The sequence below is a fragment of the Pseudophryne corroboree genome, chromosome 3 (genome assembly GCF_028390025.1).
Source record: "Pseudophryne corroboree isolate aPseCor3 chromosome 3, aPseCor3.hap2, whole genome shotgun sequence".
NCBI classification, from domain to species: Eukaryota; Metazoa; Chordata; class Amphibia; order Anura; family Myobatrachidae; genus Pseudophryne; species Pseudophryne corroboree.
In genome coordinates, this window is record NC_086446.1 from 314452078 (window position 1) to 314740435 (window position 288358).

Consider the following 288358-nt stretch of genomic DNA (forward strand, 5'->3'; position numbering starts at 1 on the left):
GGCTCCGCAGGGCACAAAAGTAAAGCTTTTACAGGTCAGGTGGTGTGTACTGGCTCCTCCCCCTATGACCCTTCTCCAGACTCCAGTTAGATTTTTGTGCCCGGCCGAGAAGGGTGCAATTCTAGGTGGCTCTCATAAAGAGCTGCTTAGAGAGTTTAGCTTAGGTTTTTTATTTTACAGTGATTCCTGCTGGCAACAGGATCACTGCAACGAGGGACAGAGGGGAGAAGAAGTGAACTCACCTGCGTGCAGGATGGATTGGCTTCTTGGCTACTGGACATGAAGCTCCAGAGGGACGATCACAGGTACAGCCTGGATGGTCACCGGAGCCACGCCGCCGGCCCCCTCACAGATGCTGAAGCAAGAAGAGGTCCAGAATCGGCGGCTGAAGACTCCTGCAGTCTTCTTAAGGTAGCGCACAGCACTGCAGCTGTGCGCCATTTTCCTCTCAGCACACTTCACACGGCAGTCACTGAGGGTGCAGGGCGCTGGGGGGGGGGCGCCCTGGGAGGCAAATGAATACCTATAAAGGCTAAAAATACCTCACATATAGCCCCAGAGGCTATATGGAGATATTTACCCCTGCCTAAATGTACTAAATAGCGGGAGACGAGCCCGCCGAAAAAGGGGCGGGGCCTATCTCCTCAGCACACGGCGCCATTTTCTGTCACAGCTCCGCTGGTCAGGAAGGCTCCCAGGTCTCTCCCCTGCACTGCACTACAGAAACAGGGTATAACAGAGAGGGGGGGCAAAATAAATGGCAATATATTAATATAAAAGCAGCTATAAGGGAGCACTTAATCATAAGGCTATCCCTGTCATATATAGCGTTTTTTGGTGTGTGCTGGCAGACTCTCCCTCTGTCTCCCCAAAGGGCTAGTGGGTCCTGTCTTCGTATAGAGCATTCCCTGTGTGTCTGCTGTGTGTCGGTACGTGTGTGTCGACATGTATGAGGACGTTATTGGTGTGGAGGCGGAGCAATTGCCAAATATGAGGATGTCACCTCCTAGGGGGTCGACACCAGAATGGATGCCTTTATTTGTGGAATTACGGGATAGCGTCAACTCGCTTAAGCAGTCGTTTGCCGACATGAGGCGGCCGGACACTCAATTAGTGCCTGTCCAGGCGCCTCAAACACCGTCAGGGGCTGTAAAACGCCCCTTGCCTCAGTCGGTCGACACAGACCCAGACACAGGCACTGATTCCGGTGGTGAAGGTGACGAATCAACCGTATTTTCCAGTAGGGCCACACGTTATATGATTTTGGCAATAAAGGAGATGTTACATTTAGCTGATACTACAGGTACCACTAAACAGGGTATTATGTGGGGTGTGAAAAAACTACCAGTAGTTTTTACCAAATCAGAAGAATTAAATGACGTGTGTGATGAAGCGTGGGGTGCCCCGATAAAAAACTGCTAATTTCAAAGAAGTTATTGGCTTTATACCCTTTCCCGCCAGAGGTTAGGGAGCGCTGGGAAACACCTCCTAGGGTGGACAAAGCGCTAACACGCTTATCAAAACAAGTGGCGTTACCCTCTCCTGAGACGGCCGCACTTAAAGATCCATCAGATAGGAGGATGGAAAATATCCAAAAAGGTATATACACACATGCAGGTGTTATACTACGACCAGCTATTGCGACTGCCTGGATGTGCAGTGCTGGGGTAGTTTGGTCAGAGTCCCTGATCGAAAATATTGATACCCTGGACAGGGACAATATTTTACTGTCGTTAGAACAAATAAAGGATGCATTTCTTTATATGCGTGATGCACAGAGAGATATCTGCACACTGGCATCACGGGTAAGTGCTATGTCCATTTCGGCCAGAAAAGCTTTATGGACACGACAGTGGACAGGCGATGCGTAGAGGAGTTATTTGGGGTCGGTCTATCGGATTTGGTGGCCACGGCTACGGCCGGGAAATCCACCTTTCTACCTCAAGTCACTCCCCAACAGAAAAAGGCACCGACCTTTCAACCGCAGCCCTTTCGTTCCTTTAAAAATAAGAGAGCAAAGGGCTATTCATATCTGCCACGAGGCAGAGGACGAGGGAAGAGACAGCAACAGGCAGCTCCTTCCCAGGAACAGAAGCCCTCCCCGGCTTCTACAAAAGCCTCAGCATGACGCTGGGGCTTCGCAAGCGGACTCGGGGGCGGTAGGCGGTCGTCTCAAGAATTACAGCGCGCAGTGAGCTCACTCGCAGGTAAATCCCTGGATCCTGCAGATAATATCTCAGGGGTACAGGTTGAAATTAGAGACAGAGCCACCTCGCCGTTTCCTGAAGTCTGCTTTACCAACGTCCCCCTCAGAAAGGGAGACGGTTTTGGAAGCCATTCACAAGCTGTATTCTCAGCAGGTGATAGTTAAGGTACCTCTTCTACAACAAGGGAAGGGGTATTATTCCACTCTTTTTGTGGTACCGAAGCCGGATGGCTCGGTAAGGCCTATTCTAAATCTGAAGTCCTTGAACCTGTACATAAAGAAGTTCAAGTTCAAGATGGAGTCACTCAGAGCAGTGATAGCGAACCTGGAAGAAGGGGACTTTATGGTATCCTTGGACATCAAGGATGCGTATCTCCACGTTCCAATTACCCCTCACACCAGGGGTACCTCAGGTTCGTTGTACAAAACTGTCACTATCAGTTTCAGACGCTGCCGTTTGGTTTGTCCACGGCACCTCGGGTCTTTACAAAGGTAATGGCCGAGATAATATTTCTTCTTCGAAGAAAAGGCGTATTAATTATCCCATACTTGGACGATCTCCTAATAAGGGCAAGGTCCAGAGAACAGCTAGAGATGGGTTTAGCACTATCTCAAGAGGTGCTAAAGCAGCACGGATGGATTCTGAATATTCCAAAATCCCAATTAATGCCGACAACTCGTCTGCTGTTCCTGGGGATGATTCTGGACACAGTTCAGAAAAAGGTTTTTCTTCCCGAAGAAAAAGCCAAGGAGTTATCTGACCTGGTCAGGAACCTCCTAAAACCAGGAAAGGTGTCTGTACATCAATGCACAAGAGTCCTGGGAAAAAATGGTAGCTTCTTATGAAGCAATCCCTTTCGGCAGATTCCATGCAAAGGGATCTGTTGGAAAAATGGTCAGGGTCGCATCTTCAGATGCACCTGCGGATAACCCTGTCGCCGAGGACAAGGGTATCCCTTCTGTGGTGGTTGCAGGAGGCTCATCTATTGGAGGGCCGCAGATTCGGCATGCAGGATTGGATCCTGGTGACCACGGATGCCAGCCTGAGAGGCTGGGGAGCAGTCACACAGGGAAGAAATTTCCAGGGAGTGTGGTCGAGCCTGAAAAAGTCTCTTCACATAAGCATTCTGGAACTAAGAGCAATCTACAATGCTCTAAGCCAGGCGGAACCTCTGCTTCAAGGAAGACCGGTGTTGATCCAGTCGGACAACATCACGGCAGTCGCCCATGTAAACAGACAGGGCGGCACAAGAAGCAGGAGGGCAATGGCAGAAGCTGCCAGGATCCTTCGCTGGGCGGAGAATCACGTGATAGCACTGTCAGCAGTATTCATCCCGGGCGTGGACAACTGGGAAGCAGACTTCCTCAGCAGACACGACCTTCACCCGGGAGAGTGGAGACTTCATCCAGAAGTTTTCCACATGCTATTAAACCGTTGGGTAAAACCAATGGTGGACATGATGGCGTCTCGCCTCAACAAAACACTGGACAGGTATTGCGCCAGGTCAAGAGATCCGCAGGCAATAGCTGTGGACGCGCTGGTAACACCTTGGGTGTACCAGTCGGTATATGTGTTTCCTCCTCTGCCTCTCATACCAAAGGTATTGAGGAGTATACGGCAAAGAGGAGTAAGACTAGTGGCTCCGGATTGGCCAAGAAGGACTTGGTACCCGGAACTTCAAGAGATGGTCACGGACGATCCGTGGCCTCTACTTCTGAGAAGGGACCTGCTTCAGCAGGGTCCTTGTCTTTTTCAAGACTTACCGCGGCTGCGTTTTGACGGCATGGCGTTTGAAGGCCAGATCCTAAAAGGAAAAGGCATTCCAGAAGAAGTCATTCCTACCTTGATAAAGGCAAGGAAGGAAGTCACCGCGAAGCATTATCGCCGTATTTGGCGAAAATATGTTGCGTGGTGCGAGCAGCGGAGTGCTCCGATGGAGGAATTTCAACTGGGTCGTTTTCCTACATTTCCTGCAATCAGGATTGTCTATGGGTCTCAAATTGGGATCTATTAAGGTTCAAATTTCGGCCCTATCAATATTCTTCCAAAAAGAATTGGCCTCAGTCCCTGAGGTCCAGATTTTTATCAAAGGAGTACTGCATATACAGCCTCCTGTGGTGCCTAAGGTGGCACCGTGGGATCTAAATGTAGTTTTAGATTTCCTCAAATCCAATTGGTTTGAACCACTAAAGAATGTGGATTTGAAATATCTCACATGGAAAGTGACTATGTTACTGGCCCTGGCTTCGGCCGGGAGAGTATCTGAACTGGCGGCTTTGTTTTATAAAAGCCCTTATTTAATTTTCCATTCGACATAGGGCAGAGCTGCGGACGCGTCCGCATTTTCTCCCTAAGGTGGTATCAGCGTTTCACCTGAACCAGCCTATTGTAGTGCCTGCGGCTACAGACGACTTGAAGGACTCCAAGTTGTTGGACGTTGTCAGAGCCTTAAAAATATACATTTAAAGGACGGCTGGAGTCAGAAAATCTGACTCGCTGTTTATACTGTATGCACCCAACAAGTTGGGTGCACCTGCTTCTAAGCAGTCGATTGCTCGTTGGATTTGTAACAAAATTCAACTTGTACATTCTGTGGCAGGCCTGCCACAGCCTAAATCTGTTAAGGCCCATTCCGCAAGGAAGGTGGGCTCATCTTGGGCGGCTGCCCGAGGGGTCTCGGCATTACAACTCTGCCGAGCAGCTACGTGGTCAGGGGAGAACACGTTTGTAAATTTTTACAAATTTGATACCCTGGCAAAGGAGGACCTGGAGTTCTCTCATTCGGTGCTGCAGAGTCATCCGCACTCTCCCGCCCGTTTGGGAGCTTTGGTATAATCCCCATGGTCCTTTCAGGAACCCCAGCATCCACTTAGGACGATAGAGAAAATAAGAATTTACTTACCGATAATTCTATTTCTCGGAGTCCGTAGTGGATGCTGGGCGCCCATCACAAGTGCGGATTATCTGCAATACTTGTACATAGTTATTGTTAACTAATTCGGGTTATTGTTTAGGAAGCCATCTTTCAGAGGCTCCTCTGTTATCATACTGTTAACTGGGTTTAGATCACAAGTTGTACGGTGTGATTGGTGTGGCTGGTATGAGTCTTACCCGGGATTCAAAATCCTCCCTTATTGTGTACGCTCGTCCGGGCACAGTACCTAACTGGAGTCTGGAGAAGGGTCATAGGGGGAGGAGCCAGTACACACCACCTGACCTGTAAAAGCTTTACTTTTGTGCCCTGTCTCTTGCGGAGCCGCTATTCCCCATGGTCCTTTCAGGAACCCCAGCATCCACTACGGACTCCGAGAAATAGAATTATCGGTAAGTAAATTCTTATTTTTGAGGGCAGAATGTTCCATTAAGGGCCTAAGACAATTATAATAAGAGGAAATAGCCCCTTTAGATAGGGGCGATTTTAGCAACATGTTATTCAGAGGGTTGCCCCAGTCACCCGCCGGGATTAGTTTAGCGATCTGACTAGCATAGTGTTGAGCTTGGAGAAATATAAGGTTGTGAGGACCAAGAAATGTGAATTTAGTCACAGCATCTGAGTATGAGAGCGGTTTGTGAGAATCGGAATTGATCAATTGGCCTACTCTATAAAGTCCTTCTGACTTCCACTGAGAAAATGGGTGAGCGGCATTACCGTTTTGGAAATTTGGATTCTGTAAAAAGGGTAGATGTATGGAGAAATTTTGGTGGATTTTGGATTTATGTCGTAATAGCAACTACACTTTTCTAGTGGTAAGAAGAAGAGGGTTGTTGGTCAGATCTAAAGGTAATTCTGCATCCGTAATGTGTAAAAAAGCTGCTAATGATAGTGCAGGAATAAAGTGTTGTTCCAAGGAAGTATTAAATTAATAAAGTGATGGCCAAATTCCCTAGTTGAGGGTATTTTAAATAAAAAGGGCCAAGACACCGTATCGAATGCCTTTTGAGCATCAAGGCTCAGAAGCATATTAGGAATAGTAGGATTGTTATTAGCTGCTACTATTGAGGCTATGGCCGTACGAATACCTTTAACAGAATGTCTGCCACGAATGAAACACAGTTGATGTGATGTGAAGAGGGTAGATGAGAATGATTGTAATCTAGTTGAAAATATTTTAGAAAAGTTTAAAATCCACTTTTCTCTAACGTCCTAGTGGATGCTGGGACTCCGTCAGGACCATGGGGGATAGCGGGCTCCGCAGGAGACAGGGCACATCTAAAAAAGCTTTTAGGTCACATGGTGCGTACTGGCTCCTCCCCCTATGACCCTCCTCCAAGCCTCAGTTAGGTTTTTGTGCCCGTCCGAGAGGGTGCAATCTAGGTGGCTCTCCTAAAGAGCTGTTTAGAAAAGTTTTTTTTTAGGTTTCAATCTCAGTGATTCCTGCTGGCAACAGGATCACTGCATCGAGGGACTTAGGGGAGAGATTTCCAACTCACCTGCGTGCAGGATGGATTGGAGTCTTAGGCTACTGGACACTTAGCTCCAGAGGGAGTCGGAACACAGGTCAGCCTGGGGTTCGTCCCGGAGCCGCGCCGCCGATCCCCCTTACAGACGCTGAAGAGACGGCAGAACGGAGGTCCGGAAAGCAGGCGGCAGAAGACTCCTCAGTCTTCTTGAAGGTAGCGCACAGCACGGCAGCTGTGCGCCATTGTTGTCACACGGCTCACTGACTCAGTCACGGAGGGTGCAGGGCGCTGCTGGGGGCGCCCTGGGCAGCAATATAATTACCTTTAGTGGCAAAATAAATACATCACATATAGCCATTAAGGCTATATGTATGTATTTTAACCCAGGCCAGTTTCTTAAAAACCGGGGAAAAGCCCGCCGAAAAAGGGGCGGAGCTTATTCTCCTCAGCACTCAGCGCCATTTTCCTGCTCCGCTCCGCTGGTGAGGAAGGCTCCCAGGTCTCTCCCCTGCACTGCACTACAGAAACAGGGTAACAAAGAGAAGGGGGGCATAAATTGGCGATATTTATATATTAAGAGCGCATATATAGTAAACAACACCTTCTAGGGTTGTTTATATACATTTATAGCGCTTTTGGTGTGTGCTGGCAAACTCTCCCTCTGTCTCCCCAAAGGGCTAGGGGGTCCTGTCTTCGATTAGAGAATTCCCTGTGTGGCTGCTGTGTGTCGGTACGTGTGTGTCGACATGTATGAGGACGATGTTGGTGTGGAGGCAGAGCAATTGCCGATGATGGTAATGTCACCCCCTAGGGAGTCGACACCGGAATGGATGGCTTTAGTTATGGAATTACGTGATAATGTCAGCACATTACAAAAGTCAGTTGACGAAATAAGACGCCCGGCAAACCAGTTAGTACCGGTTCAGGCGTCTCAGACACCGTCAGGGGCTGTAAAACGTCCTTTACCTCAGTCAGTCGACACGGGTACCGACACAGATGAATCTAGTGTCGACGGTGAAGAAACAAACGTATTTTCCAATAGGGCCACACGTTATATGATCACGGCAATGAAGGAGGCTTTGCAGATCTCTGATACTGCTGGTACCTCAAAAAGGGGTATTATGTGGGGGGTGAAAAAACTACCTGTATTTTTTCCAGAATCAGAGGAATTGAATGACGTGTGTGATGAAGCGTGGGTTAACCCCGATAGAAAACTGCTAATTTCCAAGAAGTTATTGGCATTATACCCTTTCCCACCAGAGGTTAGGGCGCGCTGGGAAACACCCCCTAGGGTGGATAAGGCGCTCACACGTTTATCAAAGCAAGTGGCGTTGCCGTCTCCTGATACGGCCGCCCTCAAGGATCCAGCAGATAGGAGGCTGGAAACTACACTGAAGAGTATATACACACATACTGGTGTTATACTGCGACCGGCAATAGCCTCAGCCTGGATGTGCAGTGCTGGGGTAGTGTGGTTGGATTCTCTGACTGAAAATATTGATACCCTGGATAGGGACAGTATTTTATTGACTCTAGAGCAATTAAAGGATGCTTTCCTTTATATGCGAGATGCTCAGAGGGATGTTTGTACTCTAGCATCAAGAGTAAGCGCGATGTCCATATCTGCCAGAAGAAGTTTATGGACGCGACAGTGGTCAGGTGATGCGGATTCCAAGAGGCATATGGAAGTATTACCATATAAAGGAGAGGAATTGTTTGGGGTCGGTCTTTCGGACCTGGTGGCCACGGCAACTGCCGGCAAATCCACTTTTTTACCTCAGACCCCCTCCCAACAGAAAAAGACACCGTCTTTTCAGCCGCAGTCCTTTCGCTCCTATAAAAAGCGACCAAAAGGACAGTCTTATCTGCCGCGAGGCAGAGGAAAGGGTAAGAAAGGGCAGCAAGCAGCCCCTGCCCAGGAACAGAAGCCCGCCCCGGCTTCTACAAAGCCATCAGCATGACGCTGGGGCTTTACAAGCGGACTCAGGAACGGTGGGGGGTCGACTCAAGATTTTCAGCAATCAATGGGTTCACTCACAAGTGGACCCGTGGGTCCTGCAGATAGTATCTCAGGGTTACATGCTGGAGTTCGAAAGGTCTCCCCCTCGCCGGTTCCTAAAGTCTGCTTTACCAACGTCTCCCTCAGAAAGGACGTCGGTTTTGGAAGCCATTCACAAGCTGTATTCTCAGCAGGTGATAGTCAAGGTACCCCTCCTACAACAGGGAAAGGGGTATTATTCCACACTATTTGTGGTACCGAAACCGAACGGTTCGGTAAGGCCTATTCTAAATCTGAAATCCTTGAACCTGTACATAAAGAAATTCAAGTTCAAGATGGAGTCACTCAGAGCAGTGATAGCGAATCTGGAAGAAGGAGACTTCATGGTGTCCTTGGACATAAAAGATGCTTATCTACATGTCCCGATTTACCCCTCACACCAAGGGTATCTCAGGTTCGTGATACAAGACTGTCATTATCAGTTTCAAACGCTGCCGTTTGGGTTGTCCACGGCCCCTCGGGTCTTTACCAAGGTAATGACCGAAATGATGGTTCTTCTACGAAGAAAAGGCGTATTAATTATCCCTTACTTGGACGATCTCCTGATAAGGGCAAAGTCCAGAGAACAGCTGGAAGTCGGTGTAGCGCTAACACAAGTAGTGCTTCAGCAACACGGGTGGATTCTAAATCTTCCAAAATCTCAATTGACCCCGACAACACATCTGCTGTTCCTGGGCATGATTCTGGACACGGTTCAGAAAAAGGTATTTCTCCCAGAAGAGAAAGCAAGGGAGTTATCCGAACTTGTCAAGAACCTCCTAAAACCAGGAACTGTGTCAGTACATCAATGCACAAGAGTCCTGGGAAAGATGGTGGCTTCGTACGAAGCGATTCCATTCGGCAGATTCCATGCACGAACATTTCAGTGGGATCTGCTGGACAAATGGTCCGGATCGCATCTGCACATGCATCAGCGGATAACACTGTCACCGAGAACAAGGTTGTCTCTCCTGTGGTGGTTGCAGACTGCCCATCTGTTAGTGGGCCGCAGATTCGGCATACAGGACTGGGTCCTGGTGACTACGGATGCCAGCCTACGAGGTTGGGGAGCAGTCACAAAGGGAAGAAACTTCCAGGGCGTGTGGTCAAACCTGGAGACGTCTCTTCACATAAATATACTGGAGCTAAGAGCGATCTACAATGCTCTAAGCCTGGCAAAATCGCTGCTTCAGGGTCAGCCGGTGTTGATCCAGTCCGACAACATCACGGCAGTCGCCCACGTAAACCGACAAGGCGGCACGAGAAGCAGGAGTGCAATGGCAGAAGCTGCAAGGATTCTGCGCTGGGCGGAGAATCATGTCGTAGCACTGTCAGCAGTGTTCATCCCGGGAGTGGACAACTGGGAAGCAGATTTCCTCAGCAGACACGACCTTCACCCGGGAGAGTGGGGACTTCATCCAGAAGTTTTCCACATGATTGTGAACCGTTGGGAAAAACCAAAGGTGGACATGATGGCGTCTCGCCTCAACAAAAAATTGGACAGGTATTGCGCCAGGTCAAGAGACCCTCAGGCAATAGCTGTGGACGCTCTGGTAACACCGTGGGTGTACCAGTCAGTGTATGTGTTCCCTCCTCTGCCTCTCATACCAAAGGTACTGAGAATTATACGGAAAAGAGGAGTAAGAACAATACTGGTAGCTCCGGACTGGCCAAGAAGAACTTGGTATCCGGAACTTCAAGAGATGCTCACGGAGGATCCGTGACCTCTACCTCTAAGAAGGGATCTGCTTCAGCAGGGACCTTGTATGTTCCAAGACTTACCGCGGCTGCGTTTGACGGCATGGCGGTTGAACGCCGGATTCTAAAAGAGAAGGGCATTCCTGAGGAAGTTATTCCTACTTTAATTAAAGCCAGGAAAGAAGTCACCGCATTTGGAGAAAATATGTTGCGTGGTGTGAGGCCAAGAAGGCTCCAACGGAAGAATTTCAATTGGGTCGATTCTTACATTTCCTGCAAGCAGGATTGTCTATGGGCCTCAAATTGGGGTCCATTAAAGTTCAAATTTCGGCCTTATCAATTTTCTTCCAGAAGGAATTGGCGTCAGTGCCTGAAGTACAAACTTTTGTCAAAGGTGTACTACATATACAACCCCCAATAGTGCCTCCAGTGGCACCGTGGGATTTGAACGTGGTTCTAAATTTTCTCAAATCTCATTGGTTTGAGCCTTTAAAATCGGTAGATTTAAAATACCTTACATGGAAGGTAACCATGCTGTTGGCCCTGGCTTCAGCCAGGAGAGTTTCGGAGTTGGCAGCTTTGTCATACAAAAGCCCATATCTGATATTCCATTCGGACAGGGCAGAATTGAGGACACGTCCTCAATTTCTCCCTAAGGTGGTTTCGGCATTTCACTTGAACCAGCCTATTGTGGTGCCTGCGGCTACTAGCGACTTGGAGGACTCCAAGTTACTGGACGTTGTCAGAGCATTAAAAATATATATTTCAAGGACAGCTGGAGTCAGAAAATCTGACTCGTTGTTTACATTGTATGCACCCAACAAGTTGGGTGCTCCTGCGTCTAAACAGACGATTGCACGTTGGATATGTAGTACAATCCAACTTGCACATTCTGTGGCAGGCCTGCCACAGCCTAAATCTGTAAAGGCCCATTCCACAAGGAAAGTGGGCTCATCCTGGGCGGCTGCCCGAGGAGTCTCGGCATTACAACTTTGCCGAGCAGCTACGTGGTCAGGGGAGAACACGTTTGTAAAATTTTACAAATTTGATACTCTGGCTAAAGAGGACCTGGAGTTCTCTCATTCGGTGCTGCAGAGTCATCCGCACTCTCCCGCCCGTTTGGGAGCTTTGGTATAATCCCCATGGTCCTGACGGAGTCCCAGCATCCACTAGGACGTTAGAGAAAATAAGAATTTACTTACCGATAATTCTATTTCTCATAGTCCGTAGTGGATGCTGGGCGCCCATCCCAAGTGCGGATTGTCTGCAATGCTTGTACATAGTTATTGTTACAAAAATCGGGTTATTACTGTTGTTGTGAGCCATCTGTTCAGAGGCTACTTCGTTTGTGTTATCATACTGTTAACTGGGTTCAGATCACAAGTTGCACGGTGTGATTGGTGTGGCTGGTATGAGTCTTACCCGGGATTCAAGATCCTTCCTTATTGTGTACGCTCGTCCGGGCACAGTACCTAACTGAGGCTTGGAGGAGGGTCATAGGGGGAGGAGCCAGTACGCACCATGTGACCTAAAAGCTTTTTTAGATTTGCCCTGTCTCCTGCGGAGCCCGCTATCCCCCATGGTCCTGACGGAGTCCCAGCATCCACTACGGACTATGAGAAATAGAATTATCGGTAAGTAAATTCTTATTTTAACAGAGTGATGGAGCGGTAAGATCCAAGCAATGTTGGATCCCTATCTGGTTTCGGAATTAAAGTGGTGAATGCATTATTAAAAGAAGGGTAGACTGGACAAGATTTGTGTATATTACGATAAAGTTCTAGTAGAGTAGGAGTAATGTCCAATTTCAAACGTTTAAAATATTCACCAGAAAAACCATCTGGGCCAGGTGTTTTGCAAGTGTGTAGAGAGGATATTGCCAAACTAATTTCCTCTTCAGTTATGTCAGAATCCAAAAATTCCCTTTGGTCATTAGTCAAATTAGGTAATTTAGCTTCTCGAATAATATCTTCTAAGGAGTCTGATACCAAAGGGTCCGCCGAATACAGCTTACTATAATATTCGTGAAAAGCCCTCGAGATATCAGAGGTCCGTATCAAAGGGGAGGTGGTATCTTTATTTATGGAAACTATATGATTTTTTCGTTTATATGTTTTGGTCAAAGAGGCCAGTAAGCGTCCCGGTTGCGTTCCCCATCGATAATATCTATTTTTTGTAAAATCAATGCGTAAATGTGTTTGGGCCAGTAAGAAATTATCTAGTAGAGATTTAGTTTGTGTATATGCAGTAAACTTTTCTTCCGAAGGATCATCAACATACAAGGAAAAAGCTTGTTGTAAAGTCGTATATAGGGTGTCATATTGTTTTTTTCTGTAATTTATTACGTTGGGACACATATGAGATAATATGACCTCTCATCACTGATTTAGATACTTCCCAAAATAAAATAGGGTCATCCCAATGCGCAATGTTATTATCCACATAATCTAGCCAGTGACTTTTTAAGTAATCACGGAATTGTTCAGAGTGAAAAGATATGTTGGGAATTTCCATGAACGATGTGAGGGGCCCATAACTGGTATTTTAAGTGAGAACTCAATAGGGGCATGATCGGAAATTACTATCTCAGCTATGTTGGCAGCAGATACCTCCGTTATCAAATTATTAGCGACCAGAAAATAATCTATTCGAGAGACCGAATGATGAACACCAGAATGAAAATTGAAAGTCTTAACCGAATGGTGGAATAGTCTCCAGATATCAGTCAATTGTAATCTCAACATGAATGTGCTAAGGGCTGTCCAAGAAGGGGAGTGCAAAGAAGAAGGTATTGGAGACTTATCTAACACTGGGTCTTTAACCGTGTTAAAGTCTCCTCCAATAATGAGGGAGAAAGTTTCACGTTGCTGCAATAAGAGAACAAGTTGATTTAAGAAATCTGATACCCGGGTATTTGGGGCATATATATTCAAAATCGTGTATGGGGTATCACCAATCTTAACATCAATCAGAATATATCTTCCATTAGGATCTAATGCCGTATCTAAAATTGTGTACGAAAGGGGACGTCCAAATAGAACAGCAACACCCCTAGTTTTATTGGTATAGGAGGCCTAAAAGCAGTCACTAATCCAATTAGCCCTGAGGGATGAGCCATCTCCAATCCTCCAGTGTGTCTCCTGCAAAAGAATAATATCCGGATCAAGTCGGTGTAAGTGTGTAGTTACTTTTTTGCGCTTGATAGGAGAATTAAGTCCTCCAGTATTCCATGAGACGCAGCTAAGCGAAGCACAGGGAGATGAGTTAGGGTAAAGATTGTGTGCTATGGGACATTATCCAATCCCAATTTTGTTCCAAAGGTTAATTATAGTTTCCAAATGACAATAAGAGGACCCCCCCATACCAGCAAGTGGAGGGCAACCCTCTGGATTTCGCCATGGCTCTCCGACCCCAAACCACGCACATGGTAACATAAAAGTAAAGGATTAATTTGTGTACAATTATCTCTCTGAATGCATAATATAAAATAACATTAACAAAGGAGTGCTTCAATATCATTTTCAAATTTTTTCCAAACCATATACAAACTTGGTGGACCTCGGTGGGATCATCAATGTCAACCTGAAATATCTTTGTAATATATAGAATGAACAGAAAAAGTAAACATATTTGTGGAGACATGAACTGTATTACAACAGAGAAACAGAAGAATCACTTTAGGAGGAAACATACTACTAATTAAGGTGTAGTATTGGTACATCACGGAAAAATTGCCAAAGGATCAACATTAGAAGATCATTGAATATATATAAAAAAATTTCCAAAAATTCCCAAATTAAGAATTAACCAGACAGGTTCCAGTGAGATCGCTGGAGCCAACCCAACATACCCTCTCAAACCCAGAAATGAACATATGCAAAAAGAATAGTCATATACCATTGGGGATGTAAATAAACAATAGGTCCTAATATCTAGGTGTTAGAGGAAATTACACTAAGATTATGTAATGGGATTGTATTGATTCATCTCATCGATTGGGTGATTTTGTAGAAGAGGGTGCTGGTGAGCTCAATGAAGCAGGAGAAGATAGGAAGTGTTTGCGAGCATCATCAGGGTCATCAAATGTTATGGTGCGTCCGTTATCTGTAACTCTTAATTTGGCAGGGTAGAGGAGCGCAAATCTTTTTTGTGATTCCACTAAAACCTTACAAACTGATGAAAAAGCTTTGCGCTTCTCAGTTACGACCAGTGAAAAATCTTGGAATATTAAAATACGGTGCTCATCAATGACCAATTGGCCCTGTTTTTTTATATGTTTTCAAGGTCAGTTCTTTGGTTCTATAATCGAAATAGCGAGCTACCACCGGTCTTGGGCGGGTGTTGGCGTCTTCCCTCTCTATCCCTATTCTATGTGCCCGCTCAACCTGAGGGAACTCTATTGTATCAGAGATGCGTAAGGCTCGTGTCAGTTTAGATGACAAAAAGTCCCCCAAGGCTGATGGTTTAACTTGTTCGGGAATGCCAATAAATTGCAAGTTATTTCTGCGATTTCTATTTTCAAGATCATCTAATTTCTCTTGGAGTTTCCTGATCATAGTAATGGAAGAATCAGCCGAGGATTGTAAGGTCAAGGCTGAATCCTTGACGTCACTCACCCTTTGCTCCAATTCTGAGATTCTTGAGGTATTAGAAGCTATTTCCCGTAACGTAGATTGAAACAAATCTTTAAATTCGTCCATTTTTAATCAATGTGTGGCATAAGCACAGATAGAATTTCCCGGGCAGTTTGGGAAATGGGAGCTGAGGGATCCAATTGCGAGATTGGGTCAGAGTCCTCCGCAATTGGGTCTGTGTGGTGCGAATCTTGGGAGGACGATCCGCCCTGTTTGTGAGATTTTGTCTTACCCATAGTATTTGGAGTGTTTCTGAGCGTAAATCTAGTTTGAGAATGAGAGATCAAGAATTTCTCCATTAATTAGTTGAATCAGACAGGTAAGTCTGAGAGATGCGAATGGAGCTCACCAGCAAAATATAATTAGGAGACCATATACATTTTCAAAAATAAGGTACAATCCGCCCAAAGGATATATTGAAAAAAAAAAAGAAGAAAAAAAAAAGGTCACATTATAATTGTTAAGTAAAGAAATCCGGAATGAAGCTTATCAAAGATAATATATCCAAAGACAGCTAGTGGAGGATACAAATACCCAAGTGAGTAATACAGATACAAATCCCTAAAAGGTATGTGTTTGTAATATAACAGCAAGAATAAGTGGTCTGCCAATTTCAGTGATACCAATAAAAATGGGAAGGGGAAAAAAGAAAGAGAACATTTTTTAAGTAGGACAATAAAGGTCAAGTGAGCTCAATGAATGAGTAGATGGAATACAAATTTACGGTAATTTGAGTAAAAATTTCAAACCAAGTGAGAAATCAAGTTACCGAAAATTAATAGCAGAAATGTGAGGTTATCTGTTGAAACTCAGGCCATTCAGCAAAGTGACCACAAGATGGCAGCAATAACTAATACATGCAAGTATAGTACAGGTATAAGCATAATATAGTCATACAGTAAAATGGTCATTAGGTGGCCCTGGGTGCTGACACATTATTAAATAGTGTTGAAATACTTAAAATAAGAAAAGAAAAAAAAGGGGGAAAGAGAGGAAAGAAGAAGAAGAAAGAGTGAGGCAAAGAGGAGTCGGTAGCTCAAGAGTAGGGGGTGGAATGGGGGTGACGAGTGGGACAATGAGAACACATATAAAGGGAAGGATACAAGTAAGGGATAACAGAAAGAGTAGTGAAGATATTAGTGTAGTGCTGAAGAGGGGAAATAAACAATATTAGTACCCAGTAGACTTTTGCTGGAGAATTATAAGGCATCATGCAGCTCCGTTCCGTTGCAGCAAGGCCACGGGCACTCTCTCAGTGGGGGAAGAGGGTAACAGTCAGTTTTGTATCAACGCAGGGCAGCAAGAGCACAGCAATATTTCCCAGTGTGTTTGGGCAAGCAGCTCCAGGAATGTACCTCTGTATGGGCAGGGGCATAGAGAGGAGACAGAGCTGATGGGTCCCTGCAGGAGGTGTACAGTCAAGAAGCAGTAAGCTGTCTCCCCTGGGAATCAGCAGCTAGATGATTAGGAGCCGATTTACAGAAGGCACATGTCAAGGGTTGATAGATGATCTCACAGGGGGGTCTGCGTTGGGGTCGATCAGGAGCTCCTGCCTTATGTGCACATCGGGAGTATAGGGGTTCAGGGTTCCACACCTCCGCAGTGATCCCGCAAACCAGGGCCCCCACAAAGAGCGCACAATCACAGTGGGTGTATGGGCTATGCAGTTAACTTGTCACGCCGCCGAGTGTCCAGCTCACAGCACAAGTCGACCTCTGCAACGGCACAGCAAGCAGGCGAGTACGTAGAGCCAGTAAAGTGAAGTGAGACGGGAGAAGCAGCACTGCAGTCCCCAAAGACGCCAGGCAGCCTCCTCTCACTGCGCTCGATGGTCCGGGTACAGCCGCGGCGGGCGCGCAGGCCACACATCCACTCCGCCACCGAGTGGCCAGCACACCTCGTCGGCAACTCCTGCAACAGCACAGCAGTCAGGCGGGCTCATAGAGGCTCGATGCCGAAGGGGTGCAGAAGGGGCAGCGCCGCCGTCCCAGCGAAAATGTCCTTATGGGGTAGCGTCAGGAGGGAATCCGGCCAGGCAGCGACGTGACGACCGGAGCAGAACAGGACAGCTTCGACTCCTGCCACAGCGGACGAGCAGTCACAGCCAGCTAGATTGAGGGAGATACAGCTGCACGGCCCCTGGTGAGGTAGTATCAGGAGTAGATCCAGCCAAGCAGAAGTACAGGGTACCGTCGCTCACCATGCGGCGGCCCGATCACGGGCCAGACTCCGGGGAATAGGGCTCCAGGCCATGCCACCCATCCAATAAAAATATCGCCGGGTTCCAGTAGTGGTCAGGGAGCAAGTCCCATGCAGATTACTAAGTCAGGCAGTTCAGATTCGGGTGGATGGTCATAGACAGAACTTGTATGAGCGGAGCTCTTCTAAAATGTGGCCATCTTGGATGCGCCACCCACCGGAAGTCATCAAAAATAGATTTTTTTATTAAATTAAAACATAAAATTTATTTGTAATTTTTAACAATGTTGAATATTAAAATGTAGTAGAGAATCTGTCTAAAGGTATGAACATTTATAGAGAGCAGCTATATAAAACTGCGGTGATTACTGATGCAGGGCTAAATGTACATCTGTCTGTGGAGGGTATCTTGCCTGTTTACACACTATGCATGGTCCCAGCTCAGAGCATGGTGCATCTGGGAGCGTTGTTGGACACTCACAACCAGCGGTTGTTCTTGTCTCAGGAGAAAGTCCTGAAGCTTCAGGACACGATTCAATGCTTCCTATCTCATCCGCAAGTGTCGATACATTCGGCAATGCAAGTGCTAGGTCTCATGGTGTCGGCTTCCAACATGGTGGAGTACGCTCAATTCCATTCCCGCCTCTCCAGAGGCTGATTCTTGCCAAGTGGGATGGCCTGCCTCACCGGATCAGGTCTCAAAATGATCTAATTGTCTCCGGAGGTCTGTCTGTCACTGAGCTGGTGGCTTCAGGACCAACGATTGATCCCTTCTGGATCTCCAACTGGGCCCTTCTGACGACGGATGCCATTCTGAGGGGTTGGGGCGCGGTGTTGGAGCAACACTCCCTTCATGGTCGGTGGACCAAGGAGGAGTCTCTCCTCCCGATAAACGTTCTGGAATTGCGGGCGGTGTTCAACTCATTGAAGTTGGCCCAGTGGTTGATACAGAACAGACCTGTTCAAGTACAGTCATCAAGGCGGCACTCGAAGCCGCATGGCAATAGGGGAAGTATCACGGATTCTTCAGTGGGCAGAACGCTATCTGCCAGCCACATTGGCAGTGTTCATTCCGGGGGTCCTCAACTGGGAAGCGGATTTTCTCAGTCGTCAGGATGTACACGCCGGAGAGTGGAGCCTCCATCCAGAAGTGTTTCAACTCCTCGCGGACAAGTGGGGCCTTCCAGATGTGGACCTGATGGCGTCTCGACACAATCATAAGGTTCCGTTCTTCGCTGCAAGGACAAGGGATCCTCAAGCAGTGTTCGTGGATGCACTGGCAATTCCATGGAACTTTCAGCTGCCATATGTGTTCCCTCCGGTGTCACTTCTGTGTAATAAGGTAGTTCAAGCAAGAAGGAGGAATCCTACTTCTGATCACTCCTGCGTGGCCCAGATGGCACTGGTTCTCAGACCTTCTGGGTCTCTCGATAGAGCACCCCCTTCTACTTCCGTAGCGCCCAGATCTCCTTGTTCAGGGCCCCTGTGTATATCAGGATTTAGCCCGGTTGGCTTTGACGGCGTGGCTCTTGAAGCTTCCATCTTGAGGAGGATTTTCTGAGGCGGTCATTCAAACCATGTTGAAGGCCCGGAAACCGGCTTCTGCTCGGATTTACCATAGGGTCTAGAATTCTTACTTTGCTTGGTGCGCATCTAACAATCATGACGCTTACAAGTTTAGTACGGCCAAACTTTTTGCCTTTCTACAACAAGGCCTGGACTTGGGCCTTCGTCTGGCCTCCATCAAGGTTCATATTTCTGCCTTGTCGGTTTGGTTTCAGAGAAAAAATAGGATTTTAGTACCTACCGGTAAATCCTTTTCTCCTAGTCCGTAGAGGATGCTGGGGACTCCAAAAGGACCATGGGGTATAGACGGATCCGCAGCAGCTCAGGCACACAAGACTTAAACTGGGTGTGAACTGGCTCCTCCCTCTATGCCCCTCCTCCAGACCTCAGTTAAAAAACTGTACCCAGGAGAGATGGACATTTCAAGGAAAGAATTTATAATTTAAACACAGTGAGTGTTATACCAGCTCACACCACGAACATACCGCAAGACATGGCCTTCAACAGAATACCAGCCCACGGTATGAAAACCATACAGCCATATGCTGAGAGAATATGTAACACAACCTGTGTGTCAGCCTACCAACAATAAAAAACCACATGCCATGGCATGAACAACATCAGCGATAGCCTGACAGAGAAGAAACGCCACAAAGTGCAACCAAAATCAATAACTGCATACACAGTACGCACTGGGACGGGCGCCCAGCATCCTCTACGGACTAGGAGAAAAGGATTTACCGGTAGGTACTAAAATCCTATTTTCTCTTACGTCCTAGAGGATGCTGGGGACTCCAAAAGGACCATGGGGTCTATACCAAAGCTCCAGAACGGGCGGGAGAGTGCGGACGACTCTGCAGCACCGATTGAGCAAACATGAGGTCCCCATCATCCAGGGTATCAAACTTGTAGAGCTTAGCAAAGGTGTTTGAAACCCGACCAAGTAACCGCTCAGCAAAGTTAATCCACCGAGTCAACTTGGGCATCTGCCCAACAATAATCCATCTTCCTAGTAGAATGGGTCTCCCCCAATTTCGGTAACGGCAATCCAGCCGTAGAACTAGCACACGGAATCGTATCACAGATCCAGCGTGTAACAGACCGCAGAGACACAGGTGCCCAAGCACGCTAGGAGCATACCGGACAAACAGAGACTCTGTTTCCCCAAACTGAGCCCAAATTGGCGACATAAACTGCACAGCCCTGACTACATCTAGAGAGATTAAATCAGCCAATGCTGAAGCTACCACAGGCATCGAAAAAGGCAGGTCTGTGATAACCCCCGAAAACCCTTTTCGGCAGAACTACTATCCGAGTTCTCAATTCTATCCACTTGGAAAATTAAACAGGGGCTCTTGTGAGACAAAGACGCTACTTCCGACAACCGCCTTGCGGACGCCTAAAAAGCAAAAACATGATCACTCTCCAAGAGAGAAAGTTTAACACAACCTTTAATAAAGGTTCCAATCATGGAGACACAAGAACGCAACACCACGTCAAGAGCCCACTGTGCCAATGGGGCACAAATGGAGGTTGGATGCGCAGTATTCCTTTCACGAAAGTCTGAACTTCCGGAAAAGGTGGGCAATTCTTTTTTTTTTGCAGAAAATTTACAAGGCCAAAACTGCCCTGAAACGGAGCCTAAGTGTAGGCCTGCATCCACACCTGCTTGCAAATAACGGAGAAGAACGACTCAGCTGAAAATCAGCCGAAGGAAGCTTCTTAGAATTATCCCAAGACACATATTCACGCCAAAAACGGTGTTAAGGCTTTGCCATAACTTCTTTTTTATCCTGAAGAAGTGTGGAAATGACCCCACTGGGAATACTCGATCGGACTAGGATATGGCGTTCAACCGCTACGCCGTCAAATGCAGCCGCGATAAGTCCTGATACACGCTCGGATCTTGCTGTAACAGTTCCTCCCGTAGCGGAAGAGTCCAGGGGTCTTCTATGAATAAATCTTGAAGAACTGGATACCAAGTCCTCCTTGGCTAGACCGGAACAATGAGTATCGCCGGAACCTCTGTTCCTCTACTTTTATCACCTTCAGCAGAGTGAAAGCGTAGGGAACACATAGACCGACTGAAAACCCCTAAGGTGTCACGAGGGCGTACACTGCTATAGCTTGAGTGTCCCTTGACCTGGAACCATATTCCTGAAGTCTCTCATCGAGGCGAGACGCCCACATGCCCAATTGAGGCACTCCTCAAAGACTAGTCACTTCTGCAAACTGTCTCTATGATGACAGTATTTCTCCCGGATGGAGAGCGCGTCTGCAGAGGAAATCTATTTCTCCGTCGTTTACGTCCGGAACCAAGACCACTAATATAACGGTTACCAGTCTTATCCCCCAGCGGAAAACTATTTCAGCTTCTCCCATTGCTGCTTTGCTCCTTGTTCCGCCCTAGCGGCTTACTTACGCCACTGCTGCCAAGCCGTCCGACAGAAATAACACGGGCAGATCACGAAGAATATGTTCGTTGAAAATAGCTCTTACTTCAAGAAAGCTTATTGTAGACAAGCTTTGCATGTTCACCTTTTCCTCTGGAAATACTTTCCATGCAAGGACCGCTCCCCAGTCTCGTAGATCTGCACCCATGTACACCAGGATCTAATCGTGAATCCCGAACCTTTATCCCTCTAGGAGGGGGAGAACTGAGCAGACAGCACAGAATCGAAATCCCGGCCATTAGAACTATATTCCGGTGCATGTGCCGGCGAGACCCGGACCACATTCCCAACAGGTCCCGTGAAAACCACTCTGGCATTTGACCTGCTCACCGAAAAGGCCTCTCAGGCCGCACCCAACTTCTTCATCAATGGAACAGACAGATGGATTGTCACTGCAAATCTGATCCGAGTCAGGATCCTCAGAGCTCTTTCCACAGGAAAGCACAGAACCTCAACCGTTCAGTATCTACTCTGATACCACCTCCGATATCTGTGTCGTTGGGAACAACAGCCCTTCCCTGTGTTGAAGAACAGTCAGAGAGAAACAACAATTTGCGCCACTTGTTACTAGACCTCGCCTCAACCAGGCGAGCATCTCATTACAGAATAACAATGGATCTTACTATTTAAAGAAAACCATCATACTACCATCACACCAGTGAAATGGCAAAGACCATCCTGGCTATCTCTCAAGGTAATCTGAATGCGTAAAATAACGCACGTAAACTTTTTTTTTTAACCGGGACAGGAGGACAAGGCCCTGAATGTGACGCACCTCTGATATGGCGTTGCAAATTACCTCCCCTTCCAGAGGGGAAACGGTAAGATCTATTAGAAAACAGTGAGGGGAAACATCTGTAACTCCAGATATTCCCCCTCTGGATTCTACAATGAAATCACGGGACCTGGTCTATTCCCGGACCAACTGAAAGGTAGTAGACAAGTCCCCACCAGAGTGGGGTCCAGGCAGGTAGACTCAGCACCATGTGGTGGATGTGTGAGAAACAGAAAACGACCTCCGCTTCTGCGAACCTAACAAGGCTGCAGAACACTTACCCTTTCACACTCCATCTGCACAGAAAGGAAAAAAGAACTGCATCGAACTAGTTAAATCGACTGCATCCCACAAAAGAATGCGTCACCAACCGTTGTGAGGGAATCTAACTCACCAAGTTAAATTTATCAGCAGCATTCGCTGAGATTGACTGAACTAAGGCATCCCCAAACAGCGGTACACCGACCCAGGGAAAAAGCTCCAGTATCTCTCGGAGTCAGCCACAGTATTTCCACGGCCACCTCCTGTATACGCACTGCAGCCTGCCGCGATATATAGAGAAAACCCAACATAAGGAAAATCCCCTATCTCTGCAGGATAATTTCATCGGATGTCCTTCCGAATATAAACACTCCTTTACTTTAGCATTCATTATAATCATAAGATGAATATACATATCGTAATACACATAAACACACATATCCTACCTATATATACATATAATATACATATAAGCGGATTGCCCGGAACCTTCGGGACCCAAGTGACATTAATGTGTTCTGAATGTGTATGACTATGTACTGAATCCGCAGTTGTGGCTCTACCAGGAAACATTATAGTCGACAGAAAACCTAGTAATCGTCGACAGCAGGGAGTAGTAACCAGGCAAAATAACATACTTGCGACCCCGAGGGGTCTGAGGGAATCATACATAAATAATTTTAATAACATTCCCCCACAAATATAATCATGTCTGTGCTCGAGGCCCAGACTCCCTGAACCGAACCATATAAATACATATAAATATATATACAGGTATAAGTTAGTTACAGCATGTCCATTTACACCCGGTAATAACAGTTGGTGCCTACAGAGTCACCCACTTACTACTGTGTCTCCCATACCATGTTTACTATGAACAAGAATAATACAACCGATCTGTTGACTCTGTATCAAGTACCAAACAGGCGTCGGCGATGCCGACAATGAACCCCAGAGGTGTTAGTGACAGAACATTCACACATGCCGACACAAGTGTATATCTGACAGGGAGGACACAGAGTATACATAACCATGAGTACATGCCCATTTTCAATTAAATACATTCCTACATAACACTAACAAAATGTGCCCCCCCTTGTTTGTGCTATACACATGTTTTGGCGGGGACATTGAATAAAAATGGCGCTGTCTCCAGCTGTGAGGGCTAAGCCCCGCCCCTTATCGGCGAGCTGTAGCCCACTATATTAAAAATGTTTTATGCAGGCAGGGAACCATATACAGTGGCTACCCACTGTATATGTTCACTGGGAGTGTAAAAACAAAGTAAAATATTCTGCCCAGGGCGCCCCCAGCCCCCCCCCCCCCCGCGCCCTGCACCCGATACCAGCCGTTGGTGTGTGGGAGCATCGGCGCGCAGCGGGACCATTACGACAAGCTGGCAGGGGTAGAGGACACGGTGCCCGGGCACCGAATACCAAGTCAAGCCAACCTATTTTGTTGAAAACTGCCTCAGTAACATTGCTGCCCAGGGCGCGCCCCCCAGCGCCCTGCACCCTGTGAGTGCGTTGGTGTGTGGGAGCATGGAGCGCAGTCCATGCCGTCACTGAAGTCTTCTGTTCTTCTCGTACTCACCCGGCTTCTGTGTTCTGTGAGGGGGGTGACGGCGCGGCTCCGGGAACAAGCAGCTAGGCGCACCAAGTGATCGAACCCTCTGGAGCTAATGGTGTCCAGTAGCCTGAGAAGCAGGGCCCTTAAACTAAGAAGAAGTAGGTCCTGCTTCTCTCCCCTCAGTCCCACGATGCAGGGAGCCTGTAGCCAGCAGGTCTCCCTGAAAATAAAAGACCTAACATAAAGTCTTTTAGAGAAACTCAGTAGAGCTCCCCTAGTGTGTGTCCCTTCACTCCTGGGCACAAAGTCTAACTGAGGTCTGGAGGAGGGGCATAGAGGGAGGAGCCAGTTCACACCCAGTTTAAGTCTTTATAGTGTGCCTGAGCTCCTGCGGATCCGTCTATACCCCTTGGTCCTTTTGGAGTCCCCAGCATCCTCTCGGACGTCAGAGATATTGCGACCTTACCTGATGTGCATACATTCACTCAGGGTGTGTTGCGGATTCAACCTCCTTATGTCCCGCCGGTGGCTTCTTGGGACTTGGTGGTTTTGGAGGCATTGCAAGGGTCTCCGTTTGAGCCTCTTGAATCTGCAGACCTTAAGTGGCTTTCACTTAAGGTATTGTTTCTGCTGACTATTGCCTCTGCTAGACGAGTGTCTGATTTGGGTGCCCTGTCTTGTAGGTCACCATATCTGATTTTTCACCGTGATCGGGCGGTTCTTAGAACACGTCCCGGGTATTTACCTAAGGTGGTGTCTTCTTTCCACCTTAATCAGGAGATTGTGGTTCCGGCCTTTGCCTCTCCTGATTTGTCTTACCAAGAACGGTCTTTGGTTGTGGTACAGGCTCTCTGTATCTTCGTGAAGAGAACTGCCTCCATCAGGAAGTCGGACTCTCTCTTTGTACTGTTTGGTTTTCACAAACGTGGCTGGCCTGCTCACAAGCAGACCTTGGCCAGATGGATTAGAATGGTGATTGCACATGCTTATGTACAGGCTGGTCGTCCAACTCCTGCTACTATTAAGGCCCATTCTACTTGGTCTGTTGGACCTTCTTGGGCGGACCACCGTAGTGCGACCCTTGAACAATTGTGCAAAGCGGCTGCGTGGTCCACAGTGAACACGTTCATAAGGTTCTATACCTTCAATACTTCCGCCTCCCAGGATGCTTCCTTTGCACGTCGGGTTCTTGTGCCCACTACAGTGCGTCCCCTCCCATAAGGAACTGCTGTAGGACATCCCCGATGTTAATCCTTGTGGAGCCCAGTGTACCCCGCAGCAGAAAACGAGATTTATGGTAAGTACTTACCGTTGTTAAATCTCTTTCTGCGAGGTACACTGGGCTCCACAAGGCGCCCATCCTGACGCACTTGGCATCTTTAGGTTGGTATGACATTAGCCGCTGACACCCTCTCCTGTGGTGAGTGTGTGGTGTATGTGGCTACTAACGATTGTCGTCTCTTTTACCTGCTACTGTATTGGGCTGGTTAACAAAACTGAGCTCCTGTGCACGGAGGCGGGGTGATATAGGATGCGGCGCTATGCATCTTGGGAAAAAGGTCAAAGCTTTAAGCCTGTTGGTGCCTCAGATCAAGATCCTACTCCACGCCCAGTGTACCTCACAGAAAGAGATTTAACAACGGTAAGTTCTTACCATAAATCTCGTTTTTATTGTAAATCTATACACCCATACACTAGACAGTAAAGGGCCCTACACACTATGTGATCCGCTGCTGAGCTGCCCGACGGCGGATATGAGCGACCCGGCGGCGAGGGGGCAGTGACGGGGGGAGTGAAGTTTCTTCACTCCCCCCGTCATCTGGCTCCATAGCAGTGCAGGCAAATATGGTCGAGATTGTCCATATTGGCCTGCATGCACAAGCGACGGGGCACCAGCGATGAACGAGCGCGGGGCCGCGCATCATTCATCGCTGGTGCCTCCACACTGAAAGATATGAACGGTATCTCATCCATTACTGAACGAGATAGTTTGTCTTTCAGTAATATTCCCCAGTGTGTAGGGCCTATAACACTGCTAACCTGGTTATATGGGTTAGGATTAATATGCCGGCAGTCAGAATACCGACCGCTGCATCCCGATGGTTAGAATCTCAACAGGGGCAAGGTTAAGTATATTTACCTTAGTCCAATGCCCCCCAACCCTCCCTACCCACAACCTAACCCTAACACTCCCTGGTTGTGCCTAAACCTAATATTCCCACCCCCACAGCTTAACCCTCCCGGGGGTGCCTAAACCTAACCCTCCCCCTGCAGTCTTAACCCCCCTCCCATGGCTTACCTGTCCGACAGGCAGCAAATGCTCATTCGGGATCCTCGTCGGGATGCTGGTGCTGGCATTTAAACTGCCGGGATTCCGACCGCCGGGATCCGGACGGAACCAGGTTATATAGTAGCTCACTATGTAGGTAAAGTTACTGTTATTTGTAGTTCAATAGAATAACCCTAATATTGCTTACATTTTTTTCATAACCAATAATAAAAGGGATTCTTTAGTTAGTTTTATTCTATACTAGTGTTTGCCCACAGCTTCGCTTGCGTGGACTTCTTCTGATTTTTTTTTTCATCTCCATAGTTCATAAACAGTCTCTAGAAGTATTTTTCTCCCCCCAAAAAATATATTTATATACATATAGTCATTTTTGACTTGAGGAGTCTGCACACTGCATGCACCGAGTGTGAAGCATCTGGTTTTTCCTTTATTGCTCCTTTCTCTGATGTCACTTTGAGATAATACATACCTAATTTTCTTTCTAGGTCACTAAGCTATCCAATAGTGAAAACGCCATCCAAATTTATCCAGTAGCTTTTGCGTGATGCTGGAACGAACAGACAAACAAAAATTACAACTTTATTATGTACTAGCGTTTGCCTGTGGCTTCACTCGTGTGGATGTCTGTTATTGCTCAGCGAAACAAATTTTACAAAGACAGTAGTGGCATCTAATATTGTGATGCATATTTTATATTGTATACATTGATCACAAAAATAGGATTTTAGGGGGTCATTCCGAGTTGATCGCTAGCTGCTTTCGTTCGCTGTGCAGCGATAATGCAAAAAAAGGCACTTCTGCGCATGCGTATGCAGTGCAATGCACACGCGCATCGTACTATTGCAACGAACGATGTAGTTTCACACAAGGTCTAGCGAAACTTTTCAGTCGCACTGCTGGCCGCAGAGTGATTGACAGGAAGAGGGCGTTTCTGGGTGTCAACTGACCGTTTTCAGGGATTGTTCGGAAAAACGCAGGCGTGTCAGGAAAAATGCAGGCGTGGCTGGGCGAACGCAGGGCGTGTTCGTGACGTCAAAACAGGAACTGAATGGTCTGAAGTGATCGCAAGCGCTAAGTAGGCCTGAAGCTACTCTGAAACTGCACAAAATTATTTTGTAGCCGCTCTGCGATCCTTTCGTTCGCACTTCTGCTAAGCTAAAATACACTCCCAGTGGGAGGCGCCATAGCGTTTGCACGGCTGCTAAAAACTGCTAGCAAGCGAACAACTCGAAATGACCACCTTAATTACCTACCGGTAAATCCTTTTCTCGTAGTCCGTAGAGGATGCTGGGTTCCACGTTAGTAACATGGGGTATAGACAGGTCCACTAGCAGCCACTGGCCCATTAAGAGTTTGAGAATGTGGGCTGGCTCCTCCCTCTATGCCCCTCCTACCAGACTCAGTCTAGAAACTGTGCCCGAGGAGACGGACATCTTCGAGAGGATTATACACAGATAGTGGCGAGATTCACACCAGCTCACACACAAGGCAACCCAAGCTAGCTAGCTTGAAACATCAGCAATGGCTGAACAGGATTACTTACCAAGTAACAAGACAGTACTTACCCAGAACTAAGCAGTACTGAACTAAATAACAACTGCAGGATAATGAAGCGCTGGGCGGGCGCCCAGCATCCTCTACGGACTACGAGAAAAGGATTTACCGGTAGGTAATTAAAATCCTATTTTCTCTTACGTCCTAGAGGATGCTGGGGTTCACATTAGTACCATGGGGATGTACCAAAGCTCCCAGAATGGGAGGGAGAGCGCGGAGGCTCCTGCAGAACCAATTGACCAAACTTAAGGTCTTCAGAGGCCAAAGTATCGAACTCGTAGAACTTTGCGAACGTGTTCGACCCTGACCAAATAGCTGCTCAGCAGAGTTGTAATGCCGAGACACCCCGGGAAGCCGCCCAGGAAGAAACCACACTACAAGTAGAGTGGGCCTTAACAGACGTAGGACACCAAGCCTGCCATAGAATACGCATGCTGGATAGTGAACCTGATCCAGCGAGAGATCGTCTGCTTAGGAGCAGGACATACAATTTTCTTGGGATCATACAGGACAAACAGAGAGTCCAATTTTCTGTGACGAGGAGTTCTCCCCATATAGATTTTGTGAGCCCTAACAACATCTAAGGACTTTAATGAAATTGAGGAGTCAGTCGCAACTGGCACCACAATAGGTTGGATGATATGAAATGCCGACCCAACCTTTGGAAGAAACTGCTGACGTGTCCGAAGCTCAGCTGTATCTTCATTGAATATCAAGTATGGGCTTATACATGACAAAGCCCCCAACTCCGACACACGTCTAGCAGAAGCTAAGGCCAACAAAGTGACAGCCTTCCATGTGAGAAACTTGACCTCAACCTCCTGTAGAGGTTCAAACCAATCCGACTGGAAAAACTGCAACACCACGTTAAGATCCCAGGGCGCCGTAGGTGGTACAAAGGGAGGCTGGATGTGTAGAACTCCTTTTAAAAAAGTCTGAACCTCAGGGAGGGCAGCCAACTGTTTCGGGAAGAAAATGGATAGGGCCGAAATCTGGACCTTTATGGATCCCAACCTCAGGCCCATATCCACACCTGCTTGCAGGAAGAGGAGAAACCATCCCAGTTGAAACTCCACCGCAGGAAATTTCTTGGACTCACACCAAGACACATATTTTCCAAATACGATGGTAATGTTTAGACGTAACTCCTTTCCTAGCCTGTATCAGGGCCCTTCCGAACTAGTATCTGGCGTTCAACCTCCATGCCATCAAACGTAGCCGTGGTAAGTCTTGATAGACGAACAGCCCCTGCTGCAGCAGGTCCTCCCAAAAAGGAAGAGGCCTCTGCTCTTCTAGCAGTAGATCCAGAAGATCCGCGTACCAAGCCCATCTTGGCCAGGCCAGAGCAATAAGGATTGCCTGAACTCCTGTTCTCCTTATGAGTTTGATTGAGAACTCTTGGAATGAGTGTAAGTGGAGGAAACATGTACACTGACTGGAATACCCACGGAGTCACTAGGGCGTCCACCGCTACTGCTTGTGGGTCCCTCGACCTGCAACAATACCGCTGAAGCTTCTTGTTGAGACGAGAGGCCATCATATTGATTTGGGGTATGCCCCAAGGATCTGTCACCTTGAACACCTCCGGATGGAGGCCCCACTCTCCTGGATGGAGATTGCGTCTGCTGAGGAAGTCTGCCTCCCAGTTGACTACTCCTGGAATGAAGATTGCTGACAGCGCCAATGCGTGTTTTCTGCCCAGAAGATGATTCTTGTTACCTCTGATATTGCAGCCCTATCGGTTTATGTAAGCCACTGTCGTTACATTGTCCGACTGCACTTGAATGGCTCGATCTCGAAGAAGATGAGCCGCTTGGAGAAGACCGTTGTAGATGGCTCTTAGTTCCAAAATGTTTATTGGTAGGCCGGCTTCTAGACTTGACCACCTTCCTTGGAAGGTTTCCCCTTGAGTGACTGCGCCCCAGCCCCGGAGACTTGCATCCGTGATTAGAAGGATCCAGTCCTGAATCCCGAACCTGCAGCCCTTAAGAGGAGAGGTAATTGCAGCCTCCAGAGGAGTGAAATCCTGGCCTTTGGCGACAGACGTATTCTCTGCTGTATGTGTAGATGGGATCCCGACCACTTATTCAGAAGATCCAGTTGGAAGGACCGAGCGTGAAACCTCCCATACTGCAGAGCCTCATAAGAGGCCACCATCTTCCCCAGAAGGAGAATGTACTGATAACCGACACCCAGGCTGGCTTCAGGACATCCCGGACCATTGTTTGCATCACCAACGATTTTTCCTCTGGAAGAAACACCCTCTGCACCTCTGTGTCGAGGATCATTCCCAGAAAGGACAACCTCCTGGTTGGTTCCCAATGAGATTTTGGGATATTCAGGATCCAACCCTGTTCCTTGAGAAGCAGGGTCGTGAGAGCTATTAACTGAAAAAGCTTCTCCTTGGACGATGCCTTTATCAGCAGATCATCCAGATACGGAATTATGTTCACCCCCTGCCTGTGGAGGAGAACCATCATTTCTGCCATCACCTTGGTAAAAACCCTTGGTGCTTTGGAGAGTCCGAATGGTAGGGCCTGGAACTGAAATTGACAGTCCAACAGAGTGAATCGGAGATAAGCCTGATGCGGAAGCCAAATCGGAATGTGGAAGTACGCATCCTTGATATCCAGGGATACCAGGAATTCCCCCTCTTCCAGACCTGATATCGCTGCCCTTAGAGACTCCATTTTGAACTTGAACTCCCGCAGAAAGGGGTTTAGTGATTTTTAGTTCAGAATGGGCCTGACCGAACCATCCGGTTTCGGTACCACGAAAAGGTTCGAATAGTAACCTGTGCTCTGCCTTTGAGGAGGGACTGGTACAATGACCTGTGCCTCCACCAACTTCTGGATGGCTCCCTGCAGGGTAGCCCTGTCTTCCGGCAAAGCTGGCAAGCCCGATGAGAAGAAACGATGAGGAGGGAGATCTTGAAATTCCAGCCGGTACCCCTGGGACACAATATCTAGTACCCAGGGGTCCAGTCCGGACGACACCCAGACGTGACTGAAATGTCTGAGTCTCGACCCCACCGGCCCTACTTCCACGCTGCGCTGTCCTCCATCATGTGGAGGGCTTAGGTGCACCTGAAGCAGGCTTCTGTTCTTGGGAACCTGCCACAACAGGTTTCTTGGATTTTGGTCGGCCCCCTCTAAAGAAGATGTTGGCCGGTTTGGCCTTTCTTGGTTTAGAAACCCTAAAGGACTGAGATGCTGGTGAAGAAAAAGGTTTCTTCGTAGCAGGAGCTGCTGAGGGAAGAAAAGGGGACTTACCCGCTGTAGCCGTGGCGATCCACGTATCCAATGCTTCCCCAAAGAGAGCCTGACCTGTGTAAGGTAGGGTCTCCACACTTCTCCTGGATTCCGTGTCGGCAGACCACTGGCGCAGCCACAGTCCTCGACGAGCTTAGATGGACATGGAAGAAATTCCTGCAGCCGTCGAACCCAGGTCTTTCATGGATTCCACCGCAAATCTCGCAGAATCCTGTATGTTATGTAAGAACAATTCAACGTCCCTTTCATCCATTGTAATCAATTTTTCAAGTAACGTATCATCTTTACTATAGCTTTAGAGACCCATACACGGGCAATGGTAGGTCGTAGTATCGCCCCCGAAACCGTGTATATGTATTTGAGCATAGCGTCAATCCCGCGATCAGCCAGTTCTTTTAACGCGGCAGAGCCCGGGACTGGTAAAACCACTATCCTTATCAGTCTGGACATAGATGTCCCAATTAATTCTATCCTCCTCTCAGGATATTACAAACAGCGTTTAATACATTAGATACAGGGAAGGTTAGCGAGGCTTTCTTATTGTCAGTGAAGTAAGCCCCCCTCAGCAATATTTAACATATATAGCTAATGGCCTCCCACATGAGCTGCACCCCCTGCAATGGGTGGCATCCCCCCCTCAACACGTCCCCATCACCGTTCACAGTCTGTGCAATGTGGAGCTGCAGACGGAAAATGGAGCTGAACTCTGCTGGGTTCGCACTGAGAAGAAGCTCCGCCCACCGAAGATGGCGCGTCTTCCCGCGCAACTTCTATATACTGGCCTGCGGATTCCGTCGCTAGCCGGGGTATTCAGTACCTGGCCAGCGTCTGTGTACTGAGAATTCCGTTGCTAGCCTGGGGATTCAGTTGTGGCTAGCCCCCGTGAGGATTCAGTCGCTAGTCTGGGGATTCAGTCTCCAGCTAGCGACTGTGACCAGTTCAGGGTATTTAGACGCTGGTTCAGCAACGTGATTACAATCCTGTGTACATGAAATGGATTCCTCCTGAGAGGAAACCACTTCAGCAGCATATGACACCGAGTCCCTAGACATGGCTATGAAAGGCATTGCACACCCACATACACACACACAGGGAATTGTCAGTCACAGTCCCCCCCCCCCCCCCCCCCCTCCCAGTATGGCAGAGAGAGACACAGATTGGAGCCAACCCACACACAGCGCTCTCTGAGGTAGAACAAATAAAACTACCAGCGCTATCTGTGTACCTTAATAGATTACACCGATTTTACACAGCCACCCACCCCCCCCCCCCCCCCCCTTCCTACAACCCCTTGGTACCGCTCAGGATAGCTGGATTTGATTGGAGGGACAGCTCCCTTGTACAGGAACTGCAGACAGGAAAATGGTGCTGGACGCTGCAGGGTCCGCTCTGTGAAGCTCTGCCTCCTGATGATGGCGTGTCTTCCCGCACAATTCTTTATACTGGCCTGAGGATTCCGTCACTAACCGGGGTCGGTTAGCGTCTGTGTACTGCGGATTCTGACGCTAGCCTGGGGATTCAGTCTCCGAGTAGCGTCTGTGACCAGTGTAGGGTATTAAGTCGCTGGCTCAGGACGCCCCTCATAGCGCCAACACTGTGTGCCGCTGAGCCTTCCTGGAGCACAGACGCTCAGCGATGCACTCCTACCATTGTGCCGCCATATCTCGCCATCTTCTTGCTCTGTAAGGGGATGGCGGCATGCTGCCGGGGTGAGCGATCCCCTGTGGCAGGGAACGTTCGATCCCCTCAGGAGCTCAGTGTCCTTTCAGCGGAGATAGTGGCTCAGACCCCGCAAGGCAGACACTACTCCCCCCCTTAGTCCCTCGAAGCAGGGAAGCTGTTGCCAGCAGCCCCCCTGTAAAATAATACATTCTAAAAAAAACTTTACTAGAGAAACTATGGAGAGCACCCCTAGCTGTGACCAGTTCCTCTGGCAGGAGGGAGGAGCCAGCCCACACTCTCAAACTCTTAAAGTGCCAGTGGCTCCTAGTGGACCCGTCTATACCCCTTGGTACTACTAATGACCCCAGCATCCTCTAGGACGTAAGAGAAATGTATTTGTAAACAATATTTGCATTTTTTTCTTCAGGGATTAACACAAAAAGTTGCTTGGGGCTACTAACTTGTGAGCAAGCCATGTAAAGCTGCCCATGGGAGGAGCAGCTGGTTCTGAGATTTACACCTGCAGCCCTGAGCAAACAAATACAGGTGAAACTCAGAAAATTAGAATATCGTGCAAAACCCCAAACTCCCCATCACTGCGCTCCAGTGCCTTCTCCACGGTAACCGCTCTCCTCCCACTAGCCGGTGCTGCCCTTAGCTCCCTGTAGTTCTCCCCCACCACAGTTGTTCCGCCTGCTCCCCACTACTGCCACTGCCTTGTCTCAGCCGCGCTCCCCACTTCCTATTCTCCTGCGCATGCGCATATGACACAGCCTCCCGTCATGACTGTGGGACGCCGGAACTCTCTCCTCCGCGGCTGGAGAGATTAGTACATCCCGCCCATAGTCATTTTTGGCTTGAGGAGCCTGCACACTTCATGCGCCAAGTGTGAAACATTGTTTTTTCCTTTATTGCTTCTCTCCCTGATGTCACATTGACATAATACATACCTAAGGATGACTAAGCTATACAATAGTGAAAATGCAATCCAAGTTCCCATAGGTTTTGCATTATGCCAGAACAGACAAACTAAAATTCCAAAAAAAAATTGTCTCCAAAAGGAGTACATTTCTCCCCAAAAAAGACTATGGCCCTCATTCCGAGTTGATCGGTCGCAAGGCGATTTTAGCAGAGTTACACGCGCTAAGCCGCCGCCTACTGGGAGTGAATCTTAGCTTCTTAAAATTGCGAACGATGTATTCGCAATATTGCGATAACAAACTTCTTAGCAGTTTCAGAGTAGCTTCAGACTTACTCGGCATCTGCGATCAGTTCAGTGCTTGTCGTTCCTGGTTTGACGTCACAAACACACCCAGCGTTCGCCCAGACACTCCCCCGTTTCTCCGGCCACTCCTGCGTTTTTTCCGGAAACGGTAGCGTTTTCATCCACACGCCCCTAAAACGCCGTGTTTCCGCCCAGTAACACCCATTTCCTGTCAATCACACTACGATCGCCGGAGCGATGAAAAAGCCGTGAGTAAAAATACTATCTTCATTGTAAAATTACTTGGCGCAGTCGCAGTGCGAATATTGCGCATGCGTACTAAGCGAATTTTCACTGCGATGCGATGAAAAATACCGAGCGAACGACTCGGAATGAGGGCCTATGTACAAACCCAATCATTTCAACTTTATTTTAAGTATAGATATACATCTTCCCCTATATCAGAGGTTCTCAAATGCGGTCCTCAAGACATCCCAGCGGTCCAGGTTTTAAGTTTATCCATGCTTGGTCACAGGTGACTTAATTAGAAACTTACAACTTGATTTAACCATCTGTGCTGAGTCAAGAATATACTTAAAACTGCGCCTTATAAATAAATAATAATAATAATATATATAGATTATAAGCAGCCTTATATCAGTATGGTTGCTGCATGCTACAGAGGAGTCGAGTACCCACCCCCGCATAGCTCTTAGCGGTTGCTAGATTGACATGTTTAGTGGCTCCGCCCCATCTCTAATTGCCCCCAGCCAGTGAATCTCAACCGTGAGAGCTAAGTGGAGGCACACACGAACCTCTTTGTGGCTCCCAGTGTAGGTCCCAATAGCCAGAATGCCTCCTCTTACCTGTGGACCTGCCATGGCTTTCTTCTGGCATGTCTAATGTTGGCAGGAACAACAGACATGCACATGGTGTTCAGGTTTGCTTTGCTTGTATGTTTGATTATATCATATCCTCAATATAGTGATTAATCTAACATTATAGCACATGACTGCTAAAGACTCACACAACGGGTAAATTTACTATGTCGTGATTACCTCTTTTTCATTCAAACATGCGTTTGTATATGTGTAACGTGTTTGTAGTATGCAATCAGTGTTTCTGTGCATTTATTATATTTTCAATCAAGCACTTGAGTTGCACTGAATTGCTTGCTGACACTTTGAAGAAAAATCAAATGCTTCAGGCCAAACATATACTGTACTAATGATTGATCTGCATTTAAAAGACCATTCCTTACAGCAAAGCATAGATAAATATGCATTAAACCCCAGTGCATCATACAGTACGGGTGTGGATCATCAAAGCGACAGTGTCTTGGTCGACAATGTTTAGGTCGACAGGGTTTGAAGGTCAACAGGGTTTCTAGGTCGACATGTGCTAGGTCGACAGGTCAAAAGGTCGGCATGATTTTTTTTGGGGGGTTTGGGTGTAGTTTTCTGCGTACAGTGACCGGGAATTTGAATTAGTGCACCGTGTCCCCTCGCATGGGTAAGGTGCCTTGCCCTGCTTCGCTCGGCACAGATTACCGTTCCAATCGTAGTCCACGTGGATCGTTAAGTATGAAAAAGTTCCAAAAAACAAAAATATGAAAAACTCATGTCGACCTTTTGACCTGTCGACCTAGAAACCCTGTCGACCTTCAAACCCTGTCGACCTAGTGACTGTCGACCTATAGTGGTCGACCTAGACAGTGTCGATCTTCAGACCGGATCCCGTACAGTACATGCTAGTCCAAAACAGTGCAAAGCAATGCAATACGTTTACTTGTTTAAAAAAAAAAAGAAGTCAGTATACTACCAAATACAGTACTTTCATATGTACTTTCAAGATATATGCGATTACATGCATTTCAAATGTATAAGCAACGACTGACAAATGACAAAATGAACACCATGTTTACAGTTTCTGAACGCTTGTCACAATCACAGGAAAAATGTCATTGTACGCAAGTAAAAAGACCAGTTTGTATTAAAGGAAAATCTTATATAGTCATGTATACAAGCTGGTACAGCCGTTAAGTAATTTAAAACACACACAATGATGCATCGAGATTTTGATCCACCCATAATGATAGAAATACACTAAAACACTGGCACAAACTTGGACTGACACACACATCGCCCACACACAAGTTATTTACAGAGTTGAGCGTTTCCATGGAGCCCGGGGTTCTCTGCAGTAATAGATTTATTTTAAATCTCCTGAAGACTTGCGGTACAAGTGGGGGTGGATATTGGCAGCTAGCCCCTCAGGGTCAACAAATATAACACAGAATGATTTCTACACTTGTATGTACAAATGTGATTTACAGCTTACTTTTAGAAGCCTATTGTAGCACACAAGACTGTCCTGTAGTGGAATGCAGAAGTAACCAACCTCAGAAGAGATGTTTGGTATTGTATGTTTCTGATAAATCAAGATGTCATTCCCATTGTGTTAGTGTATGTCAAGAAGATGACAAATGTGACCTTTGTATTTGTTACATTACCATACTATGAAAAAGCTTCTTACAGATAGCAGATGGATTGACATGTTCCCATAAAATGGACTTTTCTTGAAAAGTCTTTAATAAAGAAAGAACTTTTACTTTTAAAAAGGCACTTTTCAAAAATAAATGAGAGAACAGTGTTTCCCAATTAGCCATCTGAACCCTAAAGCTATGTACAAACTATACAATTATCTGGCAGATAATCTGTGGTTGGAATTAAAATCTGGTAATGGATGAGAGCAACTGACAATCGACCATTTTCTCCAAAACACTGGAAAACGAACAAAACCTGTCGTTCATACGTATTAGTTAAACACAAATTTAACCAACTTGGATGACCGACCGTTTTTGTCCATTTTCCAGTGTTTGGGATCAAATGGTCGATTGTCATTTGCTCTCATCCATTACCAGATTTTCATTCCAACCAGCAAGATGTGGCAGATTATCTGACAGATAATTATATAGTGTGTATCTATTTTAACATGTATGAATTAGGCTGACTGCTTGTGTTTTGAATGTCTGTAGTTGTTACTTTCCAGTATACAGTAGTCATGTCAAGTAATAGCATTAGGATCATGTGTTTTTCATGGGCATCCAGTTGCTAATGACTGATCTTCGAACCAAGATCCAACTTTCACAACTAAAGGTTTTGGACTGTTTATGCTTAAAAAACGTTCACAGTAAATTTGGGGGCCAGTCAAATTATATACTAGCCTGAAATATTGTGTTTAGCATGGAAATTTGTGTTTTTGAAAAAAAAAATATTTTCACTCTTAAGAGTAGATAAAGGGCCTCATTCAGAGGTGTATGCAAAACATATGTATACATACTGAGCATGTACGAAATACCTTGGGAACCCCTATGGCGCATGCGTTACCCTAAGGTTGGGTACACACTAGAACAATGTGCACCCAGCTTATCCGACAGCCGCCGGGCCCCTGTATCGTGCATACACACTTACACGTTGCAGGGGATGTGATGTAGGATGCCATGCTGCTTTTGGCAGCAAAGAATTGTACACAATATCTTCAGGTTGGCTGTGCAGCATGGCCGACTAAAATATATCACATGCAACAGCGAGAGCGTACAAATCCAGCATGCACACTTAACTCTAGGCCCGATTTGTCGTTCCAATTTGCCCGGAAACGACAAATGATTTGCATATTATTGCTCCCGCAGGTCCAGCATTGGGCGCTAGAGTGGACGCAGAGTGTCCATCTCTGAATCTGAATACAAATGTGGGAATACAGGCCTAAACTATACGCCTTAATCTTTTAATACAAACAACATTCTTCATAGGCCAAATAGGTACACTTTTTTTTATTTAAACACAGTATAAACCAGTGACATAATCAACGGGGAAAACAAAATAAAAACTGCAGTTTTACTAAATGTCCACTGAGAGGCAGCATAATCAAAGACAGGACAAATACATCGGCAAGAGCTCCCACAGTTCACAGATTTCTTACATCTACAAAAACAGTGTACAGTGCAACTTATGTTATTATTATCATGTAAATAAGTAAACATTCTCAGTAAAGAACAGTGCTTTGATATGTATGAAATATCAGCATAACACACTCATCCTGAGCTATTTATGCTTTCACAAATCCCAGTTTGTAATGTATATTTAAGATCATTCTTTCACATTAAAATATGTGGGTATTTTTTCAAATGTAAAGGTGCATACACATGGTGAGATTTCTCCTTTCAATTTTGACTATATAGTCAAAATCGCAAGGAAAGTTAGTGCAAATCGCAAGGTGCTAGCCACCTTGCGATCCCGATTTGATCCCGATGCGCACTCCCACGGGGTCGGTATCACAAGGCTAAATAGACTGTGCAGGCAAGTCAATCTTACAGTCAATATCGAAAGTACAGATAGTGGAAATCTGTGCTATCTGGGCACTGGGGGAGTTCAAGGGAAATTGTATAGTTAAAATTGGACATAGCAAGGATCTCACCGTGTGTATGCACCTTAAGGACTGCCTGCAGTTAAGTGGCAGTACACAAGTATGAAAAGATGCTAACACTTCATGTAAGAGACATCTATCTATTGAAGACTTCTGTCCGCTTTTAAAACTCATTATTTCCAAAAAGGCTCTGCATGGCTGGTTTGTGACAAAAGCCACCCATTTTACAGAGAAGCACTCATGCTGGGGAAATGACAGGGCTCCTCACAGTGCTGCAGTGTTCTAGAAGTAGAACATGTGTCAAGTAGGCGTCGATGGCCCATGCAAGCAGTCAAATAGACCATTTCCCGTCAAAACTTCAGGTGAGCGCAGGCACTTTACTGATCCTAGTCGGTGACGTGATGCGATCTGTTGCAGTAATCAAGTATTAACAAGGTGTTATTAGGATGTAAATCTGCAAGTTCTGTCTTGTTGCAGGGGTCTGCTGAGTGTTGCAGGGGAGGACAGTGGCATTCCTGAGATGCTTGCTAGGTTTTCTGTGAAAAAGTAATTATTTTCTTCTTATAATTTTGCAGCATTTGTTTTTGTTTGTTTTTTACTGCAAAAGTCTCAGTGTTGAGCAGCCATTTTGTGTCTTCATGTCAGAGCCTTTCACCATTTTGTTCGGGGAATAATGGGGACAAAACAAGTCTAACTAAGCCCTTGTAGGGGGACAAAATGTATTTATAAGACTGTTCACTCTGCTGATCACATGGAATGTAATTGTTTCACTTCTTCCACAGAGCATTGTGTTAATAAGACCATGAGGTGTAAAAGCAGTAGAAGCGTGTATGAGGCATCATGAATGTTGACTCTCACCCAGTGTGAGACGGACCATGTGAATTTCACCAGTTTCTGCATTCACTCTACCTCCCCACGGTATGTTATGTTGGTGAAGGTTGATGTAGCTCCTTTGTACAGCGGGTTGTGTGCCTAAAAGAACAATAGTGTTAGTGGAAGCTAGCAGTAAACCATAGGGTATATTTACTAAGCTTTGGAGAGTGAAAAAAGTGAAGAGAGAAAAGTAATATAGTGGAGAGAGAGTGTTTGAAAAATGACAGGACCTGACTGGCTGGTACTTTATCTCTCGCCAAGGCATAGTAAACTGACCCCCATGTATGCACTATTTATCACATCCCATCATGCACCTCCTCAGAGATCCAATAACCCCACTATGCCATCGTCCATAAGCCTACAGGACAATACAGGTGAATCTGTACCTTTTAAGGGGGCATTATTTTTTTCTCTATATATTTTCAATGGGTTTTCCAATTAAAGGCAATCTTAACTTGACAACCCCACTAAAATGTATATTTTAACACAACTTCCTCCACTGTACTAACATGTGAAATCTAAACCTTTGGTGGAGATTAAATAGACAGGTGTCAAACAACTTCTTTTGGTTGGTGAGGAAATGCCGTTTTCTTAGGAACACATGTATATATATACAAATGACATTAACACAATATAGGCCCAGATTTATCAAGCCTTGGAGAGTGATAAATAGCACAGTGATAAAGTACCAGCCAATCAGCTCCTAACTTCCATGTCACATGCTGTGTTTGAAAAATGACAGTTAGGAGATGGTTAGTTGGTACTTTATCACCGTGCTATTTATCACTCTCCAAGGCTTGATAAATTTGGGCAATAGTATTTAAGTAATAGTGTAACACCAAGGTGAAAAACTATATGAAAAACCGGTATTAATAGTGGACAGGTTAAATGGAATCATATATTCATTAGGCACATCAGCATTGCATCCCCAAGGAAACTGGGTCTTGCATGGACGCTTGCAAAAATCCCCTCTGACAATGGTAACCGCAGGAAGTCAGCTAATGCCAGGTTCCTTGGGTATGCATTGATTATGTGCTTATGATTCTGTTTAAGCTGTGGAATTTATAGAGATGAACCCTTATCAAAGACACGTGATGAACCAATACTATTTTCTACACTAGTAAGAGTGATCATGTATATCTGGAGGTGTGATGTTTAAAGATTTTCCTTTGTTGGGCCTGTCCACTATTCACGTGTAAAAGTATACATACTGGACATTAACATATTGGAAACATCTCTTTGGGACTAGAATACAGCTTTTTATATTCTTTTTCATCTTGGTGTTACACGTTTACTTAACCAGTATGTTAGTATCTTGTGTTTATATTTATGCCTATGAAAATGTTTAATCACAAATCAAAATAAGAAGAAATCACAAGGACTCAGCTAGGGAGGCCAATCCCTAGGATCGTCAGGATCCCAGTAATCTGGATAAAAAATGCCGGGATTTGAATCCTAGGATTGGAGCCTCCAATCCCGGGATTAGGTTGCGCATGCGCAGTTTTGCCGGGCAGCGCTGAGCACTAATGCACAACGCTACCCGGCACATCTTAATCGGGCAGCCATGAACATACAGTGACCACGTCTGTGGCATTTCAAATGTAGCCAAGTGGAGCTGGCGGACCGGCAGCCAATCAGGGAAGCGGCAGTAGCAGTGGCTCCTGATTGGCTGACGGACTGCCAGTTCTGACTGGCTGGCTGCCAGCGCTACATTTGAAATGCCGCCGGCGCGGTAACTGTGTGTCCATGGCTACTGTCCGCCTAATAGTAAGCAATACTTAAGTATCGCTACCTACACCCACCCTCCCTCACTGCTCCCGACAACCTCCCTCCCGCTCTGCTCCTGACATCCTCCCTGCTCGCTACACCCACCCTCCCTTCCTGCTCCTTATATCCATTCTTCTGTGCTGCTCCCTACATCCTCCCTGCTCCCTACTTCCACCCTCCCGCTGCTCCCTACACCCACCCTCCCTTCCTGCTCCTTACATCCATTCTTCTGTGCTGCTCTCTACAACCTCCCTGCTCCCTACACCCACCCTCCCGCTGCACCCTACAAGTTCCCTACACCCACCCTCCCTTCCTGCTCCTTATATCCATTCTTCTGTGCTGCTCCCTACATCCTCCCTGCTCCCTACACCAACCCTCCCGCTGCTCCCTACACCCACCACCCTCCCTTGCTGCCCTCCACATCTAGTCTCCCTGCTCCCTACACTGATCCTTACTGCAATCCCGGGATTGAGCGTTTTTCAATACCAAATCCTGGGATTGAAAAAACGGCCCAGGATTGGCCTCCCTAGACTAAGCGCTTGAATTAATATAATTCTGTTTATTATTTGCTAATTTGGGAGTAAAAAGACACTTATTATTTTCAGCAGGAGTCAGAAGCGCCATTTTTGACTATACATTATTCTGGGTTATTTTAAGGGCCCTACACACATACCGATCCGCCGCCGAGCTGCCTGACGGCGGATACGGGCGACACGGCGGTGGGGAGGGGGGGCAGTGACGGGGGGAATGAAGTTTCTTCACTCCCCCCGTCACCCAGCTCCATAGAAGTGCAGATCATCCATATTGGCCTGCATGCACAGGCGACGGGGCACCAGCGATGAACGAGCGGGAGGCCGCACATCATTCATCTCTGGTGCCTCCACACTGCACAATATGAACGGTATCTCGTTCATATCTTTCACTAAAATCGCGCAGTGTGTAGGGCCCATAAGTCACAAAGGTAGTTAAACTACAGCTGCATTAATGAGGAAAAGGTGACAATTATTTTTTCTCTTGTGACATCAGAGTTTTTGGCCAGCTTTTGAGCAAGAGCTATTTTTTGCACAGTACTAGGGGTGAATTGCAGTAGAACACAGCAATGTGGTCACAATAATGCACTTGTTTGCCCAGCAGAGGGTAAATTAAAAGCTTTATTTAATGTTGCAAAATACAAAAAACAGCTAAAGACATAACACACTAAAAAGTGTTCCTGACATAGGGCCTAATTCAGATCTGATGGCAGCAGCAAATTTGTTAGCTAATGGGCAAAACCATGGGGGTCATTCCGAGTTGTTCGCTCGTTGCCGATTTTCGCTATACTGCGATTAGTCGCTTACTGCGCATGCGCAAGGTACACAGAGCGCATGCGCTTAGTTTTTTTACTAAAAACTTAGCTGTTTTGCTGTGGCTTCTGCGGCGCTTTTCAGTCGCACTGGTGTTCGGTAAATGATTGACAGGAAAGGGGCGTTTCTGGGTGGTAACTCAGCGTTTTCACGGCGTTGGCTAAAAAACGCAGGCGTGCCAGGATAAAACGCGGGAGTGTCTGGAGAAACGGGGGAGTGGCTGGACGAACGCAGGGCGTGTTTGTGACGTCAGACCAGGAAGGAAACGGCCTGAGCTGATCGCAGTGTAGGAGTAAGTCTCGAGCTACTCAGAAACTGCTAAGAATTTTCTATTCGCAATTCTGCTAATCTTTCATTCGCTATTCTGCTATGCTAAGATACACTCCCAGAGGGCGGCGGCCTAGCGTGTGCAATGCTGCTAAAATCTGCTAGCGAGCGAACAACTCGGAATGACCCCCCATGTGCACTGCAGGGGGGGGGGGGGGGGAACAGATATAACATGTGCAGAGAGATTTGGGTGGGGTGTGTTCAAACTGAAATCTAAATTGCAGTGTAAAAATAAAGCAGCCAGTATTTACCCTGCACAGAAACAAAATGACCCACACAAGTCTGATGGTGTGTACTATATAGTCAAAATCGTAAGAAAAGTTAGTGCAGATCGCAAGGTGCGATCCCGATTCGATGCCGATGCGCGGTCCCGTGTAGTCGGCATCGCAAGCCTAGATAGACTGTGCAGGCAAGTCAATTTTGACTATCTGTATAGAAGAGATAGTCAAAATTGACACTTAGCCACATCGCACATAGTCAGTATCGCAAGCACAGTCATTATGTGCTTGCGATACTGACTATGTGCCGACCTAGTCCCTGTCTGTCGCATAGTGGGAATCGGACATAGCCCGAATCTCACCATGTGTACGGGCCTTGACTCTCTCTGCACATGTTATATCTGTCCCCCTGCAGAGCACATGGGCCCTCATTCTGAGTTGTTCGCTCGCTAGCTGCTTTTAGCAGCATTGCACACGCTAGGCCGCCGCCCTCTGGGAGTGTATCTTAGCATAGTAGAATAGCGAACGAAAAATTAGCAAAACTGCTAAATAATTCTTAGCAGTTTCTGAGTAGCTCCGGACCTACTCACAGATTGCGATCAGCTCAGCTCGTTTAGTTCCTGGTTTGACTTCACAAACGCCCTGCGTTCGGCAAGCCACTCCCCCGTTTCTCCAGACACTCCTGCGTTTTTCCCTGACACGCCTGCGTTTTTTAGCAAACGCCGGGAAAACGCTGAGTTGCCGCCCAGAAACGCCCCTTTCCTGTCAATCATTTATTGAACACCAGTGCGACTGAAAAGCGCCGCAGAAGCCACAGCAAAACAGCTAAGTTTTGTGTTAAATAACTAAGCGCATGCGCCCTGCGTGCCTTGCGCATGCGCAATTTGCAACAAATCACAGCATAGCGAAAATCGGCAACTTGGAATGACCCCCATGGTTTTGTCCATTAGCTAACAAATTTGCTGCTGCAATCAGATCTGAATTAGGCCCATAGTGAGGACCCACACTCCTTCACTGTTAAAGTCCTGGAGCTTAATTTATGAAGCAGTGGCTTTTGTAAACTGCAATATCCCGGCAGGCTGGTGGTGAAAATTTAAACCGGCACTCACAATTAGTGTAAAGCAAGCTGGCCTTTACACTGTGGGTGCCGTTTAAAATTTCCACCTCCAACCCTGCCCGGAAGAGTCACTGCTTCTTAAATAAAACCCTTGAACTTTACCACTCCTTCAGACTTGGCACCGATTATAATCTTTCACTAGGGGCAGCATTGACAATGTAGGTGCAGAAAATGTACACATTCAAAAAACAATGTATGTGAAATCTGTTAATTCGTAAGTATAAAACCTGAAACAAACGTAGCACAGATTGGCCCCAATATTTCTGTGATATATGATCATTAAATGAGAGTCAAATAACACTGCCATGGAAGAATAAAGGAAACGTTCATGTGATGAAAGGCTGCGCTTTGACTTTCTTCACTTAAGCTAATCATGAGAGTTTAGCCCTCAGCAAAAACTGCATTAATCATGCAAAGTGAATTTGCAGAGGGGACATTAGATTGTACTTTGGGGAGTGAACTTACTTCCACACAACACATAGAAGTAAGCACAATGATGCTAAAAAATGCCACACTGTGCTATTTTGTGTCTCGTAAATGACTAGTAGTGTTTACCATACAGACACAGAGATGCATGCTTTAAGACATGATGTCAGTTATGTCCAGTATAAGCCTTTCTAGGATAGATTGACTATGACATTTGTTACTAACAGCCAAACAGAACTGTACAATGTTTCCACTTAATAACTGCCAGATGATAGTTGCTGAACATGAGGGCTGACCATCTACCTAAATGACTACTGGCAAATGAGAATGATAGAACTATATATGCTGGTTACCCTTGATCTCAAGGAAAGTATATGCCTGGCAAAAGTCTAGAATTTTATTAAGCAGTTCCTATTTTAGGGCAAAAGACCTGTATGAACAAAGTGGGTGTGGCTTGTGTTGTAGGTATTGTGGTGCAGATGTATTAACCCAAAGAAGTGATAAAGCAGTGAAACGTGCAAGGTGATAAACGCAGCAGCCAATCCAGTGGCGTAACTACTGCCCCCGCAGTCCTCGCGGTGGCTTGGGGGCGAGGGGCTGCGGGGGCGCCACTGCCTTAGAACAGATTGACATGCGGACGAGCGTCCGCATGTCAATCTGCGGTCTCCTCTCCCTCCCTGCTGTGTTGGAGGGACACGGAACGCACATCGCGCGTCTCTCCTGTGTCCCTCCCTGGCTCTCCCCCGGCCGGTCTAAGGAAGTGCCGTTCGTGAGCTCTGATTGGCTCACGAACCGGCACTTCCTTTATTAGACCAGCGGGGGAGAGCCAGGTGAGACGCGCAATGCGCTCCGTGTCCCTCCAACACATGGGGGGGGGGGAGGCCGGGGGAGCAGGCACTTGGGGCATATACCTGGCACTGTGGGGGGCAGATCTGGCACTGGGGGCACATACCTGGCACTGTGGGGGGCAGATCTGGCACTGGGGGCATATACCTGGCACTGTGGGGGCAGATCTGGCACTGGGGGCATATACCTGGCACTGTGGGGGCAGATCTGGCACTGGGGGCATATACCTGGCACTGTGGGGGCAGATCTGGCACTGGGGGCATATACCTGGCACTGTGGGGGGGGGGGGGGGGAGATCTGGCACTGGGGGCATATACCTGGCACTGTGGGGGCAGATCTGGCACTGGGGGCATATACCTGGCACTGTGGGGGGAAGATCTGGCACTGGGGGCATATACCTGGCACTGTGGGGGCAGATCTGGCACTGGGGGCATATACCTGGCACTGTGGGGGCAGATCTGGCACTGGGGGCATATACCTGGCACTGTGGGGGGAAGATCTGGCACTGGGGGCATATACCTGGCACTGTGGGGGGGGGGGGGGGGGGGAGATCTGGCACTGGGGGCATATACCTGGCACTGTGGGGGCAGATCTGGCACTGGGGGCATATACCTGGCACTGTGGGGGGAAGATCTGGCACTGGGGGCATATACCTGGCACTGTGGGGGCAGATCTGGCACTGGGGGCATATACCTGGCACTGTGGGGGCAGATCTGGCACTGGGGGCATATACCTGGCACTGTGGGGGGGGAAAGATCTGGCACTGGGGGCATATACCTGGCACTGTGGGGGCAGATATGGCACTGAGGGCATATACCTGGCACTGTGGGGGGAAGATCTGGCACTGGGGGCATATACCTGGCACTGTGGGGGGGGGGGGGGGGGGAGATCTGGCACTGGGGGGCATATACCTGGCACTGTGGGGGCAGATCTGGCACTGGGGGCATATACCTGGCACTGTGGGGGGAAGATCTGGCACTGGGGGCATATACCTGGCACTGTGGGGGGGGGGGGGAAAGATCTGGCACTGGGGGCATATACCTGGCACTGTGGGGGCAGATCTGGCACTGGGGGCATATACCTGGCACTGTGGGGGGAAGATCTGGCACTGGGGGCATATACCTGGCACTGTGGGGGCAGATCTGGCACTGGGGGCATATACCTGGCACTGTGGGGGCAGATCTGGCACTGGGGGCATATACCTGGCACTGTGGGGGGAAGATCTGGCACTGGAGGCATATACCTGGCACTGTGGGGGAATATCTGGCACTGGGGGCATATACCTGGCACTGTGGGGGAATATTTGGCACTGGGGGGAGCAGGCACTGAGGGGGCATATGTGGCACTGGGGGGGGGGTATATGTGGCACTGGGGGCATGTACCTGGCACTGTGGGGGAATATCTGGCACTAGGGGCATATACCTGGCACTGTGGGGGAATATCTGGCACTGGGGGCATATGTGGCACTGGGAGCATGGCCCTAGCAACAAGCACTACCCCCTAGCAACGAGCATGACACCCAGTGCATGAAACCCCTGGCAACGAGCATGACACCCTGAGCATGAAAACCCCTGGCACCGTGCATGGAACCAAGAGCATGAAACCCCTGGCAACGAGCAGGTAATTTAAAAGTAATTAGAAGCCTTACTGTAGAACTTAATGTGTAATGGGCATTATGGTGTGTGGCATAATGTATCACGGACATTGCGGTGTGTGTCATAATGTATCAGGCATTACGGTGTGTTGTATACTATATCACGGGCATTGTGGTATGTGGTATAATGTCTCAGGATCATTGTGGTGTGTGTCATACTGTGTCACAGACATTGTATGTGCTATAATGTATCAGGGGCATTGCAGTGTGTAGCATAATGTATAACGGGCATTGCGATTCCTGTCATAATGTGTCACAGGCATTACGGTGTGTGGCATAATGTGTCTCGGGCATTACAGTGTGTGCATATTGTGTCATGTGCATTATTGTATGTGGAATAATGTCTAAGGGCCATTGCAGTATGTGGAATAATGTATACTGGGCATTACTATAAGGAGGAAAAATGACAAATAATGTAAGGGGCATGAATCAGGATTTTTTTTCTTTCCTGTGGTGGCCAACGTCTGGGCGTGCAGGTTGCAAAACTGGGGTATAAGGTAGTCTTTTCCTGCAATGCCACGCCCTCCACGCAAAGCCACGCCCATTTCGACAAAGCCACACCCCCTTTTTGCCGGCGCGCGCATTTTTCTACCTTTGCTAGTGCCAATTATGGGGGGGGGGGGGCCAGAGGATTTTTTTGGCTTGGGGGAGAAAAATTTCTAGTTACGCCACTGAGCCAATCAGCTCCTAACTATCATTTTTCAGGTCTGTAATGATTGGCTGGTGCGTTATCAGCTTGCGCTTATCACTGCTTTATCAATTCTTTATCCCTTCTCCAGGTTAATACATCTGCCCCAGTATGTCATGATGTTCCCTCAGGTATGGTAGCAGTTATAAAAGTATAAATTTAGCATGGCTGGTAGACAGTGAGGGCTAGTACCAAATGTGGTGTTGTTAATATTGCAATGTGACAGACAATTTGCCAAATGTGTATAATCAGAGGGAAGTCTCTGTACACTACTATAACAATAGTAGTTTATATATCTGTTCCTCCAACCTAGTCATGTTTTATTTGTTATCTACCACAACATATCTTACCGTGTCCCACTTAGCCTTTGCTCTCTCCTCTTCAAATTTGGCAAATTCACGACGGTCATGGATAGTAATGAGCAGTTTCCAAATAAGTAGAGCCACCAGGCCTATGAGCAGAATGGCTCCCATGACGGACATTAAGACCACAAGGATGTCAGGTCCCTGAGGGCATTCTGTGTAGAATAAACAATATGTTATTTGAAGTAGATACAGAGGAGGCTCTAACAGTAACTGACACTAAAGTTATTGAGTCCGTAAAACCAGTGTGCTCAGATTCAGGCTATGTACTTATGGTCATTTGTACACCTAGCTGTGTTACACTGCAATGCGTTTATCACTCTTGTAGACTCTTCAGGAGCCACACTATGCATGTGCTGATCTGGACCTGCGTTGTTGCTCGCAGTGCCCCAAAAGCCACATGCTACTGACATTTGGGGTTGGGGAGTGTTCCAGAAATGGCGTGTCGGCACCAGTGGCTGCATCCTTGGATGTATTTTCACTAGCCCCGGCAACGTGATTTTGCAGAACATCATAAGTAACCTGGAAATTGAATGTAAAGAGGACTTGATGGCAGAACACAGTGCATCTCTGGAGACTGAAATCTTCAGTATCCTTTATAGCTGTGTTCCATACTTAGACATACTGGGGGGTAATTCCAAGTTGATCGCAGCAGGAATTTTGTTAGCAGTTGGCCAAAACCATGTGCACTGCAGGGGAGGCAGATTTAACATGTGCAGAGAGAGTGAGATTTGGGTGTGGTGTGTTCAATCTGTAATCTAAATTGCAGTGTAAAAATAAAGCAGCCAGTATTTACCCTGCAGAGAAACAATCTAACCCACCCAAATCTAACTCTTTCTGCACATGTTATATCTGCCTCCCCTGCAGTGCACATGGTTTTGCCCAACTGCTAACAAAATTCCTGCGGCGATCAACTTGGAATTACCCCCACTGTCATATACAGATATTTCCTCATACATCTTTGCTGCAGTCATGCCAAACAAACACTTTGGCACACCATGTTGCATGAGAATCTTCTAGCATCAGGCATCTTTTTGCTTCTTTTTTACTAAAAATGCATCTTAGTTGCATCGCAATGTGACTAGGATGCATCAGGAGACTGTGCTGACTAATTTCTTATATGACACTTGTATATCGTGTATGCAACTGATGCCGGGTACACACTGGAATGATGTGTACTCTGTAGACATCACGGGCAATGGGACAATGCATCGGCAAGTGTACAGTATACACACTTGATGATGCAGGGGGTCAGTGGAGTGGTAGGGGATGCTATGCTGCATTTGGCAGCATGGCCGACCAGAAGACATCATTAAGGACGGCGGAGGCACGCGGATTGTGCATACACACTAGACTATGGCCCTCATTCCGAGTCGTTCGCTCGGTAATTTTCTTCGCATCGCAGTGAAATTCCGCTTAGTACGCATGCGCAATATTCGCACTGCGACTGCGCCAAGTAATTTTACAATGAAGATAGTATTTTTACTCACGGCTTTTTCTTCGCTCTGGCGAACGTAGTGTGATTGACAGGAAATGGGTGTTACTGGGCGGAAACACGGCGTTTTCGGGGCGTGTGGATAAAAACGCTACCGTTTCCGGAAAAAACGCAGGAGTGGCCGGAGAAACGGGGGAGTGTCTGGGCGAACGCTGGGTGTGTTTATGACGTCAAACCAGGAACGACAAGCACTGAACTGAACGCAGATGCCGAGTAAGTCTGAAGCTACTCTGAAACTGCTAAGTAGTTTGTAATCGCAATATTGCGAATACATCGGTCGCAATTTTAAGAAGCTAAGATACACTCCCAGTAGGCGTAGGCTTAGCGTGAGCAACTCTGCTAAATTCGCCTTGCGAGCGATCAACTCGGAATGAGGGCCTATATTGCCGATATATCATTCCGATCCATGTCGTAGTGTGTACCCGCCTTGAGTCGCTGAATCTAAGTGCTACATTGTAACAGCTGCAGCTTTTTTCAATATAAGTATACGGACTCAGTCACACACAATATACAAGTGTCATATATCAAATTACTCAGCACAGTCTCCCGTGTGTCCTAGTCGCATTGTGTTGCGATTGAGACACGTTGTCAGCAAAAAAAAGACACCAGACATTAGCAGAGTTGCCCAGGACCTGGCGGCTCACTCATGCCAGGCATCTCGCACTGCATGTCGTATTAAGGTTAGATGTATGAGGACATATTGGTAAGTAGCCCACAGATCCAAGGTATGATTTGCTGTTGGTATCTGCAGACACATTATCCACAGTGTGATCAAAGTGCTTTGTCCTACAACATTATGCCATGACCAGCCTGTCTCTATCGCACTGTAGGAGTAGGTCCTGGGCTACGCACAGACTGCACAGACAGGAAAAATCATGCAGTGGTGAGTGAGTTGCGAACGGATTTGCAGCTTGACCAGCGTACGCAGAGATTTTCGCAAGGCATACGCACACTTGCACGGGGCAGGTATTCACTCTGTCTGGGCGGTCACTATCTGATCGCAAACCTCTGCAAATTCGCAGAGGAGCGATCAGGTCTGAATTAGGCCCATAGAACTTATATTATTTCTAAAATCAAGACCTTAGTGCCTTAAAAGATGCAATGATTTCCATTATAGTTAACCACAAAAAGTATCAAGCAAAATCAATTTTGTTATTTTAGTATATACAGATGTGTCCTTATTTACCCATCTTTTTTGCACCAAATGGCACAAGACCCATGCCGGGACTTAGACACTGCGCACGGGTAGCAACTTTCTGACTTTTGCAATTTCCCCTAAATCTTGCACAGCATAGCAACTTTTTGTACACTACAGTTGCAGGGCCTAATTCAGATCTGATCGCAGCAGCAAATTTGTTAGCTAATGCGCAAAACCATGGGGGTCATTCAGACCTGATCGCTGCTGTGCACAGCAGCCGATCAGGTGTGAACTGCGCATGCGCCAGCACCGCAGTGTGCCGGCGCATGCCAGACAGCCGACGGCCATCTCAGCCCTGCGGTCGCCTCTGCCTGATTGACAGGCAGAGGCGGTCGCTGGGCGGGCCAGCGGCGTTTGGCTGCCGTTTTAGGGGCTTGGTCTGGGCAACGCAGGAGTGCCCGGACCAATGCGGGGGGTGGGCTGCGGCGGCTGCGTGACGTCAGACGCAGCCGATGCGACCCGGACAGCGACGAGTAGCTCCCTGCCAGCGCGCAGGAGCTGCGCTGGTAGGGAGCTACTCGTCAAGTGCTTTTGTACTTGTGCGGCGGGGCAGAGCCAGACATGCGGGGCAGACCAGCCCTGTCCTGGGTGTCCCCCCGCATGTCTGAGTAACTGATCGTAGCGGCTACGATCAACTCTGAATTAGGCCCCATGTGCACTGCAGGGGGAGCAGATATAACATTTGCAGAGAGATTTAGGTGGGTTATTTTGTTTCTGTGCAGGGTAAATACTGGCTGCTTTATTTTTACACTGCAATTTAGATTTCAGTTTGAACACACCACACCCAAATCTAACTCTCTCTGCACGTTATATCTGCCCCCCCTGCAGTGCACATGGTTTTGCCCATTAGCTAACACATTTGCTGCTGCGATCAGATCTGAATTAGGCTCGCAGTGTACTGGGTGCATCGGATTTGTACTTTTGTCACAATCGTGGCAGTGTAATATTGTACATTGAACATTGCGTTACAGATCGCTGTGTCATGCAAAGACCTTTGTGCTTTAGTCACATTTGCAGTTCAAAACAGACGTAAATTCAGTAAAATACTGAGCAATGAGATACGGTGGTGTATCTTAGTCACATTTTTCATGGCCTCATGTTGTGTGATTTAAAATAAGATTTTACTCAATGGTAAATCTATTTCTCGTAGTCCGTAGTGGATGCTGGGAACTCCGAAAGGACCATGGGGAATAGCGGCTCCGCAGGAGTCTGGGCACAACTAAAAGAAAGCTTTTAGACTACCTGGTGTGCACTGGCTCCTCCCACTATGACCCTCCTCCAAGCCTCAGTTAGGATACTGTGCCCGGAAGAGCTGACACAATAAGGAAGGATTTTGAATCCCGGGTAAGACTCATACCAGCCACACCAATCACACCGTATAACTCGTGATACCATATCCAGTTAACAGTATGAAACATAACTGAGCCTCTCAACAGATGGCTCATAACAATAACCCTTTAGTGAACAATAACTATGTACAAGTATTGCAGACAATCCGCACTTGGGATGGGCGCCCAGCATCCACTACGGACTACGAGAAATAGATTTACCGGTGAGTAAAATATTATTTTCTCTAACGTCCTAGTGGATGCTGGGAACTCCGAAAGGACCATGGGGATTATACCAAAGCTCCCAAACGGGCGGGAGAGTGCGGATGACTCTGCAGCACCGAATGAGAGAACTCAAGGTCCTCCTCAGCCAGGGTATCAAATTTGTAGAATTTTGCAAACGTGTTTGCCCCTGACCAAGTAGCAGCTCGGCAAAGTTGTAAAGCCGAGACCCCTCAGGCAGCCGCCCAAGATGAGCCCACCTTCCTTGTAGAATGGGCTTTAACTGATTTAGGATGCGGCAGTCCCGCCGCAGAATGCGCCAGCTGAATTGTGCTACAAATCCAGCGAGCAATAGTCTGCTTAGAAGCAGGAGCACCCAGTTTGTTGGGTGCATACAGTATAAATAGCGAGTCAGTTTTCCTGACTCCAGCCGTCCTGGAAACATAAATTTTCAAGGCCCTGACTACGTCCAGTAACTTGGAATCCTCCAAGTCGCTAGTAGCCGCAGGCACTACAATAGGTTGGTTCAAGTGAAAAGCAGATACCACCTTAGGGAGAAACTGGGGACGAGTCCTCAATTCTGCCCTATCCATATGGAAAATCAGATAAGGGCTTTTAAATGACAAAGCCGCCAATTCTGATACACGCCTGGCCGAAGCCAAGGCCAATAACATGACCACTTTCCACGTGAGATATTTTAGATCCACGGTCTTTAGTGGCTCAAACCAATGTGATTTTAGGAAACTCAACACCACGTTGAGATCCCAGGGTGCCACTGGAGGCACAAAAGGGGGCTGAATATGCAGCACTCCTTTTACAAATGTCTGAACTTCAGGTAGTGAAGCTAGTTCTTTTTTGCCTGTAGGAAGTGCAGAAATCGACCCAGGTGAAATTCCTCTGTTGGGGCCTTACTGGCCTCACACCAAGCAACATATTTTCGCCATATGCGGTGATAATGTTTTACAGTTACATCTTTCCTGGCTTTAATCAGCGTAGGAATGACATCCTCCGGAATGCCCTTTTCCTTTAGGATCCGGCGTTCAACCGCCATGCCGTCAAACGCAGCCACGGTAAGTCTTGGAACAGACAGGGCCCCTGCTGCAGCAGGTCCTGTCTGAGCGGCAGAGGCCATGGGTCCTCTGAGATCATCTCTTGAAGTTCCGGGTACCACGCTCTTCTTGGCCAATCCGGAACCACGAGTATTGTCCTTACTCCTCGTTTTCTTATTATTCTCAGTACCTTTGGTATGAGAGGCAGAGGAGGGAACACATAAACTGACTGGTACACCCACGGTGTCACTAGAGCGTCCACCGCTATCGCCTGAGGGTCCCTTGACCTGGCGCAATATCTCTCTAGTTTTTTGTTTAGGCGGGACGCCATCATGTCCACCTGTGGCCGTTCCAAACGATTTACAATCAGTGTGAAGACTTCTGGATGAAGTCCCCACTCTCCCGGGTGGAGGTCGTGCCTGCTGAGGAAGTCTGCTTCCCAGTTGTCCACTCCCGGAATGAACACTGCTGACAGTGCTAGTACGTGATTTTCCGCCCATCGGAGAATCCTTGTGGCTTCTGCCATTGCCGTCCTGCTTCTTGTGCCGCCCTGTCGGTTTACATGGGCGACCGCCGTGATGTTGTCTGACTGGATCAGTACCGGCTGGTGTAGAAGCAGGGGTTTTGCCTGACTTAGGGCATTGTAAATGGCCCTTAGTTCTAGAATATTTATGTGTAGGGAAGTCTCCTGACTCGACCATAGTCCTTGGAAGTTTCTTCCCTGTGTGACTGCCCCCCAGCCTCGAAGGCTGGCATCCGTGGTCACCAGGACCCAGTCCTGTATGCCGAATCTGCGGCCCTCTAGAAGATGAGCACTCTGCAGCCACCACAGCAGAGACACCCTGGTTCTTGGAGACAGGGTTATTAGCCGATGCATCTGAAGATGCGATCCGGACCATTGGTCCAACAGGTCCCACTGAAAGATTCTGGCATGGAACCTGCCGAAAGGAATTCCTTCGTAAGAAGTCACCATCTTTCCCAGGACTCGCGTGCAGTGATGCACCGACACCTGTTTTGGTTTCAGGAGGTCTCTGACTAGAGATGACAGCTCCTTGGCTTTCTCCTCCGGGAGAAACACTTTTTTCTGGACTGTGTCCAGAATCATTCCCAGGAACAGTAGACGTGTCGTCGGAACCAGCTGTGACTTTGGAATATTCAGAATCCAACCGTGCTGGTGTAGCACCTCCTGAGATAGTGCTACTCCTACCAACAACTGCTCCCTGGATCTCGCCTTTATTAGGAGATCGTCCAAGTACGGGATAATTAAAACTCCCTTTTTTCGAAGGAGTATCATCATTTCCGCCATTACCTTGGTAAACACCCTCGGTGCCGTGGACAGTCCAAACGGCAGCATCTGGAATTGGTAATGGCAATTCTGTACCGCAAATCTGAGGTACTCCTGGTGAGGATGATAAATGGGGACATGCAGGTAAGCATCCTTGATGTCCAGGGATACCATGTAATCCCCCTCGTCCAGGCTTGCAATAACCGCCCTGAGCGATTCCATCTTGAACTTGAATTTTTTTATGTATGTGTTCAAGGATTTCAAATTTAAAATGGGTCTCACCGAACCGTCCGGTTTCGGTACCACAAACAGTGTGGAATAGTAACCCCGTCCTTGTTGAAGTAGGGGCACCTTGACTATCACCTGCTGGGAATACAGCTTGTGAATTGCCTCTAGCACTGCCTCCCTGCCTGAGGGAGTTGTTGGCAAGGCAGATTTGAGGAAACGGCGGGGGGGAGACGCCTCGAATTCCAGCTTGTACCCCTGAGATACTACTTGAAAGATCCAGGGATCCACCTGTGAGCGAGCCCACTGATCGCTGAAATTTTTGAGGCGGCCCCCCACCGTACCTGGCTCCGCCTGTGGAGCCCCACCGTCATGCGGCGGACTTGGAAGAAGCGGGGGAGGACTTTTGCTCCTGGGAACCTGCTGTTTGTAGCAGCCTTTTTCCCCTACCTCTGCCTCTGGACAGAAAAGACCCGCCTTTTCCTCGCCTGCTTTTCTGGGTCCGAAAGGACTGTACCTTATAAAACGGCGCTTTCTTAGGCTGTGAGGGAACATGGGGTAAAAATGCTGACTTCCCAGCTGTTGCTGTGGAAACTAGGTCCGAGAGACCATCCCCGAATAACTCCTCACCCTTATAAGGCAAAACTTTCATGTGCCTTTTGGAATCTGCATCCCCTGTCCACTGCCGGGTCCATAAGCCTCTCCTAGCAGAAATGGACAATGCACTTATTTTAGATGCCAGCCGGCAGATCTCCCTCTGTGCATCTCTCATGTATAAGACTGAGTCTTTAATATGCTCTATGGTTAGCAGAATAGTGTCCCTGTCTAGGGTGTCAATATTTTCTGACAGGGAATCTGACCATGCAGCGGCAGCACTGCACATCCATGCTGACGCAATAGCTGGTCTAAGTATAATGCCTGAGTGTGTATATACAGACTTCAGGATTGCCTCCTGCTTTCTATCCGCAGGCTCCTTCAGGGCGGCCGTATCCGGAGACGGAAGTGTCACCTTTTTAGACAAACGTGTGAGCGCTTTATCCACCCTAGGAAGTGTTTCCCAACGTGCCCTATCCTCTGGCGGGAAAGGGAACGCCATTAGTAATTTTTTAGAGATTACCAATCTTTTATCGGGGAAACCCCACGCTTCTTCACACACTTCATTTAATTCTTCAGATGGGGGAAAAACTACGGGTAGTTTTTTCTCCCCAAACATAATACCCTTTTTAGTGGTACCTGGGTTTATATCCGAAATGTGTAACACCTCTTTCATTGCCTCAATCATGCAACGAATGGCCCTAGTGGACATTAGATTAGACTCATCGTCGTCGACGTATCCGTGTCGACATCTGCGTCTGCCATCTGAGGTAGCGGGCGTTTTAGAGCCCCTGATGGCCTTTGAGACACCTGGGCAGGCACGAGCTGAGAAGCCGGCTGTCCCGCATTTGGCATGTCGTCAAATTTTTTGTGTAAGGAGTCGACACTTGCACGTAATTCCTTCCATAAAACCATCCACTCAGGTGTCTGCCCCGCAGGGGGTGACATCACTTCTATAGGCATCTGCTCCGCCTCCACATAATTTTCCTCATCAAACATGTCGACACAGCCGTACCGACACACCGCACACACACCGGGAATGCTCTAACAGAGGACAGGACCCCACAGAAGCCCTTTGGGGAGACAGAGAGAGAGTATGCCAGCACACACCAGAGCGCTATATAATACAGGGACTAACTGAATTATGTCCCCTATAGCTGCTATAATATTTACTGCGCCTTAATTTAGTGCCCCCCCTCTCTTTTTTACCCTTTCTGTAGTGTAGACTGCAGGGGAGAGCCAGGGAGCTTCCTTCCAGCGGAGCTGTGAGGGAGAAATGGCGCCAGTGTGCTGAGGGAGATAGCTCCGCCCCTTTTTCGCATACTTTTCTCCCGCTTTTTTAAGGATTCTGGCAGGGGTATTTATCACATATATAGCCTCTGGGGCTATATATTGTGATTATTTTGCCAGCCAAGGTGTTTTTATTGCTGCTCAGGACGCCCCCCCCCAGCGCCCTGCACCCTCAGTGACCGGAGTGTGAAGTGTGTATGAGGAGCAATGGCGCACAGCTGCCAGGCCAGTTCCATGCGGTCAATCCCTCTGGAGCTAATGGTGTCCAGTAGCCTAAGAAGCCCAAGCTAGCTGCAAGCAGGTAGGTTCGCTTCTTCTCCCCTTAGTCCCTCGTTGCAGTGAGCCTGTTGCCAGCAGGTCTCACTGTAAAATAAAAAACCTAAAATATACTTTCTTTCTAGGAGCTCAGGAGAGCCCCTAGTGTGCATCCAGCTCGGCCGGGCACAAAAATCTAACTGAGGCTTGGAGGAGGGTCATAGTGGGAGGAGCCAGTGCACACCAGGTAGTCTAAAAGCTTTCTTTTAGTTGTGCCCAGACTCCTGCGGAGCCGCTATTCCCCATGGTCCTTTCGGAGTTCCCAGCATCCACTAGGACGTTAGAGAAAGATAGATAAGTGAGGACGCATCTGTAAATGTATTACATTCTCTCATCTATTTAACGTCTAACATGATTCTACCCACTATCTGAATTCCAGGAAGTGAAATCATGCCAGAAATGTTTTTTTTCTGTCCCAATGCAGTACTAATGGAACCACTGTTTATACATAAATACAAACTTTGGATTCTGCACAAATCTCACTTTAAACTAAAGACTAATAATGCCAGTTACCAGAGAGTTAATATCTGTGAGTCTGGGTTATTACTGAGGAAATATGTGATACATATAACAGCTTGTTAGAAAGGGTTATAAGAATTCCTGTAAAGTTTGTTTTCCTCCTGCACATACCAGTTTCAAGGACATGTTACTGAAAGTTTACGTGGGCGTTGTATGTTATTAATGACATATTTATTTCAGGGCAGAACACTGCCAGGGAAAAGCTACTTGCTACACTTTTAGACAGTTACTGCTAATCAGTATACTTTGGCTGTGGTAAGAATGACTGACTGTCTGAAAATGGAATATAAATTTAGCACTTTTCTAAAGGGAAATGCCACCTTTTATGAAAACATAGTATATTATAGTTCCATCAAAGCAGAGACTACTCCCATAATAGCACAGTGGTCACACGCACACTGTGGCTAGACACATTTTGTTGTGCTAATGCATTCAATTCACTAGGAACCAGAGGCAGAATGTTACCTGTTCGCAATGAATGAATATGTAGCACTCTCTGTGATGTCACTAGTTCCACAGAATAAGTGGGCTGTACTGTATTTTCAGAAACATTTAAATCAGACCACATTATGGGCGGGATGTAGTAACCTATGGCGGTACATTTCGCCACACTTTGCATTAATACTAATCGCATATTATGTACTAACATATGTGATTAGTATCACAGAGGACAGCTCTTCCGATAAGAGCTGTCCTTTGTGATGCCGGCACTTCCAGGTTTCAGCACCCCGTATCTGAATGGATCCCTCTCAGAGCACAATGTGGAAAGAAGCCCCTTGAGGCTGTAACACACGCGCCGGATTCTCCCTGATGGCAAAAAGCCGGACAAACTTTGTCCGGCTTTTTGCCATCCGGGAGAAACCGGCAGAGTCTCTCACACAGGACGGCTTTGAGCCTCTTAGACAGGACGGCTGTGTGATGCTGTGCGCATGCGCAGCATTAGACACGGCTTGGGAAAAAAACGTTGTGTGTGAAAGCTCCCCTTCACACACACGGATTACTGGCTGCAAAGACGGCCCGGCAGCCGGACCTTCCAGTGGATATTTCCAGCTGCAACCCGGCAGCCGGGCCGGGACCGTGCCGTGTGTATGGACACATTGCGCTCAATGTGTCTTTGCATCATGGCAGCGGTTAAAAGCCGGCCGGGTTTTTGCCGGGCGGCGCCAGCCGGGTAGTGTGTTTTAGCCCCTAGACTTCTATGGGGTAATACCACCCAAAGATGACATTACCCACCATACCGAAGCCCAGCATTACTGGGCTTAGTACATATGGGAAATGCTGTCAATGTCCAAAAAAGGGCTCTTGGCTGCATTTTCCCTTTAGTACATTCTGCCCTATGGCTACCTAAACTTTATGTAGGTGACTGGTTCTGTATAATATGAGATGCAAATGAAATAAATATATACATTTTTGCACAGCAGTACTAATTGCATAACTGCCAACCTCAGCATTTTGTTTCTCTAACAAATCTTTGCTTTTCTCAAATATTTTCCAGTTACATTAATCTGGGTTAAATTAAATGTTGGTAAATATGTTTCTCACAGGTTATAATAATTAGCAATAGGCAGAGAATGAACTGTGCAATTGCTGGGTTGGCAGCTATGTTGTTACCTCTTGCTGGTCAGTGACAGCAATATCACAGACAGACACAATAATACCCAGACATTATTGTGCTTCCACATAATCCCATCACCAGAACATGTAGTTACAGGCTTTCCTGCCCCAACCCCCCCCCCATGTGTAAAGAAAACGTCAAAGTTACAGCCATTAGTGAGCCCATGCTATTAAAATATATAAATAGCTAATTAATACACACACACAAAAAAAACAGACGTAGACCTGACTTCGGCGTATTCTCAATGCAGCATTACCTAGCAACTAAAGTATTATTTATTGTTAATTAAAAAAATACTTCAGCATAGAAGTGATTCCACTCCTAAGAACATCTATTTATATGTTTGCACCAATCAGTTTCAGGTTTCTGCAGTTGACAATGCTAAATGATCAAATATGGTAGTGTTTTATTGGTACCATAAGTTGTGTGACCACTGTCCGAATCTTACCTGCTTCATGAATGACATATAACACAGACTTCCCACTGGCGTCCTCATGGTACTGAAACCTGACCACACAGTCATTCTCGTCCTTATATGTGCAATTCACAGCATCCTTCCCATTATCACCTGAGGATGATATTGACAAATAAGCAAACACAAATTAAATTTTTAGCCCAACAACACTACCCACACCTCACGTCATCCCTGCCTCACTACCCACACCTCACTTCATCCCTGCGTCACTACCCACACCTCACTTCATCCCTGCGTCACTACCCACACCTCACTTCATCCCTGCGTCACTACCCACACCCCACTTCATCCCTGCGTCACTACCCACACCTCACTTCATCCCTGCGTCACTACCCACACCTCACTTCATCCCAGCGTCACTAGCCACATCCCACTTCATCCCAGCGTCACTACCCACACCTCACTTCATCCCTGCGTCACTACCCACACCTCACTTCATCCCTGCGTCACTACCCACACCTCACTTCATCCCTGCGTCACTACCCACACCTCACTTCATCCCTGCGTCACTACCCACACCTCACTTCATCCCTGCGTCACTACCCACACCTCACTTCATCCCTGCGTCACTACCCACACCTCACTTCATCCCTGCGTCACTAGCCACACCTCACTTCATCCCTGCGTCACTACCCACACCTCACTTCATCCCTGCGTCACTACCCACACCTCACTTCATCCCTGCGTCACTACCCACACCTCACTTCAACCCTGCGTCACTACCCACACCTCACTTCATCCCAGCATCACTAGCCACACCTCACTTCATCCCTGCGTCACTACCCACACCTCACTTCATCCCTGCGTCACTACCCACACCTCACTTCATCCCTGCGTCACTACCCACACCTCACTTCATCCCAGCGTCACTAGCCACACCTCACTTCATCCCTGCGTCACTACCCACACCTCACTTCATCCCTGCGTCACTACCCACACCTCACTTCATCCCTGCGTCACTACCCACACCTCACTTCATCCCTGCGTCATTAGCCACACCTCACTTCATCCCTGCGTCACTACCCACACCTCACTTCATCCCTGCGTCACTACCCACACCTCACTTCATCCCAGCGTCACTAGCCACACCTCACTTCATCCCTGCGTCACTACCCACACCTCACTTCATCCCTGCGTCACTACCCACACCTCACTTCATCCCAGCGTCACTAGCCACACCTCACTTCATCCCTGCGTCACTACCCACACCTCACTTCATCCCTGCGTCACTACCCACACCTCACTTCATCCCTGCGTCACTACCCACACCTCACTTCATCCCAGCGTCACTAGCCACACCTCACTTCATCCCTGCGTCACTACCCACACCTCACTTCATCCCTGCGTCACTACCCACACCTCACTTCATCCCTGCGTCACTACCCACACCTCACTTCATCCCTGCGTCACTAGCCACACCTCACTTCATCCCTGCGTCACTAGCCACACCTCACTTCATCCCTGCGTCACTACCCACACCTCACTTCATCCCTGCGTCACTACCCACACCTCACTTCAACCCTGCGTCACTACCCACACCTCACTTCATCCCAGCATCACTAGCCACACCTCACTTCATCCCTGCGTCACTACCCACACCTCACTTCAGCCCCATACCTAACCTCAGTCCAGCATCGTAACCCAAAACCTCACTCCAGCTTTGTCGCAACTCATACCTCACTTAAACCCAGTGTCACAAACCACACCTCACTTCAGACTAACCTCATAACCCATGACTCTTCAGCCAAGCATCACAACCAATATCATACTTGCCCATTCCTCTGTTTGACAGAACATTGATAATTTGTAGGGTTACTTCAAACAAGTGTGGCAAATAAAATGAGGTTCTGACGGAGTAGGAAATGGAATATCTTGGGTGGGTCTTGTTCATAATGTTTTGTTTTTTATTGAAAGATATGCTATACTCACCTAGCTCTTTCACAGACTCAATCTCATCACGACAAATTCTCTTGCACAAGGATTGCTCAATCCACGGGCCCCGCTCAAACTTCTTGCACTCCACACAGCTCCTATGTTACAGTGAGAGATAGAGGGTTATATGAAACAAAAATACAAAAGGAGAGTTGAGTTTTACAGATTGTAAAGGATTATAGGGAGCAATTTAGTACACTTCAGGGAGGTGATAGAGTTTAACACTGTAACTCACTTCTTAAAGGTGCAAGCATCTGGACAAGTTGGACACTTCTCACAAGTGTCTCCATATGAACCGGGCTGGGTGCAGTCACACTTCCCACAGATACACTGTCCCCTTCCACTGCACAAGAGCCCACTGCTGGACATACAGGTGTCTGTGCGTGTGGTGCAGTTGCAGTAACTTCCCGTCCAGTCAGATTCACAAATACAATCCCCACAGTTACACTGTCCATGTCCTGGTGGGGAAATAAAAACAATTTATAGAAAAGTGATGTTATGTATATTTATCATTCTAACAGATAAGGCTCTTTATTATGATTCTATATGTAAAGCAGCATATATGATCGAGAGTACTATCCTGATGTGCAGCCGGCTAATAATTATTTGTGTACTGACGATATACAAGTATACTTAATTAAATTACAAAATAAATTTGTGTGTGAGTTTGAGACTGTGCATTTACATGTAAGAACGTATGCAACAATGCCGTAAATGTCTTCTTAAAGAAACGGGTTTTATTTACAAAACGGCTTCCAGGCAGGTTGGAGGTGAAAATTTAGGGGCAGATATAACAGCAAGTGATATTCTTGCTGTTATATCACTTGCTGTTACATCTGCCCCTAAATTGACAGAAGCCCCATAAATGGGGCTTCTGTCAATCAGCTCCCAACTGTCATGTTTTTTAAAAATGACAGGAGCTCATTGTTAAATCTGCTCCTTAAAACGGGCCTGGCAGTAAAGCCCAGCATGCTGTACACTGACTGAGTGCCGTTATAGCCTGTATTTTTCACCTTGCCAATAATGCTTCCTGTTCTTTTTATATAACAAGGGGCATTTGGCTCATTGTAGCCCATTTCTCATTAATGTTACTGGCCATGTTTTGATTATATCTTCTCTTGTGAGACATAGTGAATTAATCATTGTCAGAAAGACTCATCACCTGCACATGACTAACAGTATCTACAAACCAGCTTATTGTGAATCACTTGTGACTGTTTTTAGTGCTAAAATTTTTTTAATGAGCAATTGCTTGCTTGCTGACACATAGGTACTGCGGCATTATCTCTCCAGGTAAAGGTGGTGAATCTAGCACACCCATAACCACAGACCAGCTAATTCTAAATATTTTGAAGCTTATGTTGTAACCAGTGTTTCACTTCTAAATACCAAGGAACAATTTATAAAAAAAACATTTTTTTTTCTACTATTTTGATATAGTGTATAATTTTGCACATATATGGTATACATATAATTTATGTCACAATCTGGGGTTTCTAAACTAATTTTGCACATATATGTTACTAGCTGTTCTACCCGTTCTTTGCACGGGAGTTTCTGATGTTCCCGGTTGTACATATAAATGAGTGTTAAAAATGTGGTAAATACATAGGGGTATATGCAATTGCGGTCGAATTTCCGAAAATGTCGAAAAAACTGGACATTTTCGCCCCCCAAAAAAAATCGACAATGCAATTCAGTACTTTTCGTCAAAAAAACGGACTTTCCAAATTCGACTTTTTGAAATTCGACATTTGACAAATTTGACATTTCTGCAATGGTACAAATGCGGCATTTCGACAAAAGTATATTCAATTGAAGATTGTAATGTAAATTCGACAACAGTGCTTTTAGACAGTAAATTCGTCATTTTCAATCCTCCTCACATTGCTGGCGGAATCTAATAAAAAAAATTGTTTTTTTGTGTTTTTTTTTATTGGTAATAGCATATCTATTTATATTAGAAGGGATTAGGTACTTGGTTTGTCTATTTAGGAGGCACAAGTATTTTTTAAAATATATATATTTTTTTTATGGAATGGGTTAAAAATCAGAAAAAAAAAATGCGTGGGGTCCCCCCTCCTAAGCATAACCAGCCTCGGGCTCTTTGAGCCGGTCCTGGTTGTAAAAATACGGGGGGAAAATGACAGGGGATCCCCCGTATTTTTAGAACCAGCACCGGGCTCTGCGTCCGGTCCTGGTGCCAAAAATACGGGGGACAAAAAGCGTAGGGGTCCCCCATATTTTTGGAACCAGCATCGGGCTCCACTAGCTGGGGAGATAATGCCACAGCCGGGGGACACTTTGATATCGGTCCCTGCGGCCGTGCCATTAAAACCCCAACTAGTCACCCCTGGCCGGGGTACCCTGGAGGAGTGGGGACCCCTTCAATCAAGGGGTCCCCCCCTCCAGCCACCCAAGGGCCAGGGGTGAAGCCCGAGGCTGCCCTCCCCCATCCATGGGCTGCGGATGGGAGGCTGATAGCCTTTTGTGAAATGAAAGAATATTGTTTTTTGCAGCAGAACTACAAGTCCCAGCAAGCCTCCCCCGCAAGCTGGTACTTGGAGAACCACAAGTACCAGCATGCGGGGGGGAAATGGGCCCGCTGGTACCTGTAGTTCTACTGCAAAAAAAATACCCAAATAAAAACAGGACACGCACACCTTGAAAGTACAACTTTATTACATACATGTCGACACACACACATACTTACCTATGTTGACACGACGTTCGGTCCACTTGTCCAAGTAGAATCCACGGGGTGTACCTGAAAATAAAATTATACTCCCCTAAATCCAGTGTCCAGTGATATTTGTAATCCACGTACTTGGCAAAATAAAAAAACGCATTTACCCGATCCACACGGGGTGGAAGGGGTCCCATGTTTACACATGGGACCCCTTTCCCCGAATGCTGAGACCCCCTGTGACTCCTGTCACAGAAGGTCCCTTCAGGCAATCAGGTAGCGCCACGTCCTGGCACTCTCCTGATTCCCTATGCGCGTCTGAGCTGGCAGACAGCGCATCGCACAGCACCTCCATTAGTTTCAATGGTGGGAACTTCGCGGTCAGCGGTGGGGTTACCCGCGGTCAGCCGCTGACCGCGGGTGACCTCACCACTGACCGCAAAGTTCCCACCATTGAAGATAATGGAGGGGGCTGTGCGATGCGCGTCTAACAGATCCGACACGCATACAGCCAATCAGGAGAGTGCCACGACGTGGCGCTCCCTGATTGGCTGAAGGGACCTTCTGTGACAGCAGTTACGGGGGGTCTCTGCATTCGGGGAAAGGGGTCCCATGTGTAAACATGGGACCCCTTTCAGTCCGTGTGGATCGGGTAAATGCGTTTTTTTTTTTTGCCAAGTACGTGGATTACAAATATCACAGGACACTGGATTTAGGTGAGTATTAAGTTTATTTTCAGGTACCCCTGATTCGTCGACATTGGAGACGTGGCAGTCGGCGTGTTAACATAGGTAAGTATGTATGTGTCGGCATGTGTGAAATAAAGTTGTATTTTCACGGTGTGCGTGTACTGTTTTTATTTGGGTATTTTTTTTGCAGAAGAACTACAGGTACCAGCGGGCTCGTTTTCCCCCTGCATGCTGGTACTTGTGGTTCTCCAAGTACCAGCTTGCTGGGACTTGTAGTTCTTCTGCAAAAAAACAATATTCTTTCATTTTTACACATGGCTATCAGCCCCCTATCCGCAGCCCTTGGATGGGGGGGATAGCCTTGGGCTTCACCCCTGGCCCTTGGGTGGCTGGGGGGGGACCCCTTGATTAAAGGGGTCCCCACTTCTCCAGGGTACCCCGGCCAGGGGTGACTAGTTGGGTATTTAATGCCACGGACGCAGGGAGCGGTATAAAAGTGTCTCCCGGCTGTGGCATTATCTGTCCAGCTAGTGGAGCCAGGTGCTGGTACAAAAAATACGGGGAAACCCTACTCTTTTTGTCCCCCGTATATTTTGCACCAGGACCAGGCGCAGAGCCCGGTGCTGGTTGTTAAAATACGGGGGATCCCGTCATTTCCCCCCCCGTATTTTGGCAACCAGGACCGGCTCAAAGAGCCCGAGGCTGGTTATGCTTAGGAGGGGGGACCCCACGCAATTTTTTTTCTGTTTTTTTACTGTTTTTTTTACATTTTTAAAAATCGAATCAAAATCCGTCAATTGGCCCGTTTTTCGACAGCGGGACTGTCGAATCCGTTTTTTATTGAATATGTCGAATTCCGGCACCCGCCGGCCGGAATTCGACGGTCGAATTGTGTCGAATTAAAAAACAGGCGAAAAATTGCCGCAATTCGCCCGGAATTGCATATACCCCATAGAGATGTAAATTTGTAAGTAAATATTAATCCATGGTTCTTGGCGTTACCCGAGGAGCACCCGTAGCAGATACGGTAAAAAGTGACAGGACCGTTTTTGTAGTTTATTAAATTCTACACACTGGAGATGCAATCCAAATTTTGATCCGATTGTCTGTTTCGGCGTTATGGTTCACGCAACGCAAGCCACACATCGGTAATGACATCATTATGTCAACCCCCTTTTCATCCCCTTAGGGGAGATTTATTAAAATTCTGATAAAATAGTTTTCCTATCTCCCACCTGAAGAATACCTATGTTACATTTCAGCTTCCTAACATATCAGGAAGTAAGAGATTTAGTGATAAGTCAGTGAGTGAGTGAGTGCTTTCGCATTTATATATAGATAACATCAGATCTGTCACGGTGTTGTCCGAGACAGGACACTTAGGCTGGACTGACTAGGTTAAGTGAAACCTGAGGGTTTTGATATGACATATGACTTCTGTGCAAAGACCAGGGAGGACCAATATGTGGGGACGACTCTGGACCAGGGACGTGCAGTGAGTTAAATGGTAATGATTCCAATGTATACTTGCTGAGAGATAAGGAAGAAGCTGAGTACTGGTTGTGCAGATGGTAAGGCAACTTGTGGGAACCTGCAATGAACTGCTGAGATGCCAAAACTGGAGGTGCTATGAAACAAGCTAGAGTTGGTGGTTGAGAACACTGGCTGATGACAGAGATACTGGAGTCTGACCAATGAGAGGAGCACTGGCACAGGCTGATTACAAAAGCCCTGAGTGCTGGAAATATAATTAAACTTACCATACTATCCCTTTAAACCAGGGCACTCATGAATTACACAGGTTTTGTTACTGGCTGACGTCAAACCTGCATTACACCTGGTTTTAACCAACCACAGGACCTGTGTAGTCCATGAGCATTCCAGTTTAAAGGGATAGTATGGTAAGCCTACCGGACTTGGATCAACATGGCTGCGCCTACGCAGCTGTGCGTGTAGCAATGATCAGGAATGCTGTATCAGGCAAGGGACAGCGCAGCCTACCTGAATATGGCAGAGTCTCGCCGGAAAATATGAATAAGACTCCAGTTTGTGACAAGATTACTTTTATTTATCCTTGTAAAATGTGTATAAATTTAAACTTACCATACTATCCCTTTAAACTGGGGCGCTAATCAATTACACAGGTTCTGTGGCTGGCTGACTTCTATCTGCAATTCACCTGGTTTTTAGCAGCTAGAGAACCTGTTTAAAGCCTATATATGGTAAGCCTATATAAACTAAACAGGAGTAGAAAAATCAATGTTTTTGGTAGTGTAATAAATAATATGAACACTGTCACAAGCCAGGATTAACCTGAGTACAGACATACAAAATTACAATATACAAACAAAGATAATGGTTCAGCAAACTTATCCCATACAGGGGGAAATGTATCAAACCTTCTAAAGAGTGTACAAGTGGAGATGTTGCCTATAGCAACCAATCAGGTTCTAGCTACAAGTACATTCTATAAAATGACAGGTAAAAATGGATTTGTTACTATGAACAACTTCTCTACTTGTCCACTCTTTAGAAGGTTTGATACATTATCACGACAGTGTGAAAAACACACAATGATCCTTTATACTGAATTCTCTTCTGCTTGATAAGACCCTCCCACACACGGTTGCCAGCAGGTGTAAAGCATGGTGAGTATGAGGATTACATACGTAATCCAGCCAGGCGGGATGTAGACTGTCAATATACCGACAGCGGCATCCCAGCCGGCAGAGGGACAAGTGGTGCAAGTCCCCTTGCGGGCTTGCTGTGGGTGGAAATAGCCCCTGTGGAAATAGAAACAAAAAGGGGAACCAGCGCTGGCTGTAAAGTGTATAAACAAACTGGACAGTTTGTTGTAAAATAAATATTAGACAATTTATGTATCAATACACATTCAAAAAAAGTATATATAAAAAGGTGTACATTCGCATAAAAGCATTAAAAATAGGCGATGCCATCAGATTAATAAGGTTGGTATTGCCGTCAACTTGAAATTATTAAATTCTCAGCCGATCCACTATATTGGCTCCTATAGTTAAATCCTCATTAGGCTAGGACCTCCTCCAAAAGATCACAGTCAGCATATAAGAAATGGATATTACCAGAAAGAATTATGGTTGTTCCTGGGTATGCTGTCAGCCTTAGGAAAAGTCTATTTATGGCCGAAAGGGAATCCAAAAAGTGCTTGGCTGCTATTCCAGATGGTGGAGTATATTGTCCAATAAATGCCAAAGATGGATAACGAGTCCAGGATAGCTTGATGTGGTGTCGGCTCACAGGTACAGGCTCTACGCGTTTTGCTGGCTACAAGACATCCAGCTTCACCATGCTCCTGATGAACATGTGTTCAACCCGGCAAACTGTGCAGTGTAAACGGTAGCTGGGTCGATGCGACTCGGCTTCCCGTTTACAATCTATGTGCGGGCGGCGCTTGGAGATCATGTGATCTCCAAGCACCGCCCCCGTTAAGTCACCAACCCGGCAATATGCCGGGTTGGTGACTCCGGTCTAAATGGGGGCTGACGCGGGTCGCAGCCGGGTAGCTCCTGTGTCGGGGCTCCCGGCTGTGACCCGTTATACTTGGTCTAAAAGCGGTATAAGTGATATTAATGAAGGATGGAAAGATCATGTTCTGCCGTTCATTAGCATACTACAGGATGCTAGCAATATCGTCAGGCCTAACTGCTCATACACAGGCTAGGGCAAATTGGTCTGGACAGATTAAGGCTAATGAATAAAAAGTAACAAAAGTCTCATTCTACAATCAATTAAAGAAAAATCACATGTGCTGTTTTAAATGCAGCAAAGTGCAAGGCGAAAGGTCACTTTAAAAGGTCAAAGTAAAAAGTCTCAAATAATATGTGTCTGTAGGTGTGCAGGTCAGCACAAGCTCTAGATTCCTGACATACTGTAACCAAGGAGATCTGTGTGATGGGCTTGCTGCAGACACACCTTGCTCAATTGATTCCCTGATAAAGGGAAAAAATACTATTCTGCAATAGTAGATTATTCATTGATGTACTTCATTTTTTAATGTAACTTTAATGCAGACTGTTGTTACTAAAAACATTTAAATCACAAAAATAAAAAAATTTGGACAGCCTGAACAGAAAAAAAGTTAGACTTTAGGAAAGACAGAGAAAGTCTGAAATAAAAGAGAGAGATTAAAGCATGCATCTTCTCTATGAAGGTGAAATGTATCAAGCCTTGGAAAGAGATAAAGTGAAATAGTTGCTCAAAGTGTCCAACCAGCCTCTGTCATTTTAAAGACTGTACCTGATAAATGACAGAAGCTGATCCATTACTTTTGCCAACTTCTCCATAAGAAGATGGAGAGAGACTAACTATTGCTTTGCAAACCAGCATGCCTGCAATCTGCAAATGGTGGTCCAAATGGGACCCGACGACGTGATTCCTGCTGTATTGCGTCATCAAAGTCCCCCCCCCCCCCGCGCTGTACGGTGCCTGTAATATCGGCACTGTATGGTGGGGGCATGGCCACGGTGGTTTGACTGCAAATGCCACGCCCGTGTGCTGCTTCAAACACATAGCCGCGCCCCCATCACGTCCCCTATGTCACTTTACGCCTGCTCTCCCCACATCCTGCTGCACCAAGCTGGCTGCCCTCTACCCGGAAGGGGCAGCCAGACGGTTGGCAACCCTGAATCTTAATCCTTCTGGTTCTCTCTGCAGAATTAGATACCGTGGCCTGTAGCATTCCAATTGAGCGCCTAAAAAAACGAGATTTATGGTAAGAACTTACCTTTGTTAAATCTCTTTCTGCGAGGTACACTGGGCTCCACAAGGATAGACATTGGGGTGTAGAGTAGGATCTTGATCCGAGGCACCAACAGGCTCAAAGCTTTGACTGTTCCCAGAATGTACAGCGCCGCCTCCCTGCACAGGAGCTCAGTTTTTAGTTAACCAGCCCAATGCAGTATCAGAAAAAGAGACGACAACGGTTAGTAGCCTCATACACCACACTCTTACGACAAGAGAAGTGTCAGCGGCTAATGCCATACCAACCCAAAGAAGCTAAGTGTGTCAGGGTGGGTGCTTTGTGGAGCCCAGTGTACCTCGCAGAAAGAGATTTAACAAAGGCAAGTTCTTACCATAAATCTCGTTTTCTGCTGCGGGGTACACTGGGCTTCACAAGGATAGACATTGGGGATGTCCTAAAGCAGTTCCTTACGGTAGGGGATGCACTGTAGCGGGCACAAGAACCTGGCGTCCAAAGGAGGCATCCAGGGAAGCGGCAGTATCGAAGGCATAGAACCTTATGAACGTGTTCACTGAGCTCCACGTAGCCGCCCTGCTCAATTGTTCAAGAGTCGCACCACGGCGGGCCGCCCAAGAAGGTCCAACAGACCGAGTAGAATGGGCCGTAATGTGAGCAGGAGCTGACAGACCAGCCTTCACATAAGCATGTGCAATCACCATTCTAATCCATCTGGCCAAAGTCTGCTTGTGAGCAGGCCAGCCCAGTTTGTGAAATCCAAACAGCACAAAGAGAGAATCAGATTTCCTAATAGAAGCAGTTCTCTTCACATAGATACGGAGAGCCCGTACCACATCCAAAGACTGCTCTTTGGGCGACAGATCAGGAGAAACAAGTGCCGGAACCACAATCTCCTGGTTAAGGTGGAACGAAGAAACCACCTTAGGTAAATATCCGGGACGAGCCCTAAGAACCGCCCGGTCACAGTGAAATATCAGATATGGGGAACTACAGGACAAGGCACCCAAATCCGACACTCTTCTAGCTGTAGCAATAGCCAGCAGAAACACCACCTTAAGGGAAAGCCACTTAAGATCAGCTGAACCAAGAGGTTCAAATGGAGACTCTTGTAGCGCCTCCAAAACCACCGACAAGTCCCAAGGAGCCACAGGCGGGACATAGGGAGGTTGGATACGCAACACACCCTGAGTAAAGGTATGCACATCAGGTAAGGTCGCAATTTTTCTCTGAAACCACACCGACAAGGCAGATATTTGAACCTTGAGGGAGGCCAGACGCAGGCCTAAGTCCAGGCCCTGCTGAAGAAAAGCCAACAACTTGGCTATACTAAACTTGGAAGCGTCATAATCGTTAGATGCGCACCAAACAAAGTAAGAATGCCAGACCCTATAGTAAATCCGAGCCGAAGCCGGTTTCCGGGCCCGCAACATAATTTGAATGACCGCCTCAGAAAACCCTTTAGCCCTTAAGACGGAAGCTTCAAGAGCCACGCCGTCAAAGACAGCCGGGCTAGGTCCTGGTAGACACAGGGGCCCTGAACGAGGAGGTCTGGGCGTTGTGGAAGTAGAATTGGACGCTCTGACAATAGGCCTTGCAGGTCTGAGACCCAGTGCCGTCTGGGCCACGCTGGAGCTATGAGAAGCAGATTTCCTTTTTCTTGCTTGAACTTCCGAATTACCCTGGGCAGGAGTGACCCCGGAGGGAACACGTACGGCAGCCGAAACCTCCACGGCACAGCCAGCGCATCCACGAATGCTGCTTGAGGATCCTCTGTCCTTGCTCCGAAGACCGGAACCTTGTGATTATGTCGAGATGCCATCAGATCTACATCTGGAAGGCCCCACTTTTCCACTAGGAGTTGAAACACTTCTGGGTGGAGGCCCTACTCGCCGGCATGTACGTTCTGACGACTGAGAAAGTCCGCTTCCCAATTTAGGACTCCCGGAATGAGTATTGCCGATATGGCCGGTAGATGGCGTTCCGCCCATTGAAGAATCCGTGAGACTTCCTTCATTGCCAAGCGGCTTCGAGTACAGCCTTGATGATTTATGTAAGCCACTGTGGTGGCGTTGTCCGACTGCACTTGAACAGGACGGTTCTGAATTAAATGCTGGGCTAGGTTCAATGCATTGAAGACCGCCCACAATTCCAGAATGTTGATTGAGAGGAGGGACTCCTCCTTGGTCCACCAACCCTGAAGGGAGTGTTGCTCCAGCACCGCACCCCAACCTCTTAGACTGGCATCTGTCGTCAACAGGACCCAGTTGGATATCCAGAAGGGACGGCCCCTGCACAATTGTTGGTCCTGGAGCCACCAGAGCAGCGACAGACGGACCTCTGGAGTCAATTAGATAATTTGAGACCTGATCCGGTGAGGCAGGCCGTCCCACTTGGCTAGAATCAGCCTCTAGAGGGGACGAGAATGTAATTGAGCATACTCCACCATGTCGAATGCTGACACCATGAGGCCCAGCACCTGCATCGCCGAATGTATCGACACTTGCGGACAAGAAAGGAAGCAACGAATCCTATCCTGAAGCTACAGGACTTTCTCCTGACACAAGAACAACCTCTTGGCTGCTATTCCAGATGGTGAAGTATATTGTCCAATAAATGCCAAAGATGGATAACGAGTCCAGGATAGCTTGATGTGGTGTCGGCTCACAGGTACAGGCTCTACGCGTTTTGCTGGCTACAAGACATCCAGCTTCACCATGCTCCTGATGAACATGTGTTCAACCCGGCAAACTGCAGTGTAAACGGTAGCTGGGTCGATGCGACTCGGCTTCCCGTTTACAATCTATGTGCGGGCGGCGCTTGGAGATCATGTGATCTCCAAGCACCGCCCCCGTTAAGTCACCAACCCGGCAATATGCCGGGTTGGTGACTCCGGTCTAAATGGGGGCTGACGCGGGTCGCAGCCGGGTAGCTCCTGTGTCGAAGCTCCCGGTTGTGACCCGTTATACTTGGTCTAAAAGCGGTATAAGTGATATTAATGAAGGATGGAGAGATCATGTTCTGCCATTCATTAGCATACTACAGGATGCTAGCAATATCGTCAGGCCTAACTGCTCATACACAGGCTAGGGCAAATTGGTCTGGACAGCTTAAGGCTAATGAATAAAAAGTAACAAAAGTCTCATTCTACAATCAATTAAAGAAAAATCACATGTGCTGTTTTAAATGCAGCAAAGTGCAAGGCGAAAGGTCACTTTAAAAGGTCAAAGTAAAAAGTCTCAAATAATATGTGTCTGTAGGTGTGCAGGTCAGCACAAGCTCTAGATTCCTGACATACTGTAACCAAGGAGATCTGTGTGATGGGCTTGCTGCAGACACACCTTGCTCAATTGATTCCCTGATAAAGGGAAAAAATACTATTCTGCAATAGTAGATTATTCATTGATGTACTTATTTTTTTAATGTAAATTTAATGCAGACTGTTGTTACTAAAAGCATTTAAATCACAAAAATAAAAAAATTTGGACAGCCTGAACAGAAAAAAAGTTAGACTTTAGGAAAGACAGAGAAAGTCTGAAATAAAAGAGAGAGATTAAAGCATGCATCTTCTCTATGAAGGTGAAATGTATCAAGCCTTGGAAAGAGATAAAGTGAAATAGTTGCTCAAAGTGTCCAACCAGCTTCTGTCATTTTAAAGACTGTACCTGATAAATGACAGAAGCTGATCCATTACTTTTGCCAACTTCTCCATAAGAAGATGGAGAGAGACTAACTATTGCTTTGCAAACCAGCATGCCTGCAATCTGCAAATGGTGGTCCAAATGGGACCCGACGACGTGATTCCTGCTGAATTGCGTCATCAAAGTCGTCCCCCCCGCGCTGTACGGTGCCTGTAATATCGGCACTGTATGGTGGGGGCGTGGCCACGGTGGTTTGACTGCAAATGCCACGCCCGTGTGCTGCTTCAAACACATAGCCGCGCCCCTATCACGTCCCCTATGTCACTTTACGCCTGCTCTCCCCACATCCTGCTGCACCAAGCTGGCTGCCCTCTCCCGGAAGGGGCAGCCAGACGGTTGGCAACCCTGAATCTTAATCCTTCTGGTTCTCTCTGCAGAATTAGATACCGTGGCCTGTAGCATTCCAATTGAGCGCCTAAAAAAACGAGATTTATGGTAAGAACTTACCTTTGTTAAATCTCTTTCTGCGAGGTACACTGGGCTCCACAAGGATAGACATTGGGGTGTAGAGTAGGATCTTGATCCGAGGCACCAACAGGCTCAAAGCTTTGACTGTTCCCAGAATGCACAGCGCCACCTCCTCTATAACCCCGCCTCCCTGCACAGGAGCTCAGTTTTTAGTTAACCAGCCCAATGCAGTATCAGAAAAAGAGACGACAACGGTTAGTAGCCACATACACCACACTCTTACGACAAGAGAAGTGTCAGCGGCTAATGCCATACCAACCCAAAGAAGCTAAGTGCGTCAGGGTGGGTGCCTTGTGGAGCCCAGTGTACCTCGCAGAAAGAGATTTAACAAAGGCAAGTTCTTACCATAAATCTCGTTTTCTGCTGCGGGGTACACTGGGCTTCACAAGGATAGACATTGGGGATGTCCTAAAGCAGTTCCTTATGGGAGGGGATGCACTGTAGCGGGCACAAGAACCTGGCGTCCAAAGGAGGCATCCAGGGAAGCGGCAGTATCGAAGGCATAGAACCTTATGAACCTGTTCACTGAGCTCCACGTAGCCGCCTTGCTCAATTGTTCAAGGGTCACACCACGGCGGGCCGCCCAAGAAGGTCCAACAGACCGAGTAGAATGGGCCGTAATGTGAGCAGGAGCTGACAGACCAGCCTTCACATAAGCATGTGCAATCACCATTCTAATCCATCTGGCCAAAGTCTGCTTGTGAGCAGGCCAGCCCAGTTTGTGAAATCCAAACAGCACAAAGAGAGAATCAGATTTCCTAATAGAAGCAGTTCTCTTCACATAGATACGGAGAGCCCGTGCCACATCCAAAGACCGCTCTTTGGGAGACAGATCAGGAGAAACAAGTGCCGGAACCACAATCTCCTGGTCAAGGTGGAACGAAGAAACCACCTTAGGTAAATATCCGGGACGAGTCCTAAGAACCGCCCGGTCACAGTGAAATATCAGATATGGGGAACTACAGGACAAGGCACCCAAATCCAACACTCTTCTAGCTGAAGCAATAGCCAGCAGAAACACCACCTTAAGGGAAAGCCACTTAAGATCAGCTGAACCAAGAGGTTCAAATGGAGACTCTTGTAGCGCCTCCAAAACCACCGACAAGTCCCAAGGAGCCACAGGCGGGACATAGGGAGGTTGGATACGCAACACACCCTGAGTAAAGGTATGCACATCAGGTAAGGTCGCAATTTTTCTCTGAAACCACACCGACAAGGCAGATATTTGAACCTTGAGGGAGGCCAGACGCAGGCCTAAGTCCAGGCCCTGCTGAAGAAAAGCCAACAACTTGGCTATACTAAACTTGGAAGCGTCATAATCGTTAGATGCGCACCATACAAAGTAAGAATGCCAGACCCTATAGTAAATCCGAGCCGAAGCCGGTTTCCGGGCCCGCAACATAGTTTGATTGACCGCCTCAGAAAACCCTTTAGCCCTTAAGACGGAAGCTTCAAGAGCCACGCCGTCAAAGACAGCCGGGCTAGGTCCTGGTAGACACAGGGGCCCTGAACGAGGAGGTCTGGGCGTTGTGGAAGTAGAATTGGACGCTCTGACAATAGGCCTTGCAGGTCTGAGACCCAGTGCCGTCTGGGCCACGCTGGAGCTATGAGAAGCAGATTTCCTTTTTCTTGCTTGAACTTCCGAATTACCCTGGGCAGGAGTGACCCTGGAGGGAACACGTACGGCAGCCGAAACCTCCACGGCACCGCCAGCGCATCCACGAATGCTGCTTGAGGATCCTCTGTCCTTGCTCCGAAGACCGGAACCTTGTGATTGTGTCGAGATGCCATCAGATCTACATCTGGAAGGCCCCACTTTTCCACTAGGAGTTGAAACACTTCTGGATGGAGGCCCCACTCGCCGGCATGTACGTTCTGACGACTGAGAAAGTCCGCTTCCCAATTTAGGACTCCCGGAATGAATATTGCCGATATGGCCGGTAGATGGCGTTCCGCCCATTGAAGAATCCGTGAGACTTCCTTCATTGCCAAGCGGCTTCGAGTACAGCCTTGATGATTTATGTAAGCCACTGTGGTGGCGTTGTCCGACTGCACTTGAACAGGACGGTTCTGAATTAAATGCTGGGCTAGGTTCAATGCATTGAAGACCGCCCACAATTCCAGAATGTTGATTGAGAGGAGGGACTCCTCCTTGGTCCACCAACCCTGAAGGGAGTGTTGCTCCAGCACCGCACCCCAACCTCTTAGACTGGCATCTGTCGTCAACAGGACCCAGTTGGATATCCAGAAGGGACGGCCCCTGCACAATTGTTGGTCCTGGAGCCACCAGAGCAGCGACAGACGGACCTCTGGAGTCAATTAGATAATTTGAGACCTGATCCGGTGAGGCAGGCCGTCCCACTTGGCTAGAATCAGCCTCTAGAGGGGACGAGAATGTAATTGAGCATACTCCACCATGTCGAATGCTGACACCATGAGGCCCAGCACCTGCATCGCCGAATGTATCGACACTTGCGGACAAGAAAGGAAGCAACGAATCCTGTCCTGAAGCTACAGGACTTTCTCCTGTCACAAGAACAACCTCTGGTTGTGAGTGTCCAATAGCGCTCCCAGATGCACCATGCTCTGAGCAGGGACTAGGGAGGATTTCTTCCAGTTGATGAGCCACCCGTGGGCTTGTAGAAACCGGACCGTCATATCTAGATGACGTAGGAAAAGTTCTGGGGAATTTGCCAGGATTAACAAGTCGTCCAGATACGGCAGTATCCTGACCCCTTGACGGCGGAGTACTACCGTCATCACCGCAATGACCTTGGTGAAGACTCGCGGAGCCGTTGTTAAACCAAAAGGTAACGCCCAAAACTGGTAATGGAGGTTGCCAATAGCAAACCTCAGGTATTGCTGATGTGACGCTGCTATAGGAATATGCAGGTAAGCATCCTGTATATCCAGGGATACCATGTAGTCCCCAGGTTCCAAAGCCAGAACTATAGAGCGAAGGGTTTCCATATGGAACTTGGAAACCTTCACAAACCTGTTCAATGCCTTGAGGTTGAGAATGGGCCGGAAGGACGCATTCGGTTTCGGGCACTCTGCGCAAGAGGCACCTGTACTATGACTCCTGTATCCAGGAGGGTCTGTACCACCAAAAGTAGAGTGTTTGCCTTTGTCTGGTCCAACGGGACGTCTGTCCGGCAAAATCGATGTGGGGGTCGGTTTTTGAAGGCTATGGCGTAACTTGGAGTGACGACTTCCCGTACCCAGGCATCTGAAGTGGTCTTCAACCATTACTGGGTATACCCTAGAAGCCGGCCCCCCACCCTGGGATCCCCCAGGGGGAGGCCCGCCCCGTCATGCGGTAGGCTTATCGGCCTTGGACGCTGGCTGACGGGCCGCCCAAGCTCTTTTGGGCTTTGGCTTATCAGGTTTGGTAGTACAGGCCTACTTGTTGTACGCCTGACCTTTTGCTTTACCTGAAGGACAAAAGGGGCGAAAGGAAGTACCTTTAGCCTTCGACACAGAAGGAGCGGTACTTGGCAGACAGGCAGTTTTGGCAGTAGCCAAGTCAGCCACTATCTTATTTAAATCCTCCCCAAACAGAATATCTCCCTTGAAAGGGAATACCTCCAGGGTTTTTCTAGAGTCCAGATCCACAGACCAGGATCTCAGCCACAATATCCGGCGAGCCAGGACTGATGTAGTAGAGGCCTTGGTTGCTAGGATAGCAGCATCAAAAGCCGCCTCTTTAATATAGCGAGAAGCTGTGACAATATATGACAAGCATTGTCTAGCATGGTCAGAAGAGATTTCAGCTTCTAACTCCAAGGCCCATGCTTCAATAGCCTCTGCAGCCCATGTTGCTGCAATAGTGGCCTGTTGTGCAGCACCCGTGAGGGTGTAAATCGCTTTCAGACAACCCTCCACACGTTTAGTCGCAGGCTCTTTTAGAGACGTGACGGTAGTGACAGGTAGAGCTGAGGAAACTACCATCCTAGCCACATGTGAGTCTACTGAGGGGATAGCGAGCCAGCATCTTCTTTTGAGGCACAAACTTCGTACCCGGGTTTTCCCAGGGTTCCTGACTTATATCCACTAGGTGGTCAGAGTGAGGTAAAACTTGTTTAACCACCTTCTGATGCTTGAACCTATCAGGTTTCTTAGGAGGGACGGATGGCTCGGGATGATCCGTAATCTGCAGAATCAACTTAATAGCCTCCAAAAGATCAGGAACATCCACATATGAACTACCCTACCCATCAGCCGTATCTGAGTCAGAACCTGTGGGGTCAGTGTAAGTGCCGTCTTCATCAGACAAGGTGTCAGTGACAGCAGTGGATTGTGAGGAGACAAGAGCTCGCTTAGAGGACCCCTTGAGCTTAGGCGAGCGATGGTCAGACTTTTTAGTAGTCAGGGAATGGTTCAACTTCCTCAATTGAGCAGATTAATTGTCCGCCCATGGCGGGTTAGCTGCAGGTACCACATACGGCTATACCGGCATAGGGGGTCCCATAGGGAGTGTTAGTTTATTAACTAGTGAATGTAGAAGCGTGGAAAAAGCGGCCCACGGTGGGTCATTATGTACCCCCATTGCCACAGTCCCACTGGGGGGCAAGGAGCCCCCAGAACCAGAGCCCCCAGCTGCTATATTTTCCTCATAGGGGTCTGTGGCTTCAGCAACACCTGTAGTGTGTTCAGCCCCAGAACCGTTACCCTCAGAAGCAGACATGATATAACTTGCAGTATCAGGTAACACAGTACAATTATCAGCAGCACAATACCTCTTACCCAAACCCCTGCGCAGTGTAGTCAGCACTAGCAGAGATAAAGGAGAGATATAGTGACTAAATCACAGAGAAAAATACGTATTAAAGTATATCTTTGTGAAAATCCTATATCAATAGAAAACCTGACGCACCAAGCCCCCTCAGGTTATAGAATATAGGGATAGCAAGTTGAGTGAAAGACACAAAATGGACACCACTCAGCTAGCTAATGCACACACAGATAGTCACAGTTTGTACAGTGTAGAGGTTATTACTAACAATAATACTGCACTGGACTAGCTTATATATATAGCTATGTAGTCAATAGATATAACACTGCACAGTAAGAACTGGATGTATATCACAGGATAATTGTACTAGAAAACCCTGACTAAATGCACTCTCTTAACTAGCACTGTCTAAAAAGGCAGGTAGAATACTTAAGTGTCATGTAAAGTCACAGCACTGACAACCAGGCGGCTTTACACAGGAGGATTTGCCCAGGAAGTCCCAGGAACAGTGAAGCTGAGAGATAATGGCGCCCATACACTGACAGGGAGTGAGGGAGAGACAGATATGCAGCTCTAGGGCGGGAAATGGCGCCCTGGGGCTGGGGGAGGGGCTTCAGGTCTAAGCCTTATCCCCCTGCTGGCAAAACCACCGGGTACTGTGGGCTACTGAAAATGGTTTAGAGAGAAAACCTGACCTGCACCCATGCCCTGGTGATCTAGTGGGATCGCCTGTACTGCCACAGTGTCCACCGCCAGCGTGCGCGGCCCACCTCCCACTGACCGTGCCGGATCGCGATAAAGACCGGGTCTCGCAAGCGGGACCCACTTACCACCTCCCGAAGCGCGGCCACGCGATCCCGGCGAGCCCCCATCGTGTGTGCCTGACTGTGAAGAAAACCGGAGCCTCCTGCTGTAGTTACCCGGCAACCAGGGCTCGGGAGTGTACAGCGCCACTGGGGAGAGCTGGAGCTGCAGCAGTGAATGTCTTCTGACATTTACCACCGCTGCTGCCCTTGTAGTCTTCACTTTTTTCTTCAAAAAAAAGCTCTTCTTAGGGCTGCCTAGAGCAGCCCCTCTGTTACGTGCCTGCTTACTGCAGCACCAACTACAAAACTGAGCTCCTGTGCAGGGAGGCGGGGTTATAAAGGAGGCGGCGCTGTACATTCTGGGAACAGTCAAAGCTTTGAGCCTGTTGGTGACTCGGATCAAGATCCTACTCTAAACCCCAATGTCTATCCTTGTGGAGCCCAGTGTACCCCACAGCAGAAATTTCTGTGGACTTAATGACACAGTGCTTAGCTGGTGTAAATCATTTCTCACCGGCAGGTCACAAAGAGTTTTTTCTGAAGTATACTCATCATCACCATTGCCACTACCATGTGGTGTTCCATATGGTTATATTCTATCCCCCATGCTTTTTCCAGTATACATGCTACCACTGGGAGAAATAATCAGATGCTACGGCCTGGTCTACCACTGCTATACAGATGATAGACAATCGTCAATATTCATTCCGGGAGTCCTAAATTGGGAAGCGGACTTTCTCAGTCGTCAGGACGTACATGCCGGCGAGTGGGGCCTCCATCCAGAAGTATTTCAACTCCTAGTGGAAAAGTGGGGCCTTCCAGATGTAGATCTGATGGCGTCTCGACACAATCACAAGGTTCCGGTCTTCGGAGCAAGGACAGAGGATCCTCAAGCAGCATTCGTGGATGCGCTGGCGGTGCCGTGGAGGTTTTGGCTGCCGTACGTGTTCCCTCCGGGGTCACTCCTGCCCAGGGTAATTCGGAAGTTCAAGCAAGAAAAAGGAAATCTGCTTCTCATAGCTCCAGCGTGGCCCAGACGGCACTGGGTCTCAGACCTGCAAGGCCTATTGTCAGAGCGTCCAATTGTACTTCCACAACGCCCAGACCTCCTCGTTCCTGGCCCCTGTGTCTACCAGGACCTAGCCCGGCTGTCTTTGACGGCGTGGCTCTTGAAGCTTCCGTCTTAAGGGCTAAAGGGTTTTCTGAGGCAGTCATTCAAACTATGTTGCGGGCCCGGAAACCGGCTTCGGCTCGGATTTACTATAGGGTCTGGCATTCTTACTTTGTTTGGTGCGCATCTAACGATTATGACGCTTCCAAGTTTAGTATAGCCAAGTTGTTGGCTTTTCTTCAGCAGGGCCTGGACTTAGGCCTGCGTCTGGCCTCCCTCAAGGTTCAAATATCTGCCTTGTCGGTGTGGTTTCAGAGAAAAATTGCAACCTTACCTGATGTGCATACCTTTACTCAGGGTGTGTTGCGTATCCAACCTCCCTATGTCCCGCCTGTGGCTCCTTGGGACTTGTCGGTGATTTTGGAGGCGCTACAAGAGTCTCCGTTTGAACCTCTTGGTTCAGCTGATCTTAAGTGGCTTTCCCTTAAGGTGGTGTTTCTGCTGGCTATTGCTTCAGCTAGAAGAGTGTCGGATTTGGGTGCCTTGTCCTGTAGTTCCCCATATCTGATATTTCACTGTGACCGGGCGGTTCTTAGGACTCGTCCCGGATATTTACCTAAGGTGGTTTCTTCGTTCCACCTTAACCAGGAGATTGTGGTACCGGCACTTGTTTCTCCTGATCTGTCTCCCAAAGAGCGGTCTTTGGATGTGGTACGGGCTCTCCGTATCTATGTGAAGAGAACTGCTTCTATTAGGAAATCTGATTCTCTCTTTGTGCTGTTTGGAACAGGGCTGGCCTGCTCACAAGCAGACTTTGGCCAGATGGATTAGAATGGTGATTGCACATGCTTATGTGAAGGCTGGTCTGTCAGCTCCTGCTCACATTACGGCCCATTCTACTCGGTCTGTTGGACCTTCTTGGGCGGCCCGCCGTGGTGCGACCCTTGCACAATTGTGCAAGGCGGCTACGTGGTCCTCAGTGAACACGTTCATAAGGTTCTATGCCTTCGATACTGCCGCTTCCCAGGATGCTTCCTTTGGACGCCGGGTTCTTGTGCCCGCTACAGTGCATCCCCTCCCATAAGGAACTACTTTAGGACATCCCCAATGTCTATCATTGTGGAGCCCAGTGTACCCCTCAGCAGAAAACGAGATTTATGGTAAGAACTTACCTTTGTTAAATCTCTTTCTGCGAGGTACACTGGGCTCCACAAGGCGCCCACCCTGATGCACTCAGCTTCTTTGGGTTGGTATGGCATTAGCCGCTGACACTTCTCTTGTCGTGAGAGTGTGGTGTATGTGGCTACTAACCGTTGTCGTCTCTTTTCCTGCTACTGCATTGGGCTGGTTAACTAAAAACTGAGCTCCTGTGCAGGGAGGCGGGGTTATAGAGGAGGCGGCGCTGTGCATTCTGGGAACAGTCAAAGCTTTGAGCCTGTTGGTGCCTCGGATCAAGAACCTACTCTACACCCCAATGTCTATCCTTGTGGAGCCCAGTGTACCCCGCAGCAGAAATTTCTGTGGACTTTATGACACAGTGCTTAGCTGGTGTAAATCATTTCTCACCGGCAGGTCACAAAGAGTTTTTTCTGAAGTATACTCATCATCACCATTGCCACTACCATGTGGTGTTCCATATGGTTATATTCTATCCCCCATGCTTTTTGCAGTATACATGCTACCACTGGGAGAAATAATCAGATGCTATGGCCTGGTCTACCACTGCTATACAGATGATAGACAATTGTACCTACCCTTTGTTTAGAGTACCCAATACCAACCCTAAATGCTGTTTAGCTTAGCTCCAGGAATGGGTAAGTGCTAACTAGCTTGGACGGTGTAATGTTTAACACAGCACTATGGTCATGGGTTAAAGTTCCACCATGCGTTCTGGAACGTTTTTATGCTATTTCATTTACTCATTGTCTATACTTGCCAACCATTTGAGATGTACCCCTGATGAAGTCTTGGAACAAGACGAAACGCATTGGGTAATCTAAGACTGTAAAGATAAATCTACATTTCCTCTGTGCAACTGTTTTGTGTCCATTGTTGGAGAAGGATACTTTGTTATCCCCGTATAATCACGGACAGTGAATTTGTTTTTGTGTTTTTATAATACATTTTAATGTGGAACATGTTATTATGATTTTTATGTTCTAAGATATTGATCAGTCATATCTGAAAAATCCTATAAGGGTTTGATTGAATATTGGGTGTTAATATGACCCCAGGGCGCCAATTCATCTATTGATATATATATATATATATATATATATATATAGGAAATCACGACAGCACTCAAAGCCTATGGGGTATATGCAATTGCGGTCGAATTGCCGCAAAAGTCGAAAAACGGGGCATTTTCGGCAAAAAAAAAACATGTCGAACTGGATTCGACAATGCAATACAGTACTTTTCGACAAAAAAACGGACGTTTCAGATTTGACTTTTTGCAATTCGACATTTTTAAAATTCGACATGTCTGCAGTGGTAAAAATGCGGCTTTTCGACAAAAGTATATTCAATTGAAGAATGTCGATTCGACAACAGTGCTTTTCTACAGTAATTTTGTCAATTTCATTCCGCCTCACTTTGCTGGCAGAATCTATTAAAAAAAAATTGTGTGTTTTTTTTATTGCTAATAGCATATCTATTTATATTAGTAGGGGTTATGTACTTGGTTTGTCTATTAGGAGACACAAGTATTATTTATATATTTTTTTAAAGAATATTTTTTTTTTAACTGACTAAAATAGAGAGAGCATGGTTTTCAGTGGGAAGGGGTGGGAATGGGTTAAAATCAAGAAAATAAAATGCGTGGGGTCCTCCCTCCTAAGCATAACCAGCCTCGGGCTCTTTGAGCCGGTCCTGGTTGTAAAAATACGGGGGGGAAATTGACAGGGGATCCCCCGTATTTTTAGAACCAGCACCGGGCTCTGCGTCCGGTCCTGGTGCAAAAAATACGGGGGACAAAAGACGTAGGGGTCCCCCATATTTTTAACACCAGCACCGGGCTCCACTAGCTGGAGAGATAATGCCGCAGCCGGGGGACACTTTTATATTGGTCCCTGCAGCCGTGGCATTAAATCCCCAACTAGTCACCCCTGGCCATGGTACCCTGGAGGAGTGGGGACCCCTTAAATAAAGGGGTCCCCCCCTCCAGCCACCGAAGGGCCAGGGGTGAAGCCCGAGGCTGTCCCCCCCATCCATGGGCTGCGGATGGGGGGCTGATAGCCTTGTGTCAAAGAAAAGAATATTGTTTTTTTTGCAGCAGAACTACAAGTCCCAGCAAGCCTCCCCCGCAAGCTGGTACTTGGAGAACCACAAGTACTAGCATGCGGGGGGGAAACGGGCCCGCTGGTACCTGTAGTTCTACTGCAAAAAAAATACCCAAATAAAAACAGTACACGCACACCGTGAAAGTAAAACTTTATTACATACATGCCAACACATACATACTTACCTATGTTGACACGAGGTTCGGTCCACTTCTCCAAGTAGAATCCACCGTGTACCTGAAAATAAAATTATACTCACCAAAATCCAGTGTAGATCTGTCCACAAACACAGCTTAAGGAATAAATCCTGCTTTTCTTTCATCTACACGTGAGTGCTGGCTTGTCTACTTTTCTGCATCGCTGGAGAAGTGTGTTTTATATATATATATATATATATATATATATATATATATACAGTTCGCAGTGGCGGCACATTTAGCTACGACTTCTCCAAGGAGTTAAATCACCATGACTCTCGATTATTTTATTGAAATATATATATATATAATCTCCAGCCTAATGTGCGTGTGATGTCATGTGCATAACCGACGTCATGATGTCACACGCACAATGTGCCATCTGCAGCCCGGAAGCGCCGGGAGCCTCTAATGCTACTGGCACTCGAAAGCAGGTCAGTAGTTGTCAGGGGGAGCCAGGAGCCATTGGAAGCCAGCGAGGGAATCAGCGGGGCCGGAAACATTGTCAGTGCTGCACCACAACTGGCCTCATAAGTTCCCCCTACAGCCCAACACCCGGGTCACGTGACCCCCTAGCCCCCCTCTTAGCTGTGGCCGTGTTTGCGTAGGTAGGGAATATAGATTGTAAACTTCTCTTTGGCAGGGACTTATGTGAATGGGCAAATATTCTCTGAAAAGTGGAATATGTGTGCACTACATAAATAACTGGTAATAATAAGAATTTACTCACCGGTAATTCTATTTCTCGTAGTCCGTAGTGGATGCTGGGAACTCCGTAAGGACCATGGGGAATAGACGGGCTCCGCAGGAGACTGGGCACTCTAAGAAAGAATTAGGACTACTGGTGTGCACTGGCTCCTCCCTCTATGCCCCTCCTCCAGACCTCAGTTAGGGAAACTGTGCCCGGAAGAGCTGACACAACAAGGAAAGGATTTGGAATCCCGGGTAAGACTCATACCAGCCAACCAATCACACCGTACAACTCGTGATAACTATACCCAGTTAACAGTATGAATAACAACTGAGCCTCACTAAACAGATGACTCAGAACAATAACCCTTTAGTTAGGCAATATCTATATACAAGTATTGCAGACAATCCGCACTTGGGATGGGCGCCCAGCATCCACTATGGACTACGAGAAATAGAATTACCGGTGAGTAAATTCTTATTTTCTCTGACGTCCTAGTGGATGCTGGGAACTCCGTAAGGACCATGGGGATTATACCAAAGCTCACAAACGGGCGGGAGAGTGCGGATGACTCTGCAGCACCGAATGAGCAAACTCAAGGTCCTCCCCAGCCAGGGTATCAAATTTGTAGAATTTTGCAAACGTGTTTGATCCCGACCAGGTAGCAGCTCGGCAAAGTTGTAAAGCCGAGAGCCCTCGGGCAGCCGCCCAAGAAGAGCCCACCTTCCTCGTGGAATGGGCCTTTACTGATTTAGGATGCGGCAGTCCAGCCGCAGAATGTGCAAGTTGAATCGTGGAGCAGATCCAGCGAGCAATAGTCTGCTTAGAAGCAGGAGCACCCGCTTGTTGGGTGCATGCAGGATAAACAGCGAGTCAGTCTTTCTGACTCTAGCCGTCCTGGAAACATAGATTTTCAGGGCCCGGACTACGTCCAGTAACTTGGAGGCCTCCAAGTCCAGAGTAGCCGCAGGCACCACAATAGGTTGGTTCAAATGCAACGCTGATACCACCTTAGGGAGGAATTGGGGACGCGTCCTCAATTCTGCTCTGTCCATATGGAAGATCAGATAGGGGCTTTTACAGGACAAAGCCGCCAATTCTGACACCCGCCTAGCCGAAGCCAAGGCCAAAAGCATGACCACTTTCCACGTGAGATATTTTAATTCCACAGTCTGAAGTGGCTCAAACCAATGTGATTTTAGGAAATCCAACACAACGTTGAGTTCCCAAGGTGCCACCGGGGGCACAAAAGGGGGCTGAATGTGCAGCACTCCCTTAACAAACGTCTGAACTTCAGGCAGTGAAGCCAGTTCTTTTTGAAAGAAAATAGACAGGGCCGAAATCTGGACTTTAATGGAACCCAATTTTAGGCCCATAGTCACTCCTGACTGTAGGAAGTGCAGAAAACGACCCAGCTGAAATTCTTCTGTGGGGGCCTTCATAGCCTCACACCAAGCAACATATTTTCGCCATATGCGGTGATAATGCTTTGCTGTCACATCTTTCCTAGCTTTTATCAGCGTAGGAATGACTTCAACCGGAAGGCCCTTTTCCATCAGGATCCGGCGTTCAACCGCCATGCCGTCAAACGCAGCCGCGGTAAGTCTTGGAACAGACAGGGCCCCTGCTGTAGCAGGTCCTGTCTGAGAGGCAGAGGCCAAGGGTCCTCTGAGATCATTTCTTGCAGTTCCGGGTACCAAGTCCTTCGTGGCCAATCCGGAACGATGAGTATAGTTCTTACTCCTCTCTTTCTTATTATCCTCAGCACCTTTGGTATGAGAGGAAGAGGAGGGAACACATAAACCGACTGGTACACCCACGGTGTCACTAGAGCGTCCACAGCTATTGCCTGAGGGTCCCTTGACCTGGCGCAATATCTTTTTAGCTTTTTGTTTAGGCGGGACGCCATCATGTCCACCTGTGGCCTTTCCCAACGGTTTACAATCAGTTGGTAGACTTCTGGATGAAGTCCCCACTCTCCCGGGTGGAGGTCGTGCCTGCTGAGGAAGTCTGCTTCCCAGTTGTCCACTCCCGGAATGAACACTGCTGACAGTGCTATCACGTGATTTTCCGCCCATCGGAGAATCCTTGTGGCTTCTGCCATCGCCATCCTGCTTCTTGTGCTGCCCTGTCGGTTTACATGGGCGACCGCCGTGATGTTGTCTGACTGAATCAGCACCGGCTGGTTTTGAAGCAGGGGTCTTGCCTGACTTAGGGCATTGTAAATGGCCCTTAGTTCCAGAATATTTATGTGTAGGGAAGCCTCCTGACTCGACCATTGTCCTTGGAAGTTTCTTCCCTGAGTGACTGCCCCCCAACCTCGGAGGCTTGCATCCGTGGTCACCAGAACCCAGTCCTGTATGCCGAATCTGCGGCCCTCTAGAAGATGAGCACTCTGCAGCCACCACAGCAGAGACACCCTGGCCCTCGGGGACAGGGTGATCAGCCGATGCATCTGAAGATGCGATCCGGACCACTTGTCTAACAGATCCCACTGATAGATCCTTGCATGGAACCTGCCGAATGGAATTGCCTCGTAAGAAGCTACCATCTTTCCCAGGACTCGCGTGCAGTGATGCACCGACACCTGTTTTGGTTTCAGGAGGTCTCTGACCAGAGATGACAACTCCTTGGCCTTCTCCTCCGGGAGAAACACCTTCTTCTGTTCTGTGTCCAGAATCAGACCCAGGAACAGCAGACGCGTCGTAGGAACCAGCTGCGACTTTGGAATATTCAGAATCCAGCCGTGCTGTTGTAGCACTTCCTGAGAGAGTTCTACTCCGACCAACAACTGCTCCCTGGACCTCGCCTTTATAAGGAGATCGTCCAAGTATGGGATAATTATAACTCTCTTCTTTCGAAGGAGTATCATCATTTCGGCCATTACTTTGGTAAATACCCTCGGTGCCGTGGACAGACCAAACGGCAACGTCTGGAATTGGTAATGGCAGTCTTGTACCACAAAACGGAGGTACACCTGGTGAGGTGGGTAAATGGGGACATGCAGGTAAGCATCCTTGTGTTACGCACACCAGTGCTAACAGGAGTATACCGGTGTATGAACAGAGAGGGAAGCGAAGCAAACGAACTCACAGACAGTATAACATAACATACACAGGAGGTGATGGAATAACTAATAAACACAAAGTAAATGGAGAAGCCCAAAGGCTCAGGAATTGGGTGTCTCCCTAGTGTCAGGAATGCTCAGATGGAACAGAGCGGACAATGAAGCGATGTGTAGTGATTTAACATGTGGAGCACCTGAAATGATGTTGCTAAGAGCAACAGAAAAAACCCCAAAGGGTTACCAACGGGTGTGGGAATAAACTCCTTGGTCAGAGATAGAAATATAGACACAAGGAGAGTATCCACAATCCTAACCCCCACTTGCAGGGCACAGGTTCAGCTTACTGCCACTAAACTGACACCTGGACGCCCTGCACAGTGAGGGAGGATTAAGCAAGCAGGTCTGAGAGTATAGCCGCAAACCTGCTGGGTTCACAGAATAGCAAAAGAACCCCAGCAGGTCAAACAACTGACTCCAGTCTTACTGCTAGGTCCGGATTGGCAGAATGAAGTACCGAATCCCAAGGCCTATTCGCAGTAAGCAACAAGTAAATACAAAGTCACACAGTACTAGCTAACTCTCTGGAACTGACTAACAAACAAAGATTCAGCAGCATTTGCCTAGCCTGAGAGGATGGTTTATATAGCAGGTGCTGTCCACGCCCCACTCAGACCTCACAGAATGTGAGCACAAAACCAGCGCCGGATTCCCTGCCGTGCACAGATCCTGTACCCACTACACAGTAAAAACCCGGACCGGAGTATCAGCTGCGCTCAGGTTACTTCGCTAACACTTGCCTCCCGGTTGCCATGGCGACGTGGCAGCACAGAGCAGGAGATCCTAACACCTTGATGTCCAGTGATACCATGTAATCCCCTTCTTCCAGGCTTGCAATAACCGCCCTGAGCGATTCCATTTTGAACTTGAACCTCCTTATATAAGTGTTCAAGGATTTCAAATTTAGAATGGGTCTCACCGAACCGTCTGGTTTCGGTACCACAAACATTGTGGAATAGTAACCCCCGTCCCTGTTGAAGGAGGGGAACTTTTATTATCACCTGCTGGAGGTACAGCTAGTGAATTGCCGCCAGCACTACCTCCCTGTCCGGGGGAGTGGCTGGCAAGGCTGATTTGAGGTAACGGCGAGGGGGAGACGTCTCGAATTCCAGCTTGTATCCCTGAGATACCACTTGTAGAACCCAGGGATCCACCTGTGAGCGAACCCACCGGTCGCTGAAGTTCCGGAGACGGGCCCCCACCGCACCTGGCTCCACCAGTGGAGCCCCAGCGTCATGCGGTGGATTTAGTGGAAGCAGGGGAGGATTTTTGTTCTTGGGAACTGGCTGTATGGTGCAGCTTTTTCCCTCTACCCCTGCCTCTGGGCAGAAAGGACGCGCCTTTAACCCGCTTGCCTTTCTGGGGCCGAAAGGACTGTACCTGATAATACGGTGCTTTCTTAGGCTGTGAGGGAACCTGAGGTAAAAATGTCGACTTCCCAGCTGTTGCTGTGGAAACGAGGTCCGAGAGACCATCCCCAAACAATTCCTCACCCTTGTAAGGCAAAACCTCCATGTGCCTTTTAGAATCCGCATCACCTGTCCACTGCCGAGTCCATAATACTCTCCTGGCAGAGATGGACATTGCATTTATTCTAGATGCCAGCCGGCAAATATCCCTCTGTGCATCTCTCATAGATAAGACTACGTCTTTAATATGCTCTATGGTTAGCAATATAGTGTCCCTGTCAAGGGAATCAATGTTATCAGACAGGGAATCAGACCACGCTGCTGCAGCACTGCACATCCATGCTGAAGCAATAGCAGGTCTCAGTATAGTACCTGAGTGTGTATATACAGACTTCAGGATAGCCTCCTGCTTTCTATCCGCAGGCTCCTTTAAGGCGGCCGTATCCTGAGATGGCAGCGCCACCTTTTTTGACAAGCGTGTGAGCGCTTTATCCACCCTCGGGGATGTCTCCCAGCGTAACCTGTCCTCTGGCGGGAAAGGGTACGCCATCAGTAACTTTTTAGAAATCACTAGTTTCTTATTGTGGGAAGCCCACGCTTCTTCACACACTTCATTCAACTCATCTGATGGGGGAAAAACCACTGGTTGCTTTTTCTCCCCAAACATAATACCCTTTTTAGTGGTACCTGGGTTAATGTCAGAAATGTGCAACACATTTTTTATTGCCGTAATAATGCAACGGATGCCCCTTGTGGATTGTGTATATGTCTCATCCTCGTCGACACTGGAGTCAGACTCCGTGTCGACATCTGTGTCTGCCATCTGAGGTAGCGGGCGTTTTTGAGCCCCTGATGGCCTTTGAGACGCCTGGGCAGGCACTGGCTGAGAAGCCGGCTGTCCCACAGCTGTTATGTCATCGAACCTTTTATGTAAGGAGTTGACACTGTCGGTTAATACCTTCCACATATCCATCCACTGTGGTGTCGACCCCGCAGGGGGTGACATCACATTTATCGGCACCTGCTCCGCCTCCACATAAGCCTCCTCATCAAACATGTCGACACAGCCGTACCGACACACCGCACACACACAGGGAATGCTCTGACTGAGGACAGGACCCCACAAAGTCCTTTGGGGAGACAGAGATAGAGTATGCCAGCACACACCACAGCGCTATATAAACAGGGATTTACACTATTACAGAAAGTGATTTTCCCTATAGCAGCTATACAATACAGTTTTGCGCCTAAATTTAGTGCCCCCCCTCTCTTTTTTACCCTTTGAGCCTGGAAACTGCAGGGTAGAGCCTGGGGAGCTGTCTTCCAGCGGAGCTGTGAAGAGGAAATGGCGCCAGTGTGCTGAGGGAGATAGCCCCGCCCCTTTTTCGGCGAGCTTCTCCCGCTCTTTTATTAATATTATGGCAGGGGATTTTTACACATATATAATTTATTAGACTATATTATGTGTTGTTTTGCCAATTTAAGGTACTCTAATTGCAGCCCAGGGCGCCCCCCCCAGCGCCCTGCACCCATCAGTGACCGGAGTATGTGGTGTGCATAGGGAGCAATGGCGCACAGCTGCAGTGCTGTGCGCTACCTTAATGAAGACCGGAGTCTTCAGCCGCCGATTTCCAGGATGTTCTTCTTGCTTCTGGCTCTGCAAGGGGGACGGCGGCGCGGCTCCGGGACCGGACGACTGAGGCTGGGCCTGTGTTCGATCCCTCTGGAGCTAATGGTGTCCAGTAGCCTAGAAGCCCAAGCTAGCTGCAAGCAGGTAGGTTCGCTTCTCTCCCCTAAGTCCCTCGTAGCAGTGAGTCTGTTGCCAGCAGATCTCACTGAAAATAAAAAACCTAATAAATACTTTCTTTACTAGAGGCTCAGGAGAGCCCCTAGTGTGCAACCAGCTCGAGCCGGGCACAGATTCTAACTGAGGTCTGGAGGAGGGGCATAGAGGGAGGAGCCAGTGCACACCAGTAGTCCTAATTCTTTCTTAGAGTGCCCAGTCTCCTGCGGAGCCCGTCTATTCCCCATGGTCCTTACGGAGTTCCCAGCATCCACTAGGACGTCAGAGAAAAATAAATAACAGCCTGTGATTAAATCCTCATAAACAGAGGTCCTTATGATAGGAGCTCACTATCAAGGACAAGGCTGCAGCATATCCAACCATCTGGATTTACACTTGAGGATTGATAATGACAATAAACTGAACAGGTGCAGAATCTCGGTGTTGTCCTGGATAGTGGTTTGACACTTAAACATCAGGTGTCAGCCACAATCAAATCCTAATTTTATTCATCTGAGGAACATAGCCAGAATCAAGCACTTCGGGGAAGATGTATTATGTGGTAGATATTGTGCCGCTATAGCGCTTCCTGCTTTGCCTCTGTACTGAGATGTATGAACATCTCCGGCGATCCCTGTCACAGCGCATTGGCCTAGTGCTAATGTGCTGTGTCTCTCTTCCCGGTCGGCTCCACTAAGCATGTTTGAGATCTTGCAAGCCTTGTGAGATCTCCCGTGCAGCAGGGAGCCCAGCAGCCACCGCAGCCAATGACAATGTTGTCCTTGCTGTGGTGGTGGGGCAACATCAGCCATAGCTGTTGAAATAGATAGCTGCAGCTGTCAGAATTCATCGCCTAGCATATTAGTGCGCTATCTTATAGATAGCAGCGCCGATAAAGACAGGGGCGCTTAGCACACATCTCTGCATTCATACATGGGGGAGAAGCAGTATCAGCGCACATAACATGCTCTGATCCCGCTAAACTCCCATAACGGCACTTTATACATCTACCCCTCAATACCCTTAGAAAATCTGCCTAAAGCCGTATATGCTTTGTATCATCATGCTTAGACTACTGCAATGCCCTCTATTTGGATCTCCCAGCAAAAGGACTGCACCACTCGACTCGGCTTATTGGGGATTTTGTTTCACCTGCCTCATGCAGGCGAAAACAAATCACTGGAAGCAGCCTCGTTTTCATGCGAAAATGGAGCTGTTTCTACGGAAAACACAAAGGTTTCACTGAACCTGTGTGTTTTCGGTAGATAATGTATTTTTTTACAGGCAACCAAATTGGACAGCCTGTTAAAAAATATTAGTGAAACATTGGAAAAAAGTGCGAAAAAACTCAGTTTTTCTCACACAATGTTGTTTCACTTCTACTTGGATATCCCCCTTAGTGTTAAGTTTTGAGCTTTGAGGCTCCACTCTTCTAGGAACTTGCTTGCATGGTTCCAAAGGCCTCCACTCTAAAATTTGCTTAAAAACACTGAAGACTACCTGTTTCTCAAGTATTTCCTAAATGTTTATTTAGTTCTAAAAAACAAACAAAGCAACCCAAATGCTTATGGTGTGTACACACGGTGAGATCCTTCCTATGCCCGATTTTTCCCTTGAACTCCCTGGAGCCCAGATAGCACAGATTTTGACTAACTTTTCTTGAGATATGGACTATGTGTGCTTACGATTTTGGCTTATTTGAGATTTTAGCTTATGTGAGATGTCATTGACATGTGAGATGAACTAGAATACTAGATAGTACACCGATCTAGCAAGGATTGACTTGCCTGCACAGTCGATCTTTTTTTGCGATGCCGACCTGGCGGGACCGTGCATCGGGATCGAATCGGGATCACAAGTGGCATAACACCGTGCGATTTGCACTAACTTTTCTTGCGATTTTTACTATATAGTTAAAATCGAAAGAACAAATCTCACTGTGTGTACACACCATTAGCTTTATTTTGTATCTTGTGTTTTTAAAATGTAAATGCAAAGCACTTTTTCGAGTCCTCCTGGGAGCAAAGTGCCATAGAAATAATATTCTTAATATTCTTAATAGTCTTATTATAATTATTATTATTTTAAGATCTTCAATACTTGATACTTCTCCTGATGAGAGAGGTAAAATAGAAAAAATGATGGTGGTATAGAAAAAGAGAGGCAGGAGGGGGAAAGAGAAGGGAAAATTGGGAGACACAGAGAGATGTACGCAATTGGGATGGGACAAAAATTATATTCTGATATATTCCATATCTTATTCTACACCAGGGATGGGGAACCTTCGGCCCTCCAGCTGTTGTTGAACTACACATCCCATCATGCCCTGCAACAGTTTTAGCATAGCCAAAAAGCAAAACTGTAGCAAGGCATGCTGGTATGTGTAGTTCAACAACAGCTGGAGGGCCAAAGGTTCCCTACCCCTGTTCTACATGTATAACAAAAATAAAAAAAAGAGACATTGGGGCACACATTGGGCCTAATTCAGTAAGCATTGCAAATTCTGCTACGTAGTAGAATTTGCAATCCTTTGGATCGCAGGCTGGGAGCCGCCCAGCATGCTACTCACCACTGCAATTTCAGTGTGATTGTAAAAAATGGGGTAGCCTCCTGCTGGCGCAGCCTGGCTGTACCCGCAGGAGGCCCACCACCATTTTTGTGATCACAGTTTTGAAGCCGCACCCCTGCTGTGCTTTGTCTCCGCCTTGGAGGCAGAGCGGTGCCGCCTCCCCCCCCCCCCACCCCGCTCAGAAAATGCAGGCACATGCACAGAACGGGCCCTGCGCATGCGCCCGCATCCTCATCGTAGATTTTACGGTTGGATTGTGTATTGCGATGCAACCTGAATTAGGCCCATAGTGCAATATGTACACATATGAAAAGAAACAGATAATATGTGTGTGGAGAAAGGTATGGATTCTAGGATTCTAGGAGGTGTAGGGAGAGGGGAAGGGAAGTGACCACCAAAAGGTCACTTTTTCTGAAAGGCCATATTCTAGGTGGTGAGTGGACATCCAAGATGAAAAGTGAAAAAAGACATTCAGTAACACAGGTTAACAAATGACTGTATGTAAACATATAATGACCCTTTTGGACACTCTCTGAACACAATATCCACCCTTAAATACTTTGAATAGTTATTTCATTCCTATGTGTATCTTTCCCCCAAACACTGAAACATTGAGCAGAGGATTAACCACGGCCTCCAGTTAATCTGCTATCTAATGCTTTGTTGATGATTGTGGATTACTTGTTCTGTAGCAGGAAAGGGGGCGGTGAATTAGGAGGCACAGATTCCTAGGGGCAATAAATACCTGACAAAAGAATGATCAGGAAAATGTAGGTGGTACGAATTACAGTTTTGTAATAGAATTCCCACAACATATGACATTTATTTCTATTTGGGTGTCTCAGACAAATGTAATTATATGTTATTTACCAATGTTCATGGAACAACGTATTGCAAAATAAAATAGGCCATATATTGTCATGTCAACATTTCCTCTCTGTTAATCTAAATAAAATATATGTCGACAAACCCCTTCATAACAGCCTTAGGGTCTAATTCAGACCTGGTTTCTGCAGCTGCAGTGATCACAGGCTGAAGCCCTATGTGGTGTGCGCACGTGCAGTGGCTGCACTGTGCGTGCCCACACAGTGATATGCGAAAGCATCTCATTGGTGCGATTGGCTCTGCTTGATTGACAGGCAGAAGCGGGGCGGGAGGTGGCGTGGCAACGGCGTTTGAGTGGCGTTGCAGAGGGCGCGGTCTGGACAACGCAGACGTTGTGACCAAAGGCAGGGAGCTACTCGGCAAGTGCAAAAGCATCGCCACTGTGTGATGCTTTCGCACATGTGCGGTGTTAGTGGTTGAGGGGGGGTAGGGCTTGGCATCTTGGCGTGCGGGGTGGTCTAGCCCTGTGCTGGGCGTCCCCATGTATGTCAGAGTTTTTGTTCGTAGATGTGCGTTTTTACGCATCAGGTCTGAATCGGATCTTGAAGAGTATTACTGATCCAGTGTTGCACTGTATCAAACTGTGCAGCCACTGCTTAGGTCAGACCTATGCAACCAGTGTCCCCTGTTGCATTGCAAGTCCCAGAGAGTCTGATCAGTCTCTAACAAGCTTTGACTTATAGCCTAAAGGGAAACTTTATCCAAAACCCCCCTACATATCCGTCCTAACTAGTAGCGCTTGGTCATGAAACTCTGGTGATTCAGGAGATGCTCTCAACCATGTCACTAAAGGGGGGTACTAACGGGGGAGATGTGTGCTGAGCGATCTTAACACAGACCGCTCAGCACACATCTCTACATCTCTCCCCCCGCTCAGCACAGCGCGATGTGCTGAGCGAGGGGACGGACAGACGGGGGGCCGCTCACTTCACACAGCGGTGAAGTGGAGCGACCCGCTAGATTGAGCCTGCATGCAGGCTCAATCTAGACCCGGCGATAGCGATCGGGGGGGTGGGGGGGGGGGGGGGGGGGGCATACACACGGCAGATTCGTGCTTAACATCTAAGCAATCTAGTCAGATTGCTTAGATTTTAAACACGGATCTCTCTGTGTGTACCCCCCTTATCACTTTTTCAAGGTTGCCAGTGCAACTGACTGGACAAGCCACAGCAGCTATAAAATCCGTTAACAACCACATAATGCTTTTTTGCACTCCAAAGAGTCCACTGCAGCACTGGCAGAGGTTAAATAATCCTTAAACAAGGCCTGGGCAACTTGTGGCTCTCCAGCTGTTGAGAAACTACAAGTTACAGCATGCCCCTCCCAGTTTTGCTATTAGGGAACGCTAAAACTGTGGAAAGGCATGTTGAGATGTGTAGTTTCACAACAGCTGCAGAGCTGGCCAGGCCTGCCCTAAACTATGGCTATCCTAACCATGGCAGTGTACCGTTCTACGGGGGTCATTCCGAGATGATCATAGCTGTGCTAAATTTAGCACAGCTATGATCATTCAACTGACATGCAGGGGGGACGCCCAGTACAGGACTATCCCGCCCCGCATGTCAGTGCCGGCCCCCCCTGCAGAAGTGCAAAGGCATCGCACAGCGGCGATGCCTTTGCACTTCAAGAGTAGATCCCGACCAGCGCAGCTTTAGCGCGCTGGCCGGGAGCTACTCATCGCACCCCAGCCCGCAGCGGCTGCGTGTGACGTCATGCAGCCGCTGCTAACCGCCCCCCCCCCCCCCCCCATTCAGTCCTGCCACGCCTACGTTGGCCGTACCGCGCCCACAAAACGTTCCACACCCCCAGCCCAGTCTGGCATGCGCTGGCGCACTGCGCCGCCGCCGCATGCGCAGTTCCGACCAGATCGCACCACTGCGATAAACTGCAGCGTGCGATCAGGTCAAAAATGACCCCCTACAAGCTGGTGTGGGAATGCTTATGCAAATCTATACATTTTGCACAAACACACACATTATATTATTTCCAAAGAGACTGGCATTCTTGCTATATGTATTGAAGCTGACCTGGTGTTTACATCAAATGTAATTTATACACTTAAAAAAAAAAAATAGCAGCACAAAAAGGCTTTAAAAACAAGCTACATAAATACGGTTACCAACATTAACCCTTAGGAAAGAGCGTTTTTTACACTAGCTCTAATGCCCGACTTTATTTTATTTTTATTTTGTCAATTTTGGAAAGCACAGAAGTTGCGGGTTTGATTCCTACCACGCCCTGAGTGGAGTTTGTATATTCTCCCTGTGCTTGTGGGGGTGTCCTCCAGGTATTCTGAATTCCACCCAGAATCCAAAAATATACTGGTAGGTTAATTGTCTCCTGACAAAAATTAACCCTATTGTGTACAGTATGAGGATGTACATGTGGTAGGGGAAATAGACAAGGGCGTAACTACCATAGGTGCAGGTAGTGCAGCTGCTATGGGGCCCAGAGCTGAGAGGGGCCCATCTTACTTGTCAAAGACATGTGTTATATACATTATTCCCCATTGGGTGGTACATAGTGTCACTTACAAACTTTTGCCTTGGATTTCTACAATATATCTAGTTATGCTCCTGGACCTGCTCATTGTAATGTGGTATAAAATAAACAGGAGGGCACTATACTGAATACATAATATGAATTGGGGGCACTGTAATGTGGCATAATATGTACTAGGGACACTGTAATGTGGCACAATATGAACTGAAGACACTGTATGTCATAATATGAATTAGGGGTACTGTGTTGTATACTGTGTACTGGTAGCCATAAAATGTTACATGATGTGAACTAGGGCACTACTACGGGGCATAAAATAAACTTGGACACTACTATGGGGCATAAAATTAACAACTGCTGTGGAGAGATGTCTCTGTAGAAGTACTGGGACAGGGCCCCTCCAAAACGTTGCTATGGGGCCCACAAGGTACTGGCTACGTCCCTGGAAATAGACTTTTGCTCCACTGGGACAGGAGCTGATGTGAATGCTCAAAAAATGTCTGTAAAGTGCTGTGATGTGTGCTCTATATAAATAACTGGTAATACATAAATACATGTTTCCTTGTCTCTACCCTCCCCTCTCTTTTTTTGTCCTACCCAAATCTCTATTTCTCCCCAGGATACTTTGTTACCACCTCACTCTCCCTTCTCTCATTCGCCGCCCCAACATTTTCACCCCACTGCTCCTTCTCCCACTGTCTTTCTCAACCACTGCCCTCTGACTCTCGACTCTGCATCTCTGACTGACACTGGTGGGATTGAACATTACATTGAAATGTGATGACATTTTTATTTTAAGACGAGTGTACATATGATCTTTCTAACTCTCTGCCATGTAGAATCAGCAATCTCTTTACTTTATGTTGCGGACCTACTGCACAGTCTTTAGACTACGTGTGTGTGTGTGTGTGTGTGTGTGTGTGTGTGTGTGTGTGACTGTTATCAGGGAGGGATCTGGAGCTTTCACCCAAAGCACTCACCCTGCTGTCTGAGGATGTGCATGGAGGTTAATGAGACTTGGCTCTCCCCTCTTACAGGGTACATTTTCAGCAGAACCCAGTGTGATTTGTGGGGGTGGGGGGGTGGTTTGGGTGGTCGGGGGATGCCACAAAGAAGTTGGAGGGGGGTTTGGATCCAAGGTGTGGAGAGAGAAGGGACAAAGTGGAAACTGAGGGGGAGGAGGGGAGGAAGGAACATTTGAAGCGGGTGGTGAGAAATGCATAGGACTGGACCCACAGGAGGGGTCAACCCAGAGTAACTAGCCATACACTGTAGGTCTTGGAGCTCGATGCAGGGGGGCGAGGAGGCCCCAGGAGGAGGGAGGAAGTGGAGCATCCAGAAAGGGGATTATCTCCATCTAGAGACCAAAGATATACTGTCCGTGGTAACCCTAGATGGCACCCCACGACCCAGTACAGACTGGTGCCTCTCAAATGTCCCCTTTGCACTCTCCCATTCCGAGACCTATGGTAACATGCCAGTTACTCAGAGCGTGAAGGGCATGTGCGTGACAAGGAACACTGAGCAGATGTGTAACCAGGCTTGTCCTAAGCCTCCCACAAAACATTTTTCTGTTATTCTCTAATTGGCTCTTGTGTAAACATTTGTTCCTTACCTGAGCACATTTCTCCCTTGAACCGTAGGCAGGAGAAGTCATCACATTCACAGTATTTACCCCACACCTTTCCAAAGTCATTGGTGTGACACACACACTGCCCGCAGATGCACTCTCCTCTATGGGAACAGATGGTGCCCTTCTCCTTTTGACTACAGCGGTCCTGTTGGGTTGGGTCATATTTCTCCTCTGAACATTCGCAGTGGGGTCCCAACCATCCAGTCTGACACTGACAGATCCCACAGCTGAAGGTTCCATTACCCATATTACAGTCATCGCTGTCAGGCTCATCGAATGCCTGACAACTGCAGTTGCACTTGAAGTGAACGGTTACAGTCAGAGTGTCCTTAAATCCCATAGGTTTGATCGTGAATGTCTTCACCCTCTCCTTAGGACAGCCTCGCGCTTTGGCTTCAATGGAGAAACTCACCTGTGGGACAAGCAGACCCATTTAATAGCATTCCAATTAGACGAAAAAAATTGCACTAAATCAGGCACCTGCTGTTACTGTCATACTGCACAATACACATAAATAATATGGTTATATTTCATTAGTATGTTTGAAGATTGCTTACAAAACAGTGATACCAAAATTAAATGTGATATTCACAAAACAATAGCTATAAAATACAGTCTGTCAATTTAGACCAGGCATGTTTACACTGGAGAGGGGGCACGATTAACATTTACAAAAATATATAAGGGGTCAATACACAGAACTAGCGGGGGATCTGTTTTTGGTAAGATCATCAAAAACGACACGTGGACACCAGCTTAGGTTAGAGGAGAGGAGATTTCGCACACAGAGACGGAAAGGTTTCTTCACAGTACGGACAATACGTATTTGAAATTCTCTGCCTGACAAGAGTAGTAATGGCAGACTTGTCATTACTTTTAAGAATCGGCTTGATAAATTCCTAATGGATAAGGATATACAGGGTTATGGCAGGTAAATCATGTACTATAGTAATAAAAAACTGAGTATTTTAGTTTACGGCTAAACACTCACCACAGTTAAAATTAGTCTTAATATTATTACAGTGTAGGAGACCACTAACAGGTTGAACTCGATGGACAAATTGTCTTTTTTCAACCTCAGAAACTGTTACTATATTACTATGTAATTTGCAAGAAACTAGTTGTTTTGTGACCTGATAAGTGGGGTCATACAAACCCGAACGCAGTCATGCGTTTGTATGTAATGGCTGCATTCGGAGTGTCTGCCCACACGCGCAGTGCGTGACCCTTCACGTCGCAGCGATTTGTGGACGTAGTCCGGACAATGCAGGTGTGTCCGGAACATTTTTAGGGTGGATGCATGATGCCACACGCAGCCGCGCTGAGAAAAAAAAATGCCGTTAGGCCGCCTGACAGCACAGCCAGGCTGCTCAGACAGGGGTCAACCTTAAATCAGCGCGGCACCACACACATGCTGGGCAGCCTTGCCCTGTGCTGGGTGGCCCCCAGCATGTGAGCAGATGGACGCAGATCTTGCTGCGGGAAGCAAGATCAGCGTCCATCTCTGAATTACAGGTGTAGGTGAATTACAGGTGTAGGTGTAGATGTAGGTGACAGGTATCCTTTAAAGGGAAAATAAGATTTTAAACCTACCGGTAAATCTTTTTCTCCTAGTCCGTAGAGGATGCTGGGGACTCCGTAAGGACCATGGGGTATAGACGGGCTCCGCAGGAGACATGGGCACTATAAAGAACTTTAGATGGGTGTGCACTGGCTCCTCCCTCTATGCCCCTCCTCCAGACCTCAGATATACCCCTTTCACATCGCACTAAAAACCCGGTATCGACACGGCATATTGCCGTGTCGAAATGGGTCAGTGTGCGATGTGAAAGCTCCTTTTCAGAATTAGCGGGTCGCCTGACCCGGTAATTCAACCCAGTAAAAAAGAAGGGTTATTACCGGGTTGATTACCGAGTCAGGCGCAGTGTGAATGGGAGCCGTTCCGATGCGACACGGCTCCCATTCACAGCATAGGGAGAGGCGGCGCAGGAGATGAGCTCATCTCTCAGCGCCGCCTCCACCCCCGCCCCTGCTGCTGCTGCGCCCTCCGCTGCTATGGCAACCGACTCGGTATATTGCCGGGTCGGAAAGCCAGCAACGGAGCGCAAATGCCGGATCCCACCCGGTAAGTACACGTTTCTCTTACCGGGTAGGATCCAGCATTTGCGATCTGAATGCAGCCCAGAGGAGACGGACAGTACGAGGAAAGGATTTTTGTTAATCTAAGGGCAAGATTCATACCAGCCCACACCATCCACACCGTATAACCTGGAATATACGCAACCAGTTAACAGTATGAAACAAAACAGCATCAGCCCGAGACTGATCAAAACTGTAACATAACCCTTATGTAAGCAATAACTATATACAAGTCTTGCAGAAATATGTCCGCACAGGGACGGGCGCCCAGCATCCTCTACGGACTAGGAGAAAAAGATTTACCAGTAGGTTTAAAATCTTATTTTCTTTTACGTCCTAGAGGATGCTGGGGACTCCGTAAGGACCTTGGGGATTATACCAAAGCTCCAGACTGGGCGGGAGAGTGCGGATGACTCTGCAGCACCGATTGAGCAAACATGAGGTCCTCATCAGCCAGGATATCAAACTTGTAGAATTTTGCAAAAAAGTGTTTGAACCCGACCAAGTCGCCGCTCGGCAAAGCTGTAATGCCGAGACGTCTCGGGCAGCCGCCCAAGAAGAGCCCACCTTCCTAGTTGAATGGGCCTTTACCGAATTTGGTAACGGCAATCCAGCCGTAGAATGATCCTGCTGAATCGCGTTACATATCCAGTGAGCAATAGTCTGTTTAGAAGCAGGAGCGCCAACCTTGTTGGCTGCATACAGGACAAACAGTGCCTCTGTTTTCCTAACCCGAGCCATCCTGGCTACGTAAATTTTTAAGGCCCTGACTACATCCAGGGACTTGGAATCCTCCAAGTCACTCGTAGCCACCGGCACCACAATAGGTTGGTTAATATGAAACGATGAAACCACCTTAGGCAAAAATTGAGGACGAGTCCTCAACTCTGCTCTGTCCACATGGAAAATCAGATAGGGGCTTTTGTGAGACAAAGCCGCCAATTCAGACACCCGCCTTGCAGATGCCAAGGCCAACAACATTACTACCTTCCAAGTGAGAAATTTTAATTCCACTGTTTGAAGGGGCTCAAACCAGTGAGATTTTAGGAACTGTAACACCACGTTAAGGTCCCATGGTGCCACTGGGGGCACAAAAGTAGGCTGTGCAGCACTCCCTTTAGAAAAGTCTGGACTTCTGGGAGAGAAGCCAATTCTTTCTGAAAGAAAATTGATAGGGCCGAAATCTGTACCTTAATGGAGCCTAATTTAAGGCCCATATCCACTCCCGTCTGCAGAAAGTGGAGAAAACGGCCCAGATGGAAATCTTCCGTAGGAGCATTCTTAGATTCATACCAAGATACATACTTTCTCCAGATACGGTGATAATGTTTCGCTGTCACCTCCTTCCTAGCCTTTATCAGAGTAGGGATGACTTCTTCCGGAATGCCTTTCTCAGCTAGGATTCGGTGTTCAACCGCCATGCCGTCAAACGTAACCGCGGTAAGTCTTGGAACACGCAGGGCCCCAGTTGCAACAGGTCATCTCTGAGAGGAAGAGGCCACGGATCTTCTGTGAGCATTTCCTGAAGATCTGAATACCAGGCCCTTCGAGGCCAATCTGGAACAATGAGAATTGTCTGCACTCTTTTTCGTCTTATGATTCTCAAAATCTTTGAGATGAGTGGAAGAGGAGGAAACACATAGACCGACTGAAACACCCACGGTGTCACCAGGGCGTCCACTGCTACTGCCTGAGGGTCCCTTGACCTGGCACAATACCTCCGAAGCTTCTTGTTGAGGCGTGACGCCATCATGTCTATTTGAGGAAGTCCCCAACGACTTGTTATCTCTGCAAAAACTTCTTGATGAAGTCCCCACTCTCCTGGATGGAGATCGTGTCTGCTGAGGAAGTCTGCTTCCCAGTTGTCCACTCCCGGAATGAAGACTGCTGCCAAAGCGCTTATGTGATTTTCCGCCCAGCGCAGAATCCTGGTGGCTTCTGCCATTGCCGCTGTGCTCCTTGTTCCGCCTTGGTGGTTTACATGAGCCACGGCCGTGACATTGTCTAATTGAATCAGAACCGGTAGTTCGCGAAGAAGATTCTCCGCTTGACGTAGGCCGTTGTATATGGCCCTCAAATCCAGTACATTGATGTGTAGACAAGCCTCCTGGCTTGACCATATACCCTGAAAGTTTCTTCCTTGTGTGACTGCTCCCCATCCTCGGAGGCTCGCGTCAGTGGTCACCAGAACCCAGTCTTGAATGCCGAACCTGCGACCCTCTAGAAGGTGAGCACTCTGCAGCCACCACAGGAGAGACACCCTGGGGGATAGGCTTATTTTCTGACGAATTTGAAGATGGGACCCGGACCACTTGTCCAGAAGGTCCCACTGAAACGTCCTCGCATGAAACCTGCCGAAGGGGATGGCCTCGTAGGTCGCTACCATTTTCCCCAGTACTCGAGTGCATTGATGGACTGACACTCTTTTCGTTTTTAACAGGTCTCTGACCATGTTTTGGAGTTCCTGGGCTTTTTCCATTGGGAGAAAAACCCTCTTTTGTTCCGTGTCCAGAATCATGCCTAAGAAAGATAGCCGAGTCGTTGGAACCAACTGTGACTTTGGTAGATTAAGAATCCAGCCATGTTGCTGCAGCCTTGTCCACCCTGGGTGAGGATTCCCACCGTAACCTGTCTTGCGCAGGGAAAGGATACGCCATAAGAATTCTTTTGGGAATCTGCAGTTTCTTGTCTGGAGTTTCCCAAGCCTTTTCAAATAACTCGTTCAGCTCATGAGATGGGGGTAAAGTTACCTCAGGTTTCTTTTCCTTAAACATGTGTACCCTCTTGTCAGGGACAGAGGGGTCATCCGTGATATGTAAAACATCTTTTATTGCAATAATCATATAATGAATACTTTTGGCCACATTCGGGTGTAACCTCGCATCATCGTAGTCGACACTGGAGTCAGAATCCGTGTCGGTATCAGTGTCTGCTATTTGGGATAGGGGACGTTTTTGAGACCCTGAAGGGCCCTGTGACACCGTCAAAGCCATTGATTGACTCCCTGTATTATCCCTGGACTCTGCTTTGTCTAATCTCTTATGTAATAAAGCCACATTAGCATTTAAAACATTCCACATGTCCAACCAATCAGGTGTCGGCGCTGCCGACGGAGACACCACAATCATCTGCTCCACCTCCTCCTTAGATGAGCCTTCCGCTTCAGACATGTCGACACACTCGTACCGACACCCCCACACACTCAGGGATATATCTATATGGAGACAGTTCCCCAATAAGGTCCCTTGGAGAGACAGAGAGAGAGTATGCCAGCACACACCCAGCGCCAACTAACACTGGAAACAAACTTCCCAGATAAACAGCGCTTTTATATAAATATATATCTATACACTCACTGCGCCAAATTATAAGTGCCCCCCCCCCTCTTTTTAGCTCCCTGACACCGTGTTCAGCAGGGGAGAGCTTCTCTGCAGTGTGCTGTGGAGAAAATGACGCTTGTTAGTGCTGGAGGATCAAGCTCCGCCCCCCTCAGCGGCGGGCTTCGGTCCCGCTCAATTTTCCCAATACTGGCGGGGGATTATTATATATACTGCCTCCGCAGCCTATAATATATATAGCTAGTCCCTAGAGGTTTAAAATTGCTGCCCAGGGCGCCCCCCCTGCGCCCTGCACCCATCAGTGCCCGCTGTGTGTGTTGTGTGTGGGAGCAATGGCGCGCAGCGTTACCGCTGCGCGTTACCTTATAGAAGATCTGAAGTCTTCTGCCGCCTGTGAAGTCTTCTGTCTTCTAATACTCACCAGACTTCTATCTTCTGGCTCTGTGAGGAGGACGGCGGCGCGGCTCCGGGACGAACGGCGAGGGTGAGACCTGCATTCCGACCCTCTAGAGCTAATGGTGTCCAGTAGCCTAAGAAGCAGAGCCTATCATTTAAGTAGGTCTGCTTCTCTCTCCTCAGTCCCACGATGCAGGGAGCCTGTTGCCAGGAGTGCTCCCTAAAAATAAAAAACCTAACAATATTCTTTTTCAGAGAAACTCAGGAGAGCTCCCCTGTAATGCACCCAGTCTCCTCTGGGCACAGGATCTAACTGCGGTCTGGAGGAGGGGCATAGAGGGAGGAGCCAGTGCACACCCATCTAAAGTTCTTTATAGTGCCCATGTCTCCTGCGGAGCCCGTCTATACCCCATGGTCCTTACAGAGTCCCCAGCATCCTCTAGGACGTAAGAGAAATGTTTATTTATCCAGCGTAACGTAATGTAATTATTATCCTGTTTAAAAAAAAGTTTATGGAGGACATGTATCAAACTGTGGGGAGCTGTAAAGTACAAACCACTCAGCTGTTGTAATTTTTCCAACACAGCTTGTAACATGGCAGGAGCTGACTGGTTGGTACTTTATCTCCTTCCGCTTTATCTCTTCCCAAGGTTTGATACATCCCCCCTATGACTATATAGAAGTAGAAGCACTAAGGGGGTCATTCCGAGTTGTTCGCTCGTTATTTTTTTCTCGCAACGGAGCAATTAGTCGCTAATGCGCATGCGCAATGTCCGCAGTGCGACTGCGCAAAGTTAATTTGCTATGCAGTTAGGTATTTTACTCACGGCATTACAAGGTTTTTTCTTCGTTCTGGTGATCGTAATGTGATTGACAGGAAGTGGGTGTTTCTGGGCGGAAACAGGCCGTTTTATGGGTGTGTGCGAAAAAACGCTACCGTTTCTGGGAAAAACGCGGGAGTGGCTAGAGAAACGGAGGAGTGTCTGGGCGAACGCTGGGTGTGTTTGTGACGTCAAACCAGGAACGACAAGCACTGAACTCATCGCAGTTGCCGAGTAAGTGTGGAGCTACTCAGAAACTGCTAAGAAGTGTCTATTCGCAATTTTGCTAATCTTTCGTTCGCAATTTTGATAAGCTAAGATTCACTCCCAGTAGGCGGCGGCTTAGCGTGTGCAAAGCTGCTATAAGCAGCTTGCGAGCGAACAACTCGGAATGAGGGCCTAAATGCGTAGAAGCATACAAATGACATATGGTCCCGGATGTAATGGCTCCAAGACTCCGGCCAAACGCATAAGTTTTTTTAAAGCAGTAAACATTTATAAGGCAAAACCTGGATGCTTTTGCCTTGTAAATGTTGTAAACGCAAGCCATTACATCCGGCCATTACAGTTTGTGTAACCTATAGATTGAGATCCTGCACTAAATACCAGCTACATTTCGGTAACTTTATGGAAATATTTGCACAAGAAGATGGTGCTGTAACTCAGCGCTCATGGAGGCTGATTCACAGTTGAATGCAAATTGGTCACATTGGGAAATAAATGTGGCTCTCACCTTGTTCGGAGTGGCTACATCTATCAGCCGGCCCACCACTATCCATCCACTTGTGAAATCCATCACTATCTGTAGGCATTGCACCAGCCCTGTATATACAGTAATTCTACTAGTACTGTAATACTCATATGTACAACACTGTATGGAAGCAATAGTCCTTCGTTCTGAAGCCGTTTTTCTGAGCCCAAAGTGGCAGCTACAGTTAGGTTAGTCAGGAGTCCAAATCCATCAGTCACAGACATGACATTTGATTCTTATTATCTCTCATGAGAACTCACAGTTTACACATACAAACATTTTCTAAACAAAGATGTAGAGGCCCTGTCACCAGCAGGATGTGGTTAATATGTAACACATGTGCACGCATATAGTGAAGTCATGTGGAAACAACTACATAATGACATACAGAGAATGAGCTACACATGAGAAATTAGGTGAACATACAAAAGGACAGTATGTGAGTGAGCTGCACAGAATCTGTCAGCAGGAGAACTATACAAAAAAAGATGGAATTACTGTATACTTAGAAGACATATGATGCAATGGAAATCCGGCCTTTCGTATGTTTTGATTTACAGTATTTGTACTTTAGAATCAGCAGTTACTGGGTGTTTAGAATAGATGATGCAACTGAGGTATGCAGAGGAAAAGATGTTGAGTTATGAGAGTTAATAAAAGTTAGCTGAGAAATGTTAGTTAGAGAGTGAAGTAAGGTGGTGATTCAGATCTGATCACTGTGCTGCTAATTTTTCTTTCCTGCGATCAAATGGTCGCCGCCCAAGGGAGAGTGTAAATTTGCACATGCAAGTGTGTGATCGCATGTGTACGCCGTGCGAAAATGTCCCTCTTTCAGCGGACAGCTGCAAATCCGTTCGCATGACACTCACCATCGAATGATTTAACCACTGTGTGCAGTGTGTGCGCAGCCCAGGACTTACTCCTATAGTGCGATAAGAACAGGCTGATCGGGTCCAGAGCTGACGTCAGACACCCTCCCTGAAAATGCTTGGGAACGCCGGGGTTTCCCTAACACTCCCAGAAAACGGTCAGTTACCACCCACAAACGGACCTCTTCCTGTCAGTCAGCATGCAAATGGCTGTGCGAGTTAAATTTTCGCACCAGCCAGTCGCTGTTCAGTGGTGCCTGTTGTTGTTTGGCGACTAATAACACACACCATGTATAGGTGCTTAATCAGAATTGTCCGTAAATAGATTCCCAAAAGAAAAAAAACCTGCTAGTATTGCTGAACAGGCCATGCTGCAGCCTCCATGGTGACATGGGAAGTGAAAGGCAAAGCAGCACAAGAGTTGGTGCAGTATATTGGAATCTTCTATCACATTAGCCGCCAGCAGCTGCCACTACCACCTCTATTGCTGCAGGACTAGTAATAAAGATAAGGAAGTAGCTAAAATATGTAAAGGCTCACATAATAAATAAGGTTCTGTATACAAGTTAGAATAATATCTACTGTGCTATGGCTCCCCTCTGAATGTTTTAATTTCTAAAAAAATAAAACATATTGGGGTGAATGTACATAGAAAACATTCTTTCCATGCATAATTTGTTTTATTAATGCACTATGGCCCTCATTCCGAGTTGTTCGTTCGCTAGCTGTTTTTAGCATCCCCGTGCAAACGCTAAGCCGTTGCCCTCTAGGACTGTATCTTAGCTTAGCAGAAGTGCGAACGAAAGGATCACAGAGCAGCTGCAAAATATTTTTGAGCAGTTTCAGAGTAGCTCCAGACCTACTCAGCGCTTGCGATCACTTCAGACCATTCAGTTCCTGTTTTGACGTCACAAACACGCCCTGCGTTCGGCCAGCCACGCCTGCGTTTTTCCAGGCACGCCTGCGTTTTTACGATCACTCCCTGAAAACGGTCAGTTGACGCTCAGAAACGCCCACTTCATGTCAATCACTCTGCGGTCAGCAGTGCGACTGAAAAGCTTTGCTAGAGCCTGTGTGAAACTACTTAGGCTGCTGTGAAAGTACGTCGCGCGTGCGCATTGCGCCGCATACGCATGCGCAGAAGTGCCGCTTTTTTGCCTGAATGCTGCGCTGCGAACGAAAACAGCTAGCGAACAACTCGGAATGACCACCTATAGCTGCTACTGTTTTTGGGAATAGTTCTAACTTAAGTTATGTAATAAATAAAGTTTGCAAGTGGGAAGGTATATAATGTTAGAACTAGAGATGAGCGCCGGAAATTTTTCGGGTTTTGTGTTTTGGTTTTGGGTTCGGTTCCGCGGCCGTGTTTTGGGTTCGACCGCGTTTTGGCAAAACCTCACCGAATTTTTTTTGTCGGATTCGGGTGTGTTTTGGATTCGGGTGTTTTTTTCAAAAAACACTAAAAAACAGCTTAAATCATAGAATTTGGGGTCATTTTGATCCCAAAGTATTATTAACCTCAAAAACCATAATTTACACTCATTTTCAGTCTATTCTGAATACCTCACACCTCACAATATTATTTTTAGTCCTAAAATTTGCACCTAGGTCGCTGGATGACTAAGCTAAGCGACCCTAGTGGCCGACACAAACACCGGGCCCATCTAGGAGTGTCACTGCAGTGTCACGCAGGATGTCCCTTCCAAAAAACCCTCCCCAAACAGCACATGACGCAAAGAAAAAAAGAGGCGCAATGAGGTAGCTGTGTGAGTAAGATAAGCGACCCTAGTGGCCGACACAAACACCGGGCCCATCTAGGAGTGTCACTGCAGTGTCACGCAGGATGTCCCTTCCAAAAAACCCTCCCCAAACAGCACATGACGCAAAGAAAAAAAGAGGCGCAATGAGGTAGCTGTGTGAGTAAGATAAGCGACCCTAGTGGCCGACACAAACACCGGGCCCATCTAGGAGTGTCACTGCAGTGTCACGCAGGATGTCCCTTCCAAAAAACCCTCCCCAAACAGCACATGACGCAAAGAAAAAAAGAGGCGCAATGAGGTAGCTGTGTGAGTAAGATAAGCGACCCTAGTGGCCGACACAAACACCGGGCCCATCTAGGAGTGTCACTGCAGTGTCACGCAGGATGTCCCTTCCAAAAAACCCTCCCCAAACAGCACATGACGCAAAGAAAAAAAGAGGCGCAATGAGGTAGCTGTGTGAGTAAGATAAGCGACCCTAGTGGCCGACACAAACACCGGGCCCATCTAGGAGTGTCACTGCAGTGTCACGCAGGATGTCCCTTCCAAAAAACCCTCCCCAAACAGCACATGATGCAAAGAAAAAAAGAGGCGCAATGAGGTAGCTGTGTGAGTAAGATAAGCGACCCTAGTGGCCGACACAAACACCGGGCCAATCTAGGAGTGTCACTGCAGTGTCACGCAGGATGTCCCTTCCAAAAAACCCTCCCCAAACAGCACATGACGCAAAGAAAAAAAGAGGCGCAATGAGGTAGCTGTGTGAGTAAGATAAGCGACCCTAGTGGCCGACACAAACACCGGGCCCATCTAGGAGTGTCACTGCAGTGTCACGCAGGATGTCCCTTCCAAAAAACCCTCCCCAAACAGCACATGACGCAAAGAAAAAAAGAGGCGCAATGAGGTAGCTGTGTGAGTAAGATAAGCGACCCTAGTGGCCGACACAAACACCGGGCCCATCTAGGAGTGTCACTGCAGTGTCACGCAGGATGTGCCTTCCAAAAAACCCTCCCCAAACAGCACATGACGCAAAGAAAAAAAGAGGCGCAATGAGGTAGCTGTGAGTAAGATAAGCGACCCTAGTGGCCGACACAAACACCGGGCCCATCTAGGAGTGTCACTGCAGTGTCACGCAGGATGTCCCTTCCAAAAAACCCTCCCCAAACAGCACATGACGCAAAGAAAAAAAGAGGCGCAATGAGGTAGCTGTGTGAGTAAGATAAGCGACCCTAGTGGCTGACACAAACACCGGGCCCATCTAGGAGTGTCACTGCAGTGTCACGCAGGATGTCCCTTCCAAAAAACCCTCCCCAAACAGCACATGACGCAAAAAAAAAAGAGGCGCAATGAGGTAGCTGTGTGAGTAAGATAAGCGACCCTAGTGGCCGACACAAACACCGGGCCCATCTAGGAGTGGCACTGCAGTGTCACGCAGGATGTCCCTTCCAAAAAACCCTCCCCAAACAGCACATGACGCAAAGAAAAATTAAAGAAAAAAGAGGTGCAAGATGGAATTGTCCTTGGGCCCTCCCACCCACCCTTATGTTGTATAAACAGGACATGCACACTTTAACCAACCCATCATTTCAGTGACAGGGTCTGCCACACGACTGTGACTGAAATGACGGGTTGGTTTGGACCCCCACCAAAAAAGAAGCAATTAATCTCTCCTTGCACAAACTGGCTCTACAGAGGCAAGATGTCCACCTCATCATCATCCTCCGATATATCACCGTGTACATCCCCCTCCTCACAGATTATCAATTCGTCCCCACTGGAATCCACCATCTCAGCTCCCTGTGTACTTTGTGGAGGCAATTGCTGCTGGTCAATGTCTCCACGGAGGAATTGATTATAATTCATTTTAATGAACATCATCTTCTCCACATTTTCTGGATGTAACCTCGTACGCCGATTGCTGACAAGGTGAGCGGCGGCACTAAACACTCTTTCGGAGTACACACTTGTGGGAGGGCAACTTAGGTAGAATAAAGCCAGTTTGTGCAAGGGCCTCCAAATTGCCTCTTTTTCCTGCCAGTATAAGTACGGACTGTGTGACGTGCCTACTTGGATGCGGTCACTCATATAATCCTCCACCATTCTTTCAATGTTGAGAGAATCATATGCAGTGACAGTAGACGACATGTCCGTAATCGTTGTCAGGTCCTTCAGTCTGGACCAGATGTCAGCATCAGCAGTCACTCCAGACTGCCCTGCATCACCGCCAGCGGGTGGGCTCGGAATTCTGAGCCTTTTCCTCGCACCCCCAGTTGCGGGAGAATGTGAAGGAGGAGATGTTGACAGGTCGCGTTCCGCTTGACTTGACAATTTTCTCACCAGCAGGTCTTTCAACCCCAGCAGACTTGTGTCTGCCGGAAAGAGAGATCCAAGGTAGGCTTTAAATCTAGGATCGAGCACGGTGGCCAAAATGTAGTGCTCTGATTTCAACAGATTGACCACCCGTGAATCCTTGTTAAGCGAATTAAGGGCTCCATCCACAAGTCCCACATGCCTAGCGGAATCGCTCCGTGTTAGCTCCTCCTTCAATGTCTCCAGCTTCTTCTGCAAAAGCCTGATGAGGGGAATGATCTGACTCAGGCTGGCAGTGTCTGAACTGACTTCACGTGTGGCAAGTTCAAAGGGCATCAGAACCTTGCACAACGTTGAAATCATTCTCCACTGCGCTTGAGACAGGTGCATTCCACCTCCTATATCGTGCTCAATTGTATAGGCTTGAATGGCCTTTTGCTGCTCCTCCAACCTCTGAAGCATATAGAGGGTTGAATTCCACCTCGTTACCACTTCTTGCTTCAGATGATGGCAGGGCAGGTTCAGTAGTTTTTGGTGGTGCTCCAGTCTTCTGTACGTGGTGCCTGTACGCCGAAAGTGTCCCGCAATTCTTCTGGCCACCGACAGCATCTCTTGCACGCCCCTGTCGTTTTTTAAATAATTCTGCACCACCAAATTCAAGGTATGTGCAAAACATGGGACGTGCTGGAATTTGCCCATATTTAATGCACACACAATATTGCTGGCGTTGTCCGATGCCACAAATCCACAGGAGAGTCCAATTGGGGTAAGCCATTCCGCGATGATCTTCCTCAGTTGCCGTAAGAGGTTTTCAGCTGTGTGCGTATTCTGGAAACCGGTGATACAAAGCGTAGCCTGCCTAGGAAAGAGTTGGCGTTTGCGAGATGCTGCTACTGGTGCCGCCGCTGCTGTTCTTGCGGCGGGAGTCCATACATCTACCCAGTGGGCTGTCACAGTCATATAGTCCTGACCCTGCCCTGCTCCACTTGTCCACATGTCCGTGGTTAAGTGGACATTGGGTACAGCTGCATTTTTTAGGACACTGGTGACTCTTTTTCTGAGGTCTGTGTACATTTTCGGTATCGCCTGCCTAGAGAAATGGAACCTAGATGGTATTTGGTACCGGGGACACAGTACCTCCAACAAGTCTCTAGTTGGCTCTGCAGTAATGATGGATACCGGAACCACGTTTCTCACCACCCAGGATGCCAAGGCCTCAGTTATCCGCTTTGCAGTAGGATGACTGCTGTGATATTTCATCTTCCTCGCAAAGGACTGTTGGACAGTCAATTGCTTGGTGGAAGTAGTAAAAGTGGTCTTACGACTTCCCCTCTGGGATGACCATCGACTCCCAGCAGCAACAACAGCAGCGCCAGCAGCAGTAGGCGTTACACGCAAGGATGCATCGGAGGAATCCCAGGCAGGAGAGGAATCGTCATAATTGCCAGTGACATGGCCTGCAGGACTATTGGCATTCCTGGGGAAGGAGGAAATTGACACTGAGGGAGTTGGTGGGGTGGTTTGCGTGAGCTTGGTTACAAGAGGAAGGGATTTACTGGTCAGTGGACTGCTTCCGCTGTCACCCAAAGTTTTTGAACTTGTCACTGACTTATTATGAATGCGCTGCAGGTGACGTATAAGGGAGGATGTTCCGAGGTGGTTAACGTCCTTACCCCTACTTATTACAGCTTGACAAAGGCAACACACGGCTTGACACCTGTTGTCCGCATTTCTGTTGAAATACTTCCACACCGAAGAGCTGATTTTTTTGGTATTTTCACCAGGCATGTCAGTGGCCATATTCCTCCCACGGACAACAGGTGTCTCCCCAGGGTGCCTGACTTAAACAAACCACCTCACCATCAGAATCCTCCTGGTCAATTTCCTCCCCAGCGCCAGCAACACCCATATCCTCCTCATCCTGGTGTACTTCAACACTGACATCTTCAATCTGACTATCAGGAACTGGACTGCGGGTGCTCCTTCCAGCACTTGCAGGGGGCGTGCAAATGGTGGAAGGCGCATGCTCTTCACGTCCAGTGTTGGGAAGGTCAGGCATCGCAACCGACACAATTGGACTCTCCTTGTGGATTTGGGATTTCGAAGAACGCACAGTTCTTTGCGGTGCTTTTGCCAGCTTGAGTCTTTTCAGTTTTCTAGCGAGAGGCTGAGTGCTTCCATCCTCATGTGAAGCTGAACCACTAGCCATGAACATAGGCCAGGGCCTCAGCCGTTCCTTGCCACTCCGTGTGGTAAATGGCATATTGGCAAGTTTACGCTTCTCCTCCGACAATTTTATTTTAGGTTTTGGAGTCCTTTTTTTACTGATATTTGGTGTTTTGGATTTGACATGCTCTGTACTATGACATTGGGCATCGGCCTTGGCAGACGACGTTGCTGGCATTTCATCGTCTCGGCCATGACTAGTGGCAGCAGCTTCAGCACGAGGTGGAAGTGGATCTTGATCTTTCCCTAATTTTGGAACCTCAACATTTTTGTTCTCCATATTTTAATAGGCACAACTAAAAGGCACCTCAGGTAAACAATGGAGATGGATGGATACTAGTATACTTATGGATGGACTGCCGAGTGCCGACACAGAGGTAGCTACAGCCGTGGACTAACGTACTGTGTCTGCTGCTAATATAGACTGGATGATTGATAATGAGATGAAATCAATATATATATGTATGTATATATAATATCACTAGTACTGCAGCCGGACAGGTAGATAATATATTTATTAGGTAATGATGACTGATGACGGACCTGCTGGACACTGTCAGCTCAGCAGCACCGCAGACTGCTACAGTAAGCTACTATACTATAGTAGTATGTACAAAGAAGAACGAAAAAAAAAAACCACGGGTAGGTGGTATACAATTATGGATGGACTGCTGAGTGCCGACACAGAGGTAGCTACAGCCGTGGACTAACGTACTGTGTCTGCTGCTAATATAGACTGGATGATTGATAATGAGATGAAATCAATATATATATGTATGTATATATAATATCACTAGTACTGCAGCCGGACAGGTAGATAATATATTTATTAGGTAATGATGACTGATGACGGACCTGCTGGACACTGTCAGCTCAGCAGCACCGCAGACTGCTACAGTAAGCTACTATACTATAGTAGTATGTACAAAGAAGAAAGAAAAAAAAAAACCACGGGTAGGTGGTATACAATTATGGATGGACTGCTGAGTGCCGACACAGAGGTAGCTACAGCCGTGGACTAACGTACCGTGTCTGCTGCTAATATAGACTGGATGATTGATAATGAGATGAAATCAATATATATATGTATGTATATATAATATCACTAGTACTGCAGCCGGACAGGTAGATAATATATTTATTAGGTAATGATGACTGATGACGGACCTGCTGGACACTGTCAGCTCAGCAGCACCGCAGACTGCTACAGTAAGCTACTATACTCTATAGTAGTATGTACAAAGAAGAAAGAAAAAAAAAAAACCACGGGTAGGTGGTATACAATTATGGATGGACTGCCGAGTGCCGACACAGAGGTAGCTACAGCCGTGGACTAACGTACTGTGTCTGCTGCTAATATAGACTGGATGATTGATAATGAGATGAAATCAATATATATATGTATGTATATATAATATCACTAGTACTGCAGCCGGACAGGTAGATAATATATTTATTAGGTAATGATGACTGATGACGGACCTGCTGGACACTGTCAGCTCAGCAGCACCGCAGACTGCTACAGTAAGCTACTATACTATAGTAGTATGTACAAAGAAGAACGAAAAAAAAAACCACGGGTAGGTGGTATACAATTATGGATGGACTGCTGAGTGCCGACACAGAGGTAGCTACAGCCGTGGACTAACGTACTGTGTCTGCTGCTAATATAGACTGGATGATTGATAATGAGATGAAATCAATATATATATGTATGTATATATAATATCACTAGTACTGCAGCCGGACAGGTAGATAATATATTTATTAGGTAATGATGACTGATGACGGACCTGCTGGACACTGTCAGCTCAGCAGCACCGCAGACTGCTACAGTAAGCTACTATACTATAGTAGTATGTACAAAGAAGAAAGAAAAAAAAAAACCACGGGTAGGTGGTATACAATTATGGATGGACTGCTGAGTGCCGACACAGAGGTAGCTACAGCCGTGGACTAACGTACCGTGTCTGCTGCTAATATAGACTGGATGATTGATAATGAGATGAAATCAATATATATATGTATGTATATATAATATCACTAGTACTGCAGCCGGACAGGTAGATAATATATTTATTAGGTAATGATGACTGATGACGGACCTGCTGGACACTGTCAGCTCAGCAGCACCGCAGACTGCTACAGTAAGCTACTATACTCTATAGTAGTATGTACAAAGAAGAAAGGAAAAAAAAAAACCACGGGTAGGTGGTATACAATTATGGATGGACTGCCGAGTGCCGACACAGAGGTAGCTACAGCCGTGGACTAACGTACTGTGTCTGCTGCTAATATAGACTGGATGATTGATAATGAGATGAAATCAATATATATATGTATGTATATATAATATCACTAGTACTGCAGCCGGACAGGTAGATAATATATTTATTAGGTAATGATGACTGATGACGGACCTGCTGGACACTGTCAGCTCAGCAGCACCGCAGACTGCTACAGTAAGCTACTATACTCTATAGTAGTATGTACAAAGAAGAAAGAAAAAAAAAAAACCACGGGTAGGTGGTATACAATTATGGATGGACTGCCGAGTGCCGACACAGAGGTAGCTACAGCCGTGGACTAACGTACTGTGTCTGCTGCTAATATAGAGTCTAGACTGGATGATAAATTATTGATAATGAGATGAAATCAATATAATATCACTAGTACTGCAGCCGGACAGGTACTATATATATTTATTATGTAATGACTGATGACGGACCTGCTGGACACTGTCAGGTCAGCACAGCACCGCAGACTGCTACAGTAAGCTACTATAGTAGTATGTATAAAGAAGAATGAAAAAAAAAAAAAAACACGGGTAGGTGGTATACAATATTATATATATATATATTATATACAATTTTATATATATATATATATATATATATATATATATTAAACTGGTGGTGATTGATTATTAAACTGGTGGTCACTTCAGGACAGGTCACGTTGCTTGCAACTTGCAACTAGTACTCCGAGGCCTAAGCAGACAATCACAAAATATATTATTATACTGGTGGTCAGTGTGGTCACAACAATGGCAGTGTGGCACTGACTCTGGCAGCAAAAGTGTGCACTGTACGTTATATGTACTCCTGAGTCCTGCTCTCAGACTCTAACTGCTCCCCACTGTCAGTGTCTCCCCCACAAGTCAGATAATACACTTACAGTCACACTATCTAATCTATAAATATCACTTCAGCAAGTAGTATAGTAGTATACAGTAGTACTCCTCCTAATAATGCTCCCCGAAAATACTGTGTCTCTCTCTTCTCTAAACGGAGAGGACGCCAGCCACGTCCTCTCCCTATGACTCTCAATGCACGTGTGAAAATGGCGGCGACGCGCGGCTCCTTATATAGAATCCGAGTCTCGCGATAGAATCCGAGCCTCGCGAGAATCCGACAGCGTGATGATGACGTTCGGGCGCGCTCGGGTTAGCCGAGCAAGGCGGGAAGATCCGAGCCTGCTCGGACCCGTGTAAAAAACCTGAAGTTCGGGCGGGTTCGGATTCAGAGGAACCGAACCCGCTCATCTCTAGTTAGAACGTGAGGTCAATGTGTCGAGAATTGAGAGGAGAAAAGCCTTCTGTTCTGTACATACTGTATATTTATCTGTATCTTAGACACAGCTGTCTTACTTGGAATAGCTCTAGTCAATGTAATAAATAAGGAATGTGAAGCAAAGGGCTTAAGAAAGTCAGTTGCAAAATACTAGATAGTGAATCATGGAAGATAAGGAATAAAGAAAAAAGGCAGATAAGGAAGGTAAGAGTTTTAAGTAAGAAAGTTGGTTTTTACCAGCTGCCTATTTTCCCTACACCACCCAAGTGACATAGCACATAGTGGGGCTGATTCAAAGATGGATGCAGCCACGCATCTGTACGCAGCGGCCGTGTCCATCTGGTCTGCACACGTACACTGGCCACAGTGCACGTGCGTGACCCTTCTCCTTGCAGCCGCATCCTGGAAGGATTTGGCTGCAAAGTGATTAACAGCTGCAGGCGTTTGGGGGGCGGGATGCACTGTTTCGCAGAAATGCAGGCCAAATTGGGTGTGCCGGGAGTGTTTATGGGGTGGCTGCGTGACGTCACATCGCTGTTTCGATAGAAAAAAATGGAGGCGGACCACCTGTCAGCGCAGCCAGGCTGCGCTGCAAGGGGTCAAACTTAATATGATGCGTCCGTGCATCGTTAGGCAGCAACACACATGCTGGGTGGCCTTGCCCTGCGCTGGGCGGCCCCCAGCATGTGAGGAGATGGACACAGATCTTGTTGCGTATGCAGCGATCTGCGTCTATCTCTGAATCAGGTCTAGTTTGCAGTTTCAGCTTCCTTGTCAATGAGCAGATGAGGAAGCTCAATGGAGACAATTGTGTATGATTAAGTAAGCAACTAACATTAATAAGTCTCTTATAGGGGCAATATTATCTTATGGGGCAAAATTAACGTATCATTTTCATTTATAAGATGGGTAAATTAATTAATTGCAAAATGGTGACAATAAAAATGTATTTATGACGAGGGCAAAAAAATATTATTTAATGGCTCTATCAATGTTGCCCACTTCATAAAATCAGTGGATTGGTTGTGAGAGGGTGGCCTGCTCTTCTCTGAGACCAGGAGAACTATTCTATATTCTGGATACTCAAGACGTTCCAGGAGGGAAGGCTAGTATGCTTGCAGTGAGATACAGATAGTTACTGAGAGCCTTTCTGTAATGGTTCCAGGAAGAACTGCTCAGTCCCATATTGTATTTGAGATATAAACCAGCATATGAGAATAAAATAAAACTGCAGCATAAAAAAGATCTAACAGACTGGCTTACTCAAGTGTCTAAGTCATATTTACATGAGAAAGTACGAATACTCTGTTGCAATACAGCCCTACTTTTCTCCAAAAGTACCTGTATTTTCAGGCAGACGTGTGCAAAGATAGTGTCTGTTGGGGTACACTGTACAATACTGTGAACTGACTGCTGGAGAATTTTGGAGCAATGATCTCCACTTTACATAGCCTATTACTTATAGCTTAAATACTTTATATTCCAACCTATGAGATGTCCGAGATCAGGGGGCAGAATTAACGGGTGTAGTATGGTATGCCGGCGGTCGGGCTTCCGGCGACCAGCATACCGGCGCCGCGGACCCGACCGCCGGCATGCCGACAGTGTGGCGAGCGCAAATGAGCCCCTTGCGGGCTCGCTGCGCTCGCCACGCTGCGAGCACGGTTTATTCTCCCTCCAGGGGGGTCGTGGACCCCCACGAGGGAGAATAAGTGTCAGTATGCTGGCTGTCGGGATTCCGGCGCCGGTATACTGTGCGCCGGGATCCCAACAGCCGGCATACTGAAGACCACCCGAATTAACAATGAGTGATATTCTTTTTATGATTTGTTACGAATGTTAAATGGTGCTCCAGTCAATCATCTCCTGTCATTTTTTTTAAAACATGACAGTTAGGAGCTGATTGGCTGGAGCACCACTTTACATTCAGAACGAATGATAACAATAATATCACTCATTGTTAAATCTGCCCCCAGGTCTCATCCTCTCATCTTAATGTGGAGGATTTTGCATCATACTTATGAAGCCTTGCGTAAATGTACATGTCTAGAAGCACTAAAGTGGCATATCTATAAAGGGCACAGAGTTGCAGCGCACATGGGCCCATGGTCCGGGGGAGTCCCAAGCCTTACATCCCGCACTCAGGAATGATACACTACTGTGCCTGTCCATCCCCCAATCATATGCATGTGTCTTTTGGGCAACATCTACTTCCACAGATGGCACTTCCACAGGTGCTAGCAATGACCCTGGCACCGGTATGATGACAAAAAAGTACCAGTACTCACCTAAACTACTAAATGTCTTGTGGCCAGGTTAGTGTCCCCCTGGCCTATTTACTAGCTGGAAAGGACTAGTTTAGTAATAAAAGTTCCAGGTAGGAGTATTAAAATATATTAGTGATGACAGTATCAGAAATTCCTGTTATCAGGAAGAAAAAAGAAGGTGGTACTGTACTTAGTACCATTAAGTATCATCACAGATAAAAGCACTGAGTATAAAATTGTGTGTAGACTCATGCAGAGTTAAAAGAAAATAAGCAAAAATAAAAAAAGGGAGAAAGCTAGTATTATGGCCAGGATAGCATTATAAAAAAGTTGATATATAATTTATACCTGTGAATAATATCTAGTGATAAGGAATGGGTGCTATATAAAGTGTGTTATAAGGCAGAGTACTGTAGATAGGCATATAGATCTGATACCGTTCCGGTGCTCTGCACAGCACTCACCTCTCACTAAGTACAGCTTGATATTTGTTAAAAAAGTGGAATAGATCAGCAATATAATTGCATTATTTATGAGCTCTATGGTCATTCATCCTTTGAAAAATGCTTGTGTATATTCCTGATCCATTCAACAAAGGGATCAATGTGTGTTCATTGAAATACATTTATCTAAGAGCATGAATCTGTAATAGGTGTTTTGCAAATCATGGTATATTTATCTACCCATCTGCAACATAATTGTAATTTACATTTGTAATATACAGTACACTCAACTGCATTTTACTTATGTGTAAGAAAAATAAAGGAGTTTCATTTTTAGTTTTGTAGCTGATTTGGTGAGAATTATATATATAAGAAAATGGTACCAGAGGCGAAAACCCACCGTGTCTCCAATTTTGAGGCCTGAGCAGGATTTCAGGCCTGGTATGACCTCGTTGTTGGTGCAGGTGGCGTTGAATGAGAGTGACAGTTCCTCTGGGAGATCACGGATTTCAAGTTCTACCTTCGACCGAATCTTCTGCGCTCACAATACAATTGAGAGAGGAGAGAAACTCAGACACCACACAAACTTAAATCAAGATGAGTAATGTGTAGAGAAAAAAATATTAGAAGTGAAGAACATTACAAATTAAAACGGTTGGGGATGAAAGAGCAACTAGAGTGAAGTTAAAATGAGAGTCTATGATGAAACAATGAGAAAGACAATGAAAGAAGGATGGAAAAAAGGGTAAGTTGGTTTTTAAGGTCGTACCTCATAAGATTCCACAATTAGCTGTATAACATTCCCAGAATTCCTGGACAATGTACCTACAGTCGTCCCAGGAATCAACTCACTGTATTTCTAGGAGAAATACATTAACATTAACAGCAGAAGGATACTGTACACAAATAAGTCAATGGTTCAGACAAAAATATTATTTTTGGGTCACAGTAAGTTCATTAAAGAAAAGTGCATCTTCTCTGCCAACGATGGTGGAGAAAGATCAGACCTTTGCCATAGATGTTAAAAACATTGATGGCTGCTAACATTGATGGTGGCAAACCCTAGTGGAACCAAAATTCTAAGAATCTATATTATCTCCTGCATGCCATTATGGATCACAGCACCATGGGCCTACTTTATAAGACGTTAACAATACCGATATAGTTTTTTCTAAAAAAATTACATTTACAAGCTCTCCTCTTGATAATTAGAATTCATGTATTTATCTTATTGATCTACTATAATTGTAAAATATGCCCAAAAGTTCTACTTTTTTTTTTTGCCATCAAAAGGAACTTATTGCTTTAGGGTAGTGTGCCCAAATTTTGTAACGGTTAATACAGTGTGGTTCCCAAACCTTTTTGAAACATGGTGCCCTAGAGTGTCAGAATGTTTTTCACAGCAGCCATAGGTCAAAAGTTTCTTATTGAGAGTTTAGAAGGAAATAGTAAATGAAGTAAATTGTGTTCATACTGTATGTCATCCTTAGGTTCAACTGTGTGGTGAGGGATTTGCTTCTGTTTGTCCACATATTTTATGATTGGCAGCCACCAGCACTGGTTTTGCCTATAACACTGAAAATAAATCATTTGAATTTGGTCCTGGATCACCAACCCGGGGCACTCCTGCAAGTGTCCCGAGGCACCCCAGGATGCCTATGCACACAGTTTGAGAACCACTAGATTAAGGTATATGTTTTTTTTCAAACCTTGTAGAGTGCCAGGACCTCTTCAGTGACAGCAAAAACAAGATTGATGTTTTTCTGTGAGAGTTTTTCTGTCATCAGCCCAAGGGATGGGTAATCCTAGGGATGAAAGAAAGGGATAGAGGATAGTAACAGAGATATGTAATCTATGTAGCAATCAGTGTAAATGTGGCCACAGATTATTTCATCAGCTTGTATTGGTTATTCAGTGATCTGAATTCATAAAACAAAGTATCTATTGTCAGCTAATGACTCTACATCTGTGATAGCAGAAGAGATAAAAAAAAAAAACAGTTCAAAAATTACCTTGGAACGACCATATAACTCATACCACAGTTGTCGTCCCCCACTTGCCTACATGCACTCAGACCCAGCACGTGTACTCCAAAACTCCACCACATGCCCCTCAGACCTACCCACATGCACTTCATATAGCCATCAGACCTCAACGCATGCCCATCAGACATTCATCCCAAATATCACCACAAAACAAAGCAGAGAATAGGTGAGATTGGCAGCAGCAGGCTGGGGTCTGTATGTGAAGGATCACTAGGCCAGTGAAGGCTTGTTGGGTCACCTATTGCTAACTACTGCTCTATGTACACCAATGTTTCAAAAGGCTATGTACAATGGTATAATATGGCTTTCTTGGACGTTTGGCAACTAGGTAGTGACACAGCAAGCCTTCCATCCTACAATTTTTGTCAAGTCAACTGTACTGCCAATAAATTCTTCTATTTTCATATATGATATCAGCAGAAGTATATTAAAAATGCTTTGAAAAACTACTTTAAAGATGTGCTTTATCTATACCTGAAATGATACTGTATCAACGTTTTCTTTTAAATAACATTAGATGTGTGTGATCTATGGTAATTCTCCTGCTGAAGAAGGTTGAAATTGTGTCAAAAGTTTTTCATGAATTCTCTCATTGATCTCATTGTGTGGATCATACATTTCAAATAACTTCTGCTCCCCACTATACTAGAATTAACCATTGATCAAATGCCAAAAGGTAAGGGTCTGACAAATGGTATTTGTACCAGATATCAGTTCAATTGTGTTTTTCATAATTTGGGATAGGAGGATGTCCATTAATAGATCTGGAATAAAAGTAGCATCCACCATTCCTTCCTTACCAGGGTGGTAGACAGTATGTAATGGTTGTCCTCTCCTAGGTGACACTGTCCATCATTGGGATGGACAATACCTGCAATCCTTCCATCCAAGGCAATGTGTGTTCTGGAATCTGTGGTAAAAACCAGTAGATGGGAAGACTCATTTCTCCAGCCAATCCTTTCCTGTCAAGGACAAAAACAACCTCAGTCTTTACTTTAGTTTGGTGCTCACATCTCTCAAAGTTTCCTATCAGCTCTCCTTGCTTACATCACACACTGCAGCCTGCATCACTGCGTCAAATCCACCCTCCGGGGCATCACGGTTCCGGGAAACACTCTGCTTTCCAACCTCTTGGTTAAAACGTTCAACCTCATTTGTAAGGGTCAAAACATGCTTATAGCCGAAGGTGGGCAAACAGACGGTATGAATACTGTGGACAAAAAGAGTGGAGGAGTTATTCAAATGTCAAACTAACTTTTTAACTATTTACTTGGGCATTTAATTTAGGCTTTTCATTAATGTTCACTAGTGCTCTAAAATGATCTTTACTGTTATCACTACATCTTTGTAGTCGTTAGTATGAATGTTGTGTAACAGTCCTGGTTCTTTTTTATCAATAAAATATTTAAATATGTTTTACAGAATACTCTAAATATTGTCTTTTGAAATATATTAGGCAGTTACACAGTAAGTGGTTAATTTGCACAATAAAATCTATAATACTCATATTAACTAGCAAGGAATGAGGGATTTCACCTTTTTCTCGGCTGCCCATCATTTCTATTCTAGAGCTGATCTCAGCCTCAACATACTAAATTTGTTAAAATACTGATTACATGGTCTCTGGGATTCTCAACCACACAAAGCTCCCCTGAGGTCCTGGCGACTCTCAGATCACCTTTTAAAATCTCCTAACATGCTACAAGCTCTGACTGACTCCCTACATCTCTATAAGAACACAAATGCCCCCAATTATACGTATATCCATTTACCTATTGATGTGCTCTGAAGTTGGTCCTTCTTGTACTGCCATTCAAAATGGTGCCCAATTAAAAAACTATTCTTAAAACTATTAGGGGTCTATGTACTAAACCTTGGAGACAGATAAAGTGGAGAGAGACAAAGTACCAGCCAATCAGCTCCTAACTGCCATGTCACAGGCTGTGTTTGAAAAATTAGGGCTAGAAGCTGGTTGGCTGGTACTTTATCTCTCCCCATCTTATCTCTTTCCCAGGCTTAAGCTGGGTACACACTAGGCAATACTGTATGTCTTCTGATCCAGCAGATCGGAGGGCATATCGGGCACATCGTCTAGTGTGTACTATACCCACTACTGCATGCTCCTGCGGGTCGTTTGCCCGGTCGTCACGTCAGGTATGCTCCACACGGGACGACCCAGCAAAAGACAGGATACAGGTGAATACGAGTGTGAGCGATATAACGCCCGGTCGTGCAATATATCGTTCAGTGTGTATGGGACGGCTGATGTATCGTTACATTGGTTGTCCCATCGGCTGGGGACACACAGCGTTTAGTGTGTTCCGACTTTAGTACACAGACCCCTTACGGAGACTTACTCCTACAGTGCGAAGAGAACAGGTTGATCGGGTCCGGAGCTGACGTCATATACCCTCCCTGAAAACGCTCGGGAAAGCCTGCGTTTTCCCTGACACTCCCAGAAAACAGTAAGTTACCACCCACAAATGGCCTTTTCCTGTCAATCAGAATGCAAATGTCTGTGCGATTGACATTTTTGTACCAGCTTGTCGCTGTTCGGCGATGCTTGTTGTTATTTGGCGATGAGCGTGCGCTTTGCGGTGCATATGCATGCACAGTCTATCAATAATTGCCTGCTGTGTCAAAAAAGCACAGCAGCGATGAATGTCTGAGCCCTAAGCTCCATCACAGGTATTACACAGCTGGTAATAAAGCCAGTAGACTTCTTACCAGGAATTTACAGGGCCAAAGACATTTCAATAACTCAAACCCATTTGCGACCACCGGGGATGAAAACACCTAAGTCCTCCTACACATAGCTAATGTTTTTTCTTATTATTATATCCAGGTATATAACTTACATTCTCATCCAACTCCGCAGCTCTCAACCAACAGTATATCTTCTTTCCTTTATGACCTGAATTTGACCTCTGTAATGCTTATCCTCTTTACATAACCCCTGGACTTCAGACAAGTCTCTCCAAGAAATTATGCTAGTGTATATTTGGAATAAAAAAAACCTGTACATATGTCTTACACAGGAGCGGCTCTTGCCGCTGACTATCAGGCTTTTTGCCCGGGGCGCCGCAGTCCTGAGGGCGCTGGCGCCGCTGCTGCCACCTGACCCTCCCACATGCTGCCGTGCACCAACGGCATAGTGGGAGCGGCCGCAGATGCTAGAGGTCATAATTTAGTGTCTGTGCGGCGCTATGGGAGAGACGTCATGACGTTTCACCCATAGATCCGAGGAGAGGCGGCCGGAGAGGATACTGTCGTTAGGTCAACACCACTTAGTTCGACAGTCATTAGGATGACAGGGTCACTAAGTCGACATGGTCATTAGGTTTACATGTACTAGGTCGATAGGTCAAAAGGTCGACATGAGTTTTTCATATTTTTAAAATTTTTTTGGACTTTTTCATACTTTAGGATCCACGTGGACTACAATTGGGAACGGTAACCTGTGCCGAGCGCAGCGGTAGCGGAGTGAGGCACCTTGCCCGAAGCTCACAGCCATGCGAGGGGACACGGTGCACTAAATGGGGTTCCCCGTCACTTTACGAAGAAAACAACACCCAAAAAAGTTAAAATTACCATGTCGACCTAGTGACCCTGTCGACCTAATGCATTTCGATCTATAGTGGTCGACCTAATGACTGTCGACCTAAGTTGTGTCGACCCAACGACCCATACCCGGCCGGAGACGGCACCAGCGGTCGGAAAGCAGGAGCGGGGCTGGTGAGTATTAATTTTTTTTTTTTTTTGTATGTGCCACTACTAGGGGCATAACTACAGGCGGTCACATCTATAGGGGGGCACATCTACTGAGGGCAAACTACTGGGAGCACAACTACTGAGGGCACAGCTACTGGGGGCAAAAACTACTGGGGGCACAACTACTGAGGGCACAGCTACAGGGGGCAAAACTAATGGGGGCACAACTACTGAGAGCACAACTACAGGGGGCAAAACTACTGGGGGCAAAATTACTGGTGGCAAAACTACAGGGGGCACAGCTACAGGGGGCAAAGCTACAGGGGGCACAACTACTGAGGGCACAGCTACAGGGGGCACAACTCTGCTGAGGGCACAACTACAGGGGGCATAACTGTGGCCACGCCCCTTCCCTATTTTTTTCCGTGCACAAACCCTGTTTTGCCTGGGGGGGGGGAGGGGGGGCGCCAAAGGAAACTTTTGACCTGGGCGTCACAAGGACTAGAACTGGCCCTGGTCTTACAAATGACTCTGCCCAAGAAACAGATAATTTTTATTTCCTCGTTTTCCCTCATATGGCCATGCCTGTATCCTCTCCCAACTATCCGATTTGTTTCTCCGCCCTCCCACCTCTGTACCCTGGGTTGACCTGCTTTGACCTGGGTTGATACAGCAAAATGACTAGTTGACGTTGACACTAGTATTCATTACAACTCCATGGAGCACCGCCGGACCTATAAATTATACTTACCATTCAGATAAGCTTCTTCATGAGAAATAACCAATTTACTATTTATTAACATTTCTTTTTTGATGCTGGCTAATATATATGATATTTTCTCTGACGTCCTAGTGGATGCTGGGGACTCCGTAAGGACCATGGGGATTAGCGGCTCCGCAGGAGACTGGGCACAAAAGTAAAAGCTTTAAGACTACCTGGTGTGCACTGGCTCCTCCCCCTATGACCCTCCTCCAAGCCTCAGTTAGATTTTTGTGCCCGAACGAGAAGGGTGCACACTAGGTGGCTCTCCTGAGCTGCTTAGTGAAAAGTTTAAGTTTAGGTTTTTTATTTTCAGTGAGTCCTGCTGGCAACAGGCTCACTGCATCGAGGGACTAAGGGGAGAAGAAGCGAACTCACCTGCGTGCAGAGTGGATTGGGCTTCTTAGGCTACTGGACATTAGCTCCAGAGGGATCGATCACAGGCCCAGCCATGGATAGGTCCCAGAGCCGCGCCGCCGGCCCCCTTACAGAGCCAGAAGACAGAAGAGGTCCGGAAAATCGGCGGCAGAAGACGTCCTGTCTTCAACAAGGTAGCGCACAGCACTGCAGCTGTGCGCCATTGCTCTCAGCACACTTCACACTCCGGTCACTGAGGGTGCAGGGCGCTGGGGGGGGGGGCGCCCTGAGACGCAATAAAAACACCTTGGATGGCCAAAAAAATGCATCACATATAGCTCCTGAGCTATATGGATGAATTTAACCCCTGCTAGAATACACAGAAAAACGGGAGATAAGGCCGCCGAGAAGGGGGCGGAGCCTATCTCCTCAGCACACTGGCGCCATTTTCCCTCACAGCTCCGTTGGAGGGAAGCTCCCTGGCTCTCCCCTGCAGTCACTACACTACAGAAAGGGTTAAAAAAGAGAGGGGGGCACTAATTACACGCAGTATTAAATAATACAGCAGCTATAAGGGGAAAAACACTTATATAAGGTTATCCCTGTATATATATAGCGCTCTGGTGTGTGCTGGCAAACTCTCCCTCTGTCTCCCCAAAGGGCTAGTGGGGTCCTGTCCTCTATCAGAGCATTCCCTGTGTGTGTGCTGTGTGTCGGTACGTTTGTGTCGACATGTATGAGGAGAAAAATGATGTGGAGACGGAGCAGATTGCCTGTAATAGTGATGTCACCCCCTAGGGGGTCGACACCTGAGTGGATGAACTGTTGGAAGAATTACGTGACAGTGTCAGCTCTGTATAAAAGACAGTGGTTGACATGAGACAGCCGGCTACTCAGCTTGTGCCTGTCCAGACGTCTCATAGGCCGTCAGGGGCTCTAAAGCGCCCGTTACCTCAGATGGCAGATATAGACGCCGACACGGATACTGACTCCAGTGTCGACGGTGAAGAGACAAATGTGACTTCCAGTAGGGCCACACGTTACATGATTGAGGCAATGAAAAATGTTTTACACATTTCTGATAATACGAGTACCACCAAAAAGGGGTATTATGTTCGGTGAGGAAAAACTACCTGTAGTTTTCCTGAATCTGAGAAATTAAATGAGGTGTGTGATGATGCGTGGGTTTCCCCCGATAACAACTGATAATTTCTAAAATGTTATTGGCATTATATCCTTTCCCGCCAGAGGTTAGGGTGCGTTGGGAAACACCCCCTAGGGTGGATGAAGCGCTCACACGCTTGTAAGAACAAGGGCTCTACCCTCTCCTGAGATGGCCGCCCTTAAGGATCCTGCTGATAGAAAGCAGGAGGGTATCCTAAAATGTATTTACACACATACTGGTGTTATACTGCGACCAGCAATCGCCTCAGCCTGGATGTGCAGTGCTGGGTTGGCGTGGTCGGATTCCCTGACTGAAAATATTGATACCCTAGATAGGGACAGTATATTATTGCCTATAGAGCATTTAAAAGATGCATTTCTATATATGCGTGATGCACAGCGGAATATTTGCCGACTGGCATCAAGTCTAAGTGCGTTGTCCTTTTCTGCCAGTAGAGGGTTATGGACACGACAGTGGTCAGGTGATGCGGATTCCAAACGGCATTTGGAAGTATTACCTTATTAAGGGGAGGAGTTATTTGGGGTCGGTCTTTCAGACCTGGTGGCCACGGCAACAGCTGGGAAATCCACGTTTGTACCCCAGGTCGCCTCTCAACATAAGAAGACGCCGTATTATCAGGCGCAGTCCTTTCGTGGGCAAGCGGACAAAAGGTTCCTCATTTCTGCCCTGTGACAGAGGGAGAGAAAAAAGGCTGCAGAAATCAGCCAGTTCCCAGGAACAGAAGCCCTCTCCCGCCTCTGCCAAGCCCTCAGTATGACGCTGGGGCTTTACAAGCAGAATCAGGCACGGTGGGGGCCCGTCTCAATGATTTTCAGCGCGCAGTGGGCTCACTCGCAAGTAGACCCCTGGATCCTTCAGGTGATATCTCAGGGGTACAAATTGGAATTCGAGACGTCTCCCCCTCGCCGTTTCCTAAAGTCGGCTTTACCGATGTCTCCCTCTGACAGGGAGGCAGTTTTGGAAGCCATTCACAAGCTGTATTCCCAGCAGGTGATAATCAAGGTACCCCTCCTGCAACAGGGAACGGGGTATTATTCCACACTGTTGTGGTACCGAAGCCGGACGGCTCGGTGAGACCGATTCTAAATCTAAAATCTTGAACACTTACATACGGAGGTTCAAATTCAAGATTGAGTCACTCAGAGCAGTGATTGCGAACCTGGAAGAAGGGGACTACATGATGTCTCGGGACATCAAGGATGCTTACCTTCATGTCCCAATTTACCCTTCTCACCAAGGGTACCTCAGGTTTGTGGTACAGAACTGTCACTATCAGTTTCAGACGCTGCCGTATGGATGGTCCACGGCACCCCGGGTCTTTACCAAGGTAATGGCCGAAATGATGATACTCCTTCGAAGGAAGGGAATTTTAGTTATTCCTTACTTGGACGATTCCCTGATAAGGGTAAGATCCAGGGAACAGTTGGAGGTTGGTGTAGCACTATCTCAGGTAGTGTTGCGGCAGCACGATTGGATTCTCAATATTCCAGAATCGCAGCTGATTCCGACGACTCGTCTTCTGTTCCTAGGGATGATCCTGGACACAGTCCAGAAAAAGGTGTTTCTCCCGGAGGAGAAAGTCAGGGAGTTATCCGAGCTAGTCGGGAACCTCCTATAATCGAGCCAAGTCTCAGTACATCAATGAAAGGGTTCTGGGAAAAATGGTGGCTTCCTACGAAGCAATCCCATTCGGCAGATTCCACGCAAGAACTTTCCAGTGGGACCTGCTGGACAAATGGTCCGGGTCGCATCTTCAGATGCATCAGCGGATAACCCTGTCACCAAGCACAAGGGTGTCTCTCCTGTGGTGGTTGCAGAGTGCTCATCTTCTAGAGGGCCGCAGATTCGACATTCAGGACTGGGTCCTGGTGACCACGGATGCCAGCCTGCGAGGCTGGGGAGCAGTCACACAGGGAAGGGATTTCCAGAGCTTATGGTCAAGCCTGGAGACATCACTTCACATAAATATCCTGAAGCTAAGGGCCATTTACAATGCTCTAAGCTCAGCAAGACCTCTGCTTCAAGGTCACCCGGAGTTGATCCATTCGGACAACATCACGGCAGTCACCCACGTAAACAGACAGGGTGACACAAGAAGCAGGAGGGCAATGGCAGAAGCTGCAAGGATTCTTCGCTGGGCGGAAAATCATGTGATAGCACTGTCAGCAGTATTCATTCCGGGAGTGGACAACTGGGAAGCAGACTTCCTCAGCAGACACGACCTCCACCCGGGAGAGTGGGGACTTCACCCAGAAGTCTTCCACATGTTTATAAAACTCGACAAGCATTGCGCCAGGTCAAGGGACCCTCAGGCAATAGCTGTAGACGCTCTGGTAACACAGTGGGTGTACCAGTCAGTGTATGTGTTCCCTCCTCTGCCTCTCATACCCAAGGTACTGAGAATCATAAGATGGAGAGGAGTAAGCACTATATTCGTGGCTCTGGATTGGCCAAGAAGGACTTGGTAACCGGAACTTCAAGAGATGCTCACGGAGGATCCGTGGCCTCTACCTCTAAGAAGGGACCTGCTCCAGCAAGGACCCTGTCTGTTCCAAGACTTACCGCGGCTGCGTTTGACGGCATGGCGGTTGAACGCCGGATCCTGAAGGAGAAAGGCATTCCGGATGAAGTCATTCCTATCCTGATCAAAGCCAGGAAGGATATAACCGCAAAACATTATCACCGCATTTGGTGAAAATATGTTGCGTGGTGCGAGGCCAGTAAGGCCCCGACGGAGGAATTTTCAACTAGGTCGATTCCTAAATTTCCTGCAAACAGGAGTGTCTATGGGCCTGAAATTGGGGTCCATTAAGGTTCAAATTTCGGCCCTGTCAATTTTCTTCCAAAAAGAAAAGGGGTACTGTATATACAGCCTCCTTTTGTGCCTCCAGTGGCACTTTGGGATCTCAATGTAGTTTTGGGTTCCAAAAGTCACATTGGTTTGAACCACTTAAATATGTGGAGTTAAAATATCTCACATGGAAAGTGGTCATGCTGTTGGCCCTGGCCTGGGCCAGGTGCGTGTCAGAATTGGCGGCTTTATCCTGTAAAAGCCCTCATCTGATTTTCCATTCGGACAGGGCGGAATTGAGGACTCGTCCTCATTTTCTCCCTAAGGTGGTTTTCAGCGTTTCACCTGAATCAACCTATTGTGGTGCCTGCGGCTACTAGGGACTTGGAGGACTCCAAGTTGCTAGACGTTGTCAGGGCCCTGGAAATATAGGTTTCCAGGACGGCTGGAGTCAGAAAATCTGACTCGTTGTTTATTCTGTATGCACCCAACAAGCTGGGTGCTCCTGCTTCTAAGCAGACTATTGCTCGTTGGATTTGTAGTACAATTCAGCTTGCACATTCTGTGGCAGGCCTGCCACAGCCAAAATCTGTAAAAGCCCATTCCACAAGGAAGGTGGGCTCATCTTGGGCGGCTGCCCGAGGAGTCTCGGCTTTACAACTTTGCCGAGCAGCTACTTGGTCAGGAGCAAATACGTTTGTAAAATTCTACAAATTTGATACCCTGGCTGAGGAGGACCTGGAGTTCTCTCATTTGGTGCTGCAGAGTCATCCGCACTCTCCCGCCCGTTTGGGAGCTTTGGTATAATCCCCATGGTCCTTACAGAGTCCCCAGCATCCACTAGGACGTCAGAGAAAATAAGAATTTACTTACCGATAATTCTATTTCTCGTAGTCCGTAGTGGATGCTGGGCGCCCATCCCAAGTGCGGATTGTCTGCAATACTGGTACATAGTTATTGTTACCAAAAAATCGGGTTATTGCTGTAGTGAGCCATCTTTTCTAGAGGCTCCTCTGTTATCATGCTGTTAACTGGGTTTAGATCACAAGTTATATGGTGTGATTGGTGTGGCTGGTATGAGTCTTACCCGGGATTCAAAATCCTTCCTTATTGTGTACGCTCGTCCGGGCACAGTATCCTAACTGAGGCTTGGAGGAGGGTCATAGGGGGAGGAGCCAGTGCACACCAGGTAGTCTTAAAGCTTTTACTTTTGTGCCCAGTCTCCTGCGGAGCCGCTAATCCCCATGGTCCTTACGGAGTCCCCAGCATCCACTACGGACTACGAGAAATAGAATTATCGGTAAGTAAATTCTTATTTTTTTCTTTCCCCTTTGGGAATGATCCAGTGCGCCAACTTTTACCCCCACAGACCCCTTTTTTTCTCTTGCCTTAATACAGCACAATGCAAGAACATACAGTATAAGACAGAACCAACCAGGAGCGTCTTAATTTAGGTGGCGTGCAGTGTTTACAGTGCGTTTTGTAGTAGTCTTGTAGTGTGGCCAGTGTGGTGATACAGTGGTGTGTAGTGGTACCGCCACTGTTATATGTGGCCCTGGTGAATGCCTAGGGCACAGTCTCTCTCCAAAGTACTCAGGGGCACGTCCTATCTGTCCAAGCATGTGCGGTAAGGCACGCATGCGCAGCAGCATACCTCCGTTACTATGGGGACGCAGAACTTACGAGACATTGCAGAGTGCACTACTCCAACAAATATTTATTTCTGTGTTATTAGATATTTTTACAACTTCTCATACGATTTGTAGAAGAAGGCATCGCCAAAAAGCTGCTTATATACGTCCCAAAAATTGTAATTTTATTATCCCCCTACCTCTCCCACCACCGGACCTTCTTCCCCAAACTCTCCTGCTACCCTGTCCTGCCCTCATTACCCAAATTGTATTACCACTGGGCTTTATCACAGATGTAGCTATACTCATCTCTGCTGCGACGCAGCATGCTGCAACATGGCTTGCTGCATGGCATTCCTGGCTGCGTCTATTCGCAGCCGTCGATCACTCCATTTATTCCTAATGGATTTAACTGAGCGATCGCCGGCTGAGTCACAGCCTGGCACACCATGCAGCAGCCATGATGCAGCATGCCGCATCACAGTATTGCTACATCTGTACCTGACAAAATGTCTGTCAACTGTTACAAACTGTGCACAAATGATATATCCTATCTAATATAAGGCTAATGCTGCTCATCACCTCTATGGAGGAATTCAAGTGTTTTGTGCGCCGGCAACCACCAGATGGCGTTTAACAGAGCAATTAAAGTGTTGCCCTGTTCGGGCACGCACAGCTGCCAGCGCTGACATTACTGTTATGTTGTTCCTTCATTTTGATGGCCTGGTAACTAGTCATAATATAAATACATTTGAGCTCATGAAATCTTTATTTGCCTTCCTCAACCTTCCTTCCTGCTATATTATACATACCCATTTCTATTTCACACTGTCCCCTTTCTGGCCATGCCTTTCTTACTTAATGGTAACATGTAGACCCTAGTGGTGATGATGAAACCCACAACTTATACCTACTGTAGCATACATCATTAACGTGGTTAAACAGTTAACAATGCTATTATTCACAAATTCCTGATCCTGGTTATTATCGCTTAGACAGTAATCCCATGAGTAGGGATTCAGACTGCTTAGTGACCAGGCTTTTCCATCTCATTTGTGGTTTCCCTCCAGGGGATATGTACTATTTTGTGTATTGGATCTCTAATCTTCTTCTGCAGATGAAATATCTCTACAACTTAAACAAGATGTTGACCATGAAGCACTAAAAACTCAGGGCCTAATTCAGACCTGATCGCAGCAGCAACATTTTTATCTAATAGGCAAAACCATGTGCACTGCAGGTGGGGCAGATATAACATGTGCAGAGAGAGATTTGGGTGGGGTGTGTTCAAACTGAGATCTAAATTGCAGTGTAAAAATAAAGCAGCCAGGATTTACCACGCACAGACACAATATAATACCCCTTTCACACCGCACAAATAACCCGGTATCAACCCGGCATATTGCCGGGTCAGTTTGCTACGTGAAAGGGCCATGGTCAAATTCCCGGGTCGCCTGACCCGGTAATTCAACCTGGGAATAAAGCAGTGTTATTCCCGGGTTGAATACCGGGTCAGTGGCAGCGTGAACGGGTTCCTGGGTCCATGCGACCCGGGACCCGCTCACTACACAGGAAGAGGCGGCGCGGAGATGAGCTTATCCTTCAGTGTCACCTCCGCCCCCTGCCACTACGGCAACCGACACGGCATATTGCCGGGCCGGGGAGCCAGCTATTTGGGTCCAATGCCGGATCCCACCTGGGAAGGGCCTGTTTCCAATTCCCAGGAGGGATCAGGCATTGACGATGTGACAGGAGTATTACCCACCCAAATCTAACTCTCTCTCTGCACAGGTTACATCTGCCCACACCTGCAGTGCACATGGGCCCTAATTCCGACTGAATCGCGGAGCAGCAGCAATCGCAGTCTGAAACCCTTTGCGGAGAGCACCCGCTCGCGTGCGCACCCCAGGAGCCCTGTGAGATGCTGATTGACAGGCAGAAGAGGTCACGGGGCAGGAGGGGGCGTGCCAACGGCCTTAGAACGCCGTTGGCGGGACTCGGTCCGGACAACACAGGCGTGTCCGGACCATTACAGGGGCGGGCCGTGGTGGCTGAGTCACGTCACACGCAGCTGCTGCGACCCGGGACGCGGCGGGTAGCCATCTGACAGTGCAGCTAGGCTGTGCAGACAGGGTGCTACTCACCGGGTGCAAAAGAATTGCAAGCGTGCGGGGAAGGGGGGGGGGCAGAGCCAGACATGAGGGGCGGACTAGATTTAGCACATCTACGATCAGATCTGAATTACCCCCATAGTTTTGTCCATTAGAGAAAGATTTTGCTTTTGCGATCAGGTCTGAATTAGGCCCTCAGGGCTGAGACTGAGTTATGGAGAATATAATGAAATTGGCCATTTATGTTACAGATAATGCAAATAGCTATATGTTACTACTCACTTATAGGGGGTAATTCCAAGTTGATCGCAGCAGGAAATTTTTTAGCAGTTGGGCAAAACCATGTGCACTGCAGGGGAGGCAGATATAACATGTACAGAGAGGCTGTGCGAAAATATGTGAATGCAGCAGGAGGAGTTTTGTGTTAAAAGACACCCACTGCCGGCATCTAGCATTCAATGTCTACATCTGAAGACACAGCAGCAGATCACCATCACGACCATCGATCATAGCATCAGCCATCTCAGTAACCTTAAGGTTACTAAGAATGGCTGCCACATCTCTGCTGCCAAGGCTAGTAATTCTGTGTGGGAAAATGCAGTCACTGCACTCCCACACACCGAAGCAGACACACCTCCATTTTGTGATATGGACATCGTCTGCCCCTGCAGGCTGTGGCATCAAGAGCATGCGATCGGGCTCCCAGTGACATTGCAGCACATATTCAATCCAGAAATGAAGAAAACATTGGTCAATTTCGACCAATTGTATCCGCCCCACATAGCCATGATTTCACTGAATTTACAAAAGCTAAAATAATATGCTATTTTTACACTATGACCATATCATAACAGATCACTTTCCTACCTTATACAAAGTGAATACAATGTCTCTATACTCACTCTCTGCATGGGTTGGTGATGACCTCTGGTGGAGAGACGTACATGTAGGGTGACATGGGCTTGTCAACAAATGCCCCAAAGCCAATGCGTAGATTGCTGGTCACCTTGCGCATATTCTCAGCCAGTTGAGTGCCCAATGTTTGGATGCTCTCCAAGTCATCCTTCATAGAGTAAGACAGATCCATAAGGTAGTAGATGTCCACTGGGTAGTCTTCCACCTGACGCACTTGTACTACGAAGTTCTTAGAGTCATCTGTTTGAGAGGCAAGTGAATATTAAACCTTTTTATTGTTATGCTTATATATATTAACCTTCAATTATCGTCACCACCTCTCTATCTATCTATCTATCTATCTATCTATCTATCTATCTATCTATCTATCTATCTATCTATCTATCCATCTACACTTTATTTTGGTTTGCTGTAACCAAAAAATTGTGAATGTGGGGCTTGATCAAAGGTACTCAATGATGACAGTAATGTGAATGTTATCTCTTAATAATCTGTTGTTCAGATGAAGACCTTTGTTCGGATGACATCTTTGCTTCTGTCTCAGGATATGGTCTGGATTCTCATTAAGTTGGCCCATGAGTTATTTCAGTTATAAAATCCATCCTGGTCAGCATAAAGGGGGTCATTCAGACCCGACCGCTGATGCGTCCCGCAGTGCAATTTGCCAATGGAGGCAAATTGCGTATGCACAGTGGCCACATCAGGCGGCCACACCATTGCGGTCGCATCCCCGATGGATGCAACCACAATGTGATTGACAGGTTCGGGGCAGCAGTGTGATAGCACATGCAGCTGCTCCAATTATAAAAATGGCAGCTGACCATCTGACAGCCAGGGGTCAACCTCAATTCCAATGCGTCCGCAATCTAATTGCGGACGCATCGAGAAGCAGTCTCACACATGCTGGGCGGCCTTGCCTTGTTCTAGGCGGCCCCCAGCATGTGAGGAGATGGACGCAGATCTGGTTGCATATTAGGATTTACATGTGAATCCTAGTTTGGCATTAATGCTAGGCAAGGAGAAAAGAAGATTTATGGTAGACTTACCATGGTTAAATCTCTTTCTGCGAGGTATATTGGGTTCCACAGGGCGCCCACCCTGACGCACCTAGCTTCTATGGGTTTGTATGGCATTAGCCGTCGTGAGAATGTGGTTCTATGTGACTAACATCTGCCTTTTCTCTTGCCTGCTCCTGCATTGGACTGGTTAACGAAACTGAGCTCTCAGTGCCTGAAGGCGGGGTTATAGAGGAGGCCCCAATGCATCCTGGGACAGCCTAAAGCTTTAGCCTGTTGGTACGTCTGGCTCAAGATCCGCACTACACTCGATAGAAGCTAGGTGTGTCCGGGTGGGCGCCCTGTGAAACCAATGTACCTTGCAGAAAGAGATTTAACCATGGTAAATCTACCATAAATCTCCTTTCTGCAGTGGGGTACATTGGTTTCCACAGGGAAACATCGGGGATGTCCTAAAGCAGTTACTCGTGGGAGGGGACGCAATGTAGCGGGCACAAGAACCCGGCATCCAAAGGAAGCATCCTAGGAGGTGGAAGTATCGAAAGAATAGAACCAAATGAACGTGTTCACCGAGGACCACGTAGCCGCCTTGCACAATTGTTCAGCGGACGCGCCTCGGTGGGCTGCCCAAGAAGGTCAAACAGACTGAGTAGAATGGGCTTTAATGATAGCAGCTGGAGCTGGAAGTCCAGCCTGCACATAGGCTTGTGCAATCACCATTCTAATCCATCTGGCAACGATCTGCTTATTCGCAGGCCAGCCACGTTTTTTAAAAACAAAAAAGAAATCTGACCTCCTGATAGAGGCAGTCCTCTCCACATAAATACGGAGAGCCCTTACCACATCCAAAGACCGCTCTTTGGAGGACAAATCAGAAGAGATAAAGGCCGGAATCACAATCCCTTGGTTAAGGTGAAAAGATGACACCACCTTAGGCAAATAACCAGGGCAAGTTCTAAGAACTGCCCGGTCACGGTGAAATATCAGAAAGGGTGGACGACAGGACAGAGCGCCTAGGTCTGACACCCTCCTAGCAGAGGCAATAGCCAGTAGGAACTGGACCTTGACCGTGAGCAATTTAAGGTCCACTGACTCAAGAGGTTCAAATGGAGACTCTTGCAGGGCATTCAGGACAACAGACAGATCCCATGGAGCCACAGGAGGGACATAGGGAGGCCGAATCAGTAAAACACCCTGAATGAAAGTATAAACATCAGGAATAGATGCAATTTTTCTCTGAAACCACACTAACAAGGCAGAGATATGAACCTTGAGGGAGGCCAGACGAAGGCCTAAATCCAGGCCTTGTTGTAGAAAAGCCAGAAGTCTGTAAGTACTGAATTTGTAAGCATCGTAATTCTTAGCAGCACACCAGGTGAAGTAAGAATTCCAGACTCTGTAATAAATCCTCGCAGATGCCAGTTTGCGGGCCTTCAGCATAGTTTGGATAACCGCCTCTGAGAATCCTTTGGCCCTCAGGAGTGAAGCTTCAAGAGCCACGCCGTCAAAGCCAGTCTGGACAGGTCCGGTAGACACAGGGGTCCTGAACGAGGAGGTCTGGGCGTTGAGGAAGTAGAAGAGGACCCTGCAGGTCTGTGAACCAATGCCGTCTTGGCCACGCTGGAGTGACTAGAAGTAGTATTCCTCCTTCCTGTTTGAACTTCCGCAGTACCCTGGGCAGGAGTGACACTGGAGGGAACACATATGGCAGCCGAAAGTTCCATGGAATTGCTGCTTGAGGATACCTGGTTCTTGATCCGAAGACCGAAACTTTGTGATTTTCCTACATCTGGTAGGCCCCACTTGTCCACTAGGAGATAGAAGACTTCCTGATGAAGACTCCACTCTCCGGCGTGCACGTCCTGACGACTGAGAAAATCTGCTTCCCAGTTAAGGACTCCCGGAATGAACACTGCCGATATTCCTGGCAGAAGGCGTTCCGCCTAACAAAGGATTTTTGACACTTCCCTCACTGCCATGCGGCTTTGAGTGCCGCCTTGATGGTTTATGTCTGCCATCGTGGTGGCGTTGTCTGATCGTACTTGAACAGGCTTGTTCTGCATCAGAGGCAGGGCGAGAGACAAAGTATTGAACAGTGCCCGCAATTCCAGAATGTTTATCGGGAGGAGTGATTCCACCATGGTCCACCGACCCTGGAAAGAGTGTTGCTCCAACACTGCTCCCCAATCCCTCAGATTGGCGTCTGTAGTCAGTAGAACCAAGTTGGGAATCCAGAAGGGACGGCCCCTGCTCAACTGCTGGTCCTGTAGCCACAAGGTCAGCGACAGACGAACCTCCGGAGTCAAGGAGATTATGTGAGACCTGATCCGATGAAGTAAGCCATCCCACTTGGAAAGAATTAACCTCTGTAGAGGGCTGTAATGAAATTGAGCTTACTCCACCATTTCGAAAGCCAACACCATGAGGCCTAGTACTTGCATCGCCGAGTGTATCGACACTCTTGGGCGAGAGAGGAAGTATCTGATCCTGTCCTGCAGTTTCAGGACCTTCTCTGGAGACAGAAACAGCCATTGACTGTGTGTGTCCAGCAGTGCCCCCAGGTGCACCATGCTCCGAGCAGGGACCAGCGAGTACTTCTTCCAGTTGATGAGCCACCCGTGGGCTTGTAGGAAGTTTACCTTCAGTTGTAGATGACTGAGGAGGACATTGTGGGAGTTTGCCAGAATCAAGCCGTCCATATACGTTCTCTGCCTATCTGGGACAGAGGTAACGGCACCACCACTCCTGTATCCAGGAGGGAACGCACAACTAGTTGGAGAGCTTGTGCCTTCAACGGATCAGAAGGGATAACCGTTGTGCAGAACTGGCGAGGGGGACGTCTCTTGAAAGAGACTGCGTACCCGTGATAGACAACTTTGCGCACCCATGCATCTGAAGTGGTCTTCAACTAAACTTGAGTGAATTTCAGAAGTCGGCCTCCCACCCTGGGGTCTCCCAGTGTGAGGCCCGCCCCATCATGCAGCAGGTTTGTCGTGTTTAGAAGCAGGCTGTCGGGCTGCCCAAGATGGTTTTGCCTTGGGCTTAGTGGTTTTGGGAGCACGAGATTGTCTTGGGTATGCGTAACCTTTTGCTTTCCCTTGAGGTCAAAAGGAGCGAAAAGTGGTACCTTTTGCCTTCTGTGCAGAAGGATTAGTATTTGGGAGAAAAGCAGTCTTAGCAGCCACTAAGTCAGTCACAATTTTATTGAGATCTTCCCCAAATAGGATGTACTCTTTTTGGAGTCCAGGTCCACCTTCCATGACCTCAACCACAGAATACGACAAGCCAGGATGGACGTAGTTGATGCCTTGGCCACCAACACACCCGTCTCAGAGGTCGCCTCCTGAATGTAATAGGCGGCAGTGGTAATATGAGTCAGGTATTGTCTGGCAGTGTCAGAGATATCCTGAGGCAGCTCTTCCTCTAATGCCTGAACCCATGCTTCAATTCCTTTTGCTGCCCAGGAGGCTGCTATAGTGGGTCTATGAACAGCACCTGTAAAAGAGTAAATAGACTTCAGGCATCCCTCCACACACTTATCTGTCAGTTCCTTCAGTGAGGTGACAGTTGTGACAGGCAGAGTAGATGACACCACGAGATGGGTGACATGGGAATCCACCGGTGGTGAGCTTTCCCACTTGTTACATAACTCTAAAGGGAGAGGATAGCGAGCTACCATCCTTTTAGAAAGGGAGAACTTCTTTCCTGGAGAAGACCAGGGTTCTTTACGTATATCTACTAAATGGTCAGAATGCAGTAATAAAGTTTTAGTTACCATCTGACGTTTAAACCTATCAGGTTTCTTAGACACCATAGTGGAATCCTCATCATCATCATCATCATCATCAGTGATCTGTAGGATCTGCTTGATAGCAACCACTAAGTCAGGGACATCAACCTGAGTAGTAGATTCCTTGTCAGAAGCAAATGTGTCAGTGTCTGACGGGGCAGTATACTCCCCATCCTCATCAGAAGAATCTTCTGAGAGATTAGTGGATTGTGAGGTGGTAGTAGCCAGCTTATGACCCTGTGACACGAGAATGACTTGGGGCAGTTTTAATATTTAACCAAGGAATTGCCGTCCTTTGTGTTAGGCATTTTCAGTGAAATCAACTGCAGAGTGTATGCGTACGATACACCCAGAGTACAATACTTGCAAATAAATCCCCTAGTATGTGACAGCGCACACAGTACACAACACCAGCGACTAAGTCCGGTACAATGTGACTGCATACACCGTAAACAACACCAGCGAATAAATCCGGTAGTATGTGACTGAGTACACAATAGAATACACTTGATGGTAAATATTGTGCAGCACTATATTTGTGACCCAGACACACCTAGTCCCTTAGGGTACAGAATACAGTAATAGCTAAAGCTGGGATACACTGAAAGTGAAATCCACGCAGCAGATACAGGCACACACAGTTACAGTGACAATGCAGATAATTATTTTAGTAAGACAATAAAACTGCACTGGACTAGTATATGTACATATATATACAGTATATAACAATGTACAGTCTGAGACCGTATGTATATATTAGAATACTCAAACAATATATTCTGGCACAGATAGACTTGTTCTTAACTAACGCTGTCTTAATATCGACATGTAGAATACTTAAGTGTCTGTAAAATCACAGCGCTGATGTACAGGCGGATTTACAGGGGAGACCTTGCCCTGCAGTCCCGGAGACCAGTTGCAGCTATTCCTAGAAGATGGCGCCCAGCATCTCAGTCAGGGAGTGAGGGAGAGTGTGAGGCAGCTCCAGGGTGGGAACACCAGCAGTAGATGGCGCTCGGAGCTGGGGGAGGGGCTACAGGTCAAGCGACTTCTACCCTATGCTGGTCCTCACCACCTGGTACCACAGAGTCTTAGTAAAGTTGGCATTAGTACACCCGACCTGTACTCCTATGCCCTGGTCGCTGTAGTGGGGTCCCTGCTCGGTTATAGCGTCCACGCCAGCGTTACAGTCCGTCTCCTTAGACTGCGATTGGAACGCGATTTAATGGCGGGTCCCGCCTGGGGGACCCTCTTACCTCCTCTCTTCAGTAGCAGCCACGCAAACCAGGAGAGTGTCTGCGACTGTGTGCCTAAGCCGGAGCGTCTCTGCCGCTAGTACCCGGAACAGAGCCAGCCGGAGTATACGATTCCAATGGGGAGGTGATGGAGACGCAGCACAGAATGTCACCCTGACATGTAAGTGCTGCAGCTCTTGAAGTCTTCTAAAAGCTTTTTCAGGGATGCCCAGTGCAGCCCCCCTGTTAAGTGACCTGCTCATGCGGGAACCAACTCGAAACTGAGCTCACAGTGCCTGGAGGTAGGGTTGTAGAGGAGGTCCCAATGCATCCTGGGACAGTCTAAAGCTTTAGCCTGTTGGTGCCTGTATCAAGATCCATCTCTACACCCCGATGTTTCCCTGTGGAAACCAATGTACCCCGCTGCAGATAGGAGAAGTATTAGGAACATTTAAGAAAATTGATGAAGAGGATATAGGTGCTTTATCCAATACAAATCGATGAAATGTTGAATTTCATTTTCTGAGTTGCACAGACAAAAATTAGTTCAAAACTGATTAGCTGCTATGGGACACAACACATTTTTTCTTGTGCACTCATACCCTTATGTAAGCTGTGACTCTAGCTCCACTGAACTTCTAACTTATTTTAAGCATATTAAGTAGTTAATGAGACCTAATCTAAATAAAAATAATATTAACATAAACCTGCTATTCTGCAGCCCAAAGGTCAAGGCAACTTGTGACTGGGTACACATGCTGGGTACACACCTGAACAAATCCTGGGTATAAACCTGAACAATGGATTGGCTGGCCACCCGACAGGCCAACGGATCCAATGATATGGTTAGTGTTCAGTACATACACATTTACCAAACCGCCACCCAACAACCCTGGTAACAGAAAGTGGTAGTGACATCACTGGTGGTTCCTCCACCCATCATTTAGGTCGGTTAGCCCATTTATTTATTTATTAACAGTTTCTTATATAGCGCAGCATATTCTGTTGCGCTTTAGCCCATACATATAGGCAGATTTTACAAAATATCTGCCACAAATATTGTTATCAGTCGAGATATATAGCCAATGTGATATGTTTGTAAACTACATCATTCGCAGACTCGAGCTGGCGGCCGGGATGATATATTGTTTGTCTGCTGTACATACGATATATCACATAGTGTGTACCCAGTCTAAAAAAATTAAGGGGGAGATGTACTAATCCTTGAAAAGTGATAAAGTACTAGCCAATCACCTCATGACATGTTAAAGGCTGGGTTTGAAAAATGACACCTAGGAGCTGGTTGGTTGGGACTTTATCACCCTAAAATGTATCACTTTTCAAGGCTTAGTACATCTTGCCCTTAAAGAGATATAACATCAACTCCAAAAGATATAGCAATGAAAAACATACAGACTTACTAAGAAATCATATAATAATAATATACTGGTCTCTAAACCAGAGGTTTTTAAACTCGGTCTCAGGACCCAACACAATTCATGTTTTCCTGGTCACCTGATTTTTAGAATGTGACAGTTAGTGCACCTGCCAAACGTGAACTATTTGGGGCCCTGAAAAATTAGTTTGAGAACCACTGGTCTACACACTACAGATTTGTGCAGGACAGTCCAAATTTCTAACTGATAAAATAGGAATTTGATACCTACCAGTAATTCCTTTTCTCCTAGTCCGTTGTGGATACTGGGGTCTTGTACTTTAGTACCATGGGTATAGATCGAGTCCACTGGAGCCTGGCACTTTAAAACTTTTAGTGTGTGTGTGTCTCTGTGTGCTGGCTCATCCCCTCTATGCCCCTCCTACCAGACTCAGTCTATGAAAACTGTGAGGAAAACTGTGAGGAGACGAACAAAATCTGAGAGAAGAAACAATACAACAGCGGTGAGGCAACAAGCTAACACACAACCAGAAACTAAAGGAGGGTGCTAACCAGAACAGGGGATAGCAACACCAACCTAACCCGGATTGCACAGCCATCCCAACAATATAACGGGACCACAACGTCGGCCCAATTAAATACTTACACAGGTAAGCAGGAAGCACTGAGGCGGGCGCCCAGTATCCACTACGGACTAGGAGAAAAGGAATTACCGGTAGGTATCAAATTCCTATTTTCTCTTATGTCCTAGTGGATACTGGGGTCTTGTACTTTAGTACCATGGGGAAGTCCCAAAGCTCCCAAATGGGTGGGAGAGTGCTAAGACCCCTGCAAAACCGCCTGACCAAACGGAAGGTCATCCTTGGCCAAGGTATCGAACCTATAGAATTTTACAAAGGTGTTCGAACCAGACCAAGTTGCAGCTCGGCACAATTGTAGTGCCAAAACCCCCGGCCAGCCGCCCAGGAAGAGTCCACCGACCTTGTTGAGTGGGCCTGAATAGATGTCGGCAAAGGCAGAGCCACCGAAGTATAGGCCTGTTTAATGGTCAACCTGAGCCAACGCGCAATAGATTGCTTAGAAGCCGGCAACCAATTTTGGAAGCATCATAAAGGACAAACAGCAAGTCAGATTCCGATGATGGGCCGTCCGTTTGACATAAATCTTCAGAGCCCTGACCACGACTAAGGACTCAGGACCAACGGAAGCGTCAGACAACACCGGAACCACAATAGGTTGATTCACATGAAAAGCTGACATCACTTTCGGCAAAAACTGAGGACGGGTCCTAAGTTCCGCCCTGTCTTTATGAAAAATCAAATAAGGACTCTTGCAGGATAAGACCTCTAATTCAGAGACACGCCAGACCGACGCCAATTCCAATAACATCACCGTCTCCACCCTATGTAAGGCTTCAAACCAATCCGATTTGAGAAAAGACAGAACCACATTTAGGTCCCACGGAGCCGTGGGAGGTACATAGGGCGGTTGCATATGAAGAACACCCTTCAGGAACGTCTGTACTTCAGACAACATGGCAAGCTGTTTCTGGAAGAAAATAGAGAGTGCTGAAATCTGGACTTTGATGGAGCTCAAGCGTAGGCCCATATCCACTCCCGCTTGTAGGAAAAGTAGAAAATTACCAATTCTAAATTCCACAGGAGGAACCTTTCTACTCTCACACCAGGAAACATTCTTTTTCCAGATACGATGATAATGTTTTGACGTTACCACCTTCCTGGCCTGGACCATGGTGGAAATAACCCAGGAGGGAAGACCTTTTCCTGCTAGAATCTCCCTCTCAACTTCCAAGCCGTCAAACGTAGCCGCTGTAAGTCTGGACAGACGAACGGACCTTGCTGAAGAAGATCGTCTTGGAGTGGCAGATGCCATGGATCCTACAGAGCCATGGCCAGGAAGTCTGAGTAACACGCCCATCGAGGCCAATCCAGGGCAATGAGAATTGCCAGAACGCTTTCCCTTCTTAGCCTTTTTAGCACCCTTGGGATCAGCGGTAGAGGAGGGAACAGGTACACGAACCGGTACATCCATGGTGCCGTCAGCGCATCTATTGCCACAGCCTGCGGATCCCTTGTTCTGGAACAGTAACGGCATAGCTTCTTGTTGAGACGAGAAGCCATCAGATCTATCTGCGGACAGCCCCACCGGTGGATTAACTGTTGAAACACCTGGGGATGCAGGCCCCATTTCCCTGGATGAAGGTCGTGCCTGCTGAGGAAGTCTGCTTCCCAGTTGTCCACTCCTGGAATGAATATGGCAGAGATGGCCCTTGCGTTGGCCTCCGCCCAGAGAAGGATTTTTGACACCTCTCGCATCTCCGCTCTGCTTCTTGTTCCCCCTTGTCAGTTTATGTACACCACCGCCGTGGCGATGTCCGATTGAACCTGGATCATCTGACCCTTCAGGAGATGGGAGGCTTGTAGAAGAGCATTGTAAACTGCCGTGAGTTCCAGGATGTTTATCGGTAAACTCGATTCCAGAACTGACCACAACCCTTGGAACTGGGCCCCTTGGGTCACCGCTCCCCAACCCCGAAGCCTGGCGTCCGCTGTCAGTAGAATCCATGGATGGATATTGAAACACCTGCCCTCTACCAGGTGAGGAAGTTGAAGTCACCATAATAGAGAAATCCGGGCTTTCGGAGGGTCACTTCCTGATGCATATGCAGGTGAGAACCCGACCACTTGTCCAGCAGATCCAGTTGAAATGGCCGGGCATGAAACCTGCCGTATTGGATTGCCTCGTATGCAGTCACTATCTTGCCCAGTAATCTGATGCAAAGATGGATAGACACCCTGCGAGGACTGAGTACCGAGCCAACCAAAGCCTGGATAGCTGAGGCCTTATCCATCGGGAGAAACACCTTTTGAGATACCGTGTCCAGTATCATTCCCAGGAACTGAAGACGCTGGGTCGGTTCCAGGTAAGATTTCTGCAAACTCAGGATCCACCCATGATCCGTGAGAAGGCGAGTAGTCACATCGATGCAGTGTAGAAGACGTTCCCTGGACACATCCTTGATTAGGAGATTGTCCAAGTAGGGGACTATGTTGACTCCCAACATGCGCAGTTGCAGCATCATCTCCGCCATGACCTTGGTGAAGACCCTCGGAGCTGTGGATAATCCGAAGGGTAAGGCCGGAAACTGGAAATGGTCATCCAATATGGGGAACCTGAGGTAAGCCTGATGAGGAGGCTACACGGGAATGTGAAGGTAAGCATCCTTGACATCCAGAGACACCAGGAACTCCCCCTCCTCCAGAGCGGATACCACCGCCCTCAGGGACTCCATCTTGAATTTGAACACCCGCAGATATGGGTTGAGAGACTTCAGATTCAAGATGGGGCGCACCAAACCGTCTGGTTTGGGAACGACAAAATCACTGGAGTAAAAACCCCTGTGGCTTAACGGAGTAGCCACCGAAACTACCATCCCTGTCTGCAAGAGTTTTTTAATAGCCTCTTGCAAGGTAACTTTTGCTGCGGGTAAAGCTGGTAAGCCCGACTTGAAAAACCCGTGAGGAGGTAGTGTTTGGAATTCCAGCCGATATCCATGGGAAAGGAGATCCCTCACCCAAGGATCCCGGCAGGATCCCCACATGTAGGCGAAGTGTTGAAGGCAAGCACCTACCTGAAAATCTCCTTGTCGCTGGGGCCAACCGTCACGCGGAAGGGGATCCGTTGGTCTGGTCCAGGGAGACAGCAGGTGCAGGTTTACGGGACTTACGACGGGATCATCTGGGAGTGGTGGAGACCCCTCGGCCCCTGCCTCTGAACCTTACCACACAAAAGGACTGCAAGGAGAGTCCGGTGTAAGAACGTCTAGCAGGTAGCGCAGCCGACGACAGATAGGTAGACTTACCCGCCATTGCCTGGGAGATCCACTTATTAAATTCGTCTCCAAACAAGGCATCACCTGTAAAGGGAACATTTTCTACACACTTTTTGGAATCAGCGTCCGCCGCCCATTGACGTAACCACAGAGCTCTGCGTACTGAGACAGCCAGAGCAGTAGTGCGGCCATTAATCTTACACAACTCCTTTATAGCCTCGCTCCTAACATTGGCAGCATCCTGTATATGTTGCAGCATATATATCCGTATGTATATATATATATATATATATATATACATAGCATATATATAGCTCATCCCAGGGCAGAGAGTCTAAACCATCAATAACAATATCAGACCACTTTACAACAGCCCTGGAGATCCACCAGCAAACTATTGTGGGGCGCTGTGCTGTGCCTGCTGCCATATAAATGGCCTTGAGCGTTGTCTCAATTTTACGGTCAGCAAGTTCCTTCAGGGATACAGCCCCAGGGGCAGGCAGTACCAATTTTTTTGACAGTCTGGATACAGAGGTATCGACCGACGGGGTTTTTTACCAGACCTTCCTTTCCTCAGCTGGAAGGTGAAAGGTAGATAAAAACCTCTGAGGAATTTTAATTTTTTTATCAGGGTTTAACCAAGCCTCCCTGGCTAGGGAGTTTAACTCCTTAGACACCAGAAAAGTAGCTTAACTCTTGGGTCTTACATTAAAGTATAACTCCTCATCTGGTTCCGCCTCCGTGTCTGGTATGTGAAGGACCTCTATTATGGCAAAAATGAGGGCCTCCACCTCAGGGAACAGAGAGCTGTCATTGTCCATATCATCATCATTTGGCTGATCAGAATTCAGAATCGGACTGTAAAACCTGTGGCAGTGAGCGTTTGTGTGAAGCCACTAGACGGGGCTGCGAAGAATTCCTGGAATCTGCTGCCTTAGCTACACAATCAATTGAGTGTTTTAACACCTGTCTCTCCCTTTTAGCAGCAGCTAGTTCAGAATTGACATTGTGAATCATTCTCTTAAAGCTGTCCAACCAGTCAGGTGCCTGTGAGGTGGGCCCTTGAAGAGACAAGGAACATTGCTCACACATGAGAGACCCCCCTGAAGACAGGGTAGAATTACAAGCAGCACACATAACCAACTCTTCAGACATAATACAGCAAATACAGCAAATAACAGTGCAGCACTTTGCCCAACACCCCACACAGACCCTAGAGAGCCCTTTGTAGTGACACTAAGGAGCAGACCCAGCATACAGAACACAGTAGCACAATGTGTGAAAAATAGTGAATGTAAAATCAGTGCGGTGGTTTACCGCTGGCTTGCTCCTCTCTGTCTATGACCCCCTGGTACCAGTTCAGACAGTCTGTAACAGTGTGGATCCTGGAGGAGCAGCGTGCATGCAGCCTTGATGATCCGCAGCAGCATGAAAATGGCGCCTTCCCGCCGCTGGTCCTGCTCCGGGAAGCCTCGCTCCTTGCAATGGCGCGCGGTCCCTAAATAAGATTATACTGGCCACAAGTTTAAAACACCATGTAAACGTCCTTTACTGTACACACAAAGCCTTAGCTGACAGTGACCACTGAGGGGCAATAGCCCTGAGCCAGTTCCGTCCACGGCAGGCACCACAGCTCTGGGCCCGTGACCGTCGCGTGACATGCCGCCAAACTGCACCGGGGACCCGGTGGAACACTCACCGCACCTGGTCTTCGGTATCTGTTAGAGGGTGGCAGCTAGCTGCTGGCATGGGCACACATACTGACGATGAGTGTCAGCACCTCAGAGCTCAGTGTCCTGTCAGCTGCGATTACGAACCATTAACCCTCAGGAGGTTGGTTCGGTCCCCCCTCTAAGTCCCACGAAGCAGGTAGTCTGCCAAGCAGAGCTACCTGTAATTAATAAACTAAATTAAAAGAAAAATCTCTGGAGCTCCAGAGAAGTGCACCCGGCTCCTTGGGCACATTTTTCTAAACTGAGTCTGGTAGGAGGGGCATAGAGGGGAGGAGCCAGCACACACATACACACACTAAAAGTTTTAAAGTGCCAGGCTCCAGTGGACCCGATCTATACCCATGGTACTAAAGTACAAGACCCCAGTATCCACTAGGACGTAAGAGAAAATGAGTATGGCCACTGTAAAGTAGAAGTACAAACAATTGGAACAAGAGTACGCAATTCAGGGGTGTGGAATATTTTGACCCATTTTTGTTTATTTAAAAAGTTTGGGGTTATAGTCAGAATGATATAGATATTTATGTCAAAGGCTGAACATTTCATGCCTTCATTTAATATACTTTAACTTAAGTGATTTGTTATGTAACTCTCTACACTGTAAACTAAAGTTTTCCCTAAAAGTGTGCATGTAACACAGAATTTAACAGCAGATGAGAACCACTAGGCCCATCTAGTCTGGCAATGTACATACATACACTGACACATTAGGATTATTTTTTGTTGTCAGACAATTAACCTACCAGTATATTTTTGGATTGTAGGAGGAAACCAGAGTACTCGGAGGAAACCCACGCAAGTAAGGGCAGAATATACAAACTCCACACAGTGAGGACCATGGTGGGAATCTAACCTATGACCTCAGTGCTGTGAGGCAGTAATGCTAACCATTACACCATCCATACTGCCGTGTTGTATATATATATATATATATATATATATGTAGCAGAGGCAGCCACATTTTGGAGGCTAAACTAATATTCAGTTTACTAAATCACTAAAAACTAGTTATTTAGGGGTATATGCAATTCCGGGCGAATTGCAGCAATTTTTCGCCCGTTTTGAAATTCAACACAATTCGACCGTGGAATTCCGGCCGGCGGGTGCCGGAATTCGACATATTCAATAAAAAACAGAATAGACAGTCCCGCTGTCGAAAAACGGACCAATTGCCGGATTTTGAATCGACTTTTCAGATGGTACAAAAAACTGTAAAGAACCCGAAAAAAAATTGCGTGGGGTCCATCCTCCTAAGCATAACCAGCCTCGGGCTCTTTGAGCCGGTCCTGGTTGCAAAAATATGGTGGGGAAAAAATGACAGGGGTTCCCCCGTGTTTTAACAACCAGCATCGGGCTCTGCGCCTGGTCCTGGTGCAAAAAATACGGGGGACAAAAAGAGTAGGGGTCCCCGTATTTTTTGTACCAGCACCGGGCTCCACTAACTGGACAGATAATGCCACAGCCGGGGGACACTTTTATACCGCTCCCTGCGGCCGTGGCATTAAATACCCAACTAGTCACCCCTGGCCGGGGTACCCTGGAGGAGTGGGGACCCCTTCAATCAAGGGGTCCCCCCCAGCCACCCAAGGGCCAGGGGTGAAGCCTGAGGCTGACCCCCCCATCCAAGGGCTGCGGATGGGAGGCTGATAGCCATGTGTAAAAATGAAAGAATATTGGCCCTCATTCTGAGTCGTTCGCTCGGTATTTTTCATCGCATCGCAGTGAAATTCCGCATAGTGCGCATGCGCAATATTCGCACTGCGACTGCGCCAAGTATCTTTGCTATGAAGATAGTATTTTTACTCACGGCTTTTTCCTCGCTCCGGCGATCGTAATGTGATTGACAGGAAATGGGTGTTACTGGGCGGAAACACGGCGTTTTATGGGCGTGTGGCTGAAAACGCTACCGTTTCCGGAAAAAACGCAGGAGTGGCCGGAGAAACGGGGGAGTGGTTGGGCGAACGCTGGGTGTGTTTGTGACGTCAAACCAGGAACGACAAGCACTGAACTGATCGCACTGGCAGAGTAAGTGTGGAGCTACTCTAAAACTGCTAAGTAGTTTGTGATCGCAATATTGCGAATACATCGGTCGCAATTTTAAGATGCTAAGATACACTCCCAGTAGGCGTAGGCTTAGCGTGTGTAACTCTGCTAAATTCGCCTTGCGACCGATCAACTCGGAATGAGGGCCATTGTTTTTTGCAGAAGTACTACAAGTCCCAGCAAGCCTCCCCCGCAAGCTGGTACTTGGAGAACCACAAGTACCAGCATGCGGGGGGGAAACGGGCCCGCTGGTACCTGTAGTTCTACTGCAAAAAAAATACCCAAATAAAAACAGGACACGCACACCGTGAAAATACAACTTTATTTCACACATGCCGACACATACATACTTACCTATGTTGACACGCCGACTGCCACGTCTCCAATGTCGACGAATCCGGGGTACCTGAAAATAAACTTATACTCACCTAAATCCAGTGTCCTGTGATATTTGTAATCCACGTACTTGGCAAAACAAAAAAACGCATACCCGCTCCACACGGACTGAATGGGGTCCCAGGTGGACACATGGGACCCCTTTCCCCGAATGCAGAGACCCCCCGTGACTCCTGTCACAGAAGGTCCTTTCAGCCAATCAGGGAGCACCACATCGTGGCACTCTCCTGATTGGCTGTATGCGCGTCTGAGCTGTCAGACAGCGCATCGCACAGCCCCCTCCATTATCTTCAATGGTGGGAACTTTGCGGTCAGCGGTGAGGTAACCCCACCGCTGACCGCAAAGTTCCCACCATTGAAACTAATGGAGGTGCTGTGCGATGCGCTGTCTGCCAGCTCAGACGCGCTTAGGGAATCAGGAGAGTGCCAGGACGTGGCGCTCCCTGATTGCCTGAAGGGACCTTCTGTGACAGCAGTCACAGGGGGTCTCAGCATTCGGGGAAAGGGGTCCCATGTGTAAACATGGGACCCCTTTCAGTCCGTGTGGAGCAGGTATGTGTTTTTTTGTTTTGCCAAGTACGTGGTATTTTTTTTGCAGTAGAACTACAGGTACCAGCGGGCCCGTTTCCCCCCCGCATGCTGGTACTTGTGGTTCTCCAAGTACCAGCTTGCGGGGGAGGCTTGCTGGGACTTGTAGTTCTTCTGCAAAAACCAATATTCTTTCATTTTTACACATGGCTATCAGCCCCCCATCCGCAGCCCTTGGATGGGGGGGACAGCCTTGGGCTTCACCCCTGGCCCTTGGGTGGATGGGGGGGGGACCCCTTGATTGAAGGGGTCCCCACTCCTCCAGGGTACCCCGGCCAGGGGTGACTAGTTGGGTATTTAATGCCACGGCCGCAGGGAGCGGTATAAAAGTGTCCCCCGGCTGTGGCATTATCTGTCCAGCTAGTGGAGCCCGGTGCTGGTACAAAAAATACGGGGGACCCCTACTCTTTTTGTCCCCCGAATTTTTTGCACCAGGACCAGGCGCAGAGCCCGGTGCTGGTTGTTAAAATACGGGGGATCCCCTGTCATTTTTCACCCCGTATTTTTGCAACCAGGACCGGCTCAAAGAGCCCGAGGCTGGTTATGCTTAGGAGGGGGGACCCCACGCAATTTTTTTACGTGTTTTTAACCCATTCCATTTAAAAAATATATAAATAATACTTGTGCCTCCTAAATAGACAAACCAAGTACCTAATCCCTTCTAATATAAATAGATATGCTATTAGCAATAAAAAAACACACAAAAAAACATGTTTTTAAAAAAAATTTATTACATTCCGCCAGCAAAGTGAGGCGGATTGAAAATGACGAATTTACTGACGAAAAGCACTGTTGTCGAATTTACATTCTTCATTTGAATATACTTTTGTCGAAAAGCTGCATTTGTACCATTGCAGAAATGTCGAATTTGTCGAATGTCGAATTTCAAAAAGTCGAATTTTAAAAGTCAGTTTTTTTGGCCAAAAAGTACTGTATTGCATTGTCGAAAAAATTTTGGGGGCGAAAAAGTCCCGTTTTTCGACATTTTCGGGAATTCGACCGCAATTGCATATACCCCTTAAGCTCTAGTCTGCATTCTCATTAAGGGGTTAAAGTATGAAGCAGTGAAAACAGTTGTGAAGTGGACCAGTGGAGAAGTTGGCCATAGCAACCATTCGGCTTTGAGGAAGAATATCAAGTATAATCTATAAAATGATAGGTAGATGCTGATAGGTTGCCATGGGCAACTTCTCCACTTGCTCAGTTCTTTCCTTTCATCCTTTCATTACTTGATACATCAACCCAATATTGGTTTAGCTCACAATCACAATATGGCTGCCACCACTGTGTGAAGGTGACTGATCCACTTTAGACGGCAAATGTCTGCTGTGTGCAATTACCTGGTCTCAGGTGCAGTTCAATCTTCTGTGGCGTCATCTGAGTGATTTCCCCTCCTGTGCCCTTGTCACTCAGGGGACGGTTTGCTGAAACGCTGACTTCGCTGACAGGAAACTCAATGTTTGCCAGTGCACAACCATTTTCGAGCAAAGATGACTTCACATCACAACGGGATGCCCCTTTTCCAAATTCCTGATGAACAGTGGTGTACAGTTAATCTATAGCTCTTAAATTATAAATGACAATCATAATTTATCACCATAGCTAGATACCATTTGAAACCAAATATGTTTGTACAGGTTGAGTATCCCTTATCCAGAATTCTAAATCCCTTATTTTTGGTTCCCCTACTGAGATAATGACGCATATATATGTATATTATATTATATTATATATAATTTATTTATATATACACATGACATAATATATATGTCATTATCTCAGTAGGGGACCCAAACATGTGGGATTTAGAATTTTGCATAAGGGATACTAAACCTGTATAATAAAATCTTCAAAATACTATTGATTTACATTAAAAAGTACATTATACATGACTATAAAAGAAAAATATCCCCCTACAATAGTTACCAGAAAAATGAATAAAAGTGCTTGTCTGTCAACAAACAAGACAATAAAAACTTACACTGCAAAAATACTAGTAAGTACGATCCCAAGGGAGAATTACCTTTTTATTTTATGCTTCATGTTATCTTTTACTTTTTATTGCCTATGATATTTTATTTGTGAATTGGAATTTGGAGTGCTGCTAAATAGTCTATTGCAGAGGTTCTCAAACTCGGTCCTCAGGACCCCACACAGTGCATGTTTTGCAGGTAACCCAGCAGGTGCACAGGTGTATTAATTACTCACTGACACATTGTAAAAGGTCCACAGGTGGAGCTAATTATTTTACTTGTGATTCTGTGAGGAGACCTGCAAAACATGCACTGTGTGGGGTCCTGAGGTACGAGTTTGAGAACCTATGGTCTATTGCACAGGTTCTCAAACTCGGTCCTCAGGACCCCACACAGTGCATGTTTTGCAGGTAACCCAGCAGGTGCACAGGTGTATTAATTACTCACTGACACATTTTAAGAGGTCCACAGGTGGAGCTAATTATGTCACTTGCGATTCTGTGAGGAGACCTGCAAAACATGCACCGTGTGGGGTCCTGAGGACTGAGTTTGAGAACCTGTGGTCTATTGGATCTGGAGGTTATTCATTGCTTACACAAATGGCATTTTATTAATGTGAGTGTAAAAATAAACACTATCTATGCTGTACCTTTCATGTTTTATTTTCAATCATACGTGATTCTATGGTTATCCTGGGAGTGAAGAAGGATTGAATACCCCAGTCATTGCTGGTCATCAGTAGTTCTCAAACTTGGTACTCAGGACTCCAAACAGTTCATGTTTTCCAGGTCACCCAGCAGCAGCACAGGTGTATTCATTACTCACAGACACACTTTCAAAGTCCACAGATTGAGCTAATGATGTCACTTATGATTCTGTGAACCTGGAAAAAATAAACTGTTTGGGGTGCTGAGGACTGAGTTTGAGAATCTATGCTGTATATATAAAATATTTTCGATAAAATATTTCATACCACTGGATGAGTCTTTCTATAATTGGTATCTCACATAAGTGAGAAAGAAACATATCCATTTTAAATTAAAATTGCCCTTAATCAGAGTCCTTCATCATACTAGGGTTCATACATTGCCATACCTCCCACCATGATCCTCTCCAGGAGGTAAAAAATGCTCTGTTCCTGGACTTCCCTCTTAAATTATGATTACCATCACATATTATGATTACCATCACCTGAAAATTAGTTTGAATGTGAGCTGCTAATCCCACCTTTCTTACCAATTAACTAGTTTAACACGGCAATCATGCATTAAGAGGGAAGTCCAGGAATAGAGCATATAAGGGTCTACTTACTAACTTATACCCCTTTTCCACTAGCTCAAAAAACACGGGTAAATGCACGGTGGCGCGCATTTACCCGTGTTTTTTGCTAGTGGAAATGGCTCCCTCTGCAAAAATCCGGATCAAGTGATCCGGGAATCCTACCCGGGTAGCTTACCGGGTTGAACATGAGTTCAACCCGGTAAGCTGTGCAGTGTAAACGGAAGCCGTGTTCACAGTGTATGGAAGGGCAGCGCTGGGAGATCATGTGATCTCCCAGCGCCGCCCCTGCCGCGTCACCAGCAGCATCACCAACCCAGCAATATGCCGGGTTGGTGAGTGCAGTGGGAAAGGGGGCTCTGATGCGGGTTGCAGCCGAGTAGCACCCGTATCAGGCGTATAAGCCTTGGATGGAGATAAAGTGGACGGAGATAAAATACCAGCCAATCAGCTCCTACTTGCCATATTACAGGCTGTGTTTTAAAAATGTCAGTAAGGAGCTTGTTGGCTGATGCTTATCTCCGTCCACTTTATCTCCATCCAAAGCTTAGTAAATAGACCCCTTAGTCCCTTGTGAATAGGACAGGTTGGGAGTATGTATTGTGGGTAAAACCGTATATCTTATATTTTCCATTTCCCATTGGGGTCCCTATTCCACTGCCAGAGAAAACAAAACACATTTCTTGCTGGATTTCTGGTTATGATTGCTGTAATAAACAGCATACCTAGAATGTGCAGTCTGACTGTGGTGCTGGACCACTGGAGCTGGTGGCCACTCTATGGGAAGGGCTTTAATAGTGAGAATTTTAGTTCAACATACAAAAATATTCCCAGCAATTGATGAACAGGCTTCAGAAGAATGGTAACAGAACAGGCTACACGTGATGTACAGTCAGTCGTTTGCTACAACAACCCAATCATAAATATGCCCTGGAATATGTTAGACTGCACAGAGATTGTACAACCAAGGGTTAACAGCAGCTGCATGGTGTGGGTGGAGCTGAAGTTTTTGGTGCAATGTTCCCTACCCAAATGAGATTTTGGGACCTTTTCCGTTGCCAATGGCTGATCTCCCTCTCTCTTCTCTACCCTGTTTATCCCTAATTCAGAATTTCCTAAAATCCAGTCCATGTTTTAATGCCTGAGCATTGACTTAATTAGTGCCTCCGTCAATTGTATTAACCATCTGAACTCACGCATAGATATCCTTAAAACCTGGACTATAATGGCGCAGTTTGGGAAACTCTGAATTAGGTAATAAACCAACTAGAGAGGCAGGGCTGTTTTAAGAGAGGAGGGGTACCGTGGGCAGACTTCGGGTGGGCCCCCTCCTCTCCTTGGTGCCGTAGGCTTCGGCAAAGTGCTGAAGTCTACTGTGCATGCGCAACTCTCCAGAAACATGGCACCCGCCATGGTCCGGAGACTAATTTCCTAGTGCGCATGCGCCGCAGCCATTTTGGGACTGATTTTTGCAGCAGCTACTGCTGCGGCTTCAGCGCCCATCCCGATCTCTGGAAAGGTAAGTATTAACACAGCATGGGTGCGGTGTGGGCCCCCCTGGACCACACACATTAGCGTTTCTATGCAGATGAGCCGAGGGCAGAGGAAAAAGTCCCAAAATCTCAGAAAATCAATTTGAATGAGAGCTCCTAGTCCAAGTAGGGTCTCAGTAGTGTTTCTTGCACCAACTTTATACTGCTGAAGGTCTATAGTCCTTTGCTCAGCCAACAAGAAATGCAGTTTGTCATCAGGGGAATTTAGGAAATACACTGATGATTCCTAATTATTTAAAAGAAGTGGGGAGTCTCCATAGTGATGATATTCAGCATATAGAATTTATTATAAAAGAGGCCACGCCTATTTCATCTGCGCAGAGTGACGTGACCCAATACAGACTTTATCAATGATGCCCGTCCCTTCAGGGGAATTCAGGCTCACATATATAGTACAGAATTATACAATAGTTCATAATTGATTAATCAATGGGGCGTATATTCAGATAACAAGGGGAATATTGATTGGCTGGTGATCACAAACAGGAAATCCAAATATGGTCAGCTGGGCTTAGGTGAAGTGGCTGATCTTTTCCTGAGGATGGCAGATTGGTTCCACTAGTCTCGGATCTCCCATTCAAACCAATGGAGTTTCTTAATATGCTTGTAAGCAAAAAGGTCATCTCTGTTCATGTTTCATGATGCTCTTTTCCAAAACCGAAGGTCCATCTGATATGTACTTATCAAAACCATAAAATGTCATTAAGTTCTGGTTATCTAAACAAATGAGGCTTCCACCATGCTAGTCACATATTTTGTTGAAGGCCTAAAACCTGCAGTAATGACAGCCCTTAAAACCACAAAATTAGCATGGAGAACTTCACCATTAAACACTGTAGTGGGGGAAGCAAGAGCGCATTAACTTAATCTTGTCAAACCCACCCCACTCCTTGTTGTAGACAACATTCCTCCTGCACAAACTCAAGAGCAAACAAATAGAATCAACACACAAATAGGTCAAAACAGTCAGAGCATGCCTTCTCAAAACCATTGGGGCCCAAGACAGCCTAGACACAGTCAGCAAAATAGAAACTCATGGCAGGGACCGCAGGGAGGTAAGTACACAACCAGAAATATAGGTCCAATATACCAGGGCCCTAGACAGCCAGACTCAATGGCATGCTTCGCATGTGGTTAGTACGGCCACATAGCCCAATATTGCAGGAACCAGCTGATGCCACAGCACAGACCATACCCAAATGAAAATGTGGGGACACCCAACGGTCACACACAAACTACCTATCACCGTTATGATAACCAAGGACACCATGTAAGCAATCAGGTCCCACACAATCAGGTGTCACGCTACTGATGGTTAAGCCATCCAGTGTCTTCAGTATGCAGCGTGCAATGCCAACACATTAAGGAACCTATGGTTACTGTACATGTCAATAACGAACCTGTTTCTTTTTTATTAGACACTGGAGCGGCTAAGTCACTACTAACCTCTGCGCTGCCTTCACAGACGATTACAGGCACAACGATCCAAGCAGTAGGAGTCTCAGGGCAAATACAGCACCTACCCATACTAGCGGATAGTAAAATACAGATAGGTCCATTAAATGATACACACGCTTTCCTGCTAGCATCCAATGCACCAGCAAACTTGCTAGGCCGTGACCTACTATGCAAACTCAAAGGCACCATTTATTGCTCAGCAGATGGCATTTATTTAGACATACCTAAATCACTAGAAAGCAATGCACAAGCATTGTTAGACACACCTATCCCGCTGCTGTCATTACAGCTTGAACAATCAAACACCCACATGCGTGAACACATATTAGCGGCAGTTCCTGATTCCTTATGGGCAAGCTATAAAGACGAAGTAGGCTTAATTCAAGGTGTTGACCCAATCATGGTCAAACTGCAACCAGGCAAATCCCCACCACGCATCATGCAATACCCACTAAAGCTATAAGGATGTATCCTTATAGCTGCCAAAGCTTCAATCCTCAACTCTGGAAGAATGTGTCTCTCCCTTCTCTATAGATGTGGGTAAAGGCCCATACACTCTAAAGACTTGAAAGATGAGAAAGATGAACAATTTGGAAGATGAACGATTTCTCTGGAACTCCCTGACAAACGATATTGAGTGTACATACTGAGTGATTTTACAAATTATCTGAACGATGAACAATCTGCTCTGATGGTATTGAAGGTACTGAGCTGCATGCATGGAACACTGACGACCTGCTTCAAACGAGCACGGATCTGCGCATCGGTCCCTGTGTACACAGTAGACGATTTGAACAACAGATCATTCCAAGCCTCCGTTATTGCTCAACTCGATGGAAAAAATCTTCTAGTGTGTATGGGCCTTAAAATACAAGATAGTTATCTTATGGAAATATTAGATTGTCCATATTCCTCTTCAACTTCTTTTCCATTAATTCAATGGTTTTGTTGGATTGACTGAACGTTAAGCGAAGTTTATTGCATACCTCCCAGCTGTCCCGCTTTCAGCGGGACAGTCCCGCTATTCGGACCCTGTCCCGCTGTCCCACCCGCGGGCAGCAGTGTCCAGCGGGTTGGGGGCAGTTGGGGGGAGGCTATGATCACCCGCTGCTCTGCTCTGCAAAGCAGCCAGTGATCACAGAATACATGCTGTGTGCACACGCACGGCATGTATTCAGCGCTAGGAGGGGAGCGGGGGCTGCCCAGCAACTCGGGGAGCACTGGGCACGCCCCCAAAAGGCAGAAAAACGCCCACTCAAATGAGGCCACGCCCCCTTTGTTGTGCATATGTGTGGCCCCGGCCCCAACTCTACACATGCCTCTCTACTCTCCAGCCAAACCTGCTTCAACCACTGCATGGATAGGCCCTGCCTGGCCTGACCCGCCCTGTAAAAGTGTGATGTGGACTACACTGCAACTGACCAGTAGATGAAAAGGTAAGTGAGCAGAGACCTGCGCCTACTCCAAGCCTAGAGTTTGTCTGCCATTACTTCTACCTCCCCAGCCAACCCTTTACTGTCTCGTCTCTCCATGTCTGTTTGTACTGTGTGTCTCTTAAACACCTCCTTTTACTCTCTCCTGTGTCTGTCTATATTACCACCCATGTCTCTTTCCTTTGTTTTAGTGTCTTGCTTATGTTTTGTGTCTCTGACTGTTGAAAGTGGAGTGTGCTAATGCACAGGCTCCACTTTGATACTCCTCCAGGGACACTTCATTCCCTGTACCAAGATGGCCACTAAGGATTCTACTGGGCATGTGCGGAGCTATCTTGAGACTGGGTGAGAGTGCCACAGTGAAAGAACGTAGTCTTTCACTAAGTTTCAATGAGAACCGTTTTTACCTGCTGATATAACCGCTGTTCCAGCATCCTGCACCTACATATATTCACCGGCTGGTTAGCTGCATACCTGCTTTATCTTCAAACTGGTTAAGTAACCAGTCTGTTTGTAGTTGTAATGCATCCACTGGTGTTTACAGAAACTCTGCTACAGACTCAAGTCTGTACACACACACAGGGGGTCATTCCGAGTTGATCGTAGCTGTGCTAAATTTAGCACAGCTACGATCATCTTCCCTGACATGCGGGGGGACGCCCAGCACAGGGCTAGCCCGCCCGGCATGTCTAATGTCTGCCTGCCCCCCCCCACCCTCGCACAAGTACAAAAGCATCGCACAGCGGCTATGCTTTTGTACTTGAAGAGTAACTCCCGGCCAGCGCAGCTCCTGCGGCTGGCCGTGAGTTACTTGTCGCTGCCCCGGGTCGCAGCGGCTGCGTGTGACGTCATCCGCATGGTCCGGCCACGCCTGCGTTGACCAGACCGCGCCCCAAAAATGGCAAGCGCCGCCGTGCTGCCCTCTCCCTCCCAGCGACCACCTATGCCTGTCAATCAGGCATAGGCGATCGCTAGGTAACGAGAGCCTTCGGCCGTCTGGCATGCACCGGCGGCGCATGCGCAGTTCCGACCCGATTGTTGCGCTGAGAACAACTGCAGAGTGCACTCGGGTCGGAACTGCACATGCGCCGCCGGTTCCAGCACAATTCCAGCACTGACCCTCACCGCTATTTTGCCTCAGACCACCCCTTTTGTTTGTTTATATCTGTCTGTCTACCTCTGTGTTCCTTTTAAAACCCCTACCCAGTTATTTGTGTTGGGCATCATTAGTCACAGACGCAAGTTTTACGGCAGACTCAGGTTGCTCCATGCATTCAAGTAAATACGCCAATCTCCCTGAAATAATTTTGTAAAAGTTGGCAATTATGCCTTCAGGCCAGCAGGTGGTGGTTGAGGGAAGGGGACATGGTCGCATATTAGTAGTTTGGCACAAAAATTACAAATGCACCAGCGGATGCGCTCCATTCGCAGTCAACAATTGCAGGCATTCTGCTCTGCCTATTGCTATATGCAGGCAGTATTATGAGTACTCCCTGTTTCCAATAGGTGGCACTGCTCTTCCTAAGCACATGCTGTGTCCCCTCACCTGTGCTCCTCCCCCACCACTGCTCCGCTACATGCTTCCTTTAGATCTCTGTTTAGTGTTAGCTATCTGCAAGACTCCCCCCTCCCCCCAGTGTGCAAGCCTCACTCTCTATATCCCTAACAGTGTGTTTCTGTATCATCTTTGTGCCTGTCCCTTTTTTTTCTTTCTTCTGCCTTCTTCACACCTTAGCTTCCTCCCTCTCTTACGCTCATAGTGATGGGAGTGCTACAGGCTGCTGATCATAGGAGAAGGAATCTGAGGATGTCAGAAAACTGCAAATGTCTGATTGTAAATATTACCCTATAATCCTGTTTTCACTGGCAAATCGTTGATGTAAAATGTGAAGGCTTTTTAGAGGCGTTTGTCAAAGGTGTGTGCGCCAAACAATGGCTGCTGCTGGCGACCTGTATCCACAAAACCTGCTCCCACGGCACCCCAGCATGGATACCAAGAAGGAGAAACCATAGGAGTTATAACTAAGAGGCTCAAGGGGGGTACACACGGAGAGATCAGTGCTTAAAGTCTAAGCAATCCGACTATATTGCTTAGAAGTTAAGCACGGATCTCTCCGTGTGTATGCCCCACAGCGATAGCGATGCACGGCCCCGTGCGTCGCTATTGCCGGTGCTAGATTGGCCTGCATGTAGGTTACAATTTAGCAGGTCGCTCATTTCACCGCTGGGTGAAAATAGCGGCCCCCCTCGCTCAGCACACATCGTGCGGTGCTGTGCGGGGAGAGATGTGTGCTGAGCGGTCACTGGTAGATCACTCAGCACACATCTCTCCCTGTGTCTACGGTGCTTTAGATTTCTACAGAGACTTGCTTTGGGAGAGTATGTGACCCTGAGCTGCAGGACAGAAGTAGGCACAACCAGGGCCGAGAGTTGTGACAATAGTAAAGAGTAAAGCCAAGTTTTATTTAATGAGGTGAATCCATGTAAATCAATGTTACTTCTGACCAATAAGAAAACTATATTGCCTGCAGGCAGCAGATGTCCACCCTCTCCCTTCCTGTGGCTCAGCAATCCTGTCTCACCCTTGTCTGTGCAGTTATAGGCTTGTAAACTATATAACCTGCAGCTATACAGGAGAGAAGGCAGGAGGAGGTTCAGAAGCTGGGATGGGCTGAGCATACAAACATAACTGAATTTTATCTTGTTCATGATGTGATAAGACTTGCACATGATTCACAGTTAAGATCTATGGGGATAATTCCAAGTTGATCGCAGCAGGAAATTTTTTAGCAGTTAGGCAAAACCATGTGCACTGCAGGGGGGGCAGATGTAACATGTCAGAATCAGAATCAGAATGTGCAGAGAGATTTTGATGGGTTATTTTGTTTCTGTGCAGGGTAAATACTGGCTGCTTTATTTTTACACTGCAATTTAGATTGCAGATTGAACTCACCCCACCCAAATCTATCTCTCTCTGCACATGTTATATCTGCTACCCCTGCAGTGCACATGGGCCCTCATTCCGAGTTGTTCGCTCGATATTTTTCTTCGCATCGGTGCGATTTTCCGCTAACTGCGCATGCGCAATGTTCGCACTGCGACTGCGTCAAGTAAATTTGCTAAGAAGTTTGGTATTTTACTCACGGCATTACGAGGTTTTTTCTTCGTTCTGGTGATCGGAGTGTGATTGACAGGAAGTGGGTGTTTCTGGGCGGAAACTGACCGTTTTATGGGAGTGTGTGAAAAAACGCTGCCGTTTCTGGGAAAAACGCGGGAGTGGCTGGAGAAACGGGGGAGTGTCTGGGCGAACGCTGGGTGTGTTTGTGATGTCAAACCAGGAACGAAACTGACTGAACTGATCGCAGTGGCAGAGTAAGTGTCGAGCTACTCAGAAACTGCTAAGAAATTTCTATTCGCAATTTTGAGAATCTTTCGTTCGCAATTCTGCTAAGCTAAGATTCACTCCCAGTAGGCGGCGGCTTAGCGTGTGCAATGCTGCTAAAAGCAGCTAGCGAGCGAACAACTCGGAATGAGGGCCATGGTTTTGCCCAACTGCTAAAAAAATTCCTGCTGTGATCAACTTGGAATTAGGCCCTATGTCTCTCTGTTTTAGCCCAGTTTTGTTCTATTACTGTTGTTCTAACTGTAAAGCGCAATGGAATATGTTGCGCTATATAAGAAACTGCAATAATAATGTTATCCACACACTGATAGATACATTTGGTCAACCTAATTACCAATCAATTCAGGGCCTCATTTAGTTTGACATAAGTCCTTTATTTGGCTTACAATCCACATTTCCACTACACATTCAGACCACAGATGTATACAGATTGCGCTGCATCTTAAGGGGCCGACTACACGGTGAGATTCTGGCTAAATGCCGATTTTGACTTTGCGATTTCCCTTGAACTCCCCGGAGCCCAGAACCAAATTGACATGCCTGCACAGTCTACTTTTTCTTGCGATGCCGACCCCGCGGGATCGCGAATCGGCATCGCAAAGTGTATACACACGGTGCAATATGTACTATGTTTTCTATTGATGTGGACTATATAGTCCATATCCGTAGTTATACCCAGTGGCGGAACTACCACTAGTGCACGCGGTGCCTTGCACTGGGGCCCACCACTGTCAAGGGGCCCATAGACAGCAGCGTGCAACGAGTCAAACTGACTCATTACATGCCGCCTGCCGCTGTGTGCTGCGGGCCAATGAAGCGGAGAGGAGCAGCAGAGTGCAGGGACGCAGCCACGGGGAGAAGGAGGAGGAGGGAGAGGGACTGGGGAGCAGCAGCAGCGCAATGTAATTGGTGGTGACGCTGCTGCAGCTGTCCCTCTCCTTCCACACTGGCTGGCCGCCGCCGCTGTGAATGCTGGGATGCGCTTCCCTCAACACAGCGGCGGTGGCCAGCCTATGTGGAAGGAGAGGGACAGCTGCAGCAGCGCCGCCACCAATTACATTGCGCTGCTACGGCTACCGAGTCTTTCTCCCTCCTCCTCCTTCTCCCTTGCCCGGGATCTGCCTGACTGCCTGCACCAACGAGCCTGACTGCCTGAGCCAGCGGAGAGACAGTAAGTATCATATATTCTATCTATCTATCTATCTATCTATCTATCTTTCTATCTATCCTATCTGCCGTAATGTGTAAAAAGGGGGACTGGCTTCCGTAATGTGTGAAAAGGGGGACTGGCTGCCGTAATGTGTGAAAAGGGAAACTGGCTGCCGTAATGTGTAAAAAGGGGGACTCAGTCTGCCGTAATGTATAAAAAGGGGACGCTGTCTGCCGTAATGTGTAAAATGAGGACTCTATCTGCCGTAATGTGTGAAAATTGGGGACTGGCTGCCGTAATGTGAGAAAAGGGGTACTGGCTGACGTAATGTGTAAAAAGGGGGACTCAGTCTGCCGTAATGTATAAAAAGGGGACGCTGTCTGCCGTAATGTGTAAAAAGAGGACTCTACCTGCCGTAATGTGTAAAAAGGGGATGCTATCTGCCATAATGTGTAAAAAGGGGACGCTGTCTGCCGTAATGTGTAAAAAGGGGGACTGTCTGCCGTAATGTGTAAAAAGGGGGACTCTGTCTGCCGTAATGTGTAAAAAGAGGACGCTGTCTGCCGTAATGTGTAAAAGGTGGACGCTGTCTACCATAATATGTAAAAAGGGGAAGCTGTCTGCCGTAATGTGTAAAAAGGGGGACTCTGTCTGCCATCATATGTAAAAAGGGGACGCTGTCTGCCGTAATGTGTAAAAAGGGGACACTGTCTGCCGTAATGTGTAAAAAGGGGACTCTACCTGCCGTAGTGTGTAAAAAGGGGACGCTGTCTGTCGTAATGTGTAAAAAGGGGACACTTTTTAGGGGGGTGGTGTGGTCTGCGCTCCCTCCAATTTGGGTGTTTTTTGTGTAAAATGAATTGTATCAGTGCAGCCCAGGTACCTAAGAGGAATTCCTTTCAAGTTTTCCTCGTTCTGACAATCACAAATATAGAAAAGACAAGGACCGCTGTCTCAGGTACATAATTGCATAGATATTTGTATAGAGTGAAAGCAATATGATTTTCTTAAACCAAATAAAATAAATAAATAAATAAATTGATCCCGTATGTATAATAAATGTAAATACAAAAAATACGTTGAATATAAATAGAGATAAAGAACTTGGTGCGATTGGTAAACACTGTTCTGACCCTAAGTATTTTGTTAAAAAAGAAAAAGATGAAAAAAGTCCTATGTATTGAGTCCAGATGAGAGAGCGCGCTCCCTCTCCTTTCTCCGGTAAAGAAAAAAGTGGGGGGAGGGGATGCTTCTCCCTCTGTGGGTCCGGGTATTAGCAAGAAAGTTCCTTTATGTCCAAATTTAAAATTTTTCACTTACACATCTTCGTCCCGCTCGGGACTCCTGGTGGTGCTGTCTTTAAGTTGTATGTCCGGTTCTCCCCGCGGTCGCGATGTTGGCTGCAGGCGCCTGCAGTGCTTCTTCTCCGGTCCTCCTCGTGCTTGCGGCTTTGTCACAAAGTCCCTGAGGAAGCCCGGCACCCCAAAGCCGAGTGAAACGCGTAGGACACACCCCCTCACATCGGCCATCAACCCGGAGTTCCCGATCCCCTGGCAAGCGCTGGCCGCAAGCACGAGGAGGACCGGAGAAGAAGCACTGCAGGCGCCTGCAGCCAACATCGCGACCGCGGGGAGAACCGGACATACAACTTAAAGACAGCACCACCAGGAGTCCCGAGCGGGACGAAGATGTGTAAGTGAAAAATTTTAAATTTGGACATAAAGGAACTTTCTTGCTAATACCCGGACCCACAGAGGGAGAAGCATCCCCTCCCCCCACTTTTTTCTTTACCGGAGAAAGGAGAGGGAGCGCGCTCTCTCATCTGGACTCAATACATAGGACTTTTTTCATCTTTTTCTTTTTTAACAAAATACTTAGGGTCAGAACAGTGTTTACCAATCGCACCAAGTTCTTTATCTCTATTTATATTCAACGTATTTTTTGTATTTACATTTATTATACATACGGGATCAATTTATTTATTTTATTTGGTTTAAGAAAATCATATTGCTTTCACTCTATACAAATATCTATGCAATTATGTACCTGAGACAGCGATTATAGAAATTACCACCCCTCTGTTTTTATCAACAGTACCACCTAGATTCAGTTTTTAACTTTAAACACTTAATAACACAAATGTGCGACTAGTAAATTACAGATATTTTCTCTGTTGGAATATTTATCCAATCACAAACTTGGTACTGATATTTTTTGCTGTTCTCCCATTTTTATCACTATCCAGTGTTTGTTTTAAACATTTGTCTGTATTATTCTTTTCATATTAAAACATTTAAAATTACTCTATACATTAGTGTTTTTCTCAATATCAAGTAGCGCCACAGGTCCTTGTCTTTTCTATATTTGTGAAAAAGGGGACACTGTCTGCCGTAATGTGTAAAAAGGGGGATAGGCTGCCATAATGTGTAAAAAGGGGGACTGGCTGCCGTAGTGTGTAAAAAGGGGGACTGGCTGCCGTAATATGTAAAAAGGGGACGCTGTCTGTCGTAATGTGTAAAAAGGGGACACTGTCTGCCGTAATGTGTAAAAAGGGGGACAGGCTGCCATAATGTGTAAAAAGAGGGACTGGCTGCCGTAGTGTGTAAAAAGGGGGACTGGCTGCCGTAATATGTAAAAAGGGGACGCTGTCTGCCGTAATATGTAAAATAAGATTTTACACTTACCGGTAAATCTATTTCTCGTAGCCCGTAGAGGATGCTGGAACTCCGTAAGGACCATGGGGAATAGACGGGCTCTGCAGGAGACATGGGCACTTTAAGAAAGACTTTAGACTCTGGGTGTGCACTGGCTCCTCCCTCTATGCCCCTCCTCCAGACCTCAGTTAGAGAAACTGTGCCCAGAGGAGATGGACAGTACGAGGAAAGGATTTTTGTTAATCCAAGGGCAAGATTCATACCAGCCACACCAATCACACCGTATAGCTTGTGATAAACTACCCAGTTAACAGTATGAACAAACAACATAGTCTCGGTCCAAACTGATGAACTATAATATAACCCTTATGTAAGCAATAACTCTATACAAGTCTTGCAGAAGAAGTCCACACTTGGGACGGGCGCCCAGCATCCTCTACGGACTACGAGAAATAGATTTACCGGTAAGTCTAAAATCTTATTTTCTCTAACGTCCTAGAGGATGCTGGGACTCCGTAAGGACCATGGGGATTATACCAAAGCTCCCAAACGGGCGGGAGTGTGCGGATGACTCTGCAGCACCGATTGAGCAAACAGGAGGTCCTCCTCAGCCAGGGTATCAAACTTATAGAACTTTGCAAAAGTGTTTGACCCCGACCAAGTAGCAGCTTGGCACAGCTGTAGTGCCGAGACCCCTCGGGCAGCCGCCCAAGACGAGCCCACCTTCCTAGTGGAATGGGCCTTTACCGATTTCAGTAATGGCAATCCTGCCATAGAATGCGCCTGCTGAATCGTGTTACAGATCCAGCGAGCAATAGTCTGCTTTAGAGCAGGGCCGCCAACCTTGTTGGCTGCATACAGGACAAACAGTGCTTCTGTTTTTCTGATCCTAGCCGTTCTGGCCACGTAAATTTTCAAAGCCCTGACCACATCAAGGGACTCGGAATCCTCCAAATCACGTGTAGCCACAGGCACGACAATAGGTTGGTTCATATGAAAGGATGAGACCACCTTAGGTAGGAATTGAGGACGGGTCCGCAACTCATCTCTATCCATATGGAAAACCAGATAGGGGCATTTATGTGATAAAGCCGCCAATTCCGAAACTCGCCTAGCCGAAGCCAAGGCTAACAACATGACCACCTTCCAAGTGAGATATTTCAACTCCACTGTTTTAAGTGGTTCAAACCAATGTGACTTAAGGAAACTTAACACCACGTTAAGGTCCCAAGGCGCCACCGGAGGTACAAAAGGAGGCTGAATATGCTGTACTCTCTACACAAAAGTCTGTACTTCAGGTAAAGAGGCCAATTCCTTTTGAAAGAAAATGGATAAGGCCGAAATCTGAACTTTAATGGAGCCTAATTTTAGGCCCAAATTCACTCCAGTTTGTAGGAAGTGAAGAAAACGGCCTAGATGGAATTCTTCCGTAGGAGCATTCCTGGCCTCACACCAAGAAACATATTTTCGCCATATTCGGTGATAATGTTTAGACATCACGTATTTCCTAGCCTTTATTAGCGTAGGAATGACCTCATCCGGAATACCTTTTTCCGCTAGGATCCGGCGTTCAACCGCCATGCCATCAAACGCAGCCGCAGTAAGTCTTGGAACAGACAGGGACCTTGTTGTAACAGGTCCTGCCTTAGAGGAAGAGGCCACGGATCTTCTGTGAGCATTTCTTGCAGATCCGGATACCAGGTCCTTCGTGGCCAATCTGGAACAATGAGAATTATTCTCACTCCTCTTTTTCTTATTATTCTCAACACCTTGGGTATGAGAGGAAGAGAAGGAAACACATATACCGACTGGAACACCCACGGTGTCACTAGGGCGTCCACAGCTACCGCCTGAGGGTCTCTTGACCTGGCGCAATACCTTTGTAGCTTTTTGTTGAGACGGGATGCCATCATGTCTATTTGAGGTAGTCCCCACCGACTTGCAATGTGCGCGAAGACTTCCTGATGAAGTCCCCACTCTCCCGGATGCAGATCGTGTCTGCTGAGGAAGTCTGCTTCCCAGTTGTCCACTCCCGGAATGAACACTGCTGACAGAGCGCTTACATGATTCTCCACCCAGCGAAGAATTCTGGTGGCTTCCGCCATTGCCACTCTGCTCCTTGTGCCGCCTTGGCGGTTTACATGAGCTACTGCGGTGATGTTGTCTGACTGGATCAGAACTGGTCGATTGCGAAGTAAGATCTCCGCTTGACGTAGGGCGTTGTATATGGCCCTTAGTTCCAGGATGTTGATGTGAAGACAAGTCTCTTGACTTGACCAAAGTCCTTGGAAATTTCTTCCCTGTGTGACTGCTCCCCAACCTCGGAGGCTCGCGTCCGTGGTCACCAGGATCCAGTCCTGAATGCCGAACCTGCGGCCTTCCAGGAGGTGAGCACTGTGCAGCCACCACAGGAGAGATATCCTGGCTCTGGGAGACAGGGTGATCCTTTGATGCATTTGTAAATGAGACCCGGACCATTTGTCCAGTAGGTCCCATTGAAAAGTCCTCGCATGGAACCTGACGAAGGGGATGGCCTTGTACGATGCCACCATCTTCCCCAGGACACGGGTGCAGTGAAGCACTGAAACCAAAAAGGTAGGTTCCTGACCAGAGCTATGAGCTCCTGAGCCTTTTCCATCGGAAGAAAAACCTTTTTCTGTTCTGTGTCCAGAATCAGGCCCAAAAAGGTCAGACGCGTTGTAGGAACCAGCTGGGACTTCGGAATATTGAGAATCCAGCCATGCTGTTGCAATGTCCTCACTGACAGTGACACGCTGTCCAGTAACTTCTCTCGAGATCTCGCCTTTATGAGGAGATCGTCCAAGTATGGGATAATTGTGACACCCTGCTTGCACAGGAGCACCATCATTTCCGCCATTACCTTGGTGAAAATTCTCGGGGCCGTGGAAAGCCCAAACGGCAACGTCTGAAATTGGTAATGACAGTCCTGTACCGCAAATCTCAGGAACGCCCGGTGAGGAAGAAAAATCGGAACATGAAGGTAAGCATCCTTTATGTCCAGGGAAACCATCCAATCCCCCCCCTCCAGGCTGGCGATGACCGCTCTGAGCGATTCCATCTTGAACTTGAACTTTTTCAAGTAAGAAAAAAAGAAAAAGAAAAAAAAAACAAATATTTCCAGCGCCTCCTGGCCACCTGACTAATAGAATTGGTCGTTTATATCAAAAAAGCAGCTCTCAACTGGACAGTACTGACCTGTCCACCAACAAAACAGCACAAAGAGGATAATATATTATCAGAGAGCGCATATAATTTTATATCCAATTTATTACATATAAAATAAGAATAATTACAATTATAAACACATGTACACATTAAAAATAAAAATAAAAACTCCCCCTACTGCAGCAGGTAAAACCTTAATAATGGGACACTTCCACCACATCCAGATTAATGATTCACAGTAAGGAATACTCCTATATTAAAGTCCAGATCAAGGTGTCAGTCCTGGAATAAAGGAACAACTGATAGATTTAAACGTTTTGGTGCAGCTGTGAGCATTTGCACATGCTCTCTGAGATCTCTGTATATAAGGGCTGGGCGGCCGGCTTTCAACTCCCGCTAATTAAAGCTGCAAAGCGGCCAGGTGTATTTGCTGTTGAACTTTAGTGTCCGTGCATACATACAAGGCTTGTATGTCTACTCCCGCTGTGCTTAGGGCCAAATAGCAAAATGTCCACTTTACTCACGGCCAGCAGCGTGTTTGCTTGTCATCTGTGGACGGCCCCCGTTATCGATAGCTGTCACAGTCGGGAGGCGGCACTGTTCCTTTCCATAGTGCGGGATACACCGGAGGATCTCATGAGATGATCAGCTTCCAAAAAGCAGTTGTTGTAAAGATGTTGGTAAATAGGTATCGCTGAAATGTAGGAGGGCATCAGTGAAGAATAAGCTACAGGTTCAGGGATTTCAGATTCAAAATGGGTCTGACCGAACCGTCCGGTTTCGGAACCACAAACAGGGTTGAGTAATACCCCTTTCCTTGCTGGAGAAGAGGAACCTTAACTATCACCTGTTGCAGGTACAATTAACTCCCTTTCTGACGGAGAAGCTGGCAGAGCCGATTTGAAACACCGGCGAGGAGGCATCTCTTCGAATTCCAGCCTGTATCCCTGAGAAACAATCTCTATTGCCCAGGGATCCACCTGTGAGTGAACCCAGACGTGGCTGAAAAATCGAAGACGTGCCCCCACTTGATCTGGCCCCCCAGGGAAGTCCCAGCGTCATGCGGTGGATTTTGCAGACGTAGGGGGGGACTTCTGCTCCTGGGAACTAGCTGTGTGCAGCTTTTTTCACTTGCCTTTACCTCTGGCAAGAAATGACGATCCCCATACCTTTTTGCTTTTATTTGAACGAAAGGACTGCATTTGGTAATGAGGTGCCTTCTTAGTATGTTGTGGGGGAACATAAGGTAAAAAATTCGATTTACCAGCCGTAGCAGTAGAGACAAGGTCCGAGAGGCCTTCTCCAAACAACTCCTCCCCCTTGTAAGGCAACGACTCCATATGCCGCTTTGAGTCAGCATCCCCCGTCCACTGTCGGGTCCACAAGAGTCGCCTAGCATAAATAGACATAGCATTTATTCTGGAGCTTAGTAAACAAATGTCTCTTTGAGCATCCCTCATATATAACGCAGCATCCTTGATATGCTCTAGGGTCATTAGAATGGTATCCTTATCTAGGGTCTCAATCTCCGTAGACAAGGAATCTGTCCATGCTGCGACAGCACTACAAACCCAGACCGATGCCATAGCCGGCCTAACAATAGTACCAGAATGTGTGTAAATGTACTTCATGGTAACTTCCTGCTTACGATCCGCAGGATCCTTGAGGGTAGCAGTATCCTGGGAAGGCAGTGCCACCTTCATGGATAAGCGTGTCAACGCCTTATCTACTTTAGGCGAAGATTCCCATCGTATCCTGTCCTTTTGTGGGAAGGGATACGCCATAAGAATCCTTTTGGGAACTTGTAGTCTCCTGTCTGGAGATTCCCAAGCCTTTTCGCACAATTCGCTTAGCTCAAATGAGGACGGAAAGGTGATCTCAGGCTTTTTCTCTTTATACATGTGTACCCTCGTGTCAGGGACAGGGGGTTCCTCAGTAATATGCAAAACCTCTTTAATTGCAATGATCATGTAACGAATACCTTTAGCCACTTTTGGCTGTAATTTTGCATCCTCATAGTCGACACTGGAATCTGAATCCGTGTCGGTATCTGTGTCAGTGATCTGGGATAATGTGCGTTTCTGAGACCCAGAAGGTCCCGGTGCCACTGGGATAGGCATGGTCTGACTACCTGACTGATCCCTAGCCTCAGTCTTGTCTAATCTCTTTTGCAATAAATTGACATTAGCATTCAAGACATTCCACATATCCATCCAGTCCGGTGTCGGCGTTGCCGACGGCGACCTGACAATCATGCACTCCCCCTCCTCTTTAGGCGAGCCTTCATCGTCAAACATGTCGACACACGCGTACCGACACACTCCACACACACAGGGAAACTCTTTTCTGAAGACAGGTTCCCCTTTAGGCTTTTGGAGAGACAGAGAGAGAGTATGCCAGCACACAACCCAGCGCTATATGACCCCGGAGAAAAACACAGAATGTTTACCCAGTAGCGCTGCTGTAATGTATAATCGCCAATTATGTGCCCCCCCTCTACTTTAAAACCCTCTTTCACCGTGTGTCAAGCAGGGGAGAGTCCGGGGAGCTTCCTCTCAGCGGTGCTGTGGAGAGAAAATGGCGCTGGTGAGTGCTGAGGGAGAAGCCCCGCCCCCTCGGCGGCGGGCTTCTGTCCCGCTCAAACTTAATAAAATATGGCGGGGGCTCTTTTATATACATGTACAGTGCCCACCTGTACATGTATATAGTCATTTGCCATAGGAGAGGCATTCTATTGCTGCCCAGGGCGCCCCCCCTGCGCCCTGCACCCTTACAGTGACCGTAGTCTGTGAGGTGTATGGGAGCAATGACGCACAGCTGCAGTGCTGTGCGTTACCTCAGTGAAGCACCCGAGGGCTTCTGCCGCCTCAGTAGTCTTCTTTCTTCGTTTATTCCGGCTCTGTGAGGAGAACGGCGGCGCGGCTCTGGGATGAACGCCCAGGACGAACCTGTGTTCCACTCCCTCTGGAGCTAATGGTGTCCAGTAGCCGAGAAGCAGAGCCTATCATTTAAGTAGGTCTGCTCCTCTCTCCTCAGTCCCTCGATGCAGGGAGTCTGTTGCCAGCAGAGCTCCCTGAAAATAAAAAAAAAACCTAACAAAATGCTTTCTTAGCAGGAAACTCAGGAGAGCTCCCTGCAGTGCACCCATCTTCCTCTGGGCACAGTCTAAAACTGAGGTCTGGAGGAGGGGCATAGAGGGAGGAGCCAGTGCACACCCAGAGTCTAAAGTCTTTCTTAAAGTGCCCATGTCTCCTGCGGAGCCCGTCTATTCCCCATGGTCCTTACGGAGTCCCAGCATCCTCTAGGACGTTAGAGAAAAAGGGGACACTGTCTCCCATAACCTGTAAAAAGGGGACGCTGTCTGCCGTAATCTGTAAAAAGGGGGACTGTCTGCGTAATGTGTCAAAAGGGGGACTCTGTCTGCCGTAATGTGTAAAAGGTGGACTCTGTCTGCAGTAATATATAAAAAGGGGAATCTGTCCGCTGTAATGTGTGTAAAGGTGGACTCTGTCTGCCATAATGTTTAAAAAGAGGACGCTGTCTGCCGTAATATGTAAAAAGGGGAATCTGTCCGCTGTAATGTGTGTAAAGGTGGGCTCTGTCTGCCGTAATGTGTAAAAAGGGGACTCTGTCTACCGTAATGTGTAAAAAGGGGATGCTGTCTGCCATAAAGTGTAAAAAGGGGACTCTGTCTGCCGTAATGTGTAAAAAGGTGCTCTACCTGGTGTAGTGGCGCTACTGTGTGGCGTAATTTGAATACTGGAGACTACTGTGCACCGTAATATGAATTGGTATTATTTTGTGGCCACACCCCTTCCCCATGAAGCCACACCCCTATATTTTTCCCGCGCGCCGAAGGCGCACACTCCCACTGTTTTGCATAGATGGGGGGGAAGGGGGGGGGGGCGATGCCATTTCTTGCACACAGCACTAAAATGTCTAGTTACGGCACTGTTGCTAGGTATCCATTTCCCTGGCCCTGAGCAGGTCCTCCTCACCAGATCCTCTCCAGCACAGTGCCCCCATTGCATCCAAATAATTACCCCCCTCTCCACATCCTAAATCTAGGACACATCCACATCGTAAACCTGAACGAAGCCCATCTGTATGTGTTATGTCATACTGTATGCCTGAGTGCCGCTGAGTATTGTATTTATATATATATATATATATATATATAAACTGGAACAATAAAAGTGAAAAGAAGCGGGTGCTTTAATCATCGATTAAAGCACCTGCTTCTTTGCACTTTTATCAAGTCTCTGAGTGCCGCTTCTATTGTCCCAGTTTATGTGTGGGAGGCGCTGTCCTCTCTAAGAAGGCACCGTAGCAGTTATAGCTTTTACACCATTGGAGTGCCGGATTGGCCCTATTGGTATATATATACACTGCTCAAAAAAATAAAGGGAACACTTAAACAACACAATGCAACTCCAAGTCAATCACACTTCTGTGAAATCAAACTGTCCAATCAATTTCACATGCTGTTGTGCAAAAGGAATAGACAACAGGTGGAAATTATAGGCAATTAGCAAGACACCCCCAATAAAGGAGTTGTTCCGTAGGTGGTGACCACAGACCACTTCTCAGCTCCTATGCTTTCTGGCTGATGTTTTGGTAACTTTTGAAAGCTGGTGGTGCTTTCACTCTAGTGGTAGCATGAGACGGAGTCTACAACCCACACAAGTGGCTCAGGTAGTGCAGCTCATCCAGAATGGCACAACAATGCGAGCTGTGGCAAGAAAGTTTGCTGTGTCTGTCAGCGTAGTGTGCAGAGCATGGAGGCGCTACCAGGAGACAGGCCAGTACATCAGGAGACGTGGAGGAGGCCGTAGGAGGGCAACGACCCAGCAGCAGGACCGCTACCTTTGCCTTTGTGCAAGGAGGAACAGGAGGAGCACTGCCAGAGCCCTGCAAAATGACCTCCAGCAAGCCACAAATGTGCATGTGTCTACTCAAACGATCAGAAACAGACTCCATGAGGGTGGTATGAGGGCCCGACGTCCACAGATGGGGGTTGTGAGGGACATTTGGCATTTGCAAGAGAACACCAAGATTGGCAAATTCGCCACTGGCGCCCTGTGCTCTTCACAGATGAAAGCAGGTTCTCACTGAGCACATGTGACAGACGTGACACAGTCTGGAGACGCCAAGGAGAACGTTCTGCTGCCTGCAACATCCTCCAGCATGACCAGTTTGGCAGTGGGTCAGTAATGGTGTGGGGTGGCATTTCTTTGGGGGGCCGCACAGCCCCTCCATGTGCTCACCAGAGGTAGCCTGACTGCCATTAGGTACCGAGATGAGATCCTCAGACCCCTTGTGAGACCATATGCTGGTGCGGTTGGCCCTGGGTTTCTCCTAATGCAAGACAATGCAAGACCTCATGTGGCTGGAGTGTGTCAGCAGTTCCTGCAAGACGAAGGCATTGATGCTATGGACTGGCCCGCCCGTTCCCCAGACCTGAATCCAATTGAGCACATCTGGGACATCATGTCTCGCTCCATCCACCACCGCCACGTTGCACCACAGACTGTCCAGGAGTTGGCGGATGCTTTAGTCCAGGTCTGGGAGGAGATCCCTCAGGAGACCATCCGCCACCTCATCAGGAGCATGCCCAGGCATTGTAGGGAGGTCATACAGGCATGCTGAGGCCACACACACTACTGAGCCTCATTTTTACTTGTTTTAAGGACATTACATCAAAGTTGGATCAGCCTGTAGTGTGTTTTTCCAATTTAATTTTGAGTGTGACTCCAAATCCAGACCTCCATGGGTTAATAAATTTGATTTCCATTGATAATTTTTGTGTGATTTTGTTGTCAGCACATTTAGCTATGTAAAGAACAAAGTATTTAATAAGAATATTTCATTCATTCAGATCTAGGATGTGTTATTTTAGTGTTCCCTTTATTTTTTTGAGCAGTGTATATACATACATACACCTGTGTGGCCAGCAATCCCTTTTTTAGATAATATATCAATATCTATACATAAAATATATATATATATATATATATAAAAATAAATATATATATATATATATATATATATATATATATATATATAAATATGTGTGGACAGGGAATGAGGTACTGAAGGCGACCACTGGTGCCAAATAGTATTATAAAAATTAGGCAGTTTTTTTTTTTTTAAAAAGGAACAACATTTATTTATGAAGCACTAAAACAAACCCAGGTCTTAAAAAGGTGGGAATCAATATAGGAAAAATACATACACAAAAAACGCATAAAATGCTCATAAAAAAACTTCAATAGAAAAGGAGCATAAAAAGTAGGACATAAAATCTATAGGAATAAAAACAATCAAATTTCAAAAGAAAAGAGGAGTAAATATCTTAACTTAGTGTTTGAGGTTAGATCAAGGTAGCACCCAACGCGTTTCGTCCTGTGTGGACTTCATCAAGGGGTGATTTGAGACTAGAGACAGCACTACTATATATACTCATCCTGTAAAGGAAGTGGTGCTTACATCATTTCCTGTGGTTAATTAGTTAATATATTCAAAAAACGGCCATAAAGCATACTAAGACATCAACAAATACTTATACATATCAGGGCATCATATATTAAAAGATATTGTTTAAGAAATGTAATAAAAACATGTGTAAGGCATGAAGTACATCATAAAGCCGTGACTTCCGGTCCGGGCATTGTATGACCTCACATCCGCCCCACATCCGGTATCTATTTCTGCAGAGTGCGCATGCGCGCGCTCCTCGTAGCGGGACGCGTCCGTTCTAGTGATGGTAGTCTTGGTTACGGTGGACCAGTTCTGCAGAGTGCGCCTGCGCGTGCTCCGTACAGCGGGACAAGTCCGTTCTCATAATAGAGATCTTTATTGCGGCGGACCCTTTTCTTTCATACGTGAAGCAGGAAACAAAATCCTCCGTCTGCTAGTTCCTGCTATTAGAGTTCCTATGTGTTCTGGATTCACCGCGGCCATGTTATTAGAGTCAGGATTAAACGCCTGGGACAATTCCCCGAGTATAGTTTATTCTTTGATTTTGATCCTCGGCTCTCGGATTATCACAGCTCCATATTCAAGCATGGATACATAAAAAAAAGATAATAAAAAAGGGTAGAATCAGCAGATATGGCACAATAGTTTAAAAAGGGGGGACAAATATATAGAATGGATATAAGATAGATAAATAAATATAAGAGCACCACATATTGCTAATTGGATTCCTATGTATATGACACTTAGCTGGATGCCCAACACTTGTAGTATGTGGACCTGCTAGGATTTGCATCGAGAGGTGGTCAGAAAGAGAAAAGGAGCCACAAAACAGAGGCTTCATTTAGGATAATAAAATAATGCACAAGGCGATTTTTTGGGGGTGAGAGAGCCCCAATATAAACGTGTGGAAACAGAAAACATGTGAACCATATAGGCAATTGGAACCAGGCGGAATCCGACATACCAATATGTATACATAACATGTAGAGCATCATTCCAATTTCGTTCCAACATCTATACATTTACAACACCCGATGTTCTAAGGAGGTCTCCCATCCTTATACTGGCCGGGCCCAGCCTTGCTTAGCTTCCAAGATCAGACGGTGACGGGCGTGCCCAAGGTGGTATGATTGTAATAGTGATGTGGAAACCTTAGACATGAGCTCAAAAGTTGCCGTATATACAAAGGGGGTACATTCAGTATCCCGCTCTGGATCAATTTAATAAACTAATATAGAACCAGAGTTATAGACCATGTTTATAGACACCAGATCGTGTTAAGTAAAGACGTAAAAATCCTTCCCAGGGAAGAAGGGGAAGGAAATGGAAGATAAAAAGGTTGGAATACAGGGTAAAGGACTTAAACCTTTTTTGAGCACGTCACTGAAACCCCTGATCTCCCCTGGAGGTCTCCCCGCCAGGTACTGGTCAGGTCCAAAAACACTGCTTAGCTTCCAAAGTCGGCCGGGGTTGGGCATGTCCAGTGTGGTGTGACTGTGACATTACTCAGGAGACAGGGATAAAAAATGAAAGTAGAAAGGTGAGGGAGACTAGTATCCAAAGTCTGCTTACATTACAAGAAGGGTGCAATTTCATATTCGTCATTGAATCCATTTGGGTGTAGGGTGTTCAGTTCATAGATCCAGAACATCTCCCTCCTGGAAAGGAGGTTCGAGAGATCACCGCCTCTTTCTCCCAGGGATACCATTTCAATGCCTTTATAAGTTAGTGACTCCGGGTCAGAGTCATGGCATTGATGGAAATGTCTTGATACAGCGTGTGTTAAGACTTTGTTCCTTACATTTCTGATGTGTTCTTGGATGCGAAGTTTCAATGGCCTCTTAGTTTTCCCAATGTACTTCATTTTACATGGGCACTCCAGGAGATAAATCACTGATGTAGTGTTGCAGTTTATAAATTGTTTGATCCGGTATTCTTTGTTGGTGTTATTGTTGAAAAAGGATTTTCTATTCTGGTGGAGGTACCTGCAAATGTTGCATCTGCCACACTTGAAACTGCCCACACATTTTGTCATGGTACTTCTTGCTTCGGGATTCCTTAGCATGCTTGGACTACCTTACCAAAGATCCTCAATTAGTCTTTAGAAAATCTCGAAGTCTGAAAGATCTCGTGGCACCAAGCATGCTAAGGAATCCCGAAGCAAGAAGTACCATGCCAAAATGTGTGGGCAGTTTCAAGTGTGGCAGATGCAACATTTGCAGGTACCTCCACCAGAATAGAAAATCCTTTTTTAACAATAACACCAACAAAGAATACCGGATCAAACTATTTATAAACTGCAACACTACATCAGTGATTTATCTCCTGGAGTGCCCGTGTAAAATGAAGTACATTGGGAAAACTAAGAGGCCATTGAAACTTCGCATCCAAGAACACATCAGAAATGTAAGGAACAAAGTCTTAACACACGCTGTATCAAGACATTTCCATCAATGCCATGACTCTGACCCGGAGTCACTAACTTATAAAGGCATTGAAATGGTATCCCTGGGAGAAAGAGGCGGTGATCTCTCGAACCTCCTTTCCAGGAGGGAGATGTTCTGGATCTATGAACTGAACACCTTACACCCAAATGGATTCAATGACGGATATGAAATTGCACCCTTCTTGTAATGTAAGCAGACTTTGGATACTAGTCTCCCTCACCTTTCTACTTTCATTTTTTATCCCTGTCTCCTGAGTAATGTCACAGTCACACCACACTGGACATGCCCAACCCCGGCCGACTTTGGAAGCTAAGCAGTGTTTTTGGACCTGACCAGTACCTGGCGGGGAGACCTCCAGGGGAGATCAGGGGTTTCAGTGACGTGCTCAAAAAAGGTTTAAGTCCTTTACCCTGTATTCCAACCTTTTTATCTTCCATTTCCTTCCCCTTCTTCTCCGGGAAGGATTTTTACGTCTTTACTTAACACGATCTGGTGTCTATAAACATGGTCTATAACTCTGGTTCTATATTAGTTTATTAAATTGATCCAGAGCGGGATACTGAATGTACCCCCTTTGTATATACGGCAACTTTTGAGCTCATGTCTAAGGTTTCCACATCACTATTACAATCATACCACCTTGGGCACGCCCGACACCGTCTGATCTTGGAAGCTAAGCAAGGCTGGGCCCGGCCAGTATAAGGATGGGAGACCTCCTTAGAACATCGGGTGTTGTAAATGTATAGATGTTGGAACGAAATTGGAATGATGCTCTACATGTTATGTATACATATTGGTATGTCGGATTCCGCCTGGTTCCAATTGCCTATATGGTTCACATGTTTTCTGTTTCCACACGTTTATATTGGGGCTCTCTTACCCCCAAAAAATCGCCTTGTGCATTATTTTATTATCCTAAATGAAGCCTCTGTTTTGTGGCTCCTTTTCTCTTTCTGACCACCTCTCGATGAAAATCCTAGCAGGTCCACATACTACAAGTGTTGGGCATCCAGCTAAGTGTCATATACATAGGAATCCAATTAGCAATATGTGGTGCTCTTATATTTATTTATCTATCTTATATCCATTCTATATATTTGTCCCCCCTTTTTAAACTATTGTGCCATATCTGCTGATTCTACCCTTTTTTATTATCTTTTTTTTATGTATCCATGCTTGAATATGGAGCTGTGATAATCCGAGAGCCGAGGATCAAAATCAAAGAATAAACTATACTCGGGGAATTGTCCCAGGCGTTTAATCCTGACTCTAATAACATGGCCGCGGTGAATCCAGAACACATAGGAACTCTAATAGCAGGAACTAGCAGACGGAGGATTTTGTTTCCTGCTTCACGTATGAAAGAAAAGGATCCGCCGCAATAAAGATCTCTATTATGAGAACGGACTTGTCCCGCTGTACGGAGCACGCGCAGGCGCACTCTGCAGAACTGGTCCACCGTAACCAAGACTACCATCACTAGAACGGACGCGTCCCGCTACGAGGAGCGCGCGCATGCGCACTCTGCAGAAATAGATACCGGATGTGGGGCGGATGTGAGGTCATACAATGCCCGGACCGGAAGTCACGGCTTTATGATGTACTTCATGCCTTACACATGTTTTTATTACATTTCTTAAACAATATCTTTTAATATATGATGCCCTGATATGTATAAGTATTTGTTGATGTCTTAGTATGCTTTATGGCCGTTTTTTGAATATATTAACTAATTAACCACAGGAAGTGATGTAAGCACCACTTCCTTTACAGGATGAGTATATATAGTAGTGCTGTCTCTAGTCTCAAATCACCCCTTGATGAAGTCCACACAGGACGAAACGCGTTGGGTGCTACCTTGATCTAACCTCAAACACTAAGTTAAGATATTTACTCCTCTTTTCTTTTGAAATTTGATTGTTTTTATTCCTATAGATTTTATGTCCTACTTTTTATGCTCCTTTTCTATTGAAGTTTTTTTATGAGCATTTTATGCGTTTTTTTGTGTATGTATTTTACCTATATTGATTCCCACCTTTTTAAGACCTGGGTTTGTTTTAGTGCTTCATAAATAAATGTTGTTCCTTTTTTTTTTAAAAACTGCCTAATTTTTATAATACTATTTGGCACCAGTGGTCGCCTTCAGTACCTCATTCCCTGTCCACACACTTTTTCTCAAGGCATTCATACCAGTGCCTTATTCTACCTGAGGTAAATAGGCTGACGCCCTAACAAATTATAGGGAGTGCCCACTAAGCAGTTCTCTTTTTTATTTCATTTTTTATTTCATTTTTTAGTCTTTTTAGTTATTTTACTATTTGGTCCTGATACTAGTGTTGTTATTAGAGATACTGCATCTGTGGCGCTGACGGCTTCTTTGGTACATATATATAAATATATATATATATAATACGGGAGCATGCAAAGAATCCCTAATTTGGAGTTGGGGGTGAGGGGGTGGACTTGGACGGGATGAGGAAGGGGGGGGGGGGAACAAAGCATTTTGTTGCACCTGGGCCCACCGCTCGCTAGTTCCGCCACTGGTTATACCACACTGTGTGTAGGCCCCTTTAGGATGGGCATACGCTATATAATTATCTCGCAGATCATCTGCCAGATCTGGCTGGTTGGATTGAAAATCTCTTTATAAGAGAAAATGACAATCAACTATTTGCTGCCAAAAAATGGACAAAAACGGTAGTTCATACAAATCGGTTAAATTTGTGATTTAACCAATTTGTCTGAACAACAGCTTTTGTCCATTACCAGATGTTCAATCGAACAAGCCAAATCTGGCAGATAATTGTATAGTGTATACCCAGCTTTTAGACTTGTGCTGGCCATACATCAGGACAACCCGCATCCGATGCGAGTCGTATCACGATTTCCCTTAAACTCACCTGCAGCTCCCAGGCAGTCTCAGACACACGAGTGACACACATGATGTACTAACGACCTGTCATTAAGCGATTGATCGTGTGCCTCACAAAAGCATTTTTAAAAATTAAAAAAGGACACTGCCACTAAAAATCGTACGATGCATCAAATGTGCATAAAACATGGGCCCTCTTTCCGAGTTGATCGCTAGCTGCTTTCGGTCGCAGCGCGGCAATCAGGCAAAAAAGCGGCAATTCTGCGCATACGTATGGTACGCAGTGCGCATGCGCAACGTTCTTTCACACAAAACTATGCAGTTTCAAACAAGGTCGAGCAACGCTTTTCAGTCGCACTGCTGATCGTTGAGTGATTGACAGGAAAGGGGCGTTTCTGGGTGGTAACTGAGCGTTTTCCGGGAGTGTGCTAAAAAACGCAGGCGTGTCAGGTAAAAACGCAGGCGTGCCTGGGTAAACGGGGGAGTGTCTGGCAGAACGCAGGGCGTGTTTGTGACGTCAAAGCAGGAACTAAACTGTCTGCAGTGATCGCAAGGTAGGAGTAGGTTTGGAGCTACTCAGAAACGGCATGAAAATTTTTTCGAGCAGTTCTGCTAATCTTTCGTTAGCAATTCTGCTAAGCTAAGATACACTCCCAGAGGGCGGCGGCCTAGCGTGTGCACTGCTGCTAAAAGCAGCTAGCAAGCGATCAACTCGGAATGAGGGCCATGGTACGATGTGCATAAAACATGGTATGATATGCATACGATTACGATGAGGATGCGACATTTGACCCAGGGGACCGCGTACTGCAACATAATTGTACCCAAGACATACACAATGTGCACACGATGCATCGCATGAGGCGCTGAAATCGTGTATTCGTACACGATATTGACCTATTGTATGGCCAGCTTTACACATCAGAGCGGTGAGACAGAGTAGGGAAGTGCGGGCAAGAAAAGGCCAAGTAAGGGTGTGGTCATGTAACTGCGTCACCTCAACATCTGGATGGCGTTATGTATGCTTGCCTGGAGAATAGATAGATCTCTTCCTGATTTCTCTGACAAGTGGCACTGCAGCAGCTCCCTCAGGACCCACTCTGTGTATGCGCCAGGTACAGATAGGTGCTGCCTTCTTTCTCATTTGCGAAGGATGGCAAAAAAACACCAACAGTCCACAGCCCAGTCTTCTACTCGCCGAGACAGCTCTTTTTCACATCGCCTGTCTCAGCAGATATTTTCATTTGAATAGGACAAAATTACATATGCAAACATTCTGCGATTTTTATCACTTGGGAATTGTAATTTTACTAAACAGACCCATTAGTACGTTTTTGCTATATGACTTTAGATTGACTGTAAAGCCTAAAAAAATTATAATTAGAGCACTGCAAATACATTTGTGTTTGTTACTGCATATTGTACATTTTAAGATGTGAAGATCACCATGACAACACCCTGAAATTGTGATTTATTCAGTAATGTTTGACTAATCTTCAATTATCCAAATATTGATAGGTTTTTTTATTGTTTCTTCAGAAATTATCATAAACTTCACTTATACATATTTCTGAAATAACAAATAAGTGAAGTAAAGTAATCAGGCTTAGCTCTAGTTTAGATCTTAATTGCAGCAACATACTACCCTAGGCAGCTAAGCCAAGCTTCTGTGCACATATAGGGGGTCATTCCGAGTTGTTCGCTCGCAAGCTGTTTTTAGCAGATTTACTCACGCTAAGCCGCCGCCTACTGGGAGTGAATCTTAGCACCTTAAAATTGCGAACGACGTATTCGCAATATTGCGATTACACCTCTCTTAGCAGTTTCTGAGTAGCTCCAGACTTACTCGGCATCTGCGATCAGTTCAGTGCTTGTCATTCCTGGTTTGACGTCATAAACACACCCAGCGTTCGCCCAGACACTCCTCCGTTTCTCCAGCCACTCCCGCGTTTTTCCCAGAAACAGTAGCGTTTTTTCACACACACCCATAAAACGGCCAGTTTCCGCCCAGAAACACCCACTTCCTGTCAATCACATTACGATCGCCTGAACGATGAAAAAGCCGTGAGTAAAATTCCTAACTTCTTAGCAAGTTTACTTGGCGCAGTCGCAGTGCGAACATTGCGCATGCGCACTAAGCGGAAAATCGCTGCGATGCGAAGAAATTTACCGAGCGAACAACTCGGAATGACCCCCATAAATTCCACCATGCATCTGTTTCACAGGGCATTCTGGGACATCTAGTCCTACAAGATGGAGCACAGATTAGCTAAATCTGTTCTGATAAACTAACATAACCTGAGAGGAATGACATGAGCACACAGCTCTCCCAGCAGGAACTGCAGCGCTTAGTACAAGTAAAGGATTCCCAGATGTAGAGGGGTGGGAACCTGGCAGGCTGTCAGTCTTTTCCTTGTTACATCTGTCTGGGAGACACTGCCCCACGTGTAGTAATAGCCCAGAGAAACATTGCCTTTTTAGGAGACTGTGAGAGGAAGGAGAATGGAGCTGCAAACATTCATCTGAATGACAAGAGAACTGGGAATACGGAATGTGAAAAGTTACATAGAAGACTGAGGGCTACATGACTACTGCAGCACACCCTTCTTCATTTACACCACACCCAGCAAATAAAAAAAAGAAATGTTATCATTTCTGTAGCTTAACACTATTGTACGTAGTATAGAAAATTTTGATAATATTCAGCACATTGCCCATTCTTGCACAGGGAGATGACCATCAGCAACTTACCTCTTGTGAACACCAAGCGCATAATGGACTGACAGCCAGACATTGCTGGCAAGAGCTCACCCCTCGTGTGGAGCAGATTGAGGCTGAAATATACAGATATTCATGTTTAAGTATAGAATATATGTAGACAATATAAATACATGCAGAATCATATCCTGGGTAGACTAGGGTTAGGAACTAATGCAGACAAAAGATCATGCGGCCTCTATGTTAACAGCAATACATTTAAAATTCCATAAACATGACTCAAGCCATGAACATACCACCGCAGTGTCTAGAACCTTTTGCAACCTAACTTCCTATTGATTCAAAAAAATGTACCACTATAGTTTGGCAAAACAGCTAGAGCCTGAAGACATGCAAGAGATACACCCCTTACGGTGGACACTGCGGTTCAAGTACCTAGGTATTTGGATCACACCTAAGGCTACCGATTACATGACCCAAAATATTGATCCCATCTTGGTAACCTTTAAAGAGAGGGCTCATATCTGGAAAAAATTGCCTTTGTCTGTCATGGGCCGAGCTAACTTGTTTAAAATGGTGATGCAGCCTAAGTTTTTATATGCCTTACATAATTCTCCTATCTACCTTCCGAAAAAGATATTCAGTGTCATTGAGGGGGTCCCCTCGTCATTCATTTGGGGGTATAAGCCAGCACGGGCTTCTATTAAGACACTTTATAGATCACAACTCTCAGGGGGCATGAGTCTTCCTAACCTAAGAATTTATTATGTAGCGGCACAGCTGTCACATTTGTGTGGGTGGACAGGGGAATCAATTGACTTGACTATGGTGGGATTTCTGGCTGAGCGGATGGAGTGTTCTCCTATTTTCTCCCTTTCTCCCCTTCAACTTCTTCTCTCTGGTCGTTCGGCTGCAGGTCTACCTCCCCTGTTGCGTCAGGCTTTATTAATCTGGCGTTATGCGCACAGTCTTTATGATTTGTCTGGTCATGATACATGCATCCCGCTGTGGTTTAACAGTACTTACTCTGAGCTGTGTAAATTATCATTAGATAATATATGGGTTATTAAGGGAGTAGTATCTGTGGGTCAATTATTTCAAGAAGGAGTATTTAAATTCTTTCAGCAATTGAAAGACGAATTTGATATACCTAATACTGCTCTGTTTCCAGCTTAGACATGCTGTGCAAACTCAATTTCCTCTTGGTTCACTGGTTATTTCAGATTCGCCAGTTAAAACATTGCTCACCACTCTAAATCAAAGAGGGAAAATATCTGCCATGTATTCTGTTTTAAACGATAGATTTAGCCCGGATCAATTGAGTAATCTTCGTTCTAAGTGGGAAATTGATTTGGAACCTTTGTCTGATGAACAGTGGCTCCAAATTCTTGGATCCCTTAAATACACTACGCCTTGTATTAGATATAAGCAGGTGTTTTTTTATGTATTGCATACAGTATATCGCACTCCTGTATCTATGCAGAGGGCTGGTCTCAGAGATAACTCTTTTTGCCCCAAATGCCAGACTGCTGATGCCGGGTTCTGGCACTTAATTTGGGATTGTCCTGTAGTTTCCCTTTTTTGGAGAGAGGTGTGGCAAGATCTGACTCTGACAGCCCCTTCCCTTCCTGCACTGAATCCTAGTATTTGTATGTTTGGGTTAGACCTTGAGGAAACACACTCAGTCATAGTATATAAATATGTCCTCTGTCTTACTACCCTGGCAAAAGTTGTTATAGCGAGGGTGTGGTTTTCAGCTGACTCACGTAATATAAGCCAGTGGAGAGCATTGGTGAACGATGTGGCCAGGCACATGTACAAAATACGTGGATCTACTTCTCAGTTTATGGAAAAATGGGACCGCTGGTGTAGCTCTAGGCTGGGCAGGCCTGAATTGTGCATGTAGATAATTTGATTTTACTGCATATAATAGCGATGTCTATAAATGATAACTCAACACACACTCGCATTGGATACTATAAGTCAGGGGTGGGGAAGCCGTTTGCTCCGGCCCACCCGCTTCTGTCAGTGAGACACGCCACCGCTCAGTCCGGCGGCAGCGTGTCTCAGCTGTCAGGACAGGGAGAAGAGCGCGGCGATGTTGGATGACGGCGGCGGCGTGTAGGACTTCAAACTATCCGCCGCTTCGTGAGCCAATCAGAGCTCGCGGACCGGCAGCCAATCAGGAGCCGCTGCTGCCGGCCCGCAAGCTCTGATTGGCTCTCGCACCGGCGGCTAGTTTGAAGTCCTACACGCCGCCGCCGCCCTACATAGCCGTGCTCTCCTCCCTTTCAGCAAGCAGCGGTAAGCAGCACGGGGGGGGGGGGGGCATCTGTATTCCTGGCACTGTGGGGGCATCTGTATACCTGGCACTGTGGGGACATCTGTATAGCTGGCACTGTGGGGGCATCTGTATAGCTGGCACTGTGGGGACATCTGTGTACCTGGCACTGTGGGGGCATCTGTGTACCTGGCACTGTGGGGGCATCTGTATAGCTGGCACTGTGGGGGCATCTGTATAGCTGGCACTGTGGGGGTATCTGTGTACCTGGCACTGTGGGGGCATCTGTGTACCTGGCACTGTGGGGGCATCTGTATAGCTGGCACTGTGGGGGCATCTGTATACCTGGCACTGTGGGGGCATCTGTATAGCTGGCACTGTGGGGACATCTGTATAGCTGGCACTGTGGGGGCATCTGTATACCTGGCACTGTAGGGGTATCTGTGTACCTGGCACTGTGGGGGCATCTGTATAGCTGGCACTGTGGGGGCATCTGTATAGCTGGCACTGTGGGGGCATCTGTATAGCTGGCACTGTGGGGGTATCTGTGTACCTGGCACTGTGGGGGCATCTGTATAGCTGGCACTGTGGGGGGCATCTGTATAGCTGGCACTGTGGGGGTATCTGTGTAACTGGCACAGTGGGGGCATCTGTGTACCTGGCACTGTGGGGGCATCTGTATAACTGGCGCTGTGGGGGTATCTGTGTACCTGGCACTGTGGGGGCATCTGTGTACCTGGCACTGTGGGGACATCTGTGTACCTGGCACTGTGGGGGCATCTGTGTACCTGGCACTGTGGGGGCATCTGTATAGCTGGCACTGTGGGGGCATCTGTATACCTGGCACTGTGGGGGCATCTGTATAGCTGGCACTGTGGGGACATCTGTATAGCTGGCACTGTGGGGGCATCTGTATACCTGGCACTGTAGGGGTATCTGTGTACCTGGCACTGTGGGGGCATCTGTATAGCTGGCACTGTGGGGGCATCTGTATAGCTGGCACTGTGGGGGCATCTGTATAGCTGGCACTGTGGGGGTATCTGTGTACCTGGCACTGTGGGGGCATCTGTATAGCTGGCACTGTGGGGGGCATCTGTATAGCTGGCACTGTGGGGGTATCTGTGTAACTGGCACAGTGGGGGCATCTGTGTACCTGGCACTGTGGGGGCATCTGTATAACTGGCGCTGTGGGGGTATCTGTGTACCTGGCACTGTGGGGGCATCTGTGTACCTGGCACTGTGGGGACATCTGTATAGCTGGCAGTGTTGGGGCATCTGTATAGCTGGCACTGTGGGGGCATCTGTATACCTGGCGCTGTGGGGGGCATCTGTATAGCTGGCACTGTGGGGGCATCTGTATAGCTGGCACTGTGGGGGCATCTGTATAGCTGGCACTGTAGGGGTATCTGTGTACCTGGCACAGTGGGGGCATCTGTGTACCTGGCACTGTGGGGGCATCTGTATACCTGGCGCTGTGGGGGGCATCTGTATACCTGGCACTGTGGGGGCATATGTATACCTGGCACTGTGGGGGCATCTGTATACCTGGAACGGTGAGGGGCATATGTATACCTGGCACGGTGAGGGGCATTTGTATACCTGGCACGGTGAGGGGCATTTGTATACCTGGCACGGTGGGGAGCATTTGTATACCTGGCACTGTGGGGGGCATTTGTATACCTGGCACTGTGGGGGCAATTGTGGATCTGGCACTGCACTATTGGGGGCATATGTGTATCACGTCCCATTTTAACTGGCCATACCCATTTTTTTGGGCGCGCGGGGGCAGACCTACTGGGGGGCAGGGTAATTTTTTTAAATTGAGAATTTTTGTATGGCCCCCGAAGGATTTTATGAATATCCAAATGGCCCTCGCTAGAAAAAAGGTTCCCCACCCCTGCTATAAGTCTATTTATTGATGGCAAATGTTACAGTTAATGTTTCTGTTTGTTTCTTGTAATGTCTTGTTTGTTACAAAACTCAATAAAAAACTACTTGATAAAAAAAAAAACAGCTAGAGCCGCTCACAGGTTTCCTGTGGAATAGATCCAGGAGCTGCAGAAGATAAAAGCAGCACTGGGAGACAATACCAGGTCTCCTTAAGCCACCTTCCATAATACATTCATTACCCATCCTGAGATGCTGACAAAGGGAGCCTGAGTTGGGTGGTCAATGAGTGAGCGATGACCAGGGCATCCGCCCCTAGAGGTAGATTTACTAAAACTTCAAAAACAGACAAGTGGAGATGTTGCCCATAGCAACCAATAAGATTCTGTCTATCATATTCTTGGATGTGGCAGAGAACTGACAGATAGGGGCACAATTCCATTGTTTTACCCCGCGGCTACCACTAGGGGGGCACAAAACGGACCAATTTAATTATTGCTCTGTTTAGCCACCCAGTAGCGTCCTGAGGTGCGAGAAGAAATGTGCTCTAAGGGGGAGATTCAGTATGTAACCCTTTTGAGACTGAAATTGCAACTGTCTCAAAACTGCTATTGCTAAAAATGGCATGTGAAGAGCCACCTAGAAATGTCAAAAAGCGGCCGTTGCAATCACAACTCTGCGTATGCATGCACAGAGTTGTGAATCATACGCAGAAACCGAGTACCATCGACAGTTGCAGCTGACCCATGCCTACTCAGAATAATGCAGCTGCAGTCACACCGGCGTCATGTTTTTAATTGCAAGCGATCACAGATGACATCAGATAAATGACCCGAAAATGGCCATGAAATGCCTGCGTCTTTCCAACCACTCACCACAAACGCCACGTTAACACCCACGAACTGTCACTACCTGTCAACCGCTCTTCAATAGCATTTCACTAAGGCTACGGTCGCATGGCAATCGCATTGTGGCTTCCGCACATGTGCATTCGCATCGCATGCACAGTCTTCCGATAATTGGCAGATTTGCATTTTTGGAATATAGCGATCCAAGCTGAATGAGGGCTTAAATTGGTACTTTGGGCATCCAAACGGGAGCTTGGACGCCCACAGCATGGCTTTAGATGGGTTAAGCCAGGCCTGGCCAACCTGTGGCTCTCCAGCTGTTGTGAAATTACACATCCCAGCATGCCCTGCCACAATTGTGCTGCTAAGGAATGTTAAAACTGTGTGATGGGAGTGCTACAGGCTGCTGATCATAGGAGGAAGAATCTGAGGATGTCAGAAAATTGCAAATGTCTGATTGTAAACATTATTACCCTATAATCCTGTTTTCACTGGCGAAAACGTTGATGTCAAATTTGAAGGCTTTTTAGAGGCATGGGTCAAAGGTGTGTGCTTCAAACAAAGGCTGCTGTGGCAGGGCATGCTGGGATGTGTAGTTTCACAACAGCTGGAGAGCGACAGGTTGGCCAGGCCCGGGTTAAGCACTTTAATGTGGCTAAACCCCTTAAAACACCACCACTCTTCATTTTCACAAGTTTTTGTAGCTTATGAGCCTAATGTCTGCCGAAGTATACCGGCACTTGCAGAACTACAGGTGACACATGCAATGCCACATGACAAAAATCTGTGAAAAAAACCCCAAAAACATACACACAACATATTTTAAACACAAAAAAAGATCCTGTGTTTAAAATAATTCTTTGATAATTCATAGTTCTCTTATTTTATTTTGCACTGGCCGAAGTCGCTCACACTCCGTGGGAAAGTGGGTGTGGCCTCATAACAAGGGGCATGGACTCACCGGGAATGCCATACCTACGGCATATTTTTGTCACGATCCTGACTTAATCTCTGTTGTTTTCTGACTTACCTCTGCCATCACTCCTGCATTCAACAAATGTTCTGCTCGCTGGGCTCAGCCCAACTCACTAGTATCAAGTATATCCTGAATCCATGGTCTGAGAAGTTTGCTCAGCTTACTAGCTGCAGTCTGTGTTGCAAGTTGCTGCATCTTCTGATTCGCCATCTGTGAGAGTATCTGCAGAATTCTGAATTCAGCAGTGAAGTCTGTACATGCTGTACAGCGAACCCAGCCAGTATGGCATAATAATTCCAGTTCCAGCTCTCCACTGTACTCTGCACACCAATTCGCTGCTGTTCTCTGCTTTAACAATCCCTGGTCTAGCAACTGTCATCTAACCAGATCCTCCAATCCGGGCTTCCATACTTGTCAGGAGACTCCATTCTCCAATCACCCCAGGCCAAGGGGTATAAAAGGGAAGCCCTGACAAGTTACCAGGGCCTTGAACAATCCATCGCTTTCTGAGCAACGTTCTGGGCTCTGTATCTCTGGGGTCTATTTACTAAGCCGTGGATGGAGATAAATCCGACAGAGATAAAGTCCCAGCCAATCGGCTCCTAACTGTCATTTTTCAAACCCAGCCTGTGACATGGCAGTTAGGAGCCGATTGGCTGGTACTTTATCTCCATCGGATTTATCTCCATCCAAGGCTTAGTAAATAGACCCCTTAGTCAGCTATTCTTATAGTTGTCCACTGTATGTATTCCCTGTGACTTCTGTTACACTCTCTGTGAATGCATGTGAGTTCCAGTCTGACTACTGATCACTTGCTGTGTTTGCATTCTCCTGCAAATCACTATCAGTTCCAGCCTAATTCAACCAGCTCTGTTGCGTTCAGTCTAATTCATCAGACCTGGTGCGTTCATCTTTGCATAGAGCATTCTTCAGTTCAAGCCAGACTCAATGTACCTGTGACTTCCAGCTCAGCAGAGTGTAGTCATCTGTTCCTATCCGTTACTCACATCACCAATTCCAGTCCGATCATCGGTTCCAGTCCGATAATTATAACATCTGTTCCAGTCCGCTTATCGGTTCCAGTCCAATAAGTCTCATTATCAATTTCAGTCCGATAAGTCATATCATCGGTTCCAGTCTGATACTAGCATCATCAGTCCCAGCCCGATATAAGCACCACTGGTTCCAGCCCGATACACGTTCTGTCGGTTCCAGCCTGCATAAGTACGATCGGTTCGAGCAGATACCATTATCATCAGTTCCATCCAGTGATTCCCATTATCAGTTTCAGGTTCAATACAATTTCCATCAGTTCGAGCCGATACCATTATCACCAGTTCTATCCAGTGTTTCCTATTACCAGTTCTAGCTGATAGTTATATCAAGTTCCAGCCTAATGTCTTTTTTATTGGCTCCAGTCCGATACCTACACCATAAGTTCATGTTCCATATCCAAGCTCATAGTCTGCTACCAGTTTATTCAGCCTAGTGTAGCAGACCCAGCTGGAGGCCGCAACCTACATGTCGGAAGCAGGTGAGTCTATACCTCCTTGCGGGGGTTCCTAGTGAAGATCGCCGGTGTGTTAGATTCCATGCCTCTGGTTTGGGTATTAGTCAGCTGACTGGTACTCGCTAATCATTCCATTCCATCCATGGGCAAGAACTATCTCAAGCCTCACAGTTTCCGTCATCAGACTTCCACCACTGGTCCACCAGTGTCACTTCGGAGAACACAGAATACCTCAGACCTGACAATTTTTAATATAAAAACACTCATATTGGCTTCTAAGGGAAAAAAACACATTGCCTCTCATAGGAAAAAAATTAAACACACTGCCCCCACAGGAAACAAAATACATTGGCTCCTACAGGAAAAAAAACAAACACACTAGCCCTCATAGAAAAAAATAAAATACATTAGCCCCACAGGAAAAATTTAAATACGTTCTCCTCCACAGGAAAAACACAGAAACATTGACTTCCACAGGAAAAAAATAATACACATTTGCCCAAAGGAAAAAAGAAGGAAATTGGCCCACAGGGATAAAACACACACACATTGGACCCCTCAAGAGTAAAAAAATTAGTTTTAGTAGTAGAAGCTGCGGGTGGCACAGGTCTGATATTTGGAAGGGTGGGAGTCTTTAGAGACAGATCTGGTGGGTGACAAGGTGAGTGTGCAGGGACAGGTCTGGTGTTTCACAGGGTGAGAATGCGGGGACAAGTCTGGTAGGTGACAGGGTGAGTGTAGTATTTTTATTGGGCACATTAATACTTTTGCCATTTCACAATTCACCTTAGGCAGCAGGCATGTTATAAGGAAATATAGTAGCTTTTTGGCTACATAATATGAATTTTCTGTGATTTATTCTGAATCCATAATATGATGTCTATTGCAGATACAGAATATTTGGCAAATCGTGGTTTGTATAAAAAGAATTACCATTTGTTTGCTTTATTTTTAATACAATTATACATTTAAGTGCCAATAGTCATGGGAAAGAAGTATGTAAAGGTAATAGTAGTGGCACCATCGTACTGTGACGTCTTGCAATTGGCCAGACCTGCATCAGTTGTAACTTGAATCCCATGACTCAGTTTGAACACTGGCAAGGCTGCTCATGGCAAGGCAATGTGAACTGTCGGAGTTCAAAAGGAGCATGATAGCAGGCATTCAACTTTACGACCATAGGTGCCTACTATCGTGACCAGCGGCATCTGGCCAGAATTGTTTGTAACAGACAAGCAATACTGGCTCAAATCACATCCACATTCAATACAGACAGTACCAGGCGCATATCCTGCAGGTCATTGCAGCATTCTTTATCTTCCACAGGATTCACGAACATAAGACTCATCAGAGTGCCCCTGTTAACACTACAATGCTGGACACAGCTCCTCACCTGGGCTCATGATGTCACTTATTGGACCATGAAGCACTGGCAACATGTGGCATAATGAATGGTTCCAGTTCTTTTGGTCTGATGGTAGGGTTCGAGTGTGGTGCAGACTCCATGTGGCCATGGAGTCTGTCAGCTGTCAACAAGGCACTGTGCAGGCTGTTGGTGGGTCCATAATAGTATAGGGTGTGTTCACATGCCATGGGTTGGGTCCACTGATACACCTGAGCATGTCATTGACCAGTAACTGCTACGCTGCAGTGCTTGGTGGCCATTTGCAGCCCTTCATGGACTTTATGTAGCCACACAATAATGGAATATTCCAGCAGAATAATGCACTGTGTCATCAGTCCCAAGCTGTCTAGAATTGCTTTGAGGATCATTCTGGAGACTTTTGATGAATGGTGTGTCCACCACATTTGCCCGACATTAACCCAATCGAGCATTTATAGGACGTGGTGGAGAAATCCATTCGCACCCAAAATCCTGCACCTACAAATATCAGGGAGCTTTTCTAGACATCATCAGTCAATATCTCTCCAGAGGCCTTCCGTGCACTTGTGGAATTGATGCCAATTTGGGTTGCCCCACTTTGCCAGGCTAGAGGGGGTCCTACACAATGGCACCCATCCCCTGACTCTTGACACTTCAGTGTAATACACAAGTGATAGTAATTTATATAGTTAAAAAACTATAACAACAAAAATTTTATTAGTGTTTAGCATCAGCTACAGAAACACCTGCTAAAGAAGTACCATGAGCAGTACTCTTCTAGAATGTTGCCCTAGAGAAGCAAGAGTGCAACACTATTGTCATGAATGTATTCTTCATTTACTGACTGCAGATCTGGCAAGTTTCAAATCAACATAATGACGTTAGAAGTTAGAGGAGAACTGAGCTTGATACCATCTCATCTATGTACTTACTACTGCATATTATTTTTTTCTACCTAACAACTATGGGATTAAATACATTGGTATACACATTAAGAAATGATGAGCCTTCAGACATTGCTCATAAAATGAATACTTAAGGAATTATAACCAGGAATCATCTGTATCATGTGATTTGATGATGAAACTGTCTCATCCCTAGTTGCATATATTGCGCATTTTCTCTCCAAAGTGCTGAAAATGTTCTTATAATTTAATACCAAAATCTCTTATACATTCTATACAATGCAAAAATACAATTTCTTATGCAGTATACAAATCACATTTTTTACATATTAGAAAATAATATAGTAGCTGTTCACTGGTTGCTACTATAGCTTATGCTGTATTGATTATGAGGCCAATCTGGACAAATCATATTTATTCATCTTTAAAGTGTAAATAAATGACCAATATCTGAATGCAGGAGATTTCAGAGATACTTTCAGCTAAGTAATGTAAAATACCGCTGTCCACATGAATTTCAATGGGAACTGCAGTCTGCTCCAATTTATCAAGCTCCGAAATGTAAATTTTATGACCGGGCTCTATTCAGGACGTTGATTTACACGTTAATAATGCGGAAAGGAGTGTTTCCGCATTATTAACGCAACCCTGCTATTCAGCAAAGGGTTAACGGTGAAGATAACAGTTATCTTCTCCGTTCATACCCATCTCACTGAATATCGCACAGTAAGGATCCCTCCATTTATCTTTACTGTGGTTTAGTTTTATGCTATTCAGCAAGCGTCAAAACGTTGAACTTCACGAAAAATCTTTACTGTATATAATGCCATTTCAGAATAGCGTTATATAAAGAAAATCCTTAATTTTTACCAAAAATGCAGGGACAGAGGGACGCTGACTGCCGCAATGTGTAAAAAAGGGGACGCTGTCTTCTGTAATGTGTAAAAAAAGGGACGCTGTCTGCCGTAATGTGTAAAAAGGGGACTCTGTCTGCCGTAATGTGTAAAAAGGGGACGCTGTCTGCCGTAATGTGTAAAAGGTGGACTCTGTCTGCAGTAATGTGTAAAAAGGGGACGCTGTCTGCCGTAATGTGTAAAACATGGACTCTGTTTGCCGTAATGTGTAAAAAGGGAACTCTACCTGCCGTAATCTGTAAAAAGGGGTCTCTATCTGGTGTAGTGGCGCTACTGTGCTGCGTAATTTGAATTGGTATTATTTTGTGGCCACCCCCCTTCCCCATAAAGTCACGCCCCTATTTTACATAAGGGTGTTGGGGGCACCGTTTCTTGCAGACAGCGCTAAAATGTCTAGTGACGGCACTGATCCCTTTCTTATTTATTCTTCACCAGGATGGGATCTAATCAAACCCACTATCCCAACAAGAGACAATCAATAAATAGCTGTAAAAGTTTATTCATAAATTTATGTGGGAATAAAGAACGTGTTTTTTGGCCCCCAAAACCATCAATGATAAATAGGCCACTCAATTATACAACATAGTTTTTAGTCTCTACACAGGTAACCAGAGGTAATGTGCAATATCAAAGGGGAGCTAATGCTTGTGCTAAAACACTCTACTCCAACAAACCTTTAGATTGTATGGCTCATAAATGTCAATAAACAATGTTTTATGTCTTGGGGTAAACATATGGAGGTGTTTTTTAATTATCTTATGTTTTGTGTTTCCTTTCTGGCTCATGTCTGACCTGTGTTTTTGGTCAATCAATCCATGTGTATTATTGGACATTTAAGGCAAATCCAGTGTCACTTAAATGTATACCAAACTTTTGTATCCAAATCAGCACGACTCCATGTTAATGCATCAATTCCTAAATTGTCCTAAATCTAGGGAGACATGGCCATCTGCCAAAACTATTTCCTACATAGTATAAAAACATGTTGTTCTTGGAATATTGCAGAACATGAGAATCTAAACTCAAATTGCAGACTACAAAAAAAAATAATACTAAAGAAAAAGAATAAAATAAATATATATATATATATATATATATATATATATATATATATATATATATATAATATCCTCACAGTAATGGTTGGTACTGACCTCGGAACAAGCTATGGTCAAAACATTCCCATGTACACATAACAGAACACATTCTACAGAGTACAAAATGCTGTATAACACAGCTATACACATAATAGAGCCAACCCAACCCTACACGTGCACAGCACACACACACTTCTATTTAAATGAACTCAGTGAAAGTACACCTGTATTACATGTGTGCTGTAACTTTTACACTGAAAACTATACACATACAAGAAAACTATTCCGTAGTTTAAATACATCCATCCCCTGTAAACTCACCACAGTTTCCAGAAGTGATCAGCAACAGAAGGGTGAGACCCCTGTATACCGGCGTCATTTTGTAAAGTAGGGGGGCAGCGCTGTACATACTCACTCAGCCCCCACCCCCTTGTACTGTATGCTGAGGATCAGCTGGGTACTAAATTGTAAGCACGAACTGCAGTCATAACTCCTCCCGGTCCCTTGTTCACACCCTGTAACTACACACTCATTCCTTTCCCATCCTGCTAATAAACCCAACTGGACGGAATTCTACTACTACTGCCCCCCTCTGGTTACAGCTTTGAAATGTATCTACAGAAGTCTTACACATCGTCACCAAATCGAAACGACTGTTCCTGGTTATTTAGTAAATTCGCAGCTATTTTGTTTTTTTATGTATTTATATAGCAAATGGTAAACACAAAAGTATTTTTGTAACCCAAAGTTACAGCTTTGTTTGAGTATGTCACTATGTATGTGTAAGTATTAAAAATCAATAATGATATTTTCAAATACTTATTTTACAGCGGATTTATAATGTAGCAATTTCTTTGTTATTACTACATATGCATATTATATGTAAGTCTGTCATAGGCTCAACTGATTGAAAAGCACAGCTGAATATGTGCATCCTTTTTAATGCATCCCGTATCCTGTGTGAAAAGGATAATAATGAAAACCCAACTGAAGAAAAAGTTTCTTTTGAATGATCCGCTATATTTTCCTTGGTTAATTTTTCTGACACAGCGCAATAATTCCATTTTAATTATTCTCAGCGTTTTATGCCTCTAACAGTCCAGTGTTCGTATCATTTTAAAGTGCTCCTTATCCGTTCAGTTTTCATATATTTTTCTGGTAACCCATGTCCATAACTCTATTATTATTACTAATAAAAGCTTCCCAATGTTACTTTCGTCACTTTCTACCAGGGGTGAAGTTATACTTTATACAACGACACAGCTACCCCTCACACCCTCCCCAGTAGATAGTAGTGACCATCTACCTTCTCTTGCTATTATTTATTAGCAGTTTCTGATATAGCGCAGCATATTCCATTACGCTTTACAATTAGAACAACAGATATAGAACAAAACTTGGCAAAGACAGACAGACAGAGGTAGGAAGGCCCTGCTCGCAAACTTACAATCTATAGGGAAATAGGCATTGATACACAAGGATAGATGCTACCTGTTACATAATCGTCCACCAGATTGCTAGGTTCTTAATGGGTTGTATGATATGATCACCCAGCAATGTTGGAAGACAAGATATGTGAGGTTATGTGGACTGTACAGAGAGGATGTAACTGGATAGGGAAGCATTGAAGGTTATGTGGGTGGGTCTGGAATTTGATAGGCTTGTCTGAAGAGATGAGTTTTCAGGGAACTTTTAAAGGTTTGGAGACTAGATGAGAGTCTTATTGTGCGTGGGAGGGCATTCCACAGAGTGGGTGAAGCCCGGGTAAAGTCCTGTAATTTTGAGTGGGAACAGGTAATACATTTGGATGCGAGACGCGGATCTTGTGCAGAGCGGAGAGGTCTGGTAAGGAGATATATTGAGATGGGTAAGGAGGTGTATGATGGTGCAGTTTGGTTAATAGCCTATATGACCACCATACAATACATAGAGCATTGCATCACAGTGGCTGTAATATAATGCAGAGAACATCACCATGACTGCCATGTAATCCAGAGAACATTGCAGTGACCACCATACAATACATAGAGAGCATCACAGTGATGATCATAGTGACCACAATAAAATGCAGAGAACATCACAGTCACATACCTCCCAACTGCCCCTATTCCAGCAGGACAGTCCTGCTATTCGAACACTGACACGCAGTGTTTCACAGGCAGGGGGGAAGTTTGGAGAGCCTTTGATCAGCGAGAGATCTCTGAATAAATGCTATTTGCATGCGCACAGCATCTAAACAGTGCAGGGAGATGAGCGAAGGAGCTGCCCGTTGCTAGTGGAGTGCTGGGGAGGCCCCAAAAATTACAAAAACAGGGTTGTGTCCTGATGCCACGACCCTCCCGACCGAAACTACACCACTCACATACATGGCCACACATCCTTTTCGGGCACGTGCCTTATGTGCCCAAGTGTCCTGTCTGAATGTCTTCAAAAGTTGTGAGGTATGCAGTGACCACTATATAATGTAGAAAACATCACAGTGACCGCCATACAATATATAAAGCATCAGTGACCACCATATAACACAGATAATTGTGACCGCCATAAAATACAGAGAATATTTTTGAGCACTTTACATTTTCATTCCCTAATCAATAATTTACCCTTCCTCAAAAATAATTAATTCACCATAATCGTAACAACCCCATTCAATGTAAATAATACCGGCTATATCTGCTGCTGACCATCGCAAACCCAATAGAATTTTATGAGGCTGCAGTGTGCTCATATGCAGCAAACTCCGAAAACTTTCCGGAGCTTGTGCCCAATAGAAAACATGTCTGAATCTGACACACAAGAGGACCAACATTCTTTAAAATGCACCTTTTATTAGTTCATATTAAACATTACATATTGAAAATATTCCAGAAAAAATCAACAGCGAAATATTTGTTAAAATATCAGAATACATGAACAGACTGAGAACAGTGCGAGTTAAAAAAAAACTCAGTTGTGTACCTCTTAAGGTCCATGCACACTTGCCGATAATATGAGCGACGTTGCTCATTTTCCCCTTCCCTGAGCGACGTCGCTCATTTTATCAGCAAGTGTGTATGCTGCCAGCGACGACCGATGAGCGGCCCCGCGGGTCGGCAACGATCGTAGCTGTCGGTAGGGCATGCATGCAGGATCCGGACTGTCGTCCACAACCTGCATGCAGGGCTGGCGGAGGCGTGACGTCACTGAGCGATATGAGCGGTCATATCGCTCAGTGTTTACAGTCGGCTGCCGACCGGCCGGCCCGGGAGGAGGAAACATTAGACGACGTCGCTCATAGAGTGACATCGTCTAATGTGTATGGACCTTAAGTGTGTCTTTACTTTTATTACAGTATGTCTCAATTTCTTATTAATATAAATACATTGAGACATGCACACCTAACCCCTTAGCCCCTTGTTCTTTCTATTACTTTGCATATTCTATACAGTCCTGACCATTACCCCCACCTATACTCTAACTTACCTGTTGGATATCTCAATTACAGCCCTGCGTGTAGTAAACATCATCAGACAGGTCCCACTCCAAGGCTGCTGTCAGTAAGGAGGGTGATGGGGTAACTGTATTCTGGCCTCACTCCCTGCTCACCCTGATCCCCGGGATTGCAGCTGTGCAAGCAACTACATCTCTGGCTCTTCCATTGCCCCCCCCCAAAAAAAAAAAAACACACCATGTCGTCATCTGGGAAACCTACTCCCACTGCGCCCCTCACTCAGGGTTGTCTTAACAGCATTGTAGGCCCTGGGCAAAGCAATGACTATACACCCATTAACGGGAACCAAAGAGGGAAAAAATCATAGCGTGCCCCTCTTGCAGTACTGTGCCATTTCTCCACATGCTTCCATAAAGTGAATGGCTGTCAACACTATGATTGGTGGATAGCTCCAGCCATTCATCAGTCAGTGTGCTGACAGCCATTCACTGTCTCGTTGCAGGCTTGGAGGCAGGTAGAGAATGATGCTTTGTCGCTCTGACTGTGTTACCACCACCCACCCCTGCTCAAAGGCCCCTAGAATTGTAGGACCATGTGTAGCTGCTCAGTGTACCTACTGTATATGTTAAGATGGGCCTGCCTCCAATGCGACACTGCATACTACAACATCACGATTCACACTGTAAAACTGTAACTGCAATACTATACAGCACAGGATTCATTCAGTTTGCCGACCGTCAGGATCCCGGTGGTCAGGTAACCGACAATGCCGCCAGCCGGAATCCCGACAAAACAGGACAATTCCCACTTGTGGGTGTCCACGACACCCATAGAGTAGGATTAGATCCTGTGGTGAGCGCATCGTAGCGAGTGCAGTGAGCCCGCAAGGGGACTCTTTGCGATCACCCCAATGCCGGCATTCTGGCGGGTGGGATTCCGCTGTTGTGATTTGGATAGCTGGCATCCCGCACGCCGGTAAATCATACTGAATCCTACAGCACAGCACTATTAACACCGCGTCTTCACACTGTAATTCCTCAATTTTTACACAACCTCCTTTACATCCATACAACATATTTCTCACAGTGCAACCCCAAAGCAAAAAAGAAATATATGAAAACATCAGTGTGATAACACAAACACAACACTGCATCAGTATAAAGTTGTTTCACCAGTATACAAAATATGACTAAATAAATGTTCTTAGGATGCAACACTGGTGCCAGTGCTGGAACATGTAGTGAACATGTTCTGTACAGGTAAACATGAAATCGTGTCGGGCGTCGTGTTCATAACCCCACCCTGGAATGTTTCCAGCAGTGGCTCCCTACCTAGATGCATGCACACAAGCCGCAGCGCAACTGCGCAAGCAAAACACCTGCTTCTATAGACTGCATCGGCTGCAGCCCATAGAAGCTGGCTAGGGATGTAAGAAAAGCAGGGAGTGGCTTCCTTCATTAAGCCAGATCAATGCTTATTGCAGCCCGGTCTGGCAGTCCCAGAGTAGTGTCTATATCTGGCAGGTAGAACTTTCAGTAGGAAGTCACTGCCAGTCAAAGTCGGGGTAGGGTTAGGTCTGCATAGGTAAAATCCGCCACTGGCCATTTCATACACCTAAGGGTACAAGTATCTCTGTTTGAGGACCCTGACCTTGTCCAAAAGGATGCAATTTAACTACTAACTGGCACCACTGAAAAATGGTCTGTGTGATGAGTAAAAGCTATTTCTCTGACGTCCTAAGTGGATGCTGGGACTCCGTAAGGACCATGGGGAATAGCGGCTCCGCAGGAGACTGGGCACAACTAAAGAAAGCTTTAGGACTACCTGGTGTGCACTGGCTCCTCCCACTATGACCCTCCTCCAGACCTCAGTTAGAATCTTGTGCCCGGCTGAGCTGGATGCACACTAGGGGCTCTCCTGAGCTCCTAGAAAGAAAGTATATGTTAGGTTTTTTATTTTACAGTGAGATCTGCTGGCAACAGACTCACTGCAGCGAGGGACTAAGGGGAGAAGAAGCGAACATACCTAACTGGTGGTAGCTTGGGCTTCTTAGGCTACTGGACACCATTAGCTCCAGAGGGATCGACCTCAGGACCCGACCTTGGTGTTCGTTCCCGGAGCCGCGCCGCCGGCCCCCTTACAGAGCCAGAAGCAAGAAGTGTTCCGGAAAATCGGCGGCAGAAGACTTCTGTCTTCAACAAGGTAGCGCACAGCACTGCAGCTGTGCGCCATTGCTCCTCATGCACACCTCACACTCCGGTCACTGATGGGTGCAGGGCGCTGGGGGGGGGGGGGCGCCCTGAGGGCAATATAAACACCTTGGCTGGCAAATCATCACAATATATAGTCCCAGGGCTATATATGTGATAAATTACCCCTGCCAGAATCCATGAAAAAAGCGGGAGAAAAGTCTGCCGAAAAAGGGGCGGGGCTATCTCCCTTAGCACACTGGCGCCATTTTTTCTTCACAGTGCAGCTGGAAGACAGCTCCCCAGGCTCTCCCCTGTAGTTTTCAGGCTCAAAGGGTTAAAAAGAGAGGGGGGGCACCAAATTTAGGCGCAATATGTGTATACAAGCAGCTATTGGGGGAAAAATCACTCAGTTATAGTGTTAATCCCTGCATTATATAGCGCTCTGGTGTGTGCTGGCATACTCTCTCTCTGTATCCCCAAAGGACTTTGTGGGGTCCTGTCCTCAGTCAGAGCATTCCCTGTGTGTGTGCGGTGTGTCGGTACGGCTGTGTCGACATGTTGGATGAGGAAGGTTACGTGGAGGCGGAGCAGAGGCCGATAAATGGGATGTCGCCCCCTGTGGGGCCGACACCAGAGTGGATGGATAGGTGGAAGGTATTAACCGACAATGTCAACTCCTTACATAAAAGGCTGGATGACGTAACAGCTGTGGGACAGCCGGCTTCTCAGCCCGCGCCTGCCCAGGCGCCTCAAAGGCCATCAGGGGCTCAAAAAAAACGCCCGTTACCTCAGATGGCAGACACAGATGTCGACACGGAGTCTGACTCCAGTGTCGACGAGGTTGAGGCATATACACAATCCACTAGGAACATCCGTTGCATGATCTCGGCAATGAAAAATGTGTTACACATTTCTGACATTAACCCAAGTACCACATAAAAGGGGTTTTATGTTTGGGGAGAAAAAGCAGCCAGTGTTTTGTTCCCCCATCAGATGAGTGAATGAAGTGTGTAAAGAAGCGTGGGTTCCCCCGATAAGAAACTGTTAATTTCTAAAAAGTTACTGCTGGCGTACCCTTTCCCGCCTGAGGATAGGTCACGTTGGGAGATATCCCCTAGGGTGGATAAGGCGCTCACACGTTTGTCAAAAAATGTGGCACTGCCGTCTTAGGATACGGCCACTTTGAAGGAGCCTGCTGATAAAAAGCAGGAGGCTATCCTGAAGTCTGTATATACACACACTCAGGTACTATACTGAGACCTGCAATTGCCTCAGCATGAATAGTGCTGCTGCAGCGTGGTCTGATACCCTGTCAATATTAATACCCTAGACAGGGATAATGTTTTGCTAAGATAGAGCATTTTAAAGACGTCGTCTTATATATGAGGGATGCACAGAGGGATATTTGCTGGCTGGCATCCAGAATTAATGCAATGTCCATTCTGCCAGGAGGGTATTAGAGACCCGGCAGTGGACAGGTGATGCTGACTTTAAAAGGCACATGAAGATTCTGCCTTATAAGGGTGAGGAATTGTTTGGGGATGGTCTCTGGGACCTCGTATCCACAGCAACAGCTGGGAAGAAAATTTTTTACCTCAGGTTTCCTCACAGCCTGAGAAAGCACCGTATTTTCAGGTACAGTCCTTTCGGCTTCAGAAAAGCAAGCGGGTCAAAGGCGCTTCCTTTCTGCACAGAGACAAGGGAAGAAGGAAAAAGCTGCACCAGACAGCCAGTTCCCAGGATCAAAAAATCTTCCCCCGCTTCCTCTGAGTCCACCGCATGACGCTGGGGCTCCACAGGTGGAGACAGGTGCGGTGGGGGGCGCGTCTCGGGAACTTCAGGGACCAGTGGGCTTGCCCACAGGGGGATCCCTAGGTTCTGCAAGTAGTATCACAGGGATACAAGCTGGAGTTCGAGGCGACTCCCCCTTGCCGTTACCTCACATCAGCCTTGCCTGCTGCCCTCGGAGAAAGGGAGGTAATACTGGCGGCAATTCACAAGCTGTACTTCCAGCAGGTGAAATCAAGGTACCCCTCCTTCAACAAGGCCGGGGTTACTATTCCAAAATGTTTGTGGTACCGAAGCCAGACGGTTCGGTGAGACCCATTCTAAAATTTAAATCCTTGAACACTTATATACGAAGGTTCATGTTCAAAATGGAATCGCTCAGGGCGATTATTGCAAGCCTGGAGAATTTCATGGTATCACTGGACATCAAGGATGCTTACCTGCATGTCCCTATTTACCCTCCTCACCAGGATTGTCATTACCAATTCCAGACGTTGCCGTTGGTCTGTCCCCGGCACCGAGGGTATTTACCAAGGTAATGGCCGAAATAATTATCCCGTACTTGGACGATCTCCTTATAAAGGCGAGGTCCAGGGAGCAGTTGTTCGTCGGAGTAGCACTATCTCGGGAAGTGCTACAACAGCACGGCTGGACTCTGAATATTCCAAAGTCGCAGCTGGTTCCTACGACGCGTCTACTGTTCCTGGGTATGGTTCTGGACACAGAACAAGAAAAAAGGGGTTTCTCCCGGAGGAGAAGTCCAAGGAGTTGTCGTCTCTAGACAGAGACCTCCTAATACAAATACAGGTGTCGGTGCATCAATGCACGCGAGCCCTGGGAAAGATGGTAGCTTCTTGCGAAGAAATTCCATTCGCCAGGTCCCATGCAAGGATCTTCCAGTGGGATCTGTTGGACAAGTGGTCCGGGTCGCATCTTCAGATGCATCGGCGGATAACCCTGTCTCCAAGGGCCAGGGTGTCGCTGTTGTGGTGGCTGCAGAGTGCTCATCTTCTAGAGGGCCGCAGATTCGGCATACAGGACTGGGTCCTGGTGACCACGGATGCCAGCCTTCGAGGCTGGGGGGCAGTCACACAGGGAAGAAACTTCCAAGGACTATGGACAAGTCAGGAGACTTCCCTACACAAAAATATTCTGGAACTAAGGGCCATTTACAATGCCCTATGTCAGGCTAGACCCCTGCTTCAACACCGGCCGGTGCTGATCCAGTCAGACAACATCACGGCGGTCACCCATGTAAACCGTCAGGGCGGCACAAGAAGCAGGATGGCGATGGCAGAAGCCACAAGGATTCTCCGATGGGCGGAAAATCATGTGTTAGCACTGTCAGCAGTGTTCATTCCCGGAGTGGATAACTGGGAAGCAGACTTTCTCAGCAGACACGACCTCCACCCGGGAGAGTGGGGACTTCATCCAGAAGTCTTCCAAATGATTGTACACCATTGGGAAAGGCCACAGGTGGACATGATGGCGTCCCGCCTCAACAAAAAGCTAAAAAGATATTGCGCCAGGTCAAGGGACCCTCAGGCGATAGCTGTGGACGCTCTGGTAACACCGTGGGGTACCACTCGGTGTATGTGTTCCCTTCTCTACCTCTCATACCCAGGGTAATGAGAATAATAAGAAGGAGAGGAGTAAGAACTATACTCATTGTTCCGGATTGGCCAAGAAGAGCTTGGTACCCAGAGCTCCAAGAAATGATCTCAGAGGACCCATGGCCTCTGCCGCTCAGACAGGACCTGCTGCAGCAGGGGGCCTGTCTGTTCCAAGACGTACCGCGGCTGCGTTTGACGGCATGGCGGTTGAACTCCGGATCCTGAAGGAAAAGGGCATTCCGGAGGAAGTTATTCCTACGCTAATTAAAGCTAGGAAAGAAGTGAACGCAAACCATTATCACCGCATATGGCGGAAATATGTTGCGTGATGTGAGGCCAGGAAGGCCCCAACGGAGGAATTTCAGCTAGGTCGATTTCTGCACTTCCTACAGTCAGGGGTGACTATGGGCCTAAAATTGGGTTCCATTAAGGTCCAGATTTCGGCTCTGTCGATTTTCTTCTAAAATAGAACTGACTTCACTGCCTGAAGTTCAGATCTTTGTTAAGGGAGTGCTGCATAGTCAGCCCCCGTTTGTGCCTCCAGTGGCACCGTGGGATCTCAACGTGGTGTTGGATTTCCTGAAGTCGCATTGGGTTGAGCCACTTAAATCCGTGGAGCTAAAATACCTCACGTGGAAAGTGGTCATGCTGTTGGCCTTGGCGTCGGCCAGGCGTGTATCAGAATTAGCGGCTTTATCATGCAAAAGCCCTTATCTAATTTTTTTATATGGATAGGGCGGAATTGAGGACTTGTTCCCAATTCCTTCCTAAGGTGGTATCAGTTTTTCATGTGAACCAACCTATTGTGGTGCATGCGGCTACTTGGGACTTGGAGGATTCCAAGTTACTGGACGTAGTCAGGGCCCTGAAAAATTTATGTTTCCAGGACGGCTGGAGTCAGGAAAACTGACTCGCTATTTATCCTGTATACACCCAACAAGCTGGGTGCTCCTGCTTCTAAGCAGACTATTGCTCGCTGGATCTGTAGCACGATTCAACTTGCACATTCTGCGGCTGGACTGCCGCACCCTAAATCTGTAAAAGCCCATTCCACGAGGAAAGTGGGCTCTTCTTGGGCGGCTGCCCGAGGGGTCTCGGCTTTACAAATTTGCCGAGCTGTTACTTGGTCGGGTTCAAACACTTTTGCAAGAGTCTACAAGTTTGATACCCTGGCTGAGGAGGACCTAGAGTTTGCTCATTCGGTGCTGCAGAGTCATCCGCACTCTCCCGCCCGTTTGGGAGCTTTGGTATAATCCCCATGGTCCTTACGGAGTCCCAGCATCCACTTAGGACGTCAGAGAAAATAAGATTTTACTCACCGGTAAATCTATTTCTCGTAGTCCGTAGTGGATGCTGGGCGCCCATCCCAAGTGCGGATTGTCTGCAATACTTGTATATAGTTATTGCCTAACTAAAGGGTTATTGTTGAGCCAACTGTTGTGAGGCTCAGTTATATTTCATACTGTTAACTGGGTATAGTATCACGAGTTATACGGTGTGATTGGTGTGGCTGGTATGAGTCTTACCTGGGATTCAAAATCCTTCCTTATCAGTGGCGCACCCAGGGGGGGGGGTTCCGAGTACCCAGAAACCCCCCTCCACTAAAAAAAAAAAAAATTTTTTTTTTTTTTTTTTTTAAAGCTGCATGAGTGTTATTAATGACTGTCTAGCGTCCTCTGCAGCCTGCTGTCTTCCTGGTGGCACTTGCAAGTGCAATAAGTTTACTTTATTTCAATTATAGTACATATATATCCATGTGCATACATATATACAGTTACACATGTATATACATACATATAAACACACACACACACACATATGATATACATATATACATATATATACATGTGTATATATATATATATATGTGTACTGTATGTGTGTGTACATATATATATATATATATATATATATATGTATGCATGTTTAATGTGCTATGTATATGGGTTCACTACGATCTCCCGGCGACCAGCATACCGGCGCCGGGAGGCCGGCCGCCGGCTTACCGACAGTGTGGCGAGCGCAAATGAGCCCCTTGCGGGCTCGCTGCGCTCACCACGCTACGGGCACGGTGGCGCGCTACGCGCGCCACACTATTCTATTCTCCCTCCAGGGGGGTCGTGGACCCCCACGAGGGAGAATAAGTGTCGGTATGCCGGCGGTTGGGCTCCCGGCGCCGGTATGCTGGTCGCCGGGAGCCCAACCGCCGGCATACTGAAGACCACCCGTGTATATGTATGTGTGTGTGTGTGTATGTATATATATATATGTATATATATATATGTGTAGATATATGTATATATATATATATATATATACACACACAGACACACTAGTTTTACGGACCCAGCATATACTGGGTCACCTCAGTCCCCACCCCCGTGATTGGCTCCGCCCAGTTCTGGAAACCCCCCCTTGCAAATCCTGCATTTGCCACTGCTTATTATGTCAGCTCTTCTGGGCACAGTATCCTAACTGAGGTCTGGATGAGGGTCATAGTGGGAGGAGCCAGTGCACACCAGGTAGTCCTAAAGCTTTCTTTAGTTGTGCCCAGTCTCCTGCGGAGCCGCTATTCCCCATGGTCCTTACGGAGTCTCAGCATCCACTACGGACTACGAGAAATAGATTTACCGGTGAGTAAAATCTTATTATAAGGCATACTGTATCATTTCTTGTTAACATTTTCTATGGTAACCCTAAATGCTGCAAAAAGCTTTTGACGTTATTGTACCATGTTTCCAGATATCTTTATATTATTTTACATATAGTATTTAATCACTAGTAAAAAAAAGTGCAGTCCTAGACATACCTGTCTGCCACTACTCTTAGACATAGTTGCCCCAATGTGGTCAGAATGTGATCACAGCAGGGGCGCTAAGGAACAGTGTGCAGCCGGACAGTCGTACCCTTATTGGAGGATTCCCCGTCACCTCCACCAAAACAAATGTACAAAGAAAAAGAAAGGGTAAACTTATCTGGCGCTACTGGTAAATGAATATCTTGCACACCAGATACTCCAATTTCCCAATGGTCAAATTCGTATCCACCCAAAAACAAATGGAGTTGGATATAGTGAAGTACAGTTTTTTAATGCATAAAACAATAAATATCGCACAAAAACATCACATGTAAAATCATCAAAAAACATCACATGCTCACATCATCTTTTCCCTGTCCCCCACTATACAGTGCCACATTTACCAGCACTGTGAAGCAGGCAGGGCCACAATGATGCAATTCAGCGCAAAATGCATCACTGACTGTTGGGACTGCATACTTCACTTGGTTAGCCTCCAGAAGACTTGACCACTCTTCTGAACAACTTGGAGACCCACCTGATATTCAGGAGTGTCTCAGACATTCTGGGAAAGTAGGCAAGTATGTGTCACAAGCTGGGGGCTTATCTCCGGAGCCAGGGTCCGGGGCTTGCACATCCAGCTGCTGGCGGTGCGGCTGTGTTGAGACGGGGCTTGGCTGGCAGCGGTGATGGTGTGGCTTCCAGGGAGCGGGAGACGGGGGACCTGGCAGCTAAGGGCCGTGCTCCTGTGTGTCTGCAGCACTGGCAGTCGCCATGCTGGTGACCAAGGTTCCCTGTGTCCAATATATTAACACATACGCTGCCGAAGGTCCATAAGGACCCTCTCCACCCACCCGGTCGGCCTATAGTATCAGGTACAAATACTGTTACAGCAAACCTTTCATCTGTAGTGGATCATTATTTGCAACCTCTAATAAGGAAGACGAAGGCATATCTTAAAGACATGGTAGTGTGTTATCTCTTTTGAAGGACAAACCTTGGAATTCCAATTACATTTTGGTGAGCGCTGATGTTTCTTCCTTATACACCATAATTCAAGAAGAAAAAGGTGTTGAGGCTGTTATGTATTTTTTGGATCATTCAGATTATTCTGCTGATCTAAAATGGTTTTTGATATAAAGTATCAGATTTATTCTTAGAAACAATTATTTTGTTTTTAATGGTACTTATTAATTGCAACAAGTAGGGACAGTGATGGGTACCATGTTCGCCCATAGTTATGCCAATTTATTTATGGCCTACTGTGAAGATCTGACTGTATGGCAAGGTGGTGACCTGGGGGCGGACCTGGTGCTCTGGCATCATTATATAGATGACTTGCTCTTTGGGATAAAAATATGGATGATTAAGACTCTTTTTGTGAGTTTCTTAATTCTAACAGTTTTAACATTAATCTTGTTATAACAAAAAGTTTTAAGGAAATAGTATTTTTAGATTTGTGTATATATGTGAATGATCAGGGTTTACAAATCCGATTATACCGTAAACCTACTGACTCTAATAGTCTTATTCATAAGACCAGCCAACATCACACAAATTGGCTGGACGGCATTCCGTACAGTCAGTTTATACGTTCCAAACGCAATTGCACTGAGATTGCGGTATATAATAAGGAGACGAGTGATATGATGAATCGCTTTCTAGAAAAAAGTTAAGATAAAGACTCCCTTATAGAAACGCGTGAAAGAGTTGACCTTTTAGATAGAGAGGATCTTATTGCAAAAAGGAGTAATAATAAAAAATGAGTACAAATGAAAATACCCAGTGGGTGTTTATATCTGAATTCAGCTCTCAGTTTAGGGAAATTGAAAATGTTTTTAGAAAACATTGGAAAATTCTTAAAAAGGATCCAGGCAATCAATCATTTGCCAGCTAAACCTGTATTTATATATATATATATAGATATTGATGCCGTTCTTATAGCGAGGGGTATGCATCCATCCACTCCTACTATAAAAAAGAACAGGCGGCACTCCAAGGTCTTGGTGAAAGAAAATGGTGTATTGAAAAATCAATAGTGTAAGTGGCACATAACGCCAACGTTTCAGCACCGCGCAGGGCGCTTTTGTCAAGGCTGTGTGCAAAAGCTGCAAACAAAACATATATATATAGAAAGTCACGTTCTCTTAAGGATAGACTTGTACACAGCTCTATTGAACCTTCAAAAAGAAGCAGCATAAGGACCAAAGGTTTTCACTGATGTGCTTTATGCAATATGTGTAGGACTACAAGAGGTACAAGTAAAATTAAGGATTTTGTAGTAAACAAAAATAAATATGTGATCAATGAGTTTATCACTTTTAACTCGAAAAACGTCATCTATGCTATAGAGTGCAAGTGTGATCTTGTATATGTGGGAAAGGCAACTCGGAGTCTTAGGGTGAGACTTTCTGAACACCTGAATAATTAAAAATGGTTTTGACTCTCATTAATTTTCGGCCCATTTCAAAAAGGTACATGGATGCAGTTCAAGTGGTATTAGGTCTTTTTAGGGAATTCAGGCAGTAAACCCTACTTGGCGTAATAAGGATGTAGATATCCTTTTAGCAAAATCAGAGATGCGTTGGATATACAAATTGAGTACGTTAGCACCTTCAGGTTTAAATAGCGATTTTGAGCTTATATGTTTACGCAATTTTAATCTATATTTTAAAGAAGCTCTTTCTGTTGTTTTCTGCCCTTCACTGTACCCATTATTCTATGGAGATTTCATGTATTTAGTCATCCCAATTGATGGAGGTAGTGATCTTATTTTGTTTATTTATGTTTGCTTTTCATGTTGGGAATAATGTGATTGTGGCTGCCCACTTGCTATGTACACTAAGGAATTATACCCCTTGAACTGGAAAACTGACATCGTTATATGTCTGTTGACAATTCCGGATGGTGGAACGCAAACAGGAAGTCCAGAGGTGGTTGTGGAACGCACCGCTTGTTACGTCCGGTGATAGAGTTCCGGGGATGATAGTGGTGTTGATGCGCTTCCACAGTACTTGGCAACTATGGACGGTGGAACGCAAACTGGAAGTCCGGAAGTGGCTGTGGAATGCACCACACGTCACTTCCGGTGATGGAGTTCCGGGGACGATAGCGTTGTTTGTGCGACTCCACAGGTGGATCAGCTTTATAATCAGTGTGGTAGGTATATAGGGGTGGAAAGATGTGGTATTTTCCCATGCTTCTGAGGAAGGATATTATATACGAAAACGCGTTTAAGCATTGAAAGGGACTTGGTGCTCTCTGGACCCCGCAACCATGCAGCATTAGGAGGACTTCTACTTGCCTTTCCAGTATCCGGAACTGTGATGTTTCATCTGGCCGTTTGAAGGACTTCCATGCTGTTGTGACATACGTGACTGCGGGACTAACCAGAGGACTGGTGATATATGCTTTATGTTTTATGTTTATGTGAGTTTATTTTATTAAATTATCTATTTTATACATAAATGCAATTGCACTATATTTATCTTTTTCAAGCCCTAGTTATATGAAGATTTGTTCCTGCTGACCTTGTGAGGGTGATATGCGCTGATTCGTCTGTTGCTATGTGAGTAGGACCAATAAAACATCCTCCCCTTCTATCATGGTGCCATCGTTTATTTGCACTATTGTGTTGTTTTCTCCAAGTTTTAGGAAAAGACATCTAGTGTGAAAAGTGGATTGCTGTTTGTGAACTTTAAGGGTGAAATTTCTCTGGTTCATCTATGAAGTGTAAGCCTTTGTATATAAAGGATTTTTACGGAAGCGCCACGAGTGGCCACTTTTTGTTAATATATTGTCACACCTAGGGGATTGGTGAAGGCTCCATTTGTGACCACATGGGCTGCCACTGATTGTAAGCACAGATTGAGAATATTATATTGTACATCCCTGTGTCCAATGGCTGAGCTCTGTGGAACGCTCAGTCCAATGGGAGGCTGCTTCCTCTTACAAAAGGGGTAAGCCCACACTTGCATGCTGACAGTGCTTTATGTTACTGCCCCATGCAGAAGCTCCAGCTCTGAGCTCCCTCAGGAAATTTCCTGTGGTTTCCCTGTGCTCCCAGGATCTGTAGGATGCCCTATGACTGTTGAGGAGCCTCTCAGTCATCAGCAGTGCCCTTCAGCCATGACTATCCATCATTCGTCAGTCCTCAAAGCAGCATTCTTCATTCCGCAAGTCTTTATTCTTCGGTGCTCTTCAGATTCGTCTGCCAAGTATACATTGGGCAGTACGGATGGTGTAATGGTTAGCATTACTGCCTCACAGCATTGAGGTCATGGGTTCAATTCCCACCATGGCCCTAACTGTGTGGAGTTGTATATTCTCCCCGTACTTGCGTGGGTTTCCTCCGGGTACTCCGGTTTCCTCCCACAATCCAAAAATATACTGGCAGGTTAATTGGCTCCCAACAAAATTAACCCTAGGGTGAATGTGTGTGCATGTACATGTGATAGGGAATATAGATTGTAAGCTCCACTGGGGCAGGGACTGATGTGAATGGCCAATTCTCTGTAAAGTGCTGCGGAATATGTGTGCGCTATATAAATAACTGGTAATAAATAAAATAAATAAATAAACTATACATTCTTCAATCCGCAAGTCTTTATTCTTCAGTGCTCTCCAGCCTTGTCTTCCAAGTTACAAGTATACATTCTTCAGTCTGCAAGTCTTTATTCTTCAGCCTCGTCTACCAAGTATACATTCTTCAGTCTGCAAGTCTTTATTCTTCAGTGCTGTCAGCCTTGTTGCCAAGCATTCATAAACATCCTAGTGATATTTGGTGGACCCCTTTCTTTGAAAGTAAAGCATTCATAACCTAGAACCAGAAATAACGACACGGAGACTTGAATTTTGGCAGAAAATTGCTAGCTATTTATTTGTCCCTATCCATTAGCAAACCTGTAATAAAGAAATTAATTTAATATGCCGCTCCAGCCGGCATATGGTGGCGGCCCAAAAGAACGGCTCAATTAACCTAAATTAACCTTAAATAACTAATCCTATAAATTTACTAAAACTTATCATAAACCGGTAATAGGTGACAACTCAACCCCCACAGTGACTACCCACCGCTCCTGGGTGCCCTGCCGCTGCCTTCCCGGGCGGGTGGTCAAGCGGCCATAAGTCGATGGAGGTGAGTGCACCTAAACCACAACAAACTGTAAAACACTACAGTTTTCCCTACAATACAAAACTGCCGTTCTTTTCCGCCAATAAATAGCCAACGATACACCAGCCAACAACTTAACGCCAAAGCACCACGTGCCAGAATCTCTTAGTACCAGGGCGGGAGGGTGGGAAAGCAAATCCACCAAGAGAACTAAGATGGCCTCACCTTCCCTATATATATCAAACCCTCCCCCTAAAAGGCTGTACTTTCCTAACAGCTAGGTCCACCCCTCCCAAGATGTTTAACTCTTTCCTTTCCTATGCAGTCAATTCTCTCTCCTAAACATCCTAGTGATATTTGGTGGACCCCTTTCTTTGAAAGTAAAGCATTCATAACCTAGAACCAGAAATAACGACACGGAGACTTGAATTTTGGCAGAAAATTGCTAGCTATTTATTTGTCCCTATCCATTAGCAAACCTGTAATAAAGAAATTAATTTAATATGCCGCTCCAGCCGGCATATGGTGGCGGCCCAAAAGAACGGCTCAATTAACCTAAATTAACCTTAAATAACTAATCCTATAAATTTACTAAAACTTATCATAAACCGGTAATACAGATGTAGCCACCTTTATCTTGAGTGGCTGAGGCGTTTGTCCCGATAGAGCGTATGCAGCGTAGGGAGGCGCGCCTAGTCACAGAGAGGCGTACCTAATCGCACGGAGGCAGACATGGCGTTTGGCGTTACCTTTACGTGTAATACCTGCGATCAGCCACCAGATGTCGCTTTTTACAATCACCACTGCGCATGCGTGTGGTCTCCCGTAAAATACAATACTGAAATACATAATAAGGACTACTTTACTAAGGCGTCTCATTACGCTGCATACAGTAAATACTCATTACGCTGCATTATTTAATACAGTACTGTATATACGACACCGACGCAAATAGTACAGCATACAGTATATGATCCATCTACAATACTTTATGAATACTGTATGTGAGCGTCCAAGTCCCGCAGACAAAACATACAGTACTGTAAAACCAGTAGTGTACACTGTCGCAAATGGATGTGTGTTACAAGTTCACTATTGCCTCTCAAGATTAGGAATTTTGTACAGTATGTTATCGTCCTAATCCCGTAGCCATTACAGCATAATCAAAACCAACGGATTTATACATTTGTCTGCGGCGAAGTGGTGAAGTGTTTCGCTTCCTATACTCAGAGTCCAGGGTTCGATTCCTTAAGTACGAATGCATGTTAGTTTTTTTCAGACACTTTATTATTTTTTTTATTCACATAAACCAGGGCAAAGCTGCATGAGCGGTTCTATGCGATCGAGTCCGGTGTACCATAATGTGCAGGTTCTATGCAGGTTAAGGTTCTATGCTCCGTACAGTACACATACAATTCTGTAGCTGGGCAGACTGAATAGAAATGGCTACCACCTATGACTCCTTGCCCCACAGAGGCCCTAGGCTACGGAGCAAGTAATAGTCCAGATTGTACAGACTATGGGGCAATGCTGAAGGAGCGTCACAATCCCCTAGCTAAAATACACAGTATGCACATTATGGTACACCGGACTCGATCACATACTGTAGCACACTGGCAAAATGGCCGCCGCCCCTGAACCCTTGTGCAGGTTATGGGGCAATGCTGAAGGAGCGTCACAATCCCCTAACCAAAATACACAGGGGAGATAGGGATAAGCTACTGTAGGATTGCATACAGTATTACGGTACACCGGACTCAATCGCATAGCACACTGTCAAAACGACCACTACCCATGAACCCCCACCTCCTGAACCCCCACCTCGTGGCAGGCAGCAGTCGGGTATGGAATGAGAAATGGCATAAGCTGTGCAGGCTACGGGGCGATGCTGAAGGAGCGTCACAATCCCCTAGCCAAAATACACAGAGATAAGCGAGGTCTATGCACATTACAGTACGTTACACCGGGCTCGGTCGCATAGCAAACTGACAAAACACAAGTTTTACAGTACATACAGTAAAGCAGGCCAAAGCTGCAGGAGAGTTTCTACTGTAAAGGTTCTATGCACCGTACGGTAATGTACACATACAATTCTATAGCAGGGCAGACTCAATTGAAATGGCTACCGCCTGTGACTCCTAGCTCCTAGGAGGCACTCAGCTATGGAGCAAGTAACAGCACAGATTTTGCAGGCTATGGGGCAATGCTGAAGGAGCGTCACAATCCCCTAGCTACAATACACAGGGATGATAGAGATAATCGAGTGGCTGGAGGGGGGGTCCCCTTGATTTAAGGGGCCCCCACTCCTCCAGGGTACCCCGGCCAGGTGTGACTAGTTGGGTATTTAATTCCATGGCCGCAGGGACCGGTATAAAAGTGTCCCCCGGCTGTGCATTATCTGTCCAGCTAGTGGAGCCCAGTGCTGATTCAAAAAATATGGGGAACCCCTACGCTTTTTTGTCCCCCTTATTTTTTGCACCAGGACCAGGCGCAGAGCCCGGTGCTGGTTCTAAAAAGATGGGGGATCCCGTGTCCATTTTTTCCGTATTCCTGCCGGAATTCGACCGCAATTGCATATACAGTACTGTACCCCTTAATGTCACTGCTTACAGTATACCGTATTTAGACATGAGCTTGTGTACAGTATCTGTCATGAGGTGCTTTTTTCACTGACACTATAACTTTTTTCTATTGTAATATACTGTACAGAGGCGGCAAACTAGCCAAACGGGAATAATCAGCTTCTGCTGAATAAAATGAGATGCTACAGTACATGCCTATATTCTGTGAGTGACTGCGGCTCTATGAAATTAAATCAGAAAATTTAAATATGAAATGCATTACTAATGTGTGGCATTACTGTACTGTATGTGTATAAGGTGTACTACAATATTTTCTGGTGTAACATAAGGAAAGGGCACTACTGCATGGTCTAATGCAGTGGTTCTCAAACTTGGTCCTCAGGACCCCACACAGTGCATGTTTTGCAGGTAAACCAGCAAGTGCACAGATGTATTCATTACTAACTGACACATTTTAGAAGGTCCATACAGTAGGTGGAGCTAATTTTTTCACTTGTGATTCTGTGAGACCTGCAAAACCTGCACTGTGTGGGGTCCTGAGGACTGAGTTTGAGAACCTGTGGTCTAATGTAAATAAAGATGAATGTGGTGGGGTGTAATGTGAATAAGGGGCATTACTGTTAGGAGTAATGTGGTACTATGATATGATGTCATGAGAATAAGAGACACCACTGCATGATATAATGTGAATAAAGTTGCAGTACTGTGTTGTGTCATTTCATCTTCGGGTATTATTGTGTTACCATGCCCCTTCCCAGCAAGAACATACTGTACACTGTTTTGGGCTGGCACTAAATGTGCACATTGTTCTTATTTAGATTATAGGGGGTAGGAGCGCCAAAATGGGTGATGGTGCTGGGAAAGGGGTGCAGGGTTAGAGGCGGAACTACGTAGCATCTGTGCAAGAGGGCATCAGCCAAAATCTAGCCTAGGGCATCATGTTGGTCAGGTTTGGCTCTGATAATACTGTATACTGTACTCTTACTGTACTTTGCATTCAATACAGATACTGTTTGCACACAGGTTTTACATGAATCATTGGCAATGCTGCAGGAGTGTCTCATTAGGCAATCTAAAATATACCACGACTATGGGTGGGGATACAGTAGGGAAGTTCTGTCACCATAAGCTGTCTGCTGTGTATAGCATATTTCCATCTGAGATGCATTTGTGTGTTTGTAATAAGAAAAAAAACATTTTACTGTACATTTAGTGGATACAGTATTTCTCCCCCATAATGACGTATCATACTGTACAGGTACCCTCATGTACTGTACCGTACCATACTGTAAAATTGAATATTTATTGGAAAAACATCAATATTAATGTAAAAAAAAAGTATTACAACATCCGATTCCATGTACTGCACTGATCAAAATGTACAGTACTCTTATTCAGGATTTATAAAACTGAAAATAACTGTTCATACACATCAATAACATTACTACTGTATAATATTCTACATTAGTTTATGCAATAATCAGACAAAGGCAATTTTATAATTTTTTTTAATAATGCACCAATTTAAAATTTTAAACAGAAAATACAGTACAGAACTACATATTTGTGGCTTGACCATTTCTTTCGACTACAACAGGTAATACTTTATACAGGTGATTTATATAATTATTACAATGTTCAGGTGTGAGTACTTCTAGCCAAAATTTCTTTATCCCATCCACCAGTTGCTGTTTTGTTGTTGGCTTTGCAACACTCCTAATGTACCTCTTCAATTGAGCCCACACTAATTCGATTGGGTTCATGTCTGGTGATCTATATAAAAATAAAAAAAAAGCGTATAGAAAAAATTAATGACATTACAGTAAATAGAGAAAATTAAACATACAATATTGTACTGTTTATTAAACAATTTTTTTTTTTACAGTACTAGAGTGCTATCCAAAATTTTACTTGTACACTGTTGAAAGAATACTCACTCTGGTGGTGTGCGTTCCCAATTCATACCTTTCTCTTCCATAAATTTGGCTGAGGCGGAGTGTTTAGGATCATTGTCTTGGAATATCCTATGGTGAGTTGGGTAATATTTATTCACAAATGGCACCATACATTCCTCTACTATTGTTTCTTGGAAAAATTTCTTATCCATGATCCCTACAGAAATCAAAAAATGTTGTTCATTAATAAGCAACTCCTTTTATTGTGCAGTTACACGTACTCTACAGTACAGCATGTATTTTTACAGAACACAGGCACAGAATAAAGTATAGTACTGTACCTTCGAAAAATAATAGGGGACCAGCTCCTAATCGTGACATGCCTCCCCATACATGGACTTTCAATGGATGCTTTGGGCGTGGTTTTAAAGAGATATGGTTACGTTTCCTGAATGACATTCTGGAGAACCGCTCAAGGGCAACAGACGATTCATCTGTGAAAATGACATCATCAAATGTTTCACCACTCTCAATCCATCGCCGTGCCTGTTCCACTCTCTTTTCTTTATTCACATCTCTTATCATTGGAGATATCCTGTGAAGAGCCAAAAATAATGAAATCAGATACAGTTATGAAATTACAGATTTACAGATTACTGTATATACAGTAGACTGTATGTGCAGTATACTGTATTATATACCTACTGTATACATTAAACTGTACATACAGTACATTAAGGTACATACAGAGTAATATATATATATACATACTGTACACACACACACACACACACACACACACACACACACACACACACACACACACAGTATACAGTATGTAATCATCACAATAAGCCGGCAATGCTTCATTGCTGTCTCTGAGTGCCTATACAGTAGGTATCTCTTTTGGGATAGAATATATACAGTATATACACACACACATACTGTATATAGTATAAAGTACACACTCTGTATAATGATTTATGGCATTGTTATATCACGTATCAAGGGATTATTAACAGTGCATTTACTGTATGGTTTATACTGCTTTCAGTATTTTACCTTGTTGCGCCAAAGGTCCATCCCATTTTCCGTCGCATCCTTCTGATGCTGGTGGCCGATATGTCCAGGTCATACTTGGAATGGAGAATTCGTTTTATTTGCAAATCAGTACGCTCATCATCCTCACGAGTTAGTTCCTCCACAATTTGTTGCACTCTCCTACAGTACAATACAGTATGAAAAATATGAATTCATGAACAGCACAATCACAGTTACAATTGATGAAGTTTTTATTTTATTTCCAAAAAATTGTTTATGGTATAAAGCAAGTCATTTAAACATTACAGTAGTGTACAGTACGTACCATGTGCATTTTGTAGGAAATACAAATCTGGGCGTTGTTCTCTCGAATGCATGATAGCGCACCGTTTCTAAAGTGACTATAATGCCACTTTCCTTGAGCCATGCATGGATCTCTTTGATGGTTTTATTTTCTTTTTTCATGTTGGCGATTATCTTGCTCATCGTTTTGTTGATAGTTACTGGCATGTTGTCCAACTATAATTCCTGTATGGAGAAAAAACATTTGTGAATACTGTAGTCTAAAATTTACACATCTGAAAATGCATAAGAGTTTTATGATAGAAGTTAATACTGTACATGTTTACTATCCAGTACCTGATGTTCAAATTTAAGTATTGTATACTGTACAGTACTGAAAATACCACTTCAGTGTTATGGACTGCAATTAGTTTCCTGTATGAAACAGATACAGTACAGTAAATAACCCTCCTTGGAAGTGCATGGGCCCTGTGAGACTTACAGTAGTGTACAGCATAAGGGTCGACTGACATGATGTACAAGCATTACATACAGTACATGTCAGTACTGTATGTAAATTCTTCAATTATTGCCTAACAACAATGCTGCTTACTGTATATTAAATACTGTAGGCCTAGAAATGTGCATCTCAATATAGTAGTTAAAAACACAGGGGCCTATGTGGATAAGCGAGTTCTATGCACACTAAAAATGGCCACCGACCGTGAACCCCCAGCACGTGGCAGCGCTCGGATATGTAGTGAGATACAGTATGGCATACATTTCACAGTCCAGGGGGCAATGCTGAAGGAGCGTCACAATCCCCTAGCTCAATTACACCGGGATAAGCGAGGTCTATGCACATTACGGTATACCAAGCTGGATCGCTTAGCAACCTGACAAAATGGCCGCCGACCGTGAACTCCCAGCAGGTGGCAGCGCTCGGATATGTAGTGAGATACAGTATGGCATACATTTCACAGTCCAGGGGGCAATGCTGAAGGAGCGTCACAATCCCCTAGCTCAATTACATTGGGATAAGCGAGGTCTATGCACATTACGGTATACCAAGCTGGATCGCTTAGCAACCTGACAAAATGGCCGCCGACCGTGAACTCCCAGCACGTGGCAGCGCTCGGATATGTAGTGAGATACAGTATGGCATACATTTCACAGTCCAGGGGGCAATGCTGAAGGAGCGTCACAATCCCCTAGCTCAATTACACCGGGATAAGCGAGGTCTATGCACATTACGGTATACCGAGCTGGATCGCTTAGCAACGTGACAAAATGGCCGCCGACCGTGAACTCCCAGCACGTGGCAGCGCTCAAATATGGAGTGAGAGATGGTATACATTTTAAAATACACCGGGATAAGTTGTACAGGCCAGGGAGCAATGCACAGGGACATTCATCATTTACGTATATAAATAATTGTAAACCGTAAATGAAAGAATTACCGGTCAAATACTGTATGACGAAACTGTGTCAATGAGCTGGAACACGTGAGCCTAGCAGAAGTTTTCGAAGGCAGAAACAGCAAATTATGAGGAGATTTCTGAAAGGTCGGAGAAGATCCACACAGCAAGCTCGGTATAACGTAATGTGCATAGCATACTTGCCTACCTGACCCTCTCCATGAGGGAGAAAATGCTCTGTTCCTGGACTTTCCTGGTAATGTATGATTGCCATCACCTGTGGTGAAACACCTTTCTATCTTATCAATTAACTAGCTCAGCACAGGTGATGGCAATCATACATTACCAGGAAAGTCCAGGAACAGAGCATTTTCTCCCTCATGGAAAGGGTCAGGTAGGCAAGTATGGTGCATAGACCTCGCTTATCCCGGTGTGATTGAGCTAGGGGATTGTGACGCTCCTTCAGCATTGCCCCCTGGACTGTGAAATGTATGCCATACTGTATCTCACTACATATCCGAGCGCTGCCACCTGCTGGGAGTTCACGGTCGGCGGCCATTTTGTCAGGTTGCTAAGCGATCCAGCTCGGTATACCGTAATGTGCATAGACCTCGCCGGTGTAATTGACAGGGCCGTCTTTTCATATGGGCTCAATGGGCTCTTGCTGGCGAGAGTTCTGTCCCGCCAGCAAACGAGGAGACGCAGCTCACCCATAGAGTAAGGACGGTCCCTTCCAGCAGCCATGACACCGTCCTTATGCTCAATGAGCGTCTCAGACGTCGTGCGTCTCAGACGTCGTGCGTTCCAGGCAGTATGCCGTAGTGGACTCGGACGCTCATGTAATTGCATTTCAAAGGCACAGTACAGTATTTCCCATCGTCTCCCCCTACCCCCATCGCCCTTCCCCCCTGGGAGCCTGCACAGGGAGGGAATTCAGGTCATGTGCAATACACAAACGCTGAAGATCTACAGTACTGTTTTGCTCAGTTAGTAGTGTCAGAATACCCTCATTTCATTCCCGCTGTTTAGTTGCATTTAGCGTAAAGAATCGCTCCTGCAGATGTACTCTAATTTATATGTAACTTGTGTGCACCTTTCCATTGACTGTCTTACAATGTAGATAAAATAATACAGTGTATTATTACAATAAAAAAAAAAAAAAAGAAGGCACATCACGTCTCGAACCCTGGACCCCCAGCGTGGGAGGTGGGAGCCTTCACCCCTAGCCCACGACGCCTCATGAGAGACTCCCAATTTCATGTGTGAAAGTACTGCAAACAGCGCCCGGCCCCCATCCCATTGGTGTTGGTTTATGCCTTAGAGGACTCGGACGCTCGCATTTGTAAAGCACGGTATTTTCCACCGCCTCCTGCTAGCTACTGTAGCCCTCCCCCCCTGGGAGCCTGCACAGATCATGCAGTAGACAGGGAGGGAATTCAGGTCATGTGCAATACACAAACGCCGAATATCTACTGTATATAGTACTGTTTTGCTCACTTAGTAGCGTCAGAATACACTCATTTCTACTCATTGCCGTTGTGCAGTTGCATTTAGCGTAAAGAATCGCTCCTGCAGATGTACAGTACTTTGATTTTGTATGTGAAACCTGTGTGCATCCTTCCATTGGATGTATTAGAGAAAAATATTTTTTTTTTAAATGAATGTCACGGGAACACATAAAAAAAAATGGTTGGCATTTCCTTCCCATTGGTGTTGGTTTACAGTATGCCGTAGTGGACTCGGACGCTCATGTAATTGCATTTCAAAGGCACAGTACAGTATTTCCCATCGTCTCCCCCTACCCCCATCGCCCTTCCTCCCTGGGAGCCTGCACAGGGAGGGAATTCAGGTCATGTGCAATACACAAACGCTGAAGATCTACAGTACTGTTTTGCTCAGTTAGTAGTGTCAGAATACCGTCATTTCATTCCCGCTGTTTAGTTGCATTTAGCGTAAAGAATCGCTCCTGCAGATGTACTCTGATTTATATGTAACTTGTGTGCACCTTTCCATTGACTGTCTTACAATGTAGATAAAATAATACAGTGTATTATTACAATAAAAAAAAAAAAAAAGAAGGCACATCACGTCTCGAACCCTGGACCCCCAGCGTGGGAGGTGGGAGCCTTCACCCCTAGCCCACGACGCCTCATGAGAGACTCCCAATTTCATGTGTGAAAGTACTGCAAACAGCGCCCGGCCCCCACCCCATTGGTGTTGGTTTATGCCTTAGAGGACTCGGACGCTCGCATTTGTAAAGCACGGTATTTTCCACCGCCTCCTGCTAGCTACTGTAGCCCTCCCCCCCTGGGAGCCTGCACAGATCATGCAGTAGACAGGGAGGGAATTCAGGTCATGTGCAATACACAAACGCCGAATATCTACTGTATATAGTACTGTTTTGCTCACTTAGTAGCGTCAGAATACACTCATTTCTACTCATTGCCGTTGTGCAGTTGCATTTAGCGTAAAGAATCGCTCCTGCAGATGTACAGTACTTTGATTTTGTATGTGAAACCTGTGTGCATCCTTCCATTGGATGTATTAGAGAAAAATATTTTTTTTTTTAAATGAATGTCACGGGAACACATAAAAAAAAATGGTTGGCATTTCCTTCCCATTGGTGTTGGTTTACAGTATGCCGTAGTGGACTCGGACGCTCATGTAATTGCATTTCAAAGGCACAGTACAGTATTTCCCATCGTCTCCCCCTACCCCCATCGCCCTTCCCCCCTGGGAGCCTGCACAGGGAGGGAATTCAGGTCATGTGCAATACACAAACGCTGAAGATCTACAGTACTGTTTTGCTCAGTTAGTAGTGTCAGAATACCCTCATTTCATTCCCGCTGTTTAGTTGCATTTAGCATAAAGAATCGCTCCTGCAGATGTACTCTAATTTATATGTAACTTGTGTGCACCTTTCCATTGACTGTCTTACAATGTAGATAAAATAATACAGTGTATTATTACAATAAAAAAAAAAAAAAAGAAGGCACATCATGTCTCGAACCCTGGACCCCCAGCGTGGGAGGTGGGAGCCTTCACCCCTAGCCCACGACGCCTCATGAGAGACTCCCAATTTCATGTGTGAAAGTACTGCAAACAGCGCCCGGCCCCCACCCCATTGGTGTTGGTTTATGCCTAAGAGGACTCGGACGCTCGCATTTGTAAAGCACGGTATTTTCCACCGCCTCCTGCTAGCTACTGTAGCCCTCCATTCCCAGACGCTCATGTATTTTAAAAGCACGGTGTTTATACATTGTCCTGTACATTCTTCCTTTTACACAATTACTGTAGTTGCGTCTCCATACACATACAGTACTCCATACTTTTTCCACCGCCTCCCGTTACGCCTACAGTATTGCCAGAGCTGTAGATCAATCCGCCGCTAAACTGTACGATCGAAAGTACTGGATTGGTGGAGCATTAGCCACACAGTGGTGGAGATGTGTAATGCATGATGAGTATCTAGATCGCCTCAACGCGCCTACCTGTGATTAAACTCAGCTATCGCCTTAGCGTGACTAAACGCCCGTCTCGGCGGAGAAACAGTCAAGATAAAGGTGGCTACATCTGTAGGTGACAACTCAACCCCCACAGTGACTACCCACCGCTCCTGGGTGCCCTGCCGCTGCCTTCCCGGACGGGTGGTCAAGCGGCCATAAGTCGATGGAGGTGAGTGCACCTAAACCACAACAAACTGTAAAACACTACAGTTTTCCCTACAATACAAAACTGCCGTTCTTTTCCGCCAACAGCGAAAGACTCATCCCCAAAGTCTTTCGCACCGCCACCATAAACCTACCCTAACTCCTGCAAAGCGAAACCTAGATTCTCCAGAAAAAACATCATCCCCTCATTGGATAGATGTACTCCATCATGCCGGAAAAGGTGGCTGTCTCTGAACCGAATCCTCGGGTGGCGAACCACCCTCCCTCCGTGGGACAACACCCACTTTGCCACCGCCCCGTTCACCTTTTTCCGGGCCTCGTCAATCTGGCGCCCATCCGCCACACCCCTCCAACACAATCTTGGCACCATCATTGAAAAAACCAACACACAATTGGTCCATGTTGCGGCCACACTTGCCAGATCATGTATCATGGCCCACCGCAGATCCAAGGATGTCCTCTTCCCCAGGTCGTTGCCACCTAGATGGACAACCAAGACCCTAGGGACTCCATGCTTGCTGGCCTGACTCACTAACCTACTCCTCAGCTCACCCCACATCATTCCTCGCCAGCCAAGCCATCTGACACCCTGTGCTCCAAGCAATGCCTGAGCCCCCTCCGAGGCCACAAACCTGGCCGCCCAGTAAATGTAAGAGTGGCCAACCACCCAAATGGCCAAATTGTCGTCAAACCATCCTGAAGGGGAAAAGAGGGGTAAAATTGATTACTAAGAGGCTTATTAATTGTTTACACTGAAGGATCTGCCAAAAAGAAAAAACTTTAGATCTCGCTATTGCAGCAGTCACGGCCTAGCCGAACTGCACCATGCTTCGTTGCCAATTTAAAGCGCAATTAAAGACACAAAGGGGAAAGATCAAATAAAACAAACGAAATAAAACAGGGAGGGGGGGGGGGTATAAAATGGGAAACACATGTAATAACTCAGCTGGAGGTGAAAGCGTAAAGACCTGCTGAGGGACTCTGATTAGACCAGATTAGCCGAATTGTAGATTAGAATTCAGTCCGTCAAGTCAGGCAAAAAATCGCAAAATAACTCCAGACCCCCGCTGCCGACTCATGCCAGCAACGGCGAGTAGCTAATCCCTGAGTAGGATAAAGCAAATCCACCAAGAGAACTAAGATGGCCTCACCTTCCCTATATATATCAAACCCTCCCCCTAAAAGGCTGTACTTTCCTAACAGCTAGGTCCACCCCTCCCAAGATGTTTAACTCTTTCCTTTCCTATGCAGTCAATTCTCTCTCCTTCTCAGTCTTCAACCTTCAGTGTTCCTCAGTCACATTTGCCAAGCACTCATTCTTCATTCTCCAGTGTTCTTCAGCCACGTTTGCTAAACAAGCACTCTTTAACCCTCAAGCCTACAATTGCCTGGGTTCTGCAGTCATGCTCGCCAGGCATACCTATCTAGCCTCCCTAGACTTCATTAGCCTCCTCTAGCACTTCGACTTCCATGAGAAAGAACTACATTTGTCCACCTCAGTTCCTCCCTACTGTGGCATCCACTTCCCCAGCAACCACCCAAACGTCGGATCATCATCTCCAGCCCATTGTGGGCAAAATCCACACAGATACTATTTTAATGGTGATACTGTTAATAAAAAAATCTACGTTCTCTCGCTTTTAAAGATATTTTTATTGGAGCAACTGAACCTGAAAAGAAACAAATAAAGTACATTGGGGGTTGTTCTGGTTTGTTAGCGAACCAAAAAAGCAAACTAATGGGCAAAACCATGTACAGGTGGGGCAGATGTAACGTGCAGAGAGATTTCGATTTGGGTAGGTTCAGGGGTGCAGGAATGTTTTGTGGTTGGGGGGCATAGTAAACTAACCATTCTGGCACTCCCCCTTATTCATCCAACCCCCCCCCCCCCCCCTATCAAAACTGAATAAGGCCCATAGTCATGCAAAATAAGTCATGGAGAGTGATAAAGTGGTGAGAGATAAACTGCCAACCCATAACCTCCTGTCATTTTTCAAACACAGCCTGTAAAATGGTAGATAGGAGCTGATTGGCTGGCACTTTACCTCCCTTACTTTATCTCTCTCCAAGGCTTAGTACATCTGCTCGAGAATCAAGTAAATAAAGCTGAACAAGAACACAATCATAATGACAATTTAATAGTAATATGAGAGTTCCACTCAAAAAGTTGAAGAGCATACAAATTAGTTGTTTTGAAGGACTTATAAAGCTTGGAGCAAGCAGTAAAGACAGATGGGGAGATGTATCAAACCTCTGAGAGAGATAAAGTGGAACCAATCATAGTAACATAGTATCTAAGGTTGAAAAAAGACAATTTGTTCATCGAGTTCAACCTATTGGTGGTCTCCTATGCAGTTTTCTTTTAGGACTAATTTTGCCTCATGCTGATGTCAGCCGTTTTGTTTTAATGACAGCCGTTGTGTTTTAATAACTATAGTGCGTGACTAAGCACCATAACCCTCAATATCCTTATCCATTAGGAATTTATCTAACCCATTCTTAAAGGTGTTGACTGAGTCCGCCGTTACTACTTCCTCAGGCAGGAAATTCCAAACACGTATTGTCCTTACTGTGAAAAACCTTTTTGCCGCATTGTGCGGAATCTCCTCTCCTCTAACCTAAGCAAGTGCCCACGTGTCCTCTGAGCTGATCTTATCAAAACCAGGTCCCGCGCAAGCTCTGTGTATTGTCCCCTTATATATTTGTAGATGCTGATCATGTCCCCTCTTAGTCTCCTCTTTTCCAGTGTAAACATGCCTAGTCTTGCAAGCCTTTCCTCGTATTCCAGCGTCTCTATTTCCTTTATTAGTTTGATCGCCCGCCTCTGAACCTTTTCAAGCTCCAGGATATCCTTTTTGCAGTATGGTGCCCAAAATTGTACACAGTATTCTAGATGTGGCCTCACTAGTGATTTATATAAAGGTAGTATAGCACTCTCGTCCCTTGCATCAATTCCCGTTTTATGCATGCTAATATATTATTAGCCTTCTTTGCTGCAATCCTACTTTGGGTACTGCTGCTTAGTTTGCTAACTATGTGAACACCTATAATTTTACCAATCATTTAGAAGGTGATTGGTTGGTATTTGGTAACTTCTTCACTTTATCGTTCTCAAAGGTTTGATACATTTCCCCCACAGAGTCTAGCCTCCCAGACAAAGCAATTGTATCCCCTTTTATGAAATAAGGCATCCATCCATTCCATGCGGAACAGATATATAATAATAATAATTTCCCAGAATTCTCATTTTAAGCTTCTCGGACCAAGGGCCTAATTCAGACCTGATCGCTCGCTAGGGTTTTTTTGCACTGCTGCGAGCAGAATGTCGCTGCTCATAGGGGAGTGTATTTTTGCTATGCAAGTGTGCGATCGCATGTGCAGCCGGGCAGTACAAAAAATATTTGTGCAGTTTCTGAGTAGCCCAGAACTTACTCAGCCGCTGCGATCACTTCAGCCTGTCTGGTCCCGGGATTGACGTCAGACACCCGCCCTGCAAACGCTTGGACACACCTGAGTTTTTCCAACCACTCCCAGAAAATGGTCAGTTGACACCCATAAACTCCTTCTACCTGTCAATCTCCTTTCGAATGGCCGTGCGAATGGATTCTTCGTTAAACTCATCGCACAGCAACAATCCACTTTATACCAGTGCAGCGTGCGTGCGCATTGTGGTGCATACGCATGCGCAGTTTTGACCTGATCACAGTGCAGCGAAAAAAACTAGCGTGCGATAAGGTCTGAATGACCCCCCAAATGTATGTAGTGGGTTTGTATACGTGACAAAGCACAAAAATAGAAAAGTGCTTCAAGGCACCTCATGCTTTCAATGAATCAGCAGTAACAGCTCTTGCCTTGGGCAAGCAGGCTTTTTGACTGGGGTGCCGCTGTCCAGAGGGCGCCGCCGCCGTGGCAAAAGCCACAACTGGTGCTGTGCGGTGCGCCTGACGTCATCGCGCATCGCGCGGCATTGTGGGAGCGGCCGTAGATGCTAGAGGTCATAATTGACCTCTAGTGTCTGTGCGGTGCTATGGGAGAGACGTCATGACAACTCTCCCATAGATCTGAGGAGTGGCGCCGGCGGCCGGAGACGGATTGCAGCAGCGGTCGGGAAGCAGGAGCGGGGCTAGTGAGTATTTTTTTTTATGTAAGCGGTGCTACTAGGGGCTTAGCTACAGGGGGCACAGTACTGGGGGTAAAACTACTGAGGGCACACTACTGGGAGCACAACTACTGGGGGCACAACTACTGAGGCACAACTACTGGGGCCAAAACTACTGGGGGGCACAGCTACTGAGGGCACAGATACAGGGGGCAAAACTAATGGGGTCAAGGCTACAGGGGGCACAGTACTGGGGGCACAACTACTGAGGGCACAGATACAGGGGGCAAAACTGATGGGGGCACAGTACTGGGGGCACAACTACTGTGGGCACAGCTACAGGGGGCACAACTACTTTGGCCGAAAAACTACTAGGGGCACAGCTACTGAGGGCACAGATAGAGGGGGCAAAACTAATGGGGGCACAACTACAGGAGGCAAAACTACAGGGGGTGCAGCTACAGGGGGCATAACTGTGACCACGCCCCTTCCCTAAGAAGCCACGCCCCTATTTTTTAAACTTTCACCATGAGCACCACAAGGTCTAGAACCAGCCCTGGCCATGAGTGAACAGGCCAAAATTGCTATAACTAGGACAAGATGAGCACTGGCCTACTGGGAGGTGCTCCCATAGACCAACCTTTTTAGACCTTGGTAAATTGGGCCAGAATACAGTATATATAGAAAACAGGTTGCGGCAGCACTCCCAATAATGGTGTAAAGAAAAGATCCCGGTGCCCTCCTTGGTAACCTGTCGTAGTATACCATATAGAAGCAGTTCCATGAAGGCGGCACTCGGATGAAGGACAGCGTTACACACAGGTAATGTATCAATGTTTCGAAGTCATTTATTACCTCGTCATCAGGATATACAAACTTCTAAGAACATCCCTTATATAAGGTCAAAATCACCACGTGAAGCACTACAGCTTCTGGGTCCGGTGTTTTTCAAATATCATCATCCTTACATAGCATATTTAACTTGCAGAATGATATAAAATTCTCACTTGGCAGGACCTCCCTCCCCAGAGGACCAACTGAGGTAAAGCAAACTAAGGAGGTAATTCAGATCTGATCGCTGCTGTGCGTTTTTGCACAGTGGGCGATCAGATTCGAACTTCGCATGCATATGCACCGCAATGCGCAGGTGCGACGGACGGCTGCAATGGGGATCGCCGGTCAGTGACAATATTGTGAGAAGTATCCATGTGCACGGGTGTTCGCAAGGAGATTGACAGGAAGAGAGCGTTTGTGGCCGCATATCCTTCAGCGTCACACAACTAGATATTGGGACACAACCAGGGACAGACTGGAGGCCGAATGACAGGGGCTTGTGCGCCGCTAAAGGGAGTGCACGGACACTAGCGATGGGGGTGTGCCACGAGTCAAGGGGGCGTGGACTCACGGCAACCCCCATTTCCATGGAAATGGGCGGCGACGTGCCACGAGTCAGGGGGCGTGGACTCACGGCATGCCACCATTTCCATGGAGACGGACAGGGGAGCGTCCACAACAGAAAGCCAGAGGCTGCACTGCGCTGCGCTGCGCACGGCCTTCCCAGCACTTTGAATGACAGGACCAGCCCATTGGTCCTTCTGGCATTTGCCAGAAGTGCCAGATGGGCATCCGGCCCTGGGCCCAACCGATTTTTTGGTGGCCCTGCGTAAGATTAAGAGGAATGTATTGGCAATTGAAGCAAACATTAGCTTTGGGGCTTCTCTTGTACTGGGCAGCAAATGTTATTGTGTAAATTACCTCCTCTGTGTTTCCTGCACATAAAGTGTATTGCGAGGCAAGTTATACATGTGCCACACACATGATATACCCATAGAGTATGGGGCTGAGTTATGCAGTCACAAGGTGCTTGTCTACTTCTAGTGCATTCCTCCCAACTGTCCCGATTTTAGAGGGACAGTCACATTTTTCAGGCACTGTCGAACCACCCCACAGTGTCCTGCATTGGGGGGGAGGTGGCACGCACATGGCATTTATTCACAGGAGAAAAGGAGTGGTGGCATATCCACTAAAATCCAGCAGCTCCCGGAGCACCGCGCATACCTCCACAGAGATGAAAATTGGGGGCATGGCTCGCGAACGCTGCATTTCCCATGAGGCCTTGTCCCCTAGCCCAGAGGTTCCCAAACGCAGTCCTCAAGACACCCCAAAGGTCCTGGTTTTGAATGTATCCATGCTTGGCCACAGGTGACTTTATTAGCACCTTAGTCAATTTGATTTAACCATGTGTGCTGAGCCATGGATATACCTAAAAACTGGACTTTTGGGTGCCTTGAGGACCGCGTTTGGGAACCTCTGCCCTAGCCCTTTGCGCTTGCAGAAGTCCCTCCTTGGCCAACAAGTTCGGAGGTATACTAGTGTAAGGAAGGGAAAACTTTTCTTGAGTGTCTTTTCTAAATTAATCTTTTAAAATAATTAGAAAACATATGCAAATTGAAAGCTGTCCATGTAAACAGTTGATATAGATATTGGCATTGTCACACTTAGTGGGTCTAGATGAGCAGTTTAGTTCACATCTTCAGTGTGTACTGTTTCATGGAAAAAAAACTTGAGGAACTAAAATGCTTCTGTGTACAGATAAATGTGTATTCATAGAAATGGAAGGAAGTAGGCAAAAACACAGAGTTTGTGGTGACAATCTGCATGGTCGCAGTGTGACATGAACATGACAAATGAAGAGACTGGAAGGGCATATTTTCTCTAGAAATATCTTTTAGAAGTACTGTATACAGTGATGAGAAGGGAAAAAGGAGAAAAATTGGTAACACAATGGCTTGTGCTCAGCATAACAAACTTAGACAAAATGGAATAGATAGGGTGGTTCTGCAGATACGACAACCAAAAGACGATGCAATAGCTTAGATGCTAATTTCTAGATCATGAATGCGAATGGCAGACAGCCGACGGCTGTCGTAGCCCTGCGATCGCCTCTGCCTGATTGACAGGCAGAGGCGGTCGCTGGGCGTTTAGGGGGGCGCGGTCCGAGCAACACAGACATGCCCGGACTGTTGGGGGGGGGAGGGGGGCGGGCTACGGCGGCTGAGTGACGTCACACGCAGCTGCTGCGACCCGGGCAGCGAAGAGTAGCTCCCTGTCAGCGTGCAGGAGCTGCGCTGCTAGGGAGCTACTCCTGAAGTACAAAAGCATCACCGCTGTGCGATGCTTTTGTACTTGTGCGACGGGGCAGGGATTGACATGCTGGGCGGGCTAGCCCTGTTCTGGGCGTCCACCCGCATGTCTGTGTGTCTGATCGTAGATGTGCTAAATTTAGCACATCTCCAATCAGGTCTGAATTAGCCCCATCGTTCCACAAGAGAGCCTAACTCTGGTACTTGTTGTTCCACAACAGCTGGAGAATCACAATTTGCTTGTTCTGTTCTAGACAGAATGGAGGGAGGAAGTAGGATTTAAGTAATTATGCACTTTGGCATTGAAGGGAGGTCAGGTACACAAATCCCAGTTACTAAACATAAGGAATTAGACACTCACCCCAGACGTGTCGTCTGAGGTGGAAGAACTGAGTCTGTTGTCTGGAGGAAATTATACATTGTGTCGCTTTGTGTGTTCTTTTCCCTCTCTCCTGTGATTCATCCCCATGACACATAACATGGCTGTGTGGCTCAATCCAAAGGGCTGGTACTTACAGTGGATTGGAAGGCTTAATACTTTATGAAAAGCTCACTCTAAGTTTCTGCCAGTTGTAGGTGGATCTGTTGCCCTTCTATGTACAGTTACATTGGTATATTTAGAACGATAAAGATTTAGCTATTTTCATTAGATTTCATAAACTGTACACACAAAATTCAAGTACTTTTATTAACGATTGGCTTCAGCAATAAAAGGAGCTGCAATAGGGAGAAGCTGCAAGAAAAGAGAGTGAATATGGGGGGTAATTCCAAGTTGATCGCAGCAGGAATTTTTTTAGCAGTTGGGCAAAACCATGTGCACTGCAGGGGAGGCAAATATAACGTGCAGGGAGAGTTAGATTTGGGTGGGTTATTTTGTTTCTGTGCAGGGTAAATACTGTCTGCTTTATTTTTACACTGCAATTTAGATTGCAGATTGAACACACCACACCCAAATCTAAAGGGCCCTACAGACATGCCGATCCGCTGCCGAGCTGCCCGAGGGCGGATAAGGCCGACGGGCAACCCGGCGGAGGGGGGGCAGTTACAGGGGGAGTGAAGTTTCTTCACTCCCCCCGTCACGCGGCTCCATTGAAGTGCAGGCAAATATGGACGAGATCGTCCATATTGGCCTGCATGCACAGCCGACGGGGGACCAGCGATGAACGAGCGCGGGGCCGCGCATCGTTCATCGCTGGAGCCTCCACACTGAACGATATGAACGAGTTCTCGTTCATTTATGAACGAGAACGTTCATATCTTTCAAACAAATCGGCATGTGTGTAGGGCCTATAACTCTCTCTGCACATGTTATATCTGCCTCCCCTGAGGTGCACATGGTTTTGCCCAACTGCTAACAAAATTCCTGCTGCGATCAACTCAGAATTACCCCCATAATGAATTGAATGAATGGGGTTGGGTATGGGATACTGGAAGTTAGGATTCCAGCAGTAGGAATACTGACACCAGCCTCCCGAATGCCATAATCCAGAGAGGTTGGAGCCAGGGCCGGCTCCAGGCCTACTAGTACCCTGAGCGAGAACATGTAAAAGCACCCCCCCCCCCCCCGCCAACCCCTATGCGCACGCCGAAGGTGCGCGCTCCAGTAAAAGTGGGCATGGCCTCTGGAAAAGTGGGTGTGGCCTCATAACTTCATATTATTAGACTATAAATAAATATATTTTCACACCCCCTCTACATACACAATTAGCAGCCTTACACAAAACAGCCACAGTAGTGTTCCTTACACACAATGTCTCCAGTATAGTGTCAGATACACATAATGTCTCCAGTATAGTGCCAGATACACATAATGTGCAGTGCCAGATAGACATGATATGCCCCCCAGCAGTGCCAGCTACACATGACATGCCCCGCAGCCATGCCAGCTACACATGACATGCCCCGCAACAGTGCCAGCTACACATGATAGTGTTCACTTTTTAGGGCAGGGTACTGATCACAGGGAGGGCACATTTTTAAGTTAGGAGGGCAAAATGATGTACATACTGTAATGCTTGGTGCTCATCTACCTACAAGCCAAGGCATGGACAGTGCGCGCCGAAGGCGCGCATCAAAAATGTAGAGGCATTGCTTCGTGGAGAAGGTGCGTGGCCACATAATAGTGACCTCCTATACACTTTGCGCCAGGCAAAGCACGTTAGACACTTTGCGCCACGCAGAGCACTGAGACATATTGCGCCAGGTAGAGCACTGAGACACATTGCGCCTGGTAGAACACTGAGACACATTTGCGCCAGGTAGAGCACTGAGACACATTGTGCCAAGTAGAGCACTGAGACACATTGCCTAGCCACAGACGCCTAGCGGGAACACTACATGATATGCTCCCCAGCCGTGCCAGCTACACATGACATGCCCCCCAGCAGTGCCAGCAACACGTGACATGCCCCCCAGCAGTGCCAGATACATAAATGGCCACACTGTGCCAGATATGTCCCCCAGTTGCAGATACATAAATGCCCCAACAGTGCCAGATACATAAATGCCCCCACAGTGCCAGATATGCCCCCACAGTGCCATATAAATAAATGCTGCCACAGTGCCAGATAAATAAATGCCCCCACAGTGCCAGATAAATAAATGCCCCCACAGTGCCAGATATGCCCCCACAGTGCCAGATACATAAATGCCCCTACAGTTCCAGATATGCCCCCACAGTGCCAGATATATAAATGCCCCCAGTGCCAGATACAGACATGCCCCCACAGTGCCAGATACAGAAATGCCCCCACAGTGCCAGATACATAAATGCCCCCACAGTGCCAGATATGCCCCCACAGTGCCAGATAAATGCCCCCACAGTGCCAGATATGCCCCCACAGTGCCAGATAAATGCCCCCACAGTGCCAGATACATAAATGCCCCCACAGTGCCAGATATGCCTCCACAGTGCCAGATACATAAATGCCCCAGTGCATAGTTGCCTACCCTCCCTCATTCTGCAGGAGACTCCCTGAAACAGCAGCAATCTCCCTCACTCCCTGAAAAGTCCATCAATCTCCCTGATTGCACCTCACCCCCATTATACAGCTGTTACATTCTTGAAGGGGGGGGGGAAGAAATCAGAGATACATACATTCAAATGGGTTTATCAGTGCCATTTCCCTACATTGGTTATAAGGCACAAATGATCCCTATGGCTACATGCATTTTAAATAAGGTTTCTCGTGGCCACTTACAGTATATGGAACCTCTTATAAAACAAAACATGAACAAATCCTGAAAAATATCAGTGTCTTTTCTTCAACAAGTGATCTTACTAACTTTGGGGCTCATTTACATTTGGATGTAAATCATTTTCATGACACACCCCTCCGATGTAGCAGTACACGTCCGCGCTGATAGGTGTTACTTTCACAATCTCCCTGAAATGCTTTTTCAAAAGTAGGTAAGTATGCCCCAGTGCCAGATACAGAAATGCCCCCACAGTGCTAGATACAGAAATGCCCCCACAGTGCCAGATACATAAATGCCCCCACAGTGCCAGATATGCCCCCACAGTGCCAGATAAATAAATGCCCCTACAGTGCCAGATAAATGCCCCCACAGTGCCAGATATGCCCCCACAGTGCCAGATATGTCCCCACAGTGCCAGATACATAAATGCCCCCACAGTGCCGATATTCCCCCACAGGGCAGATATGCCCCCACAGTACCAGATACATAAATGCCCCCACAGTGCAGATATTCCCCCACAGTGCAGATATGTCCCCACAGTGCCAGATACAAAAATGCCCTGCAGTGCAGATATGACCCCACAGTGCCAGATAAATGCCCCCACAGTGCCAGATACATAAATGCCCCCACAGTGCAGATATGCCCCCACAGGGCCAGATACAAAAATGCCCCCACAGTGCCATGCCCCCACAGTGCAGATATGATCCCACACAATGCCATCCATAAATGCCCCTCACAATACCTGCGGCACTGGGAGGGGGAGGAGTACTGCTGTCTGAGGGCGCGGACGGGCTCCAAAGCGGTTGTGTGCGCTATGCGCGCTGCGCGGCGCTGGCGTCTGATATCAGACACCGGCGCCGCACAGCGCGCACTGGCACACAAGAAGAGTTTAAGGCCGGGTAATGCTGCACAGGGCCGGCTCCAGGTTTGAATATGGCGGCGCCAGCGTGCGGCGCCCATTGAGGGTGGCGCCCCGCGCGGCCGCTCAATTCAAACATGCCTGGAGCCGGCCCTGGTTGGAGCAACTAAACTAACCCTTACCCCATCCCTAACCCTGGCTTCCCACAGCTTAACCTGAAACCTCCCGAAGCCTATCCCTAACCCCAGGGGCATAGCAAGGGTGGAACGAGTGGAGCTTGAATTCCAGGCGCCGCTGGGGACAGAAGCCACGCTCTCTGTAACAGAGCTGAGAGCCAGGATTAGGGATGGCCATCGACCATCGATGATTCAAAATCATCGATGGTCTATGACCAATGTTAACTACTTTTACCATTGATGGGGGAGAACCAGATGGTTTCCCGCTATCGATTGTAAGGAGCTATTGAATATTTTTTATTTCTGCAGCAGGGTACACTAGTATTCCACAGGGAATAACATCGGGTGTAGAGTTGGATCTTGATCCGAGGCACCAAAAAGCTATACCTTTGACTGTTCCCAGGATGCACTGCACCGCCTCCTCTATATCCCCACCTCCAGGCACTGGAGCTCAGTTTGTAAGTTGGTGCCTGCAGTACAGGCAGCTAATAGGTTGGGCTGAGTTAGGCAGCCCGGAAAAGAGTATTTCTAACAAGAAAGAAGACTGCAAAGGCACTTGGTGCTATATGTCATGCTGACATATCGTGCTGCGGCTCCCTCACCTCCCCCAGCAGCGCTGTATACTCCCGCGCCCTGGTTGCCGGGTACTTACAGTGGAGGCGCGCCGGTCTCATCAGGCACACATACCGCCGCTGCTCTCCTGGACCATAGGGAGGAGGTAAGAGGGTCCCCCAGGTGGGACCCACCAGAATCGCGATCCGGTCATGGTCTCCGGAGATGGACCGCGCCGCTGGCGTGGACACTGTGGCCATGCAGGGACCCCCCTATATCCACCAGGGCAAGGAGCACAGGTTGTATTTCCTAAAATCTGTTTAGTACAGGCTCCATAGTACCCGGTGGTGAAGTCCAGCAGAGGGGATAAAGCGCTGACCTGTAGCCCCTCCCCCAGCCCCAGGCGCCATCTATAGCAGATGTTCCCGCCCTGGAGCTGCATCTCTCTCTCCCCTTCACTCCCTGTCAGCGTTTGGACGCCATTACAGAGAGCTGCGCTGATTCTGGGACTGCTGGGCACTGTCTCCTCTGTAAAGCTGCCTGCCTCATCAGTGCTGTGCATTTTACAGGACACTTAAGTATTCTACATATCGTTTAGACAGTGTTAGTTAAGAACAAGTGCATAACTACAGGAATATTTAGTACAAGTATTCTGTGATATACATCCAGTATTTACTGTGCATTGTTATATCTGTATACATACAGAGCTTTACGTAGTATTGCTAGTCCATTGCAGTTTTATTGTTGTTTGTAATAATTTCTGCATTCTAAATGTGTCTGTGTGTGCCTATAGCTGCTGTGTGGTTCCTATTCCGTGTATCTCACACATATTGTTATCCCTATATTCTGTTCCCTGAGGGGGGCTAAGTGCGTCTGGGTCCTATATATATATATAGTGTTTCACAGGATATACTGTTTGGTATTTTTCTCTGCGTATTTCAGTCACCTTATACCACTTAAATCCTCTGTTTGTGATCTGCATTGCATTCACACTCCACAGGTTTTTTTTGTCAGGTACTGTGTCTGGCTATATTGTACTGTTACGCCCTAGGGCTACGTTCGCCAATAATGTCTGTGTCACAGGGCGGGAGATAAGTGACTGATCCTGCATCATGCAGTGCTGACGCCGCAGATTTATCTTAGGAAAATATTCCAGCCAAGGGTACAGGTATTGGGAGTTCTGTACTCCTCGGTCAGCCTGCAGCACCAGTGGCACACCAAGACCCACCTTGGGCTGCTGTTTGTAATTTACTGACTACTCTAGTAACGAGATTTGCACCCCCTGTGGGACCTCCTGTACCTGTACAGTCACATGTTGTTCCTGTTGTAAATCCACCATGGGTGGATACTCTGTCGACTCAGTTACAGCAGTTAAATCAGACTTTGATCAAACAAAAGCCTGACCCTCACCCTCCTAGGACCAAAGGGTCATCTAAGCGGGCCATTTCTTCCTCACAATTCATGCATGTTTCGGATACTTCTTCCGATGAAGATGGCGAATATACTGACCCATCAGACACTGATGCAGATGCTTCTGATGGGGAATCTACAACACAGGTGGATGTTCCTGACCTCTTGGAGGCTATCAAACTGATTCTTCAGACTGATGATGAACGTGAACCTCCAGATAGGTCTAAGAAACCTGAAAAGTTAAAACGTCAGAAGGTTACTAAATTAGTTTTGCCACATTCTGACCATTTGGTAGACATACATCTGGAATCCTGGTAGTCCCCAGGAAAGAAATTCTCCCTGTCTAAAAAGATGTTAGATCGTTTATTCCCTCGCTGCAGAGTTAAGTAAAAATTGGGAAACACCGCCACCAGTGGACTCACATGTCGCATGTCTGGTGGTGTCTTCTACTCTGCCTTTCACTACCGCCACCTCTCTGAAGGAACCGACAGATAAGCGTGTGGAAGGTTGCTTGAAGTCTATTTACATTCTTGTGGGTGCTATACATAGACCTACTATAGCGGCTTCTTGGGCTGCAAAACCTATTGAAGCCTGGGTTCAAAAAGTCGAAGCGGAGCTACCTCTGAATTTTTCTGATAATGCCAGACAATGTCTTTCATATATTACCACAGCCTCTCATTACATTCAGGAGGCACCCTCTGATGCCGGTGTGCTGGCGGCCAAAGCGTCTACTATGGCCATTCTGGCTTGCCGGATTCTGTGGTTGCGGTCCTGGTCTGTGGATTTGGACTCTAAAAAGACTTAGCGTCTGCTAAAACTGCATGTCTGCCGAGTACTAATTCTTCGGCTCCAAAGGCTAAGAGTACCACTTTTCGTTCCTTTCAACCTCCAAGTAAAGCAAAGGGACAGGCGTACCCGAAACAGGCTCGCACTTCCAAAATCTCTAAGCCTAATCGTTCCTGGGCTGCCCGTCAGCCTGCTTCCAAACCAGACAAACCTGCTGCATGACGGGGCAGGCCTCCCCCTGGGGGAACCCAGGGTGGGAGGCCGACTTCTGCAGTTCGCCCAGGTATGGTTACAGACCACTTCAGACGCCTGGGTGAGGGAATTCGTCATTCACGGATACGCCATCTCTTTCAAGAAATGTCCCCCTTGCCAGTTTTGCTCAACAAATATCCCTTTGGATCTGTAGAAAGCAAGAACTCTACATTTGGTGGTACAATCCCTCCTGGAGTGATAGTGCCGGTGCCTCTGGCTCAGAGAGGCAGGGGGTACTATTCAACGCTGTTCCTAGTTCCGAAACTGAATGGATCCTCCCGGCCCATTCTCAACCTCAAGTCTTTGAACAAATTTGTGAAGGTATCCAAATTCCATATGGAAACTCTTCGCTCTATTGTTCTGGCCTTGGAACCCAGGGACTATATGATATCCCTGGACATACAGGATGCTTACCTACATATACCTATTGCCATGTCGCATCAGCAATATCTGCGGTTTGCTATTGGCAACCTACATTATCAATTCCAGGCCTTGCCTTTTGGACTGGCCACGGCTCCGCAAATCTTCACAAAGGTCATGGTGGTCATGACGGCCCTTCTCCGCCGTCAGAGTATCAGGATCCTGCCATATCTGGATGACTTGTTGATCCTGGCGAATTCACCAGAGGTTCTCCTCCATCATCTGGAACTGATGGTCCAATGCCTGCAAGCCCACGGGTGGCTCATCAACTGGAAGAAGTCCTCACTGGTCCCTGCTCAGAGCATGGTGCACCTGGGGGCGTTACTGGACACACACAATCAACGGTTGTTCTTGTCTCCGGAGAAGGTCCTGAAGCTTCAGGACAGGATAAGATGCTTCCTATCTCGTCCACATGTGTCGATACACTCTGCGATGCAAGTACTAGGCCTCATGGTGTCGGCTTTCAACATGGTAGAGTATGCTCAATTTCATTCTTGCCCTCTGCACTTTCCAAGTGGGATGGCCTGCCTCACCGAATCAGGTCTCAAATGATTTCCTTGACTCCGGAAGTTCGTCTGTCTCTGAGCTGGTGTTTCCAGGACCAACAGTTGAGCAGGCGTCATCCTTTCTGGATCTCCAACTTGGTCCTCCTAATGTCAAAGTCAGAAAAATGTCTCTATGCACGTTGCCATATTTGCACCGCACACTGGTCCGCGCTGCGCATGCGTACGCTCTCCCGTGAAGGCGCATACCCGCGATAGCGTGCACTCGCAGGCGCGGTATGCGTATTTACGGTAGAGTTTATGTAGTCGTAGCGTGCGACTCATTCGTTACAAATGTTCACAATTAATGTAGTTTGTAGATCATGGTCCCCTTGATAGATTCTGAAAGTTTGGTTAAAATAGAAGGTCCCTGGTTAAAGGAATCCCTCTTTGTATTGTACGAAGGGTCTGACAGGAATCATACAGCAGTGTTTGGTACCCATCGGAAGAGTATTTAATTAGTAATATTCCGGTGTTGGTTTGGAGCGTATTAATCGCTCGTGCGAATAGTTATGGACATAAGAAGTTTATGTCCATTTCTATTATTTACACATACTCAGGTATGCGGCGGGAAACCCAGTTTCCCACCCACCTGAGCTGTTGGAAATCGTCACAGCCCACCTGTATGAATCACCCTATGACCTTTTGTTATGATGCAGGGCCGAATTCCTTCGGCCAATGGACAATGGGATTGTAGGACCAGGAGATTGCATTGTGTGTGGGGCATAAATAGGCAGGCCGACCACATCCAGCTCTCACTCTTCAACGGTTCTCATTGCTGAAAATCGGGTGCTGGATGTCCAGGCGCATGCGATCGTTTCCCCTTGTGCGTAAGTTTTCTCTCCGTAATCATATTGTCTTACTGTGAGCCAATCTCTCTCTCTCCGTCTCTCTCTCTCTCTCTCTCTCTCTCCCTCTTTCTCGTTTCTCTCACATCTCCCCTAGACTAGTATTGAATTGTATTAGATAGTATTGTATTTTGGTTAGGAAGTCTCTGTTATATTGTAGTGTATCATTTGTACTGTTATCCCCTTTTACAAATATATTAGGTATAATACAGTTAATAGGCTTCGGACCCTAAACCAGTATCTGTGTATTTTCTATAGTGTTAAGTGTTCACTTGAGCGTCGGTGACGCTCAAGCAGCTTTGTAGTTAGTCAGGTTACACAAGGTTGCACTTACACCCTGTACTCACATTAAGGTATTCTGTGTATTTCATTGGTATAAGGTTTAGACATAAAGGTATAGCATTGTGAGCGTCTGCGCCGCTGGTGACCTCCTCGTGGTCTCGAGCGTATGCTACGCCATAGCGAATCATTACTCTAGTCATAACCAATAACGTGTCCTGTGATCACTGGGCCGTGAGCGAACGTGACGCTTGAGCGTCTCGCCTACGGCGGAGCGATCGTTACGCAAATAGCGTACCCTTACGGTACTTCTTAAGTAAGCGGCGTACAGTGTTCTTAGACTTCATAAAGGGTTGTTTATACGACAAAGGAATTTAGCATTGTCAATTGGGGACTCGTCCTATCCTTCTCATATCTGCACTAGGTAGATCAGCAGACATTATCCCCCAGCAAAGGGTGGGAGGTTGTCTCCCAGTGCTGACGGGATAAGCGTCTGCTTCGCTTAGATAAAGAGTGCTGAAGGAATCCGGGAACCGGAAGTAAGAACAAAACGCTTGTGTCTTTTAAAACTTTTATTTCTCTTCTGTCTTGCGTATACACGCACGCATACATATATATCTGCATTTCTTTTTCAATTTCGTATATCACTATTCCTGTTTGCCAATTTTTATAGTTGATAGAAAGTGCTAAAAGAGATTTGCTGTTATTTCATAGTAGAGGTAATAGTTAAAATATAGAACAACACACGATCTGCCTGGGAGATAAGGCAGTCAGTGTGGATTGCGGTAGATGATCAGGGATCATTTACATTGATAAAAGTATATATTGTGTTACGGTGGATCTTTGCATTGCGTACACGTGTCGCTAACAAAGACTAGCGTACGCAATCCAAAAGGCAGACGCACGCAGCGTACATTACGCAATGTAGCGTCTGGTTACGCCCACGTAGCTCGTCACGAAAAGTTGAATTAGCGCAAAGCGATAATTAGCGCAAAGGCGATAAGTAACGCACAGCGATAGATAACGCGACGCGGTAAATAACGCAAATCTATTTTTGGAAAAATCTGAAATTTAGTTTAACAGATCCTGCTCCTAATTGGTAACACTGTTGGACTGAAGGCAATTTCTGCGCAGAAATAGATATAGAAACAAAAGTGTACATGTGTTGAGTGAGTGTGTTTTTATCACATAAGTTTATATAACTTAGAGGTTGAACCAAAAGGAAAGTCGGGTACTCGTCAAGGGACATACGTGTAAGTGACATATACGGTGGCTAGGGAGGCATCCCTGGTTAAATAATATTTGAGCATTAGAGTATAGCGGACCATAAGGTAACAAGACCAGGAGGTCATAAGGTAACAAGACCAGGAGGTCACAAGGTACTAAAAGGTCCGCTATAAAGGTACAAGAGGCACAACGCCTGTGGTGTTGGTGCAGAACCCATATAGGCCATAAGCTCTTGCTGAAGGAATCGCGGCCGGAAACATCGATTCCATTGATCTTTCAGTACATAACAAGTAGTGCTTGTGTACTGAACGATTGGACCGCACGTAATTGTGTGCAGTAGTTAGTAATCTGACCTAATACCATTAGAGTAAAGTGGTCACAAACGCTATTTGTACATTCTGACGTGATTTGTGTAATTTTTTATTTTTGGAAGGGAAGTTCGCTGGTCACTCAGGAACTATCTAACAACCCCAACTTTACTGGAAAGAGTAAGTGTCCTTCGGGTAACCCTCATATGTTCCAGTAAAATAAAGGTTCACAGGGGCCCTGGGTTGGGTACCGCAGCTCTGGTTACAGTGATTGCAGTACTGGCCAACGTGGGCGAGAAGTAAGTGGGGTACTTGATAAACCACCACCGCCGGCCTGCCCAGGACATCTTGGTTTGTTTGTAAGGGTTCGCTGAAAACCTTGAGATAAAGATCCAAGGAGGAATAAGCAACACCTGCAGATTATGGGGGCCATTTGTTCAGGTAGGGGGCGATCAACCTCGGTTCGGGTTGATTCAGGGAACCGGCCAGTCGGGTCGGCACGATATGTGATGTGTGAGAAATATGGAAATCACGCTGAAGTTTTATGTGATGAATGGGAGAGAATGACTGTACAAGACAGGGAGAAATTCCCAAGAATAGGTAGCTCCAGTCCAGAAGTGTTACAAAATTTAAGGAGAAGGATATGTCTCATTGAACCAACAAAGGGACGAAGTAAACATTATGATTATTTGCAGTTAGGGCAACAGGAAGGTGAATTACAAAGAGATTCAATTGACTTTTCTGAGAGGAGAGATAATGGCATCGGGGGAGGAGTTGATTGCAGAGAGAAAAGCACAAGGTTGAACAATAAAAACGCTCTTAGCAACTGTAGTATAGATTATAAGAATAAGTGTAATAACTGTAACAATGATTATTGTAATACTGTTGAATGTACAACTATTAACCTGTGCAAGTTGCACCCCATGTCAAACTTCCCTAAGGAACACAAACAAGAAAGTGAACCCAGAACGATGTCAGCACCTCTTCCAGCAACCATCACAAAAGCCATCCAGGTGGACGCGACCAAATTGGTAAAGGCAATAATCGAACCCCCTAACGGAGGGTCAGGTGAGGTCGTGTCCACAGGTACGTACAATGTTTCATATCACGCACAAACAGATGTACCCCAAAATGTAAGACCAACACCAGATGATGTAACTGAGCTCGATCTGGCCAGGGTGATCTCAGTCCCCAATGGGAAGACTGACGATCAGGGAATCATTCCCGTCAAGGACAGTGCAATGCGCTGTCTCTGGTCCCGGACCGAATTGAGATCAATTATGTCTGAATTTCCTGATCCTAGGAAAAATCTAGCCAAATGTCAAAGGTTTATTAAAGAACTAGGAAACGCCACAGAACCCACCAACAAAGAATGGCGGACAGTGCTGAGGGCATGTTTGCCCTCCAGGGTTGACCCTGAAAAAATTCATTGCTGATTGTAAATTAAACACGGAGATACCTTGTATGGAGGAACACAATCAGGAATGTATTAGGCAGATTAACCGACAGTTAGGAATATATTTCCCAGCTGCTGTCAAGTGGAATGACATTTTTTCCATAAGGCAAAACGAAAGGGAAAATGTTTCTAATTATTTCAATCGAGCACTGCAAATAATGGCTAGAAACACTGGGATCGCAGACATCAAGACAAATGCACAACATAAAGGAATAGCGGTTAAGGTATTGATGAATGGTTTAAAAGATGAATTAAAAACAAGGGTACAGACCACCAACCCAAACTGGAGAGATATCTCGGTGACCGCACTAAGAGAGGCCGTCATCAATCATGATCAGAATATCACCAGATACAGAGAGTCACAAAGAGATAAGTTAATGGCAGCAAATATACAGGCCCAAACCACCAGACCACCCCAACAAAAGCCCCACACCCCTGCGAGAAATCCAAATATGGAAGTCTGTTACAATTGTCATAAAAAGGGACACTTTGCAAGAGATTGTAGATCAAGAGAAAGACAACACCATAATCATAAAATCCAAGGAATCAGGGAAGTACAGGGGAAACGATTGATGATGATGAGCATCCGAGCGTTTGAGGAGGCATCAAATCAACCAAAACCTCAGGTCATTGACACGTGGAGGAAACCCAGGATTTGTTACCATTGTAGGAGAGAAGGGCATTATGCCAGCAACTGCAACAACCCACATAAAGTTAGACCCCCTAGACCAAGAAATGAGCAAAATTACAACACACACCATTATAATCAGGGATCACATAGGCAGGAAAGGTGATTATTAGGAATGGAGGCAAGCCTGAGGTAACGGTTAATAAAGTGGGAGGTCATTCCCTGAAGACACAGGAATGACCAGGTGAAACGTTGTAAATGTATCTGTGAAATGTTTTTTTTTTCTCTCTCTCTCTATCCCCATCTCTGACGAGTATTGGTAAGAATTCACACATTGCATATCCACTTGGTCCTTGCAGAAGTCTACCAAACCCCAGCATGACCTCCGCCACAATGTATTTCTGGCCAGATACAGACAGTGGAGTAATGCAGGTGCTGGTGGGGAGGGACTGCTCAAGGAGACCAGTAGACACATAGATATGACAGCCTAATAAGTCTGACAATGTTTTTCTAATGCTAACAATGTTTTCTTAATGTTGACAATGTTTAAAAATGCTTTGTTTCTCTTTTCTTATTTGTGGTTATTGTCGAGTTATGTAATGTATATATGCACATGAATTGTTCTCTATCTCTTTTTTTTTTTGTTTTTTTTTGTTGTCTCTCTCTTCCCACTCATGTTTCCATGGTTTAAAGATGCTATGTCACCCCTCAGTTGGACCAATGGTAATGCCAGATTTTTGCTCCTTACAGAAAGATCGTCGGTTGGGAAGGAACATTGCATCACCAGAATGTTCAGAGACAGCACCTTTGAGAGGACAGCAGAACAAGAAGAACAACAAGACGAGATAACTTATTATCGTAACAAGTTCTCTCTCCCTCAAACTGTTTTTTTTTCTTATACCCCCTTTACAAATTTCTTCTTTTCTCCTCCTGTAAGATGGACTTGCCCCAAGAGACTGTGATATGGATTTTCCCGTTAACCATGATGTTGACCAGAGCAGTCTGTTTCGGTGAGAGTACCAGTGAGGTCGAGAAAGGATCCAGAAAGGTCCTGATGACTGAGACGGAGGTGTAAATTTCCAATAGCAACCCAATCACCAAGCAAAGGCGAGTACCGGGCACGATCTAACAACCATGTTATCTGTAAACGTTTTCTTTGAAGGATTGTTAGTTCAAAAAGAAAAACTGTATCTGTAGGCTCTGTGACAATGGTTGAAGCTGGATGAAGAAATGCCAATCCAGTCTTAATATCCATATGGACCAGCATCCATTGAGTGACTATCACTCTTTAGTGGGTAACGTGTTAAACCAAACAGATTGTTGGGTATGCTCTCAAGTACCTCAGGGTCATAGTAAATCAGGGCTAGGACCATTTCCTTTAACGGTAGGGGAGGTACTTGAGCTAAGTGGTGGGAGACCGGTGGATCGGAGGTTTAACATCTCCAGCCCTCCTAGTTTGAAGCTCCACCAATACCATGTGGATAGGTCCCTCTTATGTTTCAACATCTCCAATCCCAGAAAACCGGGAAATTGGGAAGTGTCGTGGAGCAACCTTACCATGACCTTTTCACACAGAGCAGATAGAATGCCTACAGATACAGAGCTCGTACGCCATATAGCCAGTAGAGGAAAATCTTTTCGGTATCGATATACCTTAGGAAATAGGATTACTAGAGTTGGAGAGGTATCACCAGGATACTGTGCACATATCGTACAAACTGATACGTGCATTAAGCAGTTGGAAGAATTAGGGTCAGGAGATTTCACCTGGAAGGTTTGTAACATGGTCATGTCCTTCTCCGTCCCTTATGTTCTCCCCGATGACGCATATTTCATATGCGGGAGAAAGGCGTACAAGTGGCTTGCCCCAAACTCTGAAGGATTGTGTTATATTGGAAAAGTATTGCCTGAAGTGATGACTGTTACACATGACAAAATGAAGGACATACACCGTGGTGCCCAAGCTCCTTATACTCACACTCATTACGAGCACCGAGTTAAAAGACAACTGTCAGAAAGGTTAGAGCATCCGGCCTCTGATCTTATCCATGAATCCACCGGGATTCAGGTTCTGGTAGCGTTAGATTTCACTCGTACCGCTCGAGGTGTGATGAATTATAGATACATTTCCGCACTCGCCAATTTGTTAGATAATATCACTGAAATGTATGATGACACGTTTAGATACACTGGAAGAGAACTTCAAGCTTACAAAACAGAACTAGTTCAGCATAGGATGGTTCTTAATTATCTTACAGCAGTAACAGGCGGATATTGTGTTACATTGGCAACACAGTACGGCATAAAGTGTTGCACGTATATCACAAATAGCACCGAGGACCCGGTAGAGGTCATAGACCAAAAGATGGATGATATTCTGCAATTAAAGTGGGAATTTCGTCGAAAACACAATCTCACCCTTGCTGCTGTAGGTAATGAGCTGACTGGTTGGGTGTCATGGTTGAACCCGCGAAATTGGTTCTCCGGTTTGGGAGACTGGGCTCAAGGAGTCATAATGGATGTTGGAAAGTTTCTACTATGTATCTTGGGTGTCGTTATATCGATTGGATTGATATTTAGATGCGGGCAGGCTTTAATGAGGTGCAAACAAAGTACAAAAGTGATGAGCTTGAGGAGTGAGGAAACCGTAATTAACCTGGATTTGATTTATGACCCAATGATAGAAACCAGAATGTGATGAAAATGCGATTATACGGTCCGTTTCTTTCACCTGTTTTTCTGCTTTTCTCCAAGATACAAAGACCCCCTTGGACGAGGAAGTTGACGAGACGCTATACAGACAACAGACAAGCACCAAAGAAGAAGATTTGACAACTGTAAATATGGACACTTGATGAACTTTGCCATGGATCCCCAGTTTCCCTAGTACTTTTAAACTCACGCTAGCCCAACATTTTTTGTAAATCTGATGGCTCAGACAAAGCTATTTGCTCATGCCCAAGGAGCAATACAGCGCAAAGAAGACGACTCTCAACAGATACCGAACACAACTTCAACAACAGATGTACATTTCCCTGACATAGAATATCATTGCATTTTTCGTAAGTGTTCTTTATCTTCATCCCTACAACCCTCAGGTAACGACACACATAGACGATAGGGAATACAGGCACAGATATCAGCAACCACATACCTCCCCCATTCATGTATCATCAACTAAAATGTGCATCCCCATTTTGTTACAACCACAGCCGAAATGAGCTCGGTAGAGTTTGACAGCCCATCCACAGACCTGTACCACAGGATAAGAAGGAATTCAAATGTATACTTCGCAATACCTCGAAGCTTGATTTACCACACGTACGGCACGATGATACATGACCCTCCAAACATGGACTCATACACACATGCTTCTGCTTTCTCACTAGGTCATACCCTCTTCACACCTACTCCACTCTTCTCCCCTACCCAACCATGGAAATCAATTAACCCCTGACTTACATTTTTCTCCTTAAATATTTTAGAAGGTGGCAGTTATTATTGACTGCCAAAGGGTGGACTGTCAAAGTCAGAAAAATGTCTCTATGCACGTTGCCATATTTGCACCGCACACTGGTCCGCGCTGCGCATGCGTACGCTCTCCCGTGAAGGCGCATACCCGCGATAGCGTGCACTCGCAGGCGCGGTATGCGTATTTACGGTAGAGTTTATGTAGTCGTAGCGTGCGACTCATTCGTTACAAATGTTCACAATTAATGTAGTTTGTAGATCATGGTCCCCTTGATAGATTCTGAAAGTTTGGTTAAAATAGAAGGTCCCTGGTTAAAGGAATCCCTCTTTGTATTGTACGAAGGGTCTGACAGGAATCATACAGCAGTGTTTGGTACCCATCGGAAGAGTATTTAATTAGTAATATTCCGGTGTTGGTTTGGAGCGTATTAATCGCTCGTGCGAATAGTTATGGACATAAGAAGTTTATGTCCATTTCTATTATTTACACATACTCAGGTATGCGGCGGGAAACCCAGTTTCCCACCCACCTGAGCTGTTGGAAATCGTCACAGCCCACCTGTATGAATCACCCTATGACCTTTTGTTATGATGCAGGGCCGAATTCCTTCGGCCAATGGACAATGGGATTGTAGGACCAGGAGATTGCATTGTGTGTGGGGCATAAATAGGCAGGCCGACCACATCCAGCTCTCACTCTTCAACGGTTCTCATTGCTGAAAATCGGGTGCTGGATGTCCAGGCGCATGCGATCGTTTCCCCTTGTGCGTAAGTTTTCTCTCCGTAATCATATTGTCTTACTGTGAGCCAATCTCTCTCTCTCCGTCTCTCTCTCTCTCTCTCTCTCTCTCTCTCTCTCTCTCTCCCTCTTTCTCGTTTCTCTCACATCTCCCCTAGACTAGTATTGAATTGTATTAGATAGTATTGTATTTTGGTTAGGAAGTCTCTGTTATATTGTAGTGTATCATTTGTACTGTTATCCCCTTTTACAAATATATTAGGTATAATACAGTTAATAGGCTTCGGACCCTAAACCAGTATCTGTGTATTTTCTATAGTGTTAAGTGTTCACTTGAGCGTCGGTGACGCTCAAGCAGCTTTGTAGTTAGTCAGGTTACACAAGGTTGCACTTACACCCTGTACTCACATTAAGGTATTCTGTGTATTTCATTGGTATAAGGTTTAGACATAAAGGTATAGCATTGTGAGCGTCTGCGCCGCTGGTGACCTCCTCGTGGTCTCGAGCGTATGCTACGCCATAGCGAATCATTACTCTAGTCATAACCAATAACGTGTCCTGTGATCACTGGGCCGTGAGCGAACGTGACGCTTGAGCGTCTCGCCTACGGCGGAGCGATCGTTACGCAAATAGCGTACCCTTACGGTACTTCTTAAGTAAGCGGCGTACAGTGTTCTTAGACTTCATAAAGGGTTGTTTATACGACAAAGGAATTTAGCATTGTCACTAACGACGGATGCCAGTCTGCGGGGTTGGGGCACGGTGTTGGAGCAACACTCTCTTCAGGGTTGGTGGACCAGGGAGGAATCTCTCCTTCCGATAAAAATTCTGGAGTTGCGGGCTGTGTTCAATGCTCTGCAACTGGCCCTTCAACTGGCCCTGCTCTGCAACTGGCCCTGCCTCTAGTACAGAACAGGCCACCACGGTGGCGTACATAAATCATCAAGGCGGCACTCGAAGATGCATGGCAATGATGGAAGTGTCAAAAATTCTTCTATGGGCGGAACGCCATCTGCCAGCCATATCGGCAGTGTTTATTCCGGGGGTCCTTAACTGGGAAGCGGACTTCCTCAGTCATCAGGACGTACACGCCGGAGAGTGGAGTCTTCATCCGGAAGTCTTTCCACTCCTAGTGGACAAGTGGGGCCTACCAGATGTAGACCTGATAGTGTCTCGACACAATCACAAGGTTCCGGTCTTCGGAGCAAGGACAAGGGATCCTCAAGCAGCATTCGTGGACGCACTGGCAATTCCATGGAACTTTCGGCCGCAGTATGTGTTCCCTCCAGTGTCACTCCTGCCCAGGGTAATAAGGAAGTTCAAGCAAGAAGGAGGAATACTACTTCTAATCATTCCAGCGTGGCCCAGTCGGCATTGATTCTCAGACCTGCAGGGTCTCAATAGAGTATCCTCCTCTACTACCGTAACGCACAGACCTCCTTGTTCAGTGCCCTTGTGTCTACCAGGATCTGGCCCAACTGGCTTTGACGGCGTGGCTCTTGAAGCTTCAGTCCTGAGGGCCAAAGGATTTTCTGAGGCGGTCATTCCATCTATGTTGAAAGCCCGTAAACCGTCTTCGGCTCAGATTTATTATAGGGTCTGGAATTCTTACTTCACCTGGTGTGCGGCTAAGAATTATGATGCATACAAGTTCAGTACTGCCAAACTTTTGGCTTTTCTGCAACAGGGCCTGGACTTAGGCCTTTGTCTGGCCTCCCTCAAGGTTCATATTTCAGCCTTGTCGGTATGGTTTCAGAGAAAAATTGCGTCACTACCTGACGTTCATACTTTCACTCAGGGTGTTTTACGGATTCAACCTCCCTATGTCCCTCCTGTGGCTCTTTGGGATTTGTCGGCTGTTCTGGCTGCCCTACAAGAGTCTCCGTTTCAACCTCTTGAGTCTGTGGACCTTAAATGGCTTACACTTAAGGTCTTGTTTTTGCTGGCTATTGCCTCTGCTAGAAGGGTTTCAGACTTGGGTGCCTTATCCTGTCGGTCACCCTTTCTGATTTTTCACCGTGACCGTGCGGTACTTAGAACTCGCCCCGGTTATCTGCCTAAAGGTGGTGTCGTCTTTCCACCTTAACCAAGAGATTGTGGTTCCGGCCTTTATCTCCTCTGGTTTGTCCTTCAAAGAGCGGTCTTTGGATGTATATATGTGAAGAGAACCGCCTCTCTTAGGAGATCTGATTCTCTCTTTGTCCTTTTTGGTTTTCACAATGGATTAGAATGGTGATTGCAATTGCTTATGCGCAAGCTGGACTTCCAGCTCCTGCTAATATCAATGCCCATTCTTCTCGGTCTGTTGGACCTTCTTGGGCGGCCAGCCATGGCGCGTCCCTAGAACAATTGTGCAAGGCGGCTACGTGGTCCTCAGTGAACACGTTCATTAGGTTCTATGCCTTTGATACTTCTGCCTCCCAGGATGCTTCCTTTGGGCGCCTGGTTCTTGTGCCCGCTACAGTGCGTCCCCTCCCTTGAGGAACTGCTTTAGGACATCCCTGATGTTATTCCCTGTGAAATACCGTGTACCCTGCTGCAGAAAAGGTGATTTATGGTAAGACTTACCATTGTTAAATCTTTTTCTGCGAGGTACACTGGATTCCACAGGGCGCCCACCCTGACGCACTTAGCTTCTTCGGGTTTGTATGGCATTAGCCGCTGGCACCTTCTCCTGTCGTGAGATGTGGTTCTCTGTGGCTACTAACTACTATTGTCTCTTTTACCTGCTACTGCATTGGACTGAGCTCCAGTGCCTGAAGGCGGGGATATAGAGGAGGCGGTACAGTGCATCCTGCGAACAGTCAACGCCTGTTGGTGCTTCGGATCAAGATCCAACTCTACACCCCGATGTTATTCCCTGTGGAATCCACTGTACTTCGCAGAAACAGATTTAATAATGGTAAGTCTTACCATAAATCTCCTTTTTTTCTCTCCAGGGTGTTGGGGTCACGGAGCATAGCTCCGCTCCGATACCTGTGGAGCCACGCCTCTGGGCCCTGATTGGTATGCGGCGTGCTCTATACTAAAGTATAGCTGACCATCGATGGCTGAAACCAACGATTTACCGTATAGATGGTTTCTCACCATCGAGGTTATCCATCAATGGTACCATCGATGGTAGCCATTGATGAATAACCCACCGATGCTAGCCGGGATCTTGGGGTAGGAGGAGATGACCGGAAGAGCGGGAAGGGGTGCCCACCACACTGCCTTCATGTTCCATGTCACTGATTGCAGTGCAGAGAGTCCAGAGTAGTGTAGTGTGGTGTGTTTTAAGGGAAGGGGGGGAGGTTTGAAGGCTTGTCAGCAGGAGTGTATCTACCCATTGTCCAGGATGGCACTCGCCAGGGGCGCCAGCCGAGGAAGGGGCGCCGCCCGGCAGTGCCACCCTCGACCAATGAGTGGAATCACTTAGTAGTGGCATCGCCTGGGCTGGAGGAGCTCACAGTAGGCAGGAACAGGCGCCGGTGTTCGGCACCGCAATGCACTAGTGAAGAAAGTGAAAGTAAACTACATTTCCCAGCAGCCCTTGCTGTCGGGAGCTCCTGGCAGCAAGGGTTGCTGGGAGCTGTAGTTTACGTTCACTTTCTTCACGAAGTGTGGTGCAGTGCCGAAGTGTGGTGTTCCTGCCTACTGGGCAAGCTCATCAAACTAGGTACTGCAACATAGTGGGGGAGATGTACTAAGCCTGAAAAGTGATAAATTTCACAGTGATAAACTGCCAGCCAATCAGCTCCTAACTACCATGTCACTGGCTGTGTTTGAAAAATTACAGTTAGGAGCCGATTGGCTGGTACTTTATCACTGTGATATTTATCACTTTTCAAGGCTTAGTACATCTGGCCCATTAATTGATATGTGCTTTGCATGGGGAGGACTATATGCAGGGAGGGGAAAGAACTATATGCATGGAGGGGAAGACTATGTGCTGGGAGGGGAGAGGATTATATGCAGGGAGAGGGGAGACTATGTACTGGGAGGGGAGAGGACTATATGCAGGGAGGGGGGAGACTATGTACTGGGAGGGGAGAGGACTATATGCAGGGGGGAGACCCTGTGCTGGCTGGGGAGAGGACTATATGCAGGGAGGGGGGAGACTCTGTGCTGGGAGGGGAGAGGACTATATGTAGGGAGAGGGGAGACTCTGTGCTGGGAGGGGAGAAGACTCTACGCAGGGAGGGAGGAGACCTTGGCTATGTGCAGGGAGGGGGGGGGGGGACCATGGCTATGTGCAGGGAGAGAGAAGACCATGGCTATGTGCTGGGAGGGGGGAGTCCATGGCTATGTGCTGGGAGGGGGGAGACCATGGCTATGTGCTGGGAGGGGGAGACCATGGCTGTGTGCTGGGAGGAAGATGGGGCTATGGCTATGTGCTGGGAAGAAGATGGGGGCTATGGCTATGTGCTGGGAGGGGAATGGAGATTTCGGCTATGTGCTGGGAGGAGGAGAGGGACTACGTCTATGTGCTGGGAGCGGGATGGGGTCTACGGCTATGTGCTGGGGACAGGAGGTTATCTACCCATTGGCCAGGATGGCACTCACAAGGTGCACTGGCTGAGGAGGGGACACTGCCTGGTAGTGCCACCCTTGGCCAGGGAGTGAAATCACTTAGTAGTGGCAGTGCCTGGGCTGGTGGTTCGCACAGCAGTCAAGAGCTGGCACCGGTGTTCGGCACCACAGTGAAGAAACTCAAAATAAACTACTAGAATGCTATTCTTAATATATCACTACATCACCACTACTAGGTATTGAGCAGAGAGACCTTTTCACTGCTATTAATATTTGATTATACCCCCTGACAGCAAGAAACATCGCTGGGCAGTGCCCCTCCTTGGCTAAGCACTGCTGATTTCTCCACAGTGTGATAAGGATTACTGTGTGGGCATGATGTGTAAGGGACACTATGGTGTGACATAATGTGTATAAGGTGTACTACTGTGTAATGTAATTTGAATTGGGAGTACTATTGTGTGGTCATGTCCCTTTCCCACAAGATCATGCACCTTTTTTGCCCATGCACCTTTGCTATTTCAAATATGTGGGGGGGCGCTGGTCCCTTACTTTGCCAGGGGCGCCCGGTCCCCTAGATACACCTCTGCTTGTCAGAAGAACTTTCCTGGCTGTCAGGTGCTGTATCTGCATTCAGTGATATGAAACATGCAGGCAGTGTGGTGGCCACCCCTTCCCTTTCCTCAGTCTTTTCCTCCTACCCACGGAGGTCAATCACATACAAGCTCCGCCCCTCTAGGCTAGAATGAGGAGCTGCTCTGCTGGTGTCCTCTTGGTGAGAATTAAAGTGTGTATACTGTGTGTATATGTGTTTATGTCTGTGTGTACTGTATGTTTATGTGTATATGTCTGTGTGTATATGTATGTATGTGTTTGTGTGTGTAAATGTGACTGTGTGTAAATGTGTGTATATGTCTGTGTGCATATGTGTGTGTGTTGATGTATATATACATTTATATGTCTGTGTATATATGTGTGTATATGTGTGTGCTTATGAATGTCTGTGTGTATATGTGTGTATATATCTTTGTATACAGTATGTGTGAGTATATGTGTGTGTTTATGTTTGTCTGTGTATATGTTTGTGTTTATGTATGTCCGTGTGTATATGTGTATGTCTGTGTATATTTGTTTGTTTATGTGGGTATGTATATGTGCATATATCTGTGTATATGCATGTTTATGTATGTCTGTGTGTATATGTCTGTGTAAATGTGTGTGTTTATGTATGTCTCTGTGTATATGTGTATATCTGTGTGTAAATTTGTGTGTTTATGTGTGTATGTATTTTTGTGCATGTATCTGTGTATATGTGGTTCAGTTCCCACCATGGCCCTAACTGTGTGGAGTTTGTATATTTTTCCCGTACTTGCGTGGGTTTCCTCCTGGTGCTCCGGCTTCCTCCCACAAACCAAAAATATACTGGTAGGTCAATTGGCACCCAACAAAATTAACCCTAGCGTGAATGTGTGTGCGTGTACATGTGGTAAGGAAAATAGATTGTGAGCTCCACTGGGGCAGGGACTGATGTGAATGGACAATAATTCTCTCTGTAAAGTGCTACGGAATATGTATGCGCTATATAAATAACTGGTAATAAATATGTGTGTGTTTATGTATGTCTTTGTGTATACAGTATATCTGTGTATATGTTTGTGTTTATGTATACCTGTGTGTATATATGCATATCTGGGTATATTTGTGTGATTATGTGTGTATGTATATGTGCATATATCTGTGTATATGTGTGTGTGTATGTATGTATGTATGTATGTATGTATGTATGTATGCATGTATGTATGTATGTATGTATGTATGTGTTTGTATATGTATGTGTATATGTGTGTGTTTATGTATGTCTGTGTGTATATGTGTATATCTGTGTGTATATTTGTGTGTTTATGTGTGTGTATATGTGAATATATCTGTGTATATGTGTGTGTTTATGTATGTTTGTGCCTAAGTGTGTGTGAATCTATATATGTATGTATGTATGTATGTATGTATGTGTGGTGGTGGTGGTGGGTGAGGGCACCGTGACATAACCCTGCTTCGGGTGTCATGTCTCCACGCTACGCCTCTGCCTAACCCCCCTCCTTCCCTCGCAACCTATCCGTAACCCTCCCTCTAGTGTCTAACCCTAACCCTCCCTGGCATACTTATGTTTGGGATTCCGGCGTCAGCATTCTGACAGATGCCAACTACAAACCAGTTAATATGGAAATGGCATATGTGACAACTTTATGCTTGAAGTGACGCCTTTTTAAATATCCAGAATATATGTGAAATTCTTTTTTATTGAATTCGACCTGGTTTTTCCTCTGTGGACAATATATTATCTGCATTTGTCCCATATTTAACAATATATGGAACTACATATGTGTTGGCTTATATAAGCCATGTGTTGGCTTATAGCCCAAAATTAATTGGAGCCCTTGTTAAAAAACTTGCATACACTTTCTGCTGTCATCAGTAGTAAGTGTCCTATTAACCACACTTATGTTATTATTATTTTTTACCTATGGAAGCCAATGTGTTTGTTTTTTTCCTGTCAGAGCTATTGCATTTTTGTGCATTTTCGTGTTGCGCACCATAGTGTTATTATTTTCCTGTAGGGAGCCATTCAGTTTTGTTTATTACTGTAGGGACAAAGCTAAGGATGCCAGGTAATCGCAATCTTATTTTACTATAGAGCTAGGAGGAGGGGGCATATCCTGTGCTTGCTTCGAGTGCTGTGGCTCCACGTTATGCCTCTGGGGAGGAAGACACTGTTGGTGTGTTCCATTTTACAGAAAGTGTTCCTTAGTGTTCCTGTAAATGGTGATTCTTTCCTTCAGCAATACCCTGCATCTGTATCCAGTTGGCCTTGTAAGCCCTATGCCCTCAGAGTCAGTTTGCTAATCTCCTGTTCCTCACTGTTGTTAAGGCATACTTACCTAATTTGCTGCCCCCTACTGGGAGGGGGCAGCCTGGTCGGAGCTTAGGTGGCATGGATGGTGGGAATGTCGTCTATTTGTGGGAAGTGGCGACACACTCGTGCCATAGCGGCTCCACCACCGCTATACAGTGCCGAGAAAATAGGCAATGTATAGCGGGGACGGGGCTATGATGACGTAAGCCGCGTCATTGATACCCCTTAAGACTGCCCACTTGTGCTCTGTTTTGGGCAGCCGAGGTGGGAGTGCGGTGGTTGCGGGACACTTGTGAAACCAACAACTGAAAAGACCTTATGGCACAAATAGGTAGAGCCGCACAGTGTCAAATGAAAGAGTCATCCAGCTCTCATATATATCAATAAAGAACCAAAAATAATGACAATAGTTGCGCTGAACTAATGTTCCAAGTAATACTTATCAGAAAAATCCAGTGCTTTATCCGTGATCATATGAATGTTCTAATTTACATACAAATAAAGAATACAGAAAAACACAATAATATAATAAAGTCTATGCAATCTTCAATAACACCATTTGGTGCAATAAGATGGAAAGCTGCACAGATCTATGGGCCTGATTCAGACCTGATCGCTGTTGTGCAAAATCGCACAGCGGACGATTATCGAATGACTGCGCATTCGTATTCACCGCAATGCGCAGGTACCTCGCCAAACAGCGACAGGATGGTGTGAAAATTTCAATTGCATGGGCGTTTGCAAGGTGATTGATAGGAAGAGGACATTTGTGGGTGGTAACTAGCCATTCTCAGAGAGTGTCAGGAAAAACGCAGACGTACCCAAGCAGTTTCAGGGAGGGTGTGTGGCGTCAGCTCTGGCCCCGAACAGCTTGTTTGTATCGCACTGTAGGAGTAAGTCTTGAGCTACGCACAGACTGGAAAAATCATTCGATGGTGCGTGATTTGCAGCTGTCCGCAGTCTGGCAGAATTTTCGCACGCTGTACACATGCATTCAGACACTTGCACGGGGTGGGTTTTCACTCTCTATGGGCAGCGACTATCTGATCGCAGACTGCTGCAAAATGCACAGCAGAGATCAGGTCTGAATCAGACCCTATAGCAGGAGTGTATCCGTTGAGGCCAGGAAAATCACACCACACGTCATCAAAGAAGAAATACTGCTTACATTAAGGTTACATAAAAACTTGCTGTATAAATGAACGTAAAGGATTCTTTTCCCCTTTCCGGCTACTTATACTTCCACACACGGTGAATAATTGTTATTTATACAATAATTGCATCCAAGACGCATTTTCGCTGGGAAAAAAAAAGCAATAAAAGAAGTCAACAGCACTCACTCGTTATGTATAATGTGACTTGTAGCGCATGGAGCAAAGATGTAAGAAGACACATCTGCAGAAGATATAGTAAAATAAAGTTTAAATACTGTAGCAATTATTTAAATAATTGGATAATTAAAGAGAAAAAGAGAGTTATTGTAGACTTACCTTTGTTAACTCACTTTCTTTGAAGCCCAAGGCTATTCAGTTTTGTCTACAAGCCCAAGGCAGGAGCAGGATAGGAGAGAAGAAACACTGGTACACACAAGAATCACACTCTCATGCAATAGAGAAGGGAACCGGTGACCAAGAGAAAAAATCAACAGAAGCCAGATTCATCAGGGTGGGTGCCGTATGGACCATATGGACTTCAAAGAAAAAGAGTTAACAAAGGTAAGTCAACCATAACTCTCCTTTTCTTCTACCGGATCCATGGTGCTTCACAGGGAAGACAATGGGAATGTCCCAAAGCAGTTGTTCAAGGGAGGGTTTGCTCCTGAGCTGAGAGGAGAATCCATCATCCAAATAAAGCATCCTGAGAGGCAAATGTATCAAAGGCATAGAACCTAAGAAAGGTGTGGACAGAAGACCACGTGGCCACCTTGCACAGTTGTTCTGCAGACGTGCTACAGCAGGCTGCCCACGAAGGACCCACAGAGCAAGTAGAATAAGCAGAGACAGTAGCCGGCTCAGGGAGATCAGCCTGTGTGTAAGCCTGTGAGATAGTCATGCAAAGCCATCTGGCCAGAGTCTATTTGTCAGCTGGCAGGCCCCTCTTGTGGAATCCATAGAGGACAAAGAGGGAATCCGATTTCTGGATGTAGCTGGTATCATCTACGTAGATCACATCCTAGGAGGCCTCTCCCATCAAGAGGTCAGGGGATTAGAAGGCCAGTACCACTATTTCTTAGTTAAGGTGGAAACGGGAGACCACCTTGGGAAGAAAGACAGGATAAATTCAAAGAATAGCCCTGTTGCAATGAAAGATCAGAAATTGAGAGCGACAGGAGAGCACACCAAATCTGACACCCTATGGGCAGATCCAATAGCCAGAAGAAAAATAGTCTAAGCTGTGGTCCATTTGAACAGAAGCTCCTGAAGTGCTTGGAGAACCACTGACAAATCCCTCTTAGCCACTGGAGGGACAAAGGGAAGTTAAATACGTAGAAGAAAGGTGCGAACTTCTGGCAGTGGAGTAATTCTGTGCTGAAACCAGATTTACAGAGCAGAGAGGCCAGGCGGAGACTGAGACACAATTCAGCTTGAAGAAAGGCAAGGATCTGAGAAACCTGAAAAACCACAGGGTCATAGAATCTTTCAGTACACCACTGGAAGTATGTGTGCCAGTGTGTCACACATGGTAATAGATACGGGCGGAGGTTGGCTTTCACACTCTGAGCATGGTCTGGGCCACAGAGTGAGAGAAACCTTTAGACCTTAGGAGGGATGACTTAAGAGCCACACCAATCAAAGTCAGAAAATCTAGGTCCTGGTGTAGAAAGGGACCCTGAGGCAACAGGTCTGGTCATAGAGGAAGTAGAAAGGAAGCCTCTATGGAGAGACTCTGGAGATCGGAGTACAAATGGTGTATGGACCAAGTCAAAGCCTCCTTTTTGCTTGAATTTCTGAAGGCCTCGAGGAAGAAGGGAGACTGGAGGGAAGAGGTACGCCAGACAGAAGGTCCACCTCACTGTCAGGGCATCCACAAAGGCTGCTTCAGAATCTCTTGTTCAGGACTCGTACAAGGAAACCTTGTGGAGAGAGAAAGACTGTGTCAGGAACAGAGTGAGGGAGAGACAGTGTCAGGCAGGGAGAGTGTCAACGAGAGACAGTGCTGGGGGTAGAGAGAGGGAGGGGGAGTGAGCAGGAGACACTACCTGACTATAACAGCACTGCACAGGTCTCATATGGGAGCGCGCACTTCACAGCATTAGGTCCTGCCCGCTAAATAAATACCCGTGTCAAAGTCGAAAAATATTGCAGTACACACATCACGTACAAACTACACACAGATGGCCTCTGCGCGTGTACTTGTTCTGTCGTGCGTGCAGAAGCTTTGCCACTAGTGTTGTACCTCAAGGTCAGAGCAAGTCAGGATTAGTACCATACCCTTTAGCAATAGATGAGGTACTCGAATTACAGGGTGGGAGACCGGTGGACAAGAAATTCAATATTTCTAGGCCCCCTAGTTTGAAGCTCCACCAGTATCATGTAGACAGATCCTTATTATGTTTTAATATTTCCAATTACCAAAAACCGGGAAACTGGGAAGTGACGTCGAATAACCAGACAATGACCTTTTCACACAGAGCTGATAGGATACCCATAGACTCTGAACTTGTACGCCAAATAGCCAACAGTGGAAGGTATTTCCGGTATAGATATACTCGTGGAAGCAAGACCATGTGGGTTGGAAAAGTATCGCCAGGGTATTGTGCTCATATCATCCAGCCCGATACTTGTACTGAGCAGATGGGAGAACTAGGGATGGGTTTCTTTACTTGGAAAGTTTGTAATATGGTGATGTCATATTTTGTCCCCTATGTTCTCCCAGATGATGCCTATTTCATATGTGGGAGGAAGGCGTACAAGTGGCTTCCCCCGAGCTCAGAGGGATTGTGTTACATTGGGAGAGTACTGCCAGAGGTCATGACCATAACCAATGATAAGATGAAAGACGTTCACCGCAGTACTCACTGAGGCTCCTAATACTCATACTCACTATGAACACATTATCAAGAGATACCTCATAGATAGGACAGAGCACGCAGCCTCTGATTTGATCCACGAATCCACCGGGATTCAATTCCTTCTCGCATTAGACATCACCCGTACTGCCAGAGGAATTATAAATTATAGGTATATCCATGCGCTAGCAAACTTGATAGATAATATCACTGAGATGTATGACGACACCTTCAGGTATACGGGAAGGGAGTTACAAGCTTACAAGAAGGAACTGATTCAGCACAGGATGGTCCTAAATTATATCACAGCCATGACAGGTGGGTACTGTGTTACTCTGGCAACTCAATATGGGGTGAAGTGCTGTACGTATATTACGAACAGCACTGATGATCCAACGGAGATTATCGATCAAAAGATAGACGATATCTTGCAGTTGAAGTGGGAGTTCAGGAGGAAACACAACCTTACCTTGGCGACTGTGAGTAATGAACTGACCGGCTGGGTCTCATGGTTGAACCCACGAAATTGGTTCTCAGGTTTAGGAGAGTGGGCTCAAAATGTTATTATGAGTGTAAGGAAGTTTCTCCTTTGTATCCTGGGAGTCGTCATAATTATTGGTTTGATATTTAGGTGTGTTCGAATTCTGACGCGGCGCAAGCATGGCACAAATTGATGAGTGTAAGGAGCGAGGGCGCTGTTATAGCAGCAGACTTAATTTATGACCCATCCATAGAGACAGTGTTATGATAAGGATTGCAAATGAATTTCATGGCCTGTTTCTTTCACCCGTTTTTCTTTTGTTTCCCCCTCTGCCCAGATACATCCATCCGGAAAAGACATCTGCCCTACCCAAATGTTTATATGAATGTATTTTAGATATGTGTCTTATCTTCATCTCTGCAACCTCCAGTTAATAGCACACATAGTCGACAGGTGATATCCACATAAACTAGCACTCACTTATGTTTCCCCCTCCATGTATCATCAATTAAATGTGCACACCATTTGTTTTAACAAGAAGCCGAAAAGAGCTCGGTAGTGTTTGTTGGCCCATTTACAGACCCTTAATACGGGATGAGAAGGATTTAATGTATACTTCGCAATACCTCGAAGCTTATTTAGAACATATACGGCACGATGATACATGCCCCTCAGACATGGATTCATACATACATGCTTTTTACTATCCCACTAGGTCGTACATTTCCTACTTACCACTCTCTCGACCATCCAAACTTCTGTAGATATTGTGTAGCTATTTTTCTGTTAAGTGATTAGATAGTGGCAGTTATTGGTGACTGCCAAAGGGTGGACTGTCAAAGTCGAAAAATATTGCAGTACACACATCACGTACAAACTACACACAGATGGCCTCTGCGCGTGTACTTGTTCTGTCGTGCGTGCACATATTCGCAATTTGCGTATGGTCGCTCCCGCGGTCCTGCGCATTAGCGCGTGGTATGGGTATTTACGGTAGAGTTTGTGGATGCATGGAAGGCTATCAAAACACATTACATATTTAATCCAAATAGTGCACAATGTACACATAGTCCCCCTGCACCACATCAGAAAGTAACAGCAGTTTAATGGTAACATAACAAAGGGATTCACCTTTACAGAATAGGAGGGGACAGAACAAGGTTATAAGGTGGTGTTTGGTATCCAGCTGAAGGGTATTTTAAGGGTAACATTCTGGTGTTGGTTTGAGGAAGATTGCATGTTCCTGCGGATAGTTATGTGCAGGAGCAGAATATAGATATAAACTGTATTTACTGTACATTATGTATGCAGCGGGAATCCAGAGGAGACCACCCACATGAGCAGTTGGATCAGACATCACCCACCTATTCAAACCGACCTATGACCTCTCCTGTACTGTAAATGTGCATCCCTGTGCCCAATGGACAAAGGGATTACAGTATCTATTGTATTGCTTTTTGGAAGAAGGGTATAAAGAGAGCCTGCTGCAGGCCTGGTCAGACACAAGACTCACAACGTTATCTATTAGATGACGGAGGACCGGACCGGGTAGCGCAAGCGAATCCACTCACGTATGTAACATTGAATGTAGCCATTTACTCTGTTATATTGTATTGTATTATTTGTATTGTAACCCCCTTTCAGCAATAATACGCTGTGGTTTCGGAACCCAGCGGTTTAATTACAATCTGGTGTCGTGTCTTCATTGCCCTGCTAAGGTTTAAAGTGTATTATCATTGCATTGCTGTACAAGGTTTAAAGTGTATCTCTGGGTTTGTACGCGCTGTGAGTACTTTGTCCCGTCGGCGCGGCATTTGTACGCAAAGTACGTACACAGTACGGGACTTTGTACGCTAATAGCGGACAAAGTACGTAGAGTGTGTATTAGGTACAGCGGCCACAGTGGCTCCATGGTAAAGTGTATTTAAGGTGTGTTTAAGGTATAGCTTTCATTCCTAAGGATAAATCAGCATTATCACCGTGTATCACGTCACTGCTGTGCTGGGAGCTGGCCAGGTAGGGGCAAGGTGGCTGCGCTGAGGCAATGTTGACCGCAGTGTGTGGGGGACCCTCCACTACATTTTCCATGGCTGTGCTATCGACGGCCGCCATGGGGTAAAGGGGAAGCAGCGGGCCTCGGAGGCAGGCCATGACTGGGTGCAGGGGAAGCTGTGGGCCCTGGAAGCAGCCCAGGCTCCATAGCAGCTGCACTCCAGCACCCACGGTAGTTACACCACTGGACAGGTTTATGGGAGTGTTGTATGGATGAGACAAGTGTTTTTAGCATTGCAGGTGTGAGTTCCAGGATATTTTTTAACATGGCTTAAAATTATTTTTTAAAAATCATCTAATATGCATTTTATGCACTCCTAAAAATAACTACAACATTTATTTGTTTTAAAAAATAGCTTTCTATTATTTTTAACCTGTTGTTAAAAAATGTAAAGCAAGGCTCTGAAAGTGCCAATGATTCCAGCAGACCAGCCAAGAACTGTTTCTGATTCACAGAACCAGAAGTAGTATGGCTGGGATCAGAGCTGTTTCTAGTGGTGGGCGATCTGTGATATCTGCTGGCTAATATTACCGCTCCCCCTCTTCCCACCCATAGCACTCAACTTGGGGGGTGGAGGTTTGCGAATTGACACAATGCAACCGCATAATTTAACGAACAGTGCGGGAGGTAGCGCTGTTCTGGCAGACTCTGGGGACTCTTCCTATGCCCTGCTCCGTCATACTTTTAGGCACCTCCCGCCACTGCTGTACTTCTCTTTTGCGTTCAGTGGCTGGAGCATGAATTGCAAACTGGTGAGGGGTATCAGCATTCTGACCTCCGTTGTATCGGTGTCCTATTTATACTCTCCCAGAGCTGGCACGAGCTCCTCACTCTTCTCCTCAGATCTCGAGCATCACCCACTGATTGACAGTTTGTCAGTGCGTGTGAGGCTTCTAGAGCCTTCTATAGCACTGTCCATCAGTGTAATATATATACAATCCATCTTGCAGTGCTTAAAGTGGTCCTAGAGAGGTGGTGGTACTCACCCCCCCCCCACCCCAAGGTGCCCATGTAATAAAGGGGTGTGGTCTCAAAAAGTAATAATGCCCACAGTAGCAGCACCCCGTAATACACATAATGCCCATAGCAGTAGCTCCGCTTATACAATGCCCACAGTAGTAGTGCTCCTTATGCAATGTCCACTGTACTGGTAGTGCCCACAGTGGTAGTGCCCCTTATATAGTGCCCATAGTAGTGGTGCCCCTTATGCAATGCCCGCAATATTAGTGCCACTTATGTCCCCAGGAGTGATGCCTCTTATGAAGTGCCCCCTTTACAATGCCTTCACTAGTAATGCCCCCAGTAGTAATGCCCTTAATGGTAATGCCCCAGTGTAGTAAAGGTTGAGTATCCCATATCCAAATATTCCGAAATACGGAATTTTTTGAGTGAGACTGAGATAATGATACCTTTGTTTTTTGATGGCTCAATGTACACAAACTTTGTTTAATACACAAAGTTATTAAAAATATTGTATTAAATGACCTTCAGGCTGTGTGTATAAGGTGTATATGAAACATAAATGAATTGTGTGAATGTAGACACACTTTGTTTAATGCACAAAGTTATAAAAAATATTGGCTAAAATTACCTTCAGGCTGAATGTATAAGGTGTATATGAAACATAAATGCATTCTGTGCCTAGACTTAGGTCCCATCACCATGATATCTCATTATGGTATGCAATTATTCCAAAATATGGAAAAATCCGATATCCAAAATACTTCTGGTCCCGAGCATTTTGGATAAGGGATACTCAACCTGTATTGGCCCCAGTAGTAATGTTGCCTGTAGTAATGCCCCCAGTCATTTAGCCCCATGTAGTTTAGCCCCAGTAGTTATGCCCCCAGTGGTAATGCCCCGCCAGTTATGACCCCAGTAGTTTAACCCCCAGTTGTTTTGCCCCTGTAATTTAGCCCCATGCTGTTTGCCATTAGTAATGCCCCCAGTAGTTTAGCCCCAGTAGTTTGCCTACTTGTAGTTTAGCACTCCGTTGTAATGCCCCCCTGTAGTTTGCCCCCTTGTAGTTCAGCCCCTGTAGTTATGCCCCATTTTAGTTTGCCCCCTTTTAGTTTAGCCCCTAGTAGTAATGCCCCCCAGTAGTTTAACCCCTGTACTTATGCCCCCAGTAGTTTAGCCCCCCCTGTAGTTTGCCCCCAAGTAGTAATACCCCTGTAGTTATACCTCCAGTAGTAATGCCCTCTTGTAGTTTGCCCCCAGTAGTTTAACCCCTGTAGTTATGCCCCGCTGTAGTAATGCCCCAAGTAGTAATGCCCCTGTAGTTATACCCCCAGTAGTAATGCCTTCCTGTAGTTTGCCCCCAGTAGTAATGCCCTCCTGTAGTTTGCCCCAGTAGTTAGCCCCTGTTAGTAATGCCCCAGTAGAAAGCCCCTGTTAGTAATGCCCCCAGTAGTTAGCCCCCATGTAGTTTGCCCCCTTGTAGTTTAGCCCCCAGTAGTAATGCCCCAATAGTAATGCCCCCAGTAGTTTAGCCCCCCTGTAGTTTGCCCCAAGTAGGAATGCACCTGTAGTTATGCCCCGATTAGTTATACCCCCAGTAGTAATGCCCTGCTGTAGTTTGCCCCCCAGTAGTAATGCCCTCCTGTAGTTTGCTGCCAGTAGTTAGCCCCCAGTAGTAAGCCCCCGTGTAGTTTCCCCAGAGTAGTAATGCCCCCAGTAGTTTAACCCCTGTAGTTATGCCATCAGTAGATTAGCCCACTTGTAGTTTGCCCCCAAGTAGTAATGCACCTGTAGTTATGCCCCCAGTAGTAATGTCCCTGTAGTTATACCCCCAGTAGTAATGCCCTCCTGTAGTTATGCCCCCAGTAGTTAGCCCATGTTCATAATGCCCCCAGTAGTTTGCCCCAGTAGTAAAGCCCCCCCCAGTAGTAATGCCCCCAGTAGTTTGCCCACAGTAGTTGGCCCCAGTAGTAATGCCCCCCCAGTAGTAATGCTCCCCAGTAGTAATGTCCCCTGTAGTAAAGCCCGCCCAGTAGCAATGCCCCCCCAGTAGTTTGACCCCAGTGGTAAAGCCCCCCCAGTAGTAATGCCCAAAGTAGTTTGCTCACAGTAGTAAAAACCCCCAGTAGTAATGCCCCCCCAGTAGTAATGCCCCCAGTAGATGTGCCGCTACACATTGGGGGAAAAAAACAAAAAAAAACATACTCACCGAGCCCCGCTCCCGCATCTGACCACTGCACTGCAGTCCTTCCGGCGTCCGCTCAGCGCACACTGACAGAGCCAGAAGCCGGAGCTCAGTAGTGAGCTCATGCCTCCGGCTGTCCGCTGTGGAGAGAGAGCTGGGCGCCCGCTGGCAATACAATCTTAGCGGACGCCCAGTATCTTCCAGCGGCTCCGGCACACTTCGGGTTAGGTGAGCCGGAGGAGGCAGACCTGCGTTCCATCTCCAAGTGGAACTGATGGAACGCAGTTCCGCCCCGTTCCACCTCACTTTAACCCCTGCCCTCTTGATAAATATAGGAATTATAGTACTATATATATTTTTATAAAATAATTAATCAACTTTAACATATATTCCTCACACCAGAGCTGTTTCTAGTGGAGGGCAAGCCATGCAATCGCATGGGGTGTCCGCCGCGACATCTGCCGGCTGCCATTGCCGCTCCCCATCCTCCCATCCATAGCACTCACCGCATCATTTCATGAAACTCCGCCACCAGAGCAGAGTGCTATGGGCTGGAAGAGGGGGCTGGTAATAGCAAGGACTGTAGGAGCCACCCAGCCCATGAAACCCCTGGCAACGAGCATTAAACACCCCTGGCAATGGCAACAAGCATGAAACACAGAGCATGAAACCCCTGGCAATGAGCTAAACACCTGACAACGAGCCTGAAACCCAGCACATAAACTCCCAGGCAATGAGCATTACACCCATGGCAATGAGCATGACACCCAGAGCAGGAAGCCCCTGGCAACGAGCAACACCCTTGGCAACAAGCATGACACCAAGAGCATGAAACCCCTGGCAACAAGCATTACACCTCTGGCAATGAACATGACACCCAGAGCATGAAACCCCTGGCAACAAGCAACGCCCCTGGCAATGAGCATGGAACCCAAAGCATGAAACCCCTTGCAACGAGCAGGTAATTAGAAACCTTACTGTAGGGCATAATGTATCACGGGCATTGTGGTGTGTGGCATAATATGGTGCAGCAGGCATAATATGGTGAAAGGAGCATTACTTTGTGGGGCTTAGCATGGTGGATTTTTTTTTCTTCCTTGTGGTGGCTGGGGTCTGTTGGGGCAGGGTCAAAAACTCGGGTGTAAGGTAAGTATCTTCCTGTGAGGCCACTCCCATTTTAGGGAGGTCACACCCCTTACCGGTAGACTGCGTGCCTTAGTTTATTTTATGTCTATGGGGGGGAGGGGGTGTGCATTTTTTAATGTCTGGTGGGAGGCACTTTATTTTACTGTTCTCACTGGGAGCCAAAATGTCTAGAAATAGCCCGGGTGGGATCATTGGTGCTGGGCACCCACAGTCAGTCACTTAATACTATCGGGCACTCACATCTATACACACACACACACACACACACACACACACACACACACACACACACACACACACACACACACACACACTATATCAGTTTTAAACACCTGCATTTAATTGATAGCAAAACTGGATCCTTCTAACATTTACAAATTAACCAATCCGCATGCTTCAGTTGTGGGGGTATCTCCTGTGGAACCCCATCCTTAGTAATATATAGGCCCTTGAAGAATCATTATGTAGTTATTATCTTGACATTCAGAATATCAAAACCCAGAATGTCAACACGGTCTGAATGGCACATGGACAAAATGCAGACAGATAACATGTCAACATTTACAGCATTGACATGGTCATAATGTTTACATTGTGACTGTCGATAGTGACTGTCACGATCCTGGCATGGCGATTCTCAAGATCCGCCAATCTGAGAACCTTCCTGTGACACCTGACTGATTACCTCAGCATGTGTGGTAAATCCACGCGGTAACTGCCACCAGCAGCAGTACCAGTCACTGTGCCAGCCAGGCTAAGCGACTTTGAGGGACCACGCTCAGGGCGAGCTTCTGCTCTCACCTTCACACAGAGCTATTATTTATACGTAAAAATTAGGTAGCCTGACCCTCTGTCGAGGCTTTGGGTTTGGAAAGCACAGTTAACAGAAGTAAGATTAAGAATGTTTAATCCAAGTATAAACTTCAAAGATTATTGTTACATACAGAAAAAAAGAAGTTACAAGAATATAATAGTCAAATAGTCACACACATAAATAATAATTTCAAATATAATAAAAATTAGGGAAATAAACAAAACTTTCCAATCCAGTCTCTTTGGATTCAATAGTTATGGGATGAGGCTTCCTGTTGACTTATGGAACATCTGTATCCTTCAATAGCCTCATGCAGAAGGAACACCTTCCAGCCTGTGTTCCTCATATTTAAAACCCAGGTTGCTTCCCCCCCCTCCCCGCCGACCCCTTTTAGGATTCCTTTTAACCCTTTCAAAGCCAGAGTGAATTGAGTCTCAGCTTGTACTGTACTGTGATGTCTCTTAGAAATACTAGCAGGCCAAATTGCCTTATCTTTTAATTGTTTGTTTGAAGCTCAGTGCTAGGGTTTACAACTGCAGAATTAAGGCCTGGATAAATATCCTTTACAAACTGGTCAGGAAGGGCTTAACACCTTTCTGGCCATGCTCTGGTTCTGGGGTAATTAAACTAGCTCTGGTTAGAAAGAATTTCACACCAGTAGCCAGTGTGTCTCTGACGTTCTGTGGCTATAATGAAATACCAGCATATCAATTAAGCTTCTACCATTTGATATGCAAAGACACTTAACTGGTATCATACACTGGCACATTGATACATTGATCAGAATATTGATATTACATACATTGATATTAGCAGGCCTCTTCCTACTTGAAGTAGCCTGGATCATGAGAGTGACAGTGTCCACAGTACAGATTTAGAGTTAGGGTACGGTTAGGGTTAGACTGTGGTTAGGGTTAGGGAAGGGTTAGGCTGTCGATAGGATTGGGTCTCTACCACTTAAAAAACACTATGTCAATGTCACATTTTTAGAGTGTCAACATTATGACTATATCGCCATGTCGACAAAATGTACCACACTCGAAGTATCAAGAATCTACAAAGGAGATCTGCTATTCTGAGTATGCTGCAAGCTAAACCCAATGTCAGCTTCTCCTGTCATCATGCCACTTTCTGCCAGTGCTGATGTATCAGCTCAAAAATGATTGTCAGGAGTGACGTAAGGATCTGCCTATGGCCTGCTCCAAACTGAAACCTTCTCTGAGGGGCCCAATTTCTTCAGACCCCAACAGCAAAGACAATGGTGGTCCCCAAATAAGATAAGGAACAGCATAGTGTGGGGGTTAGTTTGTTACATTTTTCTCTTCAACACTGGATTGTTTTAAAATGAACTCCTCTGTGACTTCTAAGAATCTTCAAGGAAACTGCAGTTCTATCTGGTATTAGGTCATGTACAGATGTTTTGTTGTAGTATGTGCTAGGAAAAGCTGCAGCCAGCTGATTCTTTAAGTCCTCGGTGACACCAGTCAAATGAGTCTCCTTATCACCATTACTGGGCTCACATTTCTGTGATATATACCCCAAGGAAATTATCTACTATGAACAACTACATTTCTACATATACAGCATGTGCCTTCTAAGATTGCTTTGTTTATATTGCAGCAATCTATTACATGGCTTTGTACAATTGAGAATGTTTATTAGTTCAAAACAATGCCTGCCCGAGTTGAGCTTACAGTCTAAATTTCTGGCCACAGGCACAAACACACACATATAGACCTAATCAGTCAGAAGTCAGTTAACCAATCAGTGTACAGCACCAGAGGGTAGCCATGCAAACATGGGGAGAACATAGAAATTAAACACTGATTTGACCTTGGCTTGGAATGTAACCAAACACTCAAGTGCGTCAGGACATTCATGCTAACTACTGTGCTGCACACCTCAGCTTTTAAGGCCATACACACTGCGTGATCCACAACCGAGCTGCCTGACGGCGGATACGGCCGACAGGCGACCCGGCGGCAGGGAAGGGGGGGCAGTGACGGGGGAGTGAAGTTTCTTCACTCCCCCTGTCACCCGGCTCCATAGCAGTGCAGGCTAATATAGACGAGAACGTCCATATTGGTCTGCATGCACAAGCGACGGGGCACCAGCGATGAACGAGCGCGGGGCCGCGCATTTTTCATCGCTGGTGACTCCACACTCAAAGATATGAATGGTATCTCGTTCATTAATGAACAAGATCGTTCATATCTTTCACTAATATAGCCCAGTGTGTAGGGCCTATTACTTTGTTTAGATGACAATTAACACTCCCACACTCTGATACAATTATAGTAATTAATTAATGACTCTGGAAAATGGAAATACTTCTACAGTTGTGGATCATTTTCTGGCTCTGATATGGCTACATTACCAATCTCTAGGGATTTAAGTGACGAGAACAGGTGATGCAGTTCTGTAATGAAGCAGCGTGAGGTTTAGCAACAGGACTCGGGTGCAAAATTGGAATAATTTTTAAAATGTAGCATTTTATTACCGGTCTTAGGTTCCGTCACTTCCAGGAGATGTATTGTTCTGTGCTGCTGTGCCTGATCATAGCATACACTTCAAAATTGGATAAGTTGCATGTATAAATAGCACATTTCTTCTCAAATGCAGAGCTCTAGATACTGTATATATGCATCCGCTGTACACCATGGGCCTAATTCAGACTGGATCACTGCAGCGCTGAAGCCCTATGCGGAGTGCACTGCGTGTGCCCCCCCCCCGGGAGCCAAGTGAGATGCTAACAGCATCTCAGGGCTGCGATCGCCTCTGCCTGATCATCACGCAGAGCCGGCCGCATGGTGGGAGGGGGCGTGTCATTGGCACCAGAACACCGTTGGCGGGGTGTGGTTCTGACAGCGCAGGCGTGTCCGGACAGTTGCAGGGGCAGGCTGCGGCAGCTGCGTGACGTCACATGCAGCTGCTGTGACCCGGGACATGGCAGGTAGCCGCCTGCCAGCGTACAAGAGCTGCGCTGGCAGGGAGCTACGCTCCGGGTGTGAAAGCATCGCTGCTGCGCAATGCTTTTGCACCCTTGTGGGGGGGGGGGGGAGGCCTGACATGCGGAGCGGACTAGCCCTGTGCTGGCCCCCCACATGTTAGAGTATGTGATTGTAGATGTGCTAAATTTAGCACATCTGCGATCAGATCTGAATTACCCCCTATGTCAGACACTTGTGTCACGCTTGCCTTGCACCCATGTTTTATGCCATTGATTTTTTATGCAACAGACACATTCGCTATTACACATTAATAAAACTACGAAAATCTCTCTAACACAGCAGAAAAAACTCCCCGTCTCATGTACGCCAAACAAAAAGGAAAACTGACTAAGCACACACAACACTCAGTGAGTGCCATCATCATTATCTTCTTTTGTTTGCACATTTTCTTACCAGGCTCCTGCAATAATACAGTGTCCCCTGGCATACGTACAGTACTTCTTTTTCCATCGTTCTGGGCATTAGTGCAAATTCATACAGATTACTCCTATCTTTCTTCAAATTTGCTGCCTTTTTAGCATTTTAACATACAGGTGAAACTTAGAAAATTAGAATATTGTGCAAAAGTTCATTTAGTTCAGTAATTCAACTTAAAAGGTAAACTAATATTATATATAGACTAATTACATGCAAAGTGAGATATTTCAATACTTTATTTGTTATAATATTGATGATTGTGTTTTGTTTTTAAACATTTTTATTGACAGGAAAATTGTAAACATAGCAAAAAGTTCACACATCATCAAAACGGAAATCAGATAAGGTCACATTACAGACAAGAAACACGTATGTGGGGTACAATTGAAAGGCAAAAAGGTACAATAACGAAATTTAACTTTTGGGCATATATATAGAAATAGAGAAGCCCCAGTGTAGATTTAAAAAGGGTGGCCAGTATCTAATACTGTCATGTTGTACCACGTGGTGAGTTGAAAGCTCTGATGTAGGAGTGTCTTAGTTTCTGGAGATAGTGTTGTGATGTAAGGTAACCAAATGTCAAAGAAAACTGCAGTTCATTTTTCTTTTTGTAAGGAAACTTCAGACCAATCTACTGTAACTAAGTAGGATAACCTGGGGTGTAGAAGAATAATAGGTACCAGGTCGGGAGATATCCATTGGGATAATATCGTCTTTTTAGCTGTGGCGGCCAGCATGTTGAGTAGTTTTAGGTTACCACTGGACAAACCAGTTCTAGATTCAACAGGGACTATACCCCATAAGGCCCATATATCACTGACGGTAAAGGATAGATGTAGGTTGTGATTCATGTAACTCTGAAGGGCAGACCACAGGGAACGAACTAGGGGACATGACCAAAGACACTGCTTTATGTCGGCATCCAGGGCACCACACTTGAAACAAGCAAACGAGTCTGCTTTTCCCATCAAAAACTTGAGCTTGGGCGTGAAATACACCCTGTGTAGGATTTTTTGGTTCATCTCTACATATGACATAGAGACTAATTGTTTGTTCCGAGTTTGGTAGGAAGAGAGGAGGTATTTCATGGTAAAACCAGGGAAATCTCGTTCCCATTTCAACAGTCCCGTCGAACCTTCCTCAAGGTTCAGTACAAGGCGGGCCCGGTCATTGCTTTGTGATGTAGTGAGTGGGGATCCAGGTTTGAGTCGCATGGAACTGTCAAGGTCAGTGGATATACCCCTATTTCCCAATACAGATAGTATTGAGTTAGCGTAACTACAGGCCTGTAGGAAGGGAAACAGAGGTATTGACAATGCTGGGAATTTCTTTTGGAGTTGCATGCGTGTTAAAAGAATAAACGATTCCGGTTGTAAAAACTGGACTATATAACAGAGCCCATTCTTATGCCATTCCCTAAAAATCGTGGATGTGAGTTGAGGGCGGAAGTTGGTGTTTCCCCATAATGGTAGAAAATATAGATTGGTAGCGTACTAATTGAAGCCTAGGGCGTAAGATGATACAGGCAGAGTTAACTAAACAGTTGTTTTTAAATGAGGGCAGAACAGCCTGAGGTGGATTATGTAATAAAGAAACCAAGTTCCAACCGGGTGTGAAAGCTTGATCTAGGTGGCTATTTGAATATGTTTGGGTGCCACTGATCCAGTCAGAAGCTACTCTATAATTAGCTGCCAGGGCATAGGATCGTAGACATGGCAAATTAAGGCCTCCCAGTTCACATTTCTGCTGGAGGCATAAGCATGGGCTCTGTTATATAAAAGGCTTTAGGGTCATGGTAAAGGGTAGAGAATACTTGAAGGAAGGAGGTGCCAAAGCTCTGTACCTGGAATATTAGTGAGAGATGAGCCCATGTCACCCTGTCAAATGCCTTATCGGCATCGCAACTCACTACTAGGTTATCCACTAGGCCACCTTCTTGTGCGTCGCTGTCATGGCAGCTAAAAGAGTCCTAATATTATGCACTGAGTGCCTTTTAAACATAAATCCTGTTTGAGCAGGGTGGATCAGATTGAAGAGAATGGGTTGTAATCGGAAGGCAAGTAGTTTTGTGAATATCTTGAAGTCTTCATTTAGTAAGGAAATTGGTCTTTATGAAGAGGGAAGGGTGGGGCCATTGTTTGGTTTCAAAAGTAAAATAATCCTGGCAATATTTAACTGTGGGGGGAGGGGGGGGGGTTGGGCTGGTTCACCTGAAAGGATGGAGTTAAACAGTTGGGCGAGAAGTGGAGAGACTTGTGAAGATAGGGACTTACAGTATGCAGCAGATAGACCATACGGCCCAAGTGATTTGCCTGTGGGGAGTTCAATCTCCTGTGTCGTGGTTGGGGACATTAGGAATTCTGTGGCATCAGCAGTGAGGACCGGGAGGTCTAGGCGGGTTAGAAACTCCATTCCTGCAGTCAGGTCATCTATCGGGGCACTATAAAAGAATTCAAAATAAGTTAAAAAGGTCAAACCTATTTCAGTCTGGGAGGTGGAAAGGGTGCCGTCAGGTAAATGAATTGAAAGGATCGGGCTTGCTGCTGTGGAGACACGCACCATACTAGCCAGAAGCTTTCCTGGTCTATTTCCCCACCGAAAATATCATTTTTTATGGTAGTTAAGGTTCATCTGGGTCCTTTCTGAACAAAGAGTGTCATAGAAATCCTTAGTGAGGATTCTGAGAGACTTTCTAATAAGGCGGAGTATGCTACAGAAACTGCCGTGGAAGCTTGGGAGAAACGTTGGGCAAGTTTTTTCTTTTTGGCTGCCACATAAACTATGATATGGCCTCATAAGACCGGTTTAGATGCTGTCCAGAAGAGGTTAATATCCGGACAATGTATATTATTATCTGCATGGTAGTTAGAGAAAGATTGTGTCAAGTGAGTTATAAAATCATCAGTGGACGCTAAATAATCAGTGCATTTCCAGTTATAAGAAAAAGTTTTGGTCTTAAGTAGGGTGATGGCCATCACAGGAGATGGGGTGGAAAAATCTCCAAGGGTCTATTAGAGCGAGGGAGTCAATGAGAAGGGAGACTGTGGGAGGTGTTGTGTTGAGGCATCGAGGGCCTCCTGAGACATCTAGTTCTGGATCCATAATTACATTAAGGTCTCCACCCAGGATTACAAACCCTTCTGCCCAGGTCTGCAATTTGAAAAAAATATCGGAGTAAAAGGAGGCATTCGGGCCAGTAGGGGCATATAGACAAACTAACATGTACAGTTCACCTTCCATATCAACTTTCAGAAAAAGGAAACGGCCTTCTGCGTTGCACCATTCATCACGAATAACATAGTGGACAGATTTGCTAAACAATATTAGGACCCCATGGGACATCATAGAACCAGTAGAGACAGAACTGCACTTTCTAAGCACACATTATCCCACCACGTAAATCTTCTTCCTGGCTCAAAATACTCTCAAAATACTAATGCTCATTATTTCTTTTCAAAATAATAGTAATGATTGTCCCTTTTCAAAATATGAATAATTTATTCTGTTCACATTTTATGGTATCAGCAAGGGTGTAGCGACCATAGGTGCAGGCAGTGCAGCTGCTATGGGGACCAGAGCTGAGAGGAGCACACCTTCCCTGTCAAACTTACATGTGTTATATACATTTTTCGCCATTGGGTGGTATGTAGGGGTCCTTTCAAACTTCTTCCCTGGGGCCTGCAATATATCTAGGTATGCCCCTGGACCTGCTTATTGTAGTGTGGTATAAAATGAACTGGAGGGCATTTTAATATTATATAATATGAACCGGGGCACTGTAATGAGGCACAATATGAACAGGAAGCACTATATATCATTTATGTGAATTAGGGGTACTGTGCGGCATAATGTGTACAGGCAGCTCTGAAATGTGACATAGGGTGACCTTAAGCACTACTGCGATTCATAAAAGAAACTAGGGCACTACAATGGGGCATAACATTAAGGCTCTACTATGGTATTGTTAGTACCCTCGAGTCCATGTTGGCTTACAATGTCACTTTGCATAAAGCCAATCCCAGCTCAAGGGAAATTTGTAATCCTCCCAATGCATCTGTGCACTCTGCCTGTCTAGAGGCTTTGAAAAGAGTTTCCTTGATGTGGAAAAAAATGGACCCTTAGTAAAGTGTTTCTAGTATAGGTATTCGGGCTAGACTTCGATTTTGAAAGTTGGTGAATGTGGCCAATCTCTGGATCTTGCGCTGAAGCAGTGGGTAAGAGCTTGAGGAAAATTTTAGATACATTCTCCAACACTTCCACATTAGAAACTAATTCAGACATTTCCCTAATTTTCAGACTACACCTGAACCAGTAGGTAGAAAAATTTAGAAATAATGTGTCAGAGCCAGGGTAGCTAGTGCTGGGGTTGGCTTGAGAGACAAAATCAGCAAAGGGACTTAATGGCTGGTATAAGGATAAGTGACAGGTGGTATGGTATAATCATATTACACAATAGTCATGTAGCGGTATGGCCATCCCTAAGCCGTAGGAGTATTTTGTAACTATAGATCCATGATGGGTGGACTGTATTAGCAGGGTAAACCAGAGTTGGCAGGCCTGGGAATGTATGAATTTCAACCAGTCAATAGCTTCCACACAGGAGAGGTCTTCAAATGTATTGTAAAATGTCCGTCACTCACCACTTCTGCCAGGTACCGAGGCTCCAGAGGCCGGATACAAAGGAGAGAGCTAGGGTTACCACCTCATCCCTTTAATCTGGATACATATCAATTACACAGGTTAGTGGCGGATTTAGCGGAGGGCGATTAGGGCGAACGCCCCCCTACACATACCGGCACCGGGATGAAGGCCGGGTCCCGCCGCGGTGTTGGGAACGAGGTGGAGAGCGGTGCAGCGCGGCGGGGGAAGGGGAGAGAGAGAGAGAGCGTCCTGACGCGCATACAGCGGCTGAGCGGCCTCTGTTCTGACCACGCCCCCTCCTTCCTGTACGCGCGTCAGGACGCTCTCTCTCTCTTCCCGTCCCCCGCCGCGCTGCACCGCTCTCCACCTCGTTCCCAATGCCGCGGCGGCACCCGGCCTCCATCCGACTCCTCATGCTGCTGGCTGCAGCAGGTGTCACACACTGTCAGTGTATGCCATGTCTCCTACCCTCCAAACTAAAGTAAGTGTGTGTGTGTGCCCCCTCTGTGTTCCATGTCTCCCCCCTCCGCTCCTAGCTAAAGTACCTGTGTTCCATGTCTCCCCCCTCTTCTCCTAACTAAAGTGTATATGTCCCTGCATTATTTTGGCTCAGTCAGTGTACTGTAATGTGAATTTCGGCTCATTCTACATGCTGTAATGTGAATTTCGGCTCATACATTGTGCTATGATGTGAATTTCGGCTCATTCAGTGTGCTATAATGTGAATTTTGGCTCCTTCAGTGTGCTATAATGTGAATTTTGGCTCCTTCAGTGTGCTATAATGTGAATTTTGGCTCATTCTGCGTGCTATAATGTGAATTTTGGCTCATTCTGCGTGCTATAATGTGAATTTCGGCCCAGTCAGTGTGCTATAATGTGAATTTTGGCTCATTCAGTGTGCTATAATGTGAATTTCGGCTCATTCAGTGTGCTATAACGTGAATTTCGGCTCATTCAGTGTGCTATAACGTGAATTTTGGCTCATTCTGCGTGCTATAACGTGAATTTTGGCTCATTCTGCGTGCTATAATGTGCATTTCGGCTCATTCTGCGTGCTATGATGTGCATTTCGGCTCATACAGTGTGCTATAATGTGAATTTCGGCTCATTCAGTGTGCTATAATGTGAATTTTGGCTCATTCTGCGTGCTATAACGTGAATTTTGGCTCATTCTGCGTGCTATAATGTGAATTTCGGCTCATACAGTGTTCTATAATGTGAATTTTGGATCATAATGTGTGCTACAATGTGAATTTTGGCTCATTCAGTGTGCTATAATGTGAATTTTGGATCATACTGTGTGCTGTAGAAACAGAATTTGTCGGCAGATAAGAACCACTTGGCCCATCTAGTCTGCCCCTTTTTTTTTTTTTTTTTACATTATTTTTTATCTCTAACCTTATCTGATCCTTATTTCTTTGTAAGAATATCCTTATGTCTATCCCATGCATGTTTAAATTGCCCTACTGTCTTAGCCTCTACCACCCCTGATGGAAGGAATGGCGATTCGCCAGTCTGTATCACCAGTGCGCAGGGTTCTCTCCACTAACTGGCAACATTTTATTAGTAATGGCAACAATAGGAAATTTAGAAGCGAACGGGAAGGGCATTACTAAGTGGGAGGGCCTATGATTAGGGGGAGGAGTCATAATTCTTAAACCCCCCCTAAAAGTTAAGTCTAGATCCGCCACTGACACAGGTTCTGTGGCTGGCTTACTACAAGACTCCATTTCACCTGGTTTAATCAGCCACAGAACCTGTGTAATTGTCCAGAATTAAAGGGATGAGGTGGTAACCCTAGAGAGACTGCAAGTAGCCAGATAAGGAAACAGGAGCTCTGGGGGTCAGATGGCAACCTCTGCCACCCAACATCCGATATCTCTTCCACCATGGCAACCCCTAACCTCAGACTCCAGCAGGGACATAGTACCTCTGGGACCCCATCCAACTTCTTTTCATTGCTTCAATGATTTCACCCCTTTTTTTATTCACTACAACAGAACCTGGCAGATAGTTATAATTACGGTTGATTCTCAGATTGTATAGAGTTGCGCAATACATTTTGCTATTAGGGGGAACTTGACATCTGAGATTGGGTAAAGCCACTATCATCACTCATTTTTCCTCGCACCCCAGATGTGGGTAGGAAAAGGAGCAAACATTGGCTGCCGCATTAAGCGGTAATGTGCACAAGTGGATGTCCACCGACTCATTGCTCAGAATTTAATTCTCCCCGTAGCACTTCAGAAAAGCTGTTATGTCTAAATGTGTTTTACTTTCTCTCTTACTATATTCACTATTTGAATCATTATAAATGGCTTTAAATCGTGGGAGACCTGTTATGCACTCTCTTTATGGACAATTGTGAATTCTATGAAAGATATGTATGTCTGGAGATCTTCCTGGAAATCAGAGAACAGCCACTGCTTAAGATGCATTTTCAATAGCTACAAGTAGTAATGTTTCTTCACAGAAAGTTGTTTGCTAAGATGTAAATATATTAGAACATTTCAATTGAATCCATAATTTTATATATATATATATATATATATATATATATATATATATAATTTAATAAAAAATGTCCCAGTTGCTATGTTACTACATTACTTTAAGGAACAACTGAAAATGCACTTTGTGGTGTTAATTTCTCTCTATAAACTTTTGAACTGAAGCTGCACTACCGCCGTCTCCTCCCTAAAGCCTTGTGGGGCTCCATGGTAAGTGTCTCAGCCCAGGCCTTAAAACTGTAGCTTGAGGACCAATGAAAAGCCATATAATAACTGTCAACTTCTGTTTAGTGCTTCCACTCACATACACTATAGGAGGTAACAAAGTTGTAAGGAGGGGAGAGGTGTTTTATTTGTTTATGCAGAACAATGTTAAAAAGAATGACTCTGTTGTTCATGTCATACAAAGATACAGTGTGAAAGGTTCCTTTGTGTTACTGTTTTTTATTATTACTTCTACCTGTTTGATTGAGGAGGGGAGTTTGGGTAAGTTTCAGTTGTGAGAGTAGACAGTTCTAGAACTGGTATCGGGTTCACAGTAAATATGTCTCTTTGTTTATTGTTTCTGTTGCAATGCATGTGACAAAGATTTATTTATGTCACAGACTTCTTGCCACTTGGAGATATAAGTTCTCATTCATTAATTAACCCCATTCTTGCAGAAAAGCACACTTCATGTCTGATAGACCATTGTCATGTCACTCCACATGAGCTATCTACTGCTATGTATTTTTGTTGAATAACAACACAGCAAATAGTACACTCTAGTCTAGTCAGAGGCGTAATTACCACCATGTTATTGGTGCACTGTGGTGGGACCATAGGAGGCAGGAGCTCTGCTTGTCATTGTCCGGTCACCTTACTGAGGTCACAGCTTTGCTTTTTCTATATGTACAGTGAGGCTCTATATCCCATACATGATCAGAAGAGAAGGCCAGAGGCCTGTGTCTATATGGGACCAGCACATTCTCAGAATCGCAGCGTGGAAGCCTCTGGACAGATGTCTCAGAATTTCTGTGCCCTTCCCCATATTTTGCTATTGGACTAGCCCATGGCTAGTGTATCACAAAGGGCACAAATAAATTATACATGGATGAAAGAAGGCCATTGAGGTTCTATGTATTTTAGCCTACAGACAGGTTTTTGCAACATAGTCTGTGAAATCTACTACAGACTTGTGTAAGGAATGGTGCATCTTGTCTACTTTCAGCATATGAAGCAAACTAAGAGGCATCTTTATCAATTAATATTTGCAGAATATCCTCTGAAAACACAAATTTCAGGGGGTACAGGTACATTTCCAACCACAAAGCAGCCCCCATACTGTAGGTTTCTATGAGGGCTGCTATGCAGCTAGATTTACCAAGCTAGAGCTTGGCCCAGATAGCAAGCTAACACCATCTGAAGACGAGGTTAGCCTATAGTAGCATATGGCAGCTGTAACTGGAATTCTTCTGTGTCCCCTCACTGACACTATTTCTGGCCAATGACTGCGCATGTGCGGTAGGCCCACAGATGCTGAAGTAGAGTGATAGCATAAGCTCTACACAGGGACGGACTCTTATTGGAACCCATCTCCAGGTAAGAGCTTATTGGTAAATTCCAGAATTCCAATTTATTTGTAAAATCTTTATCATATCCACATTGAAAAATGTTAATTGTGATAAATATGCCCCTAATTAGCTTACCAGTTCAGGCACCTGAACTTGTCTGTGCTATTTACAGCACATGGAGATAAGTGTAATCATTGTTTACATCAGGTTGCCCAGTATTCCTATGCAACTGACAGGTAGCAGGGCAAATTCCTTATTATTACTTACAGTCCCCAAGAACATACCTCCCAACTGTCCCGATTTTATCAGGACAATTACTTTTTTGGGGACTTTTATGAGGCCACACCCATTTCCCCGGTGGGCGTGGCTATGCCGTGCAGGGAGTCCCTCTTTCTACCTCCCAAAAGTTCGGAGGTAGGCAAACATCATGCTGTCATGGCACCTGGGTGTACTCGGAGCATGTAAGTCTGGAAAGGAGGGGAGAGAAGGAAAGAATGAATCACAGCAGCTGTAGGTGAATGGCTGGGGGACGCGGGGCGGTATACAGTATAGTACAGTATGTCCTGTTTTATAGATAAGAATGAAGGGGAGAGGGGTACTTAATATGGCAGTGTGCAAGAAGTTTTAGAATTATTTCATGTAGCTTTTATTAGCTTTTATTTATTTGAATTTTCAGATATAGATAAAATATGCAAATGCACAGAGTTGGTATACACAACAGTGTATCTAAATACAGGATCCACACCACAATAACCATATAAAACAACAATGAACGTTAGAATTTTAGTATTATATTAAATAAATAAATAAATATAACAATGAAAGTCATGAGCATACCTTAAAGCCTCTTCTCAAACACGTCCTAATATTTTTCGGGATTAGTTATAGCTTTAAAACTATAATACATTTCATACAATTGTGCTAAATGCACTTTGTGCTTCTTTTATTTTGGTTTGAATTTTTCTTACTGATCCTTCCATACTTGACAGGCATTCTATGCTTTGTTCCTAGGGGCTATCTGCTGAACACACTCAAAACCACAAAAGATTAAAAAAAAAACCCCCAAACTATTTAAACATTAAATGAAACATTAAACATTCAGTAAATAAACACTGACAAAATGTACCTACCAACCTTGGTGATTCAATCACGGTATTTTTCAATGTGACAATACTAGGTACTGCAGGTTAAAAGAGAAATGCAGCTCCACTTGTGTGATTGCTACTCCAATTAATTCAATTGAATTAATATGACACTTCCAACTCTCATGGGCGTCACCTGTCCCTTAAATATGCAGTAGTGGTGAACTACTAGAAAGAAACGTATGGTAGTACAGTATATGGGTTCAAGCGACCAATGGTGTCCCAAACTATAGTGCACTAATTAAATAATAAAAGTTTATGTATGGAATAAAAATAACAATGATATTTTATTTCAGCACAAGCTCTAAAAAACAAAGCAAAATAGACTACTATATACATATAAAATAGACTAAGAGAGGGGACATTCCTCAACTAAAATAGCAGGTATAAAAAAAAAAATAAGATAAAAATTAGGAGAGGCTTAACTCAGTTAGCAGGAGGTCACAGAGGGAGAGCCCAACCTGTTTCCTCCATTAGACTTCTTCAAGGGGTAGTGACATGCTGGGACAGGACTTCTATAGATACCGCCCATATACAGGTAATTAGTTATGACCTCACATACTGTTTAGGGCGGGCAATTAACATTACAAATTTAATCACACTTCAAAATATATTTCTAAGCAGGGAGAACAACCAAGATTACAAACAGCAAAAGTTGTTCCCGTCCTAATATAAAGTTATATGAAGAGTTCAGTTCTAAGTGCGGCACTTACGCCACACTTCCGACATCATAAAGTTCTTTGTGCGCCTGTGTGCGATCTTTTGACCTTCTTCCTCAGAAACATATGAGATCGCGCGTTCAGTGAGATCAAAAACATTGTTAGGTCTTTCATTCGACCTCCTTCCCATGAGCCTCGGCCGCATGCTGTTCTCCTCCGGAACCGGGAGTAAGGCGGTGACACGCATCTTGGACCTCCTGAGTTTCGACCGCAGTACATTCTTTGCCGGACTCGGAAGTAGGACGGTAAACCGCATATTGGACCGCATCATGTGGTCCGTAGTGTGTCCCTTCTCAGGGTTGCCATAGTGATCTCACTGCGGTGTTTCTTACTGGGTGCTGTCAAAACAGCTGCTGAGGCTCTTTTGCCAACGGTGTCAATACATAAGTGAATAGAAACAAAAATAGATTTAAGTAAGGCGGATATAAATCTGATATCACTGATCCAAATACTGATCTCCATAGTTATCTAAATTTATAGATTTTTATTTTTATTTATATTTCTTATCATTAATCAAATATAAGCAGCAAATCATCTCCAAATATAAGCAGCGTGGAAATAATCAGTTTTTTCATCACGGAGAATAAAAAAATAAAAATAAAGAGGTGAAATAAAAAGTGAAATAGAAGATAACATATATGGTAATGTATAGCAACAAGATTGTGTACAACGAATGACTACTGTTATTGACTTGTTATTGTTCTCTTAACACATGATGACTCAAAACAGAAAATTAAAGTGACAGTGCTCCCTATGATGTACAACTAATGTGCTTATGATTAGTATCAGAATTATTATAACTCAATTAAGTGAGTATTATTAGATTACTGCAGTTGATGTAACTATTCATAATATAGTGGTAAATATGTGATGTAGTGTCCATAGATGGTGCATTCTAATTTATATAAGTGCTACTCGTTAATATAGTCTGTCATCAAGTTCTAGTTCGCTTGATTTTCAGTACAGTACCTGATCTTCCCGGGGAGTCACCTATCCTGGTACTGGTCAGGCCCAACACTGCTTAGCTTCCAAGATCGTCCGAGCTTGGGCATTCCCAGGGTGGTTTGACTGTATTAACTTGACATGCAATAGATGACACCGTGATATATTTTTTCAAAAAAGTTTATTATACATAATGTGTGATTCATATCTATATAGTGACGTGAAAAGGTGAGAAAAAGTTATAAAACTGGAACGACACCTTCACAGAAAGGGAGCAATCTCATAGCTTTCATTAAGACCCAGAGGGTGCATGGTTCTTAAATGGAAGAATCAGAACATTTCCCGTTGTGACAATTTGTTTGACAAGCCTCCTCCTCTTTCACCTAATTTAACCAGTTCTATTGCTTTGAAGTTAAGTTCTTCCGGATTTGAATTGAGTTCTGCGATAAAGTGTCTTGAAATAGTATGACTATCCACTTTATTTTGAATATTGCGTATGTGTTCTTGAATTCTTAGTTTTAATACTGTTTTGGTTTTGCCCATGTATTTTTTTCCACAAGTTCATTCCAAAAGGTAAATAACTGATGAGTTATTGCAGTTCATGAATTCTTTAATCTTGTATTCCTTAGTGTTGCCAACATCGCATCGGGTGGAGAAATCTGCATACACTGCATCGGCCACACTTATAGGATCCAACGCATTTGGGCATTGAATGGTTGTCTTCTGTTTTAGTTTTGAGCATACTGGGTGCCAGTAAATCCTTGAGGCTCCTCGATTTTCTATACACAATCTCTGGATGTGGTGGCAGTTCTTCCTTTAGTACCGGATCTATCAAAAGAATACCCCAGTGGGTCCTGAGTGATTTCTTTATTTGATCTTCATGACGGTTGTAGGTAGTGATGAATGCAATTTGGTACATCCTCTTTTCTCTGACCCTATATTCAAGAAGATACTCTCTGTTCAGAGACTTAGTTTTCACTATGGCCTCTTGTATGATGCCTGCAGGGTATTCTTTTTCTTCAAATCCGCCTCTATATACCTCTCGTTCTTCTTTACAGTCCTTCCACTCTCTACAATTTCGCCTCAGTCTGTGAAATTGAGAATACGATTATTGTATTTCCATCTCCTCAGATGGTTACTTTTAAAGTGGAGGTAGCTGTTTTGATCTACTTTCTTTATAAAGTTCTTAGTAATGACTTTACCTTCTGTTCCTGTCAGTACTAGGTCCAGAAATTCGACTCTTTATTAGTATTAGAGGTGAATGCTAAATTCAGATCATTATTGCTAAGATAGGCTGGTTAAAAAGATCAGTAGTCCCATTCCAAATGATTAAGATATTGTCTATGTACCTCCTATAAAAGACGATATGGTCTTTAAAGCGATGTTGACTATATATAAATGAATTCTCCCAGCACCCCATGAACAAATTTGCGAAACTCGGTGCAAAAATAGTCCCCATCGCTGTACCACAACACTGTAGATAAAAAATGGTCCAAGAACTTAAAATAATTGTGACTCAAGATAAAATACATAATATCACAGATAAAATCTGATGGGATCTGTTCCAGGAAGCTCCTACATACTGTAATACCCTTGGAATGTTCAATGCACGTGTATAAGGATTGTACATCTATTGTTACCCAGAGATAATTGTCATCCCATTTCATATCCTTCATTAGAGTCAGTACCGTGGTGGTATCCTTTAGGTAAGATGCCAATTCTTTCACGTATTTACTCAAGAAAACATCTACATATTCCGACATATTGGATGTAAGGGAATCAATTCCTGCTACTATGGGTCAGCCGGGTGGATTTAAAAGAGAGTTATGTATTTTTGGTAAAAAGTAGAAAAGGGGGGTAGTGGGGTTGGAGCGCATCAAAAACTGATATTCATCCTTTGTAAGAAGTTCTGTCCGGAAACCTTGTAGGAGTAATAACCTTAACTTCTCAATGAACTCTTCTTTAGGATCATTTGGTAGTACAATGTGTGATTTCCCATCTCCTAACAGTCTCTCGGCTTCCTTGATGTACCAGTCTCGATCCATGATAACCAACCCCCCCAGCTGAATAACTGTGCTTCACTACTGAATTTCAATAATAATCACAAACAGATGAAAAGCGCTGGTATTTAGGCAAATTTAATACTGCTTTTAAAATCGGCTTGTTTTAAAATCTTTCAATAGGACCTTGTTCTTGAAAAAGGTCCTATTGAAAGACCGAAACGCGTTGAACAAACAGTACTGTGAGTAGCCTGGGACGTTTTTAAAAAACCGGACCTGTTTTTTAGTGTTTGAATTTTTTGTTTATTATTTTTTGTGATAATTGTATTATCATATTTTTGATCTTTTAATACTTTTGGGAAATAAACCCTTCTATTTTAAATTGAAAAAAGTGGAATTTTTTCCTGGTCTTTTTCGTGTATCCTGTGTGGAACAACTACTTAAGCCTGTGGATAAAGATACCATTATAGGAGTTGAACATCTCCATACCTAGTGAGTTGTGGTACGCATCTTGCATGCTGGTTGAATACTTGAAAGATACCTTTATGTATATGTCCCAACCATTGTTTGTGTAAGTTGGGGTACGCATCCGACAAAGATTTGAAAATTTGAAAATTTACTAAAGATACCCTTATGTGAATTTCCATTACTTCACCCGTGTGAGTTTCGGGTACGCCCTTGCAAGTTAAATCTGAATATTCCTATTGGTGTAAAGATACCGTTATGGGTTTCCACTCACTTGTTTCTGTGTGAGTGGGGTACGCCTTTTTTGCTAAAGTTGGGGAAATAATCGACTGGTAGAAAAACTGTCCTACACATTTTCTTTCTACTTTCTGTTTTTTATGAACATTTGGATCCTTGTATGATTTTATGAGAGGAGGAAGAAGATACCAGAATAATCCATCAAGTCATCATACGAAAGACTCACCACCCTCTCAGTAACTTAAGGGATGTATTCAATGCTTTAAATTTACTATATGCGCCCTGTACATCGATAAACATGACCGGAAGTACCTGATGAACATCGGAGCAGACGGAAAACAATGGCGGTGGAGGACAATGCACTGCAACAACGAGTATCCAGGTAAGTTCTGTAAGGGGGAGGAATACAGCATATTCGGCATATAGTATCCTGCCCCCCAGACCATTACCCACCTAAAACAGCGAGCGGCGCCAGTGGAAAACCCTAACGGGTAACACCACAGGCGGTCGCATTGTAGCAGGTATGGCCATTCCGGAGCCCCTGGTTCACTCTGTATGCCTCAACCCCATCCTCCCGCCTGAAGCATTTAATCAAGCACCCCAGGACGAACAACTGGCCAAAACTGAAGGTGCACAAGACAGCTAACAGACAAGCGGGACAATGCTATCTCTATCAGTGAACTATTTGAGAACTACTTGAGAACTTTACTGCAGCAATAGGCTCATAAAAGCCTATTTAGGGACGTACATATACGTAAAGGAGATAAAAGACTTCTATTACCCGTAGCACTGCATTGTTTGACAGTTATTTAAATTGATTAATTGCACCATGGCAACTGTTTATTCGGATAGTTGACAATCATGCTTGGGAGGGACCTGTTTTCTATAAGATCAGCACAGAGAACACGTGGTCACTCGCTTAGGTTAGTGGAAAGGAGTTTCCGCACATTGAGGCGAAAAGGTTTTTTCACAGTAAGGACAATATGTGTTTGGAATTCCCTGCCTGAGAGAGTAGTAACAGCGGTCTCAGTAAACACCTTTAAGAATGGGTTAGATAAATTCCTATTGGATAAAGATATTCAGGGTTATGGTACGTAGGCACGCATTATAGTTAATTTAACTAGTCCTAACATAAAAATAACTAGTCCTATAATAAGACTGCATAGGAGACCACAAATAGGTTGAACTCGATGGACAATTGTCTTATTTCAACCTTAGTTACTATGTTACTATGCTAATACGTGTATAGATACATTGTGCTTACCACTGTACACAAGTAAAGACAGTATTGTTTAAAGCAATATCTTTATTTCCACTGTTATCTTTTTAGCATACCAGTTCACCACAATTTAGGGGTTGAGCGCTATATACCTGTATAGTATTTACAACAGGACATGCTACACACGCCCCTGTCAATCTTTGTCCGGCCGCACCTCCGGGCGGGCTTTCAGTGGATCGATACTGTCAAAAGGCTGGCACTGAGGAGAATAGTCCGCCTCCTTCTCTGCCCCCCATCCTGCCTCTGATGCTGCCCTGCTCAGTGCTGTAAATGCTGTGACCACAGTCCAAGCTCTGCCCACTGTATGTTAAGTATGTAAGATTTGCAGGGATAGGCTGAATCTATTCCAAAGGACCCTATGTCTCCTTGCTTAGCTTCTCACTCTCCTTAGGGCTCCTCCTTTTAGGTAAAAAGGTAAATATTTTTGCACAGCACTTAAGGTCACTGGGAGAGCTGTCAGTACCCTTTACACAGCAGAAAAGCAGATGCTGACTATCAAGCTTTCCTTTAATGCATTTAAGAGTCAAAATATCTATCTCTCCTTTCTTCCTATTGCTCTCTGAGAGGTTCGGCAATGTTTAGTTCAAGTGACAGGTTAACCTCTGATAATTGAGACAATATCCTCTCCTGACTGGAAACAGGTTGGTTAAGTACTTATATCTGAAAAAAAAAAACCATTATATATAGGGGTGACAGTTGATGTGGATCCCTTAATTGAATAATGGACTGCTCTGCAACTGCCACTGTCAAGGAAGTCCAGGAACAGAGCATTGTGTCCTCCCCCCTCTGCGACTTGGTTTCGCTGACACCATGAATTCTTTATAGCCCCAGCTGGGTGGGCTGTCTTAACTCTCCTCTGTAAGGGGGGAATTCCCACTAGTCATCATACCCCTTTTAACCCCTTTGTGGGTGGAATTTTGAAAAATCCCTTCTTAGCGGGTGCCTACTTCACACATTTCAAATTCCTATTCCTTATGGTTCAAGAGATTTTGTGATGACTCAATGGTAGTTGCCTTTTATATACCGACAGCGGCATCTCATCTGTTGGAATCCCAGCAGCGAGGCAGTCAGTCCCCTCGTGGGTTCACTGCGTTCACCATGCATCGGGCCCGGTGGCTCGCTTTGCTCGCCATAGGTTCTATTCCCACTGGGTTGGTGGTGTGGAAATACCCAGGGCAGTGGTTGGGATTATGGCTGTCAGTTGAGGTTCAGGTGCACACTTGCTGCTGATCCCAGTGCTATCTTGTGATGTCTTGACAAAGGTCATGTTTTGACCGAAACGTTGACAGACCATCTGGGGAATGTATTTGTAACTAAATAAAATTGGAAAACCTGCTATTTTCGGTGAGTGTCTACTGCTCTGGTTTATTATATTATGGGTCACATTGGCCCGTGTGGAGCACCGCCTTGTTGTGAACTGAAGGAGCTTGGAGTGCAGATTCATGGATAGTTTTATATATATATATCTATATATATATATATATATATATCTATATATATATCTATCAAGAAATAGTATATCTCTGTGGAGCGCACTTAATGACTGAAATAAATATATTTATGTATAATACAATTTAATATGGTTATATTGGTTTCTGACAAAAAGAGGATGACATCACACAAACACCCTTTAAACTTTAAAACATCTATTGCTTTTTATTGCTAAAATAATTAAATTTCAATACTGATAAAAAATGATGTACACTTTTACAATGTGTTATTGTTCATTACAGCCAAAAAAATGAATAACAACTTTTCCAAACAATAAAAGATTTTTACACTCAACGCGTTTCGTCGTATGTCGACTTCTTCAGGAGTGTTTTTTATGAAAAGGCAATTAATTAGTTTGAAACAGCTGTATTTTCATATGCCCAAAAAATATATTACCAATGCAGATACAAATGAAATTCTTAAAATTTCATATGGATGTGGAACCTTCCCAGATAAAATCTGTAATTATCCAGCATCCATGCATTGTTTCATCTTTAATTGACCTTTAAGGTTCCTGCCCTGCATGACTGTATACGAAATCATCATTTCCAATTCTCTTATGAATGTTCTCTCATGAGAGGTGTATGAAATTTGAATCATTAGACCCATGAGGTTGAATTGATACTCCTTCTATATGACGCTTTGAACGTTCAGTTTGAACTTACCTGCTCAACGGTCTAGGTTCATTCTTCGTATTTGCCATTTAAGACGCACCCCTGATGAAGTCTAGCTAATAGCTGAAACGCGTTGGATTACCGTTTTATCCTTGATGTTATCTCCGAATATCTAATGAGGAGGAACAAGGTTACAGCAGAAAATTGCCTATATTCTTCTACATCCCAGTGTTGGATCAATATAGGAGATAATACATCTTAATGCTTATGTAATAATGATGGACACATAATATGCTATTGTATTTTTAATAAATTTTTTATGAAAGAACAGTCCATGCTTTAGATATTGGATCAATATTGTTTGTGAAACCTCTTGAGGACTATCTTTAGTATTAAGGGTTGCTTCAATCCCTGGGCGCCATTTTCCTTTCTTTTACATTGATTTCTATCTTCAGTTCCTCCTAACAAGGAACTTAGTGATACTAGGCAGCCCATCTAAGAAAGCATTCAACAATATTACGTTAGCCTCTAATATAACAGCGCAGAGGGAGAGTTTTTTCGTTTGATATATATATATATATCACTTAGCAGCAGGCTAAGACTTATAATAGGTGCAAAAAGGTGCTTTATTAGATCAACATTTCGGGGCACGTGACCCCATCATCAGGATAAGACACAAGTGGGACAGTGCAAATATTTAGTCTTACAATACACCAGGACTCTACCGCCAAGCTCCAGACCGTCCACCCGGCGTTCGTACAGCTACTTCCAGAAACAGCTATGACATCAGCAGAGGCGTAACTAGGGTTTTTGGAGCCCAGGGCA

At 46.1% G+C, this 288358-nt stretch overlaps 1 protein-coding gene and 3 pseudogenes across 1 annotated transcript; 1 reads left to right on the forward strand and 3 right to left on the reverse strand.

Annotated features, from left to right (window-relative positions):
- Positions 1 to 37584: 37584 nt before the first annotated feature.
- ITGB3 (integrin subunit beta 3) lies at positions 37585 to 195753 on the reverse strand. Its single transcript, XM_063959453.1, has 15 exons — positions 195548 to 195753; positions 183458 to 183540; positions 152160 to 152349; positions 134757 to 135009; positions 122355 to 122517; positions 122108 to 122269; positions 120972 to 121067; positions 120032 to 120121; positions 119663 to 119797; positions 98359 to 98788; positions 61607 to 61829; positions 61369 to 61469; positions 59413 to 59532; positions 47818 to 47984; positions 37585 to 39180 (listed from the first exon to the last, which is right to left on the reverse strand). The coding sequence occupies exons 1-15, from the start codon at positions 195633 to 195635 to the stop codon at positions 39109 to 39111; spliced, it is 2373 nt and encodes a 790-aa protein (XP_063815523.1). The 5' UTR covers positions 195636 to 195753; the 3' UTR covers positions 37585 to 39108.
- On the reverse strand, positions 176407 to 176525 carry LOC134898510 (5S ribosomal RNA; annotated as a pseudogene).
- Positions 178457 to 178575, forward strand: LOC134897932 (5S ribosomal RNA; annotated as a pseudogene).
- An 85709-nt stretch (positions 195754 to 281462) lies between the features above and the next one.
- LOC134897035 (5S ribosomal RNA) lies at positions 281463 to 281581 on the reverse strand (annotated as a pseudogene).
- Between the last annotated feature and the right edge of the window lie 6777 nt (positions 281582 to 288358).

Excerpts from the sequence above, each read along its gene's own strand:
- ITGB3 (XM_063959453.1), bottom strand. The coding sequence starts at position 195,635 with ATGTACAGCGCTGCCCCCCTACTTTACAAAATGACGCCGGTATACAGG. Across the intron at positions 183,541-195,547 it reads GATCACTTCTGGAAACTGTG|CCTCAATCTGCTCCACACGA; the intron begins GTGAGTTTACAG and ends TGTATATTTCAG. Across the intron at positions 120,122-120,971 it reads AGGTCCTGGCACTCTACAAG|AAATACAGTGAGTTGATTCC; the intron begins GTTTGAAAAAAA and ends TATTTCTCCTAG.